Source organism: Diadema antillarum, unplaced genomic scaffold, assembly GCF_040938485.1.
Source record: "Diadema antillarum isolate AM-2024a unplaced genomic scaffold, OU_Dant_1.0 scf00000213, whole genome shotgun sequence".
Taxonomy (NCBI): domain Eukaryota; kingdom Metazoa; phylum Echinodermata; class Echinoidea; order Diadematoida; family Diadematidae; genus Diadema; species Diadema antillarum.
The window spans coordinates 255,295-469,703 of record NW_027271102.1 but is presented as its reverse complement, the minus strand read 5'-3'; the positions used below and the strand labels follow the sequence as shown (position 1 = coordinate 469,703).

The 214,409-nt window shown below is 38.7% G+C and overlaps 7 protein-coding genes across 7 annotated transcripts in view; 4 read left to right on the top strand and 3 right to left on the bottom strand.

The window, feature by feature from the left end:
- The first annotated feature begins 39,044 nt into the window (after nucleotides 1-39,044).
- On the top strand, nucleotides 39,045-58,480 carry LOC139724421 (solute carrier family 25 member 32-like). The gene is made up of 8 exons (XM_071635566.1): nucleotides 39,045-39,172; nucleotides 44,794-44,975; nucleotides 46,077-46,227; nucleotides 51,305-51,390; nucleotides 52,737-52,912; nucleotides 53,627-53,740; nucleotides 56,834-56,979; nucleotides 57,924-58,480. Exons 2-8 carry the CDS (start codon nucleotides 44,837-44,839, stop codon nucleotides 58,045-58,047), a joined length of 936 nt encoding a protein of 311 aa, XP_071491667.1. The 5' UTR covers nucleotides 39,045-39,172; nucleotides 44,794-44,836; the 3' UTR covers nucleotides 58,048-58,480.
- A 7,812-nt stretch (nucleotides 58,481-66,292) lies between these two features.
- Nucleotides 66,293-75,084, bottom strand: LOC139724431 (large ribosomal subunit protein eL30-like). Its single transcript, XM_071635575.1, has 5 exons — nucleotides 75,046-75,084; nucleotides 74,880-74,927; nucleotides 68,621-68,766; nucleotides 67,469-67,599; nucleotides 66,293-66,446 (listed from the first exon to the last, which is right to left on the bottom strand). Exons 2-5 carry the CDS (start codon nucleotides 74,898-74,900, stop codon nucleotides 66,400-66,402), a joined length of 345 nt encoding a protein of 114 aa, XP_071491676.1. The 5' UTR covers nucleotides 74,901-74,927; nucleotides 75,046-75,084; the 3' UTR covers nucleotides 66,293-66,399.
- Nucleotides 75,085-75,163: 79 nt separating this feature from the next.
- LOC139724420 (WD repeat-containing protein 35-like) lies at nucleotides 75,164-129,403 on the top strand. The gene is made up of 26 exons (XM_071635565.1): nucleotides 75,164-75,280; nucleotides 77,983-78,100; nucleotides 79,039-79,113; nucleotides 81,201-81,293; nucleotides 81,731-81,832; nucleotides 83,447-83,607; nucleotides 83,869-84,034; nucleotides 86,102-86,247; nucleotides 87,270-87,488; nucleotides 88,146-88,241; nucleotides 88,910-88,930; nucleotides 92,278-92,338; nucleotides 93,797-94,011; nucleotides 95,090-95,253; nucleotides 110,824-111,034; nucleotides 112,107-112,235; nucleotides 112,747-112,835; nucleotides 114,276-114,479; nucleotides 115,864-116,140; nucleotides 118,109-118,384; nucleotides 119,121-119,195; nucleotides 119,925-119,990; nucleotides 121,975-122,107; nucleotides 123,696-123,912; nucleotides 124,453-124,521; nucleotides 129,238-129,403. The coding sequence occupies exons 1-26, from the start codon at nucleotides 75,257-75,259 to the stop codon at nucleotides 129,401-129,403; spliced, it is 3,573 nt and encodes a 1,190-aa protein (XP_071491666.1). The 5' UTR covers nucleotides 75,164-75,256.
- Nucleotides 129,404-139,398: 9,995 nt separating this feature from the next.
- LOC139724424 (exostosin-1b-like) lies at nucleotides 139,399-150,028 on the bottom strand. Its single transcript, XM_071635568.1, has 3 exons — nucleotides 149,990-150,028; nucleotides 149,385-149,545; nucleotides 139,399-143,438 (listed from the first exon to the last, which is right to left on the bottom strand). Exons 1-3 carry the CDS (start codon nucleotides 150,026-150,028, stop codon nucleotides 143,045-143,047), a joined length of 594 nt encoding a protein of 197 aa, XP_071491669.1. The 3' UTR covers nucleotides 139,399-143,044.
- Nucleotides 150,029-171,111: 21,083 nt separating this feature from the next.
- LOC139724429 (adenylyl cyclase-associated protein 1-like) lies at nucleotides 171,112-192,931 on the top strand. Its single transcript, XM_071635572.1, has 12 exons — nucleotides 171,112-171,304; nucleotides 173,504-173,604; nucleotides 175,102-175,179; nucleotides 176,676-176,819; nucleotides 177,447-177,532; nucleotides 179,614-179,719; nucleotides 182,160-182,346; nucleotides 184,633-184,817; nucleotides 185,991-186,114; nucleotides 187,275-187,357; nucleotides 189,062-189,205; nucleotides 190,022-192,931. The coding sequence occupies exons 1-12, from the start codon at nucleotides 171,139-171,141 to the stop codon at nucleotides 190,103-190,105; spliced, it is 1,488 nt and encodes a 495-aa protein (XP_071491673.1). The 5' UTR covers nucleotides 171,112-171,138; the 3' UTR covers nucleotides 190,106-192,931.
- A 6,503-nt stretch (nucleotides 192,932-199,434) lies between these two features.
- LOC139724419 (uncharacterized) lies at nucleotides 199,435-202,848 on the bottom strand. The gene is made up of 2 exons (XM_071635563.1): nucleotides 202,636-202,848; nucleotides 199,435-200,493 (listed from the first exon to the last, which is right to left on the bottom strand). Exons 1-2 carry the CDS (start codon nucleotides 202,717-202,719, stop codon nucleotides 199,435-199,437), a joined length of 1,143 nt encoding a protein of 380 aa, XP_071491664.1. The 5' UTR covers nucleotides 202,720-202,848.
- A 5,349-nt stretch (nucleotides 202,849-208,197) lies between these two features.
- Nucleotides 208,198-214,409, top strand: part of LOC139724418 (viral IAP-associated factor homolog) — a 12,265-nt gene continuing 6,053 nt past the window's right edge. Inside the window, exons 1-4 of the mRNA XM_071635562.1 lie at nucleotides 208,198-208,287; nucleotides 210,934-211,069; nucleotides 212,137-212,218; nucleotides 213,753-213,896. Coding sequence (XP_071491663.1) covers nucleotides 208,282-208,287; nucleotides 210,934-211,069; nucleotides 212,137-212,218; nucleotides 213,753-213,896 — 368 coding nt within the window. The 5' untranslated portion in view covers nucleotides 208,198-208,281. The remainder of the gene's footprint in view (nucleotides 208,288-210,933; nucleotides 211,070-212,136; nucleotides 212,219-213,752; nucleotides 213,897-214,409) is intronic.

The window sequence follows — 214,409 nt, the reverse complement described above, 5'->3', positions numbered from 1 at the left end:
TAATTGATCATATAATAAGGCCTAGTTGATATCTGTCATAAGTCTGTGGCAGCCTGTGTGGTAAAGAAATTTAAAGTCAATTATATCTTTTGATAAAATGGGGCCACAGTCTTGTTCAGTTGATATTTTTTGTATTTCTGGATTTTATTGATCAGATCAAAAAACATTGTGCTTTTTCATAAGTCATATGACATATACATTTTTGACATCACAAAACAAACATTTGATAGCAGTCAATGATAGTAAAATTACCAGGCGTCTGATCCTTTTTTGGAATATAATTTTTGTTCAGTTGATATGCTGTGAATGGTTGATAAGACCACCGATGGGATGTCCTGTGTTGTTAAAGGTCTCTGTCTACATTTGTCTGTGATTGGATTGTTGCCAGTATTTGTGAGGTGTATATGGAGCTCTTTTTTTTTTGTAAGTCTTCAACGTGGAATAGAAGTTGTCAGCCTATGAATGTAACTTGTTTTCTGGTCCCTACACATATTCACCCATTGCAGAAGATTGGGTAAATGGACACATAATGTCATGAAATTGCCAGTGAGACAAAGTCATAAAAGTTTCATGAGGGAAGCCATGTTTGTTGTGCCTCAAATACTTTTCATGAAGCAGGAGGTACAACGCACTTTCCTTTACTTTTTTTGGCACATGTACAATATACATTGTACACCTGTCTTTCCTAGCCAAGCGTGAGAGAACATGAAATATTTTAGACAAAGTCACTCCATTCTGTGGCTCCGTTCCAACTAACTCAATGTCTGTGCTTGTTTGGACAGATTGTAGTATTATGGCAAGTGGACAAGCCGCTTCCGCCCAAGTCGAGATGGCCCAAGTTAGCCGTACCACTCACCGTCATCGAGGGGGACCTGAGGGTAAGTTTGTGGGGCCAGACTGCCACCCCATGACAGCGGCAGCAGGAGCTACACTGTATATATCAAAATAGATATGTTCCACAGGACATGAGATCATACATATTCAGGAAGTCTTCAGTTTTTGTTATTACATTGTAACGCGACCGTTATTTATGTTCGTATCAGGGATAGCTCTTCTTACAAGACACGTCACTCCACAATTAGGAATCGATTGAACACCAATTTAACTCATAAATGTGGTTTAATACACAGAGTAATGATAATGGAGCCAGTAAGCAATTACACGCTTTTCTTATAACATCACAACATACATTAAGAAACTGCTCGTATCACCGGCATGTCGAACTATACTAAGCTCATAGTGTACTAGTGTATAAAACACAGTTTTGGCCACTTCACAGACCTCTAGCGGTTCATGTGTCAAGTTTAAATGCTCAGAATCGTAAACGTGCATTTGTTTGTGCACTTTAACTTAATATTTCATCCATTGAGGGTACTACAGGATCATTTTATACACAAATTTTGGGTGACATATAACATGACAGAAATCAATATCCGATATTTCCATGCAGAGGATTATTACAGTCCTTTGGAACTCTTTTTCCCGTTCTTACACAATACTGTCGGGTCCCAAATGTGTTTGGCTACTCCCACAACATACAATCCATATACTACAAGAATCTCATAAGAGGGATATGACATTAACCTCACTCGTCTACATTTATATACATTATACTACACATTTGTATAGTACAACGGGGCTCATACACAATAATCAGTGATCATGTAATATAATTATAAGGCACATAATAATATGACTCACATTCTCATAGAGAGTCCTCCACAGTCCACGCGGCAGATTTCTATACTATCGCCGATGACTAGTGTCAAACATAAAGCTCTCCTCACCGCGGGACCAGTTCAGTGTTGGGGATCCAATGACACGAGATTCACGCGACTGGTGGCACTCTGCGACCATACACCAATGCACTTTCACTTGGGTTGATTAGCTCCGGTAAACAGTACAAACACAGTCATAGCCATCCATAAAGCAGATACTTTCCATTTCCATTAACTGCGATTCCGAAGTAGGACACAATTTCCAACGTACAGCAAGCAGGATACAAATGGTGAAGACAATATAACGTGATGTGCCCACATATCTTTCACACATACGATGATTAGGGACGAGTATAGCGAAAGAGAGCAATGTGATTTTCTAGTCTCAGGTCTGAAGGGCGTTTATATACAAGCGATGTCGTCCGAGGTAGTTTCTCCTTCCTTCGCCAGTTCACAAACCAAGCAGGTCGGTAATCACAAATAAACCACCAGAAACTATACAGTACAGGTATAATAATGACATATTCACAGGTCGAAGCCACTATTTATAGACTCCTTTCAAACAGAACCACCCCACGTTACTTGCACTGACATGCTGCCTCACTGGTACCAGAATTGAGAGAGAGAGTCTCGATATTTTACATCTGCTATATATTCTCCAGCCCCAGTGGTCTCCATCCCCTTTTCCCCCAAATTTTCCAAGAAAGATACAAAAGATAACAACACAGCACTCTGCACTGCCCTCCACCAGTAGAGCGATGACCACAAAGATAAACAGGAAGGAAGATAAGAGACAGGGGGCTTTAACCACAGCTCAGGCAGGGGATGGGGAGAGGGCTAGTCCTACTGCTACGAAAACAAATCATTACTGTTTTAAATGGATGTAACACTGCTGAACTACAAAATATGCTCACTTATATACACTATGTACAACAATGTTGCAAGAAATTTCATAGAGAGGTCTACAAGAGCAAGTATAGAAATATATTGTATGCATGCTGCTGCATTGGCTGTCTGATCAGAATTGTATCGGTATTTCCAACACTAACTTAGCTATCGACAGACTTATTTTCTCAAACAATGTGAATGCAAAGGGGACATACTCCTTGGAGGGCACAACCATATATAACCCTTCTTTATTACTGTGTTACAACATCATACTGTCAAAGAACGCCCCACAGACATTACATACATTCATGAAGTTTTGATTATTACGTTTGTCTGTGAGAGGATGTGTCAGAGATATCACACACATGCGTGAAGACTCTAGCAGTGGAAAAAGTAGGAGGAGCGTGTAATTGATAACAGAAATCATGTTTTGTACATTATTTATGCTTAAAAATATATTAAGGCAATATATCACACATTTTGAGCACAAGCTTTTTCTTGTTGAATAGAAGTAAAGAACTTGTTTGTGAGAACAACAAAAATAACAAAAAGACCTGGGAAGCAAGCACAGATAGGAAATTGGAGGATGGATGATGACTGCATCTGTTCTGTCACCATGGTAACCACTATTTCACATCAGGAATTCTCATCCCAATTTTGTTTGGGTTTTGGGGGCGGGGTTTGTTTGAGGTTGCAATTGATGGAGCTGGGAGGTAGGAGACAAAAAGAGACTGATTATTGTTGTTGTCTCTGAAACAGTTGGCAGTCCCTTGGGGGGAAGAGATTTTGAAATGTATTGCACAAGACTTGCCAAGGTTGTTCTCATCCCGCTGGCTCAGAAATCAGGATGTCCTCCCATCACCGCGGCAACATGCTCCTGCACTTTTTTTTTAATAGAGCAATAGGTTACATGCATGCTTCAGTCTTACAGCAATAGGGGAAGCACTAAATTTGGCATAGTTTTTGCATGGTGGTTTGGTTTTTTTTTTACCGTGAGCCCGACAGCTGTAGAGGAGTAAAAGCTAGTGCTTGTATTTTGTTGTTGTTGTTGTTTGTTTTTTTTTTTTTGGGGGGGGGGGGGGATGGGGAACAAACAAAATGATGCGACACAATATTTTCACCAGTTATCGGCCCTCATGGTTTTTATTAAAATCTTTTGCAGTATTCAAAGTGTCATGATGTGGATGTAGAGAGAGAAAAAAAGGTTGACAGTATACAGTAACAGTGGAACATTTCATGAATCCCTTTTTGAAGCAAGCTTTGTTCTTTTAGTACAAGGCTTGATTACTTTGTACATGCACAATGTGTGTATTGTGTATAATTTGGGTTGAAAGTTCAGTGAACCGTGCCATGTAGATTCACAGTGATGTCAGTCATTGTCATGAGGTTTCCATTTGCTATGCTACCTCTTACACCAAAATGCTCTTTGTTAGATCCTCCTAGGTACACTGGGGATGTTTTCCTTTCCTGTAATTGTTTCAAAGCAAGTTCTTGAAATCAAGAGTTTTGAAAATGATGTGGTGTGTTTTAGAGTGATATGCCAGTTCAAAGGTTCATTCTGTGCATGAGCAGATAAAGTTCATGTGAGAAAAAAAAAAAATGACATGATGATGCACAGAGTTGTAATGAGCAATGTCACAGGTAGCGCCTAAATGGTTCTTATATTGCAGTAAAAGAACATTCCAAACATTCGGGGAACTTCGTAACATAGGCATGTTGGATTATGTAAGTGGGTGATATATAGATTTACAACTGTTTTGTTCCATGGTTTAAAATTCAGGGTCATTTGAACCATCACTATTCAACTTTGAACTGGGCTATTGGGCAGTCTTAATGGAAAGTGATTTCTATAGACCTGCCTCTTTAAATGAAGCTATGCTAATTATTCTAAATGTATCTTACACAATATTCAATATCTATCCAAAAAAAAAAAAATGATTGTAATTTTTATCACATTTCTTTTTCTTCAGATTTCATATTTTTTTAGATTGTCATATTGCCTCTGATGACGATTCCTCTCTTGACTCCATAACACAATATTCAATACATTGTGTAGACAAACACTTTCATGTGCATTTTAGGTTCATGAATCTTGGCTCCTTGCATAATTCACAAAAGTTTCATGCTGGTGAAAATTTGTAGCTTTACAGCATTATACTTTGGTTGATTCCGAGAGAGATAATTTGATAGGCATTGTGAATGAAGATTTACTCAACCTAGTTCTCTCTCCTCTCTGTCTACCCTTCCTCCGTCTCCTCCAGTCGCTGAGCAGTCGATTCGCTCCCAACTCAGTCATTGAGATGGATGCCATCCTCAGCCTCGACGAGGATGCACAACTCACCACCGATGAGGTAAGTCGGGTCGCCATGGCGACGATGCTGCGAGTGCATCGTGTTTCACAATAAAAAGGGGCGAGGGCTCATGAAGCCCATCATGAGAGGAGGTAAAAAGTCCCACTAGAATGATTTTACATGAGTTAATGTTCTCCTCCTTCTTTGTACGCTGTGATTATTGTTAATTGACCTTTTCACTGTAGATCTCTTTTCCTCAATTTGCTGTATTCAAATTCAGATGTACAGCTATAGACTGTTGCACTTTTCGTGTGTCTGCCTATCTAGTCATTTAATGTGATGTGTGTCTGTGATATACAGACAAGGATGAAGTATGGAAATGGTTCGAGAAAATGGTAGTATATAAAGTAAATATTGTACACGTTGAGGAAAGGGTCATTATCGAAGTGTATATTAAAAGTGAGCATTCATAGTAAGGTGGAATATATATGTTTTTAAACACAATGGAAACACAAATTCAGGCATTCCAGCATTTTGGTGGAATTTGTTTTTCAGAACATGCAATTTCTCATCATGGGTTTTTATTTAGTACTTTTCAGAACATCTGGTACATAACCAGAGGCTATATCAAACATCAAGTATTAATGTGACAGATAGTCAAATATAGGAAACATTGTTCAGTTGTGTCAACATTGTTTGCGTGAAGAACCTGTTTTGATTATATCTGTAGTCATTCTTATATGCATCTTTATTGTACCTCCATTCATTTTGGAGTGATGTATGCCTCAGAGCAAATGCTCATATTTCATGTGGGGAATGTACTGAAATAAGTGACACATTTTAGGCGCACCTGGTAAACTAGGGACGGCGAGCGACGCGGTGCGACGCTTCTGCAAATTTCTTTCAATTTCCGACGTCAAAGGACACCCAGCGACGGTTAGCGACGGCATACAACCAGTAGTTTAGACTGCGTGTCGGCGGGCGCCGCCGAGCGTCGCAAAGCGTCGGCTAACTCCCAAGTATACTTGTAAAAGACGAGCCCTCACAAATGGACCGTTGCATGTACGAAAAGGAGCTTACCTGGTGGCCGTCTCGCTGCGTCCGCAAAATAAGCTCCTTCCCTCTACCCTCCCGATGCGTCCCGATGCGTCTCGAGGCGTCCCTCGTTGAATGGCGACTATTGTTTCGTAATGAATAGAAAGCTTATACTACTAGTGCTAAGCGGAGAAGCCATCGGCAATCCAGGATTTAGGGCCACGCACTATTTTGACATGAAAATTACACTTACTGATACATGTGCAAATGTATTTTAGGTTACAGAAATGAATTGTGACATGATTCAACTCCTCAGCAATGCAACTGCGAACCAAATTCGGCAATTAGTATTAAGGAAGAAATGCCATAAATATACTATTGCTTGATGCTTAAAAAAAATCGCGAGTTTACCGTTTAATTCGCGGTACTCGCGCGCTCGCTACTCATGATCCGAATCCCCGATACGCGTGCGTGTACGTAGTGCAGCGTCCGAGTATACTTGGGCACACAATCTGCGCCCTGGGCTTGAGATGAAATTTTATGAAGCATAGCTGTGACTTGTGAGAGCTAAAACATCAAATGCAAGTCCCCGCACCGTACGTAAATTTTCATTTAAACGCAAGGAAGTTCATTGCTAAAAGGAAGCGTGATTCCGTAGGCAAATATCGAACGCAACCTTCACTAATCAAATGGAATAGAAAGTGCTACATATTACTAGCAGACAAAGCGAAGCCATCGGCAATAGGAGGGTTTGGGGCCAAGCACTGTTTTGACCTGAAAATTACACTTACTGATTTTCTAGGTTACAGAAATGAATTCTGACATGATTCAGCTCCTCAGCAGTGCAGTATCGAACCAAATTCGGCATTAAGTATGAAGGTAGAATTGCTGCCCGATGCTTACAAAAATCGCGAATTTACCATTTCGCGCTACTCGTTCGCTACAACTCCCGATATCGATCCGAAAATCCCCGATACGCATAAAGTATTATGTGTTATAGCGTGTGGTATAGTGCACATAATCTAAGCACCGAGCTTGGGAAATTTCAGTAGTTGCGAGAGGTAAAGCATCAACAAATGCAAGTTCCCGCCCGAGAGCGAGCCGTACGCAAATTTGCATTTTATTGCAAGCAAGTTCATTGCTATTTATAAGCGGACGCACGATTTCGTAGGGAAAATATCGAAGGCAACCTTGACTAATCCAATGCCAATTTGCGTTTGTTTCTAATTCAACGCAAAGTTTCAGGCAAAACTGTATTACTTTATTTGCAGTTGCAAGTCAAATCTCTCACAGGGCCAGCGAGCCCTGTCAGTCCTAACAACTTTTTAGGCACGACGGACATCCACTCGTTGGTATCTATTCCAGAATGCGTTCGGAATACTTAGTACCTTTTATCTCAGTGGCATGCACTCGAGAATGCGCGCATTCTATACCCATTCCGGCCGTCGCCTGGCCTAGAAATAAGCCGGGCATTCCGGAATGAAACTGAGAATGCATCAACAATGAGGGTGACTTTGTCTAATCTCTCTATTGTCTGTTAAAACCTAACGGTAACACTACCAACAGGATTAATTTGCCAGGGTTCACAGCCTTTGTCTTCTAGAATGCATTCGATCAGCCCCACGCTTTCACCAATGAGGTGCATTTTGTATACGTACGTACATGCCGCTACTAGCTCACCATTTTGCTTCCTTCGCGAGCTCTCAACGATCGAACATGTGGCTCTGGCTGGCCTGGTACATATTGCGAAGGTACCAAGGTAGTCTTTATCCAGGCATGCTAGATTTCGAATTTTCTATCAAAGGACATTTAATTCAGTTTTCGCCTAGAAGGGATAAATCAATCCTTTTGCATGGCTACATGACCATTTGTGATATCAGGGAGGTGAGGTCTGTTCGCTATATGCTTTTTTTTAGGCGAAAAGAAAGACAAAACAGTATCATATGACGTTTACAGGAACTCAAAAGGGGCTTTTACTCAAGACTAGTGCTAGAGACATGTCCCTGGCTCACTCCCACTCCCAGGCCAGACTGTCTAATTGATATCTACACGTGGTTTACAACACGGGTGGGGTGTGAAGGAATGCATACGCGCATTCCTTTGCTGGCAGGCAACACTAACTTATTGATTGATCCACTCTGCTTTCATGGAAATTTCCACAAGCTTGGCCTGGCTGGGGCATAGGTATCATTCCCATTTATTCTGCCAGCACATGTTCCTTGTTTTGTTTTAGTTTTAGTTTAGTTTTGTTTTTGTTTTTGTATTGTACCGAACTTCTTCTTTGTCGGGTGGGCTGGGGAGAGGAAAGATCAAAGTGAGCTGAGAGGGAATGAGACAGGGAGAGGGGAATCAAAAGGAGGAATCGTCCGCTAAGCATGTTGTCTCCTATACTTTTGCACAGTTCCATTATTATTGTCATCAAACGCCGATCATGTGAAATTAACCGGATTTTGATCAAATAGAATTGAACTGATATGAATAATAATATGAAAATCAGTGCTGTTGCTACAATACAAACGCATTCTACGTCACTACGAATGATTACAAGTTACTGATCTTATACTGCAGGACCTATAATGTATTACAAAGCGTTTTTAAAGCGACAGGGCTGTGTATGAAATTACAGACCAGCGTGGCTAAGAGCTACCCTCACAACCATGAAGCACACGGGCAAATTACAGATAGGAAAATTATTCGACATGTATTCTAGCATGTTCCGGAGCTGCATGTTATTGCTATTTACTTTCGAACGTAAAAGCAAACATGTGACATTTATTTTATCATCGTACGGAGTTGAATATTATCGTTATTCATTTCTGAACGTTAAAGCAAACATTCGACATTTGTTTTAGCATCTTCCGGAGCCGAATGTTATTGCTATTTACTTTCGAACATAAAAGCAAACATCAAACATCTTAATATCATCGTACGGAGTTGAATATTATCGTTATTAATTTCCGAAAGTTAAAGGAAACATTCCACATTTATTTTAGCATCTTCCGGGGCCGAATGTTATTGCTATTTACTTTCGAACATAAAAGCAAACATCCAGCATTTATTTTACCATCGTAAGGAGTTGAATATCATTATTATTCATTTCCCAACGTCAAAGCAAACGTGCGATATTTATTTTAGCATCTTACACAGCCGAATGATATCCTTATTCATTTCCCAATGCAAAATCAAATACTCGACATTAATTTTAGCACCGTACGGAGCTGAATCTTACCGTTATTCTTTTCCTAAAGTATAAGAAAACATCTGACATTTATTTTAGTATCATACAAAGTCGAATATTACCGTTATTCATTTCCGAACGTTAAAGGAAACATTCGACATTTATTTTAGCATCTTCCGGGGCCGAATGTTATTTCTATTTACTTTCGAACATAAAAGCAAACATCCGGCATCTACTTTAGCCGAATGTTATCTTCATTCATTTCCGAACGCAAAATCAAATATCTGACATAAATTTTAGCACCTTACGAAGCTAAATCTTACTGTATTCATTTCCAAAAGTATAAGCAAACACCCGACATTAATTTTAGTATCATACAAAGCCGGATATTATACCGTTATTCATTTCTCGAAAATAAAAACAAATATCCGACATTTATTTTAGCATACGGAGTCGATTGTTAGCGCTGTTCATTTCCAAAAGTATAAAGGCAAACATCCGACTTTTCTTGGTGGCCCGATCGGTCCACCAAAATCTTCATAAAAATATATGAAATTTTGGTGCCCGACGTGCGTTTTTTGATGGCCCCGGGCCACCGCTAGTGTCGAGACCTGACGGTATACCTAGTAGGTACCTCTTAGCAACGGGGTTGGCGTCTCAATCTGGCAAGAAAAAATACGAATATATCGAACTGCGGTACGAAACGCAACTTTAGGCGACGAGTATTATGTCGTAAAAAACAAACTAACCAACATACAGAAAAATCGAACAAAAACAAAATCTCTGTGTTAGAAATCCGTTTCCAGAGACACTTTTACTCATTTTTTTTTTTTTTCACACTGAAACTGAAATACAACGTGTATAATATGGCGCGACTTTTCTTTCTCACAACGCAACAGGGCGGCGTGTCGTTCTTTTGAAGGTCAAAGACAATCGTAGAGGTGCACGAGGCCGCTATCATTCTTCGTGAATGAATGGTTTCAGTAATGCGTCTGCATTCTCGGACGCATTCCGGACGCCTTGAATAGAGGATTTTATAATCCCCATTCTCGGAATACGACGGAATGCCTCTATTCAGAAGGCTGAGGGGAGTAACAATAGGGCATTCTCAGTGCAGGCAGAATGCGTGGACCGGGAATGAAGTAGAGAATGCCTGCATGCCGGACGCATTCTGGATTACCAGCGACTGGATGTCCGTCGCCACAGCATATAGGCCTACAATTCATCACATTTTATTTTGCTTTCTGCAGAATGCGTCATCATGCGTCCCGAGGCGTCCCTCTCTGAATGGTGACTGTTGTTTTTTAATGAATAGAAAACGCTAAACTGTACTGGCAAACAAAGAAGAGAAGATTAATCATTATCTTATAATGTCTTAATGAAGTGTAAAGTTACTCTAAATACTACGGATTTGGAAGTAAAACGTGATTCGTTTTCTTCTCTTAAATGCGTTCTTTGAGACCTTCAGCAAATTGTGATAGTCCCGTACGTGCTACTAAGTAGGTTATAGCTCGTTATTCCGAAGGTTCGTTATTCCCGAATTTCATTTTCGGACTAACGAATCTCCGGAATAACGCCACAAAATGTTCGGATTAAAGAACCTCTATAAGGTATAGGGAATTTGCGTGTTTCGGATCAACGAACCTTCGGAATAACGAACCTTCAGAATAGCGAACCTTCTGAATTTTGAATTGATTTGATTTGATTTATTTCATTCTCATTTTCATTTTCATTTTTTTCTTTCATTCCACAAAACATAACACAAAGTAAATCTCAAATTCAATCAGGTCTGCACCCCACCCCCTGGGTGTGGCACACTCTAGGTCTGCACCCCACCCCCTGGGTGTGGCACACTCTAGGTCTGCACCCCACCCCTGGGTGTGGCACACTCTAGGTCTGCACCCCACCCCCTGGGTGTGGCACACTCTAGGTCTGCACCCCACCCCCTGGGTGTGGCACACTCTAGGTCTGCACCCCACCCCCTGGGTGTGGCACACTCTAGGTCTGCACCCCACCCCCTGGGTGTGGCACACTCTAGGTCTGCACCCCACCCCCTGGGTGTGGCACACTCTAGGTCTGCACCCCACCCCCTGGGTGTGGCACACTCTAGGTCTGCACCCCACCCCCTGGGTGTGGCACACTCTAGGTCTGCACCCCACCCCCTGGGTGTGGCACACTCTAGGTCTGCACCCCACCCCCTGGGTGTGGCACACTCTAGGTCTGCACCCCACCCCCTGGGTGTGGCACACTCTAGGTCTGCACCCCACCCCCTGGGTGTGGCACACTCTAGGTCTGCACCCCACCCCCTGGGTGTGGCACACTCTAGGTCTGCACCCCACCCCCTGGGTGTGGCACACTCTAGGTCTGCACCCCACCCCCTGGGTGTGGCACACTCTAGGTCTGCACCCCACCCCCTGGGTGTGGCACACGTCTAGGTCTGCACCCCACCCCCTGGGTGTGGCACACTCTAGGTCTGCACCCCACCCCCTGGGTGTGGCACACTCTAGGTCTGCACCCCACCCCCTGGGTGTGGCACACTCTAGGTCTGCACCCCACCCCCTGGGTGTGGCACACTCTAGGTCTGCACCCCACCCCCTGGGTGTGGCACACTCTAGGTCTGCACCCCACCCCCTGGGTGTGGCACACTCTAGGTCTGCACCCCACCCCCTGGGTGTGGCACACTCTAGGTCTGCACCCCCACCCCCTGGGTGTGGCACACTCTAGGTCTGCACCCCACCCCCTGGGTGTGGCACACTCTAGGTCTGCACCCCACCCCCTGGGTGTGGCACACTCTAGGTCTGCACCCCACCCCCTGGGTGTGGCACACTCTAGGTCTGCACCCCACCCCTGGGTGTGGCACACTCTAGGTCTGCACCCCACCCCCTGGGTGTGGCACACTCTAGGTCTGCACCCCACCCCCTGGGTGTGGCACACTCTAGGTCTGCACCCCACCCCCTGGGTGTGGCACACTCTAGGTCTGCACCCCACCCCCTGGGTCTGTGTACTCTTGCTCCGAACCCCCACCCCCTGGGTCTGTGTACTCTTGCTCCGAACCCCCACCCCTGGGTCACCCCCACTCCTGGGTCTGTGTACTGCGTGACAAAAAGATTTAGAAAAATATAAATTTCTAAAAAGACACAAACACTCGACCAGACAAGACCCAGTATCAAAGATTGTGCCACACCTAGTGGATGGGTTTAAACAAGAGTGTATCTTGTTTAAACTCCACCCCCTCGCTGTGGCACATGATACTGAGTCTTGTCGGGTCGAGTGTTTTTGTGTCTTTTTAAGAAATTTATATTTTTCTATATCTTTTTGTATAGTCTTGTTTACTACGTGATATGGGACACGCCACGCAGACACACCAACACACACACACACACACACACACTTAATTTTGAAATCATTTTGTATACTGTGATGTATACAAAGTGAAGTGGATGTCGTATTTCACGCTATGCACTTTCACAACACACCCGAAATTACAAGCCTGAACAAATGATTTTTATTTTCCATTTCATTTTGTATGCCGAGTATATAAGATAAATATATCAAAAGTGCAGAGGGTACAGACCCCAGGGGGTGTGCTGTCAGTGCCGACTGGGTGGGCACCGTGATAGCACACCCCCTGGGGTCTGTACATTCTGCACTTTGACATATTTTATCTCATATACTCTGCATACAAAATGAGATTGGTAGTGTCACTTTTCAGTCTGGGCACTCTGAAAATAAAGACGGAAACGGGTTCTGAAAATAAACTTTTATTCTAATTTCGTAACATTCTTCTTTATTGCAATCAACTGTACAAGATATTTGCAATCAACTGTACAAGATATCTACAAGAAGTCCATCAATCTGTATTTATACCAAAGATTTGAAGCTTGACCAGGTCTTTTTTTATTTATTTTCAAGTTTTAAGATGAAGCCGTCGTTATTAGAGGGTAAGTCATGTTATTCAGCTAAATGTCTCGAGACAACAGGGAATACTGTTGTACATACGACATACAAAGGATGTCGCCAGCTATTTTGTTGATTTCTTCGGAAGAGAATTAAAACCAAAAGGTATAAATTCATTATTGGAGAGCCTCCATGCAGTCTTGTGGTTTAAGATATTAGATTTATATTGTCTGTCAGGAAATACCAAAATGGATTGTGGATCTAAATATTATCTAACCTTACTTGATGTACAAATATTTTTTTTAACTGCAGTTCCATCCGAAAGTATATAATTAAAAGTGAAACTTGTTCGCAGTCATTTACCTTCAAAGATTATTCAAATTTTATCATAAAGGAATATTATCATAAAGAAATAAAGTTATCTTGGATGAAGCAAATAGGCCCTACTAGTAAGCAGCCAGTCCCCCAAAAGACAGCCAAGTCACTTAAAGATTAAGATTTTAGATGCATTACCCGGGCGTAAAAGTCGTCCCCACCGTGCTGACCAATGTGAAGTTCGGGAGTGGAGGCCCCGGCCGTCGAAGATGGCTCTATTTGGTCTACTCTAGTAATGGGTTGTTTGAGCGTGGATTAATCTCGTTGGTTGCATGCCCCATAAAGGCGATGGGATGCTCGGCATTCTGGGTCGTAGACTTGACAGGTAACCTGTAGAAGTCTTATTAACTAGAGACATAAAAACACAACATCGATAAACTTTTCCGCAATCTACATCTCACTACACTGATCAGAATGGGCGTTACTTTTCACTTGGTTTTACTTTTACTTTTTCAAATAAAAAAAAAGAAAACCAAACGGAAGTCGGGGATATAGATGACATGGTTGCACATGGCATGTAGTAGCATAGTAAATTTCTACAATTTCTGTCCCAAATTGGAATTAAAAAACCAAAGGCAATGAGAGCTTACAACCGATACACTATCACCGCTTAAAACCATATTCTGCTAAAATGATGTCCACTTGAGCTAACTGCTAGATTCATAAATGGTTACGGAACCTGTACAAGAGATAAAAGATAAAGTGGCATATTGGACACTCCCTATACGGAGTACCTTAACACAAGTGACGCAATATCTTATTGCAAGCATAGATTTAAAAGACAAGACTACACTACCAATGGCCCATTCGTGGCGGGTACAGCTGGACTGGTGTCTGCTGCCGGGGATGGCTCCGTGGTCGGTCCAGCAGGTGTCCGGAGCTTGGATTGGTCTCACTGGCTGCACGTCCCCCATAAAGGCTGTTAGGAACACTCGGCATGGTGATGTTGTCGACTAGCATTCACCTTTGATACGACAGTCATAGAAAATATAAGACCAGTTAATACAGTTTCCACACAAACAATGTTACATAACATAACTTTTAAACATAAAAAGCATTGGATGCACACATTGTGTGTAGTTTTTCCTCACTAAGACAATACATCTTTATAGTCTACAGATATTTCATGAAGCAAATAAATAGATGAATAAATAAATGAATAAATAAATAGAGAGCTAAATGTGTTTTACTTATAATAGCTTTGAATGCCGGTACAAAGGAGCCAGTAGTATAGCTGCCCGACTCCTGGGGGAGATGATGTCCACGAAACGGCCGTGTGGTCCTCACCGCTCCTCACCGGCATGATGTCGGATGTCTTGCTGCAGGGGAAAATGACTCGTTCGTCAGCATGCACGACTCCTCCATGAAGCAAAGACTCTCCTTCAGCGGTGATACAGGCTGGTCTCTATCCACGCTGTCCCCTTTAATACTTTTCACCAGGGAGATGGTTCCACCTCCCTGTTTTCACTGAATCTACCCCCTATAGCCAATGACAGGAGTAAAAACTCTCTTCAACGCCCAAATAAGATAATCCCTCGTTTTCATTGGTTCTCACAAAATCAGCAGTTTCTCAATATATCCTGTCACGCGACCCAAAGTGGGTGCGGTTAACATTCCTAGTCAAGGGATTCCAATCATAGAAGTCTAATTTTATTGAAATGCATGCGAATTCCCGCCAACTGATGTTATGTGGGGCAGACTATACTAGGAACAATACAAAAGGGGCAAAATGTCCACTGACTGCTCTATTGACAAAATACCGTGTCTTCATTGGTGCTACGAACAAAATCAGCTGTTCCTTAGGCTGGGTTCACATAGGAGTACACTATTCGGGTATATGGTGCACGTTTTCGAGAGCACACGAATAGCTTGAATCGAACGATAGGATTTCCTAATGTTCGAAAATGCCGTACAGCTGCGTATAGCATGGTATAATGGGAATCGTGCTTGTTCGATTTTCATGCAGCGTATACAATCTCTCGTTTATGAAAATGATGAAAATTTTGGTCTGGATTTGCCCTTTAGCAAAAATAAACATGTAGACTGATATTCTGATGCAGTGTTGTGTATCATGATCAAATAATGTTATTAAACCAATTAAAAATAATCAGTTTTAGTTGATTTACCCAAAATGACCCCAGGTTGGAGTTGGATCAGTTTTTTATTCATATACTCAATTTATAGCTTTCTTGTCACAAAAATGGTACGTTCCAATGTAATCTCAGTTTAGAAACTCTTAATAAGATGGTTGTGTAGGAGGAAGATATCCTCCCTGCATGGGATAGGAGTTGATGGTGCGGGTGATGGTGTACTGGATCGACTTGACGGCGCCATATTAGGACAAATAACGAATAGCGAATATATACCGTGTACTTCTTATGTGAACCCAGCCTAAGGCTGCGTTCACATAGAAGTATTCGGTATTCGGTATTCGGTATTCGCTATTCGGTATTCGCACCGAGTACACCATCACCCGCACCGTCAACTCACCATCCCATGCAGTGAGGATTTCTTCCTCCTACATCCCAGCAAATCTTATTAAAAATTTCTAAACTGCATCAGAATGTCAGTCTACATGCTTATTTTTGCCAAAGGGCAAATCCAGATCAAAATTATCATTATTTCATAAACGAGAGACGGTATACGCTGCAAGAAAATCGAACAAGCTCGATTCCCACTTTGCTATACTATTCGCAGCTATTCGGTACTTTCGAATAGTGCCCTCTTATGTGAACCGATGTGAGGAAATCCTATCGTTCGATTCAAGCTATTCGCGTGCCCTCGAAAACGAGCCCCGAATACCCGAATAGTATACTTCTATGTGAACGCAGCCTTAGAGTAGGCCTTACCTATCATGCCTATCACACGAACCAAACTGGGTGCGGTTAACATTCTTAGTCAAATGATTCTTTTCAAAAGCTAAATATATTCGAATGCATGCGAATTCTCGCTAACTGATGCTGGGTGAGGCAAACTACTACGAACATTACAAAATAGGCAACCTGACCACTCGATCGATGCCTTATCGAGAAAATGCCGTGTTTTCATTGGTGCCAACAAAATCAGCAGTTTCTCAAAGTAGGCGTAGCCTGTCACACGACCCAAATTGGGTACGGTTAACATTCTTAGTCAGTTGATTCCTTTCAAAACCTGAATCGTATTCAAATGCATGCAAACTCCCACCACCTGGTGCTATGTGCGTCAAGCTACTACTAACATCACAAAAGGGGCAACGTGACCACTCCCTGCCCCATTAACAAAATACAGTGTCTTCATCGGTGCTATCGAAATCACGCAGTTTCTAAAAAACAAAAACAAAAACAAAACTGGCACAAGGATCAAAACTGGGGGATGTTAACATTAATGTGTTTGCTTTCAAAACCTGAATCGTATTCAAATACATGGAAACTCCCGCCGCCTGATGCTATGTGAGGCAGGCTCCTATCTACGGACGGTACAAAGGGGCAACCTGATCACTCGCTGCCCTAATGACAAAAAAATACCATGTCTTCATCAGTGCTATCGAAATCAGCAGTTTTTCAAAGTCGCCCAAGAATCCAAACTGCGTGCGGTTAACATTTCTAATCATGATCCCTTTCAAAACCTGAATCCTATTCAAATGCATGCAAACTCCCACCACCTGGTGCTATGTGAGGCAAGCTACCACGAACATTACAAAAGGGGCAACTTTATCACTCGCTGCCCTAATGACAAAATACCGTGTCTTCATTAGTGCTGTCGAAATCAGCACTTTCTCAAAGTCACCCAAAGATCCAAACTGGGCGAGGTTATCATTTCTAGTCAAGTGATTCCTTTCGAAATCTGAATCGTATTCAAATGCAGCAAACTCCCTCCACCTGATGCTATGTGAGGCAAGCCACTATCAACGCATAGCAAGCCACTATCAACAATACAGAAGGAACAAAATGTCCTCTGGGTGCCCTATATGGACAATTCCCGGTGTCTTCATTTACGCGCTTCACATCAGCCCGATGTTTCGAAATAGCGCGCTATTTTGCTGACTATTTTCTGCGAAAAATATCTCGAGCTTGGATTTTTATCGGGCTGATGTGAAAACGCCTATTGGTGCCATCGAAATCAGCCGTTCTTGAAAGATGCCTATCACGAAGTCCGTCTGAGAGGTGTTACAGAAAAAAAAAAAATATATATTTAAACAATCTCTCCTTTCTTTTTTTATACCCCAGATTGCTCCGTGTCGCTTAGAAGTTACACGCGCTATCGCAGGTATTATACATGTACTGACTTGCTTTGACCATGGACATTCATCACCCGTTAATTACATTAGGCGTTGTCACATCAGCCCGATGTTTCGAAATAGCACGCTATTTTCTGACTTGGGAAATTAACCCGATCACGAAATAGCGCGCTATTTGATAATGTGAACACAAATTAGCGCACTAAATAGGCGTTTTCACATCAGCCCGATAAAAATCCAAGCTCGAGATATTTTTCGCGATTGCGAATTAGCGCGCTATTTCATTTCTTATTCACATCAGCCCGATGTTTCGAAATAGCGCGCTATTTTGCTGACTATTTTCTGCGAAAAATATCTCGAGCTTGGATTTTTATCGGGCTGATGTGAAAACGCCTAATTAGCCCGATGTTTTTTTTTTCGAGCTAATTCGACAGCTGAGTATGCGAAAAACAGCATCAGTAATGTGTGTGCCCTCTCGAAAATTCCTCATGATTTGTGTGCAGTTTGCCTCGATCGATCGGGTTACGCATGATGGGATGCATCGCGCTAATATCTCGAGTCGTTTTCACATTATCAAGTAGCGCGCTTCTATCCCGCTATTTCAGAAATTTCCCGAGTTGGACTCGAGAAATTTTCTCGATCAGAGCGATACAATCAGCGCGCTAATTTGTCTTCACATTATGCGCGCTATTTCGCTATCGGGATAATTTCCCAAGTCAGAAAATAGCGCGCTATTTCGGAACATCGGGCTGATGTGAAAACGCCTATGGTATCTCTCTGGTCGAGAAAATTTCTCGAGTCCAACTCGGGAAATTTCTGAAATAGCGGGATAATTGGCGAACTAGCGCGCTATTTGATAATGTGAAAACGCCTCAAGAAATTAGCGCGATGCATCCCATCATGCCTAGCGTGTGTGACCCGATCGATCGAGGCAAACTGCACACAAAGCATGAGAAATATTTGAAAGTGCACACATTACTAAAGCTGTTTGCACATGCTCAGCTGTCGAATGAGCTCGAAAAATTTTCGGGCTAATTCTCTTTGGGTGGATGTGAATAAGAAATGAAATAGCGCGCTAATTCACAATCGCGAAAAATATCTCGAGCTTGGATTTTTATCGGGCTGATGTGAAAACGCCTAAATTCTGTCAAAAGCGTTACAATAACATTTTAAACATGCTTTCCCACTTGGATCCCATCATAACCGCCGACAACCTGCCTGGATAAAAACAAGGAGGCGTTTAAAGAGCGGTTTGGAACATGGAACACCAAAGCCAGAAGAAATGCTACTTTTTCAATAGTCATGCTATAGGGGCTACGCATAAATTTGCAAAAGAGGGAAGAGATATCACTTCTTTTCCAGTAACCACCTGCCTGCGCCACCAAACTGAGTGCAGATAACATTTTCTAGTTAAGTGAATGGTTTCAAAAGCTAAATTTTATTCAAATGCATGCAAACTCTGACTGCCTGTTGCTATGTGAGGCAAGCAACGGCGAGCATTACAAAGGAGGAAAACAAACAAACAAGTCTCTTCCTTCAAGACAAATTCCTCGTCGTCTTCAGTGCTAACAACCAGAGATTCAGCAGATTTCATACACTATATTACGCAATCAAAACAGCTTGTGCTTCATAGTATGAACCCTGCAAACTGTGAAAAATTGAATTCTATGATTACTCAAGCAATTATCGGCGCCTGTTACCTTTGAGACCAACTTCTGTAGACATAACCAAAGGAGCAAGCTGTGTAGACCTACTCCCTGCCCTCATGACAAAATCCTTTTCTTCACCGATGCAAATTGAATCAGCAGTCCCCCCCCCCGCTCCTATTATATTTCATGTAATTAGTCGTAATATTAGCCTTAGCAGCCATATTGGAATTCAAAATGGCGGGCAAACCGCTTGTCAGACAGATTATATTATTCCATTTCCTAACCAAGCGTGTTATGATATTTATGTGCAACCAATTTCAGCGACATTCGCAATTTAGAACTTAAGATAGGGATTTTCAACATTTTGGTCGAGGCGGCATACTGAAATTCAAAATGGCGGCCATTCGATATGTTTGTCAGACATTTCAAAGCCATCCGTCACATGAATTTGAATTTAGCATGTCCAAAAGCCCTTGTGTACGAAATATTAATGCCACAAGTCATTTAGAAGCCAAGACAAGAATTTTTAAGCCCTAATTGTTTCTTCATTGCGGCCATGATATTGGAATTCAGGATGGCGGCCGACCCAGTGGTCATGTCTTTTGGATCCTGCTATTGTTTTTTAAGGTGCATTCTAATGTCTTTTGTTAATCAAGTAGTTCCTGAATGTCAGGGTGGCTGAGAAAACAGAGGTAGGCCTACATATGTACTGTATACAACAGTTTCGAAATCAAAACGTCACTCTGTTATAGTGATCGTGTCTAAAATAACAGCTAATGCTCTCCACTACTATACCAAAAAAAAAAAAGTGTTGGAGAAAAAGTGGAGTCTCTTCGCAATTTGTGCGAATAGCATATGGGTTCTATAGCAAGACAAACCCTAACGCTAACCCTTAGCATTTCACTGGCTCTGATGTTCCGTGCTCCACGCCGCTCTTCCATAGGGTTTGGATATGGAGACCAAAGAAGAGGCTCTTGATTTTAAGAATTTTGAACTGTATTTCAGAGGAAATTTTGAAATCTTGTATGCAACTTGGCGGTAATCGTGTATGGAATAATAAGTTTTTTTTTTCTTCTTCAAATCTCCTTATTATTAATACCTTCGGACTGAATATTAATATCTCATAAAAAAGGTAATATTTAACAATCTTGCGTATATCAAGTGCATAATATTGTTTGCCGGGTTTAATACTCAATTATCAAATCTTTCGAATTTAGTACTTGGTAATTGCGTGTTACTGCCTGTTTAGTCAGTTTTACAGTTAAAGAGGTACATTTTTTTTTACTACATTCCTTCGTGTGTCCTATATAAATTTATATTCTTTGCACATTGTGCCAAGGAGGTTTAAGAACCTCCTTGATTGTACGCACAATTGCTGCTGAAAATATTGGACGGGCAGCGCATTGCTGCTGGCTATAGGTATGTTGTATTTTAGGAATGATGCATTAAACAGAAGTGCTGTCTTAGGTCAAAGCAATTTATCAACACCTGCGGTAGAGTGCATAACTTCTCGGCAGCATCCATCGGGCATGGGCAAAAGAAAAGATTCTCGTTTCTTCTCCTTCTCTGACACCCCCCCCCCCCCCATGCTACTGTCAAGGACGCGTAATCCCGGCACGTAAAGTAATGCGTAATTTGCCAAAGCGGGTAACGTTTCTTTATTCCAATGAAGCCTTTCGACCGTCGAATATCACGCAAAAAATGCATGTAAAGCTCGGGGCTGTTGCTATGCTGTACAGGGATCCGCAGTGACACGCCGGAGCTGACTTTTATTTTGAACATGTCAAAAGAAAAAAAAAAAACACCTGCTCCAGCGTATCTCTGCGAAACTAGCTACTGGAAACAAAGACCGTCAAACTTGGTGATTGTTATGAACTATTCTTAAGCATTAGCAACGGATCCGAACGCATCTCCATTTTTGTTTAATTCGTTCGGGAATTCGTTGTCTCGATAGGCCTTTAGAGAAGGAGCGAAATCTCTTCGCACTTTGTGCAAATTTTTCGTAGATTCATTGCATGACAATTCTTGAATGCTTACAGACATTCCACTGTCTTTGGCAATGACAGTGCTCTAAGCCGCTCTTTTACAGAGTTTGAATATATCACGGAGACCTCCGTTCAGAAGAAATGTGGAAATCCTGTGTGGGCCTTGGGGGTAATAATTATGGCGGCGAACAAATCCCTTCAGTTTTTCTTCATAAAAAATCGATCAACTACCTTGCGCACAAAATGGCTTCGTTGGGGAAGTTTAGAACTTGAATGTGAAATATTTCTAATTATGAAATGTAATTGGCTAAAGCAGGGCCCTACTTTTGTGTATACTTAATTATCATGTTACAGTTAACGATCCGAAGTATGCCTACATTTTTTTAACTGATTTTTGTTCACGTGTCCTGTTCTCTATACACATTGCTGCCGAAAGTATTGAAAGGGGCCTCGAACTGCTGCTCGTTCGGTTTACTGTGATTGAGGAACTACGCATACTTAAACAGGAACGCTGTGTTTCGTCAAAGCAACTCATCAACACCTGCGATAGATCTCATCAATTCTTCCCTGCACGGAGCCACATTCGTCATTTAGAACTTAAGATAGGGATTTTCAACTTTTCGTCGAGGCGGCACACTGATATGTTTGTCAGACATTTCAAATCCATCCGTCACATGAATTTGAATTTAGCATGTCCAAAAGTCCTTGTGTACGAAATATTATCGCCATTAGTCATTTAGAAGCCAAGACAAGAATTTTTAAGCCCTATAATTGTTTCTTCATGGCGGCCATGATATTGGAATTCAGGATAGGGGCCGACCCAGTGGTCATGTCTTTTGGATCCGGCAATTTTGTTTTCTTTTTAGCGCCCCCAAAATACCTCTGAGAAAAAAAAAATCATACTCTCCGCCGATGCATCATCTCGACCAATCTTTATAGCTACATTATCTGCGCCACTACCAGTCTTATTATATACATACCAACAGCATGCATGAATTCCTGAATCTATAATGCCTAATACATCTAACAAGCATGCTATGTTTGGTACTTTTCCAGACATGAGGAATCTGCAATGAACATTTGAATCGAGCACACCGTTTCTCATTGTCCATTTTGCTACTCGTCCATTTATTTCCATTTGCTTTTCATCCATTTATACTACCGTGTATAAGGTTTGGAATAAATCGTTCCATAGTATAGAAGTGACTAATTACTGTACTTGCTTCATTCAAATAGCTAACAAATCAGAGATTCCGTTAGATTTTCCATTACTCAGCTCAAACTGCACGTATATGGTATAACCCCCTGTCAGATAAACCCTTGCAATGTCGAATGTCATAAAAGATTCTGTACTGAGAATAGATTCTTTGATATCATGCGAAATCAATGCTCACTCATTCTCGGTTGCCAGTAGGCCTATATGAGGCACTCGTATAGACCAATTCGGTTTGGGTACTGTTTTTATGCTAATTTCTAACTGGGGGCTTCAAGTATACTGATAAAAAATAATTCATGCACTGACATTGCAACGCCCTGACTCATCTCATAACCCAGTGAAAGTGCTTTTGTTCTTCTTTGGAAGCCCCCAGTTATGGCTGGTTGCCATAAGCTATACAGTGCTCTGAAGTCAGATTTATCTATAGGGCGGCTTGCCCTCGGGAGTGCTGACATCGCTACACACTATCTGTAAAGGGGGTATCTCACTGAGCGGCGAACGTTTGCGAACGTAGCGAATTTGGGATTTTGCCAGGGTTCGTAAAGGGTTGCAAAAGGTTCGTTAACAGTTGCAAGAAAGTTCGCAAACGGTTTTTATTGTCGCAAGCAGTTTTTCTTGTCGCAAAGAAATTTTGAACATGTTCAAAATTTCTTTGCGAATTTGTATTTTCGCTAACAGTTGCAGACATTCGCAAAACACTCGTAAGAATTCGCACACGGTCGTAATACGGTGTCGCTAACGTTTTATTCGATTCGCCACTGCTAGCGAACAAGTAACCATATGGTTCTTATGTAAAAGCTCCTGAAACAGGCAAGGTTTCTTGAAGCTCTTGACATCTCCATCATGTAATTGCTGCAAAAGCTTTTCATTGTAATTACCAAAGTCTGTCCTCTGCAACACCCACTCTTTGATCCAAACAGTCTTTCTTTTCTTCTTCCTTTCTTGTTTTTCTTCATCTTCTTTCTCTTCTTTAAATAGGGGAGAACAACTTTTTCTACTAACACGCATAACTCAATTAGAAAGAATATCGATATTTCCATGTATATCCAAAAAATGGGCCCTTTCGGGCATTTATCCCCTATTGGCCAGAGTCAAACCTTGGTTATCAACAGATATGAGTTATATTATAATACTATTATATATATATATATATATATATATATATATATATATATATATATATATATATATATATATATATATATATATTATTATATATATATATTATATATATATATATATATTATAATATTATAATACCAATATGAAACTGGCCAATAGGGGATAGCAGCAACATTTACAAGCGATATTCTTCTATTATGGAAAATACACAAATTTCCAAATACATCCCCAAATAGGCCGTTTTGGGCATTTATCCCCTATTGGCTATGGTCAAACCTTGTTTATTAAAGAGGACCTCCGGATGATTTTCAGACTTTTACATTTGAACAACTATAAATTAGCTAAACTGAGTACAGAGTTTCAGCATTTATAGTGATTGGGATGAGGAATGAGAATGTTTTCAAAATCTATAACAAATTGCAATGAACAAGGATGGTGACATGGCAGCCTCACCATAAGAATGTAAGAGTTCGGGCTCAAGGAAGCAGAACAAAAGAAAAAGGCATGTATGGATTTTTCACAGGTGAACTTGTTGAGCAAGTGGTATTGTAATGGAATTACACTGCTACATTTCTGAAATATATGAGGCTCTGATGTCATCAACACTGTTCAGTGTAATTTGTTTAAGATTTTTAATTTATTGGTTTCTCCGCTCAAGGATCACAATAAATTCCACGAATCTATACATGGAACTGTCGATTTATGTACTACATGATGTCCGGAATGCCCCTTTAACATTTATGAGTTATTTGACGTCAGTTATAGTAATGTAAACCTTGCCAAAAGGGCAAAACAGCTTTTTCTACTAACACATATAACTCAAGTACAAAAAATATCGATATTTTCATGTATATCACAAAAAGGGCACTTTCGGGCACTTATCCCCTATTGGCCAGGGTCAAACCTTGGTTATCAACAGATATGAGTGGTTATATTATGTTAATTATACCAATATGAAACTGGCCAATAGGGGATAGCAGCAACATCTATAAACGATATTCCTCTATTATGGAAAATACATACATTTCCAAATATATCCCAAAATAGGAATATTTGGGCATTTATCCCCTATTGGCCAGGGTCAAACCTTGTATATTAACAGGTATAAGTTATTTGATGTCAATTATAACTATGTAAACCTGGCCAATAGGGGAAAACAGCACTACTAACACATATAACTCAAGTACAAAGAATATCGATATTTTCATGTATATCACAAAATGGGCCCTTTCGCACTTTTGTCCCTTATTGGCCAGGGTCAAATCTTGGTTATCAACAGAATGATATGAGTTATATAAAGTGAAAATACCAATATAATGAAACTGGCCAAACGGGGATAGGAGCGACATCAATAAGCGATATTCGTGTATTATGGAATATACACAAATTTCCGAATATATCACAAAATAGGCCCTTTTGGGCATTTATTGGCCAGGGTCAAAGCTTGTTTACTAACTGGTATGAGTTATCTGATGTCAATTATACCAATATGAACCTGGCCAATAGGGGAAAACAGCTTTTTCTAATAACTAATATAACTCAATTACAAAGAATAGCGATATTTTCATAAATGAGCCCTGTAGGGCATTTATCCCCTTTTTCCCAGGGTCAAACCTTGGTTATCAGGTTATCTTGGTTATCGATGTATAGCTGTAGCAGCAGCCAGGCAAAGCAGCTCTTTAAGGATAGCAGCACATTGAGCCTCTTCTTGGCAGAAATTCATTTCCATATTCTGGAAATCCATCTTGAACGGTGCATGGTCACAAAAGATCTAAACGCAGTGGAAGATTGCATAACGTTCGTTTTATGGGTCTTACTGTACATAATCGCCTTGTACTTTTCCAGGTCCCAAAACATTCGCAAATTGTCGCAAGGGATTTGCAAACAGTTGCTAATATTTGCAAAACTGTCGCTAACATTTGCTAACAGTCGCTAATAGTCGCCACCTGTGTTTCGCAAACACTTTCACAAACATTCGCTCAAGTGTTGCTAACTGTCGCTAATGGCAGAAGCGAACCCTGAGTTTTCGCAAATATTCGTCAGAAAAGTTGGCGAATCTCAAATTCGCTATATACGTTGGCAAACGTTCGCCGCTCAGTGAGATACCAGCTTTACGAATAATGTGGTATTGTTAGGCAGATCAGCGAGGCCAAACAAGCAGATATTGGTAGAAGCTGAATCCAGAAATTAAAGAATGGAAAGCTTTTAACTATCGAAGATTATCGAAGGTTTAATTTGGAAATGGATAATTTCATGGAAATATGGAATTTAGTAGATATTTGGAGGAAGAGAAATCCAACAAAAAAGCAATTTACATATAGACAGAAAGTACCATTTATGCAAAGTCGATTGGATAATTGGATAATTTCAGAAGATTTAGTAGACTTTGTTTTAAATGTGAAATCATGTCTTCAATTGCCCCGGACCATTCCGCAATAGGGTTAGGGTTTTGGATATCCGGAAAAACCAAATAAGAAATAGAAGTTCTTATTGGAAATTTTATAACAGTTTATGTAATGATATGGTTTATGTTCAGCAAATGAAGGAAGAAATTTTGAAATTAAAGAGAGATTTACAGGAAGAGATTCAGGATAAAAGAGTCTTTTGGGATTTTTTGAAATGGAAAATTCGTCAGTTTACACAAGCGTACTCTAAGAAAATGTCTAAAAATAGAAAGGAACGTAGAGAAAATTGGAAAGAGAGATAGCAGAGTTGGAGGATAGTTTGATATCTCAGCCAAATCAAGAAGTATGTACGAGACTCGAAAAAAAAAGGGAATTACAGATTAGTTATGATTATGATAAGGAAGGAGTCAAGATTCGCCCCCGCGCCTCTTGGTATGAAGGAGGAGAAAGAGATGTGAAATATTTTACGCAATTAATGACTCAAATAGAAGAAAAACTAATACACAAAAATTGATTGATTAAAAGGCTGATATTATTTATAACGAAACTGGTATAAATAATGAAATTAAGGATTTTTATTGTACATTGTATGCTAAATCAGATGTAATTTTGAATTTAGATAATTTGTTTTTTTCTGAGAACTTGCCCAGGTTATCTGAGGAGTCCAAGGATTATTTTGAAGGGTTAATAGTAGAAAGGGAGTGTATACAGGTTTTGGAAAAAAATGAAACTGAATAAATCACCAGGGAATGATGGGTTGACGGTTGAATTTTATAGAATATTTTGGCCGGTTATCGGACAATTAGTAGTAGATGCTTTAAACGAAGCGTATATCATAATGAGGAATTATCGGCTTCCCAAAGACAAGCAATGATTATCTTAATTGCAAAAGAAGGTAAAGATGTTTTGCAGATTAAGAATTATAGACCTATTTCTTTACTAAATGTGGATTATAAAGTTCTTTACTAAAGTTTTAACAATGAGAATTACAGAGGTTTTAGAGGAAATTGTATGGAAGATCAATCGGGGTTTTTGAAAGGTAGATATATAGGTGAAGCGATATGTATTATTGATGATATGATTTTCCATACTTCCCACTTTAAGTTACCAGGTTATTTGGTTGCAATTGATTTCGAAAACGCTTTTGATTCCGTTGCTCACAGTTTTTTTTTTTTTTTTTACAACAGGCCCTGTTACATTTTGGTTTCGGACCTGTATTCCGAAAATGGATTTCTACTCTTTATAATAATGTTCGTAGTTGTGTTTTTAACGGGGGTAAATCGACAGGGTATTTTAAGGTAGAAAAGGGGGTTCGACAAGGAAATCCACTGTCACCCATATTTGTTTATTTTATGTATAATATAGAAATGTTAGCGCACTCGATAAGAAAAGATAAGGAGATTTCAGGGTTTTGTTTTGGAGGGAATGAAGTTAGACATGTGCTTTATGCGGATGATATTACAGAGTACAAGATTTTGAGTCAATTAAGAGGATTGAATTCATTTTTGATTGTTTTCAACAGGTCTCTGGACTTAAACTTAATAAAGATAAGATAAAAGTGTTAGAATTGGGAAGTAGTAAAGATAGTGCTTATGATTTTTCTTTTGGACAAAAAGTGACGGAGTTAAAGATTTTAGGGGTATATTTCACTTTGATCCAGAGGTGAAAGAAAAATTGAATTATAAAGAAATACTTAGTAAAATAAAGAAATTATTGATATGGTGGAAGCAACGAGGTTTGACATTAGTTGGTAAAATTCAATTATTGAAGACTTTTATTTATTCTAAGTTGATTTATGTTGGGTCTCTTACCCCTTTGCCAGAATGGGTATATAATGAATTGGAATCGGTTGTTTTGGGAATTTATTTGGCAAGGGGAACCAAAAAAAAAAAAAACTGTGTTGGTATTAGATTATAAACACGGGGGAGTAAAGTTGATGCATTTTCCATCATTGATAAACGCTCAAAGAGTAATGTGGGTTAAAGGGCTATTTAATGGTAAACAAGAAATGAAATGGAAACAATATTTTCAGTTTGCTACTAAACATATTGGAGGTAAATTTATATTTTGTTGTAATTATTTTATTTATCTTTTGAATTTGTCTATAGCAGAATTTTACAGGGATCTGTTGAAAACATGGGTGGAAAACAAGGGAATTTAGGGGTAATTATAATCAAATAAGGAAGGAAGTATTTTTTAATGATAAAATGATTCGTATTGAGGGAAAATGTAGCTTTGATGAAAATTGTTTTTGGAAAAAATTGCTTTAGATTGGAACATATAATGGATAGGAATGGGAAAATTATTTTCTGTGGAATATTTTTAAAATAAAGGATTTAATTATTCAAATATTTTGAGTATTCAGAAGATATATGAAGCGCTTCCAATTGGTTGGAAAAGGAATATAGAGAACACACAGGTAGAGAAGGATATAAGTGTTGACGAGATTATTCTTATAAGAAATGGGAAGAAAATTCCTTTGGAAAAGATTACCTCCAAAGACATTTATGTTGAATTAGTGAAGAAAATAAGTGATGATTCTTTGGTGATAGAAAAAATGAGAAATTTATATTTTTGTGATTTTTCTAATAAGATATAAAATGTATCTTTTAATAGGATAAGAAGTAGCACTTTGAGTTCTGTTTTGAGGGATTTTCGATATAGATTATTGCATGGAATAGTGTACGCAAATCATCATTTATTTCAGTTTAAGTTCGTAAATGATAATCTATATTCCTTTTGTCATAAAGAGGAAGAGACGTATAAACATACATTTCATACATGTGAATTTGCTAGGAATGTTTGGGGAAAATGTAGAACTTTTTTTTGAATATGTTGATTTGCAACAGTTGAGTTGGGAAGAGATTTTTTTTTTTGTTGGTATAGAGCTACCAGATAAAGGAAAAGCTCGGTTAGTTAACCATGTTATAATTTTGGTGAAGAAATTCCTTTTTTAAGGAAGGAAAAGTAAGACACCCCAACGGAATATTTCATTAAAAGGTCTGTAGAGCAGGATAAGTTAGAAGAAGAAAAGTTAGCAGTTATACGTAATACGTTGTCAATACATTTGCAAAAGTGGGAAAACTGGAAAAAGAATTGAGAATTTGTTTTGCTTTTATTTAATAGAGTAGGGTCTGCCGCACATCCACCAGGAAATGCCTTTCCACGTACTCGAATTGAAATATGAGGGGATGTGAGGGGGTTTTGGAAGGGGGAGGAAGAATGGGGTAGGGTAGTATACGAGGGAGAATGGACGGGAGTATATAGGGTGGGGGGGGGGGGGGGGTTGCGTGTGTGTTTTTTGTTTTGTTTTGTTTTTTAACAATAAACTTCAATCAGTGGATATTGATATTTTAAGTTGGATTGAATGAATGTTGAAAAGAAATTATTTTTTGGGTTAGTGATTTAGTTTATAAAATGTGTAATACAATGAAGGAATAAAATTAAAAAGAGAATGAGGGATTAGTAGTGTAAAAATAGAAAAGAAGAGATGTGTACATGGATTGTGCATATGGATTGTGAAAAAAAAAAATGTATCAGAGTGTATCAAAATGTATTAGATTGATGTTAAATTTGGTACAAATTTTGTATCCATTGACGAAAATGATCATGAAATTGGTCCAGAGAATTTTGTATAAATTTGTTTGTATATTATGTTTCCCATTGATGAAGAATAAAATATTCTTTAAAACAAAAACAAAAATTAAAAATCCAAAACTTCAATGACCGTCACAAGCACATTAGTATTATGTGACAAGGACATTGTCATTGCCTCACAATTGATATCTGACTTGTTTGTTCATTAAAAAAAAAAGAGAGATCTAATAAAAGTGTTTTTTTTTCTCAATATGGACAGGGAGGTGTTACCTCCCTGTCCATATTCACAAACAATATTGTAAAGCCGAATGCCCCGTCCTACTAATTGACGCAAACTAATGTAAACTGATGCAAACTGATACAAACTAATGTAAACTAAATGCAAACTACTAGTTAATGCAAACTAACGCAAACTACTAATTAATGCAAACTAATACAAATCGTTAGCGGCGAAAATTAGAGTGAATTACAGCACCTGGACCTGGCTCTTCGTAGGCCACTTAGTCGTCTCGAGACAGATATCGATCAAGTAAATCCATCCTATCGAAGACTGACTAAAGTCACGTTTACTTCAGTTCTTCAAGCATCTCACCTTTTCAAAACAATCAAATTTCAAATTGATTTTATTTTTTGTTCACTGTTAGCTTATAATGCTCTGCTTTAAAGATGAAAAAAATATTTGAGTCATGTTGATTTCTGTTTTCAGCTAGATGTACCAACAAGTGGACAGACTGAGTCTTGTCTTCAAACTTCACCAAAGAGAGAGAGACATAGGCCTATCCTGATTTGCCAAAATCTAATTGTAAAGACTGAGCTCTTTCTACCTGCAACAAAGTGCAGAACAACCAGAAGGTAAGAAACGGTAGATGTCTTAAATAGCGGTCTAATTTGAAATATCTTTTAAATACTAACTTACTAAGTGTTTGATTATCAAATGTATCACTTCTGTGTCCAGTTGAAAATAATGCCAAATCTAAATGCATTGAGTATCAAATATTCCTATTCCATTTGAATAAATTGTAACAAGCATGTTTTCACTTTGACAGTTGCATTACAATGCAGTGTACAAGTACTTTGCAAACAAAGAGAGGAGAATAATCTTATACACGTGTATCTCCATTTATATAAGAAGGGGAGCAAATCTATTATCAAATGTGTATTCTTGTTTTCTTGTAAATTCATTGCATGTTCTATTGTAGAGGATCATATGAAAGAACGGTATTCTATCTACTGAAGATGAGATCATATAAAAATCAAACATAAATGTAATCAAGATATATGTAATGAAATATTTCTCAACCATGTCAATTGACACAAGTGTTTAATGTGTGCACATATGAAAATACGTCTGTAGTCACAGATCAATTAACTTTCCATTGTTATTATGTTGCATTAAGTATGACGTAAGGGTGATATGCTGTGATGTATTGTTCTTTATTTTTATCAAGGTGTCAGCAACAAATGGACATGCTGAGTTTGAGATCACATCCACTAGAGTGAGGGGGAGATAGAAAGATGTCTTGACTGCGATGTGAATGCCCTTTCCAGCTCACAAGTAAGTGTCAACGATTTGAAATTAGGAATATCATCTCATGAATACAAACCGATTTATGCAAGGAAATCATATCCTAATCCACATACAAATGAGAGCATGATACAATCAAATATTTGTGTACAGGAATTACAGGTGTCAAGATGACTTCCATCCTCCATAATTCATTTTCAGTAAGATATGGCTTTAGAGCATCAAAGATGATAATAACAATGACATGATTAATGTATTGCATGTAAGACAAATTAATGTTGACAGTGACCTGAAGATCCAAAATCTCATACTAAGGGATTCATGAGATCATGATGATTAATTCTAATTCATGATGAATGTGTTTGTTTTTTGTTGCAGTATGATTATCCTGTTTCACTCATAAAAATGATAACTTATGTAAGTTTTTGTTAATTGTATTTTCGACCAGAATTAGCACAAAGTGGACAAAATGGACCCTACAAACCACAGCCAACTACGGACAAGAGAGAGAGAGAAAAAAAAAAGAAAGAGACAGATGTCCTGACTACCAACTTCTAATCTGTGCATCCTGTACTCTATTTCGAAAGGAAATATGGGAGGTAAGCAATAATACATGTAAAATGTAAACCCCAAATATGTTGGAATATTTTGTCAAGCCTTTGACATCTTGACCAAATTTTTGACTGTCGATCGTTCATTGGGCAGAAAATTAACGCATGTTTTGCTAAATGAATGCAGTACTGCATATGCATGTAGTCAATCACTCCAACAACGAAGATTTACATGAATTAACGCTGATTATTTTTTTTTTAGCCTCTGTCAAAGATGGTTACAGGAGTTTTTATGTCGTTGCAGTCATCCATTCACACGCACATCTGTCCTATTCTCATCTTGCAATAACTTAACATTTACTCAGCAGATCATCTTCAACTTTGGTTTTATACAGAAGAGATGATTACCTGCTGAGCCTTGTACAAGTAGCATTTTAGTTATTGTTGTGATTTTGCTGCTGATTGTAAATTACAGGAAAACCCTGATTTTTATTGACTGTAGAGCATTGCTACCATGACATTATATTTACCTTCGGATGGCAAAGTTACCATAACCTCTAAGCAATTTGACTTTGATTAGTTATGAGGGTATTGATGTGAAAGGTCACGGGGACATTATATGCACGAAAGTGTTGAATGTATCCAGTTGCAGTATCAGGCAAGCACTACCTTGAAATTCTTCTGAATGGAATAAAAAGCTTAATGGAAAGAATTGGATATTTGGATCATGAAAGTTTCCTACATATTATATTTCATCGTGTACTCACGGTTAAATTGCTACAATTAGGATCTACTGTATAAAATAATATACTTTACAGTTTCAAGGAAACACTACATATACACTGTAGAGGAAATCAAGTAACCGTATGTCTTTATTAGCGTATATGTCACTGTGTCTTCACCAAAGATTAAAATGCCCATGTCACTTTCCTCATCAAATAAAGACAGATACACCATTCTTTCTCTCTCTCTCTCTGTCTCTCTCCAGAAACAACCCTGCCAGGCTATCCGGTCCGCATCCAGATTCCGTATGAAGGATGTCATCAGAACCTGAACTTACATGTGGAATGCATCCATCTAAACTTCTCAAATATAATCACAATGTGCTTTCAGGACTATTATAGAAGTTGAATATATAAAAGACATGTGCATATATTAGAAATTTCTATTAATCCAGATTAAATGCTTCTTTTCTAATCTTTTTTTTTCTTTTTTTCCCTTAGTGATGAGTTAAACAAGGCCTGATATCAAAATGTGCACAACACTACTTGGCAAAGAGCATTTACAATATGATTTGATGTAGATCTACTTCCAATTTTGATGGCAGCATTAAAGGGATGAGGGATGGTCTACTTTTGGTTGAGATGGGGGCTGAGATGGAGATTTTGTAAAATAATGAGAACCCTGTTATGAAATATTAAAGATTAAACAATACCAAGAGGAATTCCAAATTTATTTGTTAAAAATTGGTTTTGAAAAGGCTGAGATGTACAAAAACAAAGAGGTCCTAATAAAGGTGGCACCCACTTCTAATTATTATCATTCAGTGTCACTTTAAAAAAAAATTCTAGGCCGTTTCAAAACCAAGAACTGTAATCAAACAAACTTCAAATTACTCGAAGAATTTGATGCTCTTTCATATTTCATAAGTTGTTTTTATTTGCTTGCAAAAAGTTAAAGTCTGAATCTCCATCTCAACCAAAACTATACCATGCCTTTGAGACTCAGAGTTACAAGCCGCATAAGTAGTTCATGGAAATTGATCCTGTTATTTCCTTTGAAGCCCAAACGCCAACATTTTAATCCTGTCAGATTGGAATTCTAGTCTTTTGTTTTTGTTTTTATGGGGGGCAACAAAAGGGAAGTGAACTTTGCCTTTCTTCATCAGATGGAGGAAAATATGTGACATGTCAGTCAGAAAAAAAAAGAAAACTGCACGTTGAAGTGCTTAAAAAGAAAATTTCACAAAGTAACAGTTGGTGAATCCGAAGGGAAATAGCATAGAGCATGTTTTTTTTCTTTTCTAGTTTAAGATATAAAAGAATAGTATGTCGCTTAAAGGAACGAACATAAGTAAAATGTTTCAATCCAAACGCCAAGTACAAGAAGTAGTGAAAAGAAAATGTACTGGTCAAGATGTATGTTTTGCCAGGTTTCTTTCACATGTGCCATAATTGTCATGATGTTGGTAATACTGTAATATATGTTAGCTATTCAGGGCCCCAGCAATGTATTCTGGTACTTGGAATAAGGGAAAGTATTAGAGGGAAACACCCATGCATTTTCGAGAGGTGATTTTTTTTTTCTTCACTGAGAGACGAGTATTCAGTACAGATATCTTATCACACTGGTCTGCAGAACACAAAAATAATATCAGACTAAAAGTAGATTTGTAAAAATTTGGCAGTCACCATTCTAATTTAGTTGTACATTGACGAAAGTTAAATGCAACAACGTACAGTCATAATTAGCTAGGATATGTAACCACAAATTGTTAAAAAGATAGAGATATTGAAGTATTGCTTAAAGAAAACATTTTGTTTTTCTAACTGGTGTAACGTTTGTGATGCTGGACACATTATAGTATATGTCACATTACAAAAATTGAGGCTATCAATGCAGTTAATGCAGTCAGCGCAATTTGTATTGTTTTTCAAACTCTTTGGATGTATGTCACAGAGATTTGTTCATGAAAGACATTTTCACTGAGGACTCATTCTTTTCTAATGCTTTTAATCATTTAAGAAGATTACTTTCAGATGGATTTTTTTGTTTGTTTTTAGATGTCCACAAATGGAGACTGAGGTTCTTTACCTTTCAAAACGAAATACTGTTGAAGAGAAATAATTATATATATTTTGCAGGATTCAAGCATGTTCTTACTGTGTATGGTATTCTAATCAGCATTTTGGTAACCAGCAACATAGATGTCAAGTGCTGCTATTCTAGTAAAATACGCTAATGGCAAATCATTGCTTTAAAAAAGAGAAATTGCCTCGTTTACTGTTTACTGTATTTCATTCGTGAACGCTGTTTGAGACGGTGGTTGCGGGCGTGTGCACATTATGTAGTACGTTTTGTTGGTTGACTGGGAATTTAGAGTGTTGGTGATAACTGAAATGATTTTTTTTTCACAAATTTGTGATAATATAGAAAAAAAAATCGAATAGCAAACAAACAAGTTGTTACATGTCTGCTCCAAGGACATAGAACTTGGTCATGGATTAATATAATCTGCAATATAGACTCGATGATATAACTGAAAATGATGGGAAGGGGAAATGAGGCTGTTATTGCATTGTACGCATTTCACTTCTACTTCCTTTTTACTTCTTGTTTTCTCTTTTGAGGTGATATTTGCCTTACTTTTTCACACAAATCCGGGATACATAATAACATTTTTATGTCGCCGACTAAGTGTGCGTTCCAAACAACGTTCATGTAAACAATCAACCATCATAAAAGAAACATTTAGTATTCTTATATAAGTCTTCTGCGGGAGAATAAATCAAAATAAAATGCAAACACCTCGCCTTAGAACATTACAAAAGTAAAAGTGATTTCGTGCCTATCCCTTGCAGGGCTCCGTTTCAGGGCCTGAGAATGCAAACTATATACTGTAGCATTATGAATTCCAAAGCATTCTCGGGGGAAGGGGTGAGTATGCAGGATGGGAGATTTGGTATCGTAATTTTTCCCAGTACGTACCCCCTTACGTGCTTGCCTCTTCCCGGATGCGTTTTTTTTTTTTTTTAAAGACGGCACAGATTGGGGCATGGCGCGTATTAAACCTATGGGAAAAACGTTGGGTTAGGGTTTAGGGTTAGGGTAAAAGGGTTAGGGTTAGGGTTGGGGTAGGGGTTGGGGTTGGGGTTGGGGTTGGGTTGGGGTTGGGGTTGGGGTTGGGGTTGGGGTTGGGGTTGGGGTTGGGTTAGGGTTAGGGTTAGCTAGGGTTAGGGTTAGGGTTAGGGTTCGGGTTAGGGTTAGGGTTAGGGTAAGGGTTAGGGTTAGGGTTTGATGGTTAGGGTTAGGATTAGGGTTAGGGTTTGATGGTTAGGGTTAGGATTAGGGTTAGGTTTAGGGTTAGGGTCCCCAATGTTAGGGTTAGGGTCCCCAATCTGTGTCGTCTAAAAAAAACACGCCGGAGATCCGTCCACATTGGCCATTGAGCCCCACTCCACCATGTGCCACTCACTGCTACTACGGAGCTCCGTAGCTCCCAGAGGATTATGCTCAGTATGACGCAATCAAGTGATCTCTGAATGAGTGACCGCACAATCGGATCGCAGGCATGTGAGTGCTTGACTGTTTGTTGAGCGTTATCTGATACGACGTCGCTGAGCTGTACGAAGTGTTCTAGCACGACAATCATCACGCGTAATATGCTTGCAAGAAGCATGAAATGGTAAGTCGAAAGCAGTCGATCTACGTAGCAGCATATCGACATGACACGACTGGACATCAATGTGTTGCACCGTAGTCCCATATATTCAATCACGCGTCACCTCAAGATACAAGGTACTCTGCTCACTCATAATGTAGACCGTCTAATTCCACGACGTAACGTTACTGTCGTTAGATTTCTAAATGGCAGCCTTTCTAAATACAGTACTAATGCTATGTAGGACCGTGTAACTATACACAGCCCAGTCGCTGTGTCTGTTACTAACACTGTTAACAGCGTCTGGTCGGGCTAGGGTAGTGGAGTGGTACGGTACATCCAATTACCGGACGCTTTTTTTCGTGGCTTTGAATTCCGTACTCGTAACAGAGGATGAAATTTCGGCTAAAAATAACATCACTTATTCACAGACTCCTGGAAATTACGAATTCAGCCAACTAATGTCAATTGTTCACTCCAGTTTTTAGAAAATATGCTTCAAACATAACCCTCTCAAAAAGTTAAAAGTTGTCTTTTTGCGCGGTGCAAAATCGCATCAGTCCGGGACACTTGCTCATGAGGACCGCCCCCGCGTACGAGGACTGTCCCTCCTCATGAGGACCTCCCCCCCGCCTCATGAGGCCCCCTGGGGAACGCCTCATGAGGCCCCCCATTCACTTCTTATTCATCTCACATCTGACGTATAAATTGTCGCAACTTTGCACGGTGATTTTTTGTTACACACCATGTCCACGCACTATCCATGATGAAAAGAAGAAAAAATCCTGTCTGTTTTTTTTTTTCAAAAATCGAGTTTTAATCAACCGATGCAGAGCGCCCATCAGAACACGGGCGCCAGCGCGTTCGCACAATGCAACACTGCCGCACCTAGCGGCCTGATCCGACTAAATATTTTTAATGCTTTTTTCTGCGGCTCTCACCTCTCCGCGCACGAATCAGCCTTGTGAAGCTGAAGTCTGACATCTTTTTACACAAATTCGTAACGAGAAAAATTAAATCAGTACTAACCTGATCTTGTCCATATAGAGTAAGTGCACCGGTTTGCGGCCGCTTAAGGGTTTTTCCACTCTGAAATGCAAACGTGCAGATTGCTCTAATCCAGGTTATATCATAGAGATTGACCACTTACCAATACACCATATTGTCACCATTGCAAGACCAATGTCCATCCCGTTGGTCAAAAAAGACCGCGGCCGCGATCCGGTACAGCGCGTTCCGGTTTGCGGCCGGGGTGTTCTGGTTCGCGGCCGCCTCGCGCTTTTGGGTTTTGTCCAGCGCAAAGTGACTTGTTTTTTTCCATCAAGAATGAAACATATCAAACTGTAAATGCTATTTTCCCAATCTATAAATATTAGTTTTGATTAATAAAACTATTTCCTCAAAATTTTCCCCAAATTACTGAATATGAGCCATTGACAAATTGGAAGAGGAAGAGGACTTCAAGGAATATGAGGGACAGCAGAACTGAAGATCAGGGACAGCTATGAGGCACGCCCTTACAAGTCATCAAAGTATATGGATGCGTGATCTTATTTTTCAATTTACTTGTTTTATTAATAAAAAATATATTTTTGTTCTATTTCAAATGCTTTTCTATATTTCTGTACGCTTATTTTGGCTGGCGTTTTACCCCCGGACGCGATATAGAGCAAGCGCCCTCTATGGTGTTCCGGTTCGCGACCTCCCCCCGTTTCCTTCGCGATTCGTCATTTTCAATGTATCGTCCGTGGTGAGTAGTCATCACATTCTAACCCTCCTCTACGATCAATATTTCAACAAGAAAACGACATATAAGGACATGACAGCCGTCTAGCTACGTCCAGAATAGTTGACTTACGTGTTAATAATACCTATAATTCAAGCTCTTGCGGTGAACACCTTGGTTTCCAAGAGATTTTACAGCGACTAGACCTCGCACTGCTGTTAGTCCCAGGTATGTTGATGTTGTGCAGGATATTCTCCGTTGAATGGTGACAAGTTACCGGGCTGCCAGCCCATTGGCCAGATTTTATCAACTGGAGACCGCTGGCCCGGCCGCGAACTGGTGCATGGCCGCGAACTAGTGCACTTACTCTATTCCAAATTACTATTCCACACTGATAGAGTAGGTGGGTAGATGACATACTCCAGTTTGATAGCAAAATAATCACTTTGTAGGTATGACGAGTTCACTTTCTTCGTCAATTCCGCCCACGATTCCGCCGTTTGGGCGCTTTTTCTGGAATCATCCCGCGACACATCACGCATCCAGCACATACCAGACTGGTATGTGCTGGATGCGTGATGTGATGCGACGCGACGTCGCGTCGCGGGATGATTCCAGAGAAAGCGCCCAAACGGTAAGCGGGCTCTAAATGTGCCTGTAAACCACACTATCATCAGCGTATAATCTGACAGATGAACTTGAGATACAGTCCGGCATGACGTTGATTAAGATAAGGAATAGCAGGGGCCCCAAGACACATCCTTGAGGGACTCCTGATGTAACAGGGGATTCCTTGCTCTCCTGGCCATCAATAAGAACAGATTGTGTTCGTGATTGGAGCAGATATCCAATCCAATCATAGTATAACTATACCTGGCCCATTCGCTGTATTCTGTGCACGGCGTCTGGTTGGGTTAGGCTTAGTAGTACAGATTGGAGATCTGTTTCACACTACAAACAAGTTGAGAAAAAGATTCCAGTTATTATTTTTACTCTTTGGGTTAGGGTAAGGGTTAGGGTTAGGGTTTGATGGTTAGGGTTAGGATTAGGGTTAGGGTTTGATGGTTAGGGTTAGGATTAGGGTTAGGTTTAGGGTTAGGGTCCCCAATGTTAGGGTTAGGGTCCCCAATCTGTGTCGTCTAAAAAAAACACGCCGGAGATCCGTCCACATTGGCCATTGAGCCCCACTCCACCATGTGCCACTCACTGCTACTACGGAGCTCCGTAGCTCCCAGAGGATTATGCTCAGTATGACGCAATCAAGTGATCTCTGAATGAGTGACCGCACAATCGGATCGCAGGCATGTGAGTGCTTGACTGTTTGTTGAGCGTTATCTGATACGACGTCGCTGAGCTGTACGAAGTGTTCTAGCACGACAATCATCACGCGTAATATGCTTGCAAGAAGCATGAAATGGTAAGTCGAAAGCAGTCGATCTACGTAGCAGCATATCGACATGACACGACTGGACATCAATGTGTTGCACCGTAGTCCCATATATTCAATCACGCGTCACCTCAAGATACAAGGTACTCTGCTCACATAATGTAGACCGTCTAATTCCACGACGTAACGTTACTGTCGTTAGATTTCTAAATGGCAGCCTTTCTAAATACAGTACTAATGCTATGTAGGACCGTGTAACTATACACAGCCCAGTCGCTGTGTCTGTTACTAACACTGTTAACAGCGTCTGGTCGGGCTAGGGTAGTGGAGTGGTACATCCAATTACCGGACGCTTTTTTTCGTGGCTTTGAATTCCGTACTCGTAACAGAGGATGAAATTTCGGCTAAAAATAACATCACTTATTCACAGACTCCTGGAAATTACGAATTCAGCCAACTAATGTCAATTGTTCACTCCAGTTTTTAGAAAATATGCTTCAAACATAACCCTCTCAAAAAGTTGTCTTTTTGCGCGGTGCAAAATTGCATCAGTCCGGGACACTTGCTCATGAGGACCGCCCCCGCGTACGAGGACTGTCCCTCCTCATGAGGACCTCCCCCCCGCCTCATGAGGCCCCCTGGGGAACGCCTCATGAGGCCCCCCATTCACTTCTTATTCATCTCACATCTGACGTATAAATTGTCGCAACTTTGCACGGTGATTTTTTGTTACACACCATGTCCACGCACTATCCATGATGAAAAGAAGAAAAAATCCTGTCTGTTTTTTTTTTTTCAAAAATCGAGTTTTAATCAACCGATGCAGAGCGCCCATCAGAACACGGGCGCCAGCGCGTTCGCACAATGCAACACTGCCGCACCTAGCGGCCTGATCCGACTAAATATTTTTAATGCTTTTTTCTGCGGCTCTCACCTCTCCGCGCACGAATCAGCCTTGTGAAGCTGAAGTCTGACATCTTTTTACACAAATTCGTAACGAGAAAAATTAAATCAGTACTAACCTGATCTTGTCCATATATTCCAAATTACTATTCCACACTGATAGAGTAGGTGGGTAGATGACATACTCCAGTTTGATAGCAAAATAATCACTTTGTAGGTATGACGAGTTCACTTTCTTCGTCAATTCCGCCCACGATTCCGCCGTTTGGGCGCTTTTTCTGGAATCATCCCGCGACACATCACGCATCCAGCACATACCAGACTGGTATGTGCTGGATGCGTGATGTGATGCGACGCGACGTCGCGTCGCGGGATGATTCCAGAGAAAGCGCCCAAACGGTAAGCGGGCTCTAAATGTGCCTGTAAACCACACTATCATCAGCGTATAATCTGACAGATGAACTTGAGATACAGTCCGGCATGACGTTGATTAAGATAAGGAATAGCAGGGGCCCCAAGACACATCCTTGAGGGACTCCTGATGTAACAGGGGATTCCTTGCTCTCCTGGCCATCAATAAGAACAGATTGTGTTCGTGATTGGAGCAGATATCCAATCCAATCATAGTATAACTATACCTGGCCCATTCGCTGTATTCTGTGCACGGCGTCTGGTTGGGTTAGGCTTAGTAGTACAGATTGGAGATCTGTTTCACACTACAAACAAGTTGAGAAAAAGATTCCAGTTATTATTTTTACTCTGTGGATCATCTATCACTCAGGGTACACGTATTACGATAGATTAAGGGAGCCTAGAGTGAATATTTGTGATGATCCTTTTGAATCTGTAACCATCATGTAAAACAGCTTGCCTTGGATACATCTAAAATTAAGTTAAAGTAAAGATTGCTGAAAATGACTTTAGGATCCAAAAATTAAAAAAAAAATGATTTGTAGATTAGTTACTGGGCTTTACATGGGAAACAGAAGTTGTGTTTTATATTCATGTGGCAAGAGTTCCATATACTCATGTACCCCTCGCTGGTATTGAAAAGAAAATATAGTGATGAAATACATTTAGTGATAAAATATATTTAAAACTGAAAATAGAGAAATTATTAAAGATTTTTGAAATGTAAGATAATTTAGTAAAAGTTACATACCCTTTAGATCATTCAGCTGCACTTGCAGGTAGGGCTAATCTTCTATTGATTAATCCTAGTTGTTGTGTGTACTTTACACTTAGAAACAACAGCTGATTTATTGTCTGAAGTGTAAGTGATAAATGAAAAAAATTAGGTCCGTATGGTTTACTACGTCCAAAGTTTCCTCCAGATTTCATACTGATGCAACTGTTCTCATGATAAAAACAATGAATTCTGATGTTACCAGAGACTCCAACTCTCCCGTTTTCGACGGGAGATCTCCCGCCGAAAGCCTATTTTTGCACAATCTCCCGTTCTCCCGTTTGAGATTTGATTTCTCCTGCCCTGGCTCTGTGTCTCCCGGTGGAAAGGATTTCTTGCTTATTTCCATCGTATGTTGAAAAAATAAGCCTTAGATAGCACCAGAGAACATCTAGAATCCTAGGAACTTCGCGCTTCACACACATAAACTTGGAGTCTCCCGTTTGCTAGGGGTTTCGGGCGGGAGAATCTCCAGATCAGCAGGTGCTTGGGGTTGGAGTCTCTGTGTTACTAATTGCTAGCAAATTGTATAGTCCCAAGAACTAGATGAACACCTTGCGAAATAACCCTGCGAGCTAGTGGTATGTGTGTGATGTAAGGCTCAAGTGTGCACGTATGTGGCTCAGCTCAAGCCTCGATCATGGCAGCAAATTCCTACAGCTAACTCGTAACTAGGTAACGCGCCACAACTAAAAGACAAATTGGCTGTGACCAAAATGCAAACTGTCAACATCAAGGTTATGTGTATTTCACAGAAGATGAGATGTTTTGGTCAGGATTTAAAAATCAGACTAGATTTTAGTGACTTCAGGGTGAGGATTAGAGTTTAAGGTTAGGGTAACATTGATATCAGTGTCCTTGGGTAATGCAAACCCTAGAGTCCTAGGGTAATGCTGACCCAAATGTCCTAGGGTAATGTGGACTCCGGGGACATAGACTGTAACCCCCCTAACCTTCTAGGGTTTGAATTTTAGGCATGTATTTCATGCATCTGATGCCTAGAGGAACATTCCAATTCATAAATGGCTAATCTAGAAGAGGTCCAAGCTGTGCTAGACAGAAAGCTAACTGGCCAAGACTGCATCTATTATGGAGAATAATGAAAGTCAGATGGCTGGCAGCCACTCTGAAGAAAGTTTGTAAATTATACATTGTAGTGCCATGTGGTGATTGCATAATACAGTCAAGCTACATACAAGTCTGCTTCACTGTCAATCTCCTGCAGGTGTGTTGTGGGAGAGTCAGCCTATATAATCAGCACATCCCCGGTTTGATTCCCAAATTTGAGTGTTCAAAAATTATTTTCTCTTTCCCTTCTTTCATAGCTTACATTTACAGGTGTTGAAGCAAGGATAAGTCTTCAAGTGAGTCAAAGAGGGAGAGATCAGAAGGAGAGAGAAAGAGAAAGAGAGTAGAGAAGAGATAGAGAAAAAGTGACAAACTAAGTTTGTTTTCGTTTCATTGTCATTTCTTCATTTAAAAAAAAATCTTGTCATTTACATGTAGTATACCCCCCCCCCCCCCAAAAAAAATAAATAAAAAATTGAGGCACCATTTTTTAATCAACCCATATAAAAAATTTGCCCTTTTTCAGAATGTTAACCTAAAGCTGTTCTAATGCAGTCTTAGAGTATTCGTTTTGGTCAGATTTATCTCTGCATCGTTACAGATGATAAGAACTAAGTTGTATTTCCTTTGAAACCTGTGATTCCTACAAGCTTTAGCTTTTTTTCTTTGGTCTCCTTTACGTTTTTCTGCCTCTTAACATCTACAATATCAGCCCATGATCATTGAAGTGTAATTCTTTACTGTCTATTTCTTTTGTGAATTAAATCTTTTGGTGCATATATTTTCCTGTGTTCACATTAGTCCATGCATCATGGGGACCACTGTGAATGCAGGGATTTGTGATTCATACCACTGTATTGTTTAGTTTTTAGAAATATGAACATTAACTGAACTAAAGTTGGAACTAAAATGATTGCTTGAACAGCAAATTACTGATATACAGACTTAATTTTGCACATCATCATGTAGCAATAGCAGTGTTGCATGAACAATTGTATTTACATTCATTTCTGGACTAGAGGTCTTATATTATACTGTGTGCAGTGGACTGCTGTTATAATGAAGTCCCCAGGACCAGCAGTTTTCTTTCATTGTTTGTATTGAAATTTTGTTATAACTGAATAAATAAGTAAATAAACAAACAGACAAAAACCCTCAAGCGGACAATGTTGGGTTCTGAATTTTAACTTTGTTGTAACCAGAATTTTGTTATAACTGTGTTTGTTACAATGGAAGTGCACTGTATTACTTGTCATGTGCAGTGAGATATAAACCATTTATATTGTCATATCAAAGAGTGGCAACAAACAAGCCAAAGCATTTTGGAGAACTTACCATTAACCTATGAGGGCAAGTGTGTATAATGACATACCTTTGCATTTGATTCTGTTTTTACGTTGCTGAGGTCACTTTGGGCTTGGCAGATCATGAGGTAGACATATCAATACCTCTTTGAATCATCAATATAAATGTTTTGTCTGTTCCCCCTTTGGGTGTATACAGCCTTCATGTATATAATGCTCATGGTGGCAGCAAACTTGGTCCTGTATGAATGAAAATACCGCTAGAGTGTTATGAATCACAATTTTGGTTTACTGTAAAAGTGGATATTTTTGCGCGACTAATTTTTCGCGCCTGGCCAGGTCAGAAGAGTTTCGCGTGTTTTTAATTCCGCGGAATCAAGACATCACGCACAGGAACATATGGCAAGCAAAAATATTTGCGTGCTTTTATTTTCGCGCTAGTTTCTGGTTGCGCGAAATGCGTGAAAATTTCAACACTGCGAAAATTTCCACTTTTACAGTAGTCTTGACTGTTCATCTTTTTTTTTTTTTTGCAATGTCAGCACTAAAGAGGATCATTGAGACCACCAAAAGAAGTGTGTTTGCATTTACCGTAGAGTGGCTATTGAACCAGCTTAAAGTGGTTCAATGTCACCTCCAGACTGTCAGGGGATATGGCTTATAATATGATCACTTTATGGCACCATTATTGACCTTTGGCAATTTTTGGAACTGCAGACTTCTATCTCGGCACTTTGAAACCTGTTCTCTCACTGTTACATGAGTAAGCCAGCTTCAGTGTTATCATTGTGTTAGCTCTTGCCAGGTATCGGTTTGTTTAGCTGGAAGAAATAAAAACAACATAGCCCTGTAAACTTTGAAAAGAAATCATTCAGATCAAGTGTCAGTTCTGTAACAGGCACACACACATACAGGAGCAGTCCTTTATTCAGTTGACAAAAGGTGACTCGTACAGCAGAGACTTTTATGTTCTTTTTTTTCAGTCTTAAATGACCTTTCCAGTCAGAGCTATTTTATGGTTTGAAATGTACATTTATAAATGAATATTATCAGGATGACAAGTATGCCTTTTATCAGTCTCCAGAGGGCTACTTTGAAAGTATTCTGTTCAAGACATTTTGTCAATCTTGGAGCAGATTCTGTTTTACTGTATCGTTTCTCTTTGGTCTGTTTTTATTGCCACAAATCAGACAGGAACCCAAGCAGTGACAGGAGCAACATCTCTGATTGAACATGGCTGCAGACATCCAGAAGCAGGCGGCATCTCTCTTCTCCCAACTCAAGTATGAACACCTTGTGGCAGGCATCAGTGGTGGTGTGCTGTCGACCCTTGTACTCCACCCTCTGGATCTCATCAAGATTCGCTTTCAAGGTTAGACATTTATTTGTTGCTAACTGTCTGCTAAATGTATATTAATGCAATAATAATAATAATAATAATAATAATAATAATAATAATAATAATAATAATAATGATAAAATAGGATTCTGCACATTCTGTAGAACAAAAACTACCGGTAGTGAAGTTTATTTACTGTAGATGTCTCTCTTGCGGGAATTTGTGTTAAAAGTAGCCTGCCAGCCAGTGAAAGCTTGTTAGGAATTACCAAAACTGAAGGTGAGTTATCAAAGATCATGTAAAGAGCACTTTAAATCAAAGTTACACTTAAGCTGTCTAATTGATATGGAAAAACTTTCTTATATGACCTTTGTCTGTATGCTTTTTGTGTTGTTGGAAATGAAAAAAAAAATGAAATCAAATGACATGAAGTGAAGTGAAATGAAATGAAATGAAATGATCACCTCCACCAAAGACATTATGTTTGCCAGCATCAGTGAAATGAAAATGAAATGAAATGAAATTAAAGTGAAATACTTGAGTGCTTCCCCATCCACAAATTATTTGCAATGATTTTCACCTCCACCAAAGACTTTATGTTTGCCAGTATGTGTTTGATGGTTTGGTTGTTTGTCTATACTATAAGAAACTTTATGCAAAGGATTTTATGGATTAGGTCATCTTTTTCAGGGAAGGTCAGAAGTGGGACATGAAATAGGAGGATTGATTTTGATGGTGTACCCAATCACCATCTAGAGCAACAGATGCATATTTCAGAAGTTGTGTGTTATTTGGGAAACTGAGCTGTGGAGGTGTCTACCCTTTGAATACCTTCATAGTACTGTAAAAGTGGGTAATTTTTGTGCCAGTAATTTTTCATGCTCGGCCAAGTATAAAAAGATGAATTTCAAGTTCTTTTGATTCTGCAGACTCAAAATATAAAGTAGTTTTACATTTAACAAGCAAAAGAAAATTGTGCGCTTTTATTTTTGCAATAGTTTCATGTTGCATGAAATGCAAGAAAATTCCCACTTTTACATTTGATAATTTTCACATTTCATTACTTTTACAATGGTTTGTCAGTCTTTTTCAATGGTGCTTTTATTGGTGTTACCTGAATTCTCTTCTGTCCAGTGAGTGATGGTCTCCAGAGTCGGCCAACCTACAATGGCTTGGTCCATGCCTGTCGTAGTATCGTCCAGCAGCGCGGTGTCTTGGGACTGTACCAAGGCGTCATGCCAAATGTGTGGGGCGCTGGGGCATCATGGGGCTTCTACTTCTTTTTGTGAGTAAATATCCGCGATTTGCAATGTGTGAGAATAAGAGGGTATTAACTGTGAGTACAGTGAGTAAGAATTATTGAGTGTGTGAGTGTGTAATGAGGTAGGAGAAGTTCAGTTATCATCATGTTAACAGGTATAACTGTTATAGTGTAGGACATATGTTGTGCTTGAGATTATATGATTGACTATCAGATGTATATCTACCAGTGAAACAATATGTGTGTATGTGTGTGTGTGTGTGTGTGCAATATTTTTGAATACTGGCAGGGGAGGAAACATGCAGAGTGTTCATATGAAGGGTTTTAAATTTTAGTGATCAAGGTTAGAAGTCACAAGACAAGGCATAAAAGCATTTGAAACCCTGAGATGGGAGCATTCATTATGTTCTTAAGAACTCTAGTCATTCGTTATATGGTTTGGTTTATACGCTGTGAGAACACATGCCTTCAATATGTCAAAAAGGGGGGGGGGGGGGGGGACCCATAGGCGTACCCAGGATTTTTTAGAGGGGGGTGTTCAGTGGCATACCGTGGGTCAAGACATTGGGGGGGGGGCACCTCATGGAAGCAACATCAGATTTGCATAACTGTACAATTACATGCGAGCGAGCGGAGCGAGCGAGCTTGAAAATTTTGACATTTTACAGTCCCCAAACTGCCGTTTGTAGCTATATATAATAATATATATATATATATATATATATGTACATATATATATAAATATATATATATTTCCTTTGGAAATTAAGGGGGTTGCACCGGGTGCAACTGCTGGCAGTAACATCAGGAGAAGGGCATAACGATTAAATGCGAGCGAGCGAAGCGAGCGAGCTTGAAAATTTTGACATTTTACAGTCCCCAAACTGCCGTTTGTAGCTATATTTTTTCGCTTTAGAAATTAAGGGGAGGGGGCGCACCGGGCGCAACTGCTGGCAATTACTGACAGCAACATCAGGAGAATTGCATAACGATTAAATGCGAGCGAGCGAAGCGAGCGAGCTTGAAAATTCTAACATTATTTTTACTGTCCCCAAACTGCCGTTTGTAGCTATATTTTTTCGCTTTAGAAATTAAAGGGAGGGGGCGTACCGGGCGCAACTGCTGGCAATTAATGACAGCAACATCAGGGGGGCGTTTCATCAACGAGTTTGTCGGAGTTTTCACCGACAAATTTGCTATCAGCCAATCAGACGCAAGGATTTACACTGACAACTGTTAAAAGCTAATGAAATCCTTGCGTCTGATTGGCTGTTAGCAAATTTGTCGGTGAAAACTCCGACGAACTCGTTGATGAAATGCCCCCCAGGAGAATTGCATAACAATTAAATGCGAGCGAGCGAAGTGAGCGAGCTTGAAAATTTTGACATTTTACAATCCCCAAACTGCCGTTTGTAGCTATATTTTTTCGCTTTAGAAATTAAGGGGAGGGGGCGCACCGGGCGCAACTGCTGGCAATTAATGACAGCAACATCAGGAGAATTGCATAACGATTAAATGCGAGCGAGCGAAGCGAGCGAGCTTGAAAATTTTGACATTTTACAGTCCCAAAACTGCCGTTTGTAGCTATATTTTTTCGCTTTGGATATTTGGGGGGGGGGGGGGCGCATCAGGCGCAACTGCTACTGGCAATTACTGGCAGTAACATCAGGAGAATGGCATATAACGGTTAAATGCGAGCAAGCGAAGCGAACGAGCTTGAAAATTGTGACATTTTACCGTCCAAAAACTGTCGTTTGTATAGCTACATGTATATTATTTTTTTCGCATTGGAGGGAGGGGGCGCCCGGTGCGCCCCCTGGATCCGCCACTGGTAGTCAAGGGTGTCGGTTTATGTTCATGATTGGGGGAGGTATGACCAGCGAGGGGGCGTCGAAGTGACCAAGCGGGAGAAGGATGTCCAAAATCTGCACTTTATATAGAGCATCCCCTAATTTGTTTGTGTTTGTGAGTGTGTGTGTTTCAAAGAGATGGAAAAGTTAGGAAATAGCCAAGGTCAAGTCTTATTATTGGCAATGCAAGGCATTTTAATATAGACTAGTATGTAAAGCAACACTGCAAAATCAATGATCAAGCTCTGATAGCAAATGTGTACAACCTATCAAACATCACATTGCGCAACATTGCAGCGACTCTTTTTGCCATTCCGATATTCTGAGTACACTGCGCACATCTTGCTTGTATTCAAAATGCCAACCAGGAATCACGCTGAATCACAATCTTTTGTCGTCTCCGGGCTTTTTGAACAATGTTATACCTCTTTAATTATATGGTTAAAAGAAATCTTAGAAAAATATCTTTTTTCTCTTGATCATCCTTTCTTGTCGATTTCAAAAGCAGTTTACTAACCCTTGAATTACCATTTTCGTAGGTTTTTTTTTCTTTTTTTTTACCAGCGGATGGGGGGGGGGGGGGGCACGTGCCCCCCATGCCCCCCGTAGTTACGCCACTGTCAGTGGCGTATCTAGGGAAAACGGCGCCCGGGGCAAGCGCGAAAATTGCGCCCCTAATTTCTGAAAAAGTGTTCAACCCCAACCCCATCCCGGTAGGGACTTTAAAGAAGTCCTCATGATATGCTTTTTGAGGGTGATTTAAATGTAATAGGCAACCCTAAATTTTGATATATTTTGGCGAGCGAGCGCAGCGAGCGAGCCGTAAATTTTCATATTTCAGCTTTATACATAACATGGAATTCTTGTCATTTTTGGTTATTAAATCTTCGAATTACAATTCTAATCAATATAGTGACGGCCTTATAGATAACTATTTATACCAACAGTGTTCAACCCCAATCCCATCCCGGTAGGGACTTAAAAAAAAAGTCCACTTGATATGCTTTTTCGAGCACTTAAAAGGGTTTCTTTTGAGGGTGATATAAAATCTGATAAATTTTGATAAATTTTGGCGAGCGAGCGCAGCGAGCGAGCCGACAATTTTTGTATTTCACCTTACAAAACATGGAATTCTTGTCATTTTTGGTTATTAAATCTTACAATTCTAATCAAGATATAGTGACGGCTTCATAGATAACGATTTATGCCAACAAAGTAAGGACTTGGAAAAATCCTCTAAATTACTACGAGTGAGTGAGCCGAAATTGTTATATTTCCACGTCATCATTACGTTTTGTTCTTCTTATTTTTTTTTTTGATAAATCTTGGCGAGCGGGCGCAGCGAGCGAGCCGAAAATTTTTATATTTCAGCGTTACAAAACATGGAATTCATGTTTTGTTTTTATCTTGTTTGATTTGGTTTTCTGCCCCCCCCCCCCCCCATTCTCCTTCCCCCCGTCCGGGCTAGGGTTTTTTCTTCTTCTTCTTCTTCTTCATTTTCTTCGTCGGTTTTTCTTCTTCTTCTTCTTCTTCTTTTTCTCGTTTTTTTTTCCACGAGCCCCTCTTGCCCCCCCCCCCCCAGATACGCCACTGTTGATAGTTGATACTACTAACTTAGCATGCAATGTGCCTATAATAGGCTGCAGCGCAGCATGCATTGTACACACATAATATTATGCATCATACACAATTTACGGGATACCGCGTACGGTATAATACCAGTAAACGGTGAACATTATGCGCAATGTATCTTCGCGATTCGGCCAGAAAGCAAAGCAGGGATCGGGAATGTCTACTGTTTGCGCGTCAGCTTCGCGCGCGGTGCAGTAACGTAGCAACACGTACTGTACACGAGTTCTTTAGTGCGTATAATATTATGTAACTCCATAATGTATCATCATCCACACAAACATTAAGATAAAACAAGGAAGAGAGAGAGAAAATGAACGCAAAAGAAAGGAAAGGCGGAATTCAAAACGGAAATAAAAGCGGTAAAGACAGCTTTTATTTCATTTGCCAACATCTAAACATTGCTGAAGAGGGGTGTTGAATAGCTCAAACACCTCCTTTTTGCCCAAGGGAGGTGTTTGAACACCTCAAACACCCCCATTTTGGCAAAGGGGGGTGTTTGAACACCCAAAACACCCCCATTTTGGCAAAGGGGGGTGTTTGAACACCCAAAACACCCCCCCTCGGTACGCCCTTGGGGGGACCCAATGGCAGCTTTGCTGAGCCTGAAGCACAAATTGTATTCCAGGACTCAAGACCTCTTGTGAAAATTTGTTCTGCATAAATGCATTTAAGCTTACTCCACCAGCCAAACTTTGGCAGCCTTAAATTTTACAGGATAAGATAAACTGAATTGGAAATAGAGAATAGTAAGCAAATAATCAACGTTGGTGAAGGTGATGGGACAAACTATCACTTCCGAGGCAATCTGGATGTACAATGTAGCTATCTTTCCGAAGCGCAGCTGAGGAAAGATAGCGTACACATTGAGATCGCCGAGGAAGTGATAGTTTGTCTCATTGCCTGAAACTAAAAGTTGATTATTTGCTTTATATTCCCCATCTAGGGTCCTAGAAATTCCCATTTTATTCCACATCTGAAACCGTTTTAGCTGTCTTTAGGTATCCTTAGGGCTTAGGCTACGTAGTTTACTTTAGACGTGTGCGCGTAGATGACAAAACAATGAATTTGCTGGTGCGCGCCACCGAAGTGAAAGTGCGTTGCACTGTGGACTATCAAGTGACCTAGTTAAATGATAGTCCACAGTGCAACGCACTTTTATTTCGTGCGTACTCATCTCGCGTTAGGACTGTATGGACTGAAGAGATCAGCGAAACAAAAGGGATTATCAACATAGAGTGTAACGAACTTTTCTTCTCAGGTGATGTGATGGGCAAAACTACGCTTTATCATGTGATCAGCTCTTGACCAATCCTATAGAAAGATTCTTAGTACCGTATGTGGAATATAAAAACAACTATTGACTCAAGTTTCAATAAGTGACATGCAGTTTGAAAGGATCAGTAGGTAAAAAAAAATCATGGAGAGAGAAACTTTAACTAAAAAAACCAAGTAGTGCTACCCCCTCCCCTCTGTAGCATGTATGTACACCAGTCTACATTTTAAATAAAGATTGGTGTAAGAAATGTATTAGAAATGAGCTACTACAGAGCCTTGTTGAGAGAAAAGAATATTTGCATCGATAACTTAGCAGTGTACGTCTCTCTGTCTTGTTGCCATAGTTACAATGCTATCAAGGCCTACATGCAGGGGGACAGCACGGTACCTCTTGGTGCTGGACATCACATGCTAGCCGCTGCCCAATCAGGTAGGAGTCCTCATAAAACTGAAGAAGATTGGCCTTGTTTTGTCCAACATCGTTTACTACACAGCTATTGACTTAACCCTATTCCCACTGGGGGGAGGCCATTTTGGCCCCCCCCTCAACGTTTCGCGTGATTATTCCGCAATGCATAATGCTCTCAGCGCAAAATTTTATGACTTTTTTCTTTCAAGTATCGCGCAACTTTTGAGACCAAATTTGTCGCTCCCGGGCATACCGTTTTGAAGCCACGCCCCTTTGAAAAAAATTTGTTGACCTAAAAATTGGTCAAAAACAAGATTTTGTGTACAAATCCAATGTAAATTGTGTTTTTGCAATTAATTCACATAATAATAAATATTTTTACTTTCAATGGCTGATAATGATTTATTTCAGCCTGATTATGCTTTAAAAAGTTTCTGCGACAAATTCTGATGAAAAAAACAAGAAAAACAAAAAGAAAAAAAACTGAGAAATACATAAGAAATTCAATAAACAATGAAATACATAAGAAATAATTATGAATCCGAATTTTCGCTTCAATATTATTGTTAAGGACATTGAAAAGAATATATTCACCAAAAATTAGAAGTCTTGGAGCTTTATTTTTTTATTTATAGGCAAAAAATGATTTTTGCATAAATTAGCATAAATTAATTACTATAAAATACATAAATTTAATATTTGAAAAATCTAAGTATACAGTCATGTAGATTACATTGGCCTCTACCTTACTGCAAATTTTCGCGAGGATCGCGCGATCCATAACCGAGATCTGAAGGGGGGACCAAAAAGGCCCCCCCCCCCCCCCCCCCGGGTGGTTTCAAGTCCCTCAAAAAACCCGGTGGGATTAGGGTTAAGAGTGGTGCTACTAATGTTTCAAGACCACTTATAATGTGTTGAGACTGAAATTATTTAACACTTCTCAAATATATTGATTGATATTGAAGACAAAATAGCCAATATGCTTATTGCAGAAAAATAGTAGAGTAGTAAATTCATCCCTTTTGATAGATTTCATCATACATCACAGATGCACACAGTAAGAGTGTGCTGTGAATGGGAGACATGTGAATATGAGATTTTTTTATTTTTTTATTTTTTTAACTCTTACTCTCTCTTTTTTAGGTCATGTGACATAGGCCTTTCCCCACGCTCAATATCTTATTATGAGAATGCATTTTCAGAAAATCTATGTAACTTAATATTGTTTTTTTTTTTTCTCAAGTTATGCATGGACATGAAAGCTGCAAAAATCTACAGGAATTCTGGGAGATATTATTTTTTATATGAGTACCTCCCTTCTTCAATGTTCTTTAATGAAATATCCATGTGTTTCATATTTCAAAAAGGTGTTTTGACGCTGTGTATGACCAATCCCATCTGGGTGGTGAAGACTCGGCTGTGCCTGCAGTACGATGGAATCGACAAGGGAGGGGTAAAGGAAAACAAAGGGACAGTGTATCGAGGCATGTGGGACGCCCTCACAAAGATCTACCGGTACGAAGGCTTCCGTGGCCTGTATAAGGTAAGTGTTGTAGAGCTACAGTATGTACATGTACTTTACACCACACTGTTCAGAGAATAGTGAAATAGTTTAGCAGTATATAGCTCAGAGCACAGGTGCAAAAATGGGAAATGGAGACAGTTCTTGCAGATGATTAGAATGGATGAGCCCTTGTGAGAATGACAGGAAATATTGACAGTCTGGAGACATGTTATAATTTTTATTGAACTTGTACATAAAGCTAGAGTTGGTAGCAGCTGATAAGTCAGTTACATGGTGCATCATTAAAAAAAAAAAACAGAAGAAGAAATCATAACTCAAAGTGTGTGATATTTTCAATGCATCAGTCAATTACAGTGTATGTCACGGGACACCAGAATAGTTAAGAAAGTGTTCATTATTATTGTTCATTTTTTGTAGTGATTTGACATTACAGTTTTATCTTTAAGACATTCTATGCCATGCCCCACATTTTTTATTTCATTTATTTATTTATTTATTTATTTTTTGCTGCTAAAAACAAAGTGCATGCACAGATAGCATAGTACTATACAGCCTAATGTGCATGTGAGCATCAAAGTAATGCAGCTAGAAAGCGGCTTCCACGAATCATGTCCAGTGATTGAATCCGTTGCACATTGGATAATATTGTGTATGCAGACAGAAAAAACTTGCATTGTTAGGTAGTATATATGTCAGAATTAAATATAGTAACACATTTCTTTCTTTGAACAGGGTATGATCCCCGGTATCTTTGGTGTGTCTCATGGGGCACTTCAGTTCATGGCATATGAGGAGCTGAAGAAGACGTACAATAGCCACATGAACCTTCCACCGAACGGACAGCTGGTAAGATATGAATCCTTTTAAACAGTGAAACCCCGTTATAACGAGGTCTGTGGGACCAGCGATATTACCTCGTTATAACCGGTACCTCGTTATAACCGTACGCATCAAAAACAAAGACAAACATAAGCATGATGTCATATACCCATCAATCAAACTTAGGAACATCCTTTGCGTTGTTATTACACAATTATGAGAGAGTTAAGGGAAATTATTAGTGAATTGATACAAATAAGATGAAAAAAGTAGAGGTTGAAATGCGTTACTAGTAAGTCTTTATTTTTCTTCCAAATATCTCTTAGCATAATAGTTGCACATACGTAGAAGTAGGCCTACTCGGCAGAATCATATTCGTGATTCTTTCTACACCTATCTCTTCCTCTTGTATTGAGCCATTCTGAAAGAATTATGTTTTTTTTTTTTTCATTTGTGAAATGCCTTGTAAATTTACAATGAACAAAATCAGATTGTATAAAATGCGCTTGTTAAGTTTTTCTAAACACCAAATAGAGTAACATACAGTATTGTACATACTTTGTTTACCATAACTTGCGAGGTATTTTACGCTGTTGGTGCCCAGCGGGAATGCGATGCTTTCATGAATCATTTCGGCTGTAATCCTATACAGTGTATGATTGTTTCGTCCGAACCTTCTTTATTTTATTCCAAAAATCTCTTCGCGTTTTGTACATCCATTCTTGAAAAATATGTGACAGGATTGAATGTGGAAGGTTGTGATCCTTTTTACGCAAATCTGTACCTGTTGGTGCCCAGCGGGAATGCGATGATTTCATGAATCATTTCGGCTGTCATGGCTGTTATCTTATACAATGTGTGATCGTTGAGCCTGAAGGGATTTGAAATGCGTTGTTTATTTTCCTCTGAATATTTCTTCGTGTTTTGTACATCCGTTCTTGAAAAATATGTGACAGGATTGAATTTGGAAGGTTCTGATCCTTTTTACGCAAATTAGTGAATTGCAGTGTTACTTGATAATGAACAAACCCAGGTCTATTCAAACTGTTAAATGCATGTTTTTCTTTTTCTGAACACTGACTCAATTGAAAGTAGATTAACATGCATTATTCAACTATTTTTACGCTACTTTCATCCGGCGGGGATCGCTATGAATTCATTAATTATTTCGGCTTCAATCATATACACTCATATTTATCGGCCAGCAAAACAACTGGAAGTCGGAACTAAAAATAGAAAGGACATAGTGATGAGTTGCACACGCATTCTAATTGTCCATTTTTGGCCACGAGTGTCGCTACATGAAAAGTTTTTGAATGCGTTTTTTTTTTTTTTCTCGTTGCGGTGTGGTCTGACGTAATATCACGCACACGTATCTCGAGAAAAAGAAAATCGAATTCAATAACTTAAAGGAACATTGGAAGGTATATCAGTGTCTTATCGCGTGGTTTAGAAGAAAACATGGAAGGAACGGTACTCTGCAAAGCGGGAAAGAGACTTGGATAGCTAAATTCGGTTTTCAATGTTTCGTTTGTCGCGTGCGTTTGAAAGCAGCAACTCAAGAAAATGGAAGCTCGTTATATCCGATCAAATTGCTTATGTTTTTCTTCATCATGATGCACAGAAATTGTCCTCGTTATAACCGATTCGTTCTGCCATAGGTTTACACGCAAAGGAAAATGGGACTGACGCGATCACCTCGTTATAAGTGGTTCCTCATTATAACCGAACTCGTTATAACGGGGTTTCACTGTACCAGTATTCATCAAGGAGGTGCAATCAATATCATGGCTGTGAGACATGGATATTGCCTTCTACGTCTTACCCTTGAGCAACTTAATTTCTGTCATGTAACGGTCACCATTTATAGTGGGAAAAAAGAGTTTTAAGCCATTGACCAAACATTGCTTTCTAGAGAAAGAGTGTGCCTTCAGAAATGATAATACATATGTAGCTGTTTTATTTCAGGTTGATTTTTTTTTTCTTGTGTGTGTGATACAGTCTTGTCTACAATTCTTGATGAACATAGCTTGTTTTGACTACGTACCCTCATAATGAAATAATCCTACTGTATCTCCATATATTTAGCAAGTCTAACTTTTCACAAATTGGAACTTCCCAACAATTTTGAGAGTAGACAAATTTGTGATTGTGGAGTACAGTCATGAAGGGGGAGCTATGTCCATGACATCAGATACATGTCTGGATCGGAGTTGATATTTTAGTGTGTTTTTAATTTGTGATCAGCACCCAGCTCGCAAAATTTGCAAAAATAAACTCCCCATAAAATGTGTGGTGTATACAACAGGGGCAGATCAATGAATTCCATAAATGGGAGGCGCCTTTACAAAATTAAAGGGGGGCACATGTACCCCCCATTTTTTCTTTTTATTTCTTTTGTTTTGACCAAAAATACAGAGGGGGCGTGCGCCCGGTGCTCCCCTCTCTGGATCTGCCACTGTACAATATATGATAGCACTCTGTAAAGTTTGATATCTATTCCCCCCCCCCCCCCATAACTTCCAATTTGACTGATGGTGTCATGAAATACAATCAACTCTGCAGTAGTTCTGTTACAGTTTTGCTAACATGCAGAGACTCTAATTATTTCACAGATTGCTCATGTAATACTCTTAGGATGAGTATGAAATGACATTTTCTGTGCAAGGTTTCAAAGACACCTCGATATCAAGCTACCTACCATCCATCCATCTATCCATCCATCCATCCATCCATCCATCCTTCCATAGATTCTATCCATCCTTCCATCCATCCAGTATCTATCCTCCTTACTCTCTGTCCATCCATCCATCTATTATACTATTATTTCTATCTGTTTATCTATCTGTCTATCTATCTATCTATCTATCTATCTATCTATCTATCTATATATCTATCTAACTATCTGTCTGTCTATTTATCTATCTGTGGATTCCATTCCTTCAGCCCTTTAAGATTAAACACTTTAGAAAGTAAGTTCTCTACTGAGTAGTAGGTAGGTGGAAATGCATCTTATCTGTCTAATGAGATTCCACCTAGTCTCGTATGTGTAATTACAATTGTAAAATAAAATGATAATGATTAGTCTCATGTTTATGTTGTATTTATTTCTTTGCAAAGGGAGCCATGGAGTACATCACATTTGCAGCTCTTTCCAAGATGTTTGCAGTGGTGACCACCTACCCATATCAAGTGGTACGGTCCAGGCTGCAGGACCAACATGCAAAGTATAATAGTGTCCTTGGAACTGTCAAAACCACCTACAGGTAAGTCAAGTATTATTAGCACATTCTGTTGTGAGGAAACTCCTAAGCCGAAAAACTCAATAGTATGAAGAAATACTGTTAACCCAAAAGTCATGATGCTTCCACCAAAGCATATCCTGTTCATTTCCACCTGTTTTGTCATAATGATAAAAGGCTGTGCTTCTCAACCTTTTTCAACCCGAAGGCCAGTTTGGCTCCTACAGGTTTTTTTATTGTTTTATTTTTTATGCCCAGTTAGATTTAATACAAATCTTTCATATTTCATTTTTGGCTGACATTTCAGCTCACTTTGCTGGAGCTTTGCGGCCCATCGATGTGGCCGTGATCCATCCACCGGTTGAGAAGCACAGCTATGAAGCATATCTGTCGTTCATATTACTCATCAAATTTAAGATCACTCCATCACTCCACTGTCATAATGAAAGTGAGGCTAGGTATTAGTTTGTGAAACTAGATATTGTGAGCATGATATTTCTATTTTCTTTATACATGTATCAAAAATATTCAGCATGTCATACTGTTAATGCCAAATATTTCGTGAGGTTTTTATTTTTTGCGAGTCGGGTGCTATGCGCTAAATTAAAGACACATGAAAGTATTGACTCGATCACACTGTGAATGTGACGTACGCGTATACATTTTTCCATTAGGTACAGGACTCCATGATCACGAATTTAAACACTTGCAAAATTGTCAGGAAGTTCCGATTTATTAGAATTTAGACTCGCTAAATATATGGCATATACAGTAACTCTCGTTATCAGCATTGTGATTTTAGACAATTTCTCAGTTTGTCCTTTCTCTCAAATGGCTTCTTTTTCAGAAAAAGTAAAGCATTATACTATTTTGTCTTTTTATTTATTCCCAAAGTGCCGTATGAGCTCCCAAGAAGTGAAACATTTATTTCATCTAGTAATGCCTTTGTATCGTTTTTCCTGCTGAAGGGGTGAAGGTTGGCGAGGATTCTACAAGGGACTGCTCCCTAACCTCCTGCGCGTGACACCAGCCACCTGCATCACATTCGTCGTCTACGAGAAAATCTCCCATGCCCTCCTGCCAAAACGATGATGATAGACCCACCGTAGCCTCGCGGGAGGAAAGTGTCTCAAGGGAGAGGCATGCCGATAATTGATTGGCAGGATTAATCCCACAAATTGTGGAGAAGTGGCTTGTGTGTGTGTGTGGCTTTGGGAAATCTTCTCAGGTACTGGCACTCAGAATGAATTGTTGCCCATAAGCAGTAAAGAGTGTTTGTGACTTTCAAGGTTTGAAGGATGGTGTGTGATATCAGAAAGAGTAGGATTAAAGCTGTCTTTATTGACAGTGGCTCTATAAACAACTCTTTGTGATGATTGACAGAAATTTTGTCGTTATCTTAAAGGGATGGTACAGTTTGGTTGAGATGGGGCTTCAGGTTTCCATCATTTTTTGATGATGATTTTTTTGAGATAATGAGAAACCTCTCATGAAATATGAAAGAGCATCATAATTCTAAGAGGAATTCAAAGTTTGTTTAGTAATGGAAATTGGTTTTGAAATGGCTGAGATATCCGAAACAAAGCAATCCTAATAAAAGGTTGGATCCACCTTTTATTAGGATCGCTTTGTTTTTTATGCCTCCGCAACGAAGTGGCCGGAGGCATTATGTTTTCGGGTCGTCCGTCCGTCCGTCCGTCCGTACGTCCGTCCGTCCGTCCGTCCGTACGTCCGTCCGTCCCGTTTTGTTTTTGTCGATATCTCAAGAACCGTGTGGTGGTTTTACATCAAACTTGGTATGAGGGTATATCCTTGGGGGATAGTACTTTGTGTGGATTTTAGGGTCACAGGGTCAAAGGTCAAAGGTCACAGGTTATTTTGTGAAAAAAAAAATGAAATTTCATGTTTTTCTCCATATCTCGCAAATGGTTCAAGGTATCTTCATGGAACTTAGTATATATGCTTGTACCGATGGGCAGTGATTACCTAGGGAAGTTGGGGGTCATGGGTCAAAGGTCAGGGGGTCAAAGGTCGAGGTCAACTCCTCAAAATATCACTACTTTCCTTCAAATGCAATATGCCTGAAGGTTTTTTTTTTTTTTAACTTGATGTATGGCATGTATTACCCAATATATATTTTTGGGGAAGTTTCTTGCCTAAAGGTCAAAGGTCAAAAGGTAAAAGGTCAAGTGAAAGTGCTAAATTGCACTTGTTCCTCCATATCTCGAAAGTAACTCAAGGTATCATCATGAAACTTACATATTTATGCATGTTCAACCTAACAGTGATTCTCTTTGGAACTGTGAGGTCAAAGGTCAAAGACCAGGTTTAGATAATGCTATTTTCCCATTTGATACTGAAATTATACTTTTTCTCAATACCTTGAAAATTACTCAATGCATAAACTTATAAAAGGGTCAAAAGTCAAGTAAAAATCATCAATTCCCCAAATACCTGCACTCTTACATTTTAATCATTCATCCAATTGAACCTAGTTCTAGGAAAGTGAACATTCAGCACATTTGTGTCAAACCTGTCATTTTAATATTTTGCCAATTGTGTGAAACTGTCATCACACATTGTCAAGACATTGTACTATAGACCTATTAGGAGAACCATGCATTATGGCGGAGGCATATCAGTAGCCGTAGCGATATATCTAGTTTGATATTTCAGCAAGATTTTCAGACAGATTTTCATCATATGAACTTTTAATTCCTCATAAAATTGTATGCTCTTTAACACAGATCATTAAGTGGTTTCTAAGTATCTTGCAAAACATTAAAGGCTGAATCCTCACCTCAATCAATACTTTACCATCCCTTTAAATCAGTTACATGAAATCTTTTTTTTTTCCCTCAAATTGTTAGTTATACATGTCATCTCGTGTGTTTGGATAAGCCAGTTCCAGTTGTTGGTGTAGAGATAACACAGGAAAGGCTACCTGGTATCAATGTTTGATTCAACGAGTCATTGTCTCACATTCTGACTTTGTTTGTCAGTAATATTGTATGTAAAGCTCATGCTGAAATCAGAGAATATGTGCATAATAATAATTAAAAAGACCATGTTTAGCCTAGTATGCAATCTACTGAAAGAATGTTGATGACATGAAGTGTGGGTCAAGGAAGGGTTAGGAATAGTGATGCAGAATGAGCTACCGTCATGGGTTCTTATTCAAGGAACATTGGCACAAGAATCAGTACCAATGTAAGAGGTACAGTGCATTATAGTCATTGCTTGTTCTTGAAGAATCAATAAAAATTGTTATGTTAACCCAAACTTTGTGGGAATCACATTTAGAAAGCAACTCACTGTGTCCTGAAATGATGGGAAATCTGATATATTACCACTTTCCACTCTTTGTCACAAAGTAACTGAAATCAGGACACATCATGGGGCAACATTAAAGTAATATGTAAAATTTAAGCTCTATTTGATTTCATTTTTTCATTGATGACAAAGATGATTTCAAATAATAGTTAAGGGTGAACATTTAGACAAGAAAGCTGTTTGAGACAAACCAGATGCCAGTCATATTTTATCTACAATGAATTTTACTTACCCATTTATTGTGTTGGTAGATTTTAAGTGGACGCAGCCTGCTGATAGTGTTTGATATACAAATGTACTTCTTATCCCATGATACAGAAAATAATGGATTGTGCTCAATAAAGTTACATAAATATCATGAGAGCTCTCCTTTAATTACGAATCAGAAGTATACTAGAAATGTTGCATCTCCTACCATTTAGACAGATTTAAAGGGATAGTACAGTAGTGGTGGAGATGAGAATTGGGCTTTTAACTTTTTGCGAGATACCAAGAAAGCACATATTATATAGTACAGAGCATACTATTTTAAGAGGAATTCAAAGGTTATTTGATGAAAATCGGGTTTGGAATGTCTGAAACATCCAAAAACAAAGTAAAACAAAGTGATCGTAATAAAGTGTGGGTCCCACACTTTATTGAATTGCTCTTTTTTGGATAACTCAGCCATTTGAAAACCAATTTTCATCAAATAAACATTCAATTCCTCATAGAATTACATGCTCTTTCATATTCTATAAGAGGTTTCTCATTATCTCACCAAAAAATGTTACAAACCTGAAATTAGGTCTCAACCAAAACTATACGATCCCTTTAAAGAGGAAACCAAAAAAAAAAAAAAAAAAAAAGAGAGAAAAATATGTAAGGACAGTTCTCTGTTAGTTTGAATTATATCCCACCTATAAGTAGAAAACAAAATTAACTGTCACCAAATCTAATGATACTGAGATTTATCCCCATCCCTTCAAACTGTGGAAATCTCATCATAAGGGCAAAACATGTGTGATCAATCTGTGTATCTTTACAAATTGCATATACTCACAGGAACTGAGGAGAACTTTCAACCCAGTCAGGCATGTTATTGCTTATTTCCCAATTTTTGTAGATCTGCCATTACATTTTGCTTATCTCCACTGGTGTAGTGACATGTCTTTCAGGGCCTTTTAATTATTCCTGCTTCTGAAATTTATGTGGAAAGGCGAGTTTAAAGAATTCAGGTAGAAATTGGTTATAAGTACAAATCAATTGACTACACATAATTGGAATATGACTTGCATTTTGACTTCATTTCAAAGTTGTTTTTGTTTGATACTTTTACATCTGATGTTTTAAACTATCATTTTATGGTATCATTTGTGAAGTTTGGCTATCATTACCCCTGAATTTGTCATACTGTAGAACTTTTCATTTATATTTGAAGTTTTATTATCAAGCTTGTCCTTAAGAAATATGATTAGTAGATCTACTTGTTTGAGTTTAATGTGAAGATGTAGTCACCTTGTAAGTACGGATGGGAATATTTTTTCTACCTTTGTAGTTTGTTTTCTTTTTTGGTGGTAGATTTTGTATGGACCTATAAAAGGAATTGTAGAACAGTACAATGTATTTCTTTTTTCTTGCATATCTTGTAGCTTAATCTCCATTAATGTCTGTTTACCTGAAAACTTCTGTAGTAAGACTTGCAGAAGAATTACTCTGGTACATTTCAACTTTGCTTTTGAAATATATACTGGTTTTCTCGACTGCAAGACCTAGATTTCATCACCTACATGTAAAGTATTATTTCATACATCAGATATCCATTATGTACTGAAAGTTTTAACTTGCATGAAAGTTGCTGCATTATCCTCTAAATGTCATATGTCAAATGTTTTTTTTTTTTTTTTTTTTTTTTCTTAGTGCCTATCTAACCCCATAACACAACCATTTGATGTAAAAACTCTCTTTAACAAAGACTTGGGAATGTAGTGGTACGCCATTTAAAGATCTTTAAATTGAATATACATTGTACTGTATAATCAAAATTATGATAATGTTGTGATACAGTTTGTTTTCATAGGCTTCTCAAACCAATACTGGAAAACCACATCTGGGGACTTGAGCAACCTCATGGGACACACTAGTACATGTACTTGAAGTATACATTGTCACATACACTTGTACATACATGTACTTGATAGTACAAATGTATCACCACCCTACCGCAAACAAATAAGTATGAATGAACTTAGAGAGGGTTCCTATTTAAACCAAAAAGGTACATCTACACTAAAAACTATTTTGACTTCATGTTTATCAAATTAGGAGTACAACATGTACCAGGTATTGATGGAAAGTGAGGGTCATTCAAGTTCATTCAAATGAGTCTTCTGTATGTCTATATGCATATTTATGGGAGGTGTGAATAGTTGTAAACCAGTTTTTCCAGATACAGTTCTGCCTTGGAAGCATATGCTGTGTCAATTACTGGATCACAAATTATCTTCACATTGTGCACTGTTGGTGTTACTCAGTATACCATACTGCATCGTTTGTCTTGGAAATTTATACGTGGGCATGTGGATGCCCACTTCAACAGTACGGCATACAAATGACATCTTATGATCTGTTGATGCCTTGTGATATTAACGCAGCAATGGATGTGCTTCATAACACTGCTACACTGCCCCCGTGCTGTGAGACCACCTTAAAAGACAATGTCACACAGCTACTCAGCTGCCAATAAATCTTTGCATGATCCATTTCAGATAAATTAAAACTTTTATATCTTGTGCGTGCTTTGAGTATGGGACAAATATGTGCCTTCTGATCTGTTACTTCGTCTCATATGTGGCCCCATATGTGCACAATAGTGGTAGTTACCACTGTGACCTTCATGCCAACATCCTGACCTGCTTTATTTTCTACATTACTTGGTAATTGGTATATCTTGCTCTAGCAGTTTGGATTGGATGGTAGACCTAATCACATGGTTATCAACTGCAAGCTGTCATAGGCTTGAGTGGGCAAAGCTGCAAGAGGTGCAAAACCTTGGTGCAATGATTTGGTGTCACAAGTCTTGTGAATGATCTCAATATGTATATGAATGAAATGGAAATAAAGAATATTTCATGGTATACATTGCTCTGACTTTGCAGGTGTCATTGATACTGTATCTCAGTTCGTGTTTTTGTGAACAGTTTTGTATTTTTTGTATTTTTTTTTTTGACAGTGGTGAGAACATGAGTTAGTATGAAATAGGTTGTACAAACTAAATTGGTGGCAACTACAACCAATAATCATATACCGGTAAACATAAAATAGGGACTTAGAGATAGAGACAGCAATGGCAAAAACGGTCCTATGAAGAGAAACAGAAAGCATGACCGAGCAGGGCAAAGATGTTTGTGGACAATCAGAGGAATCAAGACATTAAAGGGATGGTACAGTTTTGGTTTGGATGGGGCTGCAGGTTTCCAACTTTTTTGTGTGTGTTTGCGAGATGAGAAACACATAATTAGTAGAGGAATTCATAGTTTATTTGATGAAAATTGATCTTGAAATGGCTGAGACATAAAAAAAAAAAGTGATCCTGATAAAATGCAACAGGCCCAAACTTTTAGGAAGATCTTTGCCTATGCATAGCTCAGTTTTGAGGGCTGATCTACCACTTGCAAATGTACAGTACATGTATGGGTCTAGGGCAATTACCCCAGACCTTTCCCCTGACCTGAACCTAATCCGAACCCAAACTTTAACCCTAAACCTAACCCTAATCCTTACTCCAACCTTATTACATGTGTACTAACCAGTTCAAATTCATGAAATTCTTCCGTCGAGATGTTTTCATTGCAACTGATTGACAAATTGCCTTACATCGACGTAAATAAGCACTGAATTGATCAGTGTTTTTCAGTAGTAGCCATGATAAAAAATCATGGCGTACATACTGGCTTATACTAAAAAACACTGATCAATTCAGCACTTATTTACGTCGACTTAGGGCAATTTGTCAATCAGTACTAACCAGTATTTAGCCAGGGGGTAATTGCCCTGATATGACAAATATTGCAAAAGTCAGAAATTGTCCCTTCAGCTTGGCCACTTTATGGAGGATTTTTGTGCAGGGCAGTCATGTACAAAGAAGTCAAAGGATTTGTCTGCAGTGTTACATACTAAAGTAACCAGTGCAAACTTACCTTTTTTTTTTACAATCATGAACAAGCTTATCTTTTTTTATCACGATAGCCCAACAGAGGTCCGTTTTGGAATTAATTCTGAATAACAAGCAAATTAAGGCAGACACATCTACAGACACATGCATAACCTCATCATATCCCTACTCTCATATGCACTGCAACTCGTGTGCATTCATGGTATAACTTATTACCTCCTGTACATGTACATTTGTATCCCCATTGTCACACTATCCCTTCTTGTCTTCTCTCCCCTCATTGTTCTGCATTGTATGTTTGTACCACATTCTGTTGACCTTCTGTTCTTACGGCATTCGCCACTGCTATGTACGTGTATACACTGTATCAAGCATCTTGTTCAGCCCATTCTTATTGGTCTGCTCATTATGAAAGCTGTGTGTGTCCTACAACTTAGCACACTTCATGTATATGTATGAAAGTGTATGTAGAATTGTGAATTCAACCTGTGTGAGAGGGGTGAGACGATCGTGGGTAGGTTAATCCAAAACAGTGTGTAAAGACCTTTTTTTTCCTGCTATGATATGCATGTACAGGGGAAACTCAGTATAACGAACACTGCTATAACGAGATATCGGTTATAACGAGGAAATTTTCCCGGTCCCAAATTTCCTTCCACACAAGTCTATGTAAAATGCTACTCTTATAGCGAGATCGGCTATAACGAAATAACTGCTATAACGAGATAAATTTTGTGACTTCCAAACAAAGAAAAACATAGCCAATCAAACCTGCTATAGCGAGGTAAAGCAAAATGTCTTTGGTAAAGCTTTACTTCGCCTGTGCTATCATCTTCCGAGATTGTAAAGCTTGATACGCCAAAAACTGTCTTGTACACACATAATCATTTTCTTCAGTGCACTCCAGCTAGCACTGCATGTTGTACGTATAAGTGTGTGTGTGCGCGCACACTGATACATGCAGAAAATGTGGTGGGACGGCCATAATGTATACATGACATCATCATGACGTTTAGCAGGAATGAGGCAATCTGATGCTGTGATTGGCTTTCTACATAGGGAATTCCCCATCTTCACACACACGCAGTCATAATGTATATACAGAATGTGTCTCATACACACACATCATTGTGCAGACCATATTCAAGCTTCCATACAACACACACCCATACGATAACCACATACCAATCTACATACAATCTTGATACAATCGCAAGCTATATAAATTTACAAATTCAAACATCTACAATTAATAAGAAACACATTCTTGACTTGATATTGGATTTCCTTGGTGAAAAACATCTTCTTACCCATAAAGGTGAGTAATTCCCTCACACACAATATCAAGTTATCAGTATTGATTGAAATATGATGGGTAGTCCCACATGTGCAAATCAATGTCTTTATGTTATGCCTTCTTTTATGCCTACTGATATAACGAGATATCGGCTATAACGAGGAAAATGACTCGGTCCCGACCATCTCGTTATATTGAGTTTCCACTGTATGGCCAAACCCATTACGGAAACTCATCCACAGTCTATATTCTGAAATATAAAAAAGTGAATTCATTTTGCTTTGTTCTGTCCTTGCTTTTCATAACTGGTAATGTTCTGATTTTAACTGATCATAGCATTCATCTACCTCACAGTCCCGTCACTCAATCCTCCCAATCAGCGATATACAAACTCCTTCCACACAGCGTCTCGAAAACAGACATGCATACAACTCTATCTATTCCTTTCGGAAGGCTATCCCCATCCCTCTCCTTTAAAAGGAGAGGGAAAAAGAAGACAAAAACCAAACAAACCCTGGAAAGACAAGTAAAAATAACACTTGGTACAGCCTGGCTTGTTATCTACATGTGAGAATTTTTTGCTTTATTTGACCACAAGAATGCAACAGAATTGAAAAGAAACAGCTTTTCCCCCTAACAGACCAACAGCTCCTGATGTGCCCTATGAGGACTGCTCGGCAGGCATGCTCCTGATGATATCACTGTCTCCTGCAGAAAAAACAAACAAACATAAGAAACAGCAGAGTAAAACAGTGCAGCATTGAACAAGAAAACTGCATTGTTTCTCTACTTTCTTTGCTTTTATATTCATGTTGCATTTTAAAGACATTCACAGCTTTTCCAGTAAAAATAGAAAAATGTATGACATCTAGCAATGTGGGAAAATGTGGACATATTCCAGGGGACAATCCACAATCTAACTTGATAGCAGTTAGACTTACATGTTGGTAGCTGAATCTTATTACACACACTGCAATTCTATGCAATTCTATGCAAACTTGTATCAAGATTTCACTTTCACAACACAAAAAACATCACTAAACGAAACACCCCCCAAAAAACAACAACAAAAACAAACAAACATTGCAAAACTGTATCATTTGCTGGCAAATTCAAGTCTAGTTTGTGGTGGGATGTTATGTGATGGAAATATGTAATTAAAGCAAAGAGGCACAACACATTCCCTGATGCCTTCCCATAACGTGGTTGCTAGGTAGCCATCTTTATCAGTAACATGGCAGCTGACTTCTTTGAGGTGCCACCCTACTGGATAATCTACCACCACTCAAATGGCCACATCCCCTTATTATTTACATAATGATACTGATTTTTTTTTTCTTCTGATACTGCTTCTGCATTTTGTATTACTGCTTTTATCACTGAAATTCTAAGTAGCATAGTAAGTCTTCTACAAAAGGAATATCGGAATGTCCCTAATGTAACAACATATCATCAGCTTGAAAATGACACGTAAAAAAGAAAATACACAAAGAGCACTATTCAAATTTTCTTTATCATCTGAATTCATATGCTTGGCATTATTTCTTTCCTCCAGATTGTAAGTTGCTAGTCCACACATTCTTTATTCAGGAAAAAAAGTGGAGGAACAATTTTTTTTCCCTATTCACTTCACTTTTTTGTGCCTGCTGATGAGTGCTAGAAATGTCCCCCATAGTATTGTCTCCTTTCATGGGCCATCATGTCTCCTACTGTAACACAATTACACATACCTGGGTCAGTGATGCATAGTGTGCACACCCTGAAGTACTTTCCGCATGCTGTGCCCAGCTCAATGTTGTTCCCACTGTAGTGATGGACTCCAGTCTTGGCCAACATGGCGTAGTACTCCACCTCACTTTTCCTGCATAGCACACGGGGAAAAGAAGTGTGTGACAACTTCACCAAGTGCAGTCTTGCTTCATATTTTGGAATACACAGTGAAAAGAATTACTGACTGCCAAGGCTCTGGCCAGTGACAAGTCCACTTTACTTGGACTATTAATACAAGACATAGCGTGAACACTTTGTGTCTGCAAACCACAAGTAATCCTTGACAAGTCCCTTAAATAGAATACATGCACTGAAACATTAGCCCTATGCCAAGGCTAATGTATCCTTATAAACCAAGGCTTATGTATCCTCATAAAAAACAAACAGAAGTAACAATGTATTGTCCTCGTCACTCGCTGTCTTCTTATAAAGGAAATGTTGCTGCAAAATAATGCATGAGATTGCAACAAGTTGTTGCAACATTGGTGTATACTTCAGAAACAGCTCTACATCTGTATAACTATGAAAGTTTGATATCATGTTATGAAACAATATTTGTATGTATAGCACTTTATATCAAATATTTCAGGCATTATTTGTCTTGGATGTTGAAGTCAAAACACTAATGGTGGTGGCGTACAGCTGTGGGGTCGAAGCATCCGCCTGAAACTATTTTTCTAATTCTTTTTTTCTTTCTTTTTTAATCTTGAGAAGACACAAAACTTTGCTGTTTCAATCAGGAATTACACAATCTTAACTTACAGTGTACCATTTTCCACACTAACTGTAATATGATGAAGAAGAAACTGTCAACCATAAAGCTACATTACATGTGAAAAAAATAAAAGGAAAATTGTTGAACTTCTCAGATGCGGTGAGGCAAATTTTCTTGCCACAGAGAATTCTCATTGCCTCAGGCGTTATGCCAACATGGACATGGACAAACTTGCCCCAAGACACAGCCAAACAGTGAACTTTATAAAGATATATAGATGATAATTTTTGGACCTAAATTTTTACTCTGTTGTGATGAAGTTGTGATGAAAATTTCGTTAAAACTGCATTTATTAAAATGATAATGCAATGTAATTGCTGTATAGGACCCATCGTACCTGAGGGGACGTGTGTTGTTGGCCAGGATGACCAGCTTAGCCTTGCCATTCCTGAGAGCCTTGAGGGTCTGCTTGTAGCCAAGGTGGTACTTGCCGCTCTTCATCACCAGCTGGAGGCGGGTGTTGATGCTTTCCATCTGCTTTTTCTGCAAGGAAAATATGACAAAATGATATTTTTGAGAGTAAAACAGAAAATCAACACTGGTATGCTCACTGAGAATCAGGACTTATTTTTGATACACTTAAAAATTGTAAGTCATTTACTCATCTGATCTACTAACTATGCACTGACCCGGAGGGGTATGCTTTATTCGGAGATCAGCGTGAAATCAAAGACTTGAGTTGCTTCTTACTTTCTTAGACATGCCAGTGTTTTTTTAATTTTTTATTTTACAATGGGCCATTCATTTCCATAAAAATTACACAATCATAACACACTATGAGATGACACAAAACAAAATGATAAACACAGCTAATGCCTGAGGATTACTATACTGCGCACAAAAGGTGTTTTCATGCGAGTATTTTTTTATGGGACTCTGCAGAGTACAATGAATTTAATGTTTGTTCGTTTGTTTTTTTAATTCTACAGCATCACAACTTTACATATAGTGGTACATATAACAAGCAAAAATATTCGCTAGTTTTTATTCTTGCACTAGTTTCTGATCACATGAAGTGTGCAACAATTTTCACACCACTCCTAAAATGACTACTAGAATTTAGTTAACTCACAGCACAGTTTTTCCAAGGGACTACACCATGGCAGACAGCACTTACACACACACACACACAAAAGTAATTGCCTACCAGTGACTTTGCACTCAGAAAATTCTTAATTACTGATTTGCTTCTTTCTCGCTTGAATATGTGTACTGCCTAACATCACTCCTCATCAGGGTACCATCAGTTTTGGGGTGCCACTTCTGTCTATGCACAAGTTCCTTTTCCTAGATGTAGTGCTAGAGGTCTATATCAATTTCTGTGCATGTCTCCCAACTACTGTTTAAGCTATCATTTTCACGTACAGACATTTTGACGAATGGTTAGGTCTTAGAGACATTTTCGCGAGATGTTTTTGACAAATTGACATGAGGCTATTGTAAATTTCCCTAGCACTGTTAGTAGCAATATTTTCACATGTTGTTAAATTCCCCGTCCTGCCGTGATTAGCGAAATTCATGAAAATTAAACCCTCATGAAAACAAGAGACCCGCGGGTCTAGCGCTCACCTGAGTATCGCAAGTTCACCTTTCACACAGTCACTAATCTAAATTATTCACAGCTCTACCAAATTTTGACCAGGCATTCTCAAGTGAAGGGGAATGGGGCCCCCTGGGGCCCCCTGGGTGGGGCATGGTGCCCATTTTTACAAATTGAGATCCTGACCCCCTAGGGATGCTACCTGCCAAGTTTGACGAAAATACATCATGAGGTTTTCAGGAAGAAGATGAAAATGTACAACTTAGGCCCCATTAGAACCCAATAGGGGCATCCCTGGATCTCCTATGAACAAACTTCAAACTACAGTCATTAATGTACTCACTCACAGTACTATCTTAGCTCTATAACTTCTGATTCTAGAGAAGATTTTCAAAGATTCCTTCATTTTGGGGGTTTGGGCCCCCTGGGGGCCCCCTGGGTGGGGCAGGGTGCCCATTTTAACAAATTGAGTTCCTAACCCCCTAGGGATGCTACCTGCCAAGTTTGGTGAAAATGGGTCATGGGGTTCTCAAGAAGAAGATGAAAATGTACAACTTAGGCCCCATTAGAACCCCTCCCCACCCCCCCCTCCCCTGGGTCCCAAGGGGGGCATCCCTGATTCTACCATGAACAAACTTGAAACTACAGTCATCAATGTACTAACTCATAGTATTAACTTAGCTCTATCACTTCTGGTTCTAGAGAAGAAGATTTTTACAGATTCCTTACTTTTGGGGGGTTTGGGCCCCCCATGGGGGCCCCCCTGGGGGCCCCCTGGGTGGGGCATGGTGCCCATTTTAACAAATTGAGTTCCTAACCCCCTAGGGATGCTACCTGCCAAGTTTGATGAAAATCGGTCCTGGGGTTTTCAAGAAGAAGATGAAAATGTAAAAAGTTTACGCACGACGCACGACGGACGCTGGACGACGCACGACAGACGCCGGACGAAGGGCGATCGCAATAGCTCACTTGAGCCTTTGGCTCAGGTGAGCTAATAAGAGCTTATATAGTACTGTTCTGGTATGCTGCGTGAAATGTCAACATGTAGCCTCCCCTCCTGTGAGTGTGAGAAATTTGTCAGTTTTGTGGTGAGAAGAGTTTTCTGTACAGACCAGTACAAGTCAAACACTACACACACACACACACACACACACACACACACACACACACATGTTGCCTGCACTCAGGTGACAGACCTGGGACCATTAATTTCATTCAAGGGGAGAGGCAAGGTTTTGAACAGAAGGTATAAACTACTATATAAAAATTTGAAAGTTATAAAGCTTTATACAGCATAGATCTGTTCTAGGTTTGTTCTAACTGGTTACATTTTAAACTAAAAAAGGGAGGGATTTGTGAATGAGGAACAAATGATCCCTGATAGATCTAGTGGTAGCTCAACAGTGAGAGAGACTCCCAGTGCAGTGCCAGGCGACGACCTGATGGGAGCACTGGCCCCGATGGGAGCACTAGCGAACAGCGATATGCAGTAGAGGTCTATAGACACTACATGTATGGGATAAGAATGAATTGCACAATTCATATAAAATTTTTTCTCTTCCTTTTTTCTTTAACCCTATCTGTGTCACAATCCGTTCAAAAGTAATGAATTTTTGAAGTTTCTGCTCAGTCACGTCTGGATGAAAAGACTAAGTAAGCTTGTGATGTCACATGAATACAACGATATAAAGAAAGAATAAAGAAAATTCAACATATTTCCATTTTTCTCACATAACAAAAGAACACTCAACTTCTCTCTTTCAGAAGGCAGGGGGAATAATATTACCCTTAACATACGTCTGCAGCAAGTCGAAGAAATGTGCACTTTATTCAAAAAGTTAACTTTTGTGAAATTCTCTTTTTATTTTCCTTATATAGTTGTACGCATGTGGCATCATACACTGTAGTAGTCTTCTCGTCCAGCAGTGACTGCGCAGATACTCAAAATATTCATAACTTTTGAACGGATTGTTAGATTTTCCTCAACTTTCACTGATGTGTTCTACTAATATTGCTGCATTCTCTCAATCCTAATGTATATGAAGGTGGGCTTGTCCTTTAAACATTAACTGTTAACATGGTTAACTATGGCAGTATGGCGTAGGATCATTTGGGGATGAATGTGAAATAAACAATGGAAATTTCCACTTGGTGGGTTCTTGGTCATTTGTTCATAGATATACGTATAGACAGGGAAACATACCGTAGAGGCGTAGTTATGGGTAAACTCGGCCTAGCGGGTAAAGTCGGCCTCCAGCGTGCGCAGTACAACTACTTGTAATGTGCGCGCTGGTGGCCGACTTGGCGCTAGTGTACTTTCGCAACTGTTTGTCAAAATCAAATGACCTCCAAACATGCACAAACTCACCCTAGTTATTCAGTAACCTAAATACTTTCATCTGAGCGAGAGTCCAGTAGAAATGGAATTTTCACCATTTTGTCACTTATTTACCTCTCGGAATAATCTCGATCGCATGCTACTCGCTCAGCTAGCGATAACTGCGTTAGGCTGCGTTCACATAGAAGTATACTATTCGGGTATTCGGGGCTCGTTTTCGAGGGCACGCGAATAGCTTGAATCGAACGACAGGATTTCCTCACACCGGTTCACATAAGAGGGCACTATTCGAAAGTATTGAATAGCTGCGAATAGTATAGCAAAGTGGGAATCGAGCTTGTTCGATTTTCTTGCAGCGTATACCGTCTCTCGTTTATGAAATAATGACAATTTTGGTCTGGATTTGCCCTCTAGCAAAAATAAGCATGTAGACTGACATTCTGATGCAGTTTAGAAATTGTTAATAAGATTTGCTGAGATGTAGGAGGCAGAAATCCTCACTGCATGGGATGGCGAGTTGACGGTGCCCGAATATACGAATACGGAATAGCGAATAGCGAATACGGAATACTTCTATGTGAACGCAGCCTTTAAAATACAGGAGCACACAGCGCAACACGATGTACAAAACACAGCTGCGAGGGGAGCACCGCGATTAATCTGAATGTAGCTATCTCACAGTGACCACGGCAAGTTCTTCTATGGTGTCTTTCAAAAGAAAATACCTTTTCCACCATTCTCTTGGATTCTACCGAGTCGCAGAATAAGTAGCGATTTTATAGGATTGAGGTTGGTCATATTGTGTGTGTTTTGTGTTATATACAAGTGTACAAAATTCTTGATTTACGTTAATTTACCGTGATGTCGAATCAAGGTAAATAAACAATTTTGCATTTGATATTGAGAATGTAGGATTTATGTTGATATAAATTAGTAGACCCTCCTATAATTATTAGTGTTATTTTGAAATGAAATCATTTGTATATTATTGTTTCTATGAAAAAGAAAGAAAAAGAAAAGATTTACAAAGACAAGTGTGTGTGTGTGTGTGCGTGTGTATGTTAATTGGTGTGAATGAAAGAAGATTGTGAAAAAGTGGTGATAAGACAAGGGTGAAGAATATAAGAGAAACGCTAAGAAAAGGGGGAAAGGAAATAAAAAAAAATATATACTATTATTTAGATTACTATTCAAAAAGTTAACCCCCCCCCCCCAAAAAAAAAAATGAAACAAAAGGTTTACAAAATGGAGCGTTCAATAGAAGATGATGGAAGGGAAGAAAAAAGAGAAATATGCATCATAAAGGAAAGCAAGGGAGAGATGGATAAGTTTGAAAAGAAAAGATGAAAGCAATTACTATATACTGAAAACAAAGAAAAAGATGAATCAAACCTGGATGAAAGCAAAGATGAATATGAAGGCAAGAAAGAATTGTACATGTTGTAGAGGAAATAAAGGGGAAAAAAGAATCATTAGAACGACATGTAAGAAAAAGATTGGGGAGAATAGAAAAGAAAGACCCTTTCAATTGGAGGGAAAACCCCCAATGAACAGATGAAGGAAAAAAAAAAACAGGCAAAAAGTAGATCTGTAAGGAAATTGAGAAAGATAGAAAAGAGAGAAATCACAAAGAAATGATTGCTAGGTAGGAAGGGGGAATAGATTCTACCTGAAAATAAAAGAAGAAAAGAAAGAGAATGATATAAGTGGCAACATACACTTGCGCACATTTTCAACCGCTGCCATGAATCTGCAACCGCTAATGGAAAATTTGGCCGATTACAAGGAAAAAACAAATTTTAGCTTTTCAAGGACACCATTGTCCATAGAAAAGGCCACTGTGTCGCTACCTTCAGACCAATTCGTAATTGTGCTTGTGCACAGAGCAGCAATTCCAGCGATAGCGATCAAGATTTTCCAACGATTTTCCGACACTTGTAAACGCTAAAAGTGTAAAAACTTAACTTATATTGGACTTTGGAGACTCAGATGGAAGTACTTTAGGTTACTGAATAACCAGGGTGAGTTTGGGTTTGTTTGGAGGTCGTTTGACAAACAGGTGCGAAAGCGCACTAGCACCGCCGACTTAACCCATAACTACGGTAGATTCTAACACTAACACTCACAGTTAAATTTACATTACAAAAGCCGCGCTCCCGCTCGCTGAGGAAAATTTGACACATTTCTGATTGGCAAACTCACACAGCACAGTTCAGGATAATTACAAATTAGACGTCTAAGACTAACGTTAGGTACGAGGCCAGGGTCTAACACTAACAGTTAACACCGTGCACCGTTAGAGCTAAACTTACAGAAGTTACACCGTCTACAGACAATTATACTGTAGTGTTAGTACTGTAGCACCCGGCCCGGCCATATGACGATGCGATGCATCGTTTACAGTTGTCTGTATCAGCGAGCAGACCCAGCGGCCGTGGGTACATTACCATGTTGACTATAGTACGATTACTATGAAGTATTCATGGAGTATGAATCTTATCACGATCGCGATTATGAGTTAAATGACTAGCTCTATATGAACTCCTTGATCTGAGCTCCGCTCCGCTCCGAGATCGAGATACCTTAAGAACCACTCACATGCATGCGATGCGATGCATGACACACAGCACAGAACACACGACATGTGGTGCAATTATACTACGGGTGTACGGGAATAGTGCGGTACAGTGTGTGTGTGTGTGATCTGAATTTCTTTACCTGCTTCTTTGAGGCCACCATTTTGACGAGTTGTGCAGCTTCCTCGACCTAAGATGGAAGAAATAAGAAAGTTAAGGTCATTTCACATTCGTAAAATCACTTATTCTTTCACAATATACACAGGAAAATAGTCATATTGAGAATTTAGTTGGGACCCATCACGTACTTCGTGAGAAATTGTACAGCCGCAACGTGAAAGAGACCGATATCCCAGCATGCATCCCCCACCACACTTCCGATTGTGTCAAAGTTTGTTGACCCCATTTACACACATTTTTTGAAGACGAGCTTTTCTGCGGCCGCTGTACAAAATGTTACCGCTGTAGAAATCATCAAATTTTGTCATCTTTTGTGATTTCTGCACAGAATCAACCGACATGTTTGTGTATCTAAGCAAGAAGGTACGTTATGGGCATTGTATCATTCTAAGACATTATCGAATGCTTCACATTTTATCATGTTTTTACTTGCAGCTGGCTGTACGTGCTTCCCTCTGTCGTCATGGCTCCCTGACGCCGACGCGTACGGGTGGAGAATGACCAGTGCTCCGCCCCGCTCCTTCGCTCAGCTCATTCAGCATGGACCTTTACACATGGCCAATGCAATGGACATTCGCATCGTATCGTTGGAAATAGTTCCTTATGTCCCCCCCCCCCAACTTGCACAAGATAAACAAACCACTATTCCACCTTACTAATAATAAACTAAATAAAGGTTATGGGAAGTCTTCCCATAAACAAATGGCATTGGTATAACCTTTTAACAGGTTAGTCCATTATTAGTAAAAAAAAAAATAACAATCTATCCATTTTTTTTTTGTTGTTGCAAACTAACATAACGTTGGGGGAGGGGGGGGGGGGGGACATAGGGTACTCTTTCCGTATCGTTAATTGATTCATGCACCCGTACATCTCAAAAGCGCCACAAAGTCAAAATACATTTTTACTTAATTTAGCATGCTTCACTGATTTGATCCCATGATGGTCGTCACCGCCATTGGGAGAAGAACTAAACATTAGATGGAGATTCGAGAAATAAAACTGTCAATCATGGCTTTCATGCGCAGAAGAAAATAACTCACAAAAATCAAGTAACAATTAAAGTGAATGTGCAGTTGTGATGTAAATTATGTTAGGAAATCATACCTCAAACAATTTCGCTTGGGAGAAGCAGGCAGTTTTTAAAAGAAAACATTTTGGCAGAATGATTGTCATTTGTGATCTCAATATTTCGCTTTTCTCCAGCTTATTCCAGAGCGAAAAGGGACGGTAATGGTAGAGAACAGATATATCTTGCCATTTAGGGAAGGTCTTATGCGTGTGCAAAAATGTGTGAATCGGCAATTACCCATCTTTTGACACAAAATTTGTAATGATTTCGGGTTTGCTGCTCCTCATCTATATTAATATTAAGATCATTTCCATCTGAAAAAAGGCACATCAGCGAAACAAGAATGAAATGAGGGAAACGATTCTTTGTTAGTGACGATACATGATTACACAATCGTTATTGTCAAGACACCTGAATGTACTCATTAAGATGCACATAATCAGGTGTCGGTGACGATCATTTATAGATCTACATCACAGAAAGACTGCTGTGAATAGTCCATGTTGGTCCATGGTCAGATCACTGATACAGTATCTGATCAGCCATAACATATAACCGTGCAACGTCAGTCATGCCAACAAGTCTATGCCGACTCCTCCGAAAAAATGATAACAATGTACGAGAAGAACTAGAACTGTAGAAGTCGAAATCTGATATCTAGAAGTTCTAAGTGTTAGACTGTGATTGGTGATTACAGACCTATGACTGATGTGTAGCCTAGTTGCATTTGTAAATTGTAACTATTAAAAGCCTAAAGTTAGTGTTAATTTAGGGCCTAGCATATAACGTGTCCATAGGCATAGTCACTCATATAAATTTATGTGTAACTTTGTTAATCCTGAGGGATCTTCTAATAGCAACCTTCAGCTGTTTTTGTACAATTAATACCATGAATATTGTGGTGTCACAGCGTCATAATATAATTAGAACTGGACTAACAGATCTAATGTTAGAGTTCTAGACAGAAAATCAATCTGTCCAGAGTAAAAAAAAAAAAACTTTTATGGCTCTCCTCCGCCGTAGATATAGTATGTTATAGGCATGATAGTGGGGATTCCGTGAAGCCAGATGCAGATGTAGGGATTTCTTGTCTCCGCAGAACATATCCCCGACAACAAGTTACATTCATACAGCGTGTACAGACTGATCTTTTGGTCAAGGCTAAGGCATCATCATGTGTTGATTGAACGATAAATGATAACATTGATGGTTAAATGTTGTTTTAGTTTGTACCAAACTGTATTCTGTAGTGTTGTGGTGTGGAGTGTGTGAACTGTGTCCTGTAAACCTCTACATTGTACATGCCCAGGGCTGCCGAAATGTGAAAATATCATTTGCATGAAATTACTTGATAAACAAGTCAGTAGATGGTCTATACAACTTACACTATAGTCAGTAGTCATGCCATTCAACCCTTCCCCCAGCAGGTCAGTACACAGTCACATCTGTTGTAAAAAAGAAGAAGTAAATACAACATGTAAATAATAAAAAAATAATAATAAATAATTAATGAGGCCCAAGCATTGACACTAATGTGTCATAATTTCTTAATGATTTCTTTTTTCCACACAAGTCATTAATAGCATTTCGGTCTGCAGAGGAATGATTTGTCCAGGAACTTGCTGTCCGAGCAACTAGACTCTGCCACTTTATAGAACCACTACATGTAGTAGAATCTTGATGTCTACTACATGTAGTTCTACTATTTCTAGACATTAACCACATAGGCAGGCCTACTGAGTTTGATTTGATGTTCTATATTTAAGGCTACTGATTAAGCATGTATTGTTGAAATTCACCAATATTAGCCTGTTGAGGATGAGTCCCGAGTATACTCGGGCAAGTGTCTATGGGAAATGCGTGTTGTAGCAAAGTCAGCCCATCCTCAATGGGTTAACAAACTTTGACATGATCAGCATTGATGGTAGAATCAAACCATTAGCGATTTCACCCAAAGCAGTTATGACATTGTAGTGAAATCTTATCATTACAGATTGCCATTCCAAACAACACCAAGCTACGGTGTGTGGCATGGAACCAGGACCATGGCTATATTGCGTGTGGTGGCGAGGACGGTCTTCTCAAGGTTCTCAAGCTGGAATCTGGAGCAGGTAAGGAGCTCTGTCACTCGAACTCTGTGCTTGATACAAGTCATTGGCAAGAAATTGTCTGAAACACACACACACAAATAGAAACAACAGGAAGAAAAGAGGCAAGTGCTCTTCTTTTTAAAGATCCAGGAGTGTGGGCATACCATGGAGAGGGAATGCTGGCCCAGCTTGGATATGTTTGATAATCCCTGTAATGACTTTTGTACAGCTTTATCACTGATCTCGGTGTAATACACACACAGCCTAAGAATCTCAACTGGAGTTGACTGTTATAGATGAGCGTACTCTTTGATGCACATATTTGGCTACCCACTGCTATTCATTTTTTTCAAATGTACCTCATTGGGTAGCGAATGAATTGGGCCACCCTTGAAGCTACAGTTGCTACATTATTGTCCAGGCATGACTTTTACACCTTAAACAGTGACAGAAATTTAGAATTTACTCGAAAATAAGATAGGAAGCACTGCAGCGCTTCATATTCAGTCACCACAGAATGCAGGATACATGTGAAAGGAATGGGATCGCGAGTGCAGCTTTCAGTGTACTGTGGTGATTTATCGATAGGTTTGGGCAGGTTGGTACATTTGAGCAAAATATACAAACTTGGCACGCCATCAACTGAGTCAGGCATGCAAACGTGGCACATAAAGAGTTAAAGCTAATGATATAATATGCATGAAAAATCAAATGTTAGGAAGTCAAAGTTTTGTGAGTAGCCATTTGTCTAATCAATACAATCAAGCTACCAGTACCTCAAATTCTAGTACCTGTGGAATATTTTTGTTTTCTATCTTAGATATAAATGTCCCAGCCATCAAGGCAGGGCCTACATATATTCATGTAAACTGCTGTTCTACTTTCTGACAGATATTGTATCCTGTGTGTCTATGAAAGCGTAGACTTGGCTGACATGTTTCCACTCTTATTATTAACAGGCAAAGATATCAAACAGAGGGGCCTGGCTGCTCCAAGCAATCTGTCCATGAACCAGACACTGGAGGGACACAGCGGTGAGTGTAGATATATGCATTTGCTCTCCATTCTTCTGTCATTTGATACTGTATTGTGTTTGTTGATAATGGAGATATATTTCTCTGCTTTGTTGGCTTGACTGTATTTACACTTTGGGATATTGTTATCTTTCTCATACTTGCATTCATTTAAATGTTTTGCTGTAGGACACTGATGCTGTGTTTGTAAGTTATATTTCCCTGGTATTGAGGTCCATAACTTCCCTTAACAGTACTCCTTCTGATAAAACAAAATAATCTGGACTTTTGTATTAAATACAAGAGTAGAATGCATTTAATATGTGTGTGTGTGTATATATATATATATATATATATATATATATATATATATATATGTATATAAGTATATATGATATACATATATATTATATATATGTATATCTTTTTAAATTGTTATTATTATTTTTTTGAAGAGCCTCTTAGTTCTATGAACTCAACCATATCTTTTTATAGACACTAATCATGATTCAACTTACTGCAGAATGAGCTACCTTTACTGCAATGAGCTGACTTAACCTCATAGGGATAAGATTAGGTAATGAAAGCAATTAATTGCAAAAGGTGTAACTATAGACGAGGTTCCGTGATGTCAAATGACGCTTTGGCTGAGGGGCAAAAATAGATTTCATGCGTATTACGCTCATGGCTCAAGCGCGCTGTACGCGTAGCATATACCTGCCTGCCTATCATGAGACGTGGTATGTAACTCTTACGCGCTTGCCCACTCGTATGGGGGTCCCCTTACGCAATTTTTGCCCCTCAGCATGACTTGGTGACGTCATTGGAACCTTGTCTATAGACTGTTGTAGTGTTGAAATTAAGGGGTGGGGAAATAAACATAAAGCCAACACTCAAGTTCCTCACAATGTCACCAGCCTCATCCTGTATATGTAACATGCATGTACAGTGGAAACTCGATATAACGAGATGGTCGGGACCGAGTCATTTTCCTCGTTATAGCCGATATCTCGTTATATCAGTAGGCATAAAAAAGCATGACATAAAGACATTAATTTGCACATGTGGGACTACCCATCATCTATCAATCAATACTGATAACTTGATAATGTGTTTGAGGGAATTACTCACCTTTATGGGTAAGAAGATGTTTTTCACCAATGAAATCCAATATCAAGAATGTGTTTCTTATTAATTGTTGATGTTTGAATTTGTAATTTCATATAGCTTGCGATTGTGTCAAGATCGTATGTGGATTGGTATGTGTGGTTATTGTATGGGTGTGTGTTGTGTGTGGAATATGGTCTGCACAATGCTGTGTGTGTATGCGAGACATTCTGTATGTACAATATGACTGCGTGTGTGTGAAGATGGGGAATTCCCTACGTAGAAAGCCAATCACAGCATCAGATTGCCTCACACCTGCTAAACGTCATGATCATGTCATGTACATGTATACATATGGCCGTCCCACCACATTTTTTTGCATGTATTAGTGTGCGCGCACACACACACACACACACATACACGTACAACATGCGGTGCTAGCTGGAGTGAACTGAAGAAAATGTGTGTGTACAAGACAGTTTTTGGCGCATCGAGCTTTACAATCTCGGAAGGTGATACATTGTACAGGCGAAGTAAAGTTTTACCCGAAGACATTTTGCTTTACCTCGCTATAACAGGTTTGATTGGCTATGTTTTTCTTTGTTTGGAAGTCACAAAATTTATCTCGTTATAGCAGTTATTTCGTTATAGCCGATCTCGCTATAAGAGTAGCATTTTACATAGACTTGTGTGGAAGGAAATTTGGGACCGGGAAAATTTCCTCGTAATAACCGATATCTCGTTATAGCAGTGTTCGTTATACCGAGTTTCCCCTGTATTTGACTGTGTCTGTATAGGGTTCATTGCCAATCAACCCCCTATCAAACACACTTACACATACCCATACACAGTCATCTCTCATAAATTTCACCAGGTGTAGCATGATACTCTTGGTATACTTTGATTTCAATAATAACTTAAAACATTCAGTGCAGTGTTAGGTGTTTAGCTGCTATGTAGACTGTACGAAGAAAGTCTTTGTATCCTCTTGTGTCCCTCAGGTGCTGTCCAGGTCGTGACATGGAACTCACAATACCAGAAGCTTACAACCAGTGACCAGTATGGCCTCATCATTGTGTGGATGCTGTACAAAGGTAATGTTATTGCATGGAATTGTTTCTGCATCTGATAAAAATTGTACTCATGGTTTGAAGTAAATAGACTGTATACGAATGTGCTGTCCTGAGTAATTATTGATCCAAAAACTAACTTCTAACTATGATCTGTAGTGCTCATGGCTGGAATTAATGATGTCAGTGTTTTGTGTTGATTTGTAACAAACTAAGGAAATGATAATGGAATGGTGTCAGTGTGTAGAGTTGTGCATGCATTATGTATACACATGCAATCAAGTAATTGATATACAATTGTTCTTGAGCAGCTAAGCAGTGATTGAGAAGAAGGCAGTTTTTATATCTGATTTGAAAGTAAATCTTTGGAATCCTATGTTTATCTGCAACTGTATCTCTTCAGTGTTTTCCAAATGATTTTGATCATGACTATGGATAATTCTCTGCTTAATACTTTGCAGGTTGTTGGTATGAGGAGATGATTAATAACAGGAACAAGTCTGTGGTCCGGAGTATGGCTTGGACCTCAGACGGGCAGCGGATCTGTATTGTCTATGAGGATGGTAAGTCAGCTGTAAAGGTCTCGTATAGTTTTGGTTGAGACCTAACTTCAGGTTTTTAACATTTTTGGGTGAGATAATGAGAAACCTCTCATGAAATATGAAAGAGCATGTAATTTCAAGAAGAATTCAACGTTTATTTGATAAAAATTGGTTATGAATTGGCTGAGATACCCAAAACAGAGCAATACTAATAAAGTGTGGGACCCACATTTTATTACGACCACTTTGTTTTACTTTGTTTTTGGATGTCTCAGCCATTCCAAAACCGATTTTCATCATATAAACTTCGAATTCCTCTTAGAATGGCATGCTCTGTACCATTTCATAAGTGGTTTCTTGGTATCTCGCAAAAAGTTAAAAGCCAAATCCCCAGCTCCACCAATACTGTACCATCCCTTTAACTTGCAGCAAGATTCCAAAATTTGCTTTCCTTGACTGTATCCAGGGACACTGCTTTGATAATAACAGAGATAATAAAATAGGGGGAAAAGAAGACCCGCCAGAATTTTAGTAATCCTGCTGCGATTCATCTCACAGAGTAGACAAAACAGACAGAAAAACACTTTTTGACGTGAGAAAACTGCTAAATATGACATAAAGGACATGCCTCCTGTGCCGGAGTTGGGGTAAACATCATTTATTTGATTATTTCTTAATAGGGCAAGTGTGTATACCATAGGGTTTGACAGGTAATCTTTGCCTTATCAGTTAACTTTGTGATTGATTAGATTTGTTTGTATAATGCACTCTGTCAACTCAGTGTCAAGTGCTCTCTGTGCTGTAAAGTTAACTCTTTATGTGCCACGTACGCACGTCTGACTGAGTCCACGGCGTGCCAACTTCGCATATTCCGCTCAAACGCACAAAGCCGCCCAAACCGATCGATAATCGCCAAAAGCCGCAGTACAATGAAAGCATTTCTTGCAATTACGTTCCTCTTGGCTATAGCTTGCATCTTATGTGGTGATTGACTAACGAGCAGTGTTTCTTGCTGGATTTGTGAGCAAGTTTCTGTCACTGCTTTGTGTGCAAAAGTCATGCATTTACAGTCTTGTAGCTACTGGGCATTTGAAAGGAAAACAATTATAGATTTGTCATAGAATTTACATCAATGCAGAGCTTGGCGTTTTCTCTACAACTTTGCTCACTTCGTCTACAATTTAACAGAACTTTGTAAAACTTATATAGATTTGAAAAACAGAATGTTATCTCAACGCATGAATACACAGGTGTTTCAGAATAATGTGGCACACTGGGGGTTTCCACCATGGCACATAAAGAGTTTATAGGAAAAACTACATCTTGGTGAATTCTTCAGTATATGTGTGTATACGATGGAAATTGCACCTCGTGGTCACACTTTAGGTCATCAGACTAATTCCAGTTCTGTGTGACTGCTTTTCCTCACTACAGTGGTCACACTGGTCATCTATGCCATATTGTACATTGCCATTATAGGCAATTAATCCAGTTGGTGAGATTAGTGTAACCTTCATGTGTATGTTCAAGTGCTACAGAAAGTCAAAAGAGCTGATACAGAAGGTCAAGAGAGCAATGGCCTCAAAAGACTGTAGGATGTTAACCCATCATTCCTCTCTGTCCCTTATCTCCCAGGTGCGGTCATTGTAGGGTCAGTGGATGGCAATCGTATCTGGGGCAAGGAGCTGAAAGGGATGCAGCTCTCTCAAGTGGAATGGTCTCCAGACAGCAAAATCATCCTCTTTGGGATGACCAACGGAGAGATACACATCTTTGACAACCAGGGCAACTTTTGTGTAAGCGATTTCTTAGGAGAGAAAGAGCATAAAAGATTACATGCTTCATTCATATTTCTCATTTTCATCAAAGAAATTACCACATAAAGATATTTTCTCATCAAGAAAGATATTAGCCACCTCTACTTTGCCTTGAATTCTTTATCGCAACCAAAAAAACCCCCTCATTTATATCAGTCCCATACACTTGTGTTTTGTTTTGGATTTTTTTTTGTGTTAATGGAATTGTTATTATTTTTCCTTTTTGCTTTGGCCAAAAAGTCCAAGCTTACAGCTTTCTGCCTGACTAATGCAACTGGAGCAGTCCACATCGCTGGTGTAGACTGGTACGATGGCAAATATGGCCTGGTTGAGCCTGGCTGCCCCACCCTTGCGATCTGCTATGACAACGGCCGCGCCCAAATTATGAGAGATGAGGCAGATGAGAGTGAGTGCACAAAATAGATGTTTCCAGCCACATTGGCCCAAATTCATGAAGGTGATGTAAACATAAACCATGGTACAAGTTTTGTACGATGGTCTAAAATTAGCGTGAAACAGGCGTACCTTTGACATGCGTGTATCGATGCGTGTTTGCTAATGGACATCTGTTGGCATGCGCAATCTGTCAATCGTATTTATGCTGAAGAAATTTGCATAAACCATGGTTTAAACCACGGTTTCAATTGTACCACCTTCATGAATTCGGACCATTGGGTTTAATGGAGGGAATATATTCCCCCTGATAAACCCCTTCACACTGACACTTGGGCTAGTCTTGAGCCAGTCTATTTCCAGGCTTATGTGTTACATTCATATTTGAAGACTGTGCTATCACCATGGGCCTAGTTAAACTCCAGTCAAAGCCCATGCAGACAGAATCTAGACTGACTAACAGTATGAATATGTGTACAGTGCAAGATGTACTCCAGTGCTGACGCTATAATACTGCAGCCCAAGAACTAGTGACATAATTTTCTGTAGAGTGGTACCACATGCAAGGGAAGTGATTCAGTTTAAAGGGATAATAATGATAATAATGATGATAATAATAATAATAATAATAATAATAATAATAATAATAATGATAATAATAATAATAATAATAATAATAGCGGCTACTTATATAGCGCACAGGTCCACTTTTCAGTGCTCATGGCACTTTAAAAATTAAAAGATATATATTACATGCGTATACATGTTCAAACATGTCAACAAAGAAGAAAATGGCAAACAAAAAACAAATATATACCAAGTAAAGAATACAACATATACCAATTGAAAATACAATATTGTTCTGAACATTAATGACATACAGCAATAACAGTCCTCTGTGTGAGAGGAACAGATAAGTTTTAAGTTTGGATTTGTTCCCTTAAGAGAAGGAATTGATGTGTTTATTTTTGTCGTTTTTGTGCCATTTCTAGGTGTATCGATTTTGTTGCCTTTGACATAGCCTGCAGTTACTGCTTGCTTCTTGTAGAACCAATGGAACCTTGTGAATTATTGTTTGACTATGTAAATCTCAGTGATTGCTGGCCAATGTATTCTGATGTATTGCAATCCATCAGTTGTCTTATGTGTTGATGTGTTAAGTGACCATACAAAGCAAGATATCAAGAGCAAGCGTTATTCTTTAACTGTCTGCATCAAATTTAATGATATACTAATGATGCACAGGATAGAGTGTGTTAGTGAAGGTGCGGCGCGCTCGAGAGTATTGACAATGGTGCGACATGCACGAGGCGCAGCCGAGTGCATGTTTGCAACCGTTGTCAATACTCGAGAGTGAGCCGCACCTTCACTAACGCCACGAAATAATCCTGTGCATCATTAGTTTTATAAAATGGGTCGAAAACTAACAGCATTATTCACGTACCTTTGTGGGTCAATACCAGTCAGCTACATGTAGCACTCGCTCAAAAGTCAAGATGTCCGAAGATGTTCGTCCCAAACATTTACGCACGTCGCACTCGGAAATCCCGCACACTATAAGTACTGTACGTACGTATAAGAGTATACGTACGCCACGTACTGTTATGCACAAGAAAGGCCGCCGGCTGTTGTGGCAGCCCGCGGCCCGAACTAGAAGTTGTTTACAGGATTGACAGTGCGTATAGTAGCGCGTGACGCACTTGTAACAACTGATTGAGTGCGCACTGCTAGTGTAAAACATTGTGACGTACGTCAGGCCAGGGAGGTGGAAGAGAGACTCTTCTTAGTGCTTACCTGAAGAAAATAATGCACGCACACGTGACTCATTTCAGCGCTTCCAATTGGCTACATTCTTGAACCCATTTTATAATGTAAATTAACTAGTTATTTGCTCTTTAAACTTTGATCTTTCTACCCGTGGTGCCTAAACTTCTCATCTTCATTCTTGTATGTATGCATTTCTTCTTGTTTTCCTTTTTTGGTGTCATATATCTTATATGACCGTGATGGAAAATAAACAGAAGAAAGAAAACTGCAATATTCATATGCCTGGCATCCCCTGTTCCTTTCCATCCACCAGACCCAGTCCTAATTGACACTGGTATGACAGTGGTGCGAGTGATGTGGAACTACAATGGATCCGCTCTGGCTGTCGCTGGCTCTCAGAAGTCTGTGCAGCAGGATAAAGACATCAATGTGGTCCAGTTCTACACTCCATTTGGAGAGGTATAGCTCTAAAATTTTTGATTAACTTGCAAGGCATATTAAGTAGTGTCACATGGAGTTTATTCAGTGGTTCTTTGTTTTATCGCAAAGGATTGTTTAGAATACTGCATATCATGCCAACTATGTTGACTTATGTTGAATCTTTAGCAATGTTGTTGATGTTCATCACAGCAAAGGACAGAATTGATTTGAGAAGTCTTCCATTGTATCTTCTGATAGATGGTACAACACAGAAGCACTTTTACTTTGACTGGAAGAGTATTTGATCCTTGTGAGTCCCACAAATACAAGGCAGCACAAATGCACTTTTTAAAAGATTTTTTATGTAATAATGTTTTTATTTTTTTCACTAGGTATTTTCATGGACCAGGTTATTTGGATACCAAAGCAGGTGTAGGTTTAGTGAACCTGAAATTGATAACGCATTGATATATAGGTGATCATAGGTTGATGGCATTTTATATATGCCATATTGGACTCCCTAAAGCCACTGTTCACCATTGGGAGCAGTGATTAAAAAGATATTCAAGTTATCACATTTGATGCATTTGTATAGTTCAGTTGTATCACAAAACATCCTAGCATATAAAAATTTCACAGTAAAGCCACAAACATAAGGAGATATCACTAAATTTCTCAATGAACCAAGTGTAGATAGTTTATTCTAGAAATGATTTTGATAGACTATTGTTCACATTTTGTATGTTTTAACATACTTAACATTGGTTATACTGATTAACATTTTTACATTGGTTGTTTCTGTCCCTAACTCACATTTTAGAATTATTTTGAAGCATTAAAGATTTTTTTTTTTCCATCTGCAAATGGAAAAAAAAGGTGGGGGGGGGGGGGGGACAAAAGACTGACTTTTCCTTCCTAATTCAAAAAAAACCCCCCACGTTTTTAACATTAGCTGTTCTTACTAATTGTGGTTTCATGTCTATCTTCAATTATGAATTTTCCAAGAAATCTTACATGATATGTATTGTCTGTATCCCTCCAACCTTGACGTTCATTTGCAGCATCTGCGAACACTCAAGGTTCCCGGCAAGGAGCTGACTGCAGTGTCGTGGGAAGGAGGTGGGCTGCGCATTGCTCTTGCTGTGGACAGTTTCATATATTTTGCCAACATCCGACCAGACTACAAGTGGGGCTACTGTGCAAACACTGTGGTCTACTCCTTCACTAAGCCAGAGCGCACTGAAAACTGTGTCGTCTTCTGGGATACCAAGAACAGCGAGGTAAGGAAGTAGATCTTTTTATTCTCTTCTTTTCTTTTCTAACATAATGTTATATTTATATGTTCATTATGAGAAACAGTATATAAAAAGTATAAGGACAGGACAGATTTTCAAACATGCAACCAGCAAGAACATAATTTTTGTCCATTGGAAAGACTCTTAGATATCCTTTTATATTGTTGAAGTTCAAACTCTTGAGTACCTTGCTCATATACTTAGTTATCATTTTGAAGACTAGGGCCCGAATTCACGAAGGTGGTACAATTGAAACCATGGTTTAACCAATGGTTTATGCAAATTTCTTCTGTATAAATATGATTGACAGATTATGTACGCCAACAGACGTCCAGTAGCAAATGCGCATTGATACACGCATGTCAAAGGTACGCCTATTTCACGCTAATTCTAGATCATTCAAATTTTGCACTGTGGTGTAAGTTTAAACCACCTTCGTGAATTCGGGCCATTGTGATTATAATACATGAGAAAAATACAAAGGTTTGTTCATGACCCTGTGTAATAGAAGATATATAGCATGTAACCTACTTCTTTGCGTTTCAATTGACTGTTTATCCCCTCATGTGTTTTGGATCATGTGATGAGTATTGATGTGTATAAGAAATCCTTGTCTTTATATTTTTGTTTGCTGCAAAACAGCGACATGTGAAATATGTCAGAAATCTCCTGTCCGTCAATGCCTATGGAGATCACTGTGTCCTGGCAACAAGGGCAGATGAGACCATGGGGCAAGTGGTGAGTACTTTGGGACAACCAATCATGCATGATCATTCATGTCATGTGACACTATTTTGAGGGAATCAGTGTTGAAGCTGTGTTGGGTCTCGGCCTAGCCCAAGTGTGTCATCTGAAAGAATATCAGGGCAATCCTTCTGTGTATGACACACTGCAAGGAGCTATCGTAGTAAGTCTGTTATGCTCTGAACCCTGATGATTTGGGTATATTGTCCTTTTTAGATATACATTATAACACAAAGGACTAACATGTACAGGGCATTTGTCTGTTAAAAAGTTCCAATGTTACAAAGCAAGCAAACTTGCTTCAACTTATGAACAGCAAACGGAGAGAATGAAGCACTACAAGGAAGTTATTCTGAAGGCAAGTCACATGTTTTCTGTGTTTTGTTGATTTTGATGCAGTTACGCTATTAAAGTATTTATTAGTTTAAACACTGTTTTTTCAGGAGAATGAGGGTTCTGTCTATCCGTGTTTGTTTGCCTTTGTTCATATTCCTCAACAAATCATAACTAAAAGCTGAAATGTTGGAAGATTCCAGTCATTAAATAGAGATAGTTATGACACAAATGCCCGTAGAAAACTTAATTACTTAGTACAAAATGTCAGGATTTGATTTGATTAGAATTTTATGAATTTTATGGTTGTCCCTCTGTGCCGGCATCAGGACCCATCTGATCCCATCCAGGTAATGTGTGTATTGTGATTAATCTCCCTCTTCTCACAGCTCTCCTTCTGGCTTCTTTTCTGCAGTGGCAGTGTGTTCTAGAGAAAGACAGATTTTCCCCCTTCCCTTATCGTAGACGTGTAGATTACTCATGTATCATGTAGAGCAGATTTCCCGCTCACTGTTGAGAAATATATCGCCTAATCTCTGTGTGTCATGGGTTTTGTGTGCAGAAAATAACCAATGCATTCATATGAGTGTTAGATTAGCTTTGCTCAGACATGAGGAAATGACCTTTTATTTGTATTTTACCATCCAGAACTGAAGCAACTTGTGCATATTTGTTACCCATTGAGAGTAATGCTTCTGCAAAGTAGGTTTAGAGCTTGTGTTTACACTGCTCATAGACTCACTATAGTTGTTAGATTGGGTGTACTGTAAAACACGATATATTCGCGGCACGAAATTTTCGCGAATTGGAGCTGACGGCCTTTTTCGTGGCATGAAACTTTCGCGAATTGCCACTGGTGTTCAATGCATATAGTGTAGACAAGAAATTTCGCGTGCATTTTAATTTCGCGAATCTTAGTGCTCGCGAAATTCGCGAAATTAAAATGCACGCTAACATTCCTCGTTTTACAGTAACCGATTTGTTTCTAGTCCGTAACAGAAAATGAAATATCTCTCCCCCCCCATTACTGCAAACTCATAAATTTTCACAGTAGAGTAAGTTTTGCATATTTCACGAATTCTAAAACACCCAAAAATATCTTCACAAGTTTCTCTGCACATTTGGAATTAGTTGACAAATGCTCAGCGCAAATTCAAGAACCAGTGAATATGTTTTTGAGCCGCTGAGCGCAAAAAGTGTATCATGCTAAAATAGCGACGTTCACATTATAATAAATGATATAGCCCACATTTGTTTAGTGTACTACCAGGATATCTTATCAGCCATTCTGTCCTCTGCAAGTACCAAAGACTGTAGCAGAGAGCACGCTTTATGAATCAGGTTTTCTTGCCTGTACATTTACAGTGACAATAAGTATGGAGATTGTGCTATATTTCTCAACTTGAGCAGCTAAAGACTCTTCATATCTTTCCTCTCTCCTAATCATTGTAGTGTATGTTATCTTCTGCAGAGTACATGATTGTGATATATATATATATATTTTTTTTTAAAGTATTTTTTTTCCCATTATTATTATGTTTTTATTTTTTTTAGTTCCCTTGTGCCACTGGCTAGTTGTTTATGTCATGAGCAACAATGCTGTAACTCAGAGATGGTGGTGCTGCAATGATATGTGTATAGTAGTACATTTCATTCTTAGTGATTTGTACAATGTATTCCTGCCCCTTTTTTGTGCTCTAAGTAGGTTTTAATAATATGACACAGTGCAGCTAAACTTCTAGTAAAACTGGTTATATTTATATATCAACTATAAGTGATAAATTCTGCTAAGCCCCTGTTATGTCTAAGTGTGTAGAATTGCAAGAGCAATAAAAACCCCATCATACACTTGCTGAAACCCAGGTGCACTAACACACATAAACACATGAGACCAATATTGATTTGTCATGTGTAGAGAATGATACATCAGAAATTCAGTTCTATGTCAGAATTTTTCATACTGAGACAATTACTATGTCTGATGGAAAGTTATGCACAGTTTTTTTTTCTTAGTATGTGATTTTCAATGAAACTGCTCTGTCACTCTCCCTTAGTTGATTTATATACACCACACAATGACATATATTTGCAGTTTTAGTTTCATGTTAAAGATATGTACAGCTATAAGAAACTATAGATACTCTTCAGCATCTAGATTCTGTTCATTACTTGAATGTTTCAGTCTTTAGAAAAGCATGTCTGTGTTAACACAAAACATGATCATTTATCCTTTGGAAACCCAAACCAGAAGAGTTTAGATAAAATTGTAATATCTCTTTATGTAGCTTCATACAAGCTGACTAATTTTATCAGCTGACTAATAACTTTGTTTCATGCCACAAGTAAGATGGCGTGGGGCATATTACTGTACATGCCATTATCATTCTTATTCTTATTCTTCAAGCGTATTTTTTTTTTTCAGTTCATTTTCCATGTGTATTTATTCATTTATTGATACATTTCTCATTCATTTATTTACGTTTGCAGAGTAGGACTTACGAGAAAATGTCAAGGGTGGATAAATTTGTTTACTTGAATTCTTGGTTAAGAAGCAAAGTTATTAATATCCCCCTTGAGATGATCAGCACATTGCTCTTGCCTTGTTGAAGGCAATATTTTCTGCTTGTTTCAAATTTTGCAATTATCAGTCAACTCACAAAATTCATGAAATGGTATGTGATGTATACATTATGCAGTGCATTGTGGTTAAGGGGGAAATGGTTACCTATATGGCAATTGTCATGCTAATCTTGTTGCATGAACAAGACATCAGCAATCCCCTTGTCTCACATAGTTTTGGGTTGCAAAGAATGTGTGACCTTGTAATTAGCAATGATAGCCTTGTCTTTTGCAGACACACTTGATCACTCCACATTACAATTTGTGCTGAATTAACTTTGTCATTGATAATTAGCAGAACTTACTTTCAGTTAACTTGTAACATTTGAAAATATCAGTTCAAAAGTTATGGACTGTTTAAAGGACTAAGTTTATCAGGGAACAATTTAGACTTTGTGCAAAATTTCTCTGTCTTCCTTTTCGCCATGCACGTGTGCAGAGTTGTGAATCAAACTAATCATATATATACCTGGTGTAAGTATTTGCAGAGTGAATGCATAGATAGTGTTTTACATCAGAATGTTTCTTTTCTCTCTTTTGGCTGTATGCTGCTATGTTTGTGCAATTCCTTACTGCAATAACCAAGCCTGATAGCAGATAGCATTGAATATATTTTCCTGAGAAGTGATGCATTTGAGTGCCTCAGTGTCCTTCATATTTTTCAGTAAAGATGAAAGAAAGAATTATTAGCTTTAACCTACATATCTATAGAAGTATGTGTTTTGTGAAAACACCAACGTGACATGTTCAAGGTTATGTTGACATGCTGGATACCAATTTTTTATCGCACAAAATTCTTACAGTACATTAAAAAAAAAAAACCCCATATAGTACAATGGACTTTATGTAATTATTTTATTCTGTGTCATACATGCATCATTTCTTGTCAGTGGGCATATCAAAGTTTGCAGTGTTGCACAAATAATCATGCAAGGTACTCTCAGTGTGACTTTAACCATTATCAATTGTTTGATATAACAAATAAACAAGTTCCATTACCTTGGAAACACGATATGTTGTATTACCTCACTCAACATACTAAGAATATTAAGTAATGATGTATTATGTTCTATTCCAGTTTGTCCTCGTTCTGTGCAACTCGATTGGAACACCCTTGGAATCAAAATACATTGAGATTGGTGAGTGCCGAGCAGTATCTTTCTCTCTCTTTCTTTCCCTCTTGCTACAATAACCAAGATACTGTAGTCCTGAAACTATCATGTCATGAAGCATTTTGCTACTTCTCATATTTCTAAAGTTTCCCTTATATCCAATACCATGCTGACATCTGCTGGTGTTAATAGGTTTAGAAATTATCACAAATTCTGGAAATGTTTGATCAAATCATGCATCACAAATTTTTAATTATTTCATTTTTCATTGTTTCCCCTCTGTACCCACTATGCCCCACCCCTAAAAAACAATTTTCTCACTTTTCGAAATGTAATTACCAGTAAAGGCGGGTCAAATAGCATCAAAATGCGTATTACTATGCACCTTACCTTGACTAATGCACAAACTCACAATAGCAAGATAGGTGTCATTCAACAACATCTTAGAACCTTTCAGTTTATGATAGTAATTGCTACATGGAAAATATTGAAGGTTGAATCTATAGCAAGAAAAAGTGTTCCATTTGTATTGCATAAGACCTGTCTTGCTGGAATGTGGTTGGTGCACCTGATTATGCCAAGGGACCACGTTGTTATCAATATTGGCAGTTTCATCTTTTAACCCTTACTGTGACTAATTTAACTGTCAAAGAATACAAGTTAATCCCCCTGTTAAGACCTATTATGTCACCTTGGCCTTCCTGTTAAGACTATTAAAGTCACATCGCTACCCCTGAATGGGCATGCTGCCTGTACAACTACCTGGTAGTGGGCATGCTGCCTGTACATCTAGGAAGTTTTAGAGGGATTATTGGGTGCTGATAAAGAAGTTTGCAAGTTAAGCTATAAAGTGTCCGGGCACATACATGTAGATGGAAAACAAAGAGTTGTATGAGCAAAGTTTATTAATGTTTGGGAGAATTCTTTCTGTGAGATTTGTTGTGTAGACTCATGAATCAGTGCCCAACAAAACACCCCCAACACCCCCCCCCCCCCCCCCCCCCCCCCCGAAATAAAAGGAAAAAATTTGTCCAAGTGAATACTTATAAAAAGTTATACACATACACTGAAGAGGTATTAGTCAATATTTGTAAAGAGGAATATTAAGACTCTTCCGCTGTGGTTCCAGGGGTGGCTCATGTAGACCCCCCGATGTGGAGTTAACCCTGGCATTATCTTCTTTCAAATGCATTCTGATTTAAGATTTAGTAGGAATAGTCTTTAGGGGAGAGGAATGCAGACTTAGTCAAGAGGTACATGGGGTCTTGGGACAGGTGTACTAATAGTCTCTCTATCCAGTTGTACAGATGAAATGTACTGATGAAGAATGACAAATATTTGTAGGATACTCGAAGATGTAGATACAGTGTAGTCATAGCCATACCAGCAAGGAGCACTGCAGTGACGTATCAAGATCATATCTATCTTGGAGCTCAGCGAGTGTCAAGTCATGTTGGGCTCTCTTGATTTGTTTGTTCTTTGTAGAACCACAATGCATTGCCATCACCAAGACCCATGTCATTGCCGCATCGAAGGAGGCCCTCTACATTTGGCAGTTCAAGACACCGAAGAAGATCTCTGCGATGGAAGTCAACACGGCGGTTGGGCGTAAGAAGGACAGCAGGGAGAGGGTGTACCACATTGATGACACTCCCTCCGGGGCAGGGGAGGGGATGCTAGACTTCAGCAAGGCCTTTGCTGTGAGTATGGTCTGTCTTTCTTATCATACACACATAGACACACCCATAAATCTCAGCAAGACACACTCTGACACAGCATATACACACAGAGACACGTGCACAGACACACATACACACACTTGAATGTCTACTAGTTGGGTGGTCTTAAAGGGAAAATCCATCTTGATATTATGTTGCTTTGTATCTTATTCTTATTCTTCTCGAGTCAACACGCAGAATGGAATGTTCGATTCTTCCAATCTAATGTTGGATGCACTTCAATCCCTGGCACAAGGTGCCAGATCTTCTTGTGTGCAAGGCTCTGTTAAAAAGAACAGCAGGATCATAGAAGTACATCTGTGAAAATGTGGGGGGAAAAAAAGACATTAAAAAGTTATGAATTGTAATAGTTTAAGGAGTAAGACAAATTGGCAACTCTGTGAGATCCAAGTGTTGAGCAGCTCACCATTTGTTTTGTACACACAATTTCATCCTAATTTTCACATTTCTCAAATATTTCAACACAGATAGGATGTATCATCTGTGGAGGACACACACAAAAGGTCTGAAGAAAATTCTTCTTAGGAGAAACATGTAAATAGGTGAATTTTTGTTTACAAGCTGAATGGAGAGCTGCTCGACACCTAGATCACATGGAGTTGCCAATTTGTCTTGCTAATTACATTATCAAATTTCATTTGGGGGGGGGGGGGGGGGTAATAGGACAATTCCCCCTAGACAATAACCCCAGACATGTCCCCTGACCCTAACCCTAATCCTGAACCTATTTCTGACCCTATCCCAAATTCTAACCCTTACCCTCACCCTTACCCTAATCTTTACTCTAACCCTATCACTAACCAGTATTTAGCTGGGGGAGGGATAGTTGTCCTCGGGTGTAATTCTCCTGATACCCTAATTTAGATGTCCGATTTTTCCCTCAAATTTTCACAGAGCTCCTCTGAATTTTCTGTTTTCATACAACATAGCACACGTAATGATGGAATTTCCCTTCGAGGGCAATGCCACTCTTTGTTCAAGAAGACTGTGATAAACAGATTGATTGAACTTCGCATTTTCTCCCTTCTTGGCCACACAGCCCACTCGTGACCCAATCTGCTGCGTCTGTGCGTCCGACAAAGTCCTTATTGTTGGTAGGGAGTCGGGCACCTTACACCGCTACTCGCTACCCCATGTGGCTCTGGTCAACAAGCATGTGGTGAACTGCAGACCACATGCCCTGTCTCTCAACTGTACATCCAGGTAAAACTACCTCTCCTGGGAGTGGATTTGACTCTGAGATTCAGTTAGCTGCTCACACCATCACTTTGAAATCTGTTACGGACAGAGTTCTTGAATACATCAAGCATGTTGTTAATGTTTCTGCAGTACGATGATTAATAGAGGTATTACATCTTCTGCTTGCCTGACCATCAGTATTCAAATTTTTGTGTCAGGAAGAAATGTATCATAATGAGATACAGTGCCGACCGCGGGAAACGTCACGCTTTTCCGAGATCTGGACGAGGCCACTGACGCGTATCCCCGCGGGTACCCGCGGGTATACGCGTTCAGTGGACGAGTCCATCCGCCCGCACGGATAATCCATCCTCGGGAATTTGCGTCTCGATTGACGCGGGTTGGACGAGGGTGGACGAGGGTGGACGAGGGTATTCAAGGGCACATTCCCGTTAAGCTTTATTTTGACCGCTCAATCAAAATACATTTCATGGAGTTCCGACTTTGCCCATTTTCATCAAATTCCGATTTCAGGGGCTTCTTTTCGATTTAATCACACTCTGATGTCCACTGCCTTGATTGTTCGCTACTTTCTAAAGAAGTACACCTGCGGAAGTTGTGCACATGCGTTCATCACTCAAGTATCAATAATTATTAGAACATATCGACATCGGTTACGATCATCTCGCTATTCACGACTTTTAACGACCTGCGCCACCAAAATTTCATTGCTGAAAATTCGGTGGCCCAATCGGGCTACAAAAAAAAGTCGGATGTTTGCCTTTACTTTTGAAAATGAACAGCGGTAACAGTCGGCTCCGTAAGACGCAAAAATGAATGTCGCATGTTTACTTTTGATTTTAGAAATGAATCACGGTGACATTTGACTCCGTATGATACTGGAATAAATACCGAATGTTTGCTTTGGCGTTCGGAAGTGAATGATAATATTCAACTCCGTAAGACGATAAGATAAATGCCGGATGTTTGCTCTTACGTTCGAAAGTAAATAGCAATAACATTCAGCTCCGGAAGATGCTTGAGTAGGCTATATGTCGAATGATCCCTTTGACGTTCGGAAATGAATAACAAAAATATTCAACTCCGTACGATGATAAAATAAAAGACGGATATTTGCTTTTACTTTCGAAAATAAATAGCAATAACATTCGGCTTCGGAAAATGCTAACATAAATGTCAGATGATTGCTTTTACGTTCGGAAGTGAATAGCAGTAATATTCTGCTCCATACGATGCTAAAATAACTGTTGGATGTTTGCTTTTAGATTTCGAAATGAATAACAGTAACATTCAGGTGCGTTCGGTGGTAAAATTAATGTTCAATGATTGCTTTGATGTTCGGAAATGAATAACAATGACATTCAACTCCGTATATACGTTTATAAAATATACAATGTATATCTGATGTTTGCTTTTACGTTCGGAAGTAAATAGCAATAACATTCAGCTCCCGAAGATGCTAAAGTAAATGTCGAATGATCCCTTTGACGTTCGGAAATAAATAACAAAAATATTCAACTTCTTACGATAATAAAATGAATGACGGATGATTGCCTGTACTTTCGAAAGTAAATAGCAATAGCATTCGGCTCCGGAAGATGACAAAATAGATGTCAGATGATTGCTTTTACGTTCGGAAGTGAATAGCAGTAATATTCTGCTCCATACGATGCTAAAATAACTGTCGGATGTTCGCTTTTAAATTTCGAAATGAATAACAGTAACATTCACCTGCGTTCGATGGTTCGGAAATGAACACAATAATATTCAACTCCGTGTATACGATGATAACATAAATGTCTGATGTTTGCCTTTATGTTCAAGAGTAAATGGCAATAACATTCAGCTCCGGAAGATGCTAAAATAAATGTCGAATGTTTGCTGTGACGTTCGGAAATTAATAACAAAAATATTCAACTCCGTATATACGATTTTGCGTTCGGAAGTGAATAGCAGTAATGTTCTGCTCCATACGATGCTAAAATAACTGTCGGATGTTCGCTTTTAAATTTCGAAATGAATAACAGTATACATTCAGCTGCGTTCGATGGTTCGGAAATGAACACAATGATATTCAACTCCGTGTATATGATAACATAAATGTCTGATGTTTGCTTTTATGTTCAAGAGTAAATAGCAATAACATTCAGCTCCGGAAGATGCTAAAATAAATAACGCATGTTTGTTGTGACGTTCGGAAATGAATAACCAAAATAACTCCGTATATACGATGATAAAATAAATGTCTGATATTCGGTTTTACGTTCGAAATATAACAATAACAATCAGCTCCCTTCGACTTTCGGAAATGAATGATAATAATATTCAACTCCGTACGATGTTTAAATAAATGTCGGATGCTTGCTTATAATTTATTATTTGCTATGTACTTTCGCAAATAAATAGCAATAACATTCGGCTCCGGAAGATGCCAAAATGATTAATGTCACATGATTGCTTTTACGTTTAGAAGTGAATAGCAGTTACATTCTGTTCCGTACTATGCTAAAATAAATGTGGGATATTTGCTACATGTGTATTACATTTCGAAATGAATAGTAACATTTGGCTGCGTTTGATGGTAAAAAACAAAACAAAAATAAAACAAAACACACACACACACACAAAACTGTCTGATGTCTGCCTTGACGTTCAAAATTCGGCCCCGTACGATATGATGAAATAATTGTCAGATGACTCATTTCACTTTCGCAAGTGGACAACAGTGACATTCGGCTCCGTACGATGATAAAATAGATGTCGGATGTTTGCTTTTATATTTGGAAATGACTAACTGTTAAATTCTGCTCCGTATACGACAGAGCTGCCAACCTTTCGAAGCACAAATTAGTACTCAGCAGCTCCAAAATTCGTATTTTCCACCAGAATTCGTATTTTTTTCAATCTCCCTCTTTTTGCTATGAGGCCTACAGGCTCTAAACATAACGTTATGACACATGCCGAAGCATCCAGCTGGTCACCAGCACGATAAAGATTCTAAACTACGCAATGTTCAGCGTTGATTGATTGCTTTCTCGCAATGTGTACAAGTGCAAGTTTGTACCTCCAAAATCTTTCTGGGCTGATTATGGAAGCTTCCATTTTCTAGCAGGGGACGGGGAATGCTTGATCTTCTCAAGAGAGCTTCTGTGTGAGCGGATGCAAAACTCTGTTCTGTGTTTCCAATTATGTACTATCAAAACATAATCATGCGTTGTTTTCAGGCTTTTTTCATTTTATTGGATTTTAAACATCAGTATTTTTCGAAGTATTCCAATTCCTTTTCCCCTGACTGGAATCGGAAAGTCTGCTATAACGATGATCGCAAAATGCCGCGCTGTGTGTGGAAGCGCCGATGTGGTGCAAACACGTGGCTTCATTTTCAAGTTTAAATGAATGCGCCATGTGCTCCTGCCTATAAGAGGTTACTGCAAGTTCGATGGATCGAATGCGCCATAGCTGAGCTGAGCTGAATGGCTTGTTTACGGTAAACATGCAATTTACGTTCGATATGAAGAAATCATTACGTCTTTCACGAGGGAAAAACACACAAAACAAACAAACAAACAAACAAAATACACCCACGAACGAATGTTGATAGCCAAAACTTTGAAAAGTAATAAGCAGTTTTGATGCGCGTGAACTGAAATTAATTGTCATTACACGTTGTATTTTGCTGTCTAACCAGGTGATGACTGCATCTCATTGGACCTTCTCGTAGTGAATTTGTCTGGGCATACGAGACCTTTCATGTATTTCTGTGATTGCATTTTTAATTGACTAAATAATCAATCCTTTTGTTATTGTTCAGGGAACATTAGATATTCGATCAAGTACACTATAATCGACTCTTCGATGTTCCCTACTATGCGCCAAAAGAAAGGCTATAGACATAGAACCATGATATCTTTGGAATTTTTCCTTTAATTCAACTAATGAGCTAGTTCTTCGATCGATATTTCCAGGATACTTACACGCTGTTTATTCCAATGCGCGCATTCTTTCGTCTGGCACGCACCTGGGTGTGGCACCTGCTTTTGTGGAAATTTCCACAAGGGAGAGGGGTGGGGTGTCAAGTTTCTTCGAGCCGAAGAGACTGCATACACAATCTCTTCGCTTTTATTTATTGTCATTCGTGTTTTCGCCTTATTCTTTGCTGATATTGAACATTTAGATTTAACTTTACGAAAGTTGCTATAGCACATGGTTCGTTTTGTTGTGAGGTGTACGTAATTTCTTTTTTTTTAAATCATTCTTGAGAGGGGAAAGAAGAGTAAGGGGGAAAGAAGACTAGAGGGAAAGGGAAATAAAACAAACGTCACGTACGCTGAGCATTCACAGGAAGCCGTCTTTTTACACCAGTCACCAGCATAGTTATCATCACTATCAGACATCACTCAAGATCATTTTAGCCTTTTCCTATGATCAACATTAAGAAACACGCATAATCCCTCGAGATAAATACCTAGGAAACTCAATAATAAATACAAAGTATCAACACCTCCCAACAACACAAACATTTAGAAAAGACAGCAAATAGCACATCGAAGCGACTGGGATCAAACTCCGTCGCTTCGATTGCAGCGAAGCGGAGAAATCGCCGTTACGAAAATAACAGTGCGAGACACTAAGAGAATTACGTTTAAATACTTCAAAGTATAAAGGGAACAGATAAAGTGATATAAAATGTAAGAAATCGTACTAAACGAGGTGTGAGAAACGACGGAAATAAAACGAAGTTTAGTAGTAAGCTTAGGCCCTAGCAAAAGTTTTGCAGCACCGAAAGCTACGCGAAAATAAACACACATATAAAACTCGGTATTGCGACGAGATCCTATGGGATCAAGTCAATAAACGATACAAAACAAAGGAAATTGATTCATTTTGATGGGAAAATAGTTTGTTATAAGTATTCTGTTATATGAGATCTCCTTTAATAGGCCTAGAAATAATCGAGTTTCCACGATACTCTGGAAAGAAAGTTCGAACGCTTTTCACCTGCACATATACTGCAGAGGGCAGTGCACATCAGTCATCAATACACGAACAGAAACTCACCTCTACAACTTCCTCGCAGAAAATGATGCAATAACAGACAACACTCTAAAAATCATTTCGTACTTGGGAGGCAAGGGACAAGAGGATGAAAAGAAGAGAAAAAGAAGCAGACATTGCACAACGGGACGCTTTCACCCCGCCTCATACGGTACTGTAGTGGCAGCTGGCTAATTGGGATACCACGGCGATCCATGTAAACATCCAGGGTCCGTAGGCGACAGGGATTCACGCGCGCGAAGTTCTGTTCGGTGTACACAGTACGCAAGCAGCGATATGCGTGTGCGCACATTTTTCTATTCAGCGCTTTCCACATACGGTGCGTACGCGTTGTATCGATATCCCAGCTGAATACAGATAACATGGCACATGCGACGTGCGTTTGCTATATTTTTACCCATTATTTTGCCCCACTGTGAATTCGTACTTTCTAAGGACGTTTTCATATTGTCGTATTCCCTTCGATTTTTCGTATACGAATTTTTCGGAACGGTTGGCAGCTCTGGTACAATGCTAACATAAATAACAGATTATTGCTTTCACATTTGAAAATGATTAATGGTATACATAGGCTCAGTATGATGCTTAAATAAATAGAGGATGTTTGCTTCACATTCGGAAATCAATAAGGGTAACATTCAGCTCCATAAGATGCTAAAATGAATGTCGGTTGTTTGCTTTTATACAGTGTATTTGAAAATGATTAACGGTAATATTCGGCTCCGTAAGGTTCTAACATACTATAGTAAATGTTGGATGATTGCTTTTACAATCAGAAATGAATAGCGGTAACTTTCGGCTCTTTACAATGCTAAAACAAACAATCTGGAAATGCTCCCACTTTCTCATCCCAAAAGTAAGCTATGACCACCTAATAGCATAGGCATCAACTTTTATAATTATCTATAAGCCTATTTGCTAAATCTTAGAATTCAGAATAATGGTGATTGAGATGATCTACTTTTGTATTCATTTATTTTAGACATGGGTACCTGTCACGTCAGTAATGCTTAATAATTGTTTTTAGTAGGACCGATTTAGTTTTTCCTATGTTTTTCTTGATTTTTTTGGCCACCAAAAAAAAAAAATAGAAATCAATGATTTTGGTGGTCAAAAATAAAAATTAGTTTGGAGCCCTGCGATATCATTGGGCTCATCATTACTTAATCTTTCCCATGATACGCTAATATTTATATCATCAATCTGCCGACGTCATCCGACAATTCATGATTCAAACCTTTTTTTTTTTCATCGTCCGTAACGCAACTTTGAACACAGACAGGGTATTCTTTCTCATTCTAGAGTAATGAAGGAGCGCACTTTCGGCTGTGATCTAAGTCCTATTATCATCATGAGTTCATGTCGCCGTTTAGTGATCTAAACTTCAGCTTTGCTGAACTGTTCAATGTCTTGAGCAGGAAGCGAAAACAATGGCTGGACTAAGGAACCTTCGTTTTTAAAAGGGGGAAATAAACAACACTGAAACCGAACAAGCCGGCCGAGCATTGTTTAGGTTAACCACGCGTGGTGATAATCGCGCCCATTGATCGCTCTGTCCAGCTGGCTTAACCCTATTCTAACTGGGAGGAGTTTTTACTGGGGGTGACCCCCCCCCCCCCCCCCCCTTCAGATCTCGGCCACCGATCGCGCGATCGCTGCGAAATTTTTCCTGAAGATAGAGCTGGATGTCAACTACAAGATTACATGGTCATACAATAGAAAAATATTGCCTTTCTATTTTTAATAAATTGATTATGCAAAGTTGTGCATGAAATCATATTTTCACCTATAACTCCATAAAAAAGACTGAAGTATTGCTAAATTTTTGTGTCAAAATTCCTCAAGACATATAAACCAATTTTCATTTAAAAATAAAGCACAGTCAAAACCAATTTCTTTTGTTTTTTATTGTTTTGTTAATTTCTTATGTATTTTATTGATTGTTCGACCTTGTGTTTTCTGTTGTTTTTCAAAATTTGTTGCAGGCACTTTTTCAGGCTTATCTACACTATATAGAATTGATTAATTTCAATGGTTCAAAGATGAAATACTATAATTTATATCAATTTAACCCCCAAAACACAATTTACATTCAATTTGCACACGATATCATGAATTTGAGCTGTTTTCCGGTTGACATGCATTTGCATAACATTACGTAACTTCAGAACGGTGTACTCAGACGTCGCAAATTTGGTCTCAAAATATGCGGAAGACTTCAATGAAAAAAGTAGTGAAACGACGCGGCAAAATCTTTGCGCGTTGCAGAATCGTGACGCGAAACGTGGGGGGGGGGTCAATTTGACCCATTTGACCCCCCCCCCCTACCCAGTTAGAATAGGGTTAAGAGTATGCATATTGACCAAAAATAGTCAGAGGGATGCTAATTTACTCTTACAAGCTATCGCTACTATTTAAGTTGAAAACTGGAACTTTCTGAAAGGTTAAAGATGATCGTAAAATCAGTTCTGGCTACAGGATTTTATAATAATTATAATAGCATACAACATGTACCAAGTTTTCATCGTTTACCTGTCTTATCACTCCAAAGCAGTTCAGCTTAACTGTTGGCTTATAGAAGTGATCATCAATCGGTAAGGATTAGTCAGATGAATTCATGAATTCACTTTATGCATCACGGCTAATCGAACTATTCAACATCGTTGAAGTAACCATACTTTTTTATTTTCATAGTTCAAACTATTTCTTAACATTGATGCAAAACGAAAGTACTCTACACGTTTTTCAAAATGCTCAGATGTAATGAGTCAATTCCACAAAGATTGCATTACAGCAACCTTTACTGACCTAAACAAGTTTTCTATAGAGCTATCAGTTCTATTATAATGGCATTCTGATAACTTCGACTGCGTTTTGAACTCGTACCGAGCACAGCATTCAAAACAACGGGTTCCTCAGGTCCTCTTTAGGTACTGGTATACTTGCTAAAAGCATTCTCTTTAGCTTCCATTGACAACAACATGCCATGGGAGGAGATGGAAGCGATCAACTTTCTCGGTAAATGAGGCTTTTCGTATATAGCACACATTGCGTGCCTCTTTCTTTTTTTCTGTTTCTGTTGTTTCAAACTACACTGCAGCCGACACACAACACAAACACACCAAAGTTTACATTCAGGCAACCGTATTTTGGTATTGGTTAGAATCGAATTATATCTGTCTTGTGATTGGCTAATTATCTGTAGCAAAACAAAACAAAACAAAACAAAAACAAAACAAACAAACACAAAAATGCTGAAACTGCTTATCGAATATCAGTGGCGTGCCAAAGGAGTAAAATGGAGTCTATACTCTAAAGGGGCCTGAGCTTTTGATTCCAGAAGAATCTTCCGTCAGAGGCAAAATGATAATCAGGCAGGGAAAGCAATCACATTATAAAGAAGTTCACACAACACGAACAGTCAGGGACAGGCTAGGGACACGGAACAAAGAAAACAAAAGGAGAGGATGGGAGGTCATGGGCAAGGAGGCCAACAGGTGAAGGGAGGGGGATTAAAGCAGGAGGGTGGATAGACAAAAGGCATAGGAGGGTCAGTGATAATCCTGAGTGCCATGGGGGTGCATCCATTTAAGAATGAATTTTCTCACACACCCAAGCTGTCGCCATTTATGTGTGTGCGATGAAGCGTTAACGCCGTCGCTAAGCAGGACTGTTGCATCATTGGGGGGGGGGGGGGGGGGGGAGGGAACGGGTTGTGAGCTTGAACATAACCTGAACTTTAAGGGCGATTTTCTTTTTTTTTCTTTTATGACTTCTAGGGATGCGGAAAGGGGTTGTTTTATATATTATTGTAAAGATAAAACTATACAATGTATGTAGAATTCAAGTTATACATGTGTAGACATGCCTAAAATTTCGTTTACTGCGACATACGCATTTCGACCGAGCGCATCACGACCTGTATGGACTACGCACATGTATTCTTTTATCTTGCGCTCTGCTTTTGTGGGAATTTCTTCAAGCATAGGTGTCAGGTTTTCCTACGTTACGTCTGCGGTCATTAATTCCATATTTGTTAGTTTGTCTGCGTTCTTATTCTGTGTTTTATGCATTTTACTTGAACTTAAAGGTCTAGACATTTCGTTTGCTAAATGCACGCGAGTCACGTTGCATTGTATGATGTATTTTGTTTCGTTGACCATTCATGAGAAGCGTTTCTTTGAGCAAACTCTCTTTTCACACCAAAATCACTTATAGAAGGTAGTCATTCACATTGGTTATCAAAATAATAATTCCGTCATTTTCCTTTCGTTCAGAAACAGGAATCAGAATTCTCAACACGTCATCCACATTGGTTATCAAAACAATTCCGTCATTTCCTTTCGTTCAGAAACAAAAATCTGTTATTCTCAACACGTTATTACAAAAATTACATCTCACAGCGATAATAGGGCCTACTAGAACCAACTCATCGCAGCAAAATGACACATTACGGTTACGAGGACATACACAATGCTTGAACAAATTACTTTGCTTCAAAATGTAGAAACAGATGAAGTGACATAACAAGAGAAAGGGCGCACCGAAAGAGGTACACTGTATCAAGATCAACTAAGATAAACTCTAACAAAAAAGAAGAAGGAGGAGGAGGAAACTATTCCCCCCCCCCCACACACACACACGCACACACATACACACAAACGAGTAGATACACAAAGGTCATATGTTTACCTTTGGGAGCAGTGATTTAAAAGATGTTTTAGATATCACATGTGATGCATAATAGGTCCGTTGTGCAAAGCATCCTACATAATTTTTTGTAATAAAGCCTAGAATATAAGGAGATATCAGTATTTCTCTTATAGATTGTAAAGAACCTTCGGAATTAGGACCTTTGTTTCATTTTCGGATTAACGAACCTTCGGCATAACGAACCTTATTTCATTTTTTGATAAATGAACCTTTGGAATAACAAGTTACAAACCTCATATTTTCGGATTAACGAACCTTCGGAATAGCAAACTGTAACCGTTCACATAGTGTACTGTATTTTCGATCATATGGATTCAATTTTTTTTTTCCAGCGGTTGTTTCTATCCTATAACTCACATTTCAGAACTATGGGGGTTTTGTTTCATGTACGTGGTGAATTAATACGCCTTTAACGCAAGAGCAAAAACATGGGAAAGTTTGAATGCTTTTCACGTGCACATCGTCACATAAAGAGAATCAGGTGCTGACGGACCATAGAAGTGTCTCAAAATCAATACTGCCATGCAGCTTGCACCAAAATCACAATTCTGATAGGTATTATCCCGTAACAGGGGCGGATCCAGGAATTCCGTAAAGTGGGGGGCGCGTTTACAAAATTAAAGGGGGGGCGCACGCACCCCTCCTCCATTTTTTTTTTTTTTACATTTCTTTTGTTTCAACAACAACAAAAATAAAAAATAAAGGGGGGGGGGGGGGCGGGCGCCGGTTGCGGTCCTCCCTGGATCCGCCCCTGCGTAACCAAGTAAGTTTGAGAGAGAAAAGTTTGAGCCAAAAACACAGCGTTGACAAGTACTACCACAAATTGCATTTTAAATATGGTATATAGTACACAGTACGAGAAAGTATACAGCACGAGATCTCTAGTTTGATTTTCATTTCGCTTCGAATAGTAGACGAGCAGTGACAATCCGTCAAAGTGCAAACTACAGCTAGGGCCTAGCGGCACAGTTTACAGGTCTACCTTCTGTTCACTGCATGGTACACATAAACAAGAACAAAAGCGTTTTCTTCTTTTGCATGTTAGCATGGGGACGATAGTGAATTAAGTTCACCAAGATTCAATGTTTGTAAACAAGAAAGCAGCGCGTAGCAAAGACCTCAGATCGTTGTTATAGAACACGTGCATCTATTGTGGTAGCATTTTAATCAACGCACTAACACCATCTGAACATACTGAACGATCATGCCACACAATCACTGTGAAGGGGAAATGTTCAGCAACAACAAGAGCACGAGTATGTAGCCTACCATATACTGTACGCGCATTCATTCCGTGAGTGCCAAATACAAGCTAGAAACACACGCAATAAAGAAACATTGCAAGTTCATGAACTGAGGGACCTTTTTTTTTGTCTTATATCTTAACAAGATAAAGACGTTGTGATTTCGGGTGCTGTTCGTTATTCCGAAGGTTCGTTATTCCGAAGGTTCGTTTATCCGAAACACATAAATTCCCTAAACCATAGAGGTTCGTTAATCCGAAAACGAAAAAAGGTTCGTTAAATCGAACATTTGCGGCGTTATTTCGAAGGTTCGTTAATCCAAAAATGACATAGGGTTCGTCATTCCGAAGGTTCGTTAATCCGAAAATGAAATAGGGTTCGTTATCTCGAAGGTTCGTTGATCCGAAATGATATAGGATCCGAAATGATATAGGGTCCGTAACGAACCTTCGAAGTAAGTCGAGCTTTGTTTCATTTTCGGATTAACGAACCTTCGGAATAACGAACCTTATTTCATTTTCGGATTAACAAACCTTCGGACTAAAGAACCTTACTAACGAACCTTCGGAATAACGAGCTGTAACCGTGATTTCATATCCAATTTGTTTAATTGGACCTTTTAAAAGCTATGATTGTATCGAATCATTGAAATGAAATTTAACGGCCTTCTGTCCGCCGTATCAAAAGTGTGATGATAAAGGGGATGTGCGCATTGTCATTCGAAATACATGTAACTACATGTAACTCTACATTTAAGTAATTAGTCTGATTATTATATAGCAACTGATTTTGGGATTGATAGTCACTACTGACAGTTTTTATTCTCGTAAACGGCACCTGTCAATCTCACAGGCGTCAAGTCGAAGCACTCACACGTCATGAATTGACCATAACGTAAAAACGACAGAACTCTACACACACGAGTTCTGTGATAAAAACACGCTGGGCACACAAGATGAGTATGTTGGAACCACATGGCGCACTCACTGCTGGCAGGGCAAGCACGTGCTTTGCTCATCGAACTGATCGTTTTTATAGCGATCATAATATCGCTGCACAGCAGAGATTCGTATTCCAGTGCACAGTAGGCCTACTCTCTCTCTCTCTCTCTCTCTTTTCTCTAAAAAAAAAAATGAAAACATTCACACTTGAAGGGGTGGATACATTTAAAACGGAGTCAATTTAGAGTGAAATTGGAGTGAATTTTGAGTGAAAATGTATTTTCACTCGGAGTGACCTCCGGGATCACTCGAAGATTTTGGAGTGCTATTGATGTAGCGCGATTCCGCTGCTTAAATGCATTCAGTTTTGCTCATAATCATTAATTTCATCCTTCTTTTTTTTTCTTGGAAAACAAGCACTCCTTAAAGAGGGAAAACCCCGATTGGACAAATTGCGACGTAAACATGCATTGACATAGTTATGTGATACGTATAAACAATTTATCATGAAAGGAGAGAAGGGTACCTACAGTACATGTATCCAAGATAAACATTATGCATGCACGTGTAGTACCACTTCTCGGGGACTCGAGTGAAGTTAAACGCAGCTTTGTTGATTACATAATGCCACTCTGGTGGTTTCGCCATACCCTTCTCTCTCTCCTACGTTTTCTTTGTTTTCTCCCTCTCTTTGTCTTTTTTTTCCCCTACAAATCGTGTACTTTAAGAATAGACAGACGGTGTTAAACTTCAACTCAAGTGGCTTCTTAAGATCTGCGCCTCTTTCATCCATCTTAGGGACCGTGACACTATTGTGAATGACACAATTAAAAGCATCACACAAGGACTTTCACGCCTCGTTAGACCTTTAAGACTCAGATCTTTTTCTTTCTTTTTATGTGTGTGTGTGTAGACGTGGACGCCATTGGGAAATATCAAGCTCGAGACAATAAGTGGCCACTTACAATATAATGACCGACCGATGTTGAAGGTAGATTAAATCAGTAACTAAGTCAGAAATTGGGGAACCAGTAAATAAATAGGCAGCGATCGACACTTCGACGGTTTGCCAATCTAATGTGCAGCGATCGACGTCGAAAGTGTCAATCAAATACGTTATTTACGTTCGACGTCGAAGGTTGATAAAATCAGTAAGCAGCGATCGATGTCGAAGGTTGATAATCGGATGGGTGCTGTTCGTAATATTCCGAAGGTTCGTAATTCCGAAGGGTCGTTAAATTCGAAACACACAAATTCCCTAAACCTACAGGTTCGTTAATTCGAACGTTTGTGGCGTTATTCCGAAGGTTCGTTATTCTGAAGATTCATGAATCCGAAAATGAAATTAACGGAACAATATACCTTCTGAATAACGAATCTTCGGACTGGAGAGCCTTCGGAATAACGAACATCGGAATAATAGCTACCGATGTGTAAGGTTGATGAAATTATTAAATAGCGACCAATGTCCAAAGTTGATTAGGTCATACCGTCCGACGTTAGTGATCGAGAAAACTATAAAGTAGCGGCTGATGTCGAAAGTTGATAAAATAAGGACAATTAAATCAAATAGGTATAGCGTCCATAATGTCGAGATCAAATAAAATTGAGCAGCAACGAAGTGTCGAAGGTTTATGCAATCAACTTGGTATCGCACGACGTCGAATGTTAAGCAAAATTATCTGATTTATCCGACATTTGTTTTAGCATTGTAAAGAGGCTAAAGTTACCGTTATTCATTTCTGATCGCAAAAGCAATCATCCAACATTTACTAGTATTTTGACACCTTACGGAGCCGAATGTTACCGTTAATCATTTTCAAATGTTAAAGCAAACAACCGACATTCATTTTAGCATCTTACGGAGCTGAATGTTATCCTTTTTCATTTCCAAACGTGAAAGCAAACATCCGCTATTTATTTTAGCATCTATAACTTAGCCGATTGATACCGTTAATCAGTTCCAAATGTAAAAGCAACAATCTGTTATTTATTTTAGCATCGTTCGGAGCAGAACATTACCGTTATTCATTTCCAAATTTAAAAGCAAACATCCGACAATCATTTTAGCATCGTACGGAGCCGAATGTTACTGTTTTTTTTTCATTTTGAACGTCAAGGCAGACATCAGACATTTACTTTACCATCAAACGCAGCTGAATGTTACTGTTCTTCATTTCGAAATGTAATAGCAAATATCCGACATTTATTTTATTATATGGAGCAGACTGTTACTGCTATTCACCTCCAAACGTAAAAAGCAATCATCTGCCATTTTCTGGGCATCTTCCGGAGCCAAATGTTATTGCTATTTACTTTCGAAAGTAAAAGCAAACACCCGACATCTGTTTAATCATCATACGGAGTTGAATATTAGTGTTATTCATTTCCGAACATCAAAGGGATCATTCGACATTTATTTTAGCATCTTCCGGAGCTGAATGTTATTGTTATTTACTTTTGAACGTAAAAGCAAACATCCGGCATTTATTTTTATCATCGTACAGAGTTGAATATTATTGTTATTCATTTCCGAACGTCAAAGCAAAGATCCGACATTTATTTTAGCATCTTCCGGAGCTGAATGTTATTGTTATTTACTTTTGAACGTAAAAGCAAACATCCGGCATTTATTTTTATCATCGTACAGAGTTGAATATTATTGTTATTCATTTCCGAACGTCAAAGCAAAGATCCGACATTTATTTTAGCATCTTCCGGAGCTGAATGTTATTGTTATTTACTTTTGAACGTAAAAGCAAACATCCGGCATTTATTTTTATCATCGTACAGAGTTGAATATTATTGTTATTCATTTCCGAACGTCAAAGCAAAGATCCGACATTTATTTTAGCATCTTCCGGAGATGAATGTTATTGCTATTTACTTCCGAAAGTAAAAGCAAACATCCGACATTTATTTAATCATCGTACGGAGTATTATTGTTATTCATTTCCAAACGTCAAAGGGATCATTCGACATTTGCTTTAGCATATTCGGGAGCTGAATGTTATGGTTATTATTTTACTTTCGAACGTAAAAGCAAACATCCGGCAAATTACTGATACTTTTCAGAAGATTTTCGCGGATCGATTTCAGCTAATTTCCTTCATGTAGCCGATGGTTGACGGGAGAGTTTGATTTTCATATCATTAATTCCGCGCTGGAGCGCTCGGGCAAATGCGGGTGTTTAGACGAGCGTGAAAGTGCGGGCGACTTCCCTCGTCTGTACGCGTCCAAACGCCCGCGTATTACCTAGTACGCCCGGACGAAAGGGCTTCCCGCATTTGCCCTAGGGGTTTTCGTGACGTTTCCCGCGGTCGGCACTGTACCTTTAATAATTCAAGCATGATACAATCAGATTTTTAGTTGTGGTCCTGAAGGTCATGTCAGCATAAGGTCAAAGGTTCTTCAAGTGTGTGGAGAGAAGACAGAGTTGAGAAGACAAACACTAGTTTTAAAGGGAAAATCCCACTTTGTGTATTACAGAAGGGACTCGCATTACTTGCAAAGTGAGTTGACAGGGTCATGTGTTAGGAACAGGAGTAAAGAAACACTGACAAGTATGCATGTCACTTGTATTCTGCTACATTCCGCTTCACATCCCTCCATCTCCACAGCCGAGTGGCAATCATCGACATCTCGGGTATCCTGACCTTCTTTGACCTCGACACCAAGTGGGTCAACCCTGAGGGTCAGGAGGTCATCGGCCAGCCGCTGAAGTTTGAGCGCAAGGATGTGTGGGACATGAAGTGGGCGGAGGACAATGCGGAGCTCTTTGCTATGATGGAGAAAACCAGGATGTACATCTTTAGGAACCTGGATCCTGAGGTGAGTCTTTGCTGGGTCTTTCTTTCTCCTTCTTCTCTAACCTTGTTCGTTCCCCTCTTCCTCCTCTCTCACCTCTTCCTTTTCTTCCTTCTCCCTCATCCTACTTTCTTTCCCCCTTTTCTTTCTTTTTCCCCCTCCTCCATCACTCTTTTTCCTCCCTCTCCCATCCTCACCTTCCACTCCCTCATCTTCCTCCTCCCCTTCCCCTTTTCCCCTTCTATTCCTTCTCCTCCTCCTTTTCCTTCTTCCCCTTCTCTCCATCTTCCCTATTATTCCTCCCCCTTGCACTTCTTTGAAATTTTGTTTATAGCTGAACAGAAAGCCATATATACAAATAAAGATCATTTTGGGACCTGAAGTTTTACTTCATTATAGCAAAATTGCATCATAGCTATGTTTGTTGAACAACTTTCCATAATGGCTCTCAAATAGCCTTGGTTTGGTCCTTCAGAGGCCCATTATACCTTTGTGTACAGGGACTACCATATGTCTTCAATAATAATTGGATTCTTCTGAGTATGTGAAGAAAGGTATATTTTGGTCTGCTGACGACAGATAGAGATATATATACCATGTGTGGTGTTTTTCCCTCACTGAATTCACAAAGAAAATTACTTCCCCTTCTGCCATAAGAAAAGTAACAAAATTTGAACTTATTGATAGAAGTTCTTGAACTCAAAGTTTAGATGGGATATTTTAATGATCAGAATTGTCTGTGTCATGCCCAATGCCAGTAAATTTGGGTAATGTTTAGGGTGGGTTTTAAACAAATACTACTGTTCCTTGGTTCTTCTTGTGTTGGCATATTCATTGCTCATGTCTTTGTGAGTACAGACCAAGGTTATTCAAATTCATGAAATTCTTCCGTTGAGATGTTGTTTTTTTTTCATTGCAACTGATTGACAAATTACCCTACATCAACATGAATAAGCACTGAATTGATCATTGTTTTAGTAGTAGCCATGATAAAAATCATAGGCGTACGTACTGGAGCAGTTAGTTTTGTCAGTTTCCATGTGGTTATCCAGCTGGCTTCAAGTCCAAGTCATCTCTGTGTGTTTTTTCCTACCAGGAGCCCATTGTGAGTTCAGGTTATATCTGCCTGTTTGAGGATCTCCAGATCAAGAGTGTTCTCCTGGATGAAGTCATGAAGGACCCAGAGCATCCTGGCAAGGAGTGTATGGTGGATCTGGACATCAAGGTCAGTACTAACTCCATTTTAAACCACTCTGCCATGTCATGGACAGCAGAACATTATACAGATAATGACTTGTGGTTCTGGAGGAGGGAACAGACAGAGTGTTCCATCTAAAGGGCTAAAAATCCTATTGAGGGATATTTGAAGTTGCTGCTTCCATTTGCATCACATGTAATTGGTCACTTAGTTTTTAACATATGATTGTGTAGAGCGCAACCATTTGTTCTATTGATTTGCTCTACAAATTGTTCTAGCTGTTAGATACCATTTGTCATTTGTTTACATGCAAGATATTTTCCTATGGGAAAACATAACAGAGTGTCTTGGCCTTGGTAGACCATAGCAAATAGTGACATGATTTAATCCGTTGCAGATTGGTAATTGTCTAGCCCAAAAGGTAATGAGTCTTTAATGTATACACTGGCCATTTGCATTCTAAACTGAACAGGCTGCAAACGTCATTTCATAATTGTTGTCGTTTTCATTTGTTTTTGTTTTTGCTTTGTCTTTGCAGAGTCTTCGGGACACCAGAGACTTGCTGGAGAAGGTTGGCATTGAGGATGCCGCTCAATTTATTGAGGACAACCCACACCCAAGGCTATGGTTAGTGATAGAAGGGATTTGAGGTTTGTATGGGACTGTGCTTGGATTGTCCTTCAAGAATACGCAGTTGGCACAATAGAATGAAACAAAGAGAAGCTCATATGTTAAAGGTGTTTGATTTATGTCCCTCATGATTGAGAGCAAATGCAAAAGTACCCATGAGAGTAGCAGTACGTTTCCACTTTTCACCTATGCGTGACCCCTGTAAGTCATCTTAACAGCTGCATTAAAATCTTAGACTGTGGATGATTTTCCTGTGAAGTTTACTTTTGTACTCGGAATGTGCCCCCTCCCCCTCGAAGGTTCCCACTATAATTCTGCAACGTGAGAAGGCCTTGTCGCAAGGCTCCTTGACTTTATTTTTTTTGTTCAAGTCTCGTGCAACTTTTGACACCAAATTTGCAACATCTGTGCGTACCGTTATGAAGCCATGCCCATTTTTATACTGACATGTCATCCCAAAACTGGGGCAGAATCAGCCCCCTCTCCCCCTGGATTGATCATGGCCCCAAGAAAAGAAGAAGAAAAAAAAAAAAGCCTGGCCTGTTTAGGGTTAAACCAATTAACTTATTTAATAAATTGAGAGGTACATGAGGCAAATCTCTCGTTTGAAGAAGCTACACCTCTGTAGACAATGCCAGTGTATATCTTGGCAATCAAGGACTTAAAAACCAAAGATATAAAACACCTGTTTCTTGACCCTGGCCTAATCTAAGCATCAGTCACCGCCACGGGGGGGGGGGGGGGGGGGGGGGGGGGGGGGGGGGGGGGGGGGGTGGAGGGGGCGGGGCACCCGCGAGAGGAGGAGATTGTTTTGGTTTTGGCAAGGGCTATAGCTCCATGGTGCGTGTGTGTGTCGACAAACTTCTACAATGCTCTCCTTCTTATTTCTGTATTTTCGTTATTTATGGGTAAAATTTTTTTGTTCGAAATGCAAAACGGATGACTATAGAATTTCTCAATAGAATATAAAATCTAAAACTTTCGAAAGAATAGAGAAAATTGAGTGCACTTTGAATGGTCTGCCACAGACAGATATCCTTATCATGCTCTTACGTAATATGACAGCTGTTGCAGTCATTAAACCCTGGCTTGGCCTCCAGGTTTGCCACGCCTGAGTAGAAAGTTATTTTGCAGTGGGCAAATACATCTACTCCCACTTCTCAAACGAGGAATCGTTAGGGGTATAGCACCCCATCAGCTTCGTTTGGCGATGGGGTCTCGCCTCAAACGGGGTTTGATGGCATGGATATTCAAATCATCCATGCGAAAAAGAACTGAGAATGTAGTGCACAATACAAAGTTCATTCACTTCTATGCTTTGTTGTTTAACTGTTCATTCAGATATATGTATGCCTAGACTAATAACATCATGCTGTCACTACAGCCAATACAATGATACAAACTTCTTATTCCTATCTTTCTTACTGCCCCCAAAAGGCGTCTGTTGGCAGAGGCAGCCCTGGAGAACCTGGACCTGAAGATGGCTGAGCAGGCGTTTGTGCGTTGCCGTGACTTCCAGGGCATCGAGTTTGTCAAGCGCCTGGGCAACCTGCAGAGTGAAAACATGCGTATCGCCGAGGTGGCAGCTTACTTCAAGAGGTTTGAGGAGGCAGAAAGCATGTACAGGGACATGGACAGAAGGTGAGTGAATCCTTCCTCATGATATCATGTCATTGGCCCACAGTCACCAGGGCCATATTTCATATGCTGTATATGTTGTTACTTTCGCGAGGGTTTAATTTTCGCAAATTTTGTGTGTTACTGTTGGACCGCGAATTTAACAACACGCGAAAATGTCGCCATCTGCTAGGCTAATAATGCCTTTATGATAGCCTCGGTGTCAAATCACGAAAATAACATCTCGCGAAAATGTCTGTGACCTCCTCATTCGCAAAAATACGTGTACGCGAAAATAACAGCTTATGCAGTAAAGCTTTCATCAAACATAAGTCCAAAAATCAAACACGAGTCAGGTACGTATCAGCCAATCAGATGTGAGTATTCACAGACTTATGTTTTATTTCCTGACTTACGTTTTATTTCAGCTTTTATGCAACAGGACCCAGGCTCATTGAAATAAATTTTGTGATTTATCAAAGTTTGCCCATGGGCTAGTAAACTGTTATGAAATTGATACAGCTTGCAGCTCCATGTGTATGTCAGCCTGTTTGTGTAATTGGATGTCTGTTGGCATATGCTGTGTGTCATGCCTTCAGGCAATTTAAATGATTGCCATCTTTGGACCTGACGTATACTAGCTTAGTGAATTCTGGCCACTATGTTGTGGAGTCTCAGTACTTTTCACTACTAATATGCATACTGAACCTTTGTGCCAGTTTCAAAGTAGTATCAATAGAATCAGCTTTGAGCTCTGCAAATAGAAGCCTCAGAGTACTTACATTGCATCAAGAACCCTGAGTGGCTGAAGTACTGTACAAGTGGTTGGTTCCTTCACAGAGCACTTCCAAGTGATGTATGTTCACATTAAAACACTCTGATTTGTTTGCATACATTAACTAAAGCTACTGCCATTTAACTTGATTGAAGATTAGTCCCGAGTATACTCAGACAGGTGTCTATGGGAAATGCTTGTTACAGCAAAATCAGCTCATCCTAATGGGTTAATGGGCACTTTAGTGAACATTGAAACTGCTATAATGGGACAATATTACCACATCATTTTTAGCACTTGTTAATTCTTACTACTGAGGCAGGATGAGGCATTTGTTGAATTGGGAATGTGTTCTACCTAACATTCACACAATACAGTTGTGTCATGTAGAATTCAACCAAATTGAGAGAGAAGAAAAGTTGGGAGGAATTTTACATTTTTCTTGATAGGAAAAGATATGATTTTCTGTTTAGAGGCAAGTATTCAAATTTGACTTGTGGTGTATTTAATGTGCATGCATGGGTCCTGAAAACCAATGTGGAATCTTAAAGACCATCCTCACTAAAATTCAGAGTTTTTAGAGTTCATCGCAAAAGACTCTCTCATACCTTGAGCCAACATTGCCACCCGTAGGGACCTTGCCGTCAACCTGCGGATGAAGCTCGGTGACTGGTTCCGCGTCGTCCAGCTGCTCAAGTCTGGCGGCGGAGGGGATGATGTGCAGCTCCAGCAGGCTTGGAACGCCATCGGTGACTACTACGCAGACCGACAGAAGTGGGCCAACGCCGTCACCTACTACCTCCAGGGAAACAACCAGGAGCGGCTGGCTGAGTGCTACTACATGCTGGAAGACTTTGCGGGCCTGCAGAAACTGGCTGATGCACTCCCTGAGAACCACAAACTGCTGCCTGTTAGTATGCCATCAGTACAGTGGACTCCCGTTATAACAAAGTCCTCAGGACCGGCAATTTTATTTTATTATATCGAAATTTTGTCATAACCGAACAAATAAACAATAAAGAACAAAGAGTGGCTAATTTTGCGACCTGAATTTTTACTTCGTTGTAACCGGAATTTCGTTATAACAGTGTTCATTATAATGGGAATGCACTGTATTTGTTTTTTTGATTTCATATTTTGTTTGTTTATCAATTTGTTCCTTTAAAAATTCATGTGTTTATTTTTGCATATTGATGTATTTATGCATTCCTTTATAGATTTACTCATATTTCTGTGTCAGTAAGTGTATATTCGTCACGTTATAAATATGTATCTCATTTTTTTATTTACACATTCATTACCTCATTTCAGAATGCTTAATTTAGCCTTTTTGTTGGGGAATTATTCCTCATTGCAACTTAATGTTGTCTGCTAGGGTATTGTGTTGGCGATATATGGCTCAGTGTGTTGCTAAGTAGAATGTCTTGATGGATGGAATGCATGCCAAGTGGTGTTGATTGATCTTTGGTAGAGTCCCATTCATTCTACCAATGTTATATCAAGCAAGGACTCTCTGCAAAGATGTAGTCTGTCTATGAAATATTATCTGTGAGGATGTCAAATCTGTGTGTGACATTGATTGAAGTAAATGGTTCATTTTAAAATACAGAGAATGGAAATGGTTCACATTTGTATATGTGACCCTGCACCACAAAACCAACAAAAAGTCGCCAGAAATGGATTTTTAGTTAAGGGCAGATTCTGAAAGAGCAGACTGTTTGTTTTAAAATGATGTGTAGCTCAATTGAAATGGACTATCCTAACCTATCTAAATATTAGAAAGAAAGCACACACTGGAAAAAGTGTGAACCGAGAAAAGAGGCTCTGAAGTACAGGGTCTATCTGTTTATTCAAACACTTAGTCTTTACCAAACCGTACTAGCTGTGCGATGAATGAGACAAAGACAGGATGTAAACCACTGGAGCAACAACAATGAAGGGATTATCAGATTAAGTTGAAATTGAGCATGCTCTATTGAAACATTCTGTCTTATGATAAATGCCAACTTTCAAAGCAGTAGCATCATTCCTATAAAAGTTATCAGACTTGAAAGTAAAGAATGTGCAAAGGGATATCAAGAAATTAAAAGGGGCATCTAAGTCATACCTGATCTCACTAATCTACAAAAAAAAAGGGTTGTAGAAAAACTGCTAAAAATGCACTTTCCCATTCATTTTATGATCCCAAACTTGAGAATAATGTAGAAGAAGGGTAGCTCTTTCAGAAAATATGAAAAACTTAATATTGACTTGGTTGACCCATTTCACCTTTTTTGGGTCCGCACATAAAATGAAGGGGTGCGATTTTTTGTTCGTTTTGTGATGCACGGTCACATATAGGTTTGAAGGGAATTTAATGAATCCATGTTACATGGTTTGTGCATGCTTTAATAAGGTGGAGCATTGATCAAGGCATGAATGAATAGTATCAAATAAACTAGGTGAGAAGAAGATCTCAAACTGATTTTGGACATAGCAAGATGGAGAGTGGAGACAAGACTTGACCCCCTGAGGGAAGGGATTTACGAGTTAACCATCATCGTCATCTTCCAAGTTTGCTCCAGGTTTGTCCCTGAAAATGGGGATGGTTGGATTTACTTTACTCCAATAGCAACCACTCTTGTACATTCTTACCTTCTCACCATCTCATCTGATTTCCGGCATCCTCCTTTCTCAGGCCACCCTTCCCAAGCTACTCCTCCACCTATCTCCTCTATGTCTTTTTCAGTCTTCCACACTCTCATGGCTCATCCACTTTCATGATGAAGATGATGACAAACAGGAGTCATAAACTATGGATTAAAATACTGATATAGAGAATAAATGAGGAAATCAAAACGTTGTCTTTATGATTTTATTTTCTCTGCTTCTGTTTCAGGAGACAGCAGCCATGTTTGTCACAGTGGGCATGTGTGCTGAGGCCGTAGGGGCCTACCTCAAGTGCAACCAAGTGAAGAAGGCAGTGGACTGCTGCGTGCACCTCAACCAGTGGGACCAGGCCGTGGAGCTTGCCAAGGCTCACAGTATAAGGGAGATTGACAGTTTGCTGGCCCGGTACGCTGCTCACCTCTTGGACAAGGACAAGCGTCTCCAGGCCATCGAGCTCTACCGAAAGGCCAACCACTACCTTGATGCAGCCAAGCTCATGTTCCAGGTGAGGGATAGACAAGAAAACTGGTCATTATCATCTTCATTATCATCTTCATTATCATCTTCATTATCATCTTCATTATCATCTTCATTATCATCTTTATTATTTCTAGCAACAGTGTTGTCATCATCAGCAGGAGTGGCGTAATTGTCATTATCATTCTCTTTTGATTAGATTTTGTATCATCTTTTTTTTTTAATTTAATTTTGATAATCTTTAGCAGCTTCTTCCTCACTCTTCTCCTTATTCTCCTTATTACTCCTCTTATATCTGTCATTATCCTTTTTATCTTAGTCCTCATACCCTCTTCCATACATGTATGTGTCCTGGTCATTGATAAGATTCATAGTCGTCAATATCTATGTAAGCACATTTGGGTCCATTTGCAATATGATTAAACATCTGCAAAGTTAGTGTGTTGTTAGAATTCATAAAAAAAAAAAAAAAAAAAACATGAGTCACTTAGTAGTCATAAAAATTGATTAAAAGTGTCAGATTTAGACAGGGTTGTGTTTTGTCTGTATTGATAAAGGTCTGAAAGATTTGAGTTGACTCAATCTGACAGGCAAGTATGGCAATGTGCTATGGATTAGGGTTCGTATGAAGTAGTATAGAGTCATGAGAACAGACTTTAATAATGTCAATGTTATGACCATGCTATTTGATGGTATTGAAAGACCCATTTAGTTGAGTCTTTAGTCAGTTGGAAAGTGAATTATGTGCCATTTCTCATCTACAGCTTGCCCAAGAAGAGAGCAAGAAGAAAGTGAAGCCACTTCGAGTCAAGAAGATGTACGTCCTGGGGGCACTATTGGTGAGTGTCTAACCATGGTACATCTCTATTCCACTCCACTGCCCTGGGTCATAGAGTTCTAGTCTCATGACAGAATTCAAACACATGCATTGTTTGTGTTGACTCTGTCTCAATACATCGTCAACATGTTAAGTCCAGGCACGGAAAGCTAGATTCCACAGGTATGGAGATATGGTGGTTCTTGAGTGAAAAGATTTGATGTTCTCATATGGTTCTGTTATATACCTAGAGGCAGTTAGGCAGTACAGGCAGATAATATATAACAATGCAAACACAATCATGCAATTACACTCCATATGAAATGCTGTCTCTTTGAAGCACTACATTTATGTGTTCTGTAAAACGCTAACCCTTTATTAAAATTCTTTGCAATTATGTTCAGATTGTGAATGAATACAAGCCACTGCGATAATGTCACTTTTTTATGTGATAGAGTGAGTTTTATCATAGAACATTTTCCTTCTAGGAGTAAGAACGCAACATGCAAAAAAAAAGATTTTGAGATCAAATTTGACATTGACATATAGAGAATTTCTTTCTGATGTTTGCATTCACTACCATTGATTGATGTGGATAGTATCGATGTAAACATCACTGAATCATGAACTTTAATCCAGCACGAGTATCATTAACAGAATTGTACATTGCCTTCTAGAAATGGTAATTGGCAGTATTTACAATAGTTGCATTATCTTCAATGCTGAATTTGTCATTTGTCAACATTTGCAGATTGAAAACTACCATGAGCAGATGAAGATCCAATCCAAACTGAAAACCAAGAGCAAGAAGACTGAGGTAACTGATCTGAGATGGTTGCTTATAAAAATGAGTTATAAATATGTATCATCATTAAGGTAGTAGCAGTCCTTTCCAGTTGTATAAAGTCTTACTGTTAGTGATTTATTTTGTTTTTATGCCTCCGCCACGAAGTGGTGCCGGAGGCATTATGTTTTCGGGTTGTCCGTCCGTCCGTCCGTCCTTCCGTCCATCCGTCTTTCCGTCCGTCCGTAATGAATTTTGTGGACAAGGTAACTATCAAAACCTGTTGAGGTATCCTAATGAAACTTGGCATGTACGTGTATTAGGGAGTGAAGTTGTGCCTATCAACTTTTGGGTGCACATGCTCAAGGTCAAAGGTCAAAAGGTCAAGGTCAAATACGTAAAATTTCACTATTTCCACCATATCTATGCAATGCCTCAAGATATTTTCTTGAAACTTAGTGTATACATGTATTACCCAATTTAGATTCTCTGGTGAAAGTTTAGGTCATGAGGTCAAAGGTCAAAGGTCAAAAGGTCGAGTAAAAGTATTAAAACTTCTTTTTTTTTTCTCTGTAAATTGGAAAATTGTTCAAGGTATCTTCATGGAACATAGTATATACATGTACTGACTGGCAGTGATTATCTAGAGAATGTAGGGTTCATGGGGTCAAAGGTCAGGGGTCCAAGGTCAAGTGCAACACTTCAAAATTTTACTATTTCCCTCATGTTCATGCAATGCCAGCAGGATTATTTTTTTTTTACACTTGGTGTATGCATGTGTAACCTAATAGAAATTCTCTGGAGAGTTTTTTTTTTCTTTTTCTTTTTTTTTTTTTTTGCCTCAAAGGTCAAAGATCAAGTGAAAGTGCTGAACTAACTTTTTCCTCATATCTCGGAAGTGGCTCAATTTATCGTGAAACTTACTGCATATTTATGCATGTTCTACCTGAAAGTGATTATCTTATGAATTTTAGGGTCAAAGGCCAGATGAACATGGTAACAATTTACTATTCAGTACAGAAATTGCACTTTTTCTCCATACCGGTACCATGAAAATTACTCAATGCATAAATGTATGAATGGGTCAAAGTCAAGTTAAAGTCCTTAAATCCCCAAATACATGCTCTCCTATTCATCCAATTAAACCAAGGTCAAGGAAGGTGAACATTCAACACATTTGTGACAAACTTGTCACTTCAATATTTTGCCAGTTTTGTGAAAATGTAATCACACATTGTCCACATGTACTATCTAGACCTATTAGGAGAATCATGCATTATGGCGGAGGCATACCAGTCGCCATAGCGACATTTCTAGTTGTTAAACAAGTTCAGGATTGACTCCAGGTGTGCTTTATTAGACAGATAACAACCAAACTACAAAGTCCACAGAAGTTAAATGATGAGCTTGAAAATGGATTTTCATTTTGTTTGTGGCAAAAGATTTGTTCAGAATATGAATAAATTACATGCCGAGATGTTTTCAACTGGTTGAAACACAAATAGATATTGAAACAGTACTATTAAAACAATAGTGAATCTTCAAGGGTGAATATCTGGACCCCATTTAAAAGAGAACAAAAAACAAAGCGTAAAATCCAACCCTTGCTATGCCAATTTTATTAGCCCTCCTTATATTTATACATGTAATTTACACTTCGGTTTGAGAGAAAATGAACATTGACAGTTTAGTATACCAATGATCACAATGCCACTGTTGCTTTTCATTGATATGTTTCATTGATATGTTTCATTGATATGTTTCATTGATATGTTTCATTGATATGTTTCATCAATATGATTCATTTATATGTTTCGTTGAAATGTTTCATCAATATGTTCCATTGATATATTTCATCAATATGTGTCATTGATATGTTTTATTGATATGTGTCCTTGATATATTTCATTAATATGTTTCATTGATATGCTTCATTGATGTGTTTCATTGATACGTTCCATTTATATGTTTCGTTGATATGTGTCTCAGTATTGGTGTTATGAATTCACAATGACAGGCAAGTTCTGCCTTGGCTGGTCTGCTAGAGGAAGAGGCCTTGGCGACCTCTGACACCAAGCTAATTGATAATGCCTGGAGAGGGGCTGAAGGGTTCCACTTCCTGCTCCTAGCTCAGCGACAACTCTATCAAGGTGAGGAGACATCGAGGCACAGAGAGAGATATTTACTGTATATTACTCTCAAGTGATATACCCACACACATCTAAATATGTTTCATATACGTCTAAATTATGATTCATATACTGTAAAAATTGATATTTTTGCATGAGTAATTTTTCATGCGCAACTGAGTGTGATGAACTTCACATATTTTTATGCCTCCGCCACGAAGTGGCCGGAGGCATTATGTTTTCGGGTCGTCCGTCCGTCCGTCCGTCCCGTTTTGTTTTTGTCGATATCTCAAGAACCGTGTGGTGGTTTTATATCAAACTTGGTATGAGGGTATATCCTTGGGGGATAATACTTTGTGTGGATTTTAGGGTCACAGGGTCAAAGGTCAAAGGTCACAGGTTATTTTGTGGAAAAAAAAATTGAAATTTCATGTTTTTCTCCATATCTCGCAAATGGTTCAAGGTATCTTCATGGAACTTAGTATATATGCTTGTACCGATGGGCAGTGATTATCTAGGGAAGTTGGGGGTCATGGGTCAAAGGTCAGGGGTCAAAGGTCAAGGTCAACTCCTCAAAATATCACTACTTTCCTTAAAATGCAATATGCCTGAAGTTTTTTTTTTTTTAAACTTGATGTATGGCATGTATTACCCAATATATATTTTTTGGGAAGTTTCTTGCCAAAAGGTCAAAGGTCAAAAGGTAAAAGGTCAAGTGAAAGTGCTAAATTGCACTTTTTCCTCCATATCTCGAAAGTAACTCAAGGTATCATCATGAAACTTACATATTTATGCATGTTCAACCTAACAGTGATTCTCTTTGGAACTGTGAGGTCAAAGGTCAAAGGCCAGGTTTAGATAATGCTATTTTCCCATTTGATACTGAAATTATACTTTTTCTCAATACCTTGAAAATTACTCCATGCATAAACTTATAAAAGGGTCAAAAGTCAAGTAAAAATCATCAGTTCCCCAAGTACCTGCACTCTGACATTTTAATCATTCATCCAATTGAACCTAGTTCTAGGAAAGTGAACGTTCAGCACATTTGTGTCAAACCTGTCATTTTAATATTTTGCCAATTGTGTGAAACTGTCATCACACATTGTCAAGACATTGTACTATAGACCTATTAGGAGAACCATGCATTATGGCGGAGGCATATCAGTAGCCGTAGCGATATATCTAGTTAATTCTTGGAATCAAGACGCTACATAGTGGTACATATAGTGAGCAAAAATATTTGCATGCTTTTATTTTCACGCTAGTTTCTGGTTGTGCCAAATACGGGAACATTTCCACAGCGTGAATATTTCCACTTTTACAGTATATACATATATCTCTTACATATTTTGATGATAAGTTCATTTGTTTTGATACAGCTTCCACTATACATTGAATGGGCAGTGTGTGATACTAAAATCTTAATATTTATTGCAAGAAAGCAGTATAGGTAGTCAATCACTGGTAGCCAAATTTAAGTCAGAAATGCTCAATGCAAGTCAGTAAGTATCCTGTGTAAGTACCCTACAGTGAATCAAGATGGGAATAGGTGTTGTATTAAAGGGAACCTCACTGCCATTCTTCTGTTTGTCCGAATTCTGTGCAGGTTATGTAGATGCCAGCATGAAGACTGCCCTTCACCTGCGAGAGTACGATGACATCCTGGACCCTGTGGACATCTACTCACTCCTGGCCCTGGCCTCGTGTGCCAACCGGGCCTTTGGCACCTGTTCCAAGGCCCTCTCCAAACTGGAGTCCCTGGAGGGACTGAGTGCGGAGCAGCAGCAGCAGTTTGAGGGACTCTCCTTGGAAATCTTCACAAAGTAAGGCTGGTTTTCATTGACTGACATATACTCTGGGTCAAAGGTTATGGGGGGGGGGGCATGATGGATTTGATGAGGAGAAAGTTTGCAAAGTTTTCAGTTTGATATTAATAGGACCTTTTCCTTAAGATCTTCTCTGAAGTGAAGTTGTGATGGAAAGGTTGGGATGGGGGGGGGGGAGAACTGAGAAAAAAGGTGGCAGTTTTAGAGCTCATCAGTGCAAATTTCAAAGTATAATTTTTCCTCAGACATGGTTGGTTCGTATGAAGTGTGGTACTTATTGAATGTTGTACAAGCCAATCATTATTTACTTCATCCTGGTTTGTTTGTACTAAACCTGGAGAGGGTAAAAGAAAAAAAAATGTACCATTTTGAAAATGTACCATTTTGGCATTGCTTCTCTAAACCTTTATTTTTAGGTGTGTATGGACGGGCCTATTGAGACACTTACCATCAATTTCATTGAATTATGAGATAAATCCCACTATGGTTTAATTGATCTCTCCATCTCTCTCTCTATCTCTTTGTCTCGCCCTCCAGACATTCTCCCAAAGATGCAAGGACTAACAAAGTGGAGTGTCCTAACTGTGATACAGTCATCCCAGACTGGTAAGTAGACCACTGGCCTCCTCCATACCTCCCTTTCCCCCTTTTACACCCTCTACGGACCATAGACAGGGTTCACATCAGTAACTGGATAGGACAAATTCTAGAAATTTCCTTACAGCGAATAATTTCCTGGTATCGCATAGCAATAAGCGAATAATTTCCTGGTATCGCATAGCAATTTGCTATGCATTTTGGTGTGACTGCTATACAAAATGTCATTTGTGTAGCAATTTCAGTACATAGAATTGTACATCAGTTTCTTGAAAATATATGTCCATCGACTAAAATTGCTAGTCATTTTCAAGAAAGAAAATTATTCTGTGCCTGATATTGTTGTTTTAATTGTCCTGCCAGAAACATAGGGTAAAATGATTATTTGTCTTATCTGTTTAAGATGATATGATTTCTACTGAGAAAACATGGAAAACACCATGTTTGCCTAATGTAGCCATAAGCAGTGGAGTGAAGGTAATAGCTTAGTATACAAAATGTAATGATATCAAATAGTAACTCATTTCCCCCTTTTTGTTTTATGATGAAGAAACTATGAGTTTGTAGTAGTAGTGAGAAGTACTTTCAAAGCAAAAGAAAAACTAGTATATTGTCACTAGCAAGGGGTTGCCAGCTAGTGCAACTGTAGTGCCACTGGCTTTTTCCAATTTGTGGCGTCTTTTTTTTTTTTTTTTTTTGAGTGACCATGTCTTATATAAGGTGGCATCATTGACTTAATCAGTTTCTGATCAGTTTACTGACATTTCTGTATGTGATATTGTGGCATGGACAGTTTGGATGCTATACCCAATCCGAAGACCAAAGCGTTACCTACGTAAGAGGGTGTGATGTGACTGGTGTGTTGTGTCCTCTGTGGTGTTTTGTGTGGTATTCATTGTTTGTTGCGTAGTATTTGTTTTGTGTCGTGTGTTTTTTTGCTGAGTATTGTATGTTTTGTGCTACATGTTGGTGTGTGGCTGGTGGTGGTGTTGGTTGTGGTGGTGTTGGTGTTGGTGTTGGTGTTTGTGTAAAGTGGTGGTGTCGGTGTGTGGCATGTTTGTAGAGTACATGTGACCTGTGACCACAATGTCCTGATAGAGTTGCGAACATTAATGCCAAGAAGTCTGCAAAGTAAGATAATTTGGCTAAAAAAAGGAAAGTAATTTTAAATTTGTTGAAACCTTAAAGTGTAGGATTGTTTTGATATTTGAGATTTATTATGTTTTTGTGAAGCATTTGTCTGTGATGTTTTGAATCAACGCATATTGATGCCTTATTTCCCACATGCTCGGCAGCAACTAAACTTGAATGCTGATTTTCTCATAACTGTTTACGTATAGTAGCCCACACTCTTACCATTTGTGTAGTAGGTTTTTAGAAATAGAGTGGGACAATTTCAGTACCTCAGTGGTGGGATTGGAGTCAGAAGGATTTAAAAACCCAAACATCAGATTCAGTCTTGGCAACTTCATCAGGCCCGTGTGGTGATAGCTTGCATAATGATGTGTCCACACTGTTGTAAATGTGTACTATATTTGAGAGAGCTCTGGTGAAGTTTGCATGAATTTTCAGTCTTCATGTTGTGTGATCTTCCTTTCACTTTTTTTTCAGCTGAATTGCACAAATTTTGTGCTTAGGCTCAACTGTTCTTGATGTCATGAAACTGTTCAAGATGCAGCAAATATTGCCAAGAGATATTAGCAGGACCTTCTCACAGAGCAGTTACCAGTATTTTGCAATTGAGTTTTCAAGTGTAATCTGAATTTCACAGCAGTATATGTGAACAGATAAATTTTCACATCCACCCATATGATTTGTAAAAGGTACATGTGATATTTTCTCAGGGGAATGCACAGGTAATTGTCATAATGTTACACACACACAGGCACACAAACATACACAAATCAGTGTTTTTCAATTCCATCTCACTACAGTGGTGTGTGGTGTTTTGAGCTTGGATTGCTTTCACCTCTTTTTTATGTGTGTTTTGACCAGTGAATATTTGCCTCTGTTCAGTCTGTAATCTAAGCTGTTTTACTGTCCAGCCATGTACAGATGTAATTATACCTGAAACTTGACTTAAGTCAAACAAGATCAGGATGTTAGCATAAAGCAATCTATTTATCCAGCCAGATTGATGGAGTTTGACTTTAAAATTTGCATGCTTCCAATCTCTTTGGAATTATTCCTTTAATATGCAAAGACAGAAAATAATAGATCTATTCTTATTGTAGGCATGCTCTGTTCCACAGCCACGCTCTAAGATGTGTGAATTTGTCAGCGTAAGTGAAGGGAAACAACTTTCCCCCCTCCCCAACAGAAAAATCAAAATAGAACAAAACATGATTTTGAGAGTTACATTGCAGTGATTGCCTTACTTTTATTTTACCAAGAATTGGCATTCCTGTTAATGTTCAAGTGATTATGTAATCAGTTGAGCAATATCATAGCCATGTGAGTAGTCACAACGAATTCACTGAGACAAGAGGCACACTGATGTGTTCAAAGTTTTGCGAACAGCCATAGTTGGCCTTCCTGTGGCCCTACATAAACTGTAGTGACCATACTGTATCATTGGCCTTCAACTACTACCCACAGTGACCATTTCACCCACAGTAGTCTCTCAGGAAGGCTGGTATGAGCCAGTAGGGATTAGGAGGATTATGTAATCCTTATCCATTGACAATTAAGCATCAGGCGATCAGTGATTTATTGGCAGAGAAAGTAAAGTTGAGGGATAAGGCAAGTGGTCCAGGTGAGCAGGGGATTAAAGCAATTAGTTCTTTTTACGAAAACTTTTTTTGCTTTTTTTGTTGTTGAAAGTTTTTGGACATAAATGTATCACCAAATTGCACGAATCAAGAAACATGGATGAGGGTTTAAAGGACAAGTCCACCTTCATATACATAAGGATTGAGAGAATGCAGCAATATTAGTAGAACACATCAGTGAAAGTTTGAGGAAAATTGGACAATCCGTTCAAAAGTTACGAATATTTTAAGTATCTGTGCAGTCACTGCTGGAAGAGAAGACTACTACAGTGTATGATGTCACATGCGTACAACTATATAAGGAAAATAAAAAGAGAATTTCACAAAACTTTACTTTTTGAATAAAGTGCACATTTCTTCGACTTGCTACTGACGTATGTTAAGGGTAATATTATTCCCCTGCCTTCTGAAAGAGAGAAGTCGAGTGTTCTTTTGTCATGCGAGAAAAATTGAAATATGTTGAATTTTCTTTATTCTTTCTTTATATCGTTGTACTCATATGACATCACAAGCTATAGTAGTCTTTTTATCCAGCCGTGACTGAGCAGAAACTTCAAAAATTCATAACTTTTTAACCGGCCATTGTCCGATTTTGCTCAAACTCTCACTGATGTGTTCTACTAATATTGCTGCATTCACTCAACCCACATGTCTATGAAGGTGAACTTGTCCTTTAAAGTCTGTAATGAGATATTTCTGATTCCCTGGTGGCCTGGGGATTCCTAACTCTCTCTCTCTCACTCTTTCTTTTTACTGCAGTTTAGTTATAGTTTAGCTTAATTCCAGTATCAGTACCTTGCCTCCTTGGGCATTCAAATTTACCTGCTCTCTTCTTATATTTCTCTTTTGTGTACTTTGGCAGAGCAAATCACTTTGAGGATTTGCTTGTATCAGAGTGAAACAGTTATTTTGTTTTCACAAGTTGCTTACAAGTTACACTGTACATATGTACAATGTACAAAGTACAAAGATGGTTTGTCTCAGAACCAAATATTTTTTTTTCTCTGTAGAAGGAACAAACTCTGCCACACTCTGTCCTTATAGTCTAAAAATATGAAGCAAATCATTTTACACGACTGCAGATGTGAACAAGTGCGAATTAAAAATGGATAATGCCTCTTGGTGAGCCAATCTGCCCACATCAATTTGAGCAGTGGTATTGTTGTATGATAGTGAAAGGTAATCAGATTTGGACAAGATAGCTTGGAAATCAAGCAGTGGATCATTTGTCCAATTTACAAGCCATTGAAGGCATATGTTGCAATTTTGGTTAGTGGTAATTACTGCATTGCGCCATCAAGCCGTAACACAGTAAATGGGCTGAATGGCCCACTCTGGCATGCTGACATGATGATTGCAAAATCAGAAAACAAGTCAAGGAATAATGGTCACAAAATCATGTGAATCCTTTTTGTTTTCCAATTTTATTCCTTTATATATATATATCATTAAAGGGGAAGGCTAGTAACTGATCAGTGGGAATCAGTGGAAATGCTGGGAGATGATTGTTCCAATCCTTATGGGATTCATTGAAGAGTCCATTGTATATCTATTGTTGTGTGAAAATGATTTGCTTCAGAATGGTCTCATATTCAAGTAATGTGCAGTTTTAATGCTTCCAGGTTAGCGTCCCTGGTCAGTGACAGAGCATTAATCTGCACATTACTTGAATATGAGACCGTTCTGAAGCAAATCATTTTCACACAACAATAGATATACAATGAACTCTTGAATGAATCCCATAGGGATTGGAACAATCATCTCCCAGCATTTCCACTGATTCCCACTGACCAGTTACTAGCCTTCCCCTTAAAAAAAAAAAAAAAAAAACACAAAAAAAAACCCCACAAAAAACAGAGAGGGGAATGCCAAGTACCTTGGCACATAAAGGTTTGATTTATTCTCTTACTTCTTTGGTTCTTCTTTGGCTTTCACTCCCTGTCTTTCTTCCTAGGATGGGATCGTGTCCAAACTGTGAGATCAAATTCCCCACGTGTATCGTGACGGGGCGGCCACTGCTGGACTACCAGTTCTGGATGTGCAACACCTGCAAGCACCGTGCCTATGAGAACGACATCCGCACTATGTCTACCTGTCCACTCTGCCACACCCAGATATGAATGCAACCCCCTCCCTCATTCCCCCCCCCCATCACTTCCTGTCCTTTTGCCTGTAAAGCCTCAATAAGAGCTTCTGTAAGAGGAATCCTGCCTCACAAAAGTAAACAAACAACACAGAACTGATGCATGTTTTTGATTAACAGCCAGCTTGAATTTTATCAATGGGTCTGGTTTATCATGCTGTGTTCATTTAATTCCAGGGTTCTCATCCATGTTCCCTCATATGAGATTTTGCTCCGTCTCATTTCTCCCTTCTCAAAATTTCAGAGACCTTGAAATAATACTAATGTTTGGATATTCACCAAAATGTGGTGCTTATGCAGCCAAAGAATTCATATTTCAGATTTTAATAACTTCCTCAGTTTTTCTTACAATTTTTCACTAGGAACAAAACCACTCAGAAAGACACACCTTCATTTTTTTTTAGAATATTTTTTTTCCATGTTATGTTTGGGATATTGCTTTTTTCTCTCTTTTATTAATGTACTGTAAGGAATGAAGTACAAATTATGTAGAACTAGGAAGCAATATCAAATTTTATAATTGAAATCAGGCAAGTCATGCTATTGGCTTACCTTTTTCTACATTGTTATGGGATAAGCAAAGCTGTCTGCATTTTTTATCTTATAGTATCCCTCCTCTTCAAGTTACATAAGAAATGTTGAGTGATGTTAATGTAACATAGTACTGGATTTGTTACACCAGCAGAGAGAATAATTACTGCTTCAACAGCCAGATGAAAATCATGTACTCTCCAAACTTTGTGAGACAAGAAATTTTAAGTCGAGTTATTTTGTTTTATAGTTAAAAAATAGAAAGAATTCAAGCTTTTCTCTCAGATTACTTGATATGTGGTCCAAAGTAGTTGTAATAGAAACCAGTATATTTCTAAATGTCTGAAACAATGTGTTTTTAACGTCCTTTATGAAATAATAGTTAACTTGCAATACTAGTATTTTTAGGGGGGCTGTTTGCGAATATTATCCTGGATATGGTTTCACAATTCAAAATGATTAGAATAATGCATCCATTTTCTTCTGTGGGACCCAGCTTTCTACAGTGTATGTGCATGTAAATGGTTTGTGGGTGTTTCCCAAGAATGTATGAAGCTTTAACAGACCATCCACTACATGGATATTGTTAAATCTTATTATGTAAATACTCATGGACATGATGTACAGCCATTCATGCATCTGTAAATATATATTTATGTGTAAACATACTGCTTTGTGTGTGTTGTACAGTATGTTCATTGAAAATGTGATGAGCTGGTTTCTAGTGTATTCAACTTTGTAGACATTTTTCCTCTGAGGATTTGGGAAAAAGATATTCCATCCACCTATGTGTAAAAAATGCATTTCAATACTGGTATGCAATTTACATGCATATTAGTTGTTGCTATGTCAGTTAAGCCTCAGAGAGGCTTTATGATTGTTAGGAACAACCTTTCTCATGCAGGTGTGCATAGAATTTGATTAATGAACTGGTCTATTGAAATTGGAAATGTCAGTATAATATCCAGTACTGAATTTTGTCCTCTTCTTCAATATCTCATCGGAATTTTACTCTCTGGGAGCAAATATGTGACATCCCCCGGTGGCCTTCCACAAACCCAAGCTGATAAGCACTGTGAACATTAGATGGACATGCTACTTTGGTATTAATCTTACCCAGTTGAAATTATCAAAGCTGTACCTTGGCTGAATTTCTGTCATTTCAATTCAATGACTTCATTGCAGGACAGACCTCACCACTGAAACAAAATTAGAATTAAGGCCTTTCTGAATGAAGCTTGTCAACAGTTCTTGTTACATGAAAAAGTGTATACCTTTGAAATGAGCAGTGGCTTCCAGTGAAGATTATAGGGGCGTACCTGTAGTGTTCTGTGGTAATAAACCTATGTTTGTGTGTTCCAACACACACAATGATACACACAAGGACCAGTGTCTGTTGCCTGTCACTACTCCGAGGTCAACTCTACCAGTAACACATGATTAGAGAAGGGAAATTGTAAGCTAAGCAAAGGGATTCATTTCCTCTGGGGACTTGTGTGCCCTTGATTAACAAGAAAAGGATTATCCAAAACAGAACAAAATAATAAGAATAAAAGGAAAAAGAAATAGATCTTGAAACATTCACACGTGACTTAAAAAAACAATGAAACTAAGATGAAGATCTGAGATGTTTCAGTGTCCTTGTGTGTTCAGTCTATAAATGATGCCCTTGGTGTGATGATCAGAGACTATTCAAATGTACAAGTCCATTGATTTCGGACTTCAAGCTTTGATATAGCTTACAGCCTCACAGCACTCGGTGAATTATATCAAAAGTACTCAAAATAATAGATATATATACATTGTAAAGAGACAACATATCATTGTTGTAAATTATAGAATTAAAACATGTGTGACTGAAAAGAACTGCGAAGCTACCACCTTGAATGAAAGTGTCTTGATTTCTGTGCTGATGACACTGAATTGAGAATAAACACCTTATACAATTGATGAATGGATATTTTGTCGTGGCCACTTGTCTTTTCTCTGAAAGTGTTGAATGCTGTTGGTTGCAAGACCTAGATTCTTGTTTGTTTTCCTGGATAGTACTAATCTAATCTCTCTACATGTACCCGGTGTCCAGTTGACATGTTTGATTGGCCTGTACATGTGAATTTCCTTTATTAGAATCATGCCTGTAAATAGCTTCAATTAGTCACAAGTTTTGTTCTTCTAACTTCAACTGATGTACCAAATGTAAAGCCATTGATAGGAAAGTTTGGAAGTTTTTGCTATTTAACCTGACTAGAATTCTCATGTCTAGGTGAAGATGACATGGCAATGTTTGATATGTTTTGTTTTGTTTTGTTTTGTTTTGTAGTGTCATTTTTTTATTATTATTATTATTTTTTTATTTATTTATTTATTTATTTATTTTTTATTTATTTATTTATTTTTTTTTTTTTTTTGGGGGGGGGGGGGGGGTCATATCATTGTACAAAGTGATGTCCTGGAGAAATTCTCCAGGTGAACTTCATTTGTAATCAAATAACCAGACGTTTGCCTTTCCTCATATTGATGTGATAAGGGCATGAAGTGTATATTTGTTCAAGCCTTCATGGTTATCATCACAATGTGAATATCTACTTTATGACTAAAAGGCAATGGTGGTATACCTAATTCTTTCGCATGAGTCTATGCAGGTCTTGGTGAATATTTTGCAAACATTATTTCTTTCCAACTTGCCCTTCCCAACATACTGCCACATGTTATAAGTCCATTTACAATGTGGTACGTACTTGTAGTTCTCACCGTGTGTTACTGGATCACAAAGAATGGTCTCTCAAAGTTTAATATTGTTACTGGACTGAAAGGAACCATATCCTGGAAGTGAATGTTGACTTGTGGCAATTTATGATAACCTCAAAATCACTTATGTGGCCTAGTGAATATCTAAGTACTGCATTATATTCTATAATAATTTTTCTACTTTTTCTTTAGACTACTGGCCACAAAATCCCTTCCAACCCAAAATTCTCCCAGTGTCAATCAAGTCAAAAGTGCTAATGATTTACGAAAGGCAATGAAATGCACCTTTCCTAACCTGAGCGTAACTTGTATGTTTTCATATGACTAGCATGATTAACAACAGACAGTGCAGGGAAACCTGCAAGTTGGTTCCTTGTGAAATTTTTGTTAGTTGCACACATGCAGAAATATCTGGTTATACAATTGTAGAAATATTTTTATAAAATATCTGGCACATATTTAGATATTCTTTTGGCCACATAAGTAATGATCAGGGTATTATAAATAGATAAAGTCAACATGCATTTGCACTGCATAGTTCTTTGAACCAGTGTGCAAATGGGGGTGGGGGAGGGGCATTGGAGTAAAGCCTCCCTGTTCAGTGTAATGTACTGTACACATGTACAGTGTGCTACCCTGGGTGGGTGGGCAGAGTGATTGTCAAGTTCAAAAACAAGTCTGAAGACAATGCAACCAGCAGGAAATTAGAAGAGACGGATGGAACAAACCACAGTCGACACCCAGTTTGGGTGGGCATCATTGTGCCTAGTAACACATGACAAGCCTAGACACTTTGATCCCTCATTCCCCACAATCTACCAGTACAGGGAATCTCTTCATAATGGGCTACTGTAAAAGCATTAATTTTTGCAAGGGTAATTTTGCCTGTTTGGCTGGGTAAGATGAATTTTGCTTTATTTTTAATTCCACAGAATCAAACATATTGTAGATACAGTTACATATAGCATAAAAAAAGAAAAAAAAATGTGCATGCTCTTATTTTTGCACTTGTTCCTTGTCACATGAAATGCACACACACTTCCCCTTTTATAGTATTTAGGACCACTGATATTTCCTCATTACATTGCATGTCTTGTTATATCAGGGATAGAAATGAAAAAATTTTAAGAGGAACTAGACCTGCAAAATTACCTCACTTTTTCAGGTATCTGAAAGGTTCCACTGTACTTTCTACATGCAGATCAATGTAAACTTGTTACTAATGTGCATTATATTCCAGCTTCTCATGTGAAGGAATCATGACAACAGTGTCATACCCAGGCTGTACAAGATGCATACATATCTGCAAAGCTAACACTGCTAAACGGTGACATGTGTATTAGGTGTATTACCTTTGTATTCTATTGGGGTGTTGCAAGAAAGTCGAGTTGCAATCAATACCCAAATCTATTGCAATTTTTGCAATAGATAGATTAATTGCAACTTGTAATCAGTCGCAAGTTTCTGTTGCAAAAAAGGAGCTTGCAATTAATTGCAGGATTAGTGATTGATTTCAGGGAGTTGCAATTGATTGCAACTTTCTTGCAACACCCCCTAAGTCTTATAGTGGTGGCAACAGGAGGGGATGATAGTCATGATATTTTGACAATTATGATGATGATATTGATGTTGATGATGATGAATATTTTTCTCTACCGAGCAGAGGAGAGGTTGAACTTTTGGAGAACAAATCAAAAACACAACAGACAAGCATTTGTTGTATTATCTTGTATGCCTATTAGGCATTTTATTTAAAAATTATGCCCACACTCTGTAGTACCATGTAAGAACACCCCACACTCTCTCTCTCCCTCTTATCTCTCACACTGCCAATGAGTTACCCTCATTAGCAAGCCATACAATAGCAGATTTGCAATCATAATCTTAAATACAAAAAAAAAAAAATACAAGTATGCTCATACACAAATCATCCACTGCTATGTCAGTTATACAAACATTAAGTATATCACAAGTATCTGCCAACTGTCTTTTGGAAACACAAAAATAATTTTGGTGTCTTCATATCTCTTTCTCTCTCTTTGTACTTAAATACTGACGGCTACAAAACAAGGTATGACAATTTACATATTATCTCCTTTTCCCCTCTCTGTTAATGACAAAGCAAACAAAATATTTTTTTTTTTCTGACGGTCAGCAGAGTGCAGCATACTTGGCTATGTACTTCCAGCCTAAAGAAGATCAGTGCCTCAAGAAAAAAACCACCTTATGAACACCACAGGTATGATATGAGAAACAAGACATGAGCGATCTACTACAGAGACTGATGTCTATAGGCTTGTTCTGAAGCACAAACAGCAGATGGAAGTCGCTAAGACTGAATGAGTGCTACAATCAGTTGTTCTTGACATCGAGGGCAGGCCTTGTAGCAAGCATCGCATCACATCATATACAGCAAGGATGGATACATGGATGGATCAGTTGACAAAATTCATCTACAAGTATCGGATCATTTGAAATAGATGAGAAATACACATAAAGGCAGATAGTAGTGATTCTAATACCCTGTGTGCTGTTCCAGCGATATTCCTATGTCCATATATGCTGCTTTTTTTTTTTTGGGAAAAATATTTGCTAGTAATGCAGAAGTCCCACTGTCTTCCATGTCTCATACCTTCACATAAATGTAACCAAGTCCACATTGCTGTAATATCTTAAATAAAGACAGTCTTCTTGTTGATACAGACTTCTAAAACCACACGAGGATTCAAAGAAAACATGATGGTATGACACTGATGGGATTATAACATCCCCCAACAAAGACAACAAGAAGTAAGAACAAAACAACACTAAGGATTTGGAAGATCAAAGCAAACAACTTATAAGGGAAAGTTTGTATGAAGAGGATACAGTGGATACCATTGACCATGACTTGGTCCACAGTAATGACTATCTGTTTATCTCTGGCTGGTCAGACTACAGTACACCATATAAGCTACACTTGACTGATCCATAGCGATTAAACAAAAATGGAAACGAGACACAGAAGGTACTGAAGAGAAAGAGAACAACAGTCTTTGATGATTAGCTTTAAGTTCTACAGCCGATGGGCAGCATTTCCCAGTGCTTATTGGTCGAGATATGAAAACAGATATATACTTGTTATACTGATAAAAGAACAAACAAGGCATAATCCCTTTTCCCTTTTTTGATTACATGCAGGAATGCCTTTACGTGATCATGCATACATCACTTTATTCCTTCAGAGCTTACATCGGGGCTAATAAATATTTCTAAGTCAACACTGCGGTGTGAACAAGTCAAAGGTGCGATTTCATAGAGTATTCTGGAATGCTTGTGTTGGAAATGCTGTCAGTACACTTTTTTGTTTTCAGAAAGCAATAAAATTGAATAAAGCAAGAATGCCCCAGCATTACACACTGACTCCCAAAGACACTACAAATGTTGTGGTGGCTGATTTCAAACTTTGTTGAACTTTGCTGTGTTGTTTAATGATGTTCTAATGGATAAAAAGTGATAAGGCTCACAAGAGCTTTAAGAAAGAAACCATTTGTCACAATATAAATATCACCAACCAGAATCACCATGCTAAAGTAGTATAGAATACTAAACTGTTCATTATAACATTACTGACTGTGAGGAGTAACTAAGTATGACTATAAAATCTGATGACTCACTGATTTGACAGCTTTTTGTCTCATTTATGATTAAATATCAATCAAAACTTTTTTCACCAAGTATCAGATACACTAGATGTAGGACCAAGCACCTATGGTTTTTCAAACGGGAATGTGAAATATTACCTCTAATGCCTGGCATTGAAACTTGAGGGGTGAAGTCATAGACTGGTGTTGTTTACATAGAGGTCTTTGTACCATGCTCAGTTATGTAGAGCATTTCTTTCCCATCTGAAAGCTCCATTACTAGGTACAGTATTTAAATGATGCAGGCAGAAGACTTTAATAAAAAGATGCAGCTCCATTCACATCCTTCTGACTTTTGATCCTCTGTGTACAAAATACATTGTATACTCATGGCCAGCATGTTTGACAATTTTCTAGAATTTTACCATTAAACTCTTTCCAATAAAGGGGAATGAAACCCCAAAATGCATGTGGATTGCGTGACAGCAGCAAAATATTAGTAAAACACATCAGTGAAAGTTTGAGGAGGATTGGACAATCCATTCCGAAGTTATGAATTTTTAAAGTTTTGATGCTGCCATCGCTGAATAAAAAGACTAATGGATTAAGACGTGAAATATGGAAAATGATATTCCACAAAATTTCATCTTTTATGAATAATACACATTCCCTCGACTTGTTACTGACATATGGTAAGGGTAATATTATTATCCCTGCTTTCTGAAAGAGGAAAGTCAAGTGCTCTTTCATTGTGCTAGAAAAGTGAAAATATGTTGTTTTTCTTTATATTTTTTTGTATTATTTTTTCATACAAGCTATGTGACATCATGAATGGTAGGAGTCTTCTCATCCAATGATAGCAGCACCAAAAGTTAAAAAATTAATAACTTTTGAACGGACTATCTGACTTTTCTCAAACTTTCACTGATGTGTTCTAATAATATTGCTGCATTCACTCAATGCACATGTTTATATGGGTTACATTTCCCTTAAACCACAGGGAGGTATGAAGGCAGTATGTGAATACGTAAAGCAAATATCTGATTAAATTTCAGTCTTTCTTTTATCTCTATGTCACAACGCTGTCACCAGATGAATATTAAGCCACCAAGATCTTCTCCACGACACAACTGAAACCAAAAGTAAATACTTTAATCTTGATACAAAGGGACACAAACTCTTGAAATTGCTAGAAATTCAATACATAGAGCCTTATATTTATGAGGCTTTATGTATCGTTTGTGCAAACTAGCAAAACTAAAGCAAAATTACCCAAACTTGCATCTGACCGAGTCAGTGGTCAACCTCGGCAACAGTAAGTAGGACACAGACAATCATCATTGAAGAAATCATTACTGTTACAACAGAACCTTACTTGTCAAAATTTTGGTCATTACAATATCTATTTTGCTTCTTTGCATGTCCACCTATTTCATGGTAATTGCTGAAAAAGGAAGGGTTTCTACAGATGTATTTGCCCCTCTCTGACTTGAATCCACCCCCTCCCAAAAAATGTAATTTTTATCATGCAGGGATTCACATTATGGCAGTAATGCCATCTGAGGTAGCTTAGCTGTGTGACCATAACACATGGGTTTTACCATTAGTCAGTGAAAACCTTCATTGTGGTAGATTTCATAATTTTCTATTATAATGTCATTTGTGAACCATCTGTACATGAGAAGGGCTTAATGCTTGCAATCATTAAAAACAGGAAAGACATATCTCCTTCTGCCACAAATGCCTTAAGTAAAGAGAGCACAAAGGCTTATTCAACCAAAGCTGCTAAATTTTTGAAGTGAGGAATTCTGAACATCTTGGCTTGAAATCGGAGCTTGTAGCACAATGTATAGATTCTGGGAGCTGAGAAGTCAAAAACTGACCACAAAAAAATAAGCCCTCTGTTTTACCTCATGGTCTCTCACATTGTTTCAACATTGAACAGCCTGAAGCCTTTGGTTCCAAGACTATTGAGTCAAAAATGCTGATAAGGTGGAAATGGGGCAAGTCATTCTGCCTCGTATTCATTTATAGTTATAGGTACAACGAAAAGTAGTGGGTAGGGAGATATTGAGAGAGATCAGGGAAGAAGTATTATCTTTCACTGTGTTTCTGGCACAGTGAAGCATGTTTACACTTCAGCCTATGACAGAGCATGGTGTATAGCTCCACAAAAAGATTTCTACTACATATGTTAATACAAAGTTAATTCTATGTTTTAATCCATATCCATAACAGGAATTTTAGGATCAAAGGGTAATGTTTTCTTTCCTTTCACTCTTTTTTTGTTGTTGTAGAACTCACCCCCCCCCCAAAAAAAAGGACCATATCAATAAAAGTTAGGATATGATTGCGAGGTAATTAGGTAAATCACTCAGGTAACTACAAATACTAGATATATTATGCATACATCTCCAGTTGCTGCGTGGCTTTAGTATACCGCATTCCCTCCATTGCTACTATAATGTATTGAGTCCCAGTGCGATTAATGACAGTGCAAACTACGCATTCAGACATTTACATAAGGAACCACAAAGTATTACAATCATAATCTCTATAGTGTACACACCACAGGAGAAACTCAATATCCATGATAAACATATACAACGCATAGTCGCATATCACATATATATAAATATATATATCAAGAACATTTGCTGGAGTTTAATTTTGCATATCGCTTATAACATGCTTCACATAATTTACTTCATTCAAGCACTAGTTACTTGTACTTGAAAACAATACGGTGGACCTACCACTGACATTGTATGGTCTGCATCATCACATTATACTGTAGCACCTTTCTGAACAGAGAGAGAAAATAATGAATAAAACTTACACTACTTATCAGAGCAGATCACAAACGTACATAATCAATAAATATAAATGAAACAACGGACAATGTAAAGGTGAAGAATAGTAGTAGCAGTTGTAGCATTTGTACTAGAAGTATTTTGACCAGCACATACAGGCAGTATCCCCCCCCCCCCCCACCCCATCCTACTCTCTTTAGGTACTGAGGCACAATGTTAAATATCATACAGAAATCCTACAGTTAGCCATCCTCCTTGTTAGCTACCAATGGTAGTATAAGACAAGGCTTTGTGTAACCTGCTCTGAGTATCACACAGGCAGTCACTGAAGACACACACATAGAACATATAGTGGCCACTGCGCATGGAACACGAGTTTAATATCTTATGACTGTACACAAACCATGTGGAACACTCGGCAGCAATAATTTTGGTCATGGAGCATCGACTGAGAGTGGAGGTACATCATATCTATGTGAAAACACCTAGCATCAATGATTACATCTGAAACAAACACAATACAGGGCAACAAAGAACCAATTTTGGTGTGAAGTGTGGAGATATAATTCACGGCAGTCACTGCCTACACATCACCTCTCACATGGCTAGATCCTTTGCCATGAATGCTCATTCTATGGTAGGGCCTAAATTTCTTGTGTATGACCCCTGGGCACCTACTGTAATTAGACTCTATTAAAGAGGGCCCCCTCACATAAACTGCAGAAACTCTTGTGAATGCACAATGCCAATGTACATACTGTATGTACACAAACCTACCAGCAGAAGTCATTAAAAGATGAAAAAAGCTGTGTAACAGGCAGGTTTTGGGTGAAATGTTTTGTTACCATGGAGATAAACTATTTTCATAAACAAATTCTCTCATTTCCATGTGTTCCTTATATGCCGCACATCCATTTGTTGTAGTTGGAGTTGTTATTGTTATTGTTATTAATACTACCATCATGATTATGGTCATTATCATTATAATTTTTATCATTACTATCACCACCACCATCATCATCATCAACATTATCATCATCATCATCATCACCACCATTATCATTATAACCTTTAGGAGAAGTGGCAGAGCAATCATGAAGACTTTACGAGAAACATGTTGTTAGGTATGTGCACTTTTCAACTCTACATGTAGACTTTACGGTGGAGAATTTCAAAGCATTGGGAAGCAGGGCAGATGCAAATATCTGATGTTAATACATCTATGTGTTCACTCTTGTTATGTGACATAAAATCACTTAATCTGAGAGTTGGCAATTCAAACTTGGAAGATATGAGAACAGACTGTGTTGTAATATTAGAAGAATAAATATCACCATACAATAATTTACTGAAATGTCTTCTGCTTTAAAATTGCATTCATATGCCCTCCTTTTGATGAACTGTAAAGGCATCTGTGAGAAAGAAAAAACCCACCATGCATTAAATTACAATACAGAACGGATGCCATGTACTTGATGTCACACAACTCTAATGGATTTGTAATGTACAGCATACGATAGCCACCAATTTTTTAATGATAGAATTTGCCACAATTCCCCCACAGAGTAACAAATTATCCTCTCACAAGATCATGTGGTCCACTGTTTGTTAGGTAAAACAAGCTATAAGAAGGAAATACACAAAATTCATGCTGGAGGGACATTTATGAAAGAAAATACAAAATAAATGTGCACATTCAGGTGATACCAATACAGTGTACATACAAGTTACAAATAAGAAATGAGCACATTCTAGACAACATAGTCAAACTGTGGCCTGTGAACCTGCTGCAAAGCTAACTATTGTTATGGACATAGCCAGTTCAAGTCAACATAGATGAAATTTGCAATCAAACCTTCATGACAAATCAACAAAATAATCATACATTACTTTCATGTGAAACATAACTACATCAAAGCGACTTTGGACGAACTTGGAGGTGGACTAGAGAGTAGGACACACTGATTATAATTTCTTTTTCAAATTGTTTGCATAATTCACTACACTACTGCTTGACAGCTTTTCTCAAGCATGTTGACCCTTTTTGTGACCTTGCATTTGAATGAATATCATTCATGGATCATGTATTCTCCAAGAATAATGAGTAACTCTTCACGAGATAATCCACAAATATTGAACATCTTCGCAGATCCAAGATGTCGTGGAGAATGTTTGCATGATACACCCTAGGTTCAATCTCATTTTCAGCTGTACAGATTTGCACCAAATACTCTGTTTTCATAAAATATAATCTCACTCCTTTTTTTTCTCTGGCTTGCATATTCAACAGTATGATTAAAGGAAAAAAAAAGTGACAAGCATACATTAAAGCAAATAAGCAATTACAAGGTTCATCAGAGCATGATTCCAATGAAGCAGTGTTTCCCCTCTCTGCTACAATCACTCCCGATCGGTATGCCCACTCTTGATCACCAACATCCAAATTGGCCATCTGAAATTTATGGAAATGCGCCATACACGTGTCTACATTTCAGTCCCCTCATTTTGTTTCTACAAGAAGGAAACGTAATATCTGCTTTACAAAATGTCTCCTTTCATCTCTCATATTTTTTATTTCTTCCTTTTTGTCCAAAAAATAGAATTCTGAAGTCTTATCCTGTACATCACATCCATCTGGTAGTTCTATACACACATAATTGACCAATAAGAGATAGCGAAGATGTGGATTCTTCTCATCTCTAGCTCTTCACACACTCACACACAAACACACAATAGTTTCGATATCTCTTCTAGTCTTTATAGTGCACGAATAATTTACATCTCGTTAAAAAATACTCTGTCTATGCTGTCATTGAGATGACTTCAGTTATCTTTGGCGTTCCAGGAACAGCAGTGATACATCAACAATTCAACGTCAAATCTACAGCCGAAATAATACCTCCGTTTGAGTCAAATACAGAAGGAGAAAGCAACAGCATCGAATCAAGATCTACAAGGGTACTTCCACTTGTGTCAAAAACAAAAAAATATAAAGCCGCTGATATTGTTAGTCTCTAATTTGTCAGTCTTTGATCCTTTTTGTACAACTTAATATATTCAAAGTTTAAAAACAAATCTTCATGTTCACATTTGGGGAGAAAGCCTAGATATGGGAAAAGTCAAATGAACTTCAGATTTTTAAGTTCAGCAATGATTCATCACTTGCAGTGTTAAGGTTAGTACATCAACCATTTCAAAAGATGTTTAAATGAAGTCCACTTCATGATGTAGGTATGTAAACTTTAAGATGATTCAGGGTCTAACTACATGATTTCTGGTGAGTTAATACTCTCTTTTTATCCACGTCTTTTAACTTAATTCCCATGGGAGACTTCTGTCGGTTGGTCAGGCAAACAACAAGGTAAGCTGAGGGGTTGTCATGACAACAATGATACCAGTGGTATGTGCAAAATTTGACAAAATTGTAAAACCAAGTTGTTATAAATCTGCACCTCAAGTTACTGGAGAGGATGAAGACCACTGACCTATATTTGTTGAGAAATCACACATACACATGTATTTGATGAAAAACTCTTTGTGGTCAGTGATTGCTGGTTGTATGTGACTTCCCTGGAACTCTGGGAATTTGCTGATGTGATAGGGACAGTGTGCTGAGCGATGCAGTTGAAGAAGATGCACGCGCTGTATTACATGGCTGAGAGATTGGAGGTTGCTTCCAAGAAATGATTCCGGTGCACGGCACTGCGGTCCCACACACTGGAAATGGTGTGTGGCGGATATTCCTCATCACTTCTCTCCACACACCAACACAGCTGTTGAGCTTCACACAGGCAATCCAGCTGGGTACTAAATAGGTTAGTACTTTTTTTTTCGTTTTCTTTTCTGTCGCTCATACAATGGTAAGAAAGGTAATGCATGGATGTGGCATTACGATTCAGGCCTTCACGTCCTTGGTTTGGGATCTACCATCTCAATTTGGCGGTAACGTTTTCTCAAATTTGAGACGTAGTCTTTGTAGAGGACCGGGTCCAGTCTCATCTGGGACCGAATCAGCGGCATCTTGCCTAGCACTGTGGTGAAATAGTTCATGCACTCCTGCCGCTGGTGGAAGTGCTCGGCGCTCAGCCACTTGTTGGTCGCCAGCGACGTCGACGCTGCCACCGCTGAGGCCAGCATGGTGTCGCGGTACTGCTTGCGCTGCGTGACCTTGATGGGCGGCAGCTGCGTGACCTGCGCCACGAGAAAGTTCATGAGGATGTCCTCGCAGTTGTTGGTGGTGTCTACATGCTTGCGCAACGATGAGGGCAGCATGTGTGTGAAGAGATAGTGGTAATATCTGGGTGGACACAGAAAAATCAAACATGTCATTTATTAGTGTCAAGTAAAATGATATATTCCAACAGAAGCACCAAATGGCAACTTCAATGTGCTGATAAAAGGATTTCAAAGGGTGAACTTGAATCGTTGAGACATTTATTATATAAGCGATACACAGAGAGGGTTACCGATGATATCAGATGGAGCAGGACTTACAAATCCATAACAATTTTATTATTTACACTTCGGTAGTTGGAATCTACCCTCAAGACCTCAGCTGAAGTGAAGACAGAGTATACAGCATTCATACATCAGGAAGGAACTAAAGAGCTATCAGAGAGGTACTTGTGTGTTACATGCATCTCATTTGGTAATGCAATATACAAAATACAGGAATATCATTCTTCTGTCAGAACATGACAAAATAGTTCATTTTTCAGGGAGTACTGTCCAGAATCAGGGGACCTCGCAAGTCTGTGTGAAGGTCGTGTGTGTATTGTGCATTGTGACTGCACATAGCAAGAATATTGCTTTTTAGTATTATCATCCCTTCAAATGTATCACAAAGTTTTATTCTATTCGACTAGACTGACACTGCAACTGTTAGTACTACTACAGTTTCAAGATTAAGATTGACGATGGCCACACCGGCAGCTCATGTGACTGTGATGACTCATAACACAATGCTTAAGAAGTAGTTTGTAAACCTGTCCATTTGACAGAATGCAAAACTTGTCTTACTATCTCATTTCCAGGATGAATAAACACTTACCATTACTGAAACAACAAATAACAACTCATGCCAGATATCCAAACTTCCTCCCCGAGTGATATTGTGGCTTTCCTAGAATCTATGTGCCTCTGTATTCAAAGCATCAAAGCAATGAGTGTTGAGTTTATTCTGTCTTTTTTGCTTCATCAGGGTGTAGACTTTTAGTGTAAATCCTCGGTGTCAACATTCAGCACAAACTTTTAGTGCAGACACTTAGTGTAAAACCGTAGTGTAGAGTTTTATAAGTTGGGTAAGCCATCAGTGTTGCTCCTTGCATAAACCGAGAAAAGCAGTTTTCTGGTACTGTAAACGTGGAAATTTTCGCGGTACATTAATTTTCACGGATTTCGCGCTACGTTCGGCTAGCGCGAATTCAAAAACGCGCGAATATTTCTTCACAATTTTCTATGCACATTTTGAACGGGATGAATTGTGTGCGCTTCATCGATGATACTGCTACGTAGTACAATGTACAGGCATGTTTACGCTACTAGTACTGTGCGAAGATAGGATAGATTGCTGTGTACTGTAGCATGCATGTGTGCACCGCACGCACCGATGCTACATTCCCCCGTGACTACGGTACTACAGTCACAGCTGTACTACGTATTTGAGTGCTTGTACTCGCAGTCGAGCCGCTCGCTACGTCGCTTGTCGTACGCTGGCATAACAAGCTATGTAGCAGAGGCTTTGGATGAAAGCAGTGAATGTGTACTACCGTAAAGTAACCTGCTGCGGAGCGCGAATTTAAGAACCCGCGAATACGTTTTTGAGCCGCTCAGCGCGAAAAATTAATCGCGCGAAAATATTGACGTTTACAGTACATGAGAACGAAGACTACAAATGGAACTCACACACTCTACTCTACTTTAATGTGTGACTACAGCTGGATAAACAACTTAGCTAATGCATGCATTTACGTTAATTCGAGGAAGTTTTCTTACTCTATAGAACTCCCTATAATGGTAAAACACTGCTGCGCAGACTGTTTTCTGGTTGTATGTGCGGAGATTCATTTGTTTTCATGTTTCTTGTATACCAAGAGTTTGAATTGGTGTACCCAGGTAACATCACTTTACATTTCTGCAAGGGATGGGGTAATGAGAAAAAATGTTGAAAGGTTTTGTTGCTATTGGTGTTCACCTATCACCTAGGAAAACCAGGCATGTATTGTATTACGGTACTTCTACAGATACAGGGATGCCAACCTCGCAAACAGCAATGAAATATTCTGAGAACTAAAAAGTTGCAATTTTTTTTTTGTGTGTGGAAAAACAGTATTTTTACCTTTCCAGCTATAGAAATGTAGAGTAATGTAATTTGGGGAAAACAGTATTTTCCATGAAACCTGCAGTATTTTGTTTGAAAAAAAAAACAGCAAAGAGTACTGTAAAAAAGCAACAGTTGACATTGCCCTAAATATCACAATGAAAAAAGAACAAGAGAGGAGTGACAAAGGCTGCCAACTATAAAAGTGGATCTTTCATCAAACCCTCTTGGCATGGTAGCATCAATTTATAGGGTTACATCAAAAAGAGGTAAAAATACCTACTTTAATTATATGCTGGTAGTGGGGTAGTATGGTGCTCCTACCCCTTCCCCATCATACAATTCAATTTGACCAAGAATTGCTCAAAGAGGGACAGGTAACTTGGATAACATTTCAAAACAATTTATCCAAAGATATCATACAGATTTTAGAGTCATCATGTGACTTTTATTCTTATTAACTTTTTTTTTTTTTTTTTTTTTTTGGGGGGGGGGGGGGGAGTTGCACTCATTAAAGGCAAGTATAACTGTACAATAATTTTTGAACCCACCAAAATAGCACCATAATGATGCTAGTAGTTGCAGTAGTAGCAGTAGTGATAATGATGATAACAATGACTGTATTGACACGATTAATATTAGTACTAATACTCATACCACTAATTATATCAACATCACCATGACCTTTACTAAAGTCATCATCATCATCATCATCATCATCAATACCATTACTTCTACAGCTACTTTTTGTCAACATTATTGTATTTAATCACTTTTGTACGCTATCAAATAATTTTTTGGAAGGAAAATGCCCTTGCAAATATGGAAAAGTCAAGAGGAGAGAGGTATTTAAAAGAACTAGGTTCCTACTCTGTGAGGGAAGGAAATTAAGTGACTTCCTATTTCGTAGGGGAAGGAAAATACCAATTCCTTTCCTGGTGACCTTCCCTCTCACATAAAGAGCGGTACTCACACCCCCATAACACTTCCTCTTCATGGCTATTCCCCACCGGTGCAATATGAGACCGATCTGACCATTCCCTTTAACACCATCAATCTGTGCTCTGATTCTTGACCTTGACCTACAAGTATCCTATCATCCACCTACATATATCCTACACCTTCTCTGTGCCTAACAGTGTACCAATGGGCTTGAAGCTCCGTTTACCATGTCTGGTATTAAATGAAAATAATGATTACCTCTGCCAAGGGAGGAGGTTATGTTTTAATCTGTGTTGGTTTGTTTCTTGGTTTGTTTGTCTGTCTGTGTGCAAAATAATTCAATAAGTTGTGAAATGGATTTAGATGAAACTTACAGGAAAGGTTGAGGGAACAGAGATGATTAAATTTTGGTAGTGATCAGGAAATATTCATGGATTTTATGAAGGATTTTGGATATTTTGGCAGATAGGGTCAATGAACTTAAGAGTTCAAGCTGCGCATTTTTCTGAGGTTTGCATACGCTCACTGAAGTGGGTGCTCTGGTTTCTACTAGGGCAAGGCGTGCTACACAGCTGGAAGTTGATGACATAACAAAAGGCTTCTATATTGGGAAATGGGGCAATTTTCAGCATGCGTACGGGTGGAAATCACTGATCTCTATGGAAGAACAAGATCAGTGGTGGAAATGAGCTGCTTGGCAGAGATCTGCACTCTCAAAGTACTTCTCTAGTTACAAATGACTTGTCTTCTCACCATGCAGCACTGAAATATTAATGTGCGATGAAATCATGAGGATGGTTATCTTATAAGCCAGTCTCTTTACTCACAAATTAAAGCAAAAACTCTCTTTCTAACATAAATTTAAGAGGGAAAAATTATAACTTTCATCACAAATAACCCCACAGCTGATGACTTAGCAATAGTGAAATTTACATAGGGAAGATTGTTTTGTGTGAATATAATCCACATTCTGTTGGCAATATGTGTTAAGTTAAAACCTTGTTCCTTTTTATGTGTGTGAAAATTTCAATAAAAATACAACGTAGAGCTGTTTCTTTGTTGACCATAAGAAACATATCATTCCACTATTCTACAAAATAACTTCTTTTGCTTATACTTTCTTGCATGTGCTTTAAAGGACAAGTCCACCTTCATATACATAAGGATTGAGAGAATGCAGCAATATTAGTAGAACACATCAGTGAAAGTTTGAAGAAAATTGGACAATCCGTTCAAAAGTTATGAATATTTTAAGTATCTGCGCAGTCACTGCTGGAAGAGAAGACTACTACAGTGTATGATGTCACATGCGTACAACTATATAAGGAAAATAAAAAGAGAATTTCACAAAACTTTACTTTTTGAATAAAGTGCACAGATCTTTGACTTGCTACTGACATATGTTAAGGGTAATATTATTCCCCCTGCCTTCTGAAAGAGAGAAGTCGAGTGTTCTTTCGTTATGGGAGAAAAATGGAAATATGTTGAATTTTCTTTATTCTTTCTTTATATCGTTGTACTCATGTGACATCACAAGCTATAGTAGTCTTTTCATCCAGCCGTGACTGAGCAGAAACTTCAAAAATTCATAACTTTTTAACGGATTGCCCGATTTTGCTCAAACTCTCACTGATGTGTTCTACTGATATTACTGCATTCATTCCACGCACATGTCTATGACGGTGAACTTGTCCTTTAAGGTGTGTGTGTTTCCCCCTAACTGTATGTTGAGCTACGACAGACTGTGAGGGTAAGTTGAATCCCTCTCCCTCTCACCCACCCTCTTCTCCACTGATCTGTTTATTTATCACAGTTTAGTGAGATGAGTGTAAAAGGAAGAAATGGTGGTGGATTCTGAGGCCCCATTTGACCCGATCGGTGCCCTGTGTGAGACAAGAGTTAGTGTTGAACGATTTGAAACTGAAGAAGAGGGGCGGGGGTTGCAGGGATGGTTTCAGGACAAAAATTGTGATATTTTCAGAGGATTTGAAATGTGACCGAAAACACCACTTCATTCTCTTTTTTTTTTTTTTGGGGGGGGGGGGGGGGAGGGGGGGGGGGGAGAAGGGTTTCACTACATGCGGTCAGATTGGCAAAAGATCGAGAAGTTGAAGATCACAATCTTTAAGATCAAGTAGTTTTGCCAGTGTGACACAAAACTTCACGCTCCATCTAGGGATTTTTCCCCCTTATGCCAGCCCCGCCAAATTCTTGATCTTCTGCCAGTGTGACCAGATGACAAAAGATTGCTGAGACTTCGCAATCTTAAACTTCTCAATCTTTTGCTCGTCTGACCATGCCTTTCAGCCTCACTCTTCATTGTTCTCAGAAGATTATTTAATGACTTTTCTGGAGGATTTCTTGAATTTACTACAAATGCATTTATGATGTTGCCGAACTGCTTTGAAAGTGAAACCAAAGACATAAACAGCATGATACCAGTCAAGTCATATGCTATGATATTAAGTGGTCTACATAGTTACTGGCTGATGATTGGTCATGATGCAATCATGTGACTTAATGCAGCACGGATCAATATGGTTACAGAGCAAGCAGTGACACCATATCAGATAATATAATTTCTGCCAAGGACTGGTGGTTGATACTTAATGTCTTGGTTCCTTCTGCATCGTGCATAGCATCAGAGGAAGAGCATTATGTCTACAAACATGACACTGTTTCTACACAGCTTTACCAAAGCAGTAAATTAACTAGATGAAACGTATAAGGCTACTTAGCCTAACTCAGATAACCTCATTCCTAGCACGCACAAATAAAATTCTCCATTCTGTGGAGTTCTCTATGCACAGAATGAACGATAACTTTTCTCTTGACCAGAGTGTACAGACTGCTAATAAAAATTGAGCGACGTTCTGAAATTGCCTTTAGGGGCCACGAACAAAATGACGGTATTAAAAGTAGTACTAATTTCTTCGTGCATGCATGCCTTTGATGTGTGCTACCAAGTCATGCTGCGCTCACCTGTGATAGAAAGCTGCCCCTGTGAGCACCATAGAGTACTCGTTGGTCCATTTGGAGGAGTAGCCCCAACGGGCCTTGGCCTGGTCCCAGAAGTGGTTTCGGGCTGGGTACCCCACCAGTCTATCTGGAAAGGTCTGCCACGTGGTGAAGGCAAAATCCACCTGTGGAACAGGATCATTTGATTGATAGATAAGAAAAGCCTATTTCTCATATCAGTTCAGAGCAATTCACATCAAATTTTCTTTCCAATATCACAAATTCTTTCAAATACAAAAATGAAATCAATTCAATGTGAAATTCAAAATTGTGACAAACATATTTGAAAGCAGAAACAAAATTCATTGTTTTGGTTACCAAAGGTGCATAAGGCGCACCTGGTAAAGTAGGGACTGCGAGCGACGGAGAGCGACACTCAGCGACGGGGACATATTGCGAGAACAATGAAGTGCGTCGCAGTATGTTTTTACTCCGTCGCTAAGCGTCGGTCAAAGCACTACGCGCCATCATTTTGATGATACCGCGACGCTTGCCGACGCTTGCTGACACTTGCCGACACCCTCAAAAGAAGCTGTTGATTATTTCTATGTTGCGTGACCTCCGCTCACGCAAGCGTTCGTTTTGATAGTGCCGACGTTTCGGGACATGGCGCTTGAGATATAGCGAGATTTCTGAATGGTCACGGCCAGTGCTTAAATTGAATAGCGAGCGACGTGTCCAGACGCACCTCTCCTGATTACAAATGATGCTTGTGATAGCCCGACGATGAACGACGTGTCCCGACGCTTTCCTTTGTCTCAACATTGGTTATGAGTTGATTTGCGTTTCGTTTGGCTATAAGATGGTGAAAAGAAAACGTAATTATGGGGTGTGATCTCACTGAACGGGGAACACTTTGAAAGTAGCGATCGAAGAGGGTTTATGAAAACACATGTAGGTCTACACTCATACGCGAATGTATGCCTTAATTAGGCAGCTCCATACATGTAAAATTTTGCATGCACGAGGTTAGATCTTTTTTTATCTGTCAAGTGACTCAAGAACTAAATACAGTGTATTACGAAGTCGTCCTATTTCTCCCGTAGGAAAAAGTCAGATGTTTTTCGTTACTTTTGGAAATGAACAGCGGCAACAATCGGCTCCGCAAGACGCTAAAATTAATGTCAGATGTCTCATTTTAATTTTGGAAATGAATAATGGTAATATTCGTATGATACTAAAACGTCGGATGTTTGTTTATACTTTTGGAAATGAATAACGGTAAGATTCAGCTCCATACGGTGCTAAAATTGATGTCAGATATTTGATTTTGCGATCGGAAATGCATAAGGATAACATTTGGCTCCGGAAGATGCTGAAATAAATGTCGAATGTTTGCTTTGACTTTCGGAAATGATTAACAATAATATTCAACTCCGTACGATGATAAAATAAACGCCGCATGTTTGCTTTTACTTTCGAAAGTAAATAGCAACATTCGGCTCCAGAAGATGCTAAAATAACTATCACATGATTGCTTTTACGTTCGGAAGCGAATAGCAGTAATATTCTGCTCCATACGATGCTAAAATATTGTCGGATGTCTGCTTTTTAAATTTCGAAATGAATAACAGTAACATTGATTCATTAAAATTGATGTTTGATGTTTGCTTTGACGTTCGGAAATGAATAACAATCATATTCAACTCCGTATACGATGATAAAATAACTGTCTGATGTTTGCTTTTATGTTTGAAAGTAAATAGCAATAACATTCAGCTCCGGAAGATGCTATAAATGCCGGATGTTTACTTTAACGTTCGAAAGTAAATTAGCGATAACATTTAGCTCTGTAAGATGCTAAAGTAAATGTTGAATGATCCCTTTGACGTTTGGAAATGAATACCAATAATATTCATCTCCGTGTGATGGTGAAATAAATGCCGGATGTTTGCTTTAATGTTCGAAAGTAAATATCAATAACATTCAGCTCCGGAAGATGCTAAAATAAATGTCGAATGATCCCTTTGACGTTCGGAAATGAATAACAATAATATTCAATTCCGTACTATGATCAAATGAATGTCGGATGTTTGCTTTTACTTTCGAAAGTAAATATTAATGACATTCGGCTCCGGAAGATGCTGATATAAATGTCAGATGATTGATTTTACGTTCGGAAGTGAATAGAAGTAACATTCTGCTCCATACGATGCTAAAATAAATGTTGGATATTTGCTTTTACATTTCGAAATGAATAACAGTAACATTCAGCTGCGTTTGATGGGAAAGTAAATGTCTGATATCTGCATTGACGTTGAAAATTAACAACAGTAGGCCCTACTATTCGGCTCCGTACGATGCTAAAATAATATTGTCAGATGATTCATTTCACTTTCGGAAGTGGACAGCAGCATTCGGCTCCGTATGATAATGAAATAAATGTCGGATGTTTGCTTTTAAATTTGGAAATGAATACCAGTAATATTCTGCTCCGTACGATGCTAAAATAATAAGAGATTGTTGCTTTTACATTTGGAAATGATTAACGGTATCAATCGGCTCAGAAAGATGCTAAAATAGATAGCGGATGTTTGCTTTCACGTTCGGAAATGAATAAGGATAACATTCAGCTCCCTAAGATGCTAAAATGAATGTCGGTAGTTTGCTTTTACATTTGAAAATGATTAACGGTAACATTCGTCTCCGTAAGGTGCTAAAATACTAGTAAATGTTGCATGATTGCTCTTACAATCGAAAATGAATAGCGGTAACTTTCGGCTCTTTATAGTGCTAAAACGTTAATGTCGGATGTTTTAAATGTCTGCAAATGCTCCCATGCACTTTCTCATTTCAAACGTAAGTTGTGACCACCTGAATAGGCATCAACTTTTAACTAACTAACAGTGTGTGGGATTATTCCGAAGGTGCCTTAGTCTGAAAACTCTTAATCCGGCACGAAAATGTATTTATTTATTTATTTATCTATCTATCTATCTACCTATTTGTTTATTTATTCATTTATCTTTTGAGTTTAACAACGTTGAGAATATCGACCCCCGTTTCGTTTTCGAGTCGACAATTCTTCAAAAAACGAAGCTTTTTTTTCCCCCTTCGTCAATTTGGGATTTACGAGCCTTCGGAATGACTGTAACTTATGTTTTTGTTTTTTTTTTCTGTCGATTAGGGGATGGGGGGGGGGGGTAATTCAGAAAATGAATATAGAAGGGATTGAAATTCTTGAGGCAAGAAATACAATTAAGTGAAATTCTCAGTTTGATATCGTTAATTTTTTTTGCGTGATGTTTGTATTCTGGATAGAGTCATGTACTTATTCCATTGGTTCGTTCCTCCGAATCTTAGCCTTCGTAACGAACTTTAAGTAACGAACTGTAACTTTATGTTTTGTTTTGTTTGTTTGTTTTTCAGTCGAGCAGTGGAGGGGGAAGGGTAATTCAGAAAAGAAATATATAGACGGCATCAGGGAAAATTTTGAGGCATGAAATCAGTTTCTCAGTTTGACATTGTTAATTTCTTTGCGTGGTGGTTATTATTCCAAAAAGAGTCAGGTATGATGATACTAGGTGTACTTATATTCCGATGGTTCGTTCTTCAGTATCCGAAAAACGCAAATTCCATGTTTGTTACTATAGTAATCTGAAAGTGTACTAACATTTTGTGACATTCCGAAGGTTCGTTAATCTGAAAATGGGAAATACGGTTCGTTAATCTGAAAACGAATAACGTGGTCAAAAATTTGTTTTGTTTTCGGATTAGCAGCATTTAGAAAACCAAACCTTCCTTCGTTTTTGAATTGACGAATCTTCAAAACAGCAACACAATTTTGTTGTTGCTTTTATTTTTTTTTTTTTCGAATAACGAGACTTCGGAAATTGCAAACTTTCAAAGTAACGAACAGTTACGATCTTTTGTTAATCATTAAAGCGAGCAGTGGAGGATAATTCAGAAAAGAAATATAGACGGGAGGAATACTACAGTAATCTTTGATTGATGATGATGTTGGTCATGTTTCTGAATGTTTATAGAAAAAGGCTGAGTGATCTGAGTGATGGTGATGATAAGTTATTACTAATGCGAGTGTAAAAGACAGCTTGCTGAACATACTTCTTTCCCTTCCGGCCCATGAATGATGAAAAAAAAAATACATACACCTCACAACAAAAAGAACCACGTAATAGCAACCTTCGTAAAGTTAAATCTAGACGTTCATTACCAGCAAAGGGAAAAAAACACAACAGTAACTGAAGCAAAGAGATTGTGTATGCACTCTCTGGCATTACGAGAAACTTGACACCCCACCCCTCTCCCCTCTTGTGGAAAATTTCCACAAAATAACCGGGGGGCCAAAAGCTAAAAACAGAGGTCGAGTTGCACTCTCTCTACAAACTAAGTAGACCATGCTTATTTTCAAGTTTTTATTGTAACAAACAATATTCCACTGGTCTACCTCAAAAAATTTGTTGCGAAAGCCTCCAAATCCAAGATGGCGTCCAAGATGGCCGCCATATTTACTGAATTTGTTATTTGAAAGATAGAATTTGATTGAAAGATCAGATTTCAACAAATGTGATGTCATATGAAAGAGAATAAAATTTTCTACAAGTTGATACCATTTTTGTGGGTTATTGTGATAAGTGGATTGAGATTTTAAGGAAAAAACACTCATTTTTTGATATTTTTCTGAAAAAGGGAAAATCATGAAAATGCTTGATTCAGCATAAATCAGAGAAAGACTGAAGGATTATCTTAAAACGTTTCAAGAATTTTGTTTGACATATCATTAATATTTGGAGAAAATTAGGGGTCAGTACCGATTTTGGTTCAGGAGTTATAATGTCTCAAACTTGAAAACTCACTATGTAAAAATGGCCACTTTAGTTGTGACAATACCTTGTTGGTCGTAAAAAGAGCCTGCGCGCGTCAAGACTACTACACGCACCACTGACACTGGCGCTGTAGCAGTGCCAGTGGTGCGTGTAGTAGTCTTGGCAAACGCAGACATTTTCTTTGACAAACAAGGGTTTGTGCCTGCAAACTAACTTTTCATATCAAGTGGTAGCTCAGGTGACGCTGATTGCTATTATTTCAAAGTAGATTGTTCTGAAGCAGATGAGATGAAGCAAAAATATCTTTCAAATAGAGGTAGAAGCTTGAAACAACCTTGCTATAGAAAGTTTAAAACAAAATCTGGATCAATCACTCAAAAAATTCAAGATTGCAGGCCATCAAAGCTGACATAGTGTATAAAATTGCGCCAAAGTAAATGTATTATTTCGTTTTTTGATACAATTTTGTCTGTTGTGCTATCGTAAACCGTCTTAGGTTTTTATGGACACATTTTTAGAACCAGTGATATTCTACTCTCCGAAAAAGAAAAAAAAAACCCAAATCGAGTGGAAGTTTTTGCTTTTGATGTGAGGAGTGAATAACAAGAAAACGGTGAATTTAGAGTGAAATTGGAGTGACTTTTAGTGAAAATGTTCATTTTCACTCATTTTAGAGTGACCTTAATAGGCAGGGCTCCACACTAACTTTTATTTTTGGTGGCCCAAAGGCAAATATCCGATCTTTTTGGTGGCCCGATCAGGCCACCTATGTTCTTCATTTCTGACATTTTGGTGGCCCGACGTGCGTTTTTGGTGGCCCCGGGCCACCGGACCACCGTTAGTGTCGAGCCCTGCCTTAGGGATCACTTGTCACTCTTCGAGTGATCCCCGAGGTCACTCTAAAATGAATGAAAATGAACATTTTCACTCTCGAGTGATCCTGATATCTAATATGGGAAAGCATCTACCAAGGGCATAAGCTCAGATCAATTGTGACACTATAACCCACATGAAATCAGCCTAAAAACAATGTAAGAAAAATCTGGTAACAGAAAATACAGTTTCAGCATGCATTTTTGGAAATGTGAATATACAGCACGAATAATCAATTTGGACAATTTTATTCGAACAATATACTGAAAAGTAATTTCGCACAACACATTTCGCACAACAAAGTTGAGAAATTGCCGCCATGTCGGATTTTTTTTTTTTTTTTTTTTTGGGGGGGGGGGGGTTCGGATCAGAAGGGCTTTAAGGACATCTACGGATCAGACATTATTACACATATACCATCATCATTCAGGCGTTTCTACAACAGCAGAGTAACATACAAGTAAAAAAGCATATCTTTGATACAGAAGCATTTCTTTTTTATCAAAGATTGGGCCTTACCCTAACACTGGAATGAGCTCCACCCCCCCCCCCCCCCCCAAAAAAAAGACCCTCAATATGGTTTACACTAGCACAATATCGTTCGGATGTATAGGAACATGTAATAGACAGCAATATAAGAAGATTAAAAAAATATATCAAATTATAAGTTATAAGTTGAGATTTAACTTTGACGCAACACACTAAAGGTATTCTACCATTAAAGCCTAAAACATACGGAGATATCACCATTGCTTTTCAAGAAACCATAGCCATAACTGTTGACAATTTAGTATATAAAAAAACATTCTTATCAGATCTATTTAGTATATCTAACAATATTTAGCATTGATTATACTGATTTCAGTTTGTACATTAGTTGTTCTATCCCTAACTCACAGTTTAGAACTAGTTTGAGGAATTAAGTAAAGCTGGGTTTTTGTTTTACGTGCACTAATGGTAAATAATGCCTTGAACGACAACCTCGATTAATTACCGCCATCTTGAATTTTGTGTGGATACTATTTTTATCGCTAAATATTACACATTGGCAAAATTTGTGCCAAATTCCAAGCTCCTATCTCTTTTTGGAAAATACTTTCTGTTCAATTTTATCTGCCTCAGAACAATCTACTATGATGAAATGCTACAGTAATAGCGATCAGCGTCACCTACCACTTGGCATGAAAAGTTAGTTTGCAGGTACTTGCAAGTCACTAGACCGTTACAGTATTACATGTGACCATGTAAACACATTGTATGCAAAATTTATAATGCATAAATGCAATTTTTTCAAGTTTTAGACGTTAACTTATCAATAGTGTATGATATTGCCTGTAATTCCAGAAATATGAATTATGTCTCAATCTCAGTAAATCTCAATCTTAATCGCAGGTTTCAAAATAATTCTTCAGTTCTTCTTTGATAAATACTAAATCATGCATTTTCACATTTCTTCCTTTTTTCAAAACAATATAAAAATATGGATCCCCCCCCCCCCCCCAATCTATCACAATACACAGCTAAAGTGGTATCAACTTTTAGGAAGTTTTACTCTCCTTCATATGACATCAAATGTGTTGCAATCCAATGTCTCTATCAAATTGTATGTTTGAAATGTCAATTTCAATAAAAATGGCGGCCCTATTGGACCGCATCTGTACTTTGGAGGTTTTTGCAACAAATCTATTGAGGTGTACTTACGGAACATTGCTTAGTATGCTTAATATTATGTATGGTCTTGTTTATAGAGAGAGTGGAACTCGAAAAGTAAGCACGATCTTGGATTTGACCCTCTGTGACGTCTTTGGGAACAGATGCGTGTAAATGCATATTATGTAAAATGGGATTTCAAGTTTGAGACATTATAACTCCTGAACCAAATACAATACTGACCTCTAATTTTCTCCAAATATTGATTATATGGGAAAGATGTTAATTTCTGCATGGTTTTCATAAACATTTTTAATTTCATTTTTTTTTTTACTTTTTAGCGAAATATTCATGGTGCATTCTGAAAAAAATGTCTCCGTAAAAACCTAAGATGGTTTGAAATAGCATTAAAATGTTCAGAATATATAAAAACCATATAAATAGACAGCGAAACAGACAAAATTGTATCAAAATCGAAATGATACATTTACTTTGGCGCAATACACTATGCCAGCTTTGATGGCCTGCAATCTTGAATTTTTTGAGTGATTGATCCAGATTTTGTTTTAAACTTTCTATAGCAAGGTTGTTTCAAGCTTCTACCTCTATTTGAAAGATATTTTTGCTTCATCTCATCTGCTTCAGAACAATCTACTTTGAAATAATAGCAATCAGCGTCACCTGAGCTACCACTTGATATGAAAAGTTAGTTTGCAGGCACAAACCCTTGTTTGTCAAAGAAAATGTCTGCGTTTGCCAAGACTACTACACGCACCACTGGCACTGCTACAGCGCCAGTGTCAGTGGTGCGTGTAGTAGTCTTGACGCGCGCAGGCTCTTTTTACGACCAACAAGGTATTGTCACAACTAAAGTGGCCATTTTTACATAGTGAGTTTTCAAGTTTGAGACATTATAACTCCTGAACCAAAATCGGTACTGACCCCTAATTTTCTCCAAATATTAATGATATGTCAAACAAAATTCTTGAAACGTTTTAAGATAATCCTTCAGTCTTTCTCTGATTTATGCTGAATCAAGCATTTTCATGATTTTCCCTTTTTCAGAAAAATATCAAAAAATGAGTGTTTTTTCCTTAAAATCTCAATCCACTTATCACAATAACCCACAAAAATGGTATCAACTTGTAGAAAATTTTATTCTCTTTCATATGACATCACATTTGTTGAAATCTGATCTTTCAATCAAATTCTATCTTTCAAATAACAAATTCAGTAAATATGGCGGCCATCTTGGACGCCATCTTGGATTTGGAGGCTTTCGCAACAAATTTTTTGAGGTAGACCAGTGGAATGTTGTTTGTTACAATAAAAACTTGAAAATAAGCATGGTCTACTTAGTTTGTAGAGAGAGTGCGACTCACTCGTTAAATAAGCGACTTTTTGGGGTTTGGCCCTCCGGTTAAAACCAGGTGCCAGACCCAAGGTGCCAGACGAAAGAATGCGCGCGCTGGGGAATAAACCGCGTGTAAATAGCCTGGAAATATCGATCGAAGAACTATAGCTCATGAGTTGTCATCGCAAAGATCATGATTCTAATTATAGCCTTTCTTTTGACCGTTAGTAGAAATATCGAACATTTTATTATCGTGTACTTACTTGAGTATTTCAAATGTTTACTGAACTAAAAAATTGTATAGGAAGGGATTGATTACTCACAGAAATATTCACAAATATTCACAAATTCACTACGAGTATGTGATGCAGCCACTAACCGGTTAGACAGCAAAATCCTGGCAATTTCACGCTCACAACTACGTATTACTTTGGAAAGTTTGAAGGAACTTCACCTACGAACTGTGAAGTTATTTGGCTGTCAACATTCGTTCGTTTTTGTTTTTTGTCTTGTTTTTTTTCCCTCGTTTAAAAGACATGATTTCTTCGTATGGAACGTAAACTGTTTAGCGAACATCGTTATGGCAGACTTTCAGATATCAGTCAGGGGAAAAGAAACTCGAATAGTTAAGATGTTTAGAATCCAATAAATAACATTAAAAAGCCTGAAAAATAACACATGACTATGTTTTATAGTAAACAATAACTGAATATACCCAAAAAAAGTTTGCATTGAAAGAAAGATATTATTCAGAGGGGTGAAGGTTCAGATGCGAGTTTCTTCACTTTGTCTCCCTCACAAATTAAATTTGTTAAGATCGCAACTGCTGATCTGTAAATCCGCAAACATGTATACATCGCGTACAGTAGCTCAGTACATAAACACGTAGTACTCGAGAATCTTTATAATCGTGCTGCTGGTACACAAGCTGGACGATACTATTACTAAGGCATACTAATATGTCGTAATGTTTGTTTAGTCAATTTTTTTGCGGACTAGCCAAAATTGAATCAGGGTAGTGATTTGACAACAGTAAGTGAATAAAGACAATCTGAACTTACTCGCTGCCTTATTGTGATGTGGAGCGAGATTTACCTTGCATTTTAAAAGGCGAGTTTTCTTTCTGTTAGAAATCATGTAACTGATCTCTGCAATATTAATGTACGAGTAGGCCCTTTAGCTTCTTACTTAGTCTAAACACGATTTCAGTCGATTTTGCTATCAACAGTTCAAGTTTTTGCGTTTGTAAACGGCATTCACTGGTGCTTGCTTGTTTGCTTGCTTGGTACATTTCTGTCATGCGGCTGGCAGTTCGTGACTTATAATCTCCTCCTCTCTTTTACGGTCAGCAACGATTTGATTAAACAAATTCATAGGGTTCATCAACAAGATGGTGCACATCATGATACAATGCGTATTCAGCACATTGGCGTGGTGGCATAGAAAATTAATGAACAAGCACTAAGCTTCTTTTTTTTTTTTCACGCATCGCACTGTGTCTTGCAAGGAAGGTGTCTCAATGACCCCTACACCACAGACTTTCAAGTACATTGTACAGAGTAACTTTGATCAAAGACAATTAAGGCTTGTCGATTTCAAAACAGAATGTCCACGCCACGCCTCGTGCGAACAAAAGACGGATTAGGAGGCAACTCATTCACTAACTACCCAGCCCTGTCGCTGCATAGAATTGCACTGCGTCTGGTCGGGCTTACTAGCAATTCCCTCAGAAGAAGGTGACGGGCACTCTCCACAGAACTCTAAAGAAGTTCTATGGCACTCTCCCGTTTCGGGACAATTTTCACAACAATTTAAGATAATTTGTGACTGAAAAAACAAAAACAACAATTTTGAGAATGAACTGGATGATGACACATTTGCTCCTGCGATAATTGTTCTTGCATGTATTTTGTGCATGTGAAAAAGCGTTCGAACTTTGATTCCAGTGTACCGTGGAAACTCGATGTAGGCATTGGAGATCCTGATGTAACAAAATAATACCCGATATAACAAACTAGTTTCTCCGGTCCCAACGAATTCATTTTCTGTTTTGTATTGTTTATTGCCTACTGATAAAGATTACAAAGAACAAAATATGTCTGTCTCAAAGATCTCGTCATAGCGAGTTGCCACGTGTTGACTTTGTATAATTTTCGCGTGGTGTTCGGTGCTGCAAACTTCGGCGAGGGCCTTTACTCATTGTTTTATTTCCGCTGTTTCTCATACCTCGTTTGGTACGATTTCTTTCGTTTAATGTCACTTTATTCGTTCCCTTTGTTTCGAAGTACCGGTATGTAAAAATTCTTTCAGGTGTCTCTCTGGTTACTGCACATGCATTTTCGTAACGGCGATTTCTCCAATTTGCTGTAGTGTAGTATTTCGAAGGAAGTTCGCTCCCAGCCTCTTCGGTGTGCTGTGTGATATTTTGTATAGTGTTTGTGTTGTTGTCTGAGAGGTTGTTGGTACTTTGTGATTAGTTTGCTTATGTGTTATCTCGAGTGATGATGGTGGTCGTGTTCCTTAATTTTGATACGAAAAGGGCCAAATGATCTGAGTGATGGTAATGATAATTACTGATGCTGGTGTAAAAGACAGCTTGTTGAGCTACGTGTCCTCCGTCTGATTTCATTTCTCCCTCTTTCACTCTTCTTCTCTTCCCATGAATGATGGAAAAAATACATACACCTCACCTTCGTTAAGTTAAAACTAAATGTTCATTACCAGCAAAGGGGAAAAAATAAGGGGAAAAACACGAACGGATTGTATGCGGTCGACACCACCACCCCCCCCCCCCCCGGCCCCCGTTGTGGGAAATTTCCAAAGAAGCATGCACCAGACCCCAGGTGCTGGCCAGACGAAAGAATGCGCGCACTGGAATTCTGGTTGTAAACAACGTGTAAATAGCCTGGAAGTTAAATCAATGGAAGAACTAGCTCGTGATCTCATGATTCTACGCTACACACCATGGTTCTATAGCCTTTTTGGCCCATAGCAGAAATATCGAACAGTTGTCTGTATAGCGTATTAAATCAGGCATTTCAAATCTTCACTGAAATATAAAAAGGGATTTGCTAATCACTGGATTCAAAAATATTTCTTCGTATCGAACGTAAACTGTTTACCGTTATTAAGCACAGCTACTACGGCGCATTCGATCCATGGATCCGAACTTGCAGTATACAAACCTCAAAGAAGCCAGAAGCACATAGCCTTCCTTTGAACTTGAAAGTAAAACCATGTGTTTCGCACACTGGCACGTCCAAACACAGCGTGGCATTTAGCGATAATTGTTGTTATCGCAGACTTTCTGATTTCAGTCATGACAGAGGAAAAGAAAATGGATTCACGTACTTCGGAAAATGATGTTTAAAATCCAATAAATTGAAAAATGAAAAAGCCTGAAAACAACACATGTCTATGTTTTCTAGTAAACAATAATTGAAAACATCCTTAGAAAGTTTTGCATTCTCTCACACAAAGAGGTCTCTTGAGAAGATGAAAGCATTCCCCGTCCCCCGTAAGGCAGGGTTACAGTTCATTATTCCGAAGGTTCGTCATTCCGAAGGATCTTTAAATAGTCCGAAGGTTCGTTATTCCAAAAATGAAAAAAGGCTCGTTATTCCGAAGGTTCGTTAATCCGAAAATAAAATAAGGCTCGTTATTCCAAAGGTTCGTTCTGGACCCTCTTTCATTTCGGATGAACGAACCTCCGGAATAACGAACCGTATTTACTTTCGGATTAACGATCCTTCCGAATAACGAACCCTATTTCATTTTCGGATAAAGGAGCCTTTGGAATAGCGAACCCTATTTAATTTTCGAATTAACGAACCTTCGAAATAACGAACCTTTGGAATAACGCCACAAAATGTTCGGATTAACAGACCCTTTTTCATTTTCGGATTAACGAACCTCTAGGCATAGGGAATTTGTGTGTTTCGGCATGTTATACGACACCGAGATAACAGTCCATGTGAGCACCTCTCCAAGTTTATACCGTCAAGGGACTTTGAAAGCTGTCGTGCGTGTCTGTGGGTGTTCAGGTAAGTTATAATCGACGCTGAAAATCATCGAAGAGTCCGTCGACGTTCAATCGACGAGGGAATTGCAAACTCAACGGCTGCTTATAAGGTACCACCAAGATAGGAAAGAATGAATTTTATGAAAACAAAAACAAATGAATGAACACGAGTGTGAGCAGGTACCAAGGTATGTTGTGATACACATCGATAATAACATTTTATTGGTGATGCAGTTATGTTCCCTATCTATATACATTACCTTTTTGTCTTAATACTAGATGAATGATGATACTGTTGATTCGTGAATGGACAGAGAAAAATAAATCGTGATGAATGAACAGTCACTGATGCCAACATGTGAATGTCCAGACCCCCTTCTTTGATGAACACCACTTTTTAAAATCTTTTCGTATTTAATCAGTGGGTATATAAAGACGAAATTTAGACGAAAAGTTTAATGACATAGGTTTATACAGAATTTAAAACTGCTGTCATGAATGTGACAGCTATGTAGAGCAGATCTATATCAGCAAGATAATGTTCTCTCTTTGAAAACAATGTGGTTTTACCAAGAATTACAAACAACGCACCAACGCGCGCTGGAAGATTAAATACTACGTTAGTATGCTTCATGATGATGACTACAATCGGCCTCGTATCTATACTTGCCACTAAATACAACTGTTCTTAGTGGGTGCAGTTCGTTATTCATTATAAAGTAAAGAATGGCATTATAAAGTAAAGAAATTCGGCAGTTTATATCCTTAACTTTTCCACAGCTGCGTGCAGTCACCAGCTGTCCGAAATACTTCCACAATCCCCTTTTCCGTGTCTCTGTCCAGCGTGTATAGGCACTCTCTTTATCTCTTTCTTTTCCTTCTTCCCTTAAATTTGTTTTTTTTTTGCCATATTCCTTTCAATCGTATCCCCCTCAGTTTAGTCATGTCATGTTGTTGTGTCTCTGTTCTTTGTTTCATTTTGTCTTTTTTTTCTGTATTATGTATTATGTACATGTATATACATATACTTGTAATTATAATAAGTATTTTTGAAGATTTTTTAGAGTGGTCCACAATCTACAAGCAATGCTTTTTAGTGGACCCCCCAGTTCTCATTTTTTTAATCCTTCAAACATAACTTTGTAATTCCAGTATGTGTGCATATCTTTGTAAGTTTGTTGATTACCATTGATCGTTATATTTTGCAATGTATATATGCTTATGATTGAATTTGAGATTTACTTTGTGTTATGTTTTGTGGAATGAAAGAAAAAAATGAAAATGAAAATGAGAATGAAATAAATCAAATCAAATCAATTCAAAATTCAGAAGGTTCGCTATTCTGAAGGTTCGTTATTCCGAAGGTTCGTTGATCCGAAACACGCAAATTCCCTATACCTTATAGAGGTTCTTTAATCCGAACATTTTGTGGCGTTATTCCGGAGATTCGTTAGTCCGAAAATGAAATTCGGGAATAACGAACCTTCGGAATAACGAGCTATAACCTACTTAGTAGCACGTACGGGACTATCACAATTTGCTGAAGGTCTCAAAGAACGCATTTAAGAGAAGAAAACGAATCACGTTTTACTTCCAAATCCGTAGTATTTAGAGTAACTTTACACTTCATTAAGACATTATAAGATAATGATTAATCTTCTCTTCTTTGTTTGCCAGTACAGTTTAGCGTTTTCTATTCATTAAAAAACAACAGTCACCATTCAGAGAGGGACGCCTCGGGACGCATGATGACGCACATTCTGCAGAAAGCAAAATAAAATGTGATGAATTGTAGGCCTATATGCTGTGGCGACGGACATCCAGTCGCTGGTAATCCAGAATGCGTCCGGCATGCAGGCATTCTCTACTTCATTCCCGGTCCACGCATTCTGCCTGCACTGAGAATGCCCTATTGTTACTCCCCTCAGCCTTCTGAATAGAGGCATTCCGTCGTATTCCGAGAATGGGGATTATAAAATCCTCTATTCAAGGCGTCCGGAATGCGTCCGAGAATGCAGACGCATTACTGAAACCATTCATTCACGAAGAATGATAGCGGCCTCGTGCACCTCTACGATTGTCTTTGACCTTCAAAAGAACGACACGCCGCCCTGTTGCGTTGTGAGAAAGAAAAGTCGCGCCATATTATACACGTTGTATTTCAGTTTCAGTGTGAAAAAAAAAAAAAATGAGTAAAAGTGTCTCTGGAAACGGATTTCTAACACAGAGATTTTGTTTTTGTTCGATTTTTCTGTATGTTGGTTAGTTTGTTTTTTACGACATAATACTCGTCGCCTAAAGTTGCGTTTCGTACCGCAGTTCGATATATTCGTATTTTTTCTTGCCAGATTGAGACGCCAACCCCGTTGCTAAGAGGTACCTACTAGGTATACCGTCAGGTCTCGACACTAGCGGTGGCCCGGGGCCATCAAAAAACGCACGTCGGGCACCAAAATTTCATATATTTTTATGAAGATTTTGGTGGACCGATCGGGCCACCAAGAAAAGTCGGATGTTTGCCTTTATACTTTTGGAAATGAACAGCGCTAACAATCGACTCCGTATGCTAAAATAAATGTCGGATATTTGTTTTTATTTTCGAGAAATGAATAACGGTATAATATCCGGCTTTGTATGATACTAAAATTAATGTCGGGTGTTTGCTTATACTTTTGGAAATGAATACAGTAAGATTTAGCTTCGTAAGGTGCTAAAATTTATGTCAGATATTTGATTTTGCGTTCGGAAATGAATGAAGATAACATTCGGCTAAAGTAGATGCCGGATGTTTGCTTTTATGTTCGAAAGTAAATAGAAATAACATTCGGCCCCGGAAGATGCTAAAATAAATGTCGAATGTTTCCTTTAACGTTCGGAAATGAATAACGGTAATATTCGACTTTGTATGATACTAAAATAAATGTCAGATGTTTTCTTATACTTTAGGAAAAGAATAACGGTAAGATTCAGCTCCGTACGGTGCTAAAATTAATGTCGAGTATTTGATTTTGCATTGGGAAATGAATAAGGATATCATTCGGCTGTGTAAGATGCTAAAATAAATATCGCACGTTTGCTTTGACGTTGGGAAATGAATAATAATGATATTCAACTCCTTACGATGGTAAAATAAATGCTGGATGTTTGCTTTTATGTTCGAAAGTAAATAGCAATAACATTCGGCCCCGGAAGATGCTAAAATAAATGTGGAATGTTTCCTTTAACTTTCGGAAATTAATAACGATAATATTCAACTCCGTACGATGATATTAAGATGTTTGATGTTTGCTTTTATGTTCGAAAGTAAATAGCAATAACATTCGGCTCCGGAAGATGCTAAAACAAATGTCGAATGTTTGCTTTAACGTTCAGAAATGAATAACGATAATATTCAACTCCGTACGATGATAAAATAAATGTCACATGTTTGCTTTTACGTTCGAAAGTAAATAGCAATAACATGCAGCTCCGGAACATGCTAGAATACATGTCGAATAATTTTCCTATCTGTAATTTGCCCGTGTGCTTCATGGTTGTGAGGGTAGCTCTTAGCCACGCTGGTCTGTAATTTCATACACAGCCCTGTCGCTTTAAAAACGCTTTGTAATACATTATAGGTCCTGCAGTATAAGATCAGTAACTTGTAATCATTCGTAGTGACGTAGAATGCGTTTGTATTGTAGCAACAGCACTGATTTTCATATTATTATTCATATCAGTTCAATTCTATTTGATCAAAATCCGGTTAATTTCACATGATCGGCGTTTGATGACAATAATAATGGAACTGTGCAAAAGTATAGGAGACAACATGCTTAGCGGACGATTCCTCCTTTTGATTCCCCTCTCCCTGTCTCATTCCCTCTCAGCTCACTTTGATCTTTCCTCTCCCCAGCCCACCCGACAAAGAAGAAGTTCGGTACAATACAAAAACAAAAACAAAACTAAACTAAAACTAAAACAAAACAAGGAACATGTGCTGGCAGAATAAATGGGAATGATACCTATGCCCCAGCCAGGCCAAGCTTGTGGAAATTTCCATGAAAGCAGAGTGGATCAATCAATAAGTTAGTGTTGCCTGCCAGCAAAGGAATGCGCGTATGCATTCCTTCACACCCCACCCGTGTTGTAAACCACGTGTAGATATCAATTAGACAGTCTGGCCTGGGAGTGGGAGTGAGCCAGGGACATGTCTCTAGCACTAGTCTTGAGTAAAAGCCCCTTTTGAGTTCCTGTAAACGTCATATGATACTGTTTTGTCTTTCTTTTCGCCTAAAAAAAAGCATATAGCGAACAGACCTCACCTCCCTGATATCACAAATGGTCATGTAGCCATGCAAAAGGATTGATTTATCCCTTCTAGGCGAAAACTGAATTAAATGTCCTTTGATAGAAAATTCGAAATCTAGCATGCCTGGATAAAGACTACCTTGGTACCTTCGCAATATGTACCAGGCCAGCCAGAGCCACATGTTCGATCGTTGAGAGCTCGCGAAGGAAGCAAAATGGTGAGCTAGTAGCGGCATGTACGTACGTATACAAAATGCACCTCATTGGTGAAAGCGTGGGGCTGATCGAATGCATTCTAGAAGACAAAGGCTGTGAACCCTGGCAAATTAATCCTGTTGGTAGTGTTACCGTTAGGTTTTAACAGACAATAGAGAGATTAGACAAAGTCACCCTCATTGTTGATGCATTCTCAGTTTCATTCCGGAATGCCCGGCTTATTTCTAGGCCAGGCGACGGCCGGAATGGGTATAGAATGCGCGCATTCTCGAGTGCATGCCACTGAGATAAAAGGTACTAAGTATTCCGAACGCATTCTGGAATAGATACCAACGAGTGGATGTCCGTCGTGCCTAAAAAGTTGTTAGGACTGACAGGGCTCGCTGGCCCTGTGAGAGATTTGACTTGCAACTGCAAATAAAGTAATACAGTTTTGCCTGAAACTTTGCGTTGAATTAGAAACAAACGCAAATTGGCATTGGATTAGTCAAGGTTGCCTTCGATATTTTCCCTACGAAATCGTGCGTCCGCTTATAAATAGCAATGAACTTGCTTGCAATAAAATGCAAATTTGCGTACGGCTCGCTCTCGGGCGGGAACTTGCATTTGTTGATGCTTTACCTCTCGCAACTACTGAAATTTCCCAAGCTCGGTGCTTAGATTATGTGCACTATACCACACGCTATAACACATAATACTTTATGCGTATCGGGGATTTTCGGATCGATATCGGGAGTTGTAGCGAACGAGTAGCGCGAAATGGTAAATTCGCGATTTTTGTAAGCATCGGGCAGCAATTCTACCTTCATACTTAATGCCGAATTTGGTTCGATACTGCACTGCTGAGGAGCTGAATCATGTCAGAATTCATTTCTGTAACCTAGAAAATCAGTAAGTGTAATTTTCAGGTCAAAACAGTGCTTGGCCCCAAACCCTCCTATTGCCGATGGCTTCGCTTTGTCTGCTAGTAATATGTAGCACTTTCTATTCCATTTGATTAGTGAAGGTTGCGTTCGATATTTGCCTACGGAATCACGCTTCCTTTTAGCAATGAACTTCCTTGCGTTTAAATGAAAATTTACGTACGGTGCGGGGACTTGCATTTGATGTTTTAGCTCTCACAAGTCACAGCTATGCTTCATAAAATTTCATCTCAAGCCCAGGGCGCAGATTGTGTGCCCAAGTATACTCGGACGCTGCACTACGTACACGCACGCGTATCGGGGATTCGGATCATGAGTAGCGAGCGCGCGAGTACCGCGAATTAAACGGTAAACTCGCGATTTTTTTTAAGCATCAAGCAATAGTATATTTATGGCATTTCTTCCTTAATACTAATTGCCGAATTTGGTTCGCAGTTGCATTGCTGAGGAGTTGAATCATGTCACAATTCATTTCTGTAACCTAAAATACATTTGCACATGTATCAGTAAGTGTAATTTTCATGTCAAAATAGTGCGTGGCCCTAAATCCTGGATTGCCGATGGCTTCTCCGCTTAGCACTAGTAGTATAAGCTTTCTATTCATTACGAAACAATAGTCGCCATTCAACGAGGGACGCCTCGAGACGCATCGGGACGCATCGGGAGGGTAGAGGGAAGGAGCTTATTTTGCGGACGCAGCGAGACGGCCACCAGGTAAGCTCCTTTTCGTACATGCAACGGTCCATTTGTGAGGGCTCGTCTTTTACAAGTATACTTGGGAGTTAGCCGACGCTTTGCGACGCTCGGCGGCGCCCGCCGACACGCAGTCTAAACTACTGGTTGTATGCCGTCGCTAACCGTCGCTGGGTGTCCTTTGACGTCGGAAATTGAAAGAAATTTGCAGAAGCGTCGCACCGCGTCGCTCGCCGTCCCTAGTTTACCAGGTGCGCCTAAATCTTCTTCATATGGGGGAAAATCTTACTCATGTGCAGATGAGCTTTAAAGAGAGTACTCACATACACTAATAAACTTTGTAAAAAACAACACACAAGTCATGCACTGCTTATTGATTACCAAAGATAATGATTTCAGGACAAATTTTGTACCGGTATCAAGTAGAAGAAAGCTGTTCAAGCGCTTTCTGGACCTGAACTTTAGCTTTGTTTTACTCTCAGTTATGTGCACATGTACACACATTAATCTTCAGACACAGAGCTACAGTACAGAAGCAATGTAGCATGAAGACGTGGCTACTGAACATGATACCTGTAATCGGGTTTCTTCATTGGAATTCGAGAACCCTAGCTTTAGGATTTCTAATTTCCTCTAAAGGTGCATTCAGACTAGAATTATTGTAATGTTGAATATCATCATGGTAATTAGTTGGCACCATTCTTACTGACAAAATACCATGGTAATAGATATGTAGCATGGTATAATAGTACCATTCTCACATACCATATGTATCGCTGGTAAGCATTGTGCATGTGCATCCGATCTCCAACAGGAAAACTTTAACTTTAGGCCACTTTAACTTTAGGCCACAAAAAAAAAAAAATATACCGCTGTACAGCCTTGGTAGTACAACAGTGGCACGATTCACGTAAGCAAATCTTGCATGAGGCATACATATATTGTCATGCAAAGTTTGAATTACCAGCCTGAAAAGCAAGGTATTTTGTGATGAATTTTGCGGTGTGTTTGCATTTGCATTAGAAAATACCGTGTAAAGTAATGCCATATTTCCAATGCGGCAGTGTTTCACTGTTAATCTGAAAGCACATAATATGGCAAGGTTGTTTTTTTTTTTCTGTTGTACATTGTATACTTTTGTAGAGAGTACACTGCATGGATTCTTCAAAAAACTTGATCTTAGTCATCAGTTTCCTGTGACATGCAAATACAACTTGTAGGAGTACACTGCTCTAAGTATTTTAATTAGCAGTGTAGTTCAAGCTTCTCTCTTGTTAACTATACAGCTGTACACGGCCCAGTCGCTGTAAAAAAAAGTCATTTGGCTGTCACATCAGTTTTTTCTTTTGTACCATAATGGCATTTCGTCAGATTTCCAGTGTATTAAAGTAGGAAGTGAAAAGATTTTTTTTTCTCTCCATGAAATGCATATATATGTGTACATCTTCACGCTGTACAATGCAGCATACTTTCTATTGTTTCTTTACATTGAGAAAAAGTACAAGTTGTAGTTATGGTTTGGTAGAAAACAATCATACAAGAGCACGCTCCTACTCAAGTATGCTTTGTTTAGTTTTATTTGCATAATGCTCTTCACATTGTAGGAGCTCTCGTGTTCAAATCAATACAAATCTGCTAGGGTGGTATCAATGTACAGTAATATCGGTCTGCTGTAGCTGAGTGAGATACTTGTAGGCACTCATACAATTGTAGGTTGGGCATTTGGTATCAATAGGGAGCTTTAGATTTTAGACGCGCGGACGTTCAAAGGAAAAAAACATGATCTGAGCGTGCGCAGTAGTGCGCGTAAAGTCAATCTATTTTTAGCTTGCGTCGCCTGAGTTGTTTACTACGCGTACTGGCCTATTTCTACGTCCGCACAGTTTGCAACGTAGAGAACTCCTTCATGCACCGATCAATGGGGGCGCGATTTTATTTTTTGTACGTTGCGTCCCAGCGTAATCTAAAGCTACTTTTCAGCGTGACGCAGGGAGAGGAGAACGTCCAGTGCACTCGTCGTCTCAAGCGTCCGCGCGTCAAAATCTAAAGCTCCCTAATGTAACATTGGTGTGCTGTAGCTGATATATCTTGTATGGGTAGGGTAGGTTAGGCATTATTGACACTTGATGTCATCTCAGACCTGGTTTCTTGGAACTGAGAAAGGTTTGCAATGGAGGACTATTTCCTCCTAGACTACTGGGGGCAGTAGCTACAAATTGTAGATATTTACTTGGCGATTAAATCTCTGTGATGGTACAATGTAGAGTGTAAGTTTTCAAGTAAGATTTCATTAATTTCTCTGATATTTGACTAAAGATGGGAAGTTTTGAAATTCTACAGTCTCACAATTTCCATTTTTCCATTTGTGTGCTAGATCAATGGAAAGGAAATCCATGTTATTAAATTATGGTCGTGTTGTCATGGGGCTCACAAGTTTTTGCGAGTTGCCTCTAACATTCTCAATGTACATAGTGTAGACAAGATCTTTAGTGAGCATTTTAATTTCGCGAAACTCGGCTCTCGCAAAATTCGCAGAATTGAATGCACGCGAACATTCCTTGTTTTATGATATAATCATGATACCTTGTTCATCCCTGTGGCTACCATCTAAAACATGTGTGAATGATGTCAATTGCATTACTGGCTGGTCATAAAAAAGTCTGCGCGCGCCAAGACTACTACACGCACCACTGGCACTGTGTACATCACAAATTTTGAAAGGCTTGCATGCTATGAATATAAGGTAGCATGACATCACTCTGTGTACAATGAGGGTTGAATATCAAACAGAAATTTCAGTGTTACCAAGCCTCTGAATAAACTTTTTTTTCCCACACTTTTATTTTAGTATGACTTTGTTGTTGTTGGATTTTGAAGCCCCACCCTCAGACCCCTCCAAAAGTCTTCCAAGATGGCGTCGGACGCTCTGAACATGGTGAAGCAGCTGAAGGAAGCGTCACAGAATCTGCGGACGGTCGCCAACGGCGTGGCCAAGACAGACGTGACCAAGGAGTTTGCTGATGCCATGGACGAGATCCTGTCGCTCCTGAATTCCGTCAACACAGACCTGTGTGTTGGTAAGTCCTTCCCTGGCCTGATGGTGGCATCTGGTGCTACAATACGCCACTGTTGGCCACCATAGGAGTGCAGTGGTTGTATACTGTGCCATGGTGCCCAGCAAAGTACTTTATATCAGAGCTACCAAGTCTCACGCATTCTGCGTGAGACTCAAGCATTTAGGGCCTGTCTCATGATCTCACGCAGGGCACCATTTTTCTCACGCATCGGGTGAAGTCTGCAATTTGTGCCAAAAATAAGGAGCATAGCTCAAAGGATTCAAGTGATAGTTGCAATTGAAGGTATATTTCCCTTTGTCTTTCAAAATTAGTAAAAAATTGTCACTTAAGTATGCACCAGATCGCATTTAAGAGCTAATAATTCAAAAAAGCTCCCTACCATGGGAGGGGTGACACCCTCCTCATTTGCGTGCGCATGCGCGCGAGCGCCGAGTCATGAAAATCTCACTCATAAAAGTTTTTTGAACTTGGCATCTCTGTTATATGGAGCTGAAATATGTGATGAGTACATTTACCACCCTGGACATTGTATCCAACATTTCAAGTAATGTTTGTGGGGAAGTACCTTGACAATGTAGTACAATGGAAGTAGAGACATTGAACATGATCACGCAGCATAACGAGTTCACTTGACATCCTAGTCCTTTTAAATACCGTACATCTTGAGTTTGCCAAGTTGATGAGGAAGCCTGAATGAGTTTGATAGGCTCACAACTTACACAAGCAAATTCTTGTTGCAATTTTTGAAATTGAAGAGCTTTTTATCAAAGCTTGAATATGAGAATACTTTTCTCCTGTCACCCATCTTATTTGTCATAGGTGTATTGATAAGAAGGATCATTGCTACAACTCTGTATTACAACGTTTGGTTTTTGTGTGTCCACTACAATTGTACCTTCAACCTCAACACATATTTGAGCAGACACAGTGTGTTCATGTAAGCAGAGTGACAAAAGTGCTATTAGAGGAAAACCATTCGACAGTTTATAGCATTAATTTCACTCATAAAACTTGGAACCTATTCTGTCAAGCAATTTGCAAGAAGTGCAACATGCAGCAGTTTGCTGTCAGCTGGCAGGGAGCCAGTCTGCAGCAAGTATATTTAGTTCTTGCTACAATTATTGCAATTATTGTCCCAGGGTAAAGTTGGTGCCATTATTGCAGAGAGTATTGGGAAATGGCCCCTGGGGGCCGGCCCTAGTCACTGTCAATCACATGATAGAAACAAGGAGAATAGTTGGCTGCCTAGTCACGCTTGTCTTGCTCCAGGGACGTACCCATAGGAAGTCTGCCTGCCATGATAGCCAGGAAATCAGATGCTGAGACAACGAATCGTTGGGTTCTTGCAGTCTTGCCTGGTGGAAAAAAGTTTCAATGCATGAGTGCTTTATAGCCACAGCATGGCTTTGATTTGAACAAGAACACAATGTGTTGTGTGTTGGCTGAGACCAACCTGTTAAAGTTTTGTTTTGAGCGATCACAAAGTTACCATTTCCTTTGTCTGTTTTGCTTGCTTTCTCAGGCATAATAAGTGGAGAAAAGGACATCTAAACTATGAACATTGCAATAAGATTTGCAGTTTTGTATTTTACTCATATCATTATCATATGTATTGATACTTTGAGCAAGATGGGAATGCATTGTGATATCTGTCACAGTATTCTGTTTGCATGAAAGAAGTGGCTTTATTTTGATGACATAAGTGGTTAGAGGACCCTTCAAACAAAATGGATGGAATATCTTATTTTGTTCACTTCTTTGTTTTCCCATGAATAAGCTTACAATGTTGGGAATGTAATGGGCAAATCATGCCTTGTGACAAGGGAGTGTCTATAACCATACAATGAATTCTTAGATTAAATTGGCCTCCAGACATAGTTCTGAAATAGGATATAGATGTACTTGATTGTTTTGTTGCTGGTCATTTTCTTCATGTCAAGTTATACACTTGCCGTGTATTTCCTTCATTGAATACACCATCAGTTGGTAACTCTGATGAGTGATGTGAGCATTCAAGAATTTGGAAAAGAATGATAAAAGGGAACAATTCTCACTAATTTTCATGAGTAAAGCTTCTTAAAATCAGATTTGTATATTCAGCCTTTTTGTGTGTCCTTTGAATATGTATCCTATTTATGTAAAAAAAAGAAGAAACACCTACAAAGATTTTCTTATTCAAATATATCCCCCTGCCCTCAGGATCATCTGCGTTTGTGCAGGACTTTGACATCTTCGTGACGGGGCCAGTGGCACAATTCATCGCCGTTAGCAACCAGATTGGAGGAGAAATTGCAGAGCAGGTTAGGATACTTTGTTTTCTTGTACACCTTAAAAATGTGCTTAGCATATTCCCACACCCAATAACTGTTTCATAGTCAGTGATGGTTGGACCATGTTCTGCCCCGAGAGAAATTGGGACGAGAAACAAGGCAGGCAGTCAAATAAGACATGCTTCTTTCTGCCTCTTGTTGAAATACTTGTAGAACATCACACTCCACTACAGATGAATGGCACTAATAGCATTATTATGTGGTTTTATTGAAAATGAGACAATTGCCTAAGTACTAGAGGATTGTCCTTATGTCTGGAGGTATTGAATTCTGGTTTGGAAAACCACATAGTTAGCATACATCCTGCAGACTGTTATTTTCATGCCAATCATGACCATTGCTATGACACACCATTTTGTCCTTCTGAACATGGGGTCTCACGGGTAATACAAATCCTTCTTTTTTCCTCCCTCTCTCTATTGTAAACTTGCTGGAGAATGATCTCTTATTTTTTATTTATTTATTTATTTATTCTTCTTCTATTAGCCATTCAGTAAGAATTTACAGATTATGTACGTATAATGTGACAACCAATGACATTGTGACCAGATTTTCAAGAAATGTTGAACAGACTGAATGTGACATTGTAGTTTATGAATAGTTTGGTCAGATTGAGTCTTTATGTTACGTCATTCATTCATTGATCTGCATTTCAGTTCAATTTTAGGAAAACATTACCTGAATATAATTATGTTTTAATGTTTGAAATTGTTAAGTGTTGTACAGACCTAGTGTATGTCAAATTTGAATATAGCATCTTTTGTTTCTTTGATTTTCACTCTGTTTATGAAAGTCGCTTGAACATGGTTTGGATTTTTCACTCTAACCTTCATACACACAAAAAAATAAACCCCACAAACAAACCCCCCCCCCACACACACACACACACACCTTTTTCAATGGTATTTGCAAAAATGTATTCATTTCCACACTTATAGTATAAGGACAATAAGCTAAACTGGTATTTCTATACAACATTTATAAAGAAATGTTTGCATCATTTTGACACAATAAAGGTATACTCCTTCCTTCATAGAGTATGTTTCCTTCCTTATGAAAATATTTGAAGAGTTTGTTTGCAAAAACCGATAAGTCCATTTTTGAAGATTTTGAAGTACGGTCTCTGTCATAAAGTAGAAAATGATACCTTTTAAATGATATATTGGTCACTACACATAAAGGTACATTCTTGAAGTTATGGTCAAAAGAAGCAAAAATTTTCTTATTATTCTCTTTATTTTTCTTGACCTTTAATCGCAAATATCTCCATTTGACAAATATGGACTTATCGGTTTTTGCAACAAACTCTTCATTTCCTACCTTCCAAACACACAAACACACACATACAAGCACATGTGTTCAAACATTCAAACTGACCTTTGAAAAAAACATCAACCTTCCGTTACCGTGTGACGAATCCCATTGACTCTTGACTGTCCTGACGTCTCCTGGTTTGTCTTCCCACAGGCGGCCATCTTCAATCAGGCTTTCCAGGCTCAGAGAGCCTTCATCTCTCTGGTCGCTGAGTGCAAACAGCCCCCTCAGGTGAGTTAACTCTGCCAGCTTACTGTAGAGGTCCTACACCTGCATAAAGTTCCCCATAGAGACACATGTCAAACTACTCCCCTCCCCCCCCCCCCCCCCCCCCAAAAAAAAAAAAAAAAGAAAAAGAAAAAGAAAAGATAGATAAATAAATGAAAATTATAATAATAATAAATAGATAAATAAAAAATGCAGCAAACAAATTCTGCAAAGTAATTATTAGAATGATTCAATATCTTTTTTGTTTCATATTGAAGTAACATGTTTTTGTAGTAACTTCTATTTTAACTTCAGTCCTAAAGTTTTCATTGGGGGGGGGGGGGGAGATTCTGTTTCAACTTTGGCTAGAAGTCTCCAAGTGAGAGACCAATGTTTTACCACTTAAAAGTTGTTCCTGTTACTGGAATCTATGTTTAACCACTATGATCCCCCTTTTTTTCTTCATTAGGGAAATGAGTCCAGGCACCAGATGGTCAACTTTGTATCATAGGCAACTGTGATGTGTTCACAGATGCAAAACAGGTTTCACAACATAAGAAATTAAGCAATTTGACCTTAAGAGCTTTTAATAGCCAATAGCAAAACGAAATAGTATGTAGAAAGTCTTCAGTATGATATAGGCTGTATGCTTTGAATATTTGTAATGTTATACAAATGATGCACAGGATAGAGTGCGTTAGTGTAGGCGTAGTGCACTCGAGGGTATTTACAATTGTGAAACATGCACGAGGCGAAACACGAAATAATCCTGTGCATCATTTGTTTTATAAAATGGGTCAAAAATTCGAAAACTAACATCATTTTTCATCGTTTTTCACGTACCTTTGTGGGTCAAGACGTCCGAAGATGTTCGTCCCAAACTTTTACGCACGTCGCACTCGCGGAAGTCCCGCACATACAGTACAGTGTGTATAAGTATAATGGGGGGTTGGGTTTCCGGACACCCGCATGAAAACTTACTTATTTTACATAGAATATGCACCCTTTACCTTAAAGACTTGATATAGACTCCTCATATAGGCCTACTAGACAACATACTCTGAAAACGGCGTGAGAATTATCCTGCTAAATCGTTGGATTTGCTCTTCAAAGTGACTCCATGTACGCGTCCGGTCCCATAACGCTTGGTCTACTGTACTGTACAAAGTGTACGTATAGTACAGTATACGTACGTACGCCACATAATATATGTTATGCACAAGGGAAGACAGGCCGGCCAAGCCGGCCGGCAGCCCGAACTAGAAGTTGTTTACAGGATTGACAGCGCGTACGCGTATGCATGCAATTCATCAAAGGAGCCACCGCGCGCACAGACGATCGGCAATCTACCATAGGATTACAGGCAGTGCAGTTGTACTGAAGTAAAGGAAGGAGGTGTGTCTCATTTCAGCGCTTCCTATTGGCTACATTCTTGAACCCATTTTATAATTTGAATTAATGCATGAGGATACACGTGCCTTAATTTGTAAGTGTACCAAAATTCTCCCCTGGCACAATAGGATGTCCTGCTAAAGCTTCTCCAGCCAACCTCAGAGAAATTGAATGAGGTCCAGCAGTACCGTGAAGCGAGGCGAGCCTCAAAGATGTTCAACCACCTGTCTGCGCTCAGCGAGGCCGTGCCCATGCTGGGCTGGGTTACTGTGGTCAGTATCACTTTGGAGTGGACAGAGGTTACATTTGTTTTTGTTTTTGTTTTTGTTTTGCTTTGCTTTGCTTTGTTTTGTTTTGTTTTGTTTTGTTTTTTTTTTTTTTCAAATCCAGAGTTAAAGGAAGATATTGGCACGGGGCAGTCTTGACAAGAAACTCACATAGTACTTCAGAATGTACTAGAAACCTTTGATGCTAATGCATGCTTTTCTAACACTACTATGTTATTAAAGAAAGTATTGTATGCAGCATGCAGTTGCCATATAAGGTTTACACAAAATATTTGATTGTATGGAGGATAACTTCATCATATAGATTTGACATGCCCATGAGGCAGATGCCAATTCTTCATGAATTCATTTTCTTAATGTGTGCATGTATGCTGCAAGAAAGTCCATTTCCTTTGTGTTAATATTGCAATGATTATTACCTGTAATTTTTGTAAAATGCTTCACTTGTTTTGTGTGGTGCTTATTTATGAAGTTAGCCCGTTGAGGACGAGTCCCGAGTATAGTTGGGAAGGGGTTTGTAAGAAATACATGTTGTAGCAAAATCAGTCTGTCCTCAATGGGTTAACCTGGCCACAGTTAGCTAATCATGTGTCTTTGACATCGTTTTTCCAGGCCCCAAAGCCTGCCCCATATGTGAAGGAGATGATCGGATCTGCCCAGTTCTACACCAACAGGGTTCTCAAGGAATACAGGGATAAGTGAGTGGGCTGTCTCCTCTCCTCCCCCATCTCAGTTTAATAGCCATGAGTTTTGAAAGACTCCTGTCTGCATCGTATCAAAGCCAAGATGAATATACTGCAAAACCAGATTTTTTTTTAAAAGATATTTCTCAAAATAAAAAGGCATAATCTACCATTTGCAGATGAAACAAAAACCCAGCATTAGTGCTTTAAAGGGATCGTATAGTTTTGGTTGAAACCTAATTTCAGGTTTCTAACAGTTTTTGGTGAGATATTGAGAAACCTCTTATGAAATATGACAGAGCATGCAATTCTATGAGGAATTCGACGTTTATTTGATGAAAATTGGTTTTTAAATGGCTGAGATATCCAAAAAAGAGCGATTCTAATAAAGTGTGGGACCCACACTTTATTACAATCACTTTGTTTTACTTTGTTTTTGGATGTTTCAGTCATTCCAAACCCAATTTTCATCAAATAAACTTTGAATTCCTCTTAAAATGGTATGCTCTGTACTATATCATAAGTGTTTTCTTGGTATCTCGCAAAAAGTTTAAAGCCCAATTCTCATCTCCGCCAATACTGTACTATCCCTTTAAAATAGTTCTAAAATGTGAGTTAGGCAGAGAAACAACCACTGTAAAATCTGAAGCGGTAAAATCGATGTTAAGTATTGTTAAATATACAAAATGTGAACAATAGTTATACTAAAATGTTTCCAGACTACAGTGTAAACCATCTACAGTTACGGTTTATTGAGAAAGATACAAATATCTCCTTATATTTTAGGCTTTATCGTGAAAATTTTATATGATAGGATGTTTTGTGGTACAACAGACCTACACATATGCATTAAATGTCATATCTTGAAAATCTTTTAAATCACTGTTCCCAAAGGGAAGCAGGACCTTTAAGGTGCATGTGAAAGTTCTTTTCTACACTATGCATTGAATGCCACTGTGGCAGTTCGGAAAAATGTCATGCCGTGAAAAAGGCCATCATCTTTAATGCACGAAAAATTTCATGCTGCGAATATTTCTGGTTTTACAGTAACTACCTCCAAGTACTGAAAATTATGATTCTCCTTGTTCCTCCATCACACTAGATTACGACTCTGCTACGATCCTCAAATATCGACAAAGCACGACATATCGTGGCTTGATTGCTTCAAATCTTATGTGTTTCAGAAAAACAGGTTAACAGTCAAATTAAAAAATCTACAATAACTGGAAAAGTGCTGTTCTTAGGGAACATACACAAATAGTGAATGGTCATAAGCGCAATGGAACGAGACTCCTCACAAGGTGAAATCTTGCTCCATTGCATAAAGTAAAAACCAATTACTATTTGTCTTATGCAACACCTGTCAACGGATGTGGTCCACACAGATTCTTGAATTTGTTATGGAAATGGCAACCACATTTCCTTCATGAAAGGATGTACATTGTGTCATGGTTTTACAATGGATATTGTGTTGTGGCACAAGGTTGTTAGTGAAAGGGATTTGTTTAAGTTGTTGACAGTTTCTAGGAAAAAGAGTGACTGAAAGCATGTTTGTAACTGATTTAGTGTACAGACATGTGGCAAAGGTATGTTTATTGTGACGTGCAATGATGTAATAGCTATGAGTTGATCATAATTCCAACATGGGAGTCAATGGATTTTGGTGATGTCAGCCGCGCATTATTGGAAAATTGCTCGGCAAAAATTGCACGGCTTAGCAGTGACAGCGTGCGATCATGGTACTTTTTATGGCATGTCACATGATGAGCATGTGCTGGCATGGAATGTGCTCCCAATCAGCATCCTGGCTTCCACATCGATAGAAGCCTTTAAGGGTGCACTCACATCACTCAACCACTAAATGATGTGGCTGTTTTTTACTCGCAGCTTGTACTATAAGCACTGTCTGCCTGCACTGCACGGGACACTCACTGGTCCCCTCGACGCTACATTCAGAGTAATGGATCCTGTCGAGTACCGAAGTAGAAGTAGAAGTACATTTTGTAGAAGCAATCAACTGAGTGGATAGCTAGAATCTTTCTTAGTGTGTTGTGTGATGGTTTGCTTTGTTCCTTCCACATGGTTTTTTGATGTAGGGAGCCAATCCACAAGGAATGGACCACCAGTCTGGTGAAAATCCTTCAGGAGCTTGAAAAATATGTGAGGACTCATCACCTGACGGGGACATCCTGGAACAGGCAGGTAGGTCTGGTCTAGACCTGGGTCCTGTTTCATCAAGCTGTTCGTAGAGTTACACATGACTTTATGAATGACTGGAATATGGCAAGCCAAGTGGGTTTCCTAATCATTCTTAATTTCAATAGCTAAAGTTGAAATTTGCAGATGAAAATGATTATTCTAGTACATGTTAATACATGTTTATAGGTGCAAGTATATTTTTGCCCCAATGTAGATAAAAAGATGTTGACAATGCAGTTGTACTTTGTTAGAACATAAGAAAAAAAGAATGAACACACATATTGGCATGCCATATTCCAGTTGTTCGTGAAGTCATGCGTAACTTTACAAACAGCTTTCTGAAACAGGGCTCAGGACAAGAAGGGGTTGATTTTCATTTTGTGTGTTTGTTATTGTTTGTTATTTTCAGTCACAGTGTGTACTGTAGATACTAGACCTATGAATGTACCTTTTATAAAGTGAACCCTGCCAATCAAAATGCTGCTTGTTCATGCACGGAAGTGGATATTTTTTGAAACCTGTCTGGATCTATTCATCTTGTGACTAGCTGTGCATCTTTCACCACCTAGAAGACTTGACCATTGCTTTTCACAGATTTAACTAGACATGAGAGACTTTAATCATACACCTGTATATCATTTATATGATTATCATGATAGATTATAAGTGTGGACGTGGCATTCATTGCTGCTGTTAGGGTTGTCATGGTGATGTCAATTATTGGAATATCATTATTTATGGTCTCGGATGATGGGTCTCAGAATCTCTGCAATCTGATCAGCTGATTGTCAGGTGAGAGCATTAGGTTCCTCAGAGGTCAGTACTACACTAGTTTGCAGGCACAAACCCTTGTTGCTTGTAAAGGAGTCTGCATCAAGACTACAACATGCACCACTCTGGCACTGTCCATAGGCTCTGGTGTTGGGAGAGGCTGCAAGTGCCAGGGTGGTGCATTTTGTAGTCTTGGCACAGACTCGGAATACAACCAACAAGGGTTTGTGCCTGCAAACTAGTGAGCTACACTGCCCAAAATATCACAATAATAATTATACTATTAGCTTTTATTGCTGTATTTTGCAGTGTAGCACCAAAATAGTGAGAAATAGCCATGTGAATACTGTACTACTATGGAGCAAGATTTATCCGAGGATGATATTTTGCACAGTTATTGGCATTGAAGCACCACACACTGACATACAGCATGACAATCCCTCCGCTGGCCTGCACTTTTCAAATGTGTGGCCGGCATACACATTGTGTCTGTGAAATGGTCAAACTGCTTTCACAAAATTGTTGTGTACTGACAGTATGAATGTATATTTAGATTTCAAAAAAAGAAATAAAACTTGTCAATGATTTGTGGAGAAACTAAGAGTTTTTTTGTTTTTTTAATGAAAGGTGTACCCCTATGAAGAGAAATGAGGGTGTGTAGAAAGGAAATATTATGTTATATATTAAAGGAAGCTGGATATGAGGGATCAGGGGAGCGTATACATACATTTAGTACGAAAATAGTGCAGCGCAAACTAGCACTATATTTCTGTGCAATCTACGTACTAGAACCGACAACACATCATTGATGCTGGGGTTAGTGTTATCTGCCTTACAATATTGTATATCATGCTATTTTTGAAAAATGAAGGGAAGCATCACCTATTCATTTATATCATTGCATCCTGCACAGAGACTCCAACTCTCCTGCTTTAGACGGGAGACCTCCCGCCGAAAGCCAATTTTGGTAAAATCTCCCGTTCTCCTGCTCGAGATTTAATTTCTCCCGCCCTGGCTCTGTGTCTCCCGTTGGAGAGGATTTCTTACTTATTGCCATCATTTATGTTGAAAAATAAGCCTTAGATAGCACGAGAGAGCATCTAAAACCCTATAGAGCTGGACCCCGGCCGCAAGGAACTTCGCACTTTGGGCACATCAAGTTGGAGTCTCCCGTTTGCTAGGGGTTTCAGGCGGGAGAATCTCCAGATCAGAAGGTTCTTGGGGTTGGAGTCTCTACCTGCATCATGTTTGGTAGAATTGGGCCAGGCAAGGTTGAGGTGCTTCCCGTAAATCTTTGCATGGCAAGCAGTGGTTAATCTCTTTCCATAACTTGTCACACTGAATGTATGTCTTTATGTTACCAGACACATAGTGAGAAAAAAAAGGATTGATTATGGCATGTCAAATACTATATCTAGACTGTGTAACCATTTAATGGAAAATATGAATGCACTATCATCTTTCATGTGTCAGTGGACTTTTGATGCTCTTGTTAACTGTAGAAGTGGTTCAAAACCCACATAGCTACACCTTTTGGGTCAATACCATTGCAACATTATCTCATGCATCCAGTCCTCAGTCACACACTAAAGCCTGTGCATCATATGTATATTGTTGCAATTGTTCAAGTAATCATCTCATGTATATTGCCCCCCCCCTTCCCCCACCCCAGGGAAAGGATGCTGCTGGTGTAGCCCCTGCTCCTGCCCCTGCTGGACCCCCTGCAGGTGGACCCCCAGGCCCTCCTCCACCCCCACCACCTGTTGAGGCACCCTCTGGCCCCGCCCCTACAGGTGCTGCTACTGAAGGCCATGCCGCCCTCTTTGCTGACCTCAATAAGGGCACTGACATCACGAGTGGTGAGTGAACTAGTGTAGACCTTGCAACTGATTGACATTGCAACAATGTATGACGGTGCACCCCCTACATTGCCACCGGCCTCCCGCTAACTGGTCAGAAACCTGGACAGGCGGGTTAAATACGGTCCCACCAGTGGGCAAACTGAAATGAGGTTTGCAATGAATAAAACCCGGTTTAGTTTATCCTCACGGCATAATCCCTACCAAAGTTTCCTGTTCTGAGCAAATTTTGCCGAAAATTCCGCTTTAATCAGAATACAACCATCAATCTTAGGCTATACCAGACAAGTCTATCAATGCACATTAATCCGTACTCATGAACAAGCCACGATGTAATGCTCGCTCATCTTCCGACCTTCACCACCGTTGCATTAAAACAGCGTACCTACAGGCTGTGCGAAAATTTTCTGGACATGTGCAGATCACTCTCAAGACAATCTGGCTTGCAGCACGTGACTTCCGCTCTAACCAAATTGCGCCAAACCCAAAATGTAATACAAGGTGTCTGTTGCGCCCAGACACCGAGTGCCAGGAGGAGAGATAAACAAACACCAGTTGAGCCACTTTCTATGACCAAATATTATTAGGCATGCATAAATGATTTTAAATTGTTCTCCTCTTTAAAATGTGATTAGTAGTAGCCATGATAAAAACTCATGGGCATACATACCCGGGCAGGATTTTGAACCTGCAACCTCTTGATTACCAGGCAGGCATCTACAATTCTAATTTCATGAATTTGAATAATTATACAGTACCTGCTGCATGCTAATGCGATTAGAACCAGCACTGGCTGTTGGGCAAGATGCCTGTCCTAGCATATATGCCCATCATTTTTTTTAAATCACATATTACTGCGCTAAACACGTATTAATTCAGTGCTTATTACATTGAGGTAGAGCAATTTGTCGTCTGTTGCTATCAAAACAACTCGATGCAAGAATTTCATCAATTTTGATACTATAGACTTGCTGCTTCAAATGGGTTATTAGATTATCTGTTCAAATTGACATTCATCAATTGAAACAAAAGTCAGATCACCCGAAAGTTTCATCAAAATGTGATATCAGAAAGCTGAGCAATTTGAAATAACCTATGCTTTCTACAAATTGTGATATCTGCCATGGCAATCAGTTTTTTTTATGTCCGAGGTGATAATTTTATCAGTTATTTATGTTTTCAACTATTTAAATAGTCAATTTCAACATGATGTTGAATAGGACTTAAAAAGGCACTGCTGTACAATATTTCTAGTTTGGATAATGAGAGTCTCTTGCTCCTTTGTGCTACTGTGTTTCTTTAAATATGGAAAATTAAGCTTTGAATAACTACAGGTGGAGTGTGTCTTTTCATATTCCAAAAAAATTTAGAATTTGTTTATGATTAACTTACCCAAGTCACTCATTTTGAAACGAAACGATGTCAACTCATGTGGCATGTGTTATCTTGCATATTCATTGCAGGGCTGCTTTTGTGATGGTAGAATGCAGCTGAAAAAGAATGCAAAAATGCTGCTTTTGTTCTAAATTCCAGTCAAAATGATGGATGACTCATTGAAGTAGGGTTCATCCTGGTCTTATCAAATGTATGGATTTGCTTGGCACACCTTTGTTGTCCACAATGTTGGTATGGTTGGATTAATGTTAATTTGTTGACTGATTTTAAGCTTCTGGTTTCTGATTGGTGGTAATTATTCTTCAGCCTGTCATTGTGCTGTATATTTCTTGTACCTTTCCTGATATGGGAGAGTCAAATTGAAATTAACCTCTTCTAATGATAGGAGAGTTGCAATAGCCCTGTTCCAAAAAGAAACAAAATTGTTAAGTAGAGAAATATGCCAACGAGGAGACCACCACCGCCACCACCACCACCACCAACAACAACAACAGAAGCAATAACAACAGCAGCAGCGACAACAAGAGCACATGAATAAACATGACAATTAAGGACATTCCGTGGACAAGATTTTCTGTCATGATGATCATCAAACTTTCTCTCTCTTGCTCTCTCTCTCTCTCCCTCCTTGTTTGTCTGTATATCTGTCTTTTGCTCTTCATCTTCTATTTTTCTCCTTTTTTTGTATGGTTGTGTCTGTCCATATATTTCATTGTCTCTTTTTTCCTCTTTGATTTTGTATTTTCTGTCTGTCTGTATTTCTGTTTGTCATTCCTACTCTCGCTCTTTTGTTATATTTCTGTCTTTTCTCTTTATATCTTTGTGTTCATCTATCCGTCTGTCTGTCTGTCTGTCTTTCTGTCTTTCTTTATGTCTGTCTGTCTGTGGCAGGCCTGAAGAAGGTGACAGATGACATGAAGACACACAAGAACCCCGAGCTGAGGAAGCAGAGCAAGCCAGTGTCCTCCTCCCCCCAGCCATTCAAGCCGCGCGCTGCTCCTGCTAAGCCTGTAGCAGCCGCTGCCCCAACCAAGAAGCCGCCCCGCAACGAGCTGGTCATGAAGAAGTGGGAAGTGGTGAGAATAAAACCCATGCATCCTTGAGCAGAGTTATTGTGAATGCCCAGCATCAATTATTGTTAGTGGTTATTCATTTATTCATTTATCCATTCATTCGTTGATTCATTTTTTTTTCACTTGCTCACCCATTCACTTTTTCATTCATTCATTCATTCATTCATTCATTCATTCATTCATTCAAATCTGATTTGTATTTAATTCTTAATTGTTGGCGGGATATGTCTTTATGTAATTAACCCTGCCATGGGCTTGGCACTGTGTTTTTATTCATCTGAAAAACCCATATATACGGACTTAGTATGGACTGGACTATGTGCAGTGGAAACAAACGAATGAATGGTTACAAACATGTACATGTGAGATGAGGAGAGTATCATAGAATCATTGGGATGACAGTGACATTGCTTTCATGTAAAACTGTTGTAATGGTTCTACATTATGTACATTAAATGGCAAGAGACTCTCAGGTTGTGCTCGAGCATTCTCCTGAAGCGTACTGGACCGAGCCAAAAGTGGATCACTGTCTGATGTGACCCAAATACATACCACACTGTACTACTGTATAAGCTGTTATTTTCGCGTACAGATATTTTCGCGAATGAGGAGGTGATGGGCATTTTCGCGAGATGTTATTTTTTGCGAATTGACGTCGAGGCAATTGTAAATGCGCTATTACCCTAGCGCATGGCAACATTTTCGCTTGTTGTTAAATTCGCGGTCCAACTGTGATTCGCAAAATTAGCGAAAATTAAACCCTTGCGAAAATACAGTATGCCATGCCAGAGAGGGCTCAAACACAAAGTGGTGGTCCAAAGCAGCTTTCTTTTATGAATATGAAACTGATACTTAAAAGAGAGTATGCTTATTTTACAGCTTTGAAAATTATAAGCAATTGTTTAGGAAGAACAAGCGAAAAAGGCCCATTTTATGCATACGTTTTTAAGCATATGCTTGGTCTTTAAGCAGTTTTTTGTGCTCGCAAGCAATTGCTTGTTTTTATGCATACAGATTTAAGCAAAAGGCTATCATTAAGCAATGGCTAGTTTTTTATGGATACAGCTCATTGTATGGTAGAGTGTAGTTCTATTTGGTTTGCTTATGAGCACTTGAGTATGGCCTCAGAAACTTTGCTAACAGAAAGTTCGTACCTTGTTTCCTTCTACTCGACAGGAGTACTTTGAGAACGCACATGACGTGAAGATAAACAACCCTGAAATGAAACAAACGGTGTATATCTACAAATGCAAAAACAGTACCATCACAATACCATCAAAGGTCAATTCCATCACGATTGGTAAGTTTTCCCCCAGTAGCCTTTGTAGTACCGTATGTCCCCCCCAAAAAATAATTACAACGGTGCCCTCCGCAACGATAACTTTAAAAATAGTGAATCAATCCAAACACAATTTCATGGTATGAAACTATAACTCATTGCCCACATTTTACAGAAAACCTAATTCAGTTTGCTTCAGTGGTCAAAGAGAAATGAGGGTTTTTGTAGAGCAAGTCAGGAATCCCTTCCCTCCAAGTTCTGTCTATTGTAGAGCATGTCAGGAATCCCTTCCCTCCAAGTTTCTGTCTATTGTTTTTACACATTGATATGCAGTTCCAAGAGCATCCAAGTGATAAACTTTGAAGAATCAGACTCATGACATGCTTTACAACAATCCACATTTCTCTGTGACTGCTTAACCAAATTAAATGAGGTTTTCTACAAAATGGAGCTAAGATGTTTAAGACCTTAAAGTAGCATTTAGACGGTTTAACCATATTGGGTGTTATCAATGCAAAAATCCAATTGTAATTTTTTTGGGGAACATACTGTACTTTAAAAGTGGATTTTTGTGTGTGTGTGTGCTTGGTCTAGTATGGCATGTTGTTGATTCTGTCAAGTCAAAATATTAAATACTATTACATACAACAAGCCCCAAATTGGCATGCTTTTATTTTCGTGCTAGTTTCATGCCAAACGAAATGCGTGAAAATTCCCGACATGAAAGTTTTCACTTTTACAGTCTTCGGAGAAGTCATCATACCAAATTAACAAGAGCTTCTCTCTTAATCATCAATGCAACCCATCACCATGACAATGTGGTAAAGTTGCTAAAAGTCTGTAGCCAAGATGCTTTCCAGTGCTATTTTATCACAGCCACCTCTCTTTCTTCCCAAACACCTCCCACAGAAGATATAACAAGCCTTCCACCAGTTCAGCATAGTGTTAGTAGAATCACTGCTGAAGTTAGATACGGTCATGTATGCAAGAGGTTTGGCTTGTTAACACAGTGGCCAGAATTCACAAAAGTAATGTAAATGTAGGCCATAGATAATGGAAATCTTGATTGCACGTTGATAAATATTTATTCAGTATTATTTCCTAATTTACTCAAATCTTTACCTGACCACCTGAGCAAACAGTTTCTGATTTTTGTTGCAACTGTGGTTCTGTTTTTGCAGATGGCTGCAAGAAAGTTGGCGTTGTCTTCGAAAGCGTGCTTGGATCTGTGGATGTCGTCAACAGCCAGAGCGTACAAATACAGGTTTGTGAATGATCAAGTGACTTTTTGTTTGTGTGTGAAGTGAGTTGACTGAGTGAGTTGACTTCTCTTGTTCATCATTTCAGACTGCAATTATAAGGTCCAATACAATTTCAAAATTGACGAAGTGCCAAACAGAGCTGGAGTCAAATGAGAAGGATTTTTATAACACCATCTTGGCCACCTGGAACAATTCAGCTACTAACAAATTGGTACAAGATGAAGTAGATGGAAATAAGTCATTAAAAAAGACATAGGTCCAGGGCACCTCGGCCAGTCAGGATTGAGGCAAAAACTGAGCAAAACCCTGAGTAGAGATATCCTGATGTGTCAAAATATTTGTCACATGGTGGAGGCTTGAGATTGAGGATTGGATCTTTCCTATCTCACACATAGGAACTTGGTGAAACATCTTATCAAAAGCTTTTTTTGTAAGAGGCTTTTTTTTGTGTATTTTTAATGCCTTTGTGTAATTAAGATGATATGATGATACACACACACACACACACACACACACACATACATTCACTTACATCCTTTTCTTTTCTTTTTCTTTTTTTTTGCATCAGTCAGTTCCTCTGGAAATTTCTGTCACCTGTGTTACAAGACACATTAGTTATGCATCAGATAATTACATCACCCATCCCTCATGAAAATTAGTCTGTTAACCCATTGAGTACAGGCTGATTTTGCTACAACACACATTTCCCATAGACACCTGCTTGAATATGCCAGTGGTACTCAGGACTCGTCCTTAACGGGTTAAAGAAGTTTAACGACAGCAAAATGGGAAGACATTGACCATTCTCTGCCTGGAATATGTGGTTTGTTACAGACTGATTGTGCTTGACAGTTATACCCATTCAATCCTGGCAAAAATATTTGCTGAAATTATCACCCTGTCATTAAATTAGTACCTCTGAATTTTACTGCATATCTCACATTGGGGAAAGATTACTGGTAGATAGAACTGGTCTTGACTCATTAAATCTGCAAATGGTAGGGACGAAATTTACAAAAGAATTTGCCAAGAATTACCAGACAAACAGCAAATTCGATTTGCTCAAATGTGTTGTCAAATTAAGAATTGAAGATAAATAAATCCAGTAATAAAGAGAATTTTGAAAATTCTACACCAGAATGAAAAACAAGATTATATTTGAACAGCCAAAAGCTCAAATTAAAGTGATACATATTTTTTTTTTCACGCTTTATAAAATCTGTACATTGAATATTACACAAAACCATTTACCATTTGTCAAAGGTTTTGTCTTTGGGCAAAGTGCTGTTGAGAAATCGCAGATGGTAAATAGTTTTAACCATGACTAAAAAAGGAACAGTTGATATTTGCTTTATATACCGTATCCCACTTGATTCAAGATACATACATTTATGCTAAATCAGGGCATTGAAATGAAGCTGTTGTGCTACCAGTCAGAGAAATTATATACATGTAAAGTATAATTTCACAATGCACAAATGTAGATACGCACACAAGATGTACCACACACATCTTGAAAAACTCATAGCTGGTTGTTAGGCAGTACAGCGAAAGCTAGTGACTGTGCCTTTGACCAATCGGAATTGAGGATTGATCAAATGAAGTATATGATAGAGAATAATGATGAAAAAATGTAGAAATGTGGTTTCTTGGACTTTGTGGATTTCATATGGCTCACTCCTGACAAATTCCCTCCGTGTTTGCAGGTGACAGGTGTTACTCCCATTGTCAACATCGACAAGACGGACGGCTGCATGGTTTACCTCAGCGCGGCATGCAAGGATGCTCAGATCATCAGCGCCAAATCTTCCGAGATGAACGTCCTCATCCCCGATGCTGAAGGAGAATTTGTGAGTTGCCCTGCAGACTTGGCCTTTTATGCTGAATGATGAGCTGAAATGGAATAGTTTCAGTTTTCTACCCCTTTCAGGACAGATTTGATTTCATTACATGACTAAGACTTTGTGCAGTGCAGAGTAGAGAGTTGGTAACGCTCAATATATACCTCAAGATGTAACAGAGCACCTAGTCTTACTGAGCAGTGTTGTGTGTAATCATATCATCCCCTCAAGAAGACAAAACACCCTGTCCCTCAGATGGGACATAAAATGGAGGTCCCGTATGCGAGAGAGTCACAACTCGTGCACCATCCCATTTCGTTTATTTATCGTGAAGAGCAGGGTGCATATTAAACCCTGTGAGGTGGTCCCACCTCACACCCAACTGGACCCCATGGAAGACAGCTAGTGCAGCTGAAAATAGGCTCTGCAGCCATTTTCTCAGATGGTAAAACAAAACAAAACAAAGCTAAACATTCAAAAACTTGAACAAGATCATTTATTTACGGCAGGGTCAATCAAAGCTTCCTATGTAGTAGGCCAAAGCATCACACAGTCATGAATGTTTGATTATTACTTGCTTTGCATGACAAAACAAAGGCTGTCTTACAACCTCTTTATGAAATGTCCAACTCTTTGTGTTTTATATTGTAAGAAAGGAAAACGTGATGGAAGGATTAAGTCAAATGTTCGTGCATTAGAATTACCCAAGTATTGCTACTTTCCACGCAAGATGAATTTGAAGTAATGACTTGGGATATGAAATTGTTTGCCAGTCACTGAACATATCTATCTTTATCTATGTATCTGTTTTGTTCTCTCTTTCAGACGGAATTTCCCCTGCCGGAGCAGTATAGATCTGTCTACAATGGAAAGACAATGGTCACAGACTGTGTGGAGTCTCTGGGATAAACACTGTTGTGCAGCTCCAGAGAGAAAGATATATAGATACTTCTTTCTTTTCTTTTTCTTTTTTTTGTTCTCCATCTTTCTTACGGCTTGGCACCAGGGGTGTCAGAGGCGGTATTTTTAAAAAAAGATAAACACCAGTGTAAGCATTGTTTGTTTATATGTGTTTTAGCAAACATACTGATCTGCCACATTCAAATCATAGAAAGAAACCAAGTAAGGAGGTTTTTGTCAATACAATTTTGTACTCCTTAGTAGCAGTTTTGTAGGTAGAAATGGCAGAGAACTTCATAGATAAAGGCCTGTATGATTCATTGCTATTCAATGATGTTAATTCACTGTAATGAAATCATCCTCAGAATGGAACAATCTGGGTTTTTTTAATCACTTTCAGAAGCAGCAAGTTCCTGTCACCCTTAGTTTATTTAGAGCCTTAGAATAGAAAAATTATGTGTCCAAACAGCATAATTGTAAAGAATGAGCAATTAAAGATTACATACTGCTGTGTGTAGAATGGATATCAACATGTTTTATAGCCATTTAGTGTTTGTTTTTCAGTCATGCTGCCCTAATATAGGTTCTTTTTTTTATTTGCTCTGTCCTTTTTGCTCTGTTTAAACCCTCATGACAAATTCGTTCATGCTCCATTCATTTGTTTCCATCAATCATGTAGATGTGATACAGGTAGTGTAGGGTCTGGGTTGATTATATCCCAGTTTGACAGAAACCTTATGTTTTGAAAGTATTTTATTGACCGATAACCACAATATATTGTCATTACAGACCAGACATGTATATGTTTATGTAATATATATTTTTAGAATATGTTTTGTTTTAAACCAAATTTTTGATTGTGGGAAATCTGATTTCTTTCTTCTTCTTCTTCTTTTTCTTTTTTAAGTATGTGGCCTAGCCAGTAATAAAGAACATATAAAGAAAGCCTGTTTATGTTATGATTAATGTGATCATTTCCATCTGTTTCTTAATTTTTGTTATATTTACAGTAGTTTTGTTGAGATTTTGTTGCCCTATTACAGAAATTTTAATAGCAATACAGGGAACAGAATGCGGGGGTTTTCCCCTTTCAAATTAGAAAACACAGTTTATTGTTGCAGACTGTTGCACACAAAAATCTTTCAGTTTGTCTAGAACAGTTTTTGAATAGATGTATTTAAATACTTGCTCACTAGATACATTTAAGATTGTTTTAGTTTGAAAGAGTATCAGGTACTTTTAAGGCCTTTTCACATGAGGAAACAGGGGTATCTTTCGTACCTTTGCTTTTGCCGTCAACATCTGAGAAATGTATGGAGGTTGGTCACTTATTTGATGTATGCAACAATGATATAAAGAGAGATTCAGTACAACACAGACTGATTGATTCCATGTGCCTCGTTTATGGAAGTTTGTGATCACTTTAGAAACGCCAAGGCTGCAGTGTGTGACTGTTGCATTTTTATAGAAGAGTGTGATACGTCTTTCTTGCAAGTATGTCTCCAAAAGATATCAAAAGGCTGTTGCTGTATTAAGTACTTGTCAGCAACAGTAGGCCGTGATCATGCAAAAAGGACTTACCTGTTGATGCCTTTGTCTTTTACCCCTCTAAGGTATTGCAAATGCCCATAGACTGAATGCATGACTCACAAGGTTCTGAGAGCTATAAGGGTTAAAGGATATCAGGCCTGGAATCGGAATGGTATCATTGTACCCTTGAGTAGGTGGTATCTGCTACCTTCTGGTACCAAAATGTGCTATGAACAGGGGAAACTTCCTTAGTGTTAAGTGTACTGTCACCAGAAAATATCTGTAGCATCTCATGACCAAAGAGTGACTGTTTTTTCACCCGTTAAGTTTCCAAGATGTGCTAATCATAGGAGCAGTGGGCTAGTGCGTTCTTCATAATAATAATTATCTCATTGCACAATGCCTGAATATAACCCTTGTGGCGTCTGGCATTTTACTATGCAGTTTCATAAGCAGAAAATATGTTCTGAGTGAGTTTTAAGGACATACTGTACCAAGGAGTAATAGTACCCTGAGAATTTGATATTCTTTATTGAGAACACTGTGAGTTAATTGCAATTGAGAAAATCAAAAGTATTAAAACATTTTGTCAGTAAGGCCTATGCATGCAGTGTGTGTACACTAATACAATGTCTTGCAAGCTGTATATGGATATGTTAGCCTGGAGCATCAAACTTAATTGATCTAATCACATCTAGTCATTATCAATCAGTTTATATTACACTGGGTAAATTATGCAAGTTTTATAGTACACAGTCCGATGGGTTCAGTGGGCAAAACGGCGCACATTCAAAGGTACTAGCAAGCATTAGGAATACTTCATTCTGGTTACTTCTCCTGATTGTTAACCCTATTTATCAGTCGTTCTTAATAACCATAGGCATTTACAAATTTTGCCTGGATACTGATGTAAAAATGTATGCAAGATAATCGGACAAAGATTACTATTGTTCTCTATACCTATAACTAGCACAGGAAAAGAAATAGTGTACACTAAAATGTAAAGATGAGCGATGTGGTAAGGCCCACAGGCACAAGCAAACTCGAGAAAATGTAGAAGATGTAGAACATGTTTCTAGCTTTCTCCTCATTTCTAAAAGAAACTGATGAACGTGATCATGATGGTAATGTATACCACAACAGTATATCCTGGCAGAATGGAAACCCAAAGAAAGTGATACTTGTATTAATCATAATTATAATGCTGTATGATTTGATGGGTAGAATATTGGTTTTGTGTATGCCTTATTTGTATAACAAGAATATGTGTGAAAGAGTGTAGCAATAAAAAAAAATGAAAACTTACCATTGATTGCAAAAGCTTTTGTTATAACAGGAAAGTACCTCTGCCTTTTGTAGTACATGTACACTTACCACAAAGAATGCCAGGCTCTGTAGGTTGGCTTTATCAATGCTTTACATACAAGTATTTCTTTCTACTGCACTACTTAGTGTGTAAAAAGACAATTGAAAATATAACCCTTAGGTATTATGGTTGTAAGACTGAGTGAAAAGGAGATAGCTTGATAGAGAGAGAGATATAGAGGAAGAGAGAGAGAGAAAAAAAAAAGAGTGTAATGTATATGATTTATGTGGTTGGAAGTTTTTATGTATACTAAAGTCACATGTGTGATTTTTTTATTAAGGTATTTTTTTTTTTTTGTCATCTGTCATTTTGTGATCATTTCCATCATTTCACAACTTCTGTATCAAATAGCTGATAGCAACTTTCAAACTGAAGCACAGTGGCTTTCATCATTTATTATGCCTCTGCCACAAAGTGGTGCTGGAGGCATTATGTTTTCGGGTTGCCCGTCTGTCCATCTGTCCGTCCTTCCGTCTGTAATCAATTTTGTGGACAGCGTAACTAAAAAACCATTTGAGGTATCCTAGTGAAACTTGGCTTGTATACAGTATGTATGAGTGGGCGAAGTTGTGCCTATCAACTTTGGGTGCACATGCTGTAAGGTATTTTCTTGAAACTTAGTGTACACATGTACTACCAAATAAAGATTCTCCAGAGAGAGTTTCAGGTCATGAGGTTAAAGGTCAAAGGTCAAGTGAAAATGTTAAAATATTACTTTTTTTCTCCATATCTCACAAATGGTTCGAGGTATCTTTTTGGGACTCAGTGCATATATGCATACGTATTGACTGGCAGTGATTATCTAGCATTTAACATGCTTGCCATGGTGACAATGATAATGAACAATGAGAATAAGTGATGACAGTCATTACCACATATTACCTTAAGGGAAGGAATTTGGAATATTTCGTACAATTAAAATCTGTGATCTTGAAGTTCAATTCCCAGATAGGAAAATTGTGGTTTAGGCTTACGCATGGGTATTAATATCCATTCCTATGTTCAACTGTACAAATGGCACATCAGAAATAAGCTGAGAAGCAGACTGCCTTCCTTTAATCTCAAAAAGCTCTTAATCACTCTGTGACGATTCAAACCCAAATCAACATGTCATTTATCAACGAAAGAGGAGAGAAGTACGGCAGGATAGGCTTTGTGTAGGCATAGTGTAATTTTCCATCATTGTACATGCACATTTATTTGAAGTGAGGCTTCAAGTGTAACCTTGAATAGGAAAAAAAAAAAGTAGGATTACGACACTTTTTGTCATACAGTTACTTGGTGTAAAAGTTGAAAAAAACAAACAAACAAAAACACATACCGGTACTCAAGCCATCCACTGTACGAAAACCAACGTAACATGCCTTGTACAGCTGCATTGCAGTGTACATATTAGATTTAGAAAATACAAGGTTTTTTGTTTACAAAGTGTTTTGTTTTTCTCTAGCTAAAACGGGTATGCAAATGAGTGCTTCTATTGGCTAGCAACTGATTATCAAAGTAGGCCTATGTCAAGTTCTAAAAATATGGACATTAGTGGGAAAATTGTGCATTACCTCATCTTCGGTTCAACAATTATCTTGTAAATTCTGTTACGATAATCGTATAGCTTATATATTTATTATAGGCAGGCAATACCATATATTATTAACCATTCAAATCATAGAGGGACTGTCGATCAAGCCCCCAATCCGAGTTAGAATGACAGATAAAAATCTTTTGTGCGTATAGATCAGAGGGATATATACAAGCAGTAGAATGTGTGGTCGGTTCCTTTCATTAAAGTTGGGAATAACTGCATTAACAACTGCAGTTGTCTTAGTGCAAAGTAACCTTTGCTCGCATTGTAATTTTTCACATCTCGTGCAAGGGCGTAGACATTGTAACACATATAGTTCGGTACCCAAGCGGAATATGACATAATGTGCTGCGTTTATGAAGAAAACACATCGAAAGTAGAACATTGAATCGATTTACATATAACGTGGATTAATTTCTGTGAAAGTTATGCCGTCAAGTATAGTTTACATAATTTTGCATTACTAGTGGTTTAGCGAAATTCTGTCCTTGTGGAGGAATACACATGCTGTATGTTGTGTCTTTGGGAACAAGATAATAAAATTGTCATCGAAATTACGAAGTTAGTACATGTATACCACACAATAAAGTTCCTGTCATTCCTTCCCTAATTGAAATGTAATCACAATATCACTTTTGTCTTGTATTTGATTATACCACAGCAAAGAGTCCGAGTTGTTGTTTATGTACGTACAACACACCATTGCCTTATGCGTCTGGTAGGAACTACAGATGAAAATGAAAAAGTCGAAATACAATGCATCTGTTGAGTTAAATTAGGGCCTACTCCTTAAAGAACGCCGTGAGGAATATGTCATGATAACATAATGAGTGTGTGTCTTTGTCTGCATGTCTATAAGTAGGCCCTACATTAATGTCCTAGTAATATCAATATAGAAAACGTGTAAAACCGCATGTTATGTTTCCCTGTCTGAAGTATTTTCATATTTTGACAAGTTGCAATGATTATTATGCGCATAGGATGCCATCTCTATTCAGAGCACTCAGTACTCATCAGACACATAATTCCACTTGACGCTTACAAATCGACTGTCCTTCCAGAATAATGTATGAGAACATTGTGAATTGCCTTTCATAAAATGATATGGAAGACATCTGCCTCGTTGTGCACTGTTAATGATCAACACCTGCCTGTGATACAGCGTGGCGGCTACAGTTAGGACTATTGCCTATTACGTCGTCATAGCAACAGGACGCAAATGGCGAGAACTGCAGATGCATGCTATAATGAACATTTCACAGTAAATTCATTTGTTGTTGTTGCATATTTATCAGAAATGCCAGCTGATAGACTTGGTTTCAGACTTTCTCCTTTTTCAAGGTTTCATGGTTGATACAATGATATGAAGTAAAATATTCTCACTGGCTCCTTCTGTCCTTCAGATGAAGAACTCTTGTCTCGGTCATGACGTGTCTTCTTCGATTATTTTCAAGGTTAGCAAGATGTTTTAAAAGCACGCTTTGTGCAGGAATACTAGTTCCACCTGGACATTACGCCTGTGCTGCCGATTTGTACATAATTGATGATGAGAACGTACCCTCGAGCGCAGCACACTTGATTCACACTCTGTCAATAATTTACGGTGTACCATCGCCTCTGAAAGGGAATGGTCCAATTCTTATTTTTCTATGTGACGATAGAATGTCAAGAATATTGCATAAACACAACTTATACGTCTTAGAGGAGAATGTTCCAGTGAAGTGCATTTCATCACTATTTTTTAATATCTGCTGAGAATGTAGGGGTTTTGATTTCTTGATCTTCGCTTGTTTGTGTAAGACGTGTGAATATGTGCATTTTACTATGATTGTTTTTTAAAAATCTGACATGTGTGTGTTTTTGTTACTATATTATGACTTGTCTGGCAAAATAAAGCTCGGGTCGTATCACCCGTGCGCTGATGTTAGGAACACCCATCATTCATTAAAATTTACCGACTTGAAGGAATGTATTTGTTTATGTATTATGATTATCTACAAATCAAATATGAACACCTGAATGTTATTCTAATAGAATAAGCAATCCGTTGATGTTTCCTGGTAGCAGGAAACATAATATTACATGACGCACGCAAATGCATTAAAAAGGAATGACTGTGGAATAGAGTGTTTGCATAGTGATCACCTGTAATACGCCTAAGATCTATCTAGATGCACGAGCTCAGAACACACAAACAGAAACACTTGTCCAACATTATCCCGTATTGTTCTCGATAATGTTGGGTAGGGTACTTGTGTGTTTCTGTTTTATACACGTGACCGGGATACATAATACGAATGAAGTGCCTTGCCAATGCGCTCATTCACGGCTGCAAGTGGAATCACAGAGCAGGAGAGCTCACGTACGATTAACCCTTTGTCTGATTAAGTGCCGCCGACTGACATGAAACCCCTAGCATTTCATAGACTGTCCAACGTCCATGGCACGAAAAGGGTTAAGAGTCTGATTTTATCCATGGAGCCACATTGTGTCTCTTTAGATTTTGAAGTGTCGTGTATGGATGCCCTGTGTTTGTTTTGTATGATATGAAATATGTGATTGTGTGATGTTTGATGCGCTCTACATAGGGAAGAGAAATAACAGAGGAGATGAGCGTTAGGGGCAAGGGCAGAAGAATCGAAAGGCAAGCTTGGGGTATTTTTGATATGATTATAATGAATACAGATGTGCGCATTCATTGCTAGTACCTTGTCTATAATTGAATAATGCCACTACACTGTACTTTGAACGTAAATAATCTGTGACAAGAATCAGAGACATGACATATTTGGTTTCTCTTACACACGTTTAATAGATTTCTCTGCAGCCTTCTGAACAATACTCGGTACAAATTAATGCCACTATCAAGTGAAAATTTATGACAAAATTATGGAATGCCATGCGTGTATGCTTTTATCTTATTGCGACGTTTTGAGCAGATATTACAAACACAAGGTTTCAATGTCCAGACATGTTCACATTTGGCATGAAATCCACACGATAAAGAAAGCTTGGATACAAGAACGTGTCACCCTTATAGCATCATTTTACATTACTTAAACTCCATGCGTCCTGCTTAGCCGACAATGGAAACTTGAGAATCTTGTAAGGAATTGTCTCTTTATAATTATGTTACAGTCAGAAGATAGTGGATTCAGCGAATGTTTATTTCAAGAATCTCTCATACAAAATTGTTCGCTTAACACGTCACCTGACTAAAATGAAGATTTAAGAAGCTGACAGTTCTTAAAAGTAGGGTAAAATGTCCACATTTGAGGCTTACACAGAAAATGACGGAAGTTTAACAACAATTAAATCCGACTGAATCAAATCCGATTGACATAGAACGTTAATATTGCACTCTATCAATATCATTGTAAATTGATTACATTGGATTGCGAATAGCCCTCTGCGAGTCAGTCCTATCACTCACTATAAAGTCAAAATTGTCTTACGTCAATACCAAATACTCGAAGAGACGGGTATATTGATGTAAGCCAACCTACTATACAAACTCCTGATGCTCCTCGAACTGCGCATTTAGTCTATCTGATGTATTGTCCTTTGTTAATAATGCATCTCCACCCGACATGAACCATATTTGACTTGGATGGTGATTCATGATAGAAGAAAGAATCAGTCTTTACATTTCTGACAAAGAAATTCTCGTCAGTTGCAATCAAAGAATATCTCAGATTGTCGTGACTGTAGGAAAGTCGGAATTAAAAAACCGAATAATTAAAATCAATCTAGGCCTATAGAAATTTGAAGTTCTTGCCTTTGTCCATAAGATGCAAATGCCACTTAAGTACATTTTGACCAATAATCATCGACGGAATGAGAACATGCACCCAAAATAATAGATGTAAAGTAATCTACACTTTAAACTTTTGGACGGATTGTCACTGATTTGTTGGTAAGAATAATCATTACTTGTATTGACCCCATTGCACGTGTGCAGTGGAAATGTAGTCTCATGAGATATATCATCATAATTAATACTGTCTATTTTCAATAAATGCATAATCTTACTTCACACACATACACAAAACATAATGACAAAAATATGCAAACAATCAGCAAAAAATGGACGGAAAAAGTAAGACTACCAGGTTTGTTTCTTGCCACAACTATTCGGTAACAAACAATGTTGATCTGATAAAGCAAACTGACTTATATTACAGATTTTTCACAAATTTACCATTCTTTTTGCTGCTGGGAATATACAATGTAAGCCATACAATATGAAAGGCATGCTAGCATCGATGCTGCAATGATATCCTATCAATTTGATATCTGAAGAAGATTCAGTATGCCATTCTAAGCTCTGGTAATTAATGTTGATCCCTTTGCTTGTATATTACTACATTTGCTCGATTTAATCATATTACATTACGCAATTATTTGATCACATATTATTATGATATGTTGAGGTTTAATCCTGTGATCTTGGGAAAGAAACAGCTCATAAGACTGATTTCATGGAAGAAACTCTGACGCTTCAATAGCTCTGGTAGCTCGTTGCACGCATTTTCAGACCAATTGAGACGCATTCGTCTTAGTCTGTACAATCACTGGTCATAACGAGAGTATCGATCGCAGCTCATAACAACCCTTACAACTATTGTCACTGATCACTATCTATAATTATGTCCCGAAACCACAAAGATTTCTCGATGATAGTTTGGCAAAATATATCATTATCTTTATGATCCTTTATGGGAAGAGTGGCACGGAATTTCAACCACCATCCCCCTCCGATTAAATAGGCTTACATGACGATGTATGGATTTGCTGATAATTATGGCCGCTTGTCTTTGCTTGTTTTCCTCATTTCCCTACAAGCGATACTCGCAAAGACTATTATCGGATAATTTTCTTCTTCTCTTCGGGTTTCTTTTCGAGTTCCTGCATATACTTGTAAATATCTGGCGTCACGGTTAGCGTGAACTTTTGATCTAACAATCCCGGATACGGTTTCGTCGCAGAAGCGCCGCAACGCTGTACGCTCGGATAGCCGCAGTCAGTCATGGGATGGCACGCGGTGATGAACAGGAGCCGATCATAGAACTCGACGGTTTCACCCGAGTATTTGAGCATACCTTCGGTCAATTCTCGGATACCCTGTTGTACCTGACCCTTGCTGATGATCTCCATTTGCGGCGGGAACTTCTTCTGTAGCATCGCTAACCATTTGACCTTCGGCATGACGATTGGCAAGGTTTCAATCTCCCACTTGACATCTACCCGGATACGCTGTAGGTTCCGGATTAACTTTGTGTATGGTTCCTCCGAGTCTTCCTCGGATAGTCGTTTGTTCGCCTCTGAAAAGAAGGGCAACGTGTTCATGGGTCCCGGTCGATGTATAATCAGCATTTTCCCAAGGGGAGATATCGTCTTCATGATGTGGAGAAAAGTCTCAGCCGGGTTCGTGAAATGCTCGCAGGAGTCTTTCAGCATGATTTTATCAAATGGCGCCTCCTTTTCGTCCCTCTGAAGATCTTTAGAAAGCTGCCGGAAGTACTCCTCAGCCCCGACGTGCGAGATCTTAAATGGCAACATGCGCTGGTTGCTAGTTTCCTCGTAGTGGATCAATCCAGGGTAGATGTTGACCATGGGCTGAAGTAAGCAGAACTTTTCTTTCACCTTCTCGGCAAAGCTGCCCTTGCTCGCACCAACATAGGCGAACCTGTCGTGGGTGTCCAACTCCAGGTGTTTGTGGATGAGTTTGTACATGGCGTCCTCATAGACGGGACCGAAGCTGAAGACGTCGTCGTCGGAAAACGAAGGGAGGTTGAGCCTATCGGACCAGTGCTCGCTGATGACAGCAAATGGTTGGGGTGTGGCCGGGATGATCGGGTCACGTGGTGTGTGAGGACCAGGATCTGGCACGGCTTGGTGTACCGTTGTCTCCAGCATGGTCTGCAAGAAGAAAAAATTAGAGACAATATAACGTTAGAATGAAACGTATACGAAATAGTCTGTGGAGCAATATGCATGCATGGTAACAGATACAAAATTGTACTTTCTGCCTTATACAGTGCAACAATATGCAACACGCTCACTTATCTATGATTACTATATAACATTAGGTTTTGTTGATATTTTGTTTTGTTTTGCCTTCCTTGTGTATTTGTTTTGTTTTTTGACAAAGGCAGATGTTCTGACCAAAATATACATTGTACAGTATACCCTAAAGAACTTCAGGTACTAGTGTATCTTAACTGGGCAGGTCTGTCATGACAGACGAGAACTCCTCCTAATTTCGTTGATCTTTTCACAGTTCTCAAGGGAGGTATGCACAATAAAGTGTGTTTCTTGCTCATCGACCATTTTTGCTGGTAAGACCTGAACGGTCCTATCTATAAAACTGCACTTGTGAAAGTTTGAGTTCTTAGTGGAGTCGTCATCATTTACAGCGGATTCGACGTCTTTTTGACAAACGAAGGCAAAACGTTCATTGAACGTGTTGTAACAAACTGACATATTTTGGTTCATCAGTAGTCTGCCTCGCTTTAAATGCTATCAACCTAATTTTTCAACAGAATGAGGTGAAAGAAGAAAAAGAGTAAGTGGGTGCATGCGTAGTACGTGCAGATCAGTACATTATGTCAAAAGTCAAGATGATAAGGTGCTACGTTTAGGCATACATGTACGTGCTCTGTCTGCGCGAATTATTTGAATAAACAAAACCCTTGCATGAACTTCGACTACCGACAACTGTTGGGCAACATGTAAAAGATACCGTTGTCTTTATCGTAATGTGCACTCCATATCTAATGGCGAAGGACTGATGTTTATCTCAAAGCGCTTCAGCCAATAAGATTTCATGTTTAATGTTTGTGACCAAAGGTGTAAAGATGTGTACTCTCCAATCTTCTCGGGAATTGTAATCTCTCTAGACGCTTTCGAGTGAATGTAACCGTTAGAACAAAAGTTCGATCTCAAGGAAGCGAAGCAACTTAAACTTGATTGACGGTATAGTGTTGATAGGACTTGGTAGCTGTGAATGCATCAAAGCAAACTGCTGGATAAACGTACTAAATACGGGTAATCTGATAAGACTGAAACAAAACAATAGATTAATTAACGTATACTTTTTAATTAATGTGATATTCCACATACTTCTAGTTAAAGGTAAGAGTTTTAGGACCTAATTGTGAATATGATGTTTGACATAATGAACGATTTGCTTCATATACGCACAGATGTACAGCTGTAAACTGTCTTTAATTTGAGAGGAACTTCAAGTTATATGATACATGTAGGTTATGCAGCCGTGTATTTAATTGGAGAACAACTATATATTTTATGTACATTCGATTTTACAACACAGCACTCATATTGTGGCAGTGACGATAATGGGCCTACAATAGTATCCATGTACATGTAGTTAATATTTGATAATTGTGAGAAAAAGTTCTCACGACTGTATAGTCGTAAAGCGTGTAGGCCTACATGATGCGTAATGATGTTAACGATGTTGCCAAAGAAAGTACACTAGAAAGTATGTGATGGTCAATACGATAGAACTAAGCAGCAATTAACAAAGTTATGTTATAGCTGCTACGTGCATACATGTGTACAGAAGTCATAATGTTTGTGAAGCACGTCTTTAATAGTCTATTACAGAGTCAAAGACTAGACTAAAACTATTCCATAATTCAACAGAGAGAGAGAGAGAGAGACCCCAACAGATACGATACAGGATAATCATGAACTCTGTACATTTGCAGTGTTCACATGAACAAATACGTAGTTAATTGAGCAACAAACATTGTACATTGTGGTAGAGACAAATTAAACAGGTAAATACAGTAATCTATACTAGTACCCCTTCCCCCATCTTTCTCGATCTTCTTCCTCGCTAAGTAAGCCTACTGACCGCCGCGACGCTGGCGTATGAGTATAGTACTTGTGCTTGTCAAGCGCCCAAATGAATAGTGCAAATATTATAAAAAGCTCACTCTTATTTTCCGCCTGAAAAGATCGTGACGACTATATTGGGTCATAATATACACGTCAATGTTACGAGTGCTTGTGTTTGAATGTAATTTTCCTCACCCTTTCCTTTCTCTGCCCTCCTGTTGGTGAAAACATCCCATCAATGTGGAGCATCGTTGATAGCTCGGATCGCAAACCAGCCATAGTCGCATATGAGAAACCAGGTCACTACAATGTCATCCTGGCAAAAGATGATATCCCAAGAAAGTCAACTGTAATTTCTTTTGGGTATTTCAACTTGCTGCTCAGATAGGCCTACAGAAGACGTTTGACTTGTTGGGGAAATTGTCCATGTTGTGCGATCGAGAATGTGGGTTCCAACGCGAAAAACCACGTAAGATGTAACTGAAGAAGTCTCAACACAACAGGTGGATTGGTAACCAAGTACTCATGTGCGATAACCGGTGGATTTCTCGGCTTAGCATGCAAAGCCGAACTCAGTCGACATGTGTACACTCGAACACAACTTTCCCAAGTGTGTGATCGAACACACACACACACACACACACACACACACACACACACACGCCAAAGCACCGAGCCTCCGCAGACTGGCCCCTTTACCCTCCGGTGTCAGGGCATTGTTCGGTTGCCATGACGCAGCGACGCTTGATCAAATTTACATAGGTACACACAGACAAGCCTTGATTGTGCAGTCATTGTGTGGATAAATATCCGAATGGTGCGGCTTTGAGAGCTGTGGGTAGGATATTGATGGAAGCCCGAGGAGGGGACCCAAGGAACAATAGGACGATTTCAATTATTTCACCCTGCTTTGAATGCCTAATTGGTGATAATAAATGTGTAAACCTTATATGCAATGATGAGTTTGTTTGACATTGCGGAGATCGATGCTGTCCAAAATAGAAATGAAACACACTTTATGAACAGGACGGATATTATTAACTATACTTTGAAGTACGGCTGGTCGACAACTTGATCGATCGCGTAATTCATAATGCTTTTTTTTTTTTTTTTTCCAGCTGAGAGCCTCCTCCCTCCGTCCCCACTCCAACCCCGTGCTGATGGGGTAATAAGCGTTTGCCTTTTTTAATAAATGAGGCTGGCTTGTTTGCATAATAAACAATCCGAAGTTCTTTCAAAGATAGGAAGTACTTTCACCATTATTGGCTATCATTACTCCAAAAAGTCAGCACGATGAAAGTTGCTCATAAGCTCTGTCAGGACCAAAATACCACTGTGATTTATGACTGCATGCTTTTGACTTTATCGATTTCATCGTTCATATTGCTATATTGCTGGATTATTTTCTGCTGCGTTTTAGATAACCCCTCCTAGTAAGCGTGTTTTGTTTTGTTTTTTTTTTGATTACCGGTTATTATTATTATTATTATTATTATTATTATTATTATTATTATTATTATTATTATTAAAAATATCTCGGTCTTAAAGTGTCGCCGGAGCCATATGTTTTTGGGTTATCCGTCTTTCCCTCCTTAATCTATTTGTGACGTAACTTCAAAACCTTTCGAGGTATTCTAATGAAACTTGGGATATGCCTGTATTTGTGAGTGGACAAAGTTGTGCCTATCAACTTTCGGGTGCACATGCTGAAGGTCAAAGGTCAAAAGTCAAGATCAAATTCGTAAAATTTCACTATTTCTCCAATATGCAATGCCTGGAGGCATTTTCTTGAGCCTTATATAGTGTATATATAACCAGATAAAGATTTTCTAGCGAAAGTCTTGAGCCCTGGGGTCAAAGGTCAAATATGTCAGGTGAAAATGCTAAAATATCTCTTTTTCCCCATACTCGGAGTATCTCTAAAACGACTTAAGGTATGATCATGAAACTTTATGCATGATATATTATACTGCCTGACAGTGATTCTCTTGGAATTTGGGGGCATGGGGTCAAAAAGGTCAGGTTAAAATGCTATTCTACTATATGCTGTATGAAATAATAAAATTGTGTGTGTGTGTGTGTGTGTGTGTGTGTGTGTGTGTGTGTGTTTAATTTGCCAACATGAAAAGATGGATGGACTCATATTGAGCTGCACTATAAATTATAGCTGGTTTTCCATGGAGTTAAGTTAGATGTGAGGAGGGATCTACTTCACCATCTCAGGTTATGCACACTGGTCTTTGCAATGAATGAATGAAGTGAGATCTTTTACGTGCATGGATGTGTTTGACTCTTTCACATGATTGGGCGTCTCCATTTATTCCTATCTGAGGGAGATCAGAGAGAGTGTTTTTGCCTCTTAAACATCATTGCTCAGATATAGACTCAGGAATCGAACCCGCATCCTTTGGATCTGATGGGGGCAGACGCGCTACCGAGTGAGCCAAATCACCGCCCCTTTTCTCTACACCTTGGAGATTATACCAATTACTCAATCCAAGCTATAGGTCAACTAAACATGCATTACTGCACAATGATAAAGATTTTAGCCATGGCTTAACTGAAAGGGCAGTGAAAATGTCAAAATCTTACAATTTTCCCCATATTTTGAAAACAGCTCAAGTATTGTCGTAAAGTTGATATAACCAGTTTAGTGATTACTTGAAAAATTGCAGGCCATGGGGTCAGATGGCAAGGGTCAAAGGTCAAGTAAAATGCTCAAATTCCCAAATATTTGCTCTGTGAAACAACCTTAACTATAATCCAAATGAAACTAGTTCAAGGAAAGCAAACACTCAACACATTTGTGACAAACATATCATATCATTTCATATTTTTGGCCAATATTATGTGAAACTGTCGTCTTACATTGTCAAGTCGTAAGTAGTCCTATTGGAAAAACCATGCAATTGATACGACGGAGGTGCATACTTGTCACATAGCGACATTCTTAATTAACCCATTCCCTATACGGGAACCTGGTGGCCTGTGTATTAAGTCTATGGGGATTCCAGAATTCATTATGGAAGAGGTTACGACTGACATTAGATTTCTCCATATAAATGGATCCAATATTAAACCAAAGAACATATGATTTTTTTTTTTGATTTGTGCAGGGAAATTCAAACAAAAAAGACTTTCAGAATATATCACGTCAGGGGACAAAATCAACGATGAGGTCCCCGTTGAGGACGAGTCCCGAGTATACTCGGGCAGGTGTCTATGGGAAATGCGTGTTGCAGCAAATTAAACCGTCCTCAACGGGTTAACACTCAAAACGTGACTGGGTTGTCTTTTCGTTGAACCTGTAATTGCTAACATTTTACATTCAGGTACAATGATTTCACAGCCTGTTTTTTTTTTTTTTTTTTTTTTTTTGTGAGTGCACATATTAAATATGTGCACTTGATTTGATTATAATTTGATTATAATATCTATGTCATTCATAGACGACGAAGTCTGCACTTCCACTTTTCCTCTTGGTCATCATCAGCTCAAGAGAGCGGTGATATCATCGATGATGAAGCAATCGCTGTTGATATTTACGTTTAGGTTGCAGGATAAGACAGCCAATCAGATTTAGCCAAACCAGGGTAAGTAGAAAATCTTCACCTGCTAGCTTCTGTAAATTAAATACTGACATAACTGATGACAATTTTTATTTCTTTCAAATAACAGTTATTCATATTTCAAACAACAAAAATAACATCAAAATTTTCATTTACATACATAAATTAGAGAGAAATTTAAACATAATCAAATAAATCAATTGGAAGATTAAGCAAAGGTCTGCCACAACGTGTTTTGTTTACTTCAAGTCTTTTCTGTAATTCTGATAGAAACATACATTATATCGCAATTTACGTTCTCTATTATCAACACATTTGTAATTACGCAGTACTATCAATTTATGAATATCTTAAAAAGCTATATTCATAACATCATCTACTTCCTCTTCTTCATTGTTCTTTAACAAAAAATGTAATATTAATGTCAACGGAAACATGAAAAACTTGCTGAATTAACCAAGAAATATAGTTCCAAAAACTTCTGTTCAGTTTACATGTAATAAAAGCATGTGTTATTATCCTCATCTAGCTGACAAAGATCACACTTAAAATTATTACTTATTTTCCACTTAAACAAATTCATCTTCACTGGTAATAAATCATATAACACTTTGAAATTAAATTCTTTCAACTTATTATCTTTTACTTTAACCAAATTACGTATACAAAACAAACATTCCAACTGATAACAATTTAATACATCACGACAGCGTCATGTTTATATGGTTAATAAGGGTGGCTCCGTCTAAAAGATACAATTACTCATTCGGAGGTTAGACACATTTCTTAATTCAAAATGAACACAGTTGCTTCCGTGTAAATTCAGAGAAACAAGTGAAATTTGTAGGGGGAAACCATCGTTTTTCTGTTTCAGGACCTGCTCGCGGAGTTTGAGCAGAAAAAAAAAAAGGCAGAAAAAAAGGAGACCCGTAGCCAATTCCAGGACCGGCATGAAACAAGTTGCGCTGCTTTTAAGATTGGAAAAAAAAAATGGCGACACTGAAACTTTTGTGTATACGATTATGTAGGCGCCTATGTAGGTCATGTATTTATGTATAAAGGTGTGTCCTGTATGTGTGTATGAAGCTTGGCTCCTATGTGTATACACGTATGGGGGGGGGGGGGGGGGAGAAAGAGAGAGGGAGAGGGGGAGAGAGGTGGATGGTTGATATCTTATAATCGGGATATAAAATGATGCACACATTTTAATAAACAGACGGGGAGGGGGGAGGTAGTAAAGATATGAATATTAAAGCTCAAACATCCATGAAAGCAAACGTAATAACTGCCTATAGAATTATATTAATTACAAGGTGAAGCTTTATACGCACGTCAGAAAATGAGCTACTTGCAGAGTATAGGATTGGAGTTCTATATAATTAATGGCATGCAGTTGTACTTCTCTATCAAAATTATTTCGTTAATTACATATTATTGAGAACTATGACCCTTATCAAAGTTAGGCGTATACATAGTCAACCTGTCTTAGCGGCCAATGTCTAGCGTTCTCCTGCAAGACACCACTAACAATCTATTCCCTCCGAGAGAAATGCCATAGGGCCTATACCCTGTCATGTAAACTTTTTGTCACCCTTGAGTAGTCCTTAGACAGGTTTGACTGTTATACTTGAAGCGTAAAGGATGATTGTCTTTGACAGTTTAACTACTCTGTTCTTATAACGGCAGAAATATCTGTCAACTCATTTTCATTTAGAATATTATAGTTGCTTCATTTATTATTTTTCAAGGGCCGACTATCAAACATGTCATAGGTAGACTAAGTAGTGGCGTTAGCAGTAAACAGTTTTTCTCACGGTTCACTTGAAAAAATTTTACTTCCGTATAGAAAAAGACACTAAGAATGGCAGTCGCTGGGTAACTTAACCGGCAAGGTTTAGTCAGGACCCTGTCAGTTATGAAGGGTTGGTACCACAACCTGTTCAAAATGGTGCTACATTTTCTCCATTCGTTGTATTTTGATCTTTCCTGCCAGTTTTGGCCAGTTCGCACGTGCGGACCATTGCGCGCGGTACGTGGTGCGCATGCTGTAGTTCCATGCCGATATGACGACGCCCACATCACTGCACGCGAGCCTCATTTAGCGCACTGCACACGTTTTGTGCACATGGGATCGATCAGTGCAGTGCAGTCTTCCTATTTCCTGAATGTTTAGTTGTTCGTACGTGAACAGACAATCACTGCACTGGTTGAAACTACATCAAGAACTGACGTGATATTTCAAAAAAAGGAGGAAAAACCTGATAATCCAAACATGCAGGTAAGAACTCGAATTATTTTTTTCTGGCAGATCCTATTCATTCGTTGAATGGTTATTTTACATTGAGATTTAGAGTTTTCAGATGTCGCCATGCAGTAATAGTTTTCGACCTAACATGAAGTAGTACACGTGGGACTATTGGTGCTAGCGTTATGTGCACGGCTTTGGGATCGACAATGAATGGGCTTGATGGGCGGAGCTAGCCGTGCACTTCAGGCCAGCGTGAGTCACACACGGCTTACAGAAAGAATGGGAAACCGTGTACAGTGCACCCGAAGTACGTGACCATATTTGGCAACAGTGCAGTGCAGTCAGTGTATACAAATGTATGACTTCGGATTGCCAAATCTGTTTTGTAGGCGAATGCGCTCCCAAAAGACAACTCTGTTAATGCGAATTAACACAACACTTTTGTGATAAATGCAATGCTTTTTTTAATGTTTTGTCAATTGTGTTGAAATATTGTTATATTTATATTGCTGAGAATGAGATGTGCTGTAGACTTGTTGGGAGAGCTAGTTTCTATGACATGTTGATGTATTGTGCCATATTAAACGACACTGAGTTTGTTTACATTCATATGATTTTGTTTGTGATGTATATTTATAGTCAATTTTAATTATTTTATTGTTAAAAAAATTAACTATTCTGTGCTTAGTTCAGTTACTCAATGGTTTGTATATAGTTATTTGTTTCTATATAAAATGTGTGATATTTTTCAGTATTTGTAAATCACTGTTGATAATTTTAATACATGTAAAATGCATTTTCATTGAGGGTAAAGACAGATACTCCAACCCAAAGCTCCTTCAGATCTGGAGATTCTCCCGCCTGAAACCCCTAGCAAACGGGATACTCCAAGTTGATGTGTGCGAAGTGCGAAGTTCCTAGGGTTTTTGATGCTCTCTGGTGCTATTAAAGGCTTTTTTTTTTTCAACATACAAAAGCAATAAGTAAGAAATCCTTTCCAACGGGAGACACAGAGCCAGGGCGGGAGAAATTAAATCTCAAGCGGAGAACGGGAGATTTTGCAATAATTGGTTTTCGGCGGGAGATCTCCCGTCGAAAACGGGAGAGTTGGAGTCTCTGTAAAGAGGTCAACGGTTTTACCTAGTGAAAAAAAAAAAAATCATGCATGTACTGTTGATAATTTTCTTGGGAATTTTGGGGTCTGGGGTCAAAGATCAAGGATTTGAGGCCGGGTTGAAATATTAATGTTTTATCTGTCTGTTCAGTGTTTCCGTCATATTCATATTCATATCGATAGCCAATCTCAACATATATGATTTATATATATATTTTTTACAAAGTCGTATTTGTGTTTTGATTGTAAAAATGAACAATTTCAGCTATTGAGCTGCATGTTATTTTTTATTGGCAATAAACCTACATTGAATTGAAAATTGAATTGAATAACGGAAAACAGAACAACAATTCAGTGTTTATTTACTAGTACAATGTAGAGTAGGCATATTAATTATTGTGGCACACTCGCGCGTGTACTTAACTCCATCGATAGCCCGGCCAGACGCCTGTACTGAATATAGTACACGTACAGCGACAGGGCCTAGCCCAGCCTAGGGCTGTGACCTGTATATAGTTAATCATGTATAATTCATAAACAATAACATGACTTTAATTACTAGTATAACTCACACACAGCCTGATGAGGCCCCAGCCTGGCCGAAACTGTTCCAAGTCGGGCCAGGTCAAGGGACCAAAGCTAAGCTCCATCCCATACTGTATACGCCATATATTTCGTGAGTCTAAATTTTCGCGAATTGGGAATTCCCGACGATTTCGCGAGTGGTTAAAGTCGCGATCGTGGAGTCGTGTACTGAACGGAGAAGTGTACACGCATACGTCACATTCACATCGGGATCAGAGTCAATATGTTCGTGTGTCTGTAATTGCGCGAATAGCACCTGACCTGCGAATTTCGTGAAAATAAAAACCTCGTGAAATATTTGGCGTATACAGTATATGTTTAGACTATCTAGTACTTGTTAATTTTGTTAACCAAAACGTTTTTTCCCACGACCGGGCCCATCATCTCTGGCCATACTTTGGCATGCCTCTCGCCTGGGGGTGTTTCATCTGCAGTCAAACTTAATCTAAGATTGACCAAAAATTATGGTATGCCACTGGTTTCCCTGTTTGATTTTATATTAGCCTAATCACTACCCACTTCAAATTATTATTGAATGTTTACAGAATGATTCCATTGTTATTTATTTAATCTTGTATTATCAATGGCTACATCAGTACATGAAAAAAAGTCTCCAAAATTTTCATTTTCATTAGAAAGTTGAGCAACATTGAAGACACACACAGCATACCATAATTTTCAGTCAATCTTAAATTTTGTAGGAGAATGCACTCCCAAGAGACAACTCTTTAAATGTGAATAACGGAAAACAGAACAACAGTTCAGTGTTTATTTAGGTTCTTTCTTTACGTTTTCTTTAATGTGATATGCGTAGAATCCATCTCTGTTGTAATCAATTGTTATCGACATGATGACATCATGCTTGCCTATAGAGGCAACTTATGTGGGGCAACATTTATTCCATCATCACCATGAACACATTAAAAGATGTAGAGAAAGAGACAGAGTATCTTGACAACCATTTGTTTGTATCCAAGGACCCAAATGAAGACACCCAGTGGAATGATGTCCTTCGGGCGAAGGGAATCATTCCCGAGAAGGAGGCGACGGTGACGGAGGACCAGATCGAGAGTCTCCTTGACCAGGCAGTGGAAGAGAAAATAGGATCAGGAGGTGGGTGCTTTTGTACCTCTTCATATTTAAAGGACAAGTTCACCTTCATAAACATAAGGATTGAGAGAATGTAGCAATATTAGTAGAACACATCATTGAAAGTTTGAGGAAAATCAGACAATCCGTTCAAAAGTTATGAATTTTTGAAGTTTTTGTGCAGTACCCGCTGGATGAGAAGACTACTGTAGTGTATGAATAACTTAGATGTCACATGCGTACAACAATATAAGGAAAATATAAAGAGAATTTCACAAAATTCCATCTTTTGAAAAAAGTACACATTCCCCTGACTCGTTACCGATAAATGTTATGGGTAATATTACTCCCCCTGCCTTTAGAAAGAGGCAAGTCAATTGCTCTTTTATTATGCGAAAAAAGTGAAAATATGTTGAATTTTCTTTTATATTTTCTTTATACTGTTGTACGCATATGACTCACAAGCTGTAGTAGTCTCCTCATCCAGCGGTTCCAACACAAAAATTTAAAAAATTAATAACTTTTGCATCGATTGTCCAATTTTCCTCAAACTTTCACTGATGTGTTCTACTAATATTGTTGCATTTTCTCAATCCTTATGTTTATGAAGGTGAACTTGTCCTTTAATGAGGCTCAACATTGTGTAGTGGGTTTACTTCATGCACAGTGAAAGACTGATATACTAATGGATGGATGTTTTCAACGGTAAGTGGTCACATTGGACCGAAGTGTTGTATTTTTCCTGTGACAGTATCATAATATGTTATAAAATTTTTCTTATTTTCTGCAAAGTTTAGGCGGTCATAGATAAAAAAAATCACAGTGATTGTTCTGTATAATGGTAGATCATGTAAAAAGAAGGAATCGGTCTGAGACTAGAATCTGTCACATACTTTCCAATATTGACCTCACATAATGCATCACAAGGAATATAGTTGAAGTTAAATATCCCATATTTTCACTTTGTTTGTTTGTTTGTGTTTTTTTTTGGAGCAGGTTTAATCACAAATATCTCAGATTGACAAAAATGGAGGTAACTCATTTTGCGATGAAACTTAAATTCTTCTTCCCTTTGATGTCTGTGTTTCCAGAGAAAGCATTGGAAGATATGACGTTAGATGAGTTAGATGAATTGGAGGATGAGGAGGAAGAAAGGATACTTCAACAGTACAGGTAAGAGAGAGTAGAAGATTTGCTGTAGGTGTACGTACAAAAACTGGATAGGGTGAAACTAAAGAGATGCTTTAAAAATGGGAGTGTTGCATTTGCTGGGAATTACAGACTACTTGTTTGGGATGAAATAATTCTGAATGAGCACAGTGAAATAACCACAAGAAATTGTAAAAAGTCGAGAGAAAAAAGTAATTAATCCTTAAACTATCTTACTTTTGTGATGTAATTAATCCTTAAATAATCTTACTTGTGTGTCTGTGGTGTAAGTGACATTGTATTTTAGTACATTTCATGTTATGACCTGAAGGTGCATTAAAAAAAAAAGAAGAAGGAAAAATTGGGTGTGCAATTGTTGACATTTTCACAAGGACATTTTACTAACCTGTAGCAGAGGTGTGAGTAACATTTCAATGAATCAAACACTTATGAAATATTACACAAGTAAAATGTGGTCACATAAGCATGATGGCAACATGTGAAAACTTTACAGTCAGTAAAATGACCACATTTTACCTGTGTAATATTTTATAAGAGCTTGATTCATTGAAATGTTACTCACACCTCTGCTACAGCTTAGTAAAAATTCCTTGTGAAAATGTCAACAATTAAACACACCAATTTTTCTTTTTTTTTTCTTTTTAATGCACCTTCAGGTCATAACATAAAATGTACTGAAATACAATGTCACTTACGCCACAGACACAAAAGTAAGATTGTTTAAGGATTCATTACATCACAAAAGTGATGATGATAATAGTGATGAAGATTGACCAGCTCATGTGATAATATACTGCCAGCATGCCCGAGAGTATGCACATAACAAAATTTCTATTGACCCGTTGAGGAAGAGTCCTGAGTATACTCGGGCAGGGGTTTATTGGAAATGCATGTTGTAGCAACATCAGTCCATCCTCAACGGGTTAACACTTTCTGTTGTCTGCTTTCTAGACCCTTTGCCAACGGGACTCCGTGGTGCCGCCCCACGACAAAGTCGCTGCCTTTTGCCGAAGGCAGGGCAAATCCACCTAAACCTACTCCAGTTCTCGACATTGAGGGCGTCAATATCCTGTATAGCAAAATAGTATGAGCAGAGGGTCTGGAAGCCAGACTACACTTTCTGATTTTAAGTCCTCAGAATGTCATCAAGCATTTCTTTGTTTTCCCTTTTGTGTGTGTGTGTCAATTTTGTTATCAAGTCCTGAAGGCTAAGAGATATACTGTACACCTTACCATACTTTGGGTTTACAAGCACTGTGATGCCAAAGGAAGTATTTATTAAATGGGTTGGGGTTGACAACTATATGACAGGTAACCCATGGGAGCAGCCAGTACTTTGTAGTTATTTTTATTATGAATGTAAATCAACCATGAAAAGGCTCTACTGTAATGTCGTGGCTCAGTGCAATATTTTTCTTTACCACATTTGGCGTAACTAGTCTCAAAATGTGTATGCAGTAGTGTTGTTTTATCAGTCATTGATGTTGCTGGGTTTGCATTATCAATGTGTATCAAACTGTGTACTTGTGCATTGCAGGCAACAGAGGATAGCAGAGATCAAAAGGATACAGGAGAAGGCAGTCTATGGCTCGGTGAAGGAGATCTCCGGTATAGACTATGTGCAGGAGGTGAACAAAGCAGGGGATGGTGTCTGGGTTGTGCTGCATCTCTACAAGTCTGGGTGAGTCTTGTGCAGTTACTGTGTGAGGGGCTGCAGCCAAGTACTGGTGGGAGGGGTTAAGAGATTATGTGTTAGTAGACCCATTTTGGAAGAACATCAATGGCGATGAGAGAATAATTTTGTGACTTGCATGTACAGTTGTACAGCTGTAGATGTAATAAAATCAGGGCACACAACAATGTGGATATTCAACAGAGACACGCAAGAAATGTATGGTTGTGCATGGGCTTGTTGGTGATGCTGTGAAAATGGCTGCTGTGGAAAATTCAAATTGCTATCTCAAAGGGTTTTGAGAACCAATACGAGTTAATGACTTTTATTGTTGGGAATATAAAGAATAGTGGAACCTCACTCATGATTTAAAATACTAATACTATATCAAAGAGGTTGATAGTCCTTTGTGATGACAGCATTCCAAACCCTTCAGGTAGAGTATATGATGGAGCATATGAGGAACATTGAGGAGTATTTTGAAGAAGAAGAAGAGCATTCTATATCAATGTTCCCTCCTCC

What these genes read in the sequence shown, in the direction of transcription:
- LOC139724421 (XM_071635566.1), top strand. Translation starts at nt 44,837, where the DNA reads ATGGCTGCAGACATCCAGAAGCAGGCGGCATCTCTCTTCTCCCAACTC. An exon ending in CATCAAGATTCGCTTTCAAG is followed by an intron (nt 44,976 to 46,076) that starts GTTAGACATTTA and finishes TCTTCTGTCCAG; the next exon opens with TGAGTGATGGTCTCCAGAGT. An exon ending in GCTAGCCGCTGCCCAATCAG is followed by an intron (nt 51,391 to 52,736) that starts GTAGGAGTCCTC and finishes TATTTCAAAAAG; the next exon opens with GTGTTTTGACGCTGTGTATG.
- LOC139724431 (XM_071635575.1), bottom strand. Translation starts at nt 74,900, where the DNA reads ATGGTGGCCTCAAAGAAGCAG. An exon ending in AACAACACACGTCCCCTCAG is followed by an intron (nt 67,600 to 68,620) that starts GTACGATGGGTC and finishes TGTGCTATGCAG; the next exon opens with GAAAAGTGAGGTGGAGTACT. An exon ending in ACTATGCATCACTGACCCAG is followed by an intron (nt 66,447 to 67,468) that starts GTATGTGTAATT and finishes TTTTTTCTGCAG; the next exon opens with GAGACAGTGATATCATCAGG.
- LOC139724420 (XM_071635565.1), top strand. Translation starts at nt 75,257, where the DNA reads ATGTTTGTGTATCTAAGCAAGAAG. An exon ending in CAAGCTGGAATCTGGAGCAG is followed by an intron (nt 78,101 to 79,038) that starts GTAAGGAGCTCT and finishes TATTATTAACAG; the next exon opens with GCAAAGATATCAAACAGAGG. An exon ending in TCCTTGGAAATCTTCACAAA is followed by an intron (nt 123,913 to 124,452) that starts GTAAGGCTGGTT and finishes CTCGCCCTCCAG; the next exon opens with ACATTCTCCCAAAGATGCAA.
- LOC139724424 (XM_071635568.1), bottom strand. Translation starts at nt 150,028, where the DNA reads ATGTCCCGAAACGTCGGCACTATCAAAACGAACGCTTGC. An exon ending in CTATCAAAACGAACGCTTGC is followed by an intron (nt 149,546 to 149,989) that starts GTGAGCGGAGGT and finishes CCTGTTCCACAG; the next exon opens with GTGGATTTTGCCTTCACCAC. An exon ending in GGGGCAGCTTTCTATCACAG is followed by an intron (nt 143,439 to 149,384) that starts GTGAGCGCAGCA and finishes GTGTCCACCCAG; the next exon opens with ATATTACCACTATCTCTTCA.
- LOC139724429 (XM_071635572.1), top strand. Translation starts at nt 171,139, where the DNA reads ATGGCGTCGGACGCTCTGAACATGGTGAAGCAGCTGAAGGAAGCGTCA. An exon ending in CTCAAGGAATACAGGGATAA is followed by an intron (nt 177,533 to 179,613) that starts GTGAGTGGGCTG and finishes TTTTTGATGTAG; the next exon opens with GGAGCCAATCCACAAGGAAT. An exon ending in GGGCACTGACATCACGAGTG is followed by an intron (nt 182,347 to 184,632) that starts GTGAGTGAACTA and finishes TGTCTGTGGCAG; the next exon opens with GCCTGAAGAAGGTGACAGAT.
- LOC139724419 (XM_071635563.1), bottom strand. Translation starts at nt 202,719, where the DNA reads ATGGCTGGTTTGCGATCCGAGCTATCAACGATGCTCCACATTGATGGG. An exon ending in GAGGGCAGAGAAAGGAAAGG is followed by an intron (nt 200,494 to 202,635) that starts GTGAGGAAAATT and finishes TTCTTCTTGCAG; the next exon opens with ACCATGCTGGAGACAACGGT.